General features: G+C 46.8%; 5 protein-coding genes across 7 annotated transcripts in view; 2 read left to right on the top strand and 3 right to left on the bottom strand.

Annotated features, from left to right (window-relative positions):
- The window catches only part of LOC146196651 (calpain-B-like), a 44756-nt gene extending 26526 nt beyond the window's left edge, over window positions 1-18230 (bottom strand). The window contains exons 1-8 of the mRNA XM_084597051.1: window positions 18026-18230; window positions 13942-14121; window positions 11820-11889; window positions 6720-6981; window positions 4557-4725; window positions 4408-4473; window positions 3436-3524; window positions 2227-2304 (exon numbers count right to left, since the gene is read on the bottom strand). Coding sequence (XP_084453177.1) covers window positions 2227-2304; window positions 3436-3524; window positions 4408-4473; window positions 4557-4725; window positions 6720-6981; window positions 11820-11889; window positions 13942-14121; window positions 18026-18058 — 947 coding nt within the window. The 5' untranslated portion in view covers window positions 18059-18230. The remainder of the gene's footprint in view (window positions 1-2226; window positions 2305-3435; window positions 3525-4407; window positions 4474-4556; window positions 4726-6719; window positions 6982-11819; window positions 11890-13941; window positions 14122-18025) is intronic.
- A 9215-nt stretch (window positions 18231-27445) lies between these two features.
- LOC146196650 (lactosylceramide 4-alpha-galactosyltransferase-like) lies at window positions 27446-35922 on the bottom strand. The gene is made up of 4 exons (XM_084596383.1): window positions 35823-35922; window positions 34535-34794; window positions 33466-33770; window positions 27446-27888 (listed from the first exon to the last, which is right to left on the bottom strand). Exons 1-4 carry the CDS (start codon window positions 35920-35922, stop codon window positions 27567-27569), a joined length of 987 nt encoding a protein of 328 aa, XP_084452509.1. The 3' UTR covers window positions 27446-27566.
- Window positions 35923-47870: 11948 nt separating this feature from the next.
- On the top strand, window positions 47871-84492 carry LOC146196649 (ankyrin repeat domain-containing protein 27-like). Its single transcript, XM_084598411.1, has 17 exons — window positions 47871-48341; window positions 48647-48752; window positions 49071-49107; window positions 52460-52533; window positions 53446-53501; window positions 57919-57987; window positions 58067-58143; window positions 59989-60145; window positions 62602-62678; window positions 63422-63587; window positions 66760-66831; window positions 69855-69921; window positions 72931-73069; window positions 80081-80174; window positions 81730-81937; window positions 82503-82554; window positions 82641-84492. Exons 1-17 carry the CDS (start codon window positions 48294-48296, stop codon window positions 82693-82695), a joined length of 1554 nt encoding a protein of 517 aa, XP_084454537.1. The 5' UTR covers window positions 47871-48293; the 3' UTR covers window positions 82696-84492.
- Window positions 84493-85151: 659 nt separating this feature from the next.
- Window positions 85152-92338, bottom strand: LOC146196648 (uncharacterized). 3 transcript variants are annotated; one of them, XM_084598413.1, is made up of 6 exons: window positions 92291-92338; window positions 91732-91813; window positions 91387-91452; window positions 90749-90871; window positions 87023-87230; window positions 85152-86448 (listed from the first exon to the last, which is right to left on the bottom strand). In XM_084598413.1, the coding sequence occupies exons 1-6, from the start codon at window positions 92305-92307 to the stop codon at window positions 85700-85702; spliced, it is 1245 nt and encodes a 414-aa protein (XP_084454539.1). In that variant the 5' UTR covers window positions 92308-92338; the 3' UTR covers window positions 85152-85699. The 3 variants fall into 3 exon arrangements, with proteins under 3 accessions (XP_084454539.1, XP_084454540.1, XP_084454538.1); XM_084598414.1 differs by lacking the exon at window positions 92291-92338 and adding an exon at window positions 92155-92286; XM_084598412.1 differs by lacking the exon at window positions 92291-92338 and adding an exon at window positions 91959-92093.
- A 184-nt stretch (window positions 92339-92522) lies between these two features.
- Window positions 92523-191712, top strand: Smg6 (Smg6 nonsense mediated mRNA decay factor). Its single transcript, XM_084598410.1, has 19 exons — window positions 92523-92646; window positions 97080-99048; window positions 100772-100891; window positions 103934-104123; window positions 106170-106438; window positions 108007-108085; window positions 109620-109730; window positions 117703-117897; window positions 118315-118376; window positions 124149-124294; window positions 127305-127584; window positions 132115-132212; window positions 132578-132681; window positions 137545-137715; window positions 138316-138471; window positions 168277-168430; window positions 184948-185162; window positions 186770-186851; window positions 188068-191712. The coding sequence occupies exons 1-19, from the start codon at window positions 92541-92543 to the stop codon at window positions 188196-188198; spliced, it is 4638 nt and encodes a 1545-aa protein (XP_084454536.1). The 5' UTR covers window positions 92523-92540; the 3' UTR covers window positions 188199-191712.
- The last annotated feature ends 96646 nt before the right edge of the window (window positions 191713-288358 follow it).

Here is a 288358-nt window from a genome sequence, read left to right as displayed (position 1 = left end):
TAAGAGAAAAAATCACGATTATTGCGCTGCCTGACATAGCCGCACACTGACTGGACGTATACGGTGACATGACGTTGCGTTTGGCAAGAGCTGCCAACTCGGGCCGCTCCTTTTACAGGGGAGGGTGATATCAGAATAAGCCTGCCAGGACCGTTGCATTCACGTTACTCCTGGCTATGCCAGGCAGGCATGTTTATACAGCCTGGTTAAAGCAAGGCTTTATGTGCGCGTTAATAGCCTACGCTATCGCGTCATAATCTTATAAGCGGAGTTTAAATGTCCCCCATAATTATTTTTATTTGTTACAGATATGACTGCTAGATACATGTGCCGGAACTACAGGCCCGGGTTGTGCGGGCAGTCGGGAGTCATCAACATGTCCGTCATTTCATGCAGCCTTTTGTCCGAAAACCGGCGGAGAAGAAGGGCCGAGGAACACGCGCTGAAATGTGGAGGTATATTGTAAGTAACGTACAAAGCTTTCCCGGTCCTTTCTTGTTATCGCTCCCCTCTGTGTTTCTCCTCGCTATCCTGTCCTTGTCCCCTTTTTTTTTGCTGGCCACAGCTCCAATGCTTAAGATGTCAGATAGCAACTGCCGATGCCGGCAACGTTCTGTTCCATCTTTTTTATCATTATTTTTTTTTTTTTAATAAGCCACTACCACCACCACGTGCTGACGACGGCTGCACCGACGCTGTTGCGAGGATGGCTAGGTTTCAGAGAACGGGAAGACACGATTGCAGACTATAAGGAGAGTGGAGCGAGAGACGCGCTAAAGGGTGACGACCACATCTCGTCTCCCGAGGGTCGACTGCCCGCAAACGCGAAGATGGCCGACGCATTCAGCTCGCCGTGTAAGCCGTCATCATCTGCGCTGCCTGCAGCTATAGTCATCTCACACTTCAGGCCCTGGATCACATGCCGCGACGTCCACGCAGGGATGCGTGTCCAGACCGTCAGGTGATCGGAGGCATCCAGTTCATGATTGGCACTACTTCATGTGTGATTCCTTCTCTCCATCAAGAAAACAGCCCAAACTGGGGACATAATTCAGAGACCGAACTCTCAAATGAAAAACGTGCGCACAGCATTCTAAATGACACAACTTCTCGATAATGCTCAGTCAATTTCCGACTCATTATACCGGATGTACACTGCCGCAATTGTCATAAGTACATATGAACTATTCCAGCAGTATTCTGTCATTCTTTCTTGAATGACGCTACGGAGAAATTAATTCCTTTTATCACGCACGAAGAAAAAGCGCAATGACATTTTCTTTATAAACAAGTTAGTGACAGAGCCTTCTTGCGCGAACTTTGCGAAACAAATTTGTGCGGTTAGTTCGCTCCCAACATGAATTCCAGATCAGGACAGCAAACAAGATGCATCGTTTGAGCGCAAAACCCAGAACAGTTGCACTTGCCTTCATTGATTGTTGGGAGGCCATCTTTCCTTGGGATAGTTTACAGCGCACTCTATAGAAAACAACAAAATATGAGATTTGGTGGATCTTGGTTGAAAGTGAGGAGAGTATACCCTATGATATGTTTATGTTCCTCGGCCTTCACAGTTTGCGGAAGACGAGAATGGCTGTACGTCATGCAGATGACAATGTTCGGTCGTCGCGTGGTCACTTCATTGAAGGTGTTTCGTGTATTAGATAAGTGTATCAAGCACATAGCGGACACCCTCATTGTTTGGAATTCTTGATGACCTGGCACGCCTGAAAAAGGTTTAGTATATCCATGTATTCGTTGTTTTTTTTTTTTTTTTTTTTTTTTTTTTTGTGGCGCTGGTGCATTGTACATATTGATTTGGATTTGTGAGGTGCTGTCTAAGCAGGCAATGAAGAGAGAGAGAGAGAGAGAGAAAAGAGGCGATAGCACAGTGCTTTCCTGTGTGGCTAGGGGAGCTGATATGTTCGTTCTCATGCGGGTTTGACACACTGTTGCGGCAGTTTTTTTACTTGTTAGTTGGTGCAGACATTATCTGCCAACGCGTTCTGTCCACAATTTCTGTACACGCTGCTCATGATACAAGGAATGCTTTAGCATCGATAATGTATATCTTATCATGGCTTACTTGACACAGACCACGACATTCGCATGAACGCCGGGTACGTTCCCTATCGTGGCTCCGCTTCCAGTTCACATCGAAGCGCATTCTTCTCTCGACACGTGTCAGAACGTAATTTTTGGCAACCGTTTAGGACGGTGACTTACCAAAACTCTCCGTCATCGTTTACCGTGAGCCCCAAATCCTGGCGCGTTTCCTCGCTGATCTTGTCCCACTTGTCAGACCTGCCCGGGAAAGACGAAACGCAAAAGTATCGTCAGAAACTATAAGGCTACGTCTTGCTATTAAAGTGAAATGACGTACGATTTTAGGCGTAAATTCGGCAAGCCTTGCCTTGTGCGAGCTTTCCAGGTCACCACGCCAATTTACCAGCATAATGTGCCTCCAGATGTTAAACGTCGTGTTACGCTAAGAAACATCGAGTTACGCTAAGAAACGTATTCCGTTTACAACTAGTGACATATCCGCATGCGTGCACGTTTAAACGTCCTATTTGTTAAGCAAGTTGGTCTTAATTAGCCATAACGTTCGGACAGGCACAGAGTTCTCGGTATGCGATTACGACCGAATAAAGGCTGGAGCGAAATCATTAGCTGTGCTGTAATTGAAAAAACGGAACTTGTTACCTTTCTTCTTATTGTGAAACTGCTCAGCCATTTTATTCACGAGGCAAGCACGAAACGTGTATTTATTTATTTATTTCAAAATACTGCAGGCCAATATTTTGGCCCAGGCAGGAGTGGATATACAAGGCATTAAAACAACAAATAAAAATAAAAATCAAAACACGGGATTAGAGTAAATGAACAAGTCAACAAAATACAACACTGTATCATTCAAAAAAATGTAACTCTAGAGCTTTCCCTCGTTCCAGTTTGAACCACGCGCCCTAAAAATGCATACTGCGACGATCAAAAGAGCAAAAGTAATTGTTTGTTCGATCCTATCAATCTCTGAGAGAGAAGATCTGGATTGCTAGGTAAGCGGCTATTTTGCTGAAGTGAGGAAAGGAGAGAGATGATGAGTGAGTAACAGAGGATTGTTAACACTTGTCAAAAGCTACTATTTGTTCGATGATGAAAAAATAGAGGTCATAAAAACTGTGGTGCAGAATGAAGTAAAAGGCAAATGGACACTGAAGAGGCAATAACATATTCCTAGCAAAACGAACCTTCTTCAGAGCGAGCGGAAATAATTCGAACTTTGACGCAAAAGGCTGGTGCAGGCTATCGAGTTTAGGCGACAAGTAGCGATTCGACTTGACAAGACTCGACAATGCTGAGACAAATTTGCGCCAACCGAACTACTCGCTGAAACGACAGCGGGGCACGGCGCCGCATCCGACGGAATCTTACTTGTCTGACCAAGGTCCGCTCCATTCACCGCTTCCCCAGGGGTTTCTCAGGCGAATAAGGTTCACCTCGCCACTTTCTTCCACCAGGACCTGTAGTGGCATGAGCGAAAACAGGATATATCGAGAACAAATATTCACCACCTGTTGTGGGTTGACAGGCATTCAAGCCAATGATAATCCGGCATCTGACAGCATCGGGTCTCTGGCGTAACATTCCGTCCTCATATGAGTGTTTTATCACCGCTCATTCCTCGTAATCATTAGAGGGGCAAACCTTTTATCATTCTTTTAACACATTATTTGTTTATTCCACCATAACATGCCCTCTTATGCCTTTACCCATTAACATCCCCTTTATACCCATCAAATATCGTTTAAGAAGAGTCTCCTTTTAAGAAGTACACTCCGATTGCCTCTTGGACTAGGCGGGGGCTAGCGGCAGGGGCTAGCCTGCCACCTAATTTTTATCTGTTGTAGGCCGTCATTGCACCCGCCACCGCTTCGGTAGTGGACGACGGCTGTTGTTGCGGCGCGCGTCTTTCTCTCCCTCTTCCTTTTCTTTCTTCTCTATTTTCTCTTCTGTCTGCCCAAGGAAGCGGAGGTGGCACAGAAACAGAGCCAGTAGCAGGCCCGTGCATTTTCTTTTCCTTCTTCCTACAGCCACAACAACAACAGATGTACAGACTACCGCTACCTGAAGTTCACGGAGAGCGTAGTCTTAAAAAAAAAAAAAAGAAAAAAAAAACGAAGCTTATTGCAGCCTGGTGCCGTCTATTGTTACCAGCGCATAGAGCACGTACACGTTCCCTCCCCGTGTACGTTTTCGCGTACGTTCCCTCATCGTTTAACGCATTTTAGGCGAGTGGATTATGCGACGACGCCGAAATAATCACCGACGCTCCACATTAATTTGTGACGTACCTGGGAAACAACCTGATAGCCACTGAGCGTGCTGGCCTGAATGTTTGCTCACCGTCGTAGCACCGGTGATGCTGTACTCGTGCAGAGCGCTGAGGCCCTTGGTTCCCTTGTCCTCGTCCTGGTCAGTTTGCAATGCAAGTACAAGTTCACGAGCGCGCAGAACAAGACACTGGTTCTAACAACTGTCCAAATTCAACTCACTGTGATGGAACAAGTCACGAGAGAATTCTTGTCCAGAGTTCTTTGGAGGATGCTGAAGAAATCCTTAGAGGCCTTCGTCAGAGAAAGCTGTTCAGTCAGTCCCCCAGTGAACGTAGTCAGAGCCTCCACCCCACTGCCTCCTTCCAGTGCAGCATAGCCTCCATGAAGCCTGTGAAAACGTCGTAATACTCTAATTTATTTATTGACCGAAACTGATTCTGTCATCGATTATTGGAACGGCTGGTTTGTACATGCGTATTGTACTGACGTGTGTATGGTCGTGGTGATGCTTTTAAATGAATTTAGGGTTCCCAAGGTACGAGGGTTCTGAATATACCCGTATTACAAGCCACTTTCGGCCTAATTTCACCGGAACTAATGCCTTAATAAAAATGGTCGTGAAACCTAAGTAACCTTTCCCTATACATGGGCCGATTCCTGCTATAAAAGTGCGTATTATATCGTTCATTGGCAACGAAAAGCGGAGTCGTCCAGGAAAAGGGTCCAGTAGCCCTGTGACGTCACAGCTACATGACCTCGAGCGGAAATTTCATACACACGACAACGGTACATATTAAACGAGGCGTCATGCGTGGAATAAAAACGAATAACGTGACATGCATGACGAATTAAAGGCCGCCGCATATCGGATATGCTTTAATTTCGTAGAGCATTCGATTTCGCTGCGAGAAAAATTTGATTACAGCTGAAACTCGAACCCACAACCTCCGTTGGATTGCGAGCGAGACACGCTACCGACTGAGTCATCGAAGACACGCATGTACAGCTTGGGAATAAGCGAAGATTTGCATATATGACGTGTGGTATTGCAGGAATTTCGAAAGGAAGAAGATGGTTTACATGGTATGAGGGTTTACATGGTTAGCAGTCGTAAGTGCAATCCGTATATTTTAATACACCGTGATACTGGAAAAACATCTCAGTTGTGTCTAACACATGGGGCTATACAACAATGAGTAGAGCAAAGCGACGCCTGCAGAACTAGAAATATAATTTGCGAGAACGTTTTTGCAGGCTAGTTGGTGCATTACTGAAATTAGTTTACAGCGCACACAGACGAACACGTAGCACGATAGAGCGCCTATCCTGTCACACTCTGTCCTGTCACTTCGTTCCTTCCTGTGATTGTCTGTGTGCGCTATAAACCAATTTCAGCATGCAACAATTTTGGAGCGAAAGCTTGACTACGCCATGTATCAGCTAAGGTCTATCTATCCGGCCTTTTGACCTTCAAAAAAGTTGGTGTGACCTTGACCTGATTACTTATAGGTGTCCACCATTCTCTCCGTGGTGTCCATCGAAAAGTATATTGCGCCTTCCTTTCCCCAAAACCTAATTGCAAAGGCGGCGTTACAGGTGCTGTCGCGGCTACTCTCAAGAAAAGTCTTACGCACGTCCCCCCCCCCCCCCCCCTTCCAATTCAAACCGTCAAACCACGCACAACCATGCTTGTTGTTGTTGTTGTGGCTGTAGGAAGAAAGAAACGAAAATGCACAGGCCTGCTACTGGCTCTGCAGCTGAGCCACCTCCGCTGCCTCGTGCAGATAGAAGAGAATATAGAGAAGAAAGAAAAGGAACAGGAAAGGAAAGACGCGCGCCGCAACAACAGCCGTCGTCCACCACCAGCGGTGGCGTGTGCAATGACGGCCTACAACAGATAAAAAAGTTCGGTACCAGGCCAGCCCCCGCCGCAAGCGGCGGTGACCGACCTGTACCGGTGGCTGGTAGGTGCCATGCTTGACACAGCTTTCCATCGTATCACTAATTTCAAGACAGGCCTATATATACTTCAGTTGGCCGTTTTCACATACGTGGGTCACAATAAAAAAAAATGTACAGCGTAAAACCGTTTCGATGTTTTCCCTCTATTCAGGTACAGCAGTTATAAATGCGACCATACTGAAACAGATACGTTTTATTTACCATTCTTTCGCTTCCCTCAAACCCCAGCAACATGCCTTAACTGCTTCTGCTTTCTGTGATAGACGCCGGTTAAGCGAGAACCGAATCTTTATCCGAAAGGCGCAAGCGTTCTCAGTACTTTGGCAAGACATGCTGCGTTTCAGCACCGTATTCGCACCATGTAACCCCGGAGCAAGTGTCCATCTTTCACACTGACAAGTGGCAGCAGGTTCGGCTCACTTGGCGTAGGCCTTCTCTAGTAGCGCGCTCCAGAACTCTCCGTCGCTGCTGGAGGTCATGAAGGCCAGGCTGCCGTCCTCCTCGTTCACCGGTAGGCGGTCGTCGACGGGCACGTCGATCCACCTGTTGAACTTCCAAAGGCGGAAGTGGAAGATGCCTGCGTACTTTCCTTTCGCGAAGCTCTGTCTCGCAGGCACCACGTTCTTCAGCAGCTTCGGATGCAGCGTGAGAGTGGCGATGGAAGCCGCCACCCAGCAGTTTCCTGGAGTTACGAGCAGCCAGGTTCAAGGATATCGCTGATTACTATGGGACCTTTCACTCGCACGCAGGTTAGCCTTGTACCTTACGGCCCAACGGAAACGCAGATTACCCTTTAAGGGCAAATCTGTTCAAAGCTCACGCATCATGGCACAGGAATCCTGGCTTTGGCAAAACCATGAAACAATGATAACCAATCCAGACATAAGCACTGTCCACGGTGAACAACTTTGCAGTGCTGTCGCTCAAAATGTGTCGATTGATTGATTTATAGGAAGGGAAAGGCGCGGTAACTGTCTCACTTGTTTTCTGTGGACACCTCAACCGCGCCATAAGGGAAGGGAGGAAGATGGTAGGAAAGTGGAAAGAGAGAAAGAGGAGCCGTAGTGGAGGGCTACGGAGTAATTTCGACCACCTGGGGATCTTTAACGTGCGCTGACATCGCACAGCACACGACGCCTCTTCGTTTCGCCTCCATCGAAACGCAGCCGCCGAGGTCGGGTTCGAACCCGGGTACTCCGGCACAGTAGTCGGGCGTCTTACCACTGCAAGGGAAGGGAGGAAGGTGGGAGTGAAAGTGGATAGAGAGAAAGAGGAGCCGTAGTGGAGGGCTACGGAGTAATTTCGACCACCTGGGGATCTTTAACGTGCGCTGACATCGCACAGCACACGGACGCCTCTCCGTTTCGCCTCCATCGAAGCGCAGCCGCCGAGGTCGGGTTCGAACCCGGGTACTCCGGGACAGTAGTCGGCGTCTTACCACTGCACCACCCGGCGGGGCTCAACATGCGTCGAGAAGCACCTCCCTCGTTTGCCTGTTTTACGCGACTCCGTGTGCAACTGTCGAGCTAAAATGGAGTGGACACTTAAGCTCCGGCGTCAAATGTCGATGGAAAAGCGTTAGGTGCTCCCATTGCGTTTCCTCCTTCGCGTACAAGCACTTTTCTTTATAATAGGGCCAACACATAAGCTCCGCTGTAATATTTTTCTCTTGACGAATATTAGGCTCCCATGCAATAAAGCGCACCCCGTGTTTGACGCTACGCGAAGAAGAAGGAAGACGAATGTCGTGAAAGCAAGGTTATTGCGAGAGCGGATGAATTCACAACAACCGGGCGAGAATGAAACGCTCAGGAGGTTTTTGATCCAGCTGGCCCCGGTGGCGCGCGGGGCGCGTATTGCCAAACCATATCCCGTAGGAGCACTCGAGTAGACGACGATCTCAGCGAGTAAAAAGGCGATTGTTGCTGAAAGGTGTCTCTGAACGCAACCTAAAGATAACGTATACTCACTGATGGCAGGAAATGATAATAGTGAAGTTAATTTCATAGTGTTAACCGTTGTCAAGCCGTCACCTTGTTGCTCTGTTCACGGCTGGTGCTTAGGCTATTAAGAACCAAAAGAATCACATAATGCAGCATAAGCGAAAAAAAAAAACAGAAAAGAAGTTGTTAGTAATATTTTTGTGTTGTGAATTGTAAAACAAAATTTCAGAAAAAAAAAATGCACTCATGAGATTCGACCAGATATTTTCTGTGCAGAGATAAGTAGTATTAATTATTAATACAATGTGCCACAGAAGTTTTTTTTTTCTTTCTGACATAGTATTTATTACACGTGGTTATGTACAGAAAGGACTATGTACACAGGCTATTCTTCATAAATGTCCTTCAGTTGCAGCATCATTCTGCTAAAATGGAGTCTAGGTGGAACAACAGGTTCACTGTTGCGATCCAACATGCGTGTCTTCCACAATTAGCTATGAAGTCCAATAAGGAAAAAACATGCCATATGGTTCGTAATCACATTGTGTAACAGCAAGATACGGCACACTGTACGAATTGTTAACAAAGTCTCTCTTTGGAGTTCTTTTCCGCACGTCCCAAAAGAGAATTGCGTCTTTGCAATTAATAAAACAGTGCTCAATTGTTTCAGGCACATCACACAGACAGCAGTTTACAGAAGACACAAAAATATTTTTCCTATAGAGCCATGTGTTAACAGGTAGAGCTTCGGTGCGTAATTTAAAGAAAAATGTTTTCGCGCAAGGAGAAATCTGCATTTTAGAAGGTGCGCAAAATGCGCCACAGAAGCGACACGAGCGGCTGCCTTTAAATGTGCCCTGATTTCTTTTGACAATATTTACGCTATTCTTGCGCCACCTGGCAGCAAATCACGCGATCACGCGACAAAATCACGCGCCAGAGCGTCGTCTGCTCGAGTGCTCCTACGGGATATGGTTTGGCAATACGCGTACGGGGCAGCGGCGGAAGAGGAAAGCGTAAATCGGAAAGGGGAGGAGGAAGAGCGCTTGGAATGCGCAATACACTTGATGAACTCAAGGAAGTGCATTTAATATTGCAGTACTTCATACTGGCGCGCACCAAAGCCGGGAGGCTTGTCTTGCTAAGGCTATATGCATTAATGCCGAACCCATGGCGTACGATCACAGGCAAATAGTCACAGCAATTAGGAAGGAGCTTGATATCAAGCCCCTCCCTAAGAATATGCACCCCATTCACCACGAAGGCAGGCGACTATCAGGCGCACGCGCACTACACACCAAATACAAAGGAAACCAGTCGGTTTCTTACGTGGATGCGGCCCAATATGAAGAGACGGACTGAGCATTTTAGGAAACGTAGCACAAAGAAGACAAGGATAAAATGAGGGATACACACACGAGCGCTTACTCACAACTGATTTTTTATTGGAAATGCTAACAGAATATATAGGGTACAAAACAATGATCAAAGACATGAAATAAAGGAGGTGAATTGACAAAATTGTGGAAAAAGCAAGTCTGGAAAGATACACAAAACATGTGAAAAAAACTACTTGGCAACTGATTCTTTGCGCTACGTTTCCTAAAATGCAAATGCACCAACTCGCCCAATTCAGCATTGTTGTGCAGACGGACTGAGGTTTCGCGATTTGTGCAGTGACTGAGACTCCTGAGTCCACGCCTTCCAAAATCTTAGCTTCAGCTGCTGTACGCACCAAAACCACCGAGGCTGCAGAGGAAGCATGCAGCCATCGTGCTGGCCATCGCTTATAACGAACGATTCCAAAGCAGCAATACGGAATTTCTGGAGGGACCGTCTATCAGCTGCCGACAGGAATATCCTTATCCCTGGTAGGGCGATATAACTGGTATGGGTTCCGGCTCACTCTGACAATCCCGGGAACGAGAAGGCCCGCGAATATGCCCGGGGTTTCGTCGGCCGAACGGTGAGTCCCTCGTCTCCCGCGGGCGCGAGGTAGGGCTTGCTCTCGTTCCACGATATAACTCGCCATTTTAGCCTGGGAATGCGCATCGTTCCTCCCCCACATAATTCATTAAGCAAGGCCCAGGAGATACTCTGGTGCCAGTACAAAACCCGCTCCTTCCCCTGCCCAAAAGTATATTCATATATATTCAAAGAGCAGGTTGACCCTAAATGCAATGAGTGTGGCATTGACGACACTTTAGACCACATTACACGGGGGTGCGCGGCTTATCCGCCGCCCGGCGATTTGCTGCCAGCTCATCCATCTCTGGAGGAGTGGGAGGCCGTGCTGCGCTGCTCGTACCTGGACATCCAGGCTCGGGTCACTGAATGGGCCGAAGAGATCGCCGACAGGACGCAAATGGCAGCCATCTGGCGTGGCCAACAATCCAACTGAACCCTCACCTCTAACAACCGGTGAAAATAAAAGTTTTTCCATCAATTCATGGCGATGGTAGGGGCGAACTCAGTTTATATGTCGGTTAATGATTATTAATAATGCAGCAGCGATAATGTTCAAAGGAAAACTCGGTGTTGTTGCTGTAGTCAAAGCTGTGATCACCTATCCCGAGCATGGCTCTTGTAGGCGGTGTTTGGTTGTTGACGCAAGCTGCTTACTACCTGAGCTGGCAGCTGCCAACTCGGGTGCTTTTTCTTTTTCTTTTTTTTTTTTTTTTCGTATGGGCATCGAACCAGAGAACAGTCAGACTCGCTACTCCTAAGCTTCGCGGGTACTTTCGGACGGCATGGTTAAAGCGTGGTTCTGCACAGAGTATCAGTAAGTCTTTCAGTACACGTTATGTGTTAACTTGCTAGTGTATGCTAATGAATATGTCTGTTATAGTAGAAGTACAAATTGAGGAATTAGTGTTAAGAGTGCATGGGCGCGAACGAGAATTCTCGAAGGGAGCTGCGGGAATTAACGGTGTCGCGTCATGCTCTGAAAAGCGGAATGTAGATGCTCTCAACACATTGCCGCGGCTAAATCTGTTTGCGCGAGAGAGGAAGCTGATGCGCGGCGGTGATATCCGGAGGTGTCATAGCGGCGCCTCTTTCATAGCAATCACGAACTTGGAAAAAATTGAGAGGTAGTTGAAGAACTATTACGCGTGGGAAAAGATAGAGTAGCCTCTGACTGCACATATGCATATACGTAAACACATGCCTTTCTCTCAAGTTATTTACCTCAACATATCGCAAACCCAAAATACGCAAGAGCTACACTCAAATTGGCATTACCGAGTATCATCCGCATCGACCAACTATTTTTCCAGGTTATATAAGCTATTTAATCTGTGAGAGTGGTTTCTTTGTTGGGAACTTGATAATACGTCGATGGTAACCAACTTCCGTATGCACCGAGCATAAAGAGATGTAGAGTTTGACGGCTGGCGTTACTGCTCCACGACTCAACTGTAGAGCGGGTCGCGTAGCCTATATTTTCACCAAGAATGTACAAAGCATTCAATGTGCTGCGTGATTTACATTCTGAATTATCAGTGGTCTGTACTCGTGCTTACCGATAAACAAGAGAGCAGAATGCATCGAACGACACTTTGAGTGTGGCACTCACCCAAGGATCCCTGCTTGATGTCGAAACGACTGAAGCCATCCGTCATGAATTTTGGGACCTCGGCAATATCCTGCAAGTGCGTGAACACGGCTGCGTAAACCTGCGAACTTTATGCAGTGAGGCAAAGGCATTTAAAGTGTCGGCGCAACGATCTTTTTAAAATTTCTCAGGACAGTGAGTTTCTTCCTATAGGCCGTGACGCCGGAAATTTATTTTCAGCGGGAAATAAGAGAGGGGAGGGGGGGGGGGGGAATTCCGTTTGGGTTTTATATATACTTGAATATTACTCGCACTCTATGCCGTTTCTGGCTTTCGTGCAGAAAACGATATTAACGAGCAACTTGCGCTCAGTTTTGTAGCCGCACCATCGTCTTATTTATTGTTACAAATGCTGTTTTATAAAACCCACATTAACAACTAGCGTCTCAAGTGTATTCTGTGACTATCAACAATGTAAAATTATCTCTTGCGATGTCGTGGTATCAGCCTGTTTTATGAAAACGCGAAGGTCCGAAGTTAGGCTATATAGCAAAGAAAAAAAGAACAAGGCTACGCAAGAAGTTAGAGAAGCGTGGAGGGGCACTGAGACCTCACATGAGAACACTGCAAGTCGGGTGTAATTTACCCTTCCTCCCCCTCCCCCTCTTTCTTTTTTTAATTTTTCGCCTCCAGATCCGTCATTCCTGCCGTGTATATGAGAGCTCTGATCGACCCAGGGACAAATAAAAGCTCTTTTTTATGAGGAAAGAGAAAGTTTTGCTCCCCTATCGAAGATTTTAGTTGGGGAGGTGGGATCACTGCAAGGCCGAGAAGAAGATGCGGTGTCGTGGAAAATTTCAAGTAGACTGGCAGCTTGCACATCTCCACTTAACCTCTCTGAACAATGACTTGAATGATGCACAGTTTTGAACCCACTGAAATTATAATATAATAGTTCACTTACTAATATTACGCCAAATGAACTATACTTCATCTCACAAGATGTTTGCAGCACTGCGAAAAGCAGAGGCAACCCGGTCCAATCAGGATCACGTGAACTACAATAGGCAAATGTGCTCCTTCGCGCCTCTCGCCCCTCAAATTGGCGGGGGTGACAGTAGGAGCACAATTCTCTATTATAGTGCGCAGGGGCGAGAGGCACCTAGGAGCACAATTGCAAGAGCTCCTCTGCTTTTCGCAGTGCTGCAGATATCTTATGAAACGAAGCATAGGCACTCTCGTAGTGCACTTATAACATGGTAATATTTAACGACTCAAAACAGTTGAGTACTTGCTTGGCATTGAAATTGCTCGATGAATGTTTTGGACCACCACGACAGCAAGGAATGTATAAGCTTAAGAAAAAGAATGCACCCTAAGACTAGAGAGACATGAAGAACAGTCGACAAAAACATTGGGGACAGTTTCGATTGCAGATATTTCTTCATTGCTACCATATAGCAAAATTGCACGCCCAGTAGGACACCCTGCCCTTCGAAATCACCTGTTGCCCGCTGGGCCACGCAACAGTGTTTTCGTTATAACTTCCGCACATGCTTTTTTTTTATTTTTTCGTTTCCTCTTTCACAGCACTGCGGCTATGTCTATGGCTGCGGCTAGAAGGCCTGGCACCACTCATCCATTCAGTCAAGGGTTGTTTCGATGATTGGAAGGCAATCTTTCGAGCGCACAACTGTTATTCAGAGCATGTTTTTTTTTTTTTTTTTTTTTTTTTTTTTTTTTTTTTTTTTTTTTTCTCAGGCCAGTACACTAAATTGCTGTCAGCTAGCCACTTCTCTGTGAGGTGCTTAATATTTCGTGGTATACAATCTTTCAACGCAAAACGCAGAAACATGGCTTTTTTGTGGTATGCTCACTGTTTCCGAAACGGGAGCACATTTTTAAAGCAGCCTGGTTGGTTCATGCTTTACTTGCGCTTTCACTTTAGCCCATGAATCTTGAAAACAAGTTAAGACATTTACCTTCGTTTCTTCTTGTTTGCAACATCGCTCTCACACAGTCAAAACATTGTTGATTTTGTAACATCAGGTGCTGATTGTGCGAGCTCACTGTAGCCAAGATAACGCACTTACTTGTACCCCATTTTTCCAGAAAACAAAATAATTAAGCCGCGCGTTCTTACAAAGGGCCTCTTCCAGATGACCTTGAAAGGAGGATCCCCGGAGCCCCAGGCGGTGGCTGCGGTGCACGGAAACTCGGGGTCCTCGAAGAGCTTCCCTTTCTTCAGGCATCGCGCCAGCAAAGCGCTGTAGTCTTGTGGCTTGCCGTTTCTCGTCTCAGTGCCCGAGAAGCGTTCGCCGAACTAGGCAACAGATCATGTACAACAACAGTTACGCCTGGCAGGCTGCTGAAATTCAGTTCATTGTGATACTGTACCTCGAACATCACAAAATATAATAATTTGTTTGTAAAATATGAATACTCACCAGTCTGAGACCACCGGACTATGGTGAAGTACGTGAACATTTCCTAATTAATTTCAAGAAACTTGCAAATGGGCAAGGTGGCTTACATTTCCAGGAAGTATTATAGCGTACAGAAAGGACAAACACAGAAAAGATGGACGCCGAATCGCCGGTGAATTTCTGTCTGACTTTATTTGCTGTCTAGGTCAGCTATACATTGACGCAACAACACATTCGCAATGTGAAATCTCGTAAATAGCGCCGCTGTACACAAATCGCTAAATTCACAGACGTGAATCAAAATTAAGAGATGTGGATTTGCGGAAACAATTTAACATCTGTGTTGTCTCGCTGGTCAGTCTGCTAGCCATTTTTCATGGGATGGAACGCAGTTGACTCCTTTTCCTGCCAGTTTCTTTTTTTTTTTTTTTTTTTTTTTTTAATGTGAAAGCATTACTTCGCTATGTTCACGTATTTCTCTCCGCAGACAGCATCCGCAGAATGTGTCCGCAAAATCGTGTCCAGAGTAGTTGTGGGTAATTGAGATGTGGTAGAGGTTAATGAGTGGTGTCAATCGATAGAAGGTGACGTAATGTTATGTCTGAAAAAATAATTAGGCCGATAAGTTCATTAGGTAAATAATTACAGGCAAAAAATGTAAAAGTAAAGGGGGAAATGGTCTCATTAGACAATGGCTTGGCGCCACATTTCAATCTATCAAATACTAAATAATTAATTAAGTCAGTCAATTAGGGTGACGTCAAATGTATCAAATGTATCAAATGCTAAATAGTTAATAAATCCGTCAATTAAAGGGACGTGAAGGATGTGACGTCACTCAACCTGAAGTCGAGCCAAAAAAGGGCATAGGAAGGGATTGACGCGAAATTTGAAGGTACCAAAAACTAAAATAGTTGTCAGTCAATTAGGGTGATGTCAAGGATGTGACGACAGGCAACCGGAAGTAGAGCCAAAAAATGGCATGGGAAGGGATTGACTCGCACTTTGAAAGTACCAAAGATTAAAATGGGCAAACAAAAAGTGAATTAAGCAACTAGAAGCGACCATAAGCAACCGACAGCAGAATCCGTGCTTTCGCATTACTCCAATGCAGATTCTGCAGCGATTTTTAATTTTTGTATGAGGCCTTCCTCTGTTTGATAGCATAGAAATATCTTCTTTTCCGTGATCCCACATCCCGCAAACTCTTATTCGTGACTGTACATTAGAAAGAGGCGTGTCGCTGACGCAATCGCGCTTCCCCTCTTTCCTATGTAGAAATCTTCGGACACTTCTCGCGTCTTCATATCACTGCTTAAACCTTTATCTCGTGAAGCCGTATGTCTCGCATCTTTTGCACTGATAAGCCTCGAGAACGTATAGATTTAATTGCTTACATTTTCTTTTACAGAGAACGCTCCCTAGCAAAACACGAAGCGGGGCAAGAGGATCAAACGCAGGAATACTGTCATCGATTGTTACAGTTCCACATAAAGTAGTGACGTTACGACCATGCAGAGCCTTTCCATAGGATGCAGTTGGCGCAGCAAACGTGTTGCATCGTATCGCACTAGTTTCCTCAGCGAATACATTCTGCTTTTCACGGCAGTTCAGTGGAACTGCAAATTTGTAACACTGCACAGGAAAGCAAGCGTATGGAAACTGGAAGTATCGCGTAAAGTTCAGTCATGCTTGACGATTGATACCGCCTCCCCCTTTGTTTACAGTTCTAGCTTATTAAAAACAAAAACGTCCTAGAGCTTTTTCTATCGCGATTTGCAACACATCGCTAACTGTCCCGCCTAGCAAAGAGCGGCTGCGCGTCCCGAATGTGCAATTTTTTGACATGCTGTGCGTTTTCACGCACATGCAAAGCACACGTACCGCTGACGTACCATACTGTCATGGCACGCACAGCAGTCTCTGACGCATCACAGAAGGGTGTAACGAGTCAGCTTTAGTTGTGGTTTCGTGTTTCACACGGAACAGAGCTCTGTATTGAGCCAGGATAGACGTCTACACGAAGGACAGAGGGAGAGAGAGCAGAGGAGAGGAGGCGAGAGCAAATGAGGGGCCGCTTCCTCAGACTAAGCAATAAAAAAGGAAGAAAGCGAAATGCTTTGTTTGCGGCCTAAGGCAAGTATACAGCTCACTTGCACGTCTGTGGACCTTAACGAATCTTGCGTTTATGCATGCAAAACCGTCACGGTAACAAACCTACGCTAGCTGCTCGAAAGTCCACACAGAGTTGATCGACATGGGCTGGCCTGCGTCCAAGTGCCTCACCGCGCAGTTCTGCCCGACGCCTTTGCATTTTAGACATCTGCCACGCGCAGCCCGTCAGAATACACCATTTTTTTATTTTTGTTACTAGACGGAAGCAACAGGCGTGCTTTTTTCCGGATTTCTTTTTTTTTTCTTTGGATCCGGCTCTTGCCTGCCGCTACAGTTTCCGGAGAACGCCGCGAGCGCAGCATGAACTTGAGAAACGATCCATCGTTTTCTCTTTTACACGGTACTGAAAGTAAAGCAACGACATGTCGAGTCCCGGCAGAGGGGACTGGTTGAGGCGGCGTAGAAAGAAGTAGGTGAGGGTTGAAAGAGAGTTACCCGGATAGTTTAACGAGCAGCTATCTTTAACAGCTGCAACCATTCACTTCGATATGATTAGAGGTGCTGCAGTGATAACCTTAATATATTTCAAAATGTAAAAACCTTCTTGCTGGCTTATATCGTTTCGCAGATGCCTATTTGTAGGAAAAGGTAATAGCTAAAATTTAGCTTGCGGCACATAGAAACCGAGAAGAGATGAATTCTCGTATTGAGTGTCGCGTAATGTCATTAGTCTATAGACTAATGAAATTACGCACTCTCTCACGCGCTGTGTGTGTGTGTGTGTGTGTGTGTGTGTGTGTGTGTGTGTGTGTGTGTGTGTGTGTGTGTGTGTGTGTGTGTGTGTGTGTGTGTGTGTGTGTGTGTGTGCGTGCGTGCGTGCGTGCGTGCGTGCGTGCGTGCGTGCGTGCGTGCGTGCGTGCGTGCGCTGATTATACTGACCTCATTCAAGGCCACGCGTTTCATCTCAAAGTGTTAAACAATGAGCTCAATTTTCGAATGCAACTCTTAAGAATGTCCAGAATAATTTAGCAATCTCCATTACCGAGTCTACAATTTGTTGATAGCGAGTCTTCTTCACTCCCTTCGGAAACTGGCTTTTGTATCAGCTTTACGAAGCTCAGAATCTGTGGAGACCTTTCCGGGCACAGTTTTACTTTTGAGCGCTCAAGAAGATAGCTCCATACTTTGTGCAGTAGTTGCATTGAAAAACAGTCAAATCTCGACAATTATCCTTGAACAAAACACCATACAGCTTCAGCTATTCTGAGTCTCATGTCACCAATGTCAAAGCTCACTGTAACTGGGTTCAAGCACCTTTGATGGGACGAGCATGGATCGCGATAGCAGTTGCGCTGTTATTTTTTTTTTTTTTTTTGCATGGGAACAGGGCGCATGGGAACAGGGTGCATGGGAACAGGGTTCATGGGAAATAGTTTTTGAACGCGCAGTTATGCAAACCGAATTACAGAGGTGATTAGAAAACCGGAAGTACATTATGCTATGATAGCCTGCCTCGCCATTTGTGTAGTTTCTTCGACTAGGCTATAAAAAGATAAAAGAAGATGGAAAAAGGGATCAATGATCTTTTTAAATCCTGTAGAAACAAAAAGAATAGCGTTTGGCCATGTTACGAGCAAACGAATTAATTAGACTATAGACATTACAGAAGCCAGAAGCGCAGCTTACCCTATAGATTTTTTCCTTCTTGAAATGTTCCATTTTTCTTCGTCTCAACTTCCTGTAGCCTTCAAACCCGTCAACTTGCCGCAGGAAAGATATGCAGCCCAGAGCCACCGGCAGGAAACTACTAACGGCTGTGCAACCGCTGATAGGTGTGCCGATACATAACGCTCGTCACTTCCTCGCTCGCTCACTCACGGGCTCGGAAGTACTTTGAGAGTCTCAGTTTCTCTCTCTCTCTTTTTTTTTTGTATTCTTTATCTCTCGCTCTTTCTCGCGTCTCCCTGCTCGTTTGACGCGAGGCCGACGTGTCTATACGCTTGAGTCAGCGGTGACGAGGAACGCAGCTAGGAGACCGTTTGACAATACTGTTAACTTGCCAAAGCCCGGAAGAGCAAAGAAAAAAGTGGTTAGTGAATCACAACGGATGAGCGAGTAGTTAATGAGATTTTGCATGCCAAATCATGATCATGGCCTATAAAGCAGGGCGTTTCGCTACTGCTAATTTCTAGCTACTGGAATGTCGAACCCCGATGAAATTTCTGATGCGCGATGGAGGTGCTCAGGCGATCTGAATTTATCCGAAGCGCTAGTGCATAGCTTGCGCATAAATGCACATCGCCTCATAATCCTCAAAGCCCGCTATCGGCCAATCAATCACTTAGATAAGTCTTAACTTATATCAGTGGGCGTGTCTGAGCTTGCTATACCGTGAGAGTATATCGTGCTCTTAGATGGGACAGGTCAAGGGCCTTTAGTATGAATGTAGTACAGTCGAGCGCGATTTGAAGGTTATCGCGCGAGCGTCGACCAGCCTAGTACTCCAGGCACCTGGCAGCCAGGTTCGGAACAGGAAAAATCATGATTTCGCACTCTTCTCTCCCTCGTTCGCTGTTCCAAACAACAATATTCACCCCCGCGACAAACTAACCGCCCTTTCTCTCTATTCTAAGCTTTTCATTTATTGCGATAAGGTGTCCAATTTCAGATAATACCAAAGGACACGTTGTGCGCACTACAATCACTGCCGGTTCACAGAAAAAAAAAAGAAAGAAAGAAAGAAAGAAAGAAAGAAAGAAAGAAAGAAAGAAAGAAAGAAAGAAAGAAAGAAAGAAAGAAAGAAAGAAAGAAAGAAAGAAAGAAAGAAAGAAAGAAAGAAAGAAAGAAAGAAAGAAAGAAAGAAAGAAAGAAAGAAACTGATAGCCCAACATGGCTGCTGAAGGAACAGCAAAAAGAGTGAGTGAAGCTGGCCTGACACCTCCCTCGCCTCGGCAGAGAATTCTGGGCCATGGCGCTGTTCATGTTCCCCGTCGACGCTCGCGCGATAACCTTCAAATTGCGCTCGACTGTACATGAACGGTGCTCCGATACAAAGAAAGTAGCCGAACTGTTCCAGTGTGCAAGATGTACTGAGGACAAATTGAAGTAAGCCTGTGCCGATAAACTACCGCAATGTAACGACATATATACTTCCCACGAAAATGGCGCTTTTATCAGCTGTAAAGAAAGCAAAAAACTTTGGTGGCCGTTTAGCTTGGCTAAGCACAGATGTGAAGCCGCGAGCAAAAGTAGTTTACAACACACAGCCGGGGGCAGAATTCGGGAAAACTACATTGCAACGGCGTCTAGCTAGAGCTGCCTGGGATCGAGAAACTTGTACGCCTGGAAAATACCGTTCGAGAAGTGTTTATACATAGACAATACTGTCTTGCTGTCTGATTTAGTGAAACCCTGCGATACGACACGGAGTTTCGGAATGCTGAGTGACATGGGAGACTTTGGCATCCGAGGCAGAATGGTGAAATGCTTGAGTGAATTTTTGTCCTATCGTAGATTTTAAGTATGTTTCGGTGCCACCGCTAAAGAAATCTCACTCAGGAGACTGGTGGGCCTCAGGGGTGCATTTTAAGTGCCACACTATTTATAGTAAAAATTGATTTTTTAATTATTTTAGCTATGATGCTCATCATATGTACTCGGTCTGTGTCGATGACCTGCAAAAAAACATGCACACCGTCTGTGTATCCACTTGAGGGAGACAAGCTCAGCTGACTGCAAATAAACTAGCGACATGGACAAATAGAAAAGGCTTCAAGTTCTCCACAAAAAAAGTCAGTAGCTGTTTTGTTCTCATTTACGCAAGGTTTGCGCACCGATCTCATCCGTCTATCTAAATGAAATCTTGCTGCCCGTAAAACATCAGCAAAAATTTTAGGCATTAACTTTTGATAGCAAACTCACATTTGTGCTTCACATAAACACACTGAAAACGAAATCATATCTTGACCTGCTGCATACACTCAAAGTGCTCTCACGGAAGCCCGAATTATGTGTGTATAGCATACGGGCCTGCAAGACCGTGGCATCCGAAGTCGCTGGATCCACTGCATAACCTGGGCTTACATCTCGCGGCTTGTGCATACAGGATCTCCCCATAAATATACGTAGAAACAACCCCTCGATGACAGGAGAATCATGCTATGTGTTTATACATACTCAAGATACGGTTCTTACTAAACATCTGTTACCCCACATTTTACGGAGTGAACATCGAAAACACTATTCACTAAAAAACCTCAGTCGATCAAACTTTCGTTACTTAGCTTCGAAGTAAATGTGATGATAGTAAATATTCTTCCAGATATTGCCCCAAGACACAATCCGCTGCCCCGGCAGTATCGCTGCGCCATAGTGTGTGATTTCTCACTAACCCACTTTCAGGAACAACCAAAAACCCCATGAGCACATACTGCAGGCATTTCTGGCTCTTAAACAAAAATATGCTAATTCGCACACTTTTGCACAGACTGCTCAAAAACACAAATGCATGTGAGAAGTGCAATAATCTATGAGAAAGACCAGTAATCCTGCCTCAGTGTTAATCTATTTTCACTGCTAGGTGCACACGTGTAGCTGTAGAAAAAGTAATAAAAGAGAACATCAACAAGAGCATCATCTACACTGATTCCCTCAGCGCACTCAAAGTTCTTCAGCATAGAAATGCAGTTATATCATTAATCAGTCATCATACGTGGTATAAGACAAGCCATGGAGAGTAGCATGGACTGAGCATAAAATTCTGTTGGGTCCCGAGCCACAACCAGTTTAAAGATTATATGAGGTTAGCTTGCACAAGAACTAAAGATGAATGGCAAAATCAATAAAATACTGGAGTAAATAATAAACTGCGTATGGTAAAGCCTGTCATATATGGGAATAGAAATCAGGCTCCCATCGAAAAGTTCCATTGAAATCATTTTTGTCGTCTCCGCCTTGGACACGCACGCACGCACACACGCACGCACGTACACACACACACACACACACACACGCGCGCGCGCACACGCACACACACACACACACACACACACACACACACACACACACACACACACACACACACACACACACACACACACACACACACACACACACACACACACACACACACACACACACACACACACACACACACACACACACACACACACACACACACACACACACACACACACACACACACACACACACACACACACACACACACACACACACACACACACACACACACACACACACACACACACACACACACACACACACACACACACACACACACACACACACACACACACACACACACACACACACACACACACACACACACACACACACACACACACACACACACACACACACACACACACACACACACACACACACACACACACACACACACACACACACACACACACACACACACACACACACACACACACACACACACACACACACACACACACACACACACACACACACACACACACACACACACACACACACACACACACACACACACACACACAGAAAGAGAGAGAGATAGAGAGAGAGAGTTATATAACTGCAAAACAAGACAGGCCAACATGCGAGTTGTGTGGAGAGGAGGTGACCGTAAATCCCACTTTATGTTCATGCGAAAATCTGGAGAAATAAAAGAAAATACTGTCTTTCTCGTAACCAGAAGTAGCTGTAAGCATGCAATGGTTTCGGGCGTAGCACATTGGTTGTAGATGGTACTATACTCAATCTTGAAATAGGTCTAGCAGAGCACACCACACCACACCCCACCGCAGCTTTTTTTTCCAAAGGGCAGCGCTCTCAGCATCTCTCGCATGTTTTTCTTGTCGCGCGGAAGCGATCGCCTGTAACTGTGCGGCCTTAAGTAGACAGTTGATGTCCATGACGGCTTTGTCACCGTCTTGAGCGGCCGCATAATGGCGTTGTCGGCAGGGCTTACAACTAGTGTAACTCCCAAAGCGATCGCTTTCCGCAAAACGCTTTCTACCTCTCATTTCGTCGGGCTTCAACGCTTGGTTTAGCAGTTGTGACAGAGGCGGCACTGAAAGGCAGAACGAGGCCAGCCGATTTCCTTCATGTTTTACTCACCTATTCCACATGCCCACATCCTTCCTCCTCAGAGGTGGCACTTGCTTACTGGGAACAACTCATGTCAGCTCATTGCTACCAGATCAGCGACTCACGATCACCAGTGGCCCTCCAGGGGGTGGCACATCATTTATAAGAGAGGGGCTCTGCCCCCCACCTGCATTTGAATGGCCAATAAAGTTTACACCACCACCGTCAGTGTACTGTGCGATGTCAGTGCACGTTAAAGATCCCCGGGTGGACCAAATTACTCCGGAGCCTTCAACTACGGCACTCACTTCTCTCTTTCCACTTTCAATCCCACCTTCCTCTCTTCCTTTACGGAGCTCAAGAACCTAAAGAAACTCCTCTGATGTGGCTGGGACAGGTCGGTCACCACCGCTTGCGGCGGAGACTAGCCTGCTACTGAATTTTGATCTGTTGTAGGCCGTTATTGCACCCGCCACCGCTTTGGTGGTGGACAACGGCCGTTGTTGCGGCGCGCGTCTTTCTCCCCCTCTTCCTTTTCTTCCTTCTCTATTTTCTCTTCTGTCAGCACGAGGCTGCGGAGGTGGCTCAGCTACAGAGCCAGTAGCAGGTCCGTGCATTTTCTTTTCCTTTTTCCTACAGCCACAACAAGTTCCCTTGCGGAGCGGTTCAGGTGCCCACAGAACAAGTGTGACAGATACAGCGCCTTTCCTTTCATGTGAACCAATTATTTATGCACATGTGTTCGCGGTCACGAAGAGACGCTGGCCTGACAAAAACGTAGGGGCAGTAGCGCGTTCGAATGCTCCCTGCGCGTGTATACAACCATCTGCTAAAGAGCGCAACGTTATGAGCTGACGAGGCAGCATGGTGACAGACTCGGTTCTAAATTCCCGAATACGCGCCAAGCTTCTGCTCCTATACCACCCGTGTCGGGCGGCGTTCTACTCGAGAGTGTGTGGCACTGTGACATGCTTAGGGAGGGTGCTGAAGCCTGGGAGATAAATTATGTCGTCAAAATCTCGTTCGGTGCCAAGACAAGGGGAAACTGGTACCCAGACGAAAGCAGATCGGTGCCCGGATGACTAGAAATTGGTGGCCGGATGTTGACTCTTGGTTTATTTTGATGTCCCATCAATGTCGCCACAACGGGAGCTAAAAGCATTTCATGCCTAAAACACTTCCCATGATTTTGTGATCGACGCATCTCGTTCCAGCCTAACTTGCAACCCCGTCGGAAAAACTTACAGAATTTTTTTTGTTACAACAAAATTTCTGTGTGGTTTTGGACAGAGAACTTGCTCTGGCGACAGACATTTCTGTAGTAACATCAAACTTTTGTTTTGTTGCAACAGAAAAATGACAGACCTGCAGACTACAGAAAAATCTACATAACTGCAGACTACAGAAAAACCTACATAACTGCAGAAATGCACTACATAAAGTAAAAAAAGTCTGACGTAACGACCGAAATACACAATATCGTATTTTTTACAAGTGTATGTCTTTTTTTTTTCTCCTAAGTACTCATAGGCCAAAATACACTTGTTGATCTTCCTGGTGTTCTTTCGTTTTTAAAAGATGCGAACCTTTTAAACATGGTCGTAGTGTATAACGTAGTAGTGTTAACTTCGTCCCATCATACAGACATGGTAAACTTTGCGTTTGGCGCATGTTGGCCTTAGCTGTATATGTGCCGTAAAACCAAACACAACACTCACTTTCGTGGTCGGGAACTGCGGCTACCTCCGGTCCTGAGTGGACGTATCAGCCTATACTATTCCTAGTTCATCGGTACTCAGCCTTATTATAAACATCCGAGAAAAAGAAGGCATCATGGCGCCCAAAACCAAAGAAGAAGAATGCTGCCTCGATGGAGGTATCACCCTCTGGCTCTTTGTCTTACTTCATGGATGCTTGTTTTTTAAAGATCTCCACTTCGTGTCATGACTGCGATCAGCAAACGGATTACATAACGCTGAACGTGTTTCGGTTAAGTATTCGACAGAAGATTGACAGACGATTCAGATGCGCTAGGCTCGAAATATTGCGCACTGTCACCACTTGCCCTAGTTTAGCATTGTTTGATCTTCCAAGCCCCGACATTACAACCCTTTGCCTGCCACTTCCACCGTGATCTTACCCGCTGCTGACAGCTATGACCTGCGCCAAATTATCTATACGCGCCCGTTTAGCCGTCATGATAACCTTGAAACAAAAAGGCGCAACCTGTTCTGACAGACACGTCATGGCCGCGCTGTGGCATTTCTCCACGAAAACCAGGCGTTCGCAGGGCAAACTCGCGCATTGCTGCTGTCGTTGTTGTTGTTGTTGTTGTTGTTGACCAAATAAAATATGGCACATACCCACACAGAGGGATCGGTCAAGAAGTGGGCAGCAAAGAAAGCTTTTGAAGTATGCTTATACATGTAAAAAAAAATGATTAGAGGGGTAGAGGAAAAGAAAAGAAGAGGTGAAATAAATGGAATAAAAATGGAAAGTCATAATGCACACGGGAGACTGACACTGGGATTTGTAGAGCAAGTGATATGTTTGAAAAAATTAGCAAGGCAAACGATTAATTCCAGTAAAAAAATTTGCATGGCGATAAGAACAGATCAATGACTGTGTCCAAGGATAGTGGCGCAGAAAGAGAACAATATCGGGCTACTTAAACTGAGGCGAAACTGTTACAATGACTTTTCAGTCAACTGCCTTCTTAACGTATTGAAACTGTCGGAACCTATTGGCCTCGAGGGGCCAGCGTCGTCTTTTTCATGCTCCGCCTGAAAGCCAGGTATCAAAATGTAGCCACACATTCAAAATAAAAACCATCCAACTTTTGTTTGGAGCTTTTCCTTGGAGTCCGTGAGACAGGATGATCTATGAAGACCTGTCAGCGCAGGTGGTCTAGTTTAGTCTATCGTTAGATGCGGCAAATTGTCGCTTTATTTTTTCTAGACGCTTCTCACCGGGTCGTTCTCGCGTATTTGGAGACAAATTCGTTGAATACCTTGATTTAGATAAAAATATCTAAATTTATTGATCTGCTCCTCTTCATCCGACATTTACTGCCTGTGCAGATTAGGAGAGAGAGAGAGAGAGAGAGAGAGAGAGAGAAACATTTATTATGATCAGGCGTGAAAGGAGACAAATTTATTTCATTTTACTTTAGTCTTACCTCACACATTGCAACTTGGTGCGGGGTACATGCACCAATTCTGAAAAAGATGTTATACATTCCCTTTAAAAACGTGCATTAAAAGTGTTGTCTATGGAATGTGCAAAGAATAGATAGTTTGAAAGTCTCACAATCGGACCTTTTCAAGAATGCTATAAGGAAAAATTGCAGTTTTATTTTACAAGTATGTTAAAAGGGATTTTCTCTCATCCTCTCGAACATATACCGAGAAACCATTGTCTTATGACTAGCGTCTTGTTCCTTCGATTGCCCCTCTAATACGCACAAACTATGGGCCGCAGGCTATCTGCCACCAATTAGAGGAAATATGTAACAACTACCCGACCTTCATTTTGTGCGCTCTAGAATGCCACACCATTTCTCAATTTAAACAGATAATGCAGTCCATTGTTTAAGCCCCAAAAACTCTCTTTATCAGCATCTTGCTAGCCACAAATTAAGGCAGTGTTTCTGATTATGTTTGTACTAGCTTTTATATGTCTTGCATTATTTTGTTTCACGATAAAACATGGTCAAAAAACGTACGTTGTTTTTTTATTCGTGAAATTGAGTGAAATTTTGCTCTTACTATTAAGTGTAATTTATCTTCTTTTTTTTTTTCTGTGCATCTATTCATCTCATTGCTTCTGTTTGCTCTGCTGGCTGCTCCTGAATTGTAAACGAGGTGTGGGCTTAGTCAAGAAGCATTAAGGCCTCCTTTTCTCGCACCTCGTGGGCATATTGCTCCAAGTATTATATGTCCAATAAAATTCAAACTTCAAACTATCTTCTGACCTTGTTCCTCGCCCTTGCTTATGGGGATTTATGCAAGATGTGTGTTTTTGTTGTAAGATTTTGAACAGCCCATCTTTCAGATGTCTTTTTTTTTTTTTTTACTTTTCAGTGTCACGAGAACATTTGCATATAATTACTTGATTTCAATTTTTTTTCCTCCACTAATCAACCATGCTATGTATTCTTGGTCGCCTAGCCATTGTGCACGTGTACGAGATCGTAAAATGTTAGCGACACCATGCACCAAGACTTCCTTTACAGGACACACTGAGATCTTGCCTGTAGAAATATGGCTTCGGTAAAGGTTTTCTGTCGTCGGTTGACTGCTGTCTGTGTGAGGTACCGGAAGCAACTGATAATAGCTTCATTTATCGGAAGGATGCAAAGCTGTTTTGAAATCTGGTACAGCAGACATTGAAGCAATTTTATGACTTCTCATAGAGTACGTACGGTAACCTACTGTGCTTCCATCGTTGAAAAACACGCAGAAATATTCACTTTTTATTAGACTGCATAGCTTATGGAAGAATCGCATGACTACTTGACATCGTGCGTTCATTGCTTTTGCAAAATTGCATTTCAGCCGCACGATTCTTCATCGTGCACTGTGTAATAAACGGACTTCTGACTAGTGTCACTCCCTTTTGGGGACACGCTCAGTCTTGCCAACAATCAGTGATTAATTGCCGTGGAGCGCTTGGTGTAATTTGGTTCCAAGACAAGCTGTCTCAGTCGCTTCCCTGCCCTTTCCGTATAGGTGTACAATATTGGACAGTCTATATTGAAACATTATCAAAATAACGAACTGTAACGCTGAATAAATATTAAAATATTTCGTTAATTTGCTTTAAGTGCAACCAACTGCGGATGGATAATTGCCTTTTTTTAAACGTTCCGAACAGCAAAATGGGCGCACAGCAAACTCCGTGCTCTACTGCGTTGAAAAGTTTACGCCTGTGTGGGGTTCTTTCAAATATTTACAAAACGCCGCTACGTCCTCTACAAGGCAATAGTGAATGAATCCGGATGTCCATCCTTTAGTATATGCATGCGTAAGTAGGTGGAGCAAAATGTTCTTTAGCACCACCGAAATATATCTTATCTTTCTTCATAAACAATTCATCTGCCGCACGTCCCTTTGTTATCGTGCACACTGAATCAGAAGCGGCCGTACAGTCGCTGGGAAAGGGCGAACGTGCGGGGACAGTTCTCGATGGCCGCCCGCTCAACAAAAGATCCCCGCCGAATCGGTATGTCGTGGGTGCGCCCGTGAAATGTGTGCACCAGATAGCTTTGAGTGAAAGCCTCGCTGACGTTGCCGATGGCGGCTCCGTCGAATAGCAGCTCCGCTACAGTGTGGTTCAGGGGCAAAAGACGGCTGCGGTCAAGCACGGTCACTCCGCGGCACCTCTGCTCGTTCCCCACAGCTTGCTCCACACGTGTCGTGTTGCACCACCGCAGCAGGATTCTGCGCACAACTCTGTGAGGGATAATTATAGAGCACAAGAGTCGTAAGAAAATACCGCAGTTGCTGAAAAAAAAAAAAAGAAAAAGATGAATGCATCTACTCTGAATATTCATTCCCATCGCTGAGTTCTGTCGAGGCTATTTTCCTCTTTCTTCCAAACTCAACAGGATAACAAAGATATAACAAAATATACCACATTCTTTTTGTTGAAATCATCATCACTGCAGCCTAATCCGGTGTACTGCAGCGGATACCTCTTGCATATTTCTCTGCAATCCCGTCGGGGTGGCCCCTTAGTTAGGGCGCTTGACTACTGTGTCCAAGGATGCGGGGTCGAATCCCGGCCACGGCGACCGCTTTTCTGTGGAGACGAAAAACTAAGCACGCGTGTGCTGTAGGATGTCAATGCACGTTAAAGAACCCCAAGTAATTGAAATTTCCGGTTCCCTTACTGTGTCTCTCATAGCCTGGGTCGTTTTGAGATGTCAAACCCCATAAACCAACCAACCGTATTTCTCTACAATTAACCCGGACCTCTCCCGCCGGGGCCACCCGATTCCCTTAACCTTCCTAAATCTCGATCGACCAACTAAATTTCTGTCACCCCCTTCCGTCTGCCGAAATCATTTCCGTTGCAGTAAGGGAACAGTGGTTATCTCCTGTATCCACCTCTCAGATCGCACAGCCACCATAGGAATTGGAGAGATCCGATCACCAAAAGTACCCATGCCGAACAAAGGTACACCGCAGGGTTCAATAATCTCTCCAATGCTATTTAACATAGCAATGATAAATTTAGCAAAAAAACTGTTGACCCGCAATGATATTGGCTTCACTTTATACGCGGACGACATCACCATCTGGGCTACTCAGGGATCCTTGGCGCAAAAAGAAGAAGCTCTGCAAGCCGCTATAGACCTAGTCGAGGAATTTGCCGGGGAGAGCGGTCTTCAATGCTCCCCAGAAAAATCCGAACTTATCAGGCTACACAGAAGAAATTACAAGTCCCCAGGAGAAATTCAGCTCTCTCTAGGAGACCAGACAATTCAAGAGAAGGACAAGATCAGAGTTTTGGGGCTGTGGTTGCAAAACAATTTGAGAGTGGATTATACAATCAAAACACTCAAAACCACAGTCAACCAAATTTCCAGAATGGTTAGAAGGGTGACCTGGCACTGGAAAGGGATGAGGGAGGAGGACACCCTCCGCCTTGTACGAGCCCTAGTCGTTAGCAGGATTACCTACGGGCTCCCATATCACGAAATTAGAATCACTGATAAAAGGGCCATTGACACTATCATAAGAGGAGCCTATAAAACGGCCCTAAACCTCCCGCCAACAACATCAACGGAACGTCTTTGGGCACTCGGAGTGCACAACAACTTCGAGGAGCTCAAGGAGGCGGTTCTAGAGAGTCAGAAACAACGCCTAACAACAACGCAGGCGGGTAGGGAAATCCTGTCAAAACTAGGGCTATGGCAGGCACTAAGAACTTCTGAGATCGAATCACAAATTCCGACATTCACAAGAAACAACATCAATGTGAACCCGATACCCAAGCACATGCACCATGAGTTACAGAAGGGTCGAAGGAAAGCCAGAGTCAAATCATTGAAAAAACAATTGTCTAAAGACGCGGAAGTTGTCTACGCGAACATAGGGGCTTACGGCGAGCCTGGCAAGTTCACAATAGCTGCAGTTGACCACCAGAAGAGGTCAATTATTCAGGCTTCGATCTATGCCAAGGATCCTGCGGAAGCGGAATCACTGGCAATAGCCGTCACCATAAAAACACAAGACCACCAAAAGAAGTCATCACACGTAGTGACGGACTCCCAACCAGCCTGCAGGGACTACCTGGCCGGAAAACCTAAAAGAAGAGCGTGTGCAATATTACATTCCATCTCCCAGACGCACACAATTACATGGACACCTGGACACGAAGGCCTAGAAGGAAATGAGGTAGCGAATGATCCAGCCCGAGCTCTCACAAACCGGGCGGATCCCCATCCCTACCCCACCCCTCTCCTAGGACCATACGGCGACAGGCTGGAACACCTACGGTTAGAAAGAAGAATTTTCTCACCACCACACAAACAACTTCCTTCCTCGGACGCTATAGACTGGAGAAAAATACAAACAAACACATTCCCTAATCTTCACATTTTAAATAAGATAAGCCCAACAAAATACACGAGTTACTGTCCTTGGTGCGGTGCAAGCCCCACACTCTATCACATCTCTTGGGAATGCCAGGACAAACCTGACCCAACGTTACTAGTGCCATGCCCGACACACGAGCAGTGGGAGGCGGCCCTGACCAGCGACAACCTGGACCAGCAAGCCTGGATTATCCAGCTAGTCCGCAAGTCAGCTGCTGCCAGCGGAGCCCTGGACTAGGGGCACCGACCACCCAGCTCCTGCGAATTCTTACTGATTATTATGCTCATTAAAAGTTTTCTCTCTCTCTCCCTTCTATTCGTGTTATATGCCTTCCTGGCGCCGAGTTCATCCTTAATCTTCTTCACTCACCGATTAAGCTATCTTCCTGTCTCTTAACCTATACACTCATCTTTTTCTTTCTGCGGCTCGCGCTGTGCTGTTTTCAGCCTAATTCTAAGCTTTTTGCTTATTTTGCATACACGCCACGTATAAGCGCACGTTATGCGTATGCCAACGTCCACAATGTGCGTTTGTGAAGGCAACGCTGGTGTTTGTTCTTATTTCAGATGCGTTTTGCAGTCGAACTTAAAAGTTCTAAGGCAGTTTGTGGACATGACCTTACGCAAATGCTGCTGCCCATTGCGTTGACTGCGTGCTTTTCCTCCATGTTGGAGGATCCCGGAAACTGAAGTATATGGTAGTACGAGATTAGAAACGTGTAAATTTTACATTTATCACCGTATAAGGTGTCCAATACTGCTCTGTAACTTCAGGCATATAGAAAGTAAAAAAAAAAAAAAATCCAGGGAAACAAGGTGCGGGAGCTTGCTTCGTTCACTGTAGTCTGCTTATTTTATTTTATTTTATTTTATTTTATTTTCGCCGGGAGCACGATGTGAGGCCGGCAGGAAGCCGCTTGCGACTGTTGAGTGTTTTTCGAGAGGTAATAATTAGACTAAGAAAAAGCCCAAAATAAAAAAAAATAGTTTGCTTATCTTGAATTTGCTGACGAGGACTCCTGCCTGCTAGCAGCTACGGCGTAATTCGTCGGTCAGAGCAGTTTCGCACGTGGGATTTGCCTTGCGTCTGCCGCTGGGCTCCCTGTTCCCTTAAATTTAGGGTTGCTTTTGTGCAAGTCTTCTGCATTATTTCATTTGCGAAGGGTCACGAGCGAACGAATCCGCAATTGACCTTCATGCAGCCCCGGTGTCAGTAAGTAGCGTACGTGTGGCAGACCGCGTAACTCGGTCATTTACCATTCGTGATCGGCATTTCCATCTTCGCGTATTTCGTGAACATCGACTTTTTCAAGCAGAATTGTCCAAGCGATGGGGTGCACACACAAAGCAGCATCGGCAGTCGTGGTATAGTGCCGTCACTCCGTCGAAGTGTGCGACGCCGAAATGCAAGGAACAGCGCAATTGTCGGTTTTTTTTTTTTTTTTTTTTTTTTTTTTTTTTTTTTTTTTAACGCGCCGAAGCTACCCCAGGGCTCAGAACCGCGCAGTAGGGGAGGGTTACGGATAAAGTTTGACCACATGAGGATCTTTAACGTAAGCCGAAATCTCGACCCTCAAACGTTTTAGTTCTTCCCCTCCCTCGGAATAACGGCCGCCGCGACTGGGACCGACCTCATGTCCTTTGGCTAAGCAGCACAAGTGCTTTGGACTACCTTAAACACTTTAGAAATCAGTAAGTTTCATCAAGATGTACTCGCGATGAAGTGTGTGAATGTGGTATGGCGTCGTCCACGCAATGCGGGTGCGGACACTTTACTTTAACCTGAATGATATGATTGTAGAGACAAAAAAAAAAAGTAAAAACGAACGAACGAACAAAGCCCGCAAGTGAAGAACAGCTGAGAGTGACATTTTAAAATGAATGGAAATGATATGCCCCGGCGCAGTTCCTGATCTTTACACTGTTGTGAATTTCTTCGCTGCTGGTGCCTTTCCGAATGCATTTTAAACACACAATAGCTTTGCTCTGGTTCGGTCTATGGAGTTTAACGTCTCAAAGGGACTCGGACTATGAGAGGCACCCGAGTGGAGGGCTCCGGAACTTTCGACCACCTGGGGTTCTTTAACGTGCACTGACATCGCAAACACACGGCACCTTGCTTTTCTCCTCCATCGAAAAGCGGCTGCCGGTATGTTCAAGTCGCTCAGAAATGTAGGCAACACAGCAAGGTCCACGTAAGGATGACTCGGTGCACATTATTTATGTCTGAAACCTTAAAATAAAAGAATCACCAAACCGAGGAAGCCACTCATGAGTTCCACACCAGGCAATCCCGTGACCGGATTCCTCCAACATGGCTTCGCTTATCGTTGATATACGGAGTTTCACTCACAGATATAAGGAGGGAGGGAGAGAGAGAGAAAGTGAGAACAGTAAACTTTGAATTTCAAGCTTAGCCAGCATACAGTGACAGAGAGTATGCCTTCAAAGTTCAAGCAGAAACCTGTCTGTACTACTTCACACGAAGAGTTTTAGGGGCAAGTGGGGAGTCCGTACGGGATTTCAACAGCAACGGCAAACAACGAAGAAAGCGCGGATCAGCAAACAGCTCAAGGATCACCGGGTGCATACATGTCCTTGGATGCGAGAAAAGAATAGAAACGTGTACGCAATATTATTGGCCCCTTTGCCTGCGAGTTTGTTACATGTGAGCCTCTTACAAACGCATCCAATAATGTCATAGTTAAGCGTTATGTGCACTGATTTCATATGGCACTGTCACGTATAGTGATCGTTACGGTAAATGTAGAATGCTGTGTTATTCACTCCGAACAAATCCGAAACCGGGCTACAGATACCGGTTCAGGGTGCTGAAAAGACGCTAATAGCCATGAACATATGATATATTAACTATTAGAAAGAACTATTGCTGCTTATGAGAAGTATTAATAAACAGAAATTTATTTAATATAAGTTTCAGACAAAATCAGTCTCCTTGTATATTTGTTGAAATTCGAACAGTATACGTACAAGCAATGAAGGGGAAATTATTATTATTATTATTACTATTATTATTATTATTATTATTATTATTATTATTATTATTTTTTTTTTTTTTTTTTTTTTTTTTTCACAGATAGAGTTGCCCTTACGCTTAAACATAGAAATTTCAGCTTGTGGACATTTGTGCTCACGCTATTCCGTTAGTAAGAAACAAAAATGCAGATGCATACACTTAAACACTGCTTAAACACTGCATTAAATGGCTGCTGAAAGCTGCGTATTCTATGCAGGGTGTGTGTTCTTTTCACTCATAAATTACTTCTTCCAGTTCACCTTTCCATTCTTCCAGCCTCTTCTCGATATCGTAGACTATACGTCTATACCTACGACGAATGCAGTGAATGTTCTGAAATATTGGCCACTCTTATGCAAGGAAATGCTCAGCGGCGCCGACGCTACCTGCCTTGGTCCATTGTAACCCCAATCTTTGGGATAGTAGCCCGAGACAAAGTCGCTGAGGCACTCTCGGATGAACGAATGGTGGGCAGGGAAGGAGAAGAAGTTGTTGGTGACCGTGTCGTCGGCCGAGTGGGCGATCACGGCGTCACCCACACCGTCCAGGTTGCGCAGAAAGATGACGTCGGTGTCCACGTACACACCGCCGTGCTTGAAGAGCAGGCCCAGTCGGAGGCCATCGGACAGGTGTACGACCTCGTAGGGACCGCCCTTGTAGGCCCCCTCGCGAAGCCACAGGTCGAGATCAGTGTCCTGACAAGAACATAGGAAGAGGAAGCATCTATGCCAGTCGAATTTTCCTTTCACATATCCTTGCCGCATGCGGAATGGTAGTGCCATTAAGAGCGAACGTTTGGCCATCATGCTCAGGTGTTTAGTGAGCGGTTGGAAGCCTCTTGTTTCTTGTTGAAAGCTCTGTTTTACGTTTTACTAAGACTCGGACAAAGATGTCTTTCAAAATTTGGTTTCAAAAACTTATTAGCTAACAGTGGATCAACGACTAGTTATCAATGAGCCAGCACTCGATATTCGCCGCCGCATCGGCATCGCATCCTTTTTTGCCTCATGCGCAAGCAATCAGTAACGAATATCCGTGCGATTATTTCATTCGGAGTGGAATCGGCATTTACCCAGACTACTCGTGCTCGGTTCGACATTAAAGCAACAATTTTCGAACAACATTCGGTTTTGAAAAAAAGTATAATTTGCACGCTCTTAAAAAATTAATGTCAATTCACTGAGCTCAACACCACCCATGAGCGTAATGCGCGCGCGCGCGTGTGTGTGTGCGCGTGCGTGCGCGTGTGCGTGCGCGTGTGCGTGCGCGTGTGCGTGCGCGTGTGCGTGCGCGTGCGTGCGTCCGTGTGTGTGCGCGCGTGTGTGTGCGTGCGTGTGCGTGTGTCTGTGCGTGTGAAATAATTGACATGATTTTTATTTTGGTCGCCCGCTTATAGAAAGGGCCGATTGGTGTGAATAACATCTAAAGTTGAGAAAAAGCTGTAAAATGTCTTGAGTACCTTGAAATGTTTCATGTAGTCCAAATAGAAGAAGTGCACGTTCGGAAAGGTGCGAAGAAGCCTGAAGAAGTGGCAAAAGGGCGACAGAAGTCTAGCGGTGGCGTGCAGGTAGTGGATCGACCACCGAGGATGGAGCCGGGACGCTGACTCTAAGGCACACGCCACTCGCGCCCCAATAGCCCGAGTCTTCGAAGTTTCTAGAAAAAATATCCGCCTTCGTGTATGATTGTCTCCTTCCGGGAAGGCTGTTTCTTCCAAGACTGCAGCATAGAAAGCGGTGGTTATTTGTATATTCTTATTATCTATGAAAGACAGGGGACAACGTAACATTGTAATGCCACTCTCACTGATCAAAATGGTAATAACGTGGTTGTTATAAAAAGGACATGAACCTAAGTTACTTCTCTATAGACTATACCTCCGCTAACTGGATTGATTTTAGGGTTGGCTGTTCTAAAGTTCTCTGCGAAGTGTCTCCCGATGAAATCCAGATGTTATCACTATATTCCATTGCGGCTTCCATCATGACAGGAAAGCCTTTCGTCAGTGCATGACGACGAACCCCCCCCCCCCCCCCCTCTCAATTTGCATTGAGTCAATTAACAACGTTATCATAGACCTTCAGTTGAAGGGCATGAATTAGCATTTGGAGATATCTTTGCGTACTTCAAAATCACAGAACCGACAGCAAATGGTAAGTCTTATTTTGTCAAAAGACATTCTTCTGCGCGTAGTTATGTTACTGTGTATCGGGCTTAGCGAGCAACGTCTTAAATGTAGACGTCGCTTGAAAAAAATATACTTTTTGTTGTTATCCTTATCGTAACAATTATGACCACCATTCGAGAGCTTGGGGCCTTGTGGACAAAGTTAAGGTGGCACCATAAAATTTGCGAACTTGCGGACGCCGACACCTCCACGTGCAAGGCCAGATCAGGCGCCTGCTAAGTGGATATTTCAATAGTGCCTGGAGGAAGGCAATGGAGGTGGAGGGGGAGGGGGGGGGGGTGAACAGAAAAGCGCTAAGTCTTCTGAACCTCTTCCGGGGAAAGAGTGATAGTAGTAAGTGTATTGTATCCACCGCTGTTCTCATACGTGCGCCCCTCCGTCGCCATCGTTTTTATGCCGGCGTTTCAGAGCGAGAAAAAGGAAGTGGGCGCCCTTGTAAAGGTATGACAAAGAGGGCACAGCGGTTTCAAAACGACTGAACAATGTAATCAATACTTCTCATAAAACGTTCCACGGTACGTAACAGAAGGCGTAGCAACAAGTCGCATACAGGGCTTACGCATGTCGTCCCAGCTCGTACTGAAGAGTAGGACGGAAAACGTGCACATCAAACAAAGTGTTAGCAGAAGCCGCCAAGGCAGTCGAGCTCCTGCTGTCATGTTCTTCTGCTTCTTTCATCATGCGCCAGCTATCTTCTTCGTCCTATAAAAAACGAAATCCCCCCGAAACGTGGCGCCGATGTATTGCTCAGTCCACCGACAGGCCAATTGGAAGAGGAACAAGTATTTTTATTTTATTTCGCAAATTTTTCTTACCAGGAAGCCATGTTATATGAAATCATGTAAACCATTTTCTTGCAGGAACCGGAGAAGGCTGCTGCTCTTATTGTTGTCGGTCACCCACTTGGGGAATTCTCGTCCCTTATGGCCGTTAGTCCTACTTCCTGCAGAATCTGTGTCCTTGACGCTCTTGGACCTGTAGATGTCCACAGCAGGTGGCGAACGTCCACCTTTGCAGCCGAGGTAACACTTCGGGCATGTGGCGGGTCATATTTCTTTTTGAAAACCCTATCGGCAGGTGACCAACGGGGTAAGATTCGCGCCAGGGAATACCATTTCCAATCGGGAAAAAGGAAATGTGCGTAGGAACGCGAGCACGGGTAAGTTTCCTTAAAGATGATGCTAGGATGGGGAGAGCGGAGCAGGTTGGGGGGTGCATTGGTGCTTGGAACAATTGGTGTGTAAGGTTGTCAACTTTTCTCTGCTAGGCATTTTCAGCGGCATCTTGTGCCCAGTGTATATAATGTACTGTATAAAGTTAGGGCGCAAAAAAACAACCACACACAGACAGACAACGACACAGCCATATTTTTCATATTGTTAAGGATCTTGGCTTCTAACACATTGGCGTATGCCTTCGACACGTCAGCAGTCACCAAGGTGCGTACGACGTTGTTATGAGGCGATACGTCTATGCCCTCTTAGCCAACCCATTTTCTGTACGAAGGGTTTTGCGGAACCCAATTTGACACAAATTGTAAACAAAAAGCACAAGCATGTATTGAGGGATAAAGAGCCCGGTTGAAGCAGCTGTGGCCGGCGCTGTGGAGAGGATGATCGAGCGCCTCCTGCAGCTTCCAGGGCCACGCTTGCCAGCCGTTGATGTCGTTAGGTGCCATGTCAAAGCAAACCGAATAGGTCACAGACGTCCATACAGCTCAATGCAACCGCCCAGAATTTATATACCCTCGTTTCTGTTTTGAATCCGACAACTGGCCTAAACACTGTTGCCAATCAGAATGCAGATTGACAGGTCATTCTGTGCTCTCTTCGCACGCAAGGTCAAATTGTTTGAGTGCTTTCGTCTTGTCATGTTAATCATTTTGGTAAAATATTTGTTCAGCTAAGTGCTACTGCTCTCTTCCGTGCAAAGCCATTATTTCTGATAAACGGAATAAAACAACACCAAATTTCATACTAGCTTAAATATCTCGCTTCCCTTCGTACTTGAGGTTCACTTCCGGGAACAGACTTGATAGACACAAGAATACGTAGAGGGTCTAATTCTTTCCAAAACGTTTTGTATCCGACCCCTATCCTGAAAATAATCCCAAAATTTGGCTTTATATCGGACTGGCTCACCACTCAATATTTACAGTACTAAAGATATCATCCTCTAAAAACTTTTCGCTCGAGAAAAACCTTGTCCGTGCTCAAATATTTTGAATGTCTTTGCGATGACTAATATTCGTAGCTTGCACTTAAATAAAAAAAAAAGGAGAAGGATTTTACATTTTTGCGAGTGTGTAATGTTCCTGCTACGCGGCCAAATTTAGTTGCATTTTCAAAAATTATCACACTAATTTACCGCTATTATTCAAAACCACATAGATGACAAGTTCCCATGTGCTTGCTCGGTTGCTGTGAATACTGGACTAATATATACATGCTTTTCGAGTCATGGCACAGCGTCATAATATCAAGTTCACTGAGATTAGAAGCTAAAAGTACTCATCTAGTAGAGTTCGGCGAACTCCCTCCATTCGATGGGCTACACGTCAATAGTCAGCTTTGATGTGTGGGGAGAATTCCTGCATTGAGTATCTACGTGTTATTTCCAGGAGATGACTAGCAGCAGTGCCAGCGTTGTCTCACTAGAGTTTATATGCAGTCAGATGCAGTTTGTGGCAAATCAGCTTGAAAGTACGCTGTCTGACCTACATTTAATCAGCTTAGTCCTCCAATTAATGGCAATATAGCAAGCTGGGCCATGTGTTCTTTTTTAAGCGTACATGATCAGAACAAAAAATTTTGCATCTGTGTGGGCTCAAAAGATGCTATAGCATCGCAACCTGTATGTCATCTCGCATATTTCATCGTAGCCTGCAGTCCCTTACAAAAACTGGTGTTGAACTTCTGTGGAATTTTGTGAAGTTGCCTCAATAAGCATTGTTTAAAAGCTGTGATAATTCGGTGGCATTTTGTCGATGAATATTGAGCATGTGTTGAAAAGTGGGTATGGTTTCCTTTTTGATCCGTTCACTGGAATGCATCGTAACTGAAATAGCCGCAAAAGCTCGATAAAGTTTCAAAATCTCATTGACGATGCAATGAGATAAATCTTAAATGCGCAGTTTTTAGATCGATTCGATCAGCGTCGTAAAGAAATAGACGCGTGCCGGCCACATTCAAGTTTCGGTGTCAAATATAACCTCGTGATCTGTAACGTCTGACTTCAACCAAGTTTCTGTTAATATTAAGATATCACTACCGTTGCTTTCTAAGTAGGAACAAAGTTCAATGCGCTTGGTGAGAAGGCTACGTATATTAGTAAAGGATACGTTAAGCCGCTTTGGTCGATTGTTGGCATTTGAAGCATGCAATATATATCTCTGTTGGCGTGTTACCGAGGCACGGTTAAGCTATCTGGAAGACTTCAGCACGGCGTTTGAATTAGTGTCATATTTATAACCTGTTAATCAATCCCCAACTTATTCACTTGAAGCTTGAATGGCATTTGTGTACATTTTGCATATTCAAGAAGGGTCTTCCTGGTAATACGTATTTCCGCGGAAAAATCCTCATGCACAGCGAAGTTGCGCTCCTTGAATATATAAGTTTTTTCGAAAACGCGTTTCCTGTCTTTGCAGCTGGGATAAGAAAACTGGAAATTTAGCTGGGATAAGAAAACTGACAGGGCAGGCAAAGGGGGGGGGGGGGGGGGGGGGCGAAGGATGGCGAGGAAAAAAAAAAACGTCAGGCTGTGGGACGGACAAAGGAAACCGCCTAGGACAAGAAGGAAAGTAGCGGCATAAGCGTGGAAGGAAAGGGTGTGGGAGGAAAAAAGGAAAGAGCCCAGAGGGAGGAAAAAATAATGAAAGAAAGCAAAAAAAAAAAAAAAAAAGTTGCCAATACAAATTCGCGAAACTAAGTGAAAGGCATAGTAAATGCGCAAATAAAAAGCTCCATTCCCGTTGATTACTCTGTGGGGGCGCCCACATGACGGGCGACAGGGCCTGCAAGAAACGCTATCAACGCCGCTATAGTCGTCCCTCCCGTCCACAACAGGCGCAGCCGCAGCAGGAGTTCAACCTCACGAAGGAGTCCTTCCCAAGAATCGAAGACGGACACCATCGCAACAGGAGCAAAAGTCCTGGACGAACTGGATTCCAAAGCCGGGACACTGGGACCCATTACCAAAAGGTGAGCTGGGCAGAGCAAGCCTCCCGCTCCACTAAAATCCGATCTGAATCAAAAGAAAACTCTAAAACTCAGGAAACTATCGAACGTCTAACTAGAGAGAATCAGGAATTAAAGCAACAGTTGGCTCTGGTACTGGAACGCTTAAATACACTCACAGCACCTACTCCTAAACCTTCTCCGTCCATTACTATCGCCCTCTCCACCTCGGAGTCAGATATAGCAGACCAATCAGAGAGCGATCCCATAGAATCCTCCCCCAGCCCGCGAAAAAGAAGAGGACACAACAGCCCGATCCAGCTGGCGAGGACCCCAAATGCGCATTTCAACTAATCCGTAAAGAGCACAGGGGGCTCAGACAAAAGGTTGATTTAGGCTTTACCCAAATCGCCGAACGCTTTACCAAGATAGAGAATATTCTCGACATGCTAGTTGCTCGGCTCTCCCCCTTCGACGCCCTGCCACAATCCTCCCCGTCTCAAGCGCCTTCCCAGCAATAACCCCCCCTTGCGCCCTTGCCTCCTCCTCCCCCTCTTCACTCTGCATATGGCAATGGAACTGCCGCGGGTTGCAAAGGAAGAGAGACAATCTCTCTCTATACATACAGCACTCTACACCTTCCCCAGATGTCATCTGCATACAAGAGCCTTTAAAGGCATGCAAGCTTCTAGGCTATCAGGCTATACACTCCCATTCTACTTCCCCGTGGGCTACCACATATATCCAGAGAAATATCGTGTATGTAGGTCACGATCTGTCCGACCTCTATTCCGACTGCACTCTTCTCGAACTCCTCCCCCATCGTAAAAGACAACTCTCATATTTCATTTTAAATATCTATTCTCATCCCAGATAACCTTACTGCTGTATTTGAAGCAGTTGACAGGGCCATCCAAATAGCAGGCTCCGCTCCTATAGTGGTAACGGGTGATTTTAATGCGCCACACGTAGACTGGGGATATAATAGGAACACTCGCAAGGGCACCAGCCTATCTCAGTACATTCAGCAAAATAGGTGCACCCTAGTCACTGACAGTACACTAGCCACACGCATTGGCAACAGTGTGAGCAGAAATACCAGCCCAGACCTTACTTTTACTAAGAACGTCCGTCAGGCTAACTGGACTCACACGGGAATCAACCTCGGCAGCGATCATTACATCCTAACAGTTACGCTGCCGTCTGCTAGTTTACGGCCTCAGTTTCACCTTAAACCTATTGTAGACTGGGACAGGTTCCGCAAAATTAGAGACCAAAACCCGGCACAAGAAATTCATGACTATATGGACTGGGCTTCCAAGCTCCTACGAGATGTATCCCTTAGCAAAAAATTGGCCCCGGCAGAACATATTGGCGATCCAGTTGACAGCAGACTACTCCACCTCTGGGAGGCCTATCAGAATTTAGAGAAACGATGGCTCAGGCAAAAACATAATCGCAAATTAAAACGGAAAATGGCGCAAACGCTCCAGCTCATCACCGAACACGCGGCCGAGCTCTCGTCACAGCAATGGAATCAGATATGTAATCGATTAGACGGCACTCTACACATGAAGAACTCGTAGTCCCTCCTCCGCCATATGCTAAACCCATGTTCCTCACGGTCAGAAAATAATAAACAAATCACCAAACTACTGCACGAGGCGGAGAAACAGGGGCAAGACGTTGAAGCAGCTCTTAAAGCCACATACTTCCCCGACCTAAAGCAGGAACCATTACCGGCTTACAAAGGAACCCCCAATTCAGACTTGGACGCTCCCATCACAGAGGCGGAGGTATGGGCTGCCATGGGTAGGCTCCGCACCACGTCCGCACCAGGTCTTGATGGAGTAACTAACAAAGCGCTACGAAATTTAGACGCCAAATCATTAGCCTCTCTCACTAGGTACATGAATCAACACTGGGACCAGGGCACGCTGCCCCCGGAATGGAAATCAGCCAAGGTAACTTTCATACCAAAACCTAACAAACCTTTAGACCTTAAGAATCTGAGACCAATCTCTCTCACCTCCTGCACAGGTAAAGTCATGGAGCACGTAATCCTAAATCGACTTAATCGATACATGGAGCAAAACCAGCTCTTCCCCACCACCATGCTTGGCTTCCGCGCGGGCCTGTCAACTCAAGACGTCATGTTACAACTTAAGGAGGATGTGCTCAATCCCGTTTTCCCTCACATCACCAGAGCTATCCTTGCATTGGACCTGACGAAGGCTTTTGATAATGTTGCCCACTCCTCCATTTTACAATCACTGAGCGACCTAAACGTGGGCTCTCGCACGCATGACTATATTGCTGCCTTTCTCAGCAACCGATCCGTCTGCCTACAATTAGGCACCGTAAAAACTTGCCCTTTCACGCTAGGCAGTAAGGGAACGCCCCAGGGAGCAGTTTTGTCCCCATTTCTATTTCATCATCATCATCATCATCATCAGCCTGATTATACCCACTGCAGGGCGAAGGCCTCTCCCATATTTCTCCACTTAACCCGGTTCTGTGCTAGCTGCATCCACTTGACCCCTGCGAACTTCTTAATCTCATCCGCCCACCTAACTTTCTGCCTCCCCCTGCTACGCTTTCCTTCCCTTGGAATCCAGTTTGTTACCCATTTCTATTTAACATTACTCTTATCCCGTTAGCGAGGGATCTTGACAAAATTCCTTCCATCTACCACTCCTTGTATGCGGATGACATCACCATCTGGGCCAATACCGGCAACCATGGCGAAATAGAATCCAAACTTCAGCTGGCCGCTGACACTGTTGCTACGCATGCAAGCAGCATTGGTCTAAGCTGCTCGGCAGCTAAATCTGAGCTCATAGTCATGGACCTAAAAGAACGGAACCCCCCTAATATTCAAGTCACATTAAACGACACCCCCATCCGCAGGGTCAATAGAATCAAAATTTTAGGTCTCAGTATTTCTGACAACGGCTCCAACGCCGAGACCATAAAATTAATTCGTGCTGCCATTTTGAATACAGCCTCACTAATTAAGCGTATCGCCAATCGCCATCGCGGCATGAGGGAAGCAGACACACGTCGCCTCATTCAGGCATTTTGCCTATGCAGGATCACCTACTCCATCCCTTACCTCTACCTCACACCCACGGAGACCGAGCAACTCAACAGACTTATCCGCACAGCTTACAAAAGCGCTCTCCTCCTCCCTAAATCAACGCCTACTGAAAAACTACTTCAACTATGGGTTCACAACACCTTGGGAGAGCTGGTAGAAGCTCACCTCATTAGTCAGTACCACAGACTCTCACATACCGAAACCGGCCAAATTCTTCTGCGCCGAATTGGGATAAACCTACCCGGTCATACCTCGGCCACACGCAATCCTCCCACCGCTGTTAGCAACAATCTTTACATTCCGCCTCTTCCCAAAAATACCCACCCGGAGCATAATCGTGAGAGACGAAAAGCTAGAGCCAAGACTTTGCACAAGCACTACCCTCCTGGCGCTCCGGCAGTTTACGTAGACGCGCCCGAATATTCAAACCGACCAGCTTTCGCATTAGCCGTCGTGGATGGATTCCACAACACGATAGTCAGTGCGTCCATTCCAAATTTGCAGGATTCCCTGCAAGCTGAAGAAGCAGCAATTGCCCTAGCAATCACACACTCCTCTGCGGAGTATATCTTCTCAGACTCCAAAACAGCAATTAGTAATTGTGCCCATCGCAAAATCCACAGTGCGTCCATTCCAAATTTGCAGGATTCCCTGCAAGCGGAAGAAGCAGCAATTGCCCTAGCAATCACACACTCCTCTGCGGAGTATATCTTCTCAGACTCCAAAACAGCAATTAGTAATTATGCCCATCGCAAAATCCACTCCCCGGCCGCAAACATTCTAGCATCATCCCCTCCACCGAATCACCTCATCACCCTCCTCTGGGTCCCTGCGCACAGCGAACACCCAGGCAACACGGCCGCTCACTCCCAAGCCCGAGCACTCGTCAACCGGGCTGAGAGCGACCTGGTGCCTTCGTCTCGCAGTGCCAGAGATCGGCTTCTTAATTACCACGACCTCATCGTATTTTATAGAAATTCCCGCCTGCTGTACCCTCCTCCGCATAAATCTTCCCAAAAGCGACCAGGCTTTCTGGCGCAGACTTCAGACGGCCACAGTCATGACCCCTTTCCTTCTCTCTGTTATAAACCGTGGCGAAACCTCTCCTCACTGCCACTTGTGTCCTAGCACCAGAGCCGACTTTACTCACGTCTTCCTGAACTGCCCGAACAAACCCAAGCCCCCGTGGCAAGGGCCAAGACACCAGGAGCGATGGGAGGCTGCTCTGCGCAGCTCGCTGCCGGAGGTACAGCTTCTGACAGTGAGCTGGGCCCGAGGGGTCGCCGAAGCACAAAAGTGCCCGGCCATCTAGAGCGGCCTGAGGGCCCATCGTCGTCCTGCTCCCTCGCTTCCCTTTACCCCCCCCCCCCCCCCTCACCTGGTTCTTTTTTGAATCATTAAAGTTGCAACCTACCTACCTCTCTGCATTGTTCTGGCACTCATGCAAGCTATCAGACAAGGAAATATAGACCACAGGACAGCTTCAATAAAAATGCAATGATCAACTGCATCCACGAGCGCGGCCACTGGGCGCGCACGGCGGTCCCAGTAGACGGTGCATCTATGAGTTGCGCAATTTATTTCAATAATTTTTTACGAGTTGAGAAAGGCTGCCAACGCAGATGAAGGTAGTGTGTCCTCTTTTGGGAAAAATGATTCACTGAAAATCTCGACTCAGCAAATCTGGACATGATTGCCAGATCACTGCTCGTTGTATGGCAGCGATACAAACTTAGCGTCGCTTCGCTTCGTAAAGCTTATTCGAAGACGTGAAAAATATTTTATCAGGCCAGTGAAAATGTGTGCAACCCAGCAACTACAACCTAGCAATTCATTTGTGACCATGGAATGCCGCGAATGGAAAGAACGAACGGCGAATGCGACCCACGCACAACAGATCCGCAGCGTCTCCGCTGCGCGGCCGGGCGCACGGGCCACTACAAAACTTTCCTTCCCGCCGCGAGGGGCGGGCGCATCGCGCCGCGCGAGTTAGTCCTGCACGGGGCTCGATGCAAGGCTGCGCACCATAGCAGATGTGAATCAGCAGCTCCTGGTCCCTCTACGCATAAGCCACTTTGCCTTGATGCGTGTCTGTGCACCGTAGCGGAGAGGCAGATGACGTGAAGCAGCAGCTCCTGGGCCCTTATGTATTGCCACTTTCCATAGAGTTAATACACATAGTCCCACTTTCCCTCAATGCGCGGCTGCGCATTGTAGTACAGAGGCAGACGGCATGAATTCAGCACATCGTGGTCCCTACATAAGTCACTTTGCTTCAATGCGCAGCAGCTGTGTAGTGCGAAGAGGCAGACGACATGAAGCAGCAGCTACTGGTCTCTCTACACATAAGCTATTTTGCTACGATGCGCGGCTGCACATGGCGAAGAGGTGCAGTTGTTCCCTTCCTCCATGGGTGCAGGCCATGCATCTACTGTCACGGAAGTAACGAAAAAAAATAAAATAACAATGACTCAGCGAAGAGCGAATGAAAGTTCATTGGTTTTTCTGCAAATTTGAGCGAATAAACTAATGAGAAATGAAATGCTGAAAGCCTGTAAGAAAATACGAATAGAGGGTAACGTAATGCTAACAAATTCACCGCTCCTGCTTTTTATCCTTTCTTTGCCAACAAGCTTCCCACCTCAAGCAAGCGAAATAAACTTTTACCCAGTAAAGAAACCTGCTTTTTGCTCGCGACCACGTCATACCACGTCTCACGCCGTTTTATCTTGCGTTGTATGAAGGATCGGGCATTAAAGGCTTCCGCCTTAAAAATTATGGGGGTTCAAGCATGTCTTGAACCTAGCGATAGAGCGAACGCCGAATGTTGCAGCGATAGCCGTTTTTTAATCCGCGGTTCTTTCAAGGAAGGGGCCTTATGCTTTTGAGCGGACTCCACGGAATTGTGGACACCTACATCTAACCAGGTCATGGTTGATATTTTTTTCAGTATATTGTACATTGGCTATCGAACACCCGCTTGAAAAATTCTCCCGCCTCAACCGGAGGCTTATTTGCGCTGAAACTGCGCACAAAGCTTGCTAGTTGTTCTCCCCTTCTTTACGAGGTAAGTTTGACCATGATGCTTACTTGGTTTGGCCACGCATGATGACAAACCAGATGATGATTATAAGCTCTTTATTTTTCTCCCAAAAATAGGGGAACCAGCCGAAAGACTGGTTGCACTGCTTAGAGGAGGTCAGCAGGGATCCCTGGACTCAGCGCAAAATGACCTGGCGCTGTTGGGCGAACTCTGTGGTACGCAGGAGGGACTCCCACGCATCCATTGTAGCTGAATTGTCTTTGTTGTGTTGTGTACATGTGCACATCATGTGAATGATTGTGGCCAGTTGTGAGCAATGTTTGCACGTAGGTTCAGCAAGATTTGGAAAAAGTATGCCATGGGCTTGGAAAAGTTCGTGTTTGTATTTTGTGCCAATGGACGGCCTCGCGCTGGGATAGGATGTTCGTTTACGTAACAAGGCGAGAATGCGTGCCTTTTGGGAGTACGTGTCAGAGGAAGCAGCAGGCTGAGGAGGGCGTTCCGCCCGGTAGTTGAGTTCTCGGGCTTGAGCATGCGCCTGTGCGTTCCTGCTGAGCGCCTCGGGCTTGGGCTCATATGAGAAGACGAGGTTTAGACGGTAAGGGGAGAGATCGCAGGATAGTGTGTGCCTGTCGGGATACACGACCTGCATCGAAGTTACGAATTGCTTGTTGAGAATCGCTATCGAGTACACTTTGGTAAAGGGGTCGATCACAGCTAACGCGATGGCAACCTCTTCTGCGGTGGTAATAGTTGCGGCGTTTAGGATGCTGCAGGCATTGTGCCAGTTTCGGTGCGGTGCCAATACAACCGCAACCATAGCGGGGTGAAGGGGGTGGTGGGAAGCATCTGTGTATATAACGTCGGGGCGACCGGCAAAACGTTTCTGGAGTTGGTGGGCTCGATCGGCTCTGCGCTCTGTATACTAGCTGGATGCATACGTTTGGGAAGGAGAGTTATATGAAGACTGAGTCTCTGCTCAGGCGTGAGGTCCATAGAAGTCGCCCTCAGAGCGATTATTCCTACCTGGCGCAGCACTGCGCGGCCCGCATGTGCCAGCGAGAGGCGCTCATATTGGGAAGTTAGCATCTCTTCAATCATCTCGCCGACTGTGTCTGAGATCGCGAGGGTCATCAGTTTGGTGGTGGAAGTGGATATGTGTAGACCCAATGCTGTCTTGTACGCCTTGCGTAGTGATGCATCCAGTCGCTCCCGATCTGTTTGCGTGAGGCGAAGGTATAAGGGGTAACGTAGGTAATTCGCGTACAAACGAAGGCTTGCACGAGGCGCAAAAGATTGGATTCGTGCATGCCCTTATGCTTGTTGGCGACTCTCGGCTAATCAGGCGGTTGATTTGAACTACAGATTGATCTATTCGCTGAAGAATAGTGGCATTTCCTCCATTATCTTGTAGATGAAGGCCCAGGATGAGAATTCGGTCGGTACGGGTATGGTGATGCCCTATACTTGCAGATTGAAGGATGCCGAAGGTGATCTGGGGCGTCTACTCGGGGTCGGGACAATAATGTATTCAGACATGGTGGGCGAGCAGGACAGGCCGACTGTGGCCAGGTAGGTATACCGTCTGCGACGAGACTGAGGAGCAAAAAACGTCAGCGCAGAGTTTCTAGCAAAAGGTAGCTGTGGCGTCATCTGGCGTCGCTGGAGGAAAGCGGTGTGGTTTAAAAGCGCCGAGCAAGCATGGTACGTTCCTGTAATGGTGCTAGATAGCGCCACTGCTGCCCTTTGGCGGAAAATTTACGTTTGCGTGTTTTGCTGCTCGTCGCAGAGGGTTCTGGTTTCTCATAAAGAAGGGGACAACAACGCGCAAGCTTTCTGCGCAGTTTCAGCGCAAATGAGCCTACGGTTGAGGCGGGAGAATTTTTTCAAACAGGGGTTCGATCAACTTGCAGAGTTAATACAGTAGGTCTGATTTAGTTGTTCAAGGTGACATCGCAAAACCTAGGCCTGCCTCTCCATTTTATTTTTTAATTGGTTCATAGGAAAGGAAGGACGCAATATCTGTCACAAATTTTGTCTGGATACCTGAACCGCGTCGTAAGGTAAGGGAGGAAGGTTTGAGTGAAAGTGAAAAGAGCGGTGCGATCACGATCGCTGCATCGCGGCCAGTGAATATTCCGCCACTTTCGCGCTTTCGCTTCAAAATTGAATCCCGACTCCGACAACGGCGGTGCCAAGGCGGTGCTGCTGGTGCTGCCGTGCTGCATCGAGGTGCCCTAACGCAGACTCCGACAGGTAACCAGCGCCACCTGAGACTACATATGAACGATGGGACGATTAGGATTTGACGTCAACTGCTCCACATGTTTTGCAGTTGCTGCAATCTGTAACAGATGTTTGAGCTTACGGAATGTCGGCAGTTTCTTTAGTTCCTACGGCGCATTCGCTTCCTTGTCTGTACATATATTTCCTGCTGCCTACCAGGACTCGGCGAACGCGGTCGACACTGAAGTCAATCCCCCGAAAAGCATTATCATCGGCGCTCATCACTCCCGTCAAATGCGTAACGTTATCAACGAATGTCGTTTACTGCATTGACTCATGACGCTCGGGTTTCCTACGTCAGATTATGAGCCTAGCATCAAACCGTTACGTGATTTGCTTGTGCGCTGCTGAGCGGTGACCGCGTCTGCAAGTGGGAGAAAAAGTAAGGGCAATTTTGAAGTTTTTGGAACGCCTTAGTGGAGGATGTCCGCTGACGACTTGGAGTCAAACCCCTTTTACAAGCTTTTGCAGGTATTGTGCTCCGTCTTGTTTTCGGCATGACAAATTGCTCTCGTAAACTCTGTGGCCCTCAGATCGCAACTGGGTAGAGTGCACCACTTTTCTCTGTTGGGATTGTCATTGCGGTCATTCGTCCCGGAGAAGACGGCCAGAGTTGTTTTGCGTTTTAGTTACCTTTTCTCAACAGTTCATGGAAACCGTTTCTCTTTAATTTTTTCCTACCTCTCATTCTTTCGTGTTTCCGCGTTTATATCGTTGCTGCTGTTCTCTGCGTGGAGATCACGTATTTTCTTTTGTGTCTGTAATTTCCTCCTTAGACAACTTACCGATCAAAATATGAAGAAGCCCAAACAAATTGCTGGCTGATATGTGTGCCACACGCATCGTCGCTGAAAGGGGTGAAAATCAACCCGAGATTTGTCGGTAAGTGGTTGAAAAACATCTTTCAGTCATAGCCATCAATCTTTACATTGAGAACTCGTCAAAAGGGGCGCGCTTCTTTGTAAATTTCTGTTATCGGCAGAGCTATAGCTAGTTCATCGCTACCATCCTGATTATTGATTGCACACCCATGCCATTTCCTTAGCAATGAGATCTAAAACTTTATCTGTGCATATTTATCATGAATATTCAAGTTTTTTTAGCAGATGGATGGAAAGCCATTTTGTGCCAAACAGTGATTTATGAGCATAAGTAGCCATAAACCACTTAGCATTTTTACTCCTTTCTTGTTCTGTCCAGATGCTCATATATTGAGACCATCGCCACTTTTCAAAGGGTAAGGAAACGACTAGATAGCTACTATTTTTCATTTTATTTTTTAAAGAGAGACTATCAGATACACCCCCTTCATGGATCACTGCCTTGTCGTGGCGGAGGGGCTTGCGAAACTCGATGAAGTCGTGAGCTCTGCTGTGTAGGGCCACCCAAGATAGACAGGTCACGGCAGAGAGTTCTGACAAAATGTGATTCACTGGAGAAGGTAATGGCAACCCACTCCAGTATTTCCTGCCAAGAAAACCCTATGGCCAGTCACAATACCAGTAAAGATATGGCGCCGGAAGATGAGCCCCCCAGGTTGGAAGGCGTCCCACATGTTACTGGGGATGAACAAAGGGCGATTCCTAGTAGCTCCAGGACGAATGAAGCGGCTGGGCTAAAGCCAAAAGGACGCTCAGTTGTGGATGTGTCGGGAAGCGACCGGAAAGTCCGATGTTGCAAGGAGATATGTCACATAGCAACATGGAATGTAAGATCTATGACGCAAGGTAAACTGGATATCGTCAAGCGAGAAATGGACAGATTGAACATTGATATCTTGGGTATCAGCGAGCTCAAGTGGACCGGAATGGGAGAATTTAACTCCGGCGACCATTATGTCTTTTATTGTGGGCACGAATCCAAGAGAAGAAATGGGGTCGCTCTCATAGTAAACAGAAGAATGGGCAAAGCAGTGCTAGGGTACAACCCCAAAAACGACCGAATGATTTCACTTCGGATCCAAGGTCACCCTTTCAACATAACAGTTATCCAAGTCTATGCACCGACCACTGCTGCTGAAGAAGCTGACGTTGAGAGATTTTATGCGGACCTACAATGCCTTTTAGACCGCACCCCATCATCAGACGTCGTTTTTCTCATAGGAGACTGGAATGCTAAGGTCGGGAGTGAAGAAATATCCGGAATTACAGGCAAGTTCGGTCTTGGTGAGCCAAATGAAGCTGGGCAGAGGCTAGTAGAGTTCTGTCAAGAAAACAACCTGACCATAGCGAATACTCATTTTCAACAGCACAAGAGGCGCCTGTACACATGGATTTCACCGGACGGTCTGTACAGGAATCAGATCGATTATATTATTTGCCGGCAGAGATGGAGAAGCGCTATACAAGCAGTAAAAACAAGGCCTGGGGCCGATTGTGGCACCGATCATCAGCTTCTTGTTGCCAAAATTAAGCTTCGATTGAGGAAAACGCAGAAAACTAGAAGGCCTTTCAGGTATGATCTGGATCAGATTCCATTAGAATATGCTGTGGAAGTGAGGAATCGATTTCAAGAATTAGATCTAGAAGACAAAGAGCCCGAAGAGATGTGGACTGATGTTCGTGATATAATACAAGAAGTTGCTACTAAGGTAGTTCCAAAGCAAAAGAAATGCAAAAAAGCAAACTGGTTATCTGAAGAGGCTTTGCAAATAGCTGAGGAAAGGAGGATGGCAAAAGGTATGGGGGAAAGAGAAAGATACAAGGTTCTCAATGCGGATTTTCAGAAAATAGCAAGGAGAGATAAGAATGCCTTCCTGAACATACAGTGTCAAGCAGTTGAGGACAACAGCCAATTAAGAAACACAAGAGCTCTGTATAAGACAATCAAAGATATCAAAGGAAGCTTCTGTGCTAAGCTGGGCGTGATAAAGGACAAACGAGGCAAGGACCTCACTGAAGCCTCAGAGATAAAGAAGAGGTGGCAGGAATACACAGAAGAACTGTACAAGAAGGACCCGGATGTGCAATCCCAACATAGGACGGTTGTGATTACTGATCTCGAGCCGGGCATCCTGAAGAGTGAAGTTGAATGGGCCTTAGCCAGCCTTGCTAAGAACAAAGCAAGCGGAATTGATGGTATTCCAGCTGAGTTGCTTCAAAACCTCAACCACGACGCTGTTAACACACTGCATACATTATGTCAAAAGATTTGGACAACCCTGCAGTGGCCACAGGATTGGAGGAGGTCAGTTTACATCCCCATTCCAAAGAAAGGCAGTGCCAAAGATTGTTCCAACTACCGCACGATCGCGCTTATTTCGCATGCTAGCAAGGTGATGTTAAAAATCCTGCAAGGTAGGCTGCAGCAGTATGTGGATCGAGAGCTTCCGGACGTGCAAGCTGGGTTTCGCAAGGGCAGAGGAACTAGAGACCAAATTGCCAACCTTCGCTGGATCATGGAAAAAGCAAGAGAGTTCCAGAAACCCATTTACTTCTGCTTTATTGATTATGCGAAAGCGTTTGACTGCGTAGATCACAGCAGATTGTGGCAAGCTCTCCGAGAGATGGGAGTTCCAATTCACCTCATCTGTCTCCTCAGGAACCTGTATGAAGGGCAAGAGGCCACAGTCAGAACTGGGCATGGTCTTACTGATTGGTTTCCGATTGAGAAAGGGGTGAGGCAAGGCTGCATACTATCGCCCTGCCTATTTAACCTATATGCAGAGTGCATCATGAGGAAGGCCGGTCTGGACGAGTCTTCAGCTGGAGTGAAGATTGCTGGAAAACGTATCAACAACCTTAGATATGCGGATGATACCACTTTAATGGCAGAAAGTGAAGTGGAACTCAAGAGACTTCTGATGCGCGTACAAGAAGAGAGTGAGAAGTTTGGGCTTAAACTGAACATTAAAAAGACGAAGATCATGGCGTCTTGCCCTATCAAGTCCTGGAGCATCAATGGACAAGAAGTGGAAGCTGTGACAGATTTTCTGTTCTTGGGCGCCAAGATTACCTCGGAAGGAGATTGCAGCCATGAAATTAGGAGACGCCTGCTTCTGGGAAAGAGAGCAATGGTTAGCCTTGACCGCCTAGTAAAGAGCAGAGACATTAGTCTGCCAACCAAGATCCGTATAACCCGTGCTATGGTCTTTCCAGTTGTGATGTATGGATGCGAGAGTTGGACTGTGAAAAAGGCTGACCGCCGAAGAATTGACGCGTTTGAATTGTGGTGCTGGCGAAGACTCTTAAGAGTTCCTTGGACTGCCAGAAGATCAAATCAGTCGATATTGTCGACCATAAACCCTGACTGCTCATTGGAGGGTCAAATTCTAAAGTTAAAGCTCAGCTACCTTGGTCATCTGATGAGAAGAGAGGAGTCGCTGGAGAAAGATTTGATGTTGGGAAAGGTTGAGGGTCGCCGGAGAAGGGGTAGGCAGCGAACGCGATGGTTAGATGGCATTCTCGAGGCATTGCAGATGAAGCTATGTGATGTTAAGAAGATAGTGAGAGACCGGAAAGCGTGGCGTGACATGGTCCATAGGGTCACGAAGAGTCGGACACGACTGAACGCCTGAACTGAACTGAATCAGATACACGCAGCTTCATGCCAAATAAGCGTTCAACCTGCGTCTGGTGTTCCTATTGCAGGCAGTACACATGCTGTGGAAACAATCTGCAGAAGAGTGTTGAAGTTGATGGCACACACATCAAAGCAGTTACAGGTATTTATTTCATCACATATGCTCTGTCCCTTGTGTGGCAGTCATGTAAATGATATTGTGAAGTGTACACGTGCATGCTTGCATTAAACTTATTGCTTTTGCAAGTAAAATAAATATTTGCTTGCCGTAGTGGCTTAGTGGCTTTGGTGTTTAGCTGAAATTTTGGGATCAGATCTGGGTCATGGTTACTGCGTTTCGATGAAGCCCGTGCACATATTGTGTAGTGTCAGTACATATTAAAGAATCCTAATGATCGAAATTGGTTCGATGACGTCTCCATATGGCCAAAGGGTAGTTTTGTAACATTGAATCCTACATACTGCACCATACTTTAACTAAATGTGCAAGAACTACCCAAAGCATTGCTCTGGTGAGAATAAGCTCTGTGTGTGTATCGGCGTGTGATGCAGTTGAAATAATATCAGAGATCGGCTACGATACATATTGCCAGAATGCTGTAAACTTAGATGCATTCCATGTTGTAATCATTTTGAATACATGGCTGCAGTTTTTAAAAATTACTGAAATTTCATTACAAAATTTGTTAGGGCCTAAGCAGATATAGACATTTGTTTTTAGCAGCGACTAAGGTGGTTCTGGGATTTTTTTTTTTATCACTTATTTAATCCTTTAAAAGCTCAAGGAAAATCTCAAGTGGTATGCCTTGATAAATTTATTCTGCACACATTAAGTTTGAGGCCACCGTCTCATGCACTGTAGTGCTGCCGTAATTTTGTTGTTGAGCTATTTAATGATATGTTGCTGAAATTAGGCATGTGATGGAATGTTCATTGTGCTAAGAATGAGTTAGCACTCATAATTACAGTTCACTGAAACATGGAAACATGGTCATGCTTGTTGTTTGCATATGCGTTCAGCATTCACCACATATTGCATCTTTCTTCTTTTCAGGCTTTGCTAAGGATTTCACAATCAATATTCTCGGTGAAGAGCTTTGTTACAACAGGGTATGTTACTTATTCATTGGAGTGTTTTTAAGTTGACCAAGTTTTGACGGAGCATTTTTTTTTGCGGAACAAAATTGAAATTTAAAGGCTTATCTTTGTTTTGCTCTAGCCTAGCTATTGACACGCTTTGCTTTTGGAGCATGTGCCCAGCCTTGAAACATCTCATAGCTGAACAGGAAAGCTACATATTCATCAAGAGAACTGCCCTTTTTGAGCAGGGGTATCGAATGAACATGATTATATCTGGATGTGGGGACATTCTTTGGCTGATGGCTTCATTTGGAGTCATATTATGACTTCTTTTATGACTGAACAAGCACAGACATGCATTCACTAATGAGGTTGGTGTTGTGCATATCCCTGCCATAATGTTGAAAGCTAGTTTTTTCGTCGTGAGATGCAACTGCTCCTTCCTGGAGTACAATGCTCTTTTTGATTGATAGTGTATTTGTGTGTCAGTGCAGTAGATAACTACAAGTGCAGAGACAATGCTACAAATGCTTCTCTACTGAGTCAGCCAAGAAAGCATGTCTTGCACTTGTCACAAGGAAAGCATGCAGATGGTGTAGACCCTAAGAGCTGTGCTTTCCAGATATTTGAGACATGAGTCACTAACATGTTGTCTTGTCATCTGGTCTTTTTAAATTGCATTTGCTGCTTCGTGTTGGAACGCTGCAGATTGCTAGGCCTTGTGCAGTTGAAAGCAGTACTGGACGGTCACGTGAAGAATATTTGCTGTGTGTCAAACTTAGTATTTTATTATTGGAGTCTGACATATTACTGAAAGCCACTGTTGTGGAATTCTCAGAAAAAGCTGTAATCATGTTGACAAAAGTGTGCAGTATTGACTGCAAGTGAGGTGTATTAAAATCAGCTATAGTGATTACCTTCTATTTGCTCATTTTGTATAGAAAGGGAAAAAGTGGACATAGGCCCAAGACCAACATTAGAAGATATTTTTGTGTTTCAGTAAAAGCAGCTTGGCCGCTCATTGAAAAATGTATATCTGACTTTTTTTTTTTTTCAGTCATTTTTTTTTTTTTTTATTATTATTCAAAGATGCCCCCTTTTTGCCCGGTCATTCAAGTAGGTTGGAGGGGAGGGGGTTACAGCACAGAAGAAAGCAGGCTTTGTTATTGCAGCACACTTGGATAAAAGACAAACGATTTCATTCTATTACAGTTGTCACGAAAAAACGAATTAGCATCAAGGCTCACACCAATATTCTTGTACATTAAAGTCCTGATCAGTCCTTTTAGGTATATAGTGTGGTTGGTTAAAATAAACGTCTTCATTAATTCCTGTCTTCTTGTTGTATATCTTAAACAACAATATTAAGCACAGTTTTAGCATGAGGAGAGTGCTTTTCATTCCAGCTCACTTTTCATTTCAGTGCATTGGTTATAACAAACCTTGGCTCTCTATTTTCTATACTTTCGTGAAGGACAGGTTGACACTTTTTTTTTTTTTTGGTATTTAGTTGTATTTCTACTTCTCACACCATGTGACAATGCCTTTAAAGTTATGCTGTAAATCAAGAGAACCCCTTCATATTTTGTGGTACAAGCCACATTGTCAGCAAACAAATGTAAACGTGAATATATCATGACAGGAATATCATTAATAAACTAAATAAAAACTAAAATAATAGTTGCCCTAAAACTGACCCCTGAGGGACACCCGTTGTCACCTGGACCCAAGGGGATGTAGCACCGTTCAGTATGACACATTAACGACACTGCGACAAGTAACTGCTGATCCATTTGTACACCTCCTGATTAACACTTACCTTATAAAGTTTGTGAAGCAGCAATGGGTGAAAAACCGTGTCGAAGATCTTCCTAAAATAACAAAAAAAAAATGTTTTGGTCCGTTTGTTCGTTTTTGTCTATCTCGGATACTAAGTCTTGATAGAACTCAATCATTTTTGTTGTACAGGACAGTCCCATCTGCAAACCGTGCTGGTGGTAGATTAATATTTTTTGTTGTAATAAGTGTTTCATTATTTCCTTGTATAGAATATGCTCTTAATATTCGCATGAGGTGGATGTTAAAGAAATAGGCCTATAATTGTTTACATGTTTTTTTTTTACCACCCTTACGAATCAGTTACGCATGTCCAATTTTCCAGTTAAACCCGTAGCACACTTTCTTGTGTATCAGATAAAAGTACTAAAGTGCGACAGGCCAGCACAGCATTTCACTATGCAGGAAGAAATGTCATCTAGACCGAGTGCCTGAAAGCGCCGAATGAAAAAATTAATTGAAACAAGTTTTTTTAGCTGCATCATCGAGCAAGACTTCGTTGTTGGGAACAATTTCATTTATTCTTGTTCACATATTTCTAAAAAGAAAAAGCTTTGGATTCTTTTTCTTATTCTAATTGAGTCACCTGAAGTGCAGATCTTTCGCACTGTGTACTTTTGTTTTGTATTCATTAGTTGTCTCAACTTACTTGTTGAACTGATTGATGACTGCTACACATTCTTTTAAATGAGGAGTATATTCGTTTTATTTTCCTTATAAGTTTTAGGATATTAAGCATTACCCATGGCTTCTTGCACTTCTTCAGTTTACCTGAATCAGTACCCGACATTCTTTTAAACAGAGACCACAGATATACATTGTCAGAATTTTCGTAAGGACAGTGGAAAACGGACAAAAAATGGTACTTGAGAAATGGCACAATAATCGCCCTTATACCAAAAAAATATATCTTCCTCAATTCGTGTCTCAGCTTGTTTTATTGCATACATAATGCTAGCCGTGACATTGAAATGGTCACTTATACCTGGGTGTCTTGGGGTGTCATGAAATAGTTATGACTGGACATTTGCAATTTGCTGATAAGACACTTCTCAGTGGGCTGTCATCAAGCTTAGCTTGGGTTAGTATTGCACAGAGCTGTCTTATGCCTAGGGTGCTTCATTCTCAGGTGGTATATTTTCTGAAGTTTGGAAGGAAATTTGTCAATATCTTTAAATCTGCAATTTACATACAAATGAGGTTATTCAGTGAAAAGTTATGCAATTTATCTCATGTTTTTATCCAATTATTTTGCAGCAGAAAATGAATTACAATACGACTTAATTTTTATCTGAAAAAGGTCTTTATTTTTGCCTGTTATATCAAAAATGATATGAAAAATGGCAAATTGCTTTCAAGATTTTTTTCTGGTGCGTAGCACTACTAGCCGCAATTGCGATTTCGCTGATGTCTGTCCGAAGCCGCTCACTCTCTTTTCTTGAACTTGAAGTAAAGAAAGAGGGCAACGCACGCTTCGTGCGGCTCAGCATTGAGGAGGCGGAGTGGCTGCAGAGCTGCAGCACAAACCGCTCTCTCTCTCTCTCTGTCCATCTGTCTTTAAAGAGGAGGAAGGGGAAGTGGCGACGCCCGCAACACGCGGCTTAACACTGAGGGGGCGGAGTGGCCGCATAGATGCACCCAGTGAGAGAGTAAGACAGTGAGAGATGGACGTGTCAGTTGCGGACGTGGCGGCTGTCACTGGGCAGCATTGCACAAGCGTGTGTTACTCCTGAGTGAGCAGTTGTGTGTCACTCATGCGTCCTCAACTTCGGCATCTCTCCTCTCACATCAGTCACTCCTCAGCCTTCACGGACAGCAGACGTGCATGCGCGGTGCTCCCTGGACTTCGGCTCCGAGCCACTCGCTGCATCGTGAAGCAGCTTGTGCTTACCTCCGCGCCTAAGCAGTGCTACGCACCTACTTCGCATTTGATTAACTATGCAAATCGGCCATAATTTTTTCCTCATATACTGCAGTTATTTTATTGACCATATTACCAACCTCATGTGCGGTACTTTTGTGCAAAGCCTGCCTGCCCTTGAACACTGGGAAGGCAACCATTTTAACGACACTAGAGCCATTTAGGAGAATTGCCATTAGCGGGGATAACACATAATGAAGTGATGTGAATATCTGTATTTTGGCCTCTTGCTTCTAAAGGTTTCTTTTTAAGCTTATGCTGAAATTGAGCTGTGTGAAGATTAACATGCATTAAAGGAGGTTTAAGATGACTGAAAATTCCCCTCTGAAGTAAGGGCGGCATATACGCGAGCTTTAATGCGGGGCCTTCATTTTCGTGTGCTAGGAAAGTATGCTCTTTGGGTAGAAATCAGGCTTAACCGAACACTTACAGGCTCTACTTATATCATAAACAGGCTGTGGTATAGGTAGCAAAGTTTTTTTAGAAAGAAAAGGACAGTTGTTTAAAAAAGTAGTATTTTTGGAGTATATATACTTGCAAAATGGGAAAAACTGCTTGGTTGTTTTGTAAGAAGTCAGTGTGTGGTGCAGAAAACCATCAGCTCTGCTAGCTTTCCAGATTTCTGCTCGCATTGTTCTTGCAAGGCACGAAATTGAGTTTGTGTTTGTCCTACAATCTGTTTTTTTGCAGAAGTTCAAACAGTACAGGGTTCTGACAATAAGCAAGCCTTTTGAGGGAGCTTCATCGGATTTAGATGTGGTGAGCATTCTTTGTCTTTAATTTTTGACCAAGAGGTCAGGTTGTTTCATGGTGTGGTCATTTCCTTTTTATTTTCCAGCTTGCGCACAACTCTTTTCAGGATGCAAATGATACTCTCAGCCCTGCAGATTTGGAGAAATGTCTGTCCTACAAAGAGTGAGTGTTTTTGTTCGTCATTATTCTCGTCATTTTTCTGATCTTTCAGGCATTATCCTTAGCTTTCTGTACATTTTGCTTTCCTATGACCTTATGCTGATCCTGAAAGTGCAGGCTCATCTAGGAGCTTGCTCAGAACAGTTTGCTTAAAATGGAGGAAGAGAAGGCACATTTTATTCCTTCATGTTTACTTCCTTTCTTCTGTTGATTTTACCCAACTCTAAGGAAGCTATTACTTGCTGAGAAGTTCTTTCATAATGCGACTGCTTTACTAAGTAGTATTTAGACTTTCAATTTGATCAGAGGTATGGCCATTGCATAAACATATAGACATCAAGGCAGAAATCCTTTATTGTTGTGCTCAGCTGCATTAGCAGGTTTGCACACATTTGACTTGTCTGTAGTGCACTTTTTCTGTTTCCACATTGTCCTTCTTGCCCTCCGCCTTTGGGCTGATGGGTCAGTGATTCATACCTTCCATGAACCAACTTCAATCTATGTCATACGGTAAAGCCCATTTGTGGTCCCCCTTTATCTTTAAAGGCAAAGGTTTGCTCTGAAACCCTTTTCCCAAGCATTTCTCCCCAGAAGAGCCAAGCGGCTTTGTTAGAATGAATCTGACATCTTTTATTCCTTTTTTGCACTCTTCGAAAGCAAGAATAAATTATTAACCACTGTTTATTGACAAAGTGCCCCTGCTTATTCCACCGCAAGGCATAGTTCAGTTACTCTTGAGTTTACCCTCACTGTGTTCCTGCTCCTTAGCTCTTAAAGGAACAGAACACTGTGTGTTAAGTGTCCCATTTTTTGCAGCACTGCGGAAAGCTTATCTTCTCACGTGGCCGATTCTATAGCGGTTCTGTCAGCAATGCTGTAGAAAATTTTTACCAAAACTTTTTAGAGCACGTGCTCATTTTTATATATTGTGATGCTGGAAACCATGAATAGCGACCGCAATGGTTGTTGCGCGTTGACAGAAGGGATGTACTGAAAACTAATATGTCTCACCCGCTGACAGTAATTCGACATTTTTAGTACAGAGTAGCGTCCATTTTAGTTTCTGCACTCAAGGCCAAGTACGCCTCATTGACGAAAGTTTTAGTGGGCCATAGTCACTGCTTTATCAAGGAACTGAAAATACCGTGGTGCCATCTAGTAACAAAAACTAAAAGCACCTCATAGGCGATGCGAAAGGAGGGTGATTTTTGCTGATGGGCGCACTGGAGAGAGTGCAAAATATAATAAAGCAGGATGAGCACTCTTCAATGAATAGAGAACACTGGACACTTATGAAACCCAGTGACATTTTCCTCGAGGTGTGGTCCCTTGGGTTAATACAGTGACAATTACAGTGTTTTGTCCCATCATGAAGTATGATAAAAGCACTGGTTAAGTCTTCTGGTAATACATTGCATTTCTAAGGAACACAGTGCAGGGTTGCCAAACTACATTTTGCAGTTTGGAGACTATCTCTCACACATTTTGATAGTCACTAACAGTAGTGTATAGCTAGAACAATCTTTAATTATTTCTACAAAGCTAAGTGAACAGGAGTAAATCTTTTGCTGCAACCGTGCAAGAGCAACAAAATTTGTTAGCAGAATAGCCAGGATTGGCAGTTAACTTACATGCAAAGCCTTCTGTAGCTGGCTAGTGTCTCTAGCTGCTTTTTTGCAAGCCCAGAACCTGAGCGACAGAGGCTTGGTGTCTCTCAGAGTGTAACATGATGCCATCGCACAATGTATCATGGCTAATTATCACCAGATGCAGTTATCATTCTAACCTCGCCATACATTTTGTGTCATGCTGCTTATGCTTCCTCCTCTGTGTCTTGTTCTCTGGAAGGTCTCTGGTATATCTTCGAGGCCTACCCCAGCATTCATCGCTTCTCAAGGAACTGGATAAGAAGCTGGAGAGCTTTTGTGGCACATACATGATCTTACCTGCCTACCTGCACGACACGGCACAGAAGCTTAAGGATATTGTCCTCTGGGCCATAGATGTAAGTGGAATTAAGTTTTAAGGAGTTCGGCCTTTCAATTTGTTTTTTTTTTTTTTCAGTTCCAACTTGTGCGGCCCTTGTTTGAACTTTTCCTTCTTTAAAGTCTTGTTGTAATGTTCATTTGCAACACACTTGTGATAAGGTCACTAATTGTGAATTAAGTTTTACAAGCTAAAGCAACACTGTGGGCCATGAGGATGAGAGTGGATACATCAGTTTTTGTAATGGCACAGTTTTTTTGTTTTGTTTTGGTGTTGTAATATAACATTCTTCGCCTTTAAACACATGCATGCTCTAGAGTGATATATCGATTTTTGTGTTGTCGGTTGTCTGGCTGCGTGTTGTGCCTCGCTTCTCATCCCTTGTTCTTCATGAGCGCTAGAAAAAAAATGCATTTTGTCACCGGTGACCAGTTAGGCACGTTGCATGTGTTAATGGCCTTAGAAGGACACTGCAGACAAAGTGAAGTTTGTCTCCATCTTGCCTCTGTCGGCTGGCTACAGCACAGTAACGACAAAATGACCACTGATGCTGCAAATTTAGTTTTTATAAGCTAGAAAATACCGAAAAACAAAGTACAGATGTCGCCATTATTAGCATGATTTCATGAGCCAACTGCATGTACACGCAGAGCACACACACTGTGCTAGAACTGTACTCAATTCATTATGGCAGCAGCCGGTCTTTCCTGGCCCAGGCATTATGAGTTTGAATTAAATGGCAGGAGAAGCTTTAAATTCAAATTTGTTTGCTTTGTTTGCTTTCGTTACTGCAAGAAAAATTTTGAAGTAACGAGAAAGAGCCAGAGAATCAATCAACACCTCTACTATGTCACTGCCTTCTGGTTTCACCAGGCAAGCTTCAGACTGCTGGTTTAAGCTCTAGAAGTCATTTTGCCTTTTTCATATATGATTTACATTCTACCAACTGGGAAAATTTCAAACTTTCTTTTTCTGCATTTAGAACCCCTTGTCAATGAAAACAGTGGGAATGGCTTGAGCCCTGTAGGAATTTGGATAATCCACACCTTATGCTTGTAGAATATCAGCATTATTGTTCTGTCTAGCACGTCAATGCACAATTAATTATTTTTCTTATAATCCAAATCTGTTTTTGCCATGAAAGCTCAGCTACAGTGTCCTCTGCAAAAGCATTCCACCTCCTTAGAGATCAAGTGACAGCATTAGACAGCTCTTTCCAGGCCCACCTTAAGACTTGACATCCATATTTTTTCTTTTTTTTTTTAAAGTAATTCAGCCAAAGATTTGGAATGAAGTCAGTGTCACTGACTTCTTGAAGACTGTGCCGGATGGTCAAAAAAAAAAAAAAAGTGTGTGTGTGCAATCATAGGTGCCGTACTGAAAATCTGATATACTAGAATAAATTCGATTGGCGTGACTTACGGGAAAAGAAAAAAAAAGAGATAGCTACTTACCTTGCATTCATGACTGCATTCATAGTTATTTTCTGATACCTTGAGGCTACAGTTTAAAAAAGTTGTTCTAGAGATTCAAGAGCGATGTTTCCTGAACCTTCTGCCACCCCTGTGGCTCCAGCAAAAGCTGAAACTAGGCAGACATTAAATCTTTTGTACTTTGGAGCTGTTTTTATTCTTTCTTTCCAATTCTCTTATCTCCCTTATCTCTGTGTGTCTTCTCAGTCATTGCTATTTTATGGGTAGTCGTCAGCATGTCAACACACTCACTGACGGAGATAACTGGGCGCATAAGGATGTTGGGTTTGTTTTGATGTGCGGGTACTCTAGTAGGGTTTTGTGGCAGCTTGTTTCTCTAATTATCACACTTTCATCATCATTTATTCATCATTTATTAACCCTTAAAGGTCCCGTTCGGGACATTACATAATGGGGGGGGGGGGGGGGGGGTAGTACAGGGTTGTTCAGCAGTCATACATGATCATAAATAGTAAAGTAATATAGAAGTATAGAAAAATATATATATATATAAAACAAATAACAAGATAACATAAAGACACAAAATAGAAACAGCAGGTAAAAAAAGGTGAAAAAAGACAAGAGTAAAATTCAGATAAGTCATGGCAAAGTGGCAAAAATATAAAACAAATTCAAATAACAGCTATGGAAGTAAAACCAGCTGGTCAGTTTGCAGGGCTTGGTAGCTGACATAAGGTACAGGAAGATTATTTTTTTTCATTAAGATAGGCGATTAGGAGCTGTCTGAATCTAGAAGGATTAGCCTCAATGACAATGTGTTCGGGGAGGTTATTCCAGTTTTCTATCGCACTGGGAAGGAAGGATTTATTTTTGTCTTGTCTTCTCGAGATATGCTAAACGTCGGCGCACTTGCATCTCTTTCCATTACATAGATTATTGAAATACATCTGCAGAGTAGTGATGGTGATTATAAAGAAAAAAATAGATTTGATATGATAATGCATTCTTTTCTAATGGTTACTTTGCTGTGCATTTTTTTTAGGCATTCCAAAAGTCACTTGAACCACCTGCAAGCAGCTCTGGTGCTACGTTGCAAAGGATATCTCTAGCCACTGAAAGGTACACTCACCTTGCCGAAGGCCTCATTGTGTCGTCGTTTTAACACATGCATAAACACGCATTCTGTGTTCAAAAGAGAGTGCCAGCTGGTCTCTGATTTTCCTGCAAGCATCAGTTAACCTTGTCTGTTCATGTTTCCTGTTACCACAGTCAGTTCGAAATAAATTTCGAGGCATGTGCCAAGTAAGTTGTAGTGAAATACCGCTGAACCTAAGTATTTGAACTTGACAGGGCGAGGAGCACAGTATAATTGCTAGGCATTTAGTTAGCCATGACAGGTAGATTACCATCACAATAGATTTTTAGTGTTTATCTTTCGTCATTTTGGTTTGCTGGCCTTCCTGTTGTTTGTACTGTAATGTCGTTATGGCTTTATGGCTTGTTATTATTTGATAAGTGATGAGGTCACACCTTGACCTCATGGCATCACTGTAGTTAATGCAATCAAATATATGCAGGGACATTTGAAAAGAGAACAGAAACAAAAACAATGGAAAGAGCATGTCTGGCTGCAGCTTTCTGTATAAGTTCTTAAACGGTAAATGTTAGTGAAAAGCTCCAGCTCTACTGTACCGACAGACACCATTAAAAAATGCAGAGATGTTCTTGTTTCATAGAGGAGAGGCACACCTTTGCCATGTGAAGTGTTGATAAAGGCTTGCAGTTGAAAAGCGTTTTTCATCTTTCAGCTTGCAACTAAATAGGGATGGGTTGTGTCACATGCTTTCTCCTCTTGCTCACAGCTATGTGATGGGAGTGGTCCACAAGAAAGTGTTTGCTGCTGTGAAGCAGTTCTGTCGACAAGAGGACGCAGTGCTTGTGGAGAAGCTGCGGCAGCTGCATTTAGCTGGCTTGAGTCCTGACCAGCTTGGCGTTCGAGAGTCCTTCTGTTGCCCTCTGCCACGATCAGTAAGCTCATCAGCCCCCATGAAATACTGAGGTGCAAAGGAGGATGCAGTCGCCATATTGCCTGACTTTGTGTAGATGTTTTGAAAGTGCTAGCGGGTTTCAGAGAGCCATGAGGATCATCATAGAGACGTTCGCTGGTTGTGATCACCTTAGACTGATGCTGTGGCTTAGCTGTTGCAAAAGTTCTGTGAGTGCACTTTCTGAGAGTGCTGGCAGAACTGACGTCTGCTGAGGTAGCAACAAATGTCATACCGAGAAAACAAGGGTTGGAGCACGATACCTCTGGGTGCAGAAAACCGCCTGCAGGCTGGTGTTGCTCGCGCATACGGAGAGTGCCTGCCATGCCAGGTGACAGAGCATTGATTCAGAGTGTAGCGAAAGCTGAAAAGTAAAGGCTGCTGCATTTGTAGAGAAGTCACAGTTTACTTTCAAAGTGCAGCTTGGAAACTCCCTGTGCCATTTTTTAAGTGGCCTGCTTCTCTTTAATAGAGGGTGCGTGCAGCATAAATAAGAAAAATTAAAGAATAAAAAGGTTAGTTGCACACTAGAGAATTAAGCTGGGGAAAGATTCAGGCCGGAATGTGCAGACTGGTGGGTATAATGTAATTTGTAATGTGTGGCAGGCATAGAAGAGACAAAAGTATGCAAATGCGCATCAGTCATCCTCGCTTCATGGAGAAGGCTGCCTGTTCATATATGCTGCAGAGAGTGGTTGCTAATGCAGGCCAAAGTACTTAACTGTGGATTTTATGCTTTGTGCAATGTGCAGGTTTTTTTCCACAATGCTATTGACACTTTCGCGTGTGAAAACTTGTACAGAAGCATTTTCAAGCACTGGCTTTAGTGTGACGTCATGCATTTCAGTAATTGTTTGAAAGTTATAGTAAAATTTAAATGGGGACTAATAGCGTGCAGATAAAGACAGGATGAGCGAGAGTACACAGACAAGCGCTAAAATTCACCTCAAGATTTATTGCATAGCCAGGAGTGTATTAGTACTACAAATTCAAAAAATTCAAAAGAAAAGAACTATGACATCATTACAAAGCATTCAGTCCATGCCAGCACCAGATTTTCATGCCAAAAATTCAAGCTCCCTCTGTGAAAAAGTTATTGGCAGTGCACTGATACATCCAGTTTAATTTGTCCTACCGTGGTGGTGCAATGGTTAGGGCGCTCGACTAGTGTGCCCAAGGATGCGGGATCGAATCTCGGCCTCAGCAGCCGCTTTTCGACAAAGACGAAAAGCGAGACGTTCGTGGGCTCTGCGTTGTCACCGCACATTAAAAAACCCCAGGTGGTCAAAATTATCGAAGCCCTCCAGTATGGTGTCTCTCTTAGCCTGATTTGCTTTGGGACCTAAACCACGTAAACAGAACCAAACATCTACTCCAGTTCAATTTGTGCGCTGTCATTTCCCATTTAAGTATGAACAACCGGCATGCTCATACTTATTCTCTTCTAAGTGATAGTAAAAGTATTTTGGAAAGGTTCCAAATTTTAGCCTATTTCTTTGAACTTCTTGGTCCTTTCCTGCATAGCTTTTGTAGACTCACCAATGAGTTGATAATGTGGCATGCACTTCAGTAATTATATAGCTGTTCGAAAATGATAGCAAAAGTTAGCGGTGTGCGAGTTTTGAAATTTTCTTATACAAATTGAACACGGATATGGGGAAAAATGTGTTCGAATATCGAGTATATGAACAATGAAAAGGAAAAAAAATTAAGGAAGAACAAATATTGTTCATCTTGTTATTTCAGAATGTGCATGGTATTTGCGAGTGAAATTAAACTAGAATTACACAGAAGTTTGTACTGTACTGAAAAATGCAGTATAAATTTTATACGGGATTCCATACACCTGTTCATTGTACAGGATGGACCTGCATGAAACTGGGTGGAGCTGTCGTATCACTGCTGAATACAGTGAACTCTCATTATTTCGACCTTCAAGAGACCAGAGAAAATGTTTGAATTTACTGAAAGTTTGCATTATCGATTGGGCCTGAAAAAACTGCTGAAAACTGTTTGCGTCACAGTAACCGTATCTGATGAACACTTGTAGAGTGGTTGTTTGCAGTTGAGATTAAGGGGGGACATGGGTCTTAAAATTGGTATTGTTATTTATTACCCAAATTTTATGAAACCTCACAGAATTGTTCAGTTTTTTCTACTGATTTCAAATATGCAACCATTTCTCTTTTAGGGCAATTAGTTCCAAAGGTATTAGAGAATTATTGTATTGTCTGCTTAAACAACAGGAAAAAAAAAATGCTCATCAGAAATTAATTTTTAATATACAGATAGATACTATAAAGTGTAAGGAGTGCAATGTTGGAAGCAGTTTTAAAATTGAGCTAATAATAGAGATTTAGCAGCCCACTGAACTTCGCACTCACAGGCATGGCAACTGTGTAAGGATTTCAAGTTAAGATATAAAAGTTTTACAAGTGAAAATAAAAAATGTGCTTCCAACATTGCATTCCTTATACTTTATAGTATCTACCTGTATATTAAAAATTAATTTCTAATGAGCATTTTGTCCTCTATTGTTTGAGCAGACAATAGCAAAATAATAGCAATAATTCTCTAATACCTTGGAACTAATTGCCCCAGAAGAAAACTTTTTCCATATTTGAAATCAGCAGAAAAACCTGAACATTTCCGTGAGGTTTCATCACATTTGGGCAGTAAATAATAAAGTTATTTTTAAGTCCCATGTCCCCCCTTAAATCCAGGTGATAATGACATTTTCTCCTGGTTTTGCCAAATTCTTCGCTTTGCACACACTGTCGGGAATGAGTCCACTGTCTCGTTTTGCAGTGTGATGCAGTACCAGTGGTCTCACTTAAAATAGCCCTGTAGCCTTTTGAGGGTGCTTCACTGCACAGTATGTGCTGTGAAGCTCGCAGCGCAGTAAAATTGCTGTCAATGTCGATTAAAAATTGTCTGTGCATTCGGTAATTTTTTAATCGAATACGAATTGAATAACAAACATACTTGATTTGTATTTGAAGTTATGAATATTCGCACATCCCTAGTAAAAAATGTTTTGGAAACGTTCAAGAAAGTTTCAGTCTACTTTCTTCAGCCTCTTGGCTCTTATCTTCATAGTGGTTTTTGAGCGAGCAGTGAGTCGAGCCTTTATTTTTTTTTCTTCCCCCACTTAGGTTGTGGAGCTTGCATCACTGGATTCAAAGATCACTCCTCTAGAGAAGCTTTGGTGCCTCAAAACCACGCTGGTAAGTTCCAGTGTTAACTTTACGAGTAATGGCTGCATGGCTGCCTGCCTTGGTTGCAGTGTGTAACATGCTTAGAGATGACTTTAATGCATAAGAACATCTAGGCATGTCACTGATGGCTTGGTACATGGCATTTAACATCTCGTAGAAACACGAGCCTTTACGGGCGAATATAATGAAGAGTTCTGGATTAATTAAGACCTATCTCAGATTCTTTATCATTCACCAGCATCACACAGTACCTGGGCGCTTTGCATATTGCCTCCATCATCGAAGGGGATCGCGAAATAGTTCGATATATTGATAATTCAATATACAGAAATCGGCTTGAGACGCCGCTTATGATCGTCAAAATTGATACCATATTTGTTGCATAATGAACCCACTCCACTCTCCACTTTTGCCGCTGAGAATTTGAAAAAAAAAAAAAAGCGGTAATCGGTGGCGTGTCCCTCCATTTCGGCCGTTGCATCCACAGCTCATTGGCAGCACGTCGAGTGTTTATCTTTTAACTATACTTATGATGCTAGCTCCTGTGGTGGCGGTTACTGAACTTGACAGGGTGCCCCTGATGGCTTAATTGCACAAGCCTGGTTTGATTTATCACGCTGCGTTTGGGGCAGGTAGCGTGCACTGCCACAGACTCATTGGAAAGCATGTTAACTGCAAATGCCATTTGAAGCAAACAATGCTAAAAGCTGGTGTCATAATCGCAGCTGACCGTGTGCTTTCGTTGATTCATAGATGCAAGGTTGGATAAAAAAAAATCTGCCATTTTGTAACGTCCGCAGCCGCCATAGCTTGTGCTACACAGCATGCTCAGCATGACGACGAGAATGAAAAACTCTCGTGAAAAAAAAAAGAAAAAAAAAAAAAGAAAAAAAAAATTGCCGCTTCTTAACGTCCATAGCTGCCATAGCTTATGCTACGCCACACATTAAGCACAAGGATGAACGACTCTCGCAGAAAAAACAATTGCCGCTTCTTGACGTCAGCACCCTCCACACTACGCCGCACATTCAGCATGACGACACAATACACTCATTGCACATCACGCGCCGCATATAAAGGGTTGACAACACACATTGAAGAAAGCGTCCGAATTTCTGTCTGCCACGAGCTGAGCTGGCTTGTCAGCGTATGCGTAGTGCTTGCTGCTGCGAATGAAGGCCGGGAAAGAGAGAGGAAGGGGAGAGAGAAAGAATGGGCATACACTTGCGCTTCGCTCTATCGCGTTGTTTCCCTTTTCTCAAACATCACAGCTGCATTCGCTGTGTCTGCGTTGCTATACCGGTTCCCTCTCGTTCTTTCATGCGCATGGCTTGCAAACGTCCCGTTCTGGCACGCAGCAAACGATCACCACAGACGCGCGTGCCTTTGGGGAAAAGGCACGGCGCCGAACGGTTCTCTCATTCCTTCCACGTGTGGCTTGAAAACGTCACGCGGCAAATGACCGAGAAAGGCACACCTACCAGTGCGTGGTGCGGAGTTCGATATATCGAGCGACCGGTGAAATTGGAATTCGATATACAACGCAGCTTTCCTATAGAGTTTATTCACGTGACGTCAAACAGCTTTACTGGCAACCATGGCATGCACAACGCAACATCAGAGAAGGAGAAAAAAAAAGAGTGAGGGCCTACGGCGAAGCATGACACAGCGTCGCTGAAATCCGAGCTCTGGTTGGACGGCGTTGCAAAGCGTCTCATGTGTCCGACAGCGACGCGGAGCAGGGAGGAGGCCCGTAGACCGTCGCCGACCCATCGGAAACAATTTTTGTGTGCTTTTAGTTTCAAACTGCGCAACATTATAGCAGCTCCGCAATACAGGGTTGCCACAATTGATGCCTGCTAAAGCTGATAGTGGATAGGGTCTATACTTTTACATGGGATTTTCAAGGGGCGATTCCGTGAGTTCGATATAACTAAAATTTGCATTATCTGGATTCGATATATCCTGGTTTGACTTTATAACCTTGCAATATTATGTCAGAAGAAAATCCTGACTGCATCAGTTTCATAGTGCAATGATTGCTTTTTTACTTTATTTTTTGTTTTTTGAACAAGGCCATGGTCAAATTGAAGTGCTATCTGCAGCTTAGGTGAAGGTCCATGTATCATGTAGCAATCTTGGAAAATTTTGGGGATGTGTGTTGTACTGCATGTGTACTGACGTTTCAAGAATTAATGAAAGAAGAAAAGTGTACAGCCAGGACACACTACAGGTTCTCACTTATGGGGATGAAAATAACGCTTCTCAAACCACTGCAAAAAAGATGTGGTGAGTGTAAACATTAGCAGAAAGGAAGAAGGATTATCGGGGTTGAGCAGAAGGGCTTCACTGAGGGTGTGGAGACTATTATAAGGTCAAGAACATGGCATAGGTTCAGGACTTGAAATTGAGGTTATGGGGTGTGAGATGTACTGGATAAAATGTATGCATTATAGAAACAGTTGGAAGAAACCCAGAGGTCCTCCATCTGATTGCTCACAAATATCTTGTGCTGATGAAGAGTGTGATGGTTCATTTTATCAAGGTTGCATTTGCATAATTGAGGGGGAGGGAGGGGGACTTTGTTTTAATAATAATTGGTTCACAGGAAAAGAAAAGTGCGGTATCTGTCACGCTTGCTCCGTGGACACAACCGCGCTGTAAAGTCATAAAGGTGAAGGTAGTGAAGGTGGAAAGAGAAAGAGAAGCTGTAGCGGAGTGCTTCAGAGTAATTTCAACCACCTGGGGTCTTTAACGTGCACTGACATCGCATAGCATACGGACGCCTCTCTGTTTCACCTCCATCGAAGCGCAGCCAGCGGCGGTCGGGATCGAACCCGGGTACTCCGGCACAGTAGTCGGGCATCTTAACCACTGCACCACTGCGACGGGTTTCTAAAATTAAATAAGCAAGTTGCTTATACTCTTTCGTGAATAAGTTTATTTTTTTCTGGAAGGTAGGGAAAGCTGACCACGACGATGCCTTTTGCTGATTTGGAGATGTAAAGCACAGTCTCTTGCTTTCATTGCAGAAAATTCTTTCGGATGAGATTTACGACTCCACTGTTTACAGCTGTGCTCGTCTGAAGAATCCACGTGGTAGGTCCCTCTTCCTCTATCTTGCCACGCTAGAATGCTTAAAATACTGCAAGTGCAGTTACACATACAGTTGCAGAGAGCAAGGCAGTGGGAGTATTGTCTGGATCTAAAAGGATCTAAAGTACTCTTAAAAGCATGACTCATTTGTCTCTTTCACTTATTACTTGTAATGCTAGCTTTGCTTGCAGATTTCTGGAAATGGTACATTATGACTCTTATGACTTGATGAGATGATAGATTACCGTAACAGGTAGACTCGTTTGTGTAGAGCTTCATTACAACATGGAATGGGTGTCTGTTAGCTCTGTTATACGAAGTACATAGCAGATGGATACAATCTACTTCAGTGCTGTGTGGATCTTTGAGGTTCAGTAGAAATAAATGGAATCTGAAGAAACTGGGGTTGTTGTTATCAAAGGATTACTTTATGCCGCCTACATCAGAAATTCACAAGCTGGATTGATATATTCAGTATGACGTACTAGTACTCCTTGTCTTGGACAGGTCATCACTTGCACTTACCACCACAGCAAACGGCAGACGTGCTCACTTTGCTGCTACAGAACAAAGGAGATGCCTGTCATGCTCCGTTTGTGTTGCTGTCTCATCTTCAAAATTTATTAAGGGGGGATACGGGGCTAAAATCACAATTTTCATAAATGTTTTTAATTTTTGTTGCTTTGGATTGTGTGTGTATTAGTCTCGCCAAGTTTGGTTGTCATCTGAGCAGTAGAAAAATTGTAATTAATTTCTTTGTGAAAAGGAGTGCGCTCACCATGCTGATTTTAAAACGCAGCCGTATAGAGTGCAAGAAACAGTATGCGGAGTGTACCTACAAGTTAGAATGCTTATATGTTGCTCTCTCTAGCCAAGAAGAACGTGCTGTCGAGAGTACAGCAGACGACTAAAAATAAAAAACAAACAAGAAATTCAGCCACTTGCCACAGCGCAATTGGCCGGTGAACCGAAATAATAGCTTGGATTGTGGAAAACATAGCACGTAACCTTTGAAATCTTTAAACTCATTTTTCTCAGTTCGCTTTTTTTGCAAGAAACTGTTAGGAATACTACCGTTTCCCAACTCTTTTACCAAAAGCGCAACAGGCGATTGCGACGTCGGCGACGTGTGGGCCGCTTGCCTTCGCGGATTAATAGGGGAGAAAACCTGGGCCAGGGGCCGCTGCGCCGCTCTGTGCATTTGCGCCCTTCATGGTAACCCCAGCAACACCGCTGCGCAGTGTGGCCGTGTCGTCTGCATCATCTGCTCCCCGCGTCATTGGAAAGCATGTCATGTGCTCTGCGCTGCATTCCAGCGCGTATTTAGGCGCGCGTGCGCGGTTGTTTCTCTCCTCCTCTGGCCCAGTTCTGGCCGGCGTTGCGCTCCAACAAAGGGGGCAAAAAAAAAAGAAAGAGAAGAAAGATCTAGAATGAAAAAATGACGGCGCGCTTTTTCGCAAAACTTGTATGGACACGGTAGCGGGATGGTTGTCTGCCTTTTTTTTTGACATCTTGTACCGCTCGTATCTCGCACCTCTGTTTGTAGCCGGCGGTGCTGCAGCAGCCATCGTGGAACCGAGTCGGCCTCAAAAAACAGATATATGTCAATCGTTCTATCCTCATACACAATCCTGCTTCGGGAGCTGAAAACTGCGCACTCGGCAGAGGAGATAACTGAACTAAGAATTGCACAGAGTAGCTGTGGAATTAAGAAGATGAAGGTTTCCGTGGAGAGATGTCTCCATCTGTAAGGAAAGTCGTCGGGCATTTCCTCGCTGTTCGTCTCGTGGAGAGAGGAAACTGCCGCAAAAATGGCATGCCTTGGCTTCTCGTCAGTGACCCAGGTCGTTAGAAACCCCTCATTGTTAAAAGTAGATAGGTTATTGTTTCAGATGGCAGCGCCGCAGCAGCAAATTTCCCCTGGCCGCTGTCGGCATGAACCAAAGGGTAAGGTGTTGTTCTTGTGCCATTGTAAGGAAAATGTCAAAAATGCACTGAAGACGGGCAACGCGGTGCCGGTAGTCTGTCGGTAGCTGTAGTCGTCATCTTGCTGAAGTGAATGGGTCATTGTAGATGGCAACGTTTAGTTTCGTTGATTTTGTCGGAGGGGTTTACTAATACATCGGTCGTCAAAGAGGGTTGAGGGGGCCTTGTCCAAGTAAATGGCCACACTCATCGCTGTGTACACACGTGTCAATGAGTCCCATCGGAAGAATGCACTGTTCCGTTCACTGAACAGCGGGGACAGAGATCTTGATGCTTTCGCATTGACAAAAAGAAAAAGTTTAGAACTAATGTTTTAGCGTGGCTAGCGATCGCAGAGGCAACGATGTGCAGGCGGTGTGTAGTGCTCAAAGTTGTGGTCGCAGTTCGCACGTTCATATCATCCGTAGTGACGCGGGAGAGTGTTCGGAACATCCAAAATTTTGCGCATTGTACACAATGCACTCCGGCTGAGGAATTGAGGAATTCGTATCATCTCGAAATTCGTATCAACCGGATTCGTATCACCGAGATTTTACTGTAAGTGCCCGGTATACTAAAAGAAACGAGGGTAAATTTTTAGGCAGGAGCCTTCTAATTGATGATAAAATTTAGTTTGCTATGAGAAGACAGCGTTTACCTTAGCAGTGAGTAGTGGCGAATTCTAGCGATGAGTAAATGTAGCGTAAAAAATTTGGTACATACAACATAGCTTCCAGATGAAGCAAATCTGCGTCGGGAGTTTCTCATTATTTTGCACCCATTCCCAGTTTTGTCGTCAATATAGGCCATTTATAGCAAAGTGCTTGAAGCGGGAATGGCGAGTCATGGAGGGAAAAAAAAGGAAAGAGCACATTTGCTCCTGCGCATTTTCTTCTCCTTGTAGCCCTCTTTCCTCGCACTGTCTTGTTCTGTAATTTTGCATCCGCGGGCTCACGATTGCTGCGTCAGGAAGCATAAATTGTGCCAATCAAAACAATAACAAATTTTTGCAGTGCCATTTACAACACGGATTTTGGTTCAATACAGAACAGCTGCACCTAACATCCGATGATCTGATACCCATCCTGGCTTGTTTGATCGTCAAGTGCAAGCTACCCTATCTGGAGAGCAACCTCTACTACATCCAGAACTTCAGCTGGAATCTTCCGGAAAAAGACATGCTGGGGTAATTATCACTCATCCTGTGAGCTGGTGGTGATGCATTGTTAAGTGTATACTGCTCTGTGTGAACGCACTGTTTAAGTGAGTTTGTGTACATGGAAGAAGCCTTTCCTCGCAGTTTATCTTCAAAGTTTTATCAGGTATTCTTTGCTCTCTTGCTACGAAATCACAGTCAAACTGACAATTTAGGCTTTCCACAAGTAGTGATCAGTACTACTATAGCCAAACTTGTTTTCAGCAAACTTTGGTGTTTCGCTTTGTTTTTAAATACTAAAGAGCAAAACTACCTTCATGAATTTTCTGAACCAGAAGGATAACAAGGTGTTACACTCTTTTACTTTAAAATTACTCCATGGTCAAGCTTGAGCTATATGCTTTCCTTGGCCTGCCATTGAGCTGAATGTCTGGGAATGGCATTCGGTGATTGCCACGTGAACTCCAGTCAGTCATGGCATAGTCGTACAGTATTTACACACTTATAAGTCGACCCTGCCTTCTCCCCCATGTTGCATGTCCGGAAAAGAAGAGCATATTGGTAGACACTTTCTGCAATGAAAATTGACTGCTGGCTGGACAACTTGTCGCCACTTCCGATCATGTATTTCGGTGATGTACGCTGCAAGCTTGTCCTCCAGCTCTGGAAAGCATCCCGAATGCGGTCCATGGAAGCCCCTTCACTTGGCATCAGAGACGAAAATTTTGCCTCGCTCCTGCATAACCCGTTTAGGAGCTTCGAACTTGGGGCCTATTGCGCAGCTGTATGTTTCTTCGGCATAAATGATAGCCGCCCTCTTGACCACTGCAGCAAATGAGTGCTATATGCTTTTTGGATGTGGAGAGCTTGTTACGAAGCATGTGGCCTGCCAACAGGTCAGACATGCCTACTCCAAACGTATAACCATCGACACTCCCTGGAAATGTTGCCGTGTCACATCACCCAACGTGTCTGACGCGCGAAAAACCTCTTCGAGATTGGAATAGCGGCCGTTCCAGCAACTGTCAACACCCCAAGGGTGCGGTGTTGTGCAGTAAAGGAAAAAAAAAAAAAAAGAATTAAAAATATTTCCTCAGAAGCGCATACAAATAGGTCATTTTTCTAACTTACACCAGCTACACCAGTGCAGCAAATCTCCAATACCTCCAATGGTTTTGTTGCACCAGTGTAGCTGGTGTAGTTTAAAAAAATGGCACTGATTGAATGTCCTTTATTGAATGGGAAGGCTCATGGCCATGGATGGGGATAAAGGGGAGTAGACATAATCTTCATTGTTTATTTAGGTCGTCACTCGAATCACATTGCTCTAACCAGGCCACTAAGCGAGCCATACTTGGCAAATATCATCTGTGTGTTTGCATCAGTTTCTAGAAGGGAACGGTAGTTCAGGCGGTAGGGTTCGATCTCGGGGCGTCCAGTAGAAAAAGCAGGGCATTCCCAAAGTAAATGAGATATGCCGCCGCAGGTTAGAGTCGTACAGTGGGGGCACGTAATCATTTTCTCTTTATACTGACGCCAGCGGGCCATAATACGTGGCGTGTAAGCCGCATGGGCGATGAGCTTATTCAAAAAGACTTCTTGACTTCGGGTGAGGTGGGTTCTTCTCGTAAAAGGTGGGTCTGGTGTGGCCACCTGCATGCGATGCTGACTGAGGCTACGAAGACTGGTCCGAGTATAGTGCATAAGGGCAAGAGAAGGGGTGAGTTGCCCGCCCAAGGTCGAATAAGGATGAAGCAAGGGGGGTGAGGAAGTAAATGTGGACATCCCACCTGCCAAGGCAGCCGCGGCGTGTGCCGCCGCATTGCCCCCTGATTCGTCCGAGTGACCTGGGGTCCAGTGAATAGCGACAGTTCTGGTCGCGAGTTGGTGGCGTTTAAGGAGGCGCTGTATAGCCGTAGCTGTTGCATCTTGTGAACCCGGAGTAGCGATTTCCTTGTAAGCTTCAAAGGAATCAGTAAGAATACGTAGTGACCCAGTTCCGGTGCAAGGCACTCCTGACAAGGCTCCCCAAATCGCGAGGAGTTCAGCGTGAAGAGGGGTACCCTGAGGTAGATGGCAGGCATAAGCGCCTGAAAGGGAAGGGTTGTCATCGCATACCCAGGCCATAGATGCGAATTCGCTTGTAATGGATGCGTCGGTGTATATGTCAGTCGTATCGGGGATTCGCTCTTGTCGGTGATGGGCAGCTAGGAGCTCCCGGGGAATGACAAAATCGCGGTTTATAGGTCGGCGATGGACGCGTGTGACTACTGGCATCTCCCAAGGGGGAAGTGATGCATATAGGGCTGGTGTTTTGTCGTTACGCTGTTCATCCCAGGCCAGCAGGCGACGCCCCTGGACAGTGTTCTCTAGACGTATTCGATGACGCGTCTGTGACTCGGTAACGATGGTAGTGAGCGGTGGAAGAGCGGCCAAACGCTCAAGTTCGGCTATAGGAGTGTGCTTAGGTAGACCGGTAACAGTGCGCAGTGTAGCGCGATGAAGGCGTTCGACCTTAGCGAAGTCAGTCTTCGACAGTTGGAGGACCGGTGTACCATAGAGGATTTTTCCGACCGCCGCTGCTCTGGCCATCGCACGGCAGGCATGCTGCCGCGCACCGCCGTGCCGGTTGGACAGGCGACGAATAGTATGTAGCAGTGCTGGCCAAAGGCGTTGTAACTGACGAACCCATTTCTGGGGGCTGTTGCAGCTTGATATGGGCAGGCCAAGAATGCGGATTTGCCCATTTGAGGAGGTGATGGTGTTGCCTCCGATGTGAAGATGGATCTGCATACTGGGGTTGGTTTTATGTTTTCCGTCGATACTAATCAATTCTGTTTTATGTGGTGCGAGTTCGAGGCCAATTTTGGTTAGTGTATCTTCAAGACAAAGAAGGGCCGCCTGAAGTTCAGTCTCCATAGAATATTTGTCTACGTAATCCGCTGCCTCAGTCCAGACGGTAATATCATCGGCATATATAGCGAATCTTGCGCTTGTGCTGATTTCCAGATTCTCGGCGACGCGTGTCATGGCCAAGTTGAACAATATGGGTCCGAGAATGGAGCCCTGAGGTACACCCCTATCCAAGTAATAGGTTTTGGGCACCCATCCCGGAGCTTTGCCATGTAGCTGAATGGGTCTAGATGTCAAAAAATTGCGGATCCAGATTTGGGCACGATTACTAGGAAAGCGTTTGGCGAGTTCCTCCAGGATAACCTCATGGCGAACATTGTCAAAAGCTTTGTGTATATCGACAGCCAGGAGATAGTCAGGTAGCGTTTTACGATGAGCTCTATTCAGAACTCTTCGCAAAAGCCAAAGGCAGTCATGCGTTCCAAGGTTAGGGCGGAAGCCGGCTTGAGCTGGATGAAATCCAGGACTGACGTATTCAATGTAGTGACTAATCCGGGTATGCAGCAGGCGCTCGATGAGTTTACAGAGATGTGAAGTCAGTGCAATTGGACGCAAATTACTAGGAAGTCGAGGGTTTTTGCCAGGTTTAGGGATAGGAAGAATAAGAGAAAGCTTGAGGTTATCCGGTACCGTTCCGGTCTCCCAGTAAGAATTAATGATGTCGAGAAGGGCATCCTGGGCTGCCGAGTCGAGATTGCTAAGCTCCTGCCAACTAACTCGGTCGTGCCCGGGTGTGGCGCGAGCTCGGCCTCTTCCGAGGGCTGCTTGCAGTTCTCCCTTTGAGAATGGGCGATCCAGGTCTGGATCAGGGTTTCCGACTGGGAAAATGGAAACTGCTGGTGGAGGCATTAGGCTGGCGTGTGGGAAAAAGGTGCGTATAACTTCATCTTCAACATCAGCCGGGTTGCCATTGAGAAGGAGATGAGCGAGAGGTGGTGCCCCGCGTGCCTTGCCATTTAGGCCACGAAAGATGCGCCAAAGTTGTGATAGGCCCGGTACTTGTCCAAGACGGTCGCATGTAGAGTGCCAAGCCTCACTTTGCAGGTGAAGCTGGTATGCCCGGATAAGCTTGAATTGTCGTCGAAGAAGCACGAGATCTTTGTGACGTTTTCCGCGTGTCCGAAAACGTTGCGTGAGGTGATCTGCGCGACGCCAAAGGTTAGCCAGGTGAGCATCCATGCCAACTGTGGAATCGTCACAGGGGATATATTCGAGAGCTTGAGTGCGGGCATCTCGGAGTACAGACAGAAAGGAGTCAATATCCGAGAAGGGGGTCGTAGTATTAGCACGAAACTTGTCCCAGTTGAAAAACGAACGTGTTGTCCGAACGCGAAGACATTTACGATTGAGAGTGAGCAAGATGGGCAAGTGATCACTACCCCAAGAATTAGAAAGGACTTCCCAGCGCCGAATAAGACGCGGTGATGAGAATGTAAGGTCCAGTGTAGTGTCTGCTTGAGAGGGATGGAGACCGATACGGGTCGGCACGTTAGGTTCGTTGCACAGGGTAAGAAGAGTTTGATCAAGGGCGTCATATAGGTGTTTACCACGTTGGTTAGGCTGAGATGAGCTCCAGGCTGCGTGATGTGCGTTGAAATCTCCGCCAATAAGAATAGGATAAGGGTGTGCTGCGTTTTCAAGGTCAGGGAGCCAGGAACAGGGTTCTGCCATGACGTTACCTGGCCGGAAATAGGCCGATGCTACGACGAAAGGTTTTTGGCCAGGGGGGAAGATTTTTACTGCAACAATCTCACGAGTGGAAGAGCAAAGGGATTGAAGCGAGAGCTGAGTGGAAGGACAATCGTTTCGGATTAAGACGGCCGCCTGTCCCTCTGAACGGCCGTTTTTATGTTGGATAGTAGGTGTCTGGTAAGTGCAGTAACCAGGAATTTTACAAGGACCGCGCGTTTCTTGAAGAAGTATGAAAAGAGGACGGCGCTGAGGCACAAATGTACGAAGGGTAGGACCGTTCTGATTGAAGCTTCTGCAGTTCCATTGAATCCCATGAGCCATAGTGCTCATGAAAGGGGCACAGATTTACGGCGCTTACTATCGTCTGTGAGTGTGGTACGTTGGAACTCCTCAAACATAGTCTGCAGATGGCTCTGCATGGAAGTGAGGGCAGCAGTAAGAGTTGCATTAACTTCCTTTCGCAGAGTTTCTTCCAGCTTCTGTGTCTCTTGGGCGCGTTCCTGTCGGATTAGCCCGAGCATGTGGGTATAGGCGGAATCAGACGCTGTGACCGGTTGCGGCCGGCGGGTAGGCGAACGGCTTTTGCGGCCCTTCTGTGAGCGGCTGCGTTGCGGAGTCTGGGAACGAGTTCGGGTGTCCATTGTTATCTTGTCCTTAGTTATCATCTCCCGGAGACGCTGATTTTCCTGGCGTAGTTCAGATATTTCTGCTCTGAGGCTCTCAATGACCTCGGCTAAACCTGGAGAAGAGGTCTTTTCAGCATATGATACATGTTTGGAGACAGTATGTGAGGATGTCACCTGATGCGTATTCGGTTCGTCCGACTCCTTAGGTGCCGATTTGTCGACAGGCTTTGCATAAGCTCGAGCCGGGCACTGGGCACTCAGGGCGATATGCGTGGAAGCGCTGCAGGCTACGCAATGAGGAAACTGCTTGCAGCCGGGGTCCTCAGGGTGCGGGTTCTTACCGCAATCCCGACAAACGGCGGGAAACGAGCAGTATTTGGCTACATGGCCGATGCGGTGACAGTTATAACATGCGACTGGGCGCGGGCGGTATTCACGGATTCGTGTAATCTCGTAGTCGAATACTAGCCGAGAAGGTAATGCGTCTGATGCGAAGGTCAGAAGTAGCAAATTTGTCTTGCCGAGCATGCGTATGTCTGTGATTTCAGCTGTCTCGCAGCGCAGATGTGCCATGATATAGTCCATCGTGAGGCCTTCTCTAATTCTGATCACACCTCGCGTGCTGCCAACCGCAGGCTGCTTCAGTGGGGACGTGTCCACATCGAACGCTTGGACAGAATCCCGCGTTCGCGCGATTAAACGGGTCAATGTACACAGCTTCTTGAAATGCTCAGCGTCCCTGACAGTTATGCGGATGCAGTTAGCAGCAGAATCAAAGCGGAGAATGGCCATATCCGAAAAATACTGAGACGGAGCGCTTTGCTCTATTGCGTTGGTAATAGCCTGTTTCGGGATGTTTGTGACATGCACTTTGTTAAGTGGCCTGATCAGAACAGTGTATTAGAGCCATAGAGCAAACAAATCTGCCGTAGCATTCCTGATACATCATTTATCATGCTCTTATTTGTGCTGTCATTTGTTTCACCTGCGAGTCGACATCCCCCCACTTCGAATTTTCAAATTAGAAAAAAAAAAGTCGACTTACATGTAAATATGATACACACAGAAGAAAGATTCTTTGCATAGTGTGGTCTTTAAATGACCCCGTAGTTTAAACTGTGTTGCTGTAGAAATGCGCTGCAGTTGCTAGCTGCATACTTTGTGCCAGTCGCAGGTTTTGTATATGATAATCATTAAGCTTCAGTCTGTGACAACCACAGGAAGTACCTAATCTTGCGAGCTGGGTTTATGGAGTTGGACGTCCCAAAGTGACTCAAGCTATGAGAGATGCTGTAGTGGAGGGCTCTACGTAATTTCGACCACCTGGGCGTTTTTTCACATGCACTATATCACACACTACATGGGTGCCTTGATTTTCTCTCTCACGGAAACACAGCCGTCGTAGTACAGTCTGAACCCAGGTCTTCCGGCTGATTAGTGGACTTCTCTACCCACTGAGCCCCCACGGCAGGGAGATGAAAAGGATTTAATCATACCTTGCGTTAGAAGAAGAAATAGGCATGGGCAAGACGTAGTGCAAAGAGGATAACCGATGGTCGAAAAGGGTAACAAATTGGATACCGAGGGGAGGAAAGCATGGCAGGGAGTGGCAGAAAGTCAGGTGGGCGGGTGAGGTTAAGAAGTTCGCAAATGTCAAGTGGGTGCAGCTAGCACAGGACCGGGTTAATTGGAGGAATATAGGAGAGGTCTTCACCTTGCAGTGAGTATACTCTGGCTGTTGATGATGATGATACGTTACCATTTAAAATCGTGCCTAAAGCAACATTTTCATGTTCTTTTTTTTGTTCAGGTACACCCTGGTCTCTTTCCAAGCTGCTAAGGAGTTTCTGAGGTTGCAGGATACTTCACACCTAAAGCCATCGGACACGGGCCTGAAGCGGGAGGTGTGGAATTTGTGCATGTTTGTCAACTGTCCCAACTTTGAACTAGAGTCTGAGCAGCATGTAAAAATAAATGTGCCTCTTTTTTATTGCAACATTTTATGCGATGTTTTTGAAATGCACATTTATGTTGAGAAGAGAGAAGAGAGGAACTTTTTTTTAATCTTTTGGTCTTGACATTGATGCGCATTGCTTTTGTAACTGCACTCTCTTCACAGTATGCATGTGCTGGAAACAAAAACTTCTGCCGCTGATGTTTCAACTTGTTTGGAGCCAGGGATACGCTGGTGACATCTAGCAGCTAAGAACGTGACCACTTTCATGCGTGTATCGATCATCTTATGCAGTGCTTTTATTATTTTATTTAAAGGTCTTAAGACCATGTACTCATTTCAGAGCCTGACCAGTCACTTTGTTTGTAGTTCATTCCATACGATACTGCTTAAAGCCAGTGTTAATTAAAGAGGCCATTCATGTCTGCGCATTGACTTTGCGTTTAATGCACTATATCAGCATCTGGTCTTATGCACTCTTTGGCCTCAGTAACATGACTTCTCTCATTTATATCCATGTCCCTGGCTCTCTTAAGAGTGTGCTCACTGCAAGCATTTAGTTATACATGTGCAGTTATATGATGCAACTTTAGCGATTGTGATGCACACCGATATTATTTTATTGAAACCCACCAGACTGTGGCAGCTACCATATAAATGCGCGATGATATGGACCCACATATAATTCAAGGTGTAGTTTTGCAGTAGCAGAAATGGGAACACATGAAATCTGGAAAATAAAACCTCGTATTACATGAGAGTTTCTGTGGTAATTAACCCTTTCACTGTCGGCTGTTTCTGACCGGGACGCACCCCCAGTGTCGGCTTGGTTTCAGAGAATGAGCATATCAGGGAGAGCAACGGTGCGTAGTGAAGTCGAAAGAGAAAAAGATGGAAAGAGGCTAAAACACTCGTGTGCTGCTGCTGCTAACGGCAAGCTGTCCTCAAGCGAGGGCGCGTGGAGAGAGCGAATGCAGCAATCGAGTCATATGTCAGTCGGAGAGAGGCAACCGCGTGCAGCCCTGAAATTGCCACGCCGTAGCGGAAGCGCGACAAAGAATAAAAATAAAAACCTCCAAACCTGCCGCAGATGGCAGAACAAACTTTGAACCCATAACCGCACGCGCGCGCCGAAGGATCGCTCGCTCGAGAGAGTAGTGTCACGGAGCGACCACGCCCCCTCCCACGAGCAAAGAACGGGCGGGCATGGTCGCACCATACTCTTCCATATATGTGTCATATCGGCGCGGAGCGAGCATATCAGCTTGTAGAAAGATTCAACAGATGGTGGAGCAAGTCCAAGCGCGGTAGCTTTACGGTGAGGCGCGAAGATTTGAACGCAAGATAGAATACGCATGGGTACGTTATTGACACTGCGGGGAGGAAACGTGAATACGTACCGGTACGTTCGTGACAGTGAAAGGGTTAATCGCGTTGCTCTAGTGCCGTGCATGGCTCTTGCTGCGAGACCTAAGGTGTGATGTTGAACATTTCTCTGCCCTCAGATAACTCCAACAGAGTTGATGCAAGTGACTGCCCGGCTGCAGATATCCGAAAAGAAGAAGAGTGACGAAAGTAGCAGTGGAGATGAGGTCACAAAGGGCCCCGCTGTGCCGGCTCCAAAAAGTCGTCGTTCTATTGACCGGCAGTTGGAGCAGGCAGCCAAACTTATTGAAGCCTCCACGACAGAATTTCACCAGAGGGAGACCGAAGGTGGGAGGGTGGTCATTGCCTGGGGAAACTTTAGGCATGAGATGCTCAGAGGAGGCACTTTAATGAAACCAAAATGAGTCAGAGCCAGAAGCTGCTTTATCCCTGTTTTAGCTGGGGTGTTTACACATCTGGAGAAGTGGTGTGGTCATGTTATGCGACCATCTGGGACCATAAACATGATTCATATAATTTATGAAATACCCCACTTGTTTGTTACGCTGGTTCATGCGGGTATTGCGCTGCTGTTGCGTGGCAGTGGAACTTTTAATACTAGGGTGTCAAGGTCCTGTTAAAAATGAAAAAAAAAAAAGTTTTGGCCACAATTTTAGGTTTAGCCATGTTACAGATTGATATATTTCGTTTTGCCTACATTTGATAAATATCGCACTTAGGTAGATTTGAATTTGCACTTATTGAAGAGCAATATATTTAAAATTCTGACATTTCTGAAACAGAGGCAAGTTTCAGTTAGTGCATATAAAAGTTACTGTTGCGTGCAATCATGGTTGCTAGGCATAACAAATGGAAACATCTTTATTTTTATTTCTTGTTAAAACCTGTGCAGAACTACAAGGACTGATCAAGAATGGTGATGACAGCGGGAGCGCCAGCATTGGGTTAGTCTTCTGTTCTCTTGGCGCTGCAGTAACTGTTCTTGATTGTACTGTTTTACTGACGTAAAGTTCGTGTGGTGATTGCGCAGGGACTTCTTGATGGGACTTCAGGACTCGCTGGGAGTCACCTACGGGAAGCTCTGAAATGTGCTTCAAACGCCCCCCTCCATGTTTCATCATATTTTGCAAATCCTCCATCCAGATTTGTAACGCTTGCTTCCTTTCTTTTTTTAATTTTACTCAGTCTGTTAGAGACACATTTTGAATTGCATCATTTACCTGCATCATGTGAATGTTTTTGGTTGGGCTTATGAAGTGATTTTTTTTAGTTCCCTTTTTTTTGTACACTGAACAAGCACTTATACAGCTTATGCGCGTCTGTATATTTTATCGAATGCAAAGTTTTAACAGCTGTTGAAGCGTGTTCAAGTAAGCTGCAGCGAAGTTAATTTTTTGCAACAAATGGATTGTAATTAGCAAAAAACTCGTTGCAGTAATGAGCATTGGCAGTGACATGTGGTTTATGTTTTAAGCCACTATGAGAGCGCGTGTGTAGAGTGCGAGGTTGACTGCGTTGTCAGAGCAGCAGAGAGCAGTGTGAAATCGTTTAGCCAACCTGCCATCCGTGTTGCACGTTGTGTGGTGTGTGCCAGTGCTATGTACCATCCTTGACCGATGTTGGTTAGTCAACCTGCCGTCCTTCTGCACGTTGCATGAAGCAGAAAGCATGCAGTCCGCCATAATTTACAAATGGCATTAGAAACCAAACAATTTCTTGCAGCCGAGCGGTTGCTAGATTGTTGCATGTTTGCAGATTGTTGTTGAATGTTTAGGCGTTTTGGAATGATTCACTGAATGACATGAGACAAAAGAGACCAGTCTCGTTCATATTGATTGTGGCAAGCCCTCTTACATGCTTGTCATATCACTTTGTGCTGCCCATAGGTGCAAATGCACAATAAGCTCGTATCGCATCATGAAAGCAGTCTCAAACCTGTCAGTCAGTCCCCATTCCTGTTGGTCGATAGGTCCGCGAGACAGAATCGACCAGTAGGAGTGTAGCGTCCGACGGTTTCCGACTGGTTTGTGACAACTTTTGTGATTACACAAGCTGCGCTCTGCAGATTATAATGAGGGAATGCTGGTGCGCTCGAGTAATGTTTGCCCGAGTCTCTGCTGGAGACTGCCAAGCTGTAGAGTGTGGGGGGGTAACAAATGTATGCTGCTTCCAGGACATGAATTCACTTGCATGGTCTTGTGCTTTCTGGTGTAGTTATACCAATCATTGAAGCTGCGACTACATGCATTTGTGAGCAACCGCCGGTTTAGCATAGTGTGTGTGATTGCTTTTATCGCCACAGAATCGGATACTACGCCCCATTAACAGAAACGGCTCAGTCTGCATGCCTCTCATGCAGACTTCCAAAAACTGTTCTTGAGACCTCTTTCATTCGAGTGACTAAAATCCTAACATTAACATCTTAATTTTGATGTTGATTTGGACTGTGTTCTGCATTCTAACTTGTTTATGTTTGGTTACACCTCTTCTTCGGAGGAGTGTTGCAAGTGATTGAAGTGGTGTTTTGTGAAACAAACTGAACAGACCGTTGCTTTATTAAGATTTGGCATGGCATCTTAACTGTGTTTTAGTGCAGCTTCTCGCTTTTTAAAATGAGCTTCAGTCTTTGCATGCATTCTCTGTTTTCAGGCTTTACTGTGGCAGTTCTGCGTTCTTTCAAGGCATTCAAAACTAATAATTGAACACCCATTTTCCTCACAATGTTAATGTTACCGTGGTTTTTTTGCAGAATTTAAGAAACTAAGTTCTGGTTAATTACCAACATATCCCTGTGTAAACAAGCAGTTGTACTCGTGGCACACTTATCTGACCGAATGTACCATTTTTACATACTGAATGAAATAAACAGCGTTGAGCCAGTATTGTGTGTCATTTTTCTTGAGAACTGTGATGTAATAATCAAGGAAGGTTTTGATGAGAAATGAAAAAGTGCCATTCTACGTGCACACAACTCTGCTCTGATCATGGAGCGAAAAAAACGGGAAAAAAACTCAGAAATACTGATAATGTCACATCAGAGAGGCACTATCAGCCTGCGTCAAATGCATTGTGACACTGCTGAGTCAACACTCCTGCCTAATTTGCTGTGTGGCTAAAATAGGTACATCAATATGCAGGTAACTAACTTCACAGCCCTTCACAGCCTTCGCAAATGATTTGCTGTTTTGTTAGCCGAACGAAAACACGATTTTGATACTTCACTGAATTTTTTAAATATGTTTGCATGCAGTGTACAAAAATTCTAGACTTCCTGTTCTTGCTGGACTGGCAATTACTTTCTTCATTCTATGTACAAGCATTACAGGTATACGAGGACTGTGGAAGTTTCTTTTTTCATTTTGTCCTCAGACTCCCCTAAATATTACCATGCAGTGCAAGCACTTCAAAGTTTTGAATTTTACTGAAGTGAGTTAAACATGCTAATAAGTGGTTCACAGGAAGGGAAAGGCACAGTATCCAAGGTTCTGAAAATGCTAGTGAACATTTGTGCAGTTGTGTGGCATGTCAGCATTGGGGCACATTTTGTTAAGATGGTGATCTGCTCTAGGGGTTTTATTCGGCGAGTCACCGACACACTTCCTATAATACATCATTGCAGTATTGTTGCTATCGCCACATGTGCTACATCAGGTAGCAGCTGTACAGGATTTTTGTATTTGCCTGCTTTCATTGCCCACAAAGCACTTGAGAGTACAAATGCTCTAAAAAATTTACGCATCAGACAATAACCTGTGTAAACATGCTCACAAATGCTACCAAGCAGAGTTTTCTAGTGGCCTTGGACAGACCTACAAATGAGAGGACACTTATACATAACCCATATAGGCATAATGGGCACCCTCCGCATTACAACAGGACTAAACTCTCCACTGCTTATATGCCTTGAAAACTTCTATGGCAAACTGTATATTTATTTACAATGGCAATATTACCAATGCACATATGCTCATGTGGCTGTGCACCAGTGCTGCTGCTTATCAAAAGTGAATGCAGTCAATGCCACTGTAGGAAAGCATTTGTACAACACATGCTAGCTGAACACGAGACCAAAACAGGAAGACATTTTTCCTACTGGACAGTGCCGTGTGCTAACCTATAGGCATCCATTTGTGCTTTGCGCTCAAAGTAGCGAGCTGTTGCTCCTTCAAGCTTTTCCCCAACTGTCCTCTTCTGGAAAAGGATTTTCCAGTCTTTCTGGATGACCCTTGCAGTAGATTGCTCTGCCGGTTGCTTTTCATCTGTGCCACTTGTTTCCATCTTTTCTTCTTCTATCTCTTTGCTGCTGTCCCCCTTTTTAATCATTTTGGACACTTTTCTCTTCCCTTCTTCCTTGGTCTGATGACTTTCGTCTTCACTGGAAGAGTCTTCAGAATCCACTTCGAAGTCACTGTCGGCATCGAGGTTCCTATCTACGTTCTCATCTGCTGTTGAAGACTCTGCAACTGGTGCTGCTTCAGCTTCCTCGCCTTCGGAAGGCTCACTAACCTTTCTCGTTCTGTAAACCTTTCTGTCTCGTCTCGACGCATTTTCGCGACTGGACTTCTTTGCTGAACTTTGCGGCACAGTGTGATCGTTGCCTGTGCTGTCCCTGTCATGTTCGTCAGATGAGGATGATGATCTTGCATGACTTTCCTCTGAAGGATGATGAGATTTAGAGGACTCCTTGATGCTGCTGGAGCAAGGTTGGGGCCCTTCGTTCTCTGGGAGGTGCATAGGCTTGTCGGTGTTCAGTGGAACCCTCTCTTCGCCAACCTCTTGCTTCAGCAAATGGCGATAGAACCCGCTCAGGTCCTTCTGTCGTGTGACATCCATCATTTCTGTGCAAGTAGCAAAAGAAAAGAAATTAATCTCACTGAGCTGTCAGTTCCTAAGGAGGTGAATGCTTTGCCAGTACAAACTTGTAAAGGTACAATATGTAATGATTACACTGTAGCTGCAAAATGGTTCACAGTCCAGACTTATTTTTTTTTAATGCTGTTTGGTGGTAGTTTTTTCCCTTTGAGCTCCTTTTCTTCAGCTCAATGCTGAGACAAATTAAAAACCTGAGCACTTTGGCATGCCACATGCATGCCACATATACGTACCAATGCAGCGCGGGGCGAAAATACGCACTTGTAAAAAGATTTGACAGATGGCGCAGAGCCAGTCCAAGCGTGTGAGCTTTGCGCTCAGGCATGAAGTTTTGACCGCACGATAGAGAACATACCGGTACGTTCGTGATAGCAAAAGGATTAAATGAAGCAAGTAACTCTTCTTCAATGAGTAAAAGCGAGTTCAGCAGCAAAACACAGTCTTTCAGTTCCCTGTACTTAACACCTCAAAGCACCGTCAAGAGCCACTCCTACGCATTTGACGTTCAAAATGATTGAGCAGCAAGCAAAAAAGACTCACGGTCTACTCGGTCCCGCTGCATTTCACGCTCTTCTTCCTCTTGCATCTCTAGCATCTTGCGCTTGTAGGCTGACGTTACATATGCTTCCTTGTCTTCAAATGCCTCACCCTCAGTCTCGCGCTCCTTCTGGATCTTGCGTTGCATCCGGCGGTCATTTTCGCGCTTGCGGTTCTCGGCAGATTTAAGCAGCTGTTCGATGTACCGAGGCTGTAATGCAGAAAAACCAGAGTAAGAAAAAAGGCCTACCTCCTCACTACCGACCACTATACTACCTCCTCAATAAGTGCTGCAGCGCTAGAGATATTTTCCATCAAAAATGAACAAAACAGATGGAAACGCCCAGAAAGAAAACGAGAAATGCTATTTCGAACAATTCTGTGCCTCCTTTGATGTGGCAGAATCCATTATGGTGGCTCAGAGGCTACGACATTTAGTTCCTTTGCCCAAGGTTGTGGGATGAAATTCTAGCCACCGTGATATCACTGAGGCAAGATGGAAAATGCCCGTTTCGTGCAATGTCAGTACACATTATAGAAACCCTATTGGTTGAAGTTAATCAGAGGTCTACATGCACTACAGTGGCTTTTTCTCTCCCTTCCTTTCATCCCCTTCCATCATCTCCTTTTTCATGGTCCGGTTTAGGTGCTTACCATTTTTCCTTATTACCCCTCCCCCTCTCAACGTCCTCCATAGGTCATGCATTGCAGAATGGATTATATTTTCTGCCACTACACACCAGCATGTGTGATGACTAAGGACACTAAGAAAAGAAGTAAGCAAAACAACTGAAACTGAAAGTCCATATTCCAATTCTGTTCTTATGTTTCATTTACGATCTCAAGCATAATGCCGATGCTTCTGTCCGTATGCTTGAAGATGACTGCATCATTTATAAGGTAATCAATAGCTCCAAGGATCAACAGGCTCTGAACAATGCAAAGTCTTTGTCAAAAATATATGCCTAACGGGTTCGCTTGTAAGTCCTGTAATAGGGCTCGTAGAAGGAATACCAGAATATATAGGTAAGCTAGAGAAGAGTGAGGAGGGGGTTTGTCATCTATGAGATCTCGAAAGCTGGAGATGTGCAACGAGCCCTGTTACGGGGCTTAGAAGTAAAACCCTTGTGCCGTATATTTTTAACAAAGACTGTACTTAAGCAGATATCAGCTTGGTGTGAGATATGACAGATGGTCATTAACTCCAGTAAAATAGCCCACGTGTCTGCAAACAGAAAAAAAAAAAAAAAAAACACTTTCTCTTTCTACTACGACCTTCATAACTAAAATGTAAGGATTACAGAATTTAAATATCTTGATATACTTATCACTGAGGACCTGAAGTGGAAGAAACATGTCTCGTATGCTACTAGCAAAGCACTGTCTTCCCTCTATTTCTTGAAACAGGTGCCAAACTCCATTTCACCTGACACAAAAATTATTACGCATAGCTCACTAGTCTGACTGGTGCTCGAGTATAGGGGGTATTCACGTGACGTCACAGCTGACGTCAATAGGCAGCCGACACCATCTTTTCGTCCTGTTCTGACTAGTACTAGTACGGGGCGGCGATTAGCTTAGCTGTTCGTGCGCGTCCGCTTGCTCTGTCACTCCGCCTCAAGCCAGTACCGTTGTTATGAAAACTCAATCGGCATCATGAGTGACAGTTCCATTTATCGGCAAAGTGTGCGCGATGCGGACAGAGACCTGTACGAAACAAAACTAATTGGTACCGACCCCTGTGCAGTCGATATGCGCAACTGCTCGGTAAGCGTCGGCCTATGCCCACGCATAAACATGTGCGGCATTCATGAATTCCTTGTCCTACGGACGAGCTTTGTCACAAAAAACAAATCGCAAGCCTACTGACCACTCGAAGAACGCAACTATGTTACAAGCGGCTGGGTTAAGAGCCGCAGTTGAAGCAGACGAACTCGCTCTTTGTGCAATTACGTGCGTGCCATCCAACGTTTTTAGCTGATATTCTGCATAGAAATGGCGTTTGGTAGTCAGTGACATTTATACAAAACTTGCTTGGTGTACTTGCCTCAATCGATCAGAAGAAGTCGGATGTTTGTATCGTCTGTGGCGGTAAGGAAGCAAAAGAAACCGCTGCCACAGGCCACAGCGATGACACCGGTGGCGCCACCTCGCCTTACGGGCTCGCAATAACTTTTTGCAACAAAACTCTAGAACTCTTGAAATACAGTGCAGTTTTGGCCAAGCTAAACTTCATTTGTTATTAGAGATAAATAAGTTTATAAAGTTCTTCAAACCTTCTGCAAAACAACTCTGCCCGCCTACGTTCCTTCGCCGAATCTGCATGCGGCCTGCATTGATTAGCAGCCGATGCGAACATCCGACATCTTCTGATCGAATGAGGCAAGTAGAGCAAACACAAAGTTAGGCGACAGCCCTCTTTGAAGGATTTTATTGTAGCAAAACACGACGAGGAGATGTTGGCGGCGCGCTGCATGCATGCGCATGACTGGCAGCGATACATTCCGCACTGCTCTTTTACCGAGAATGTGTCTTCTGAGTGCGTGAAGAACAGTCGCGCACGGATAGTGACAAGAGCTGGCTGCTAGGGCACATCCGGAAGATTCCAGTCCAGCCCATTTTGACATACATTTCTCATATTACATGATACTTGTACGGTTGAGCAGTGCCAGCCATACGTGACGTCGCATCTCGGTGAGGTGTCTCGTTCGAGTGGAGTTGTTCGTGTGTACTTCCGGAACCTTAAAATGCCGGGGTCATTCGCGCAGATCTTCAACTTCCGTTGCTTACACTGTGCACGCATCCATTACAGTCTACGATAGCTCAATAAACAACATATAGCTACGGATGCCGCTGCTTGTAGAACCGCACGACAGCACTTGATACGTACGTTCGCTCTGTTCGTTCCGTGGACACAAAAATGGCCGACTGCCCCTCAATTACCCACAATGCACCATGCACAGCGCGCCAGTGAATACCCCCTATAGCGTAGCACATTGGTTACCATATGGGCGAGTATAACAAGGTGGAAAGCATTCAGCGTAAAGCTGTCAGATTTATTTACAAAATACAATCAGTACACTTCACATTCAGAACTCCTAGCAATGGCTGGATTACTCGCAATTAGTGAGCAGACAAGTTCCCATGTTTGAAACTTATCACCTACGTAATTCACTCAAAACTGACAGTGGCAAGTACCTGTCTCAAGCACGAGAGCTGCCAGGCAAAAACACTACAAACACCAACAAACACAGATTCCACATACACACATTTCGTTATTCATTTTTCCCACATGCAATTCTGCAATGAAACTCTTTGCCCCGAGACCTGGTGAATTCCCCATCTATGACCGCAATTTTCAATTATCTTTCCATTGTTTGTATTTCCAAGGGAACCATGAAGTATTGTAAGAATTGCTTATGATTACTGTTTGCAGTTCAATGCATGTTTTTTTTTTTTTGGTACAGTGCTTGGTTTGTTTTTTCTTACACGAACATGTATTTCTCCAGTGTAACCCTTTATGCCACCCGTTTATGTTGTGTTAGAGTGCACCGTTGTTTATTTATTGTTGAACATGCATTATATTTTCACTGTTATTGCTTTTTACTGTTTACTGTTAACCACTGTTACTCAATCCTGATAGAGCCCTCAAAAGGGTTAGCAGTATCAGTAATAAATAAATATCCTGCAAAATAGTTTACTCTGGAAAATGGCCTCTAATATACGTACCTTCCTGTCCTTTGCAAGCTCTTTTTTAGTTTCTTCCTTGGTTTTCTTCAAATCATCATACACTTCATCATATTCAAACACTGATGGGTCCTCCGCCATTGCTTTCTGGAGTACAAGCTGTGTCTGTATATAGAAAAGACATAGTTTATGTAGCACAAATGATGTATGGTACTGGCATCACAACTGTGTACCATTTTTTTTAAAGTGGGACAAAATAAGCAATGCAACCATGGCTTAGCATAATTATGCTTTGCCAGGACAATTTTGACAGTTGAAGAGTTCCGAGAAAAAGTCGCCACATCAACAAAGCAGAGGCCCCAAATATGGCAGCATACTTATGTTTTCTGCAGCAGACACTGCTCACGCAGTCAAGGCCAACAATATCGATATTCAGGCTCATGACATTTACCATTAGCACCTGATCCCATATTCACTAAGCATTTCTCATAGCCTGAGTCGTTTTGGGATATTAAACCCTATAAACCAAACCATATTCACTAAAGCAGGCATATCGGTAAGGCACATACACTTACTGCTGCCCAAATCTACAATTCAATGCAAACAGGCACCTGCCATAACCATAGATGCTTATAGATTCAAATTTGAAGTCGAGGCGACACACAAAATTAGTTGAATACCTGAATTTTCTTGAGGTTGCGCATTGATTCCTTCCGCATTGTTCTCTCGATGGTTGCTTTGTCATGCTGCAAACGGAATAATGCAGATGAGGTAGACGTCCCATATTAGTCGCAAGCACTGAACTCTTCTCTCTCAATCTTTTGCCACCACAAGTAGTCAAAGAAATACACACTGGAAGATCACACACTAGAAACACCCCTACTGCACAATTAACAGAAATATTACAAGGCGCCTTTTTCAGGCGCATGACTAGGAAATATAGTAAAATAGTCGTAGCTAGCTACCCTTCAACTCGGTTCCTAGAATCATTAACTATATGCCTAGAATAGATTAGCTTTACTAACCTCATCGTCACTGTCTTCCCCGAAGACACTGGTTGAGGAAAGCGTGGGCTTGTTACTTTTCTTCGGCAAGATAAGCCCATACCTGGAAAGAGATGGGCAAACAATTTTCAGTTTTTTCATGCACACAGAGTAAGCAATTTGCCGGGTACAACAAAAAATGCATTTCCAAGCACGGCTCAATACGGACTAGTTTACATAAGTAGAAAAATCTTGTTCTTCGGTTATACTCGATATGCGGCGTAAACATAAGACGCAGTCAAAGCGCAGTAACAGCAGATAGCCTGAAACTTGACGCGCATAGCGTTGATCGACACATCGGAAGTGCACAGACGTGAAACCGTGAAACGCGAATTGAATATTCGTCAAGCTTTGCGTTGGCTTCGCGTCTCTTGAAAAGAACATTTATTTCAGGTACATACGTACTCATAAGCGCGATATGCTAAGATAAAGTGAGCGAAGAGTTTGAATTCTAGGCATGAATATTTATGAAAGGTGCAATCAGGTCAGTGCCGAGCGCTTCGAGTTCGCGCTACTTAAGGCCAAAGAAAAAGCAACGTACTTTTTGGGAGCAGCCATGTTTTTATTTTTTTCTTTCGTCACACGCCTGACACATACAAAAAAAAGAGCAACAATAAAAAGAAATCTAACAGTAGAAGCTCACAAAACGGTACAAACATTAACGATATAATAAAACAGAACTGATTGCGTATAGGTATTTTATTTATTTATAGTTTGTTAATCTTTCTGCATTTTATGTGCCAAACCGGAGAACCAACACCAGGCGTCGGAAATCTCCTTTGAGTAGAGAAATGGCGGATAAAACGTCGAGAGCACCTCGCAGCTCAATACAAAAGGTTTCGCACATGGAACGAGGCTCTGCATCCAAACGACAAGTTGCGGAGCAAAATCACGGAGGTATGAAGAATTCCGAGAAAGCAATAATTTGTGCTTCTCTGAGCGCAATGTTAACGCACTGCCTTTATCTGTGTTTTGTTAGTAAACACTGCGCGTCTTGGATACGCAGTAAACAAATCGTCCTGTATCTTGCCGTCTATTGCACCCGAGACAAAATCAACGCTTTGTTTAAAACGCATCTTTTCATGTGCAGTGATGCAGGAAACTGCTTTCGTGCAGTACGCGCTCTAGGTTAAACGAATTTCGCTTTGATCTCTGCGCACTATTACGTGCGTTGAACTTGCCGCGGCGTTCAGCTACCTTTCAAGTTGCGTCGTGCATTCGAGCGTTAACAGTTCGTATGTTACGCCTGTCCTTTCGCGGCCGTCATATTCTGAAAGCATTTGCAGAGTATTGAATTATACGTATGTGTTTGTGTGCGGTCGCGAGGTAGTTTTCCTTTTATCGACAGTGATCTCTGACTAACTGGCGTTCGGCAGTGACGCTTGTTCATCTTTTGTTATTTTGCGATTGCATTTGCAGGGCCTTACTACTGGATTTTCCCGTATATTGCGATCAGTATCTTGAGCGCAATTGAGCATGCGAATTTCGTCTTATAAAACCTTTGCTGGCAGTTTAACAGCTTTATTTAATTATTTTTTTCTGCGTGAGGCGGCAGGTGCAACATATTTGACTAGAAAACCTGGCGCTTCCTCTCGTTCCTGTAGACTGAATTTTCGCCTTGGAGGGGAGTAACAGCTCTCAGTATGAAGCGCATTATGATTTCACCCAGAGTTTAAATAACGAGAAGTTGTGCCCTAGTTTTTGTTTTCAGTTGAGAGCAACATTTACAAGTTGAGCCTCAGCATGATTATTGCGCGGAAGTCTTCTCATTGTTGTATTCGAGATCGTTTGCAGAAAACTCTATTCCGTCAGAGACTACTATGAAAGCGATCTCTAAATCAGGGGTGTAGTGGCAATTCTAAAAGTTAAAACTTCAAAAAGGCACTGCACCAAACATGTCCGGGAGCGTTTGCTATTGAAGTTCTTTCATGTCACCACCACAAAGGCCCACCTTACACAGCACTTCATTCTCATGAAATAAGGACAGCCCGTTTGTGCACGATGTGGCAAGGGCTTTGCAAGAAACCATGTAAGGACTGCACTAGTATACGATAGTCTTGGGAATGCTTAATAACAAAGGTGTGTGGGTGATTAGCACCATTTTAATGGCTGCCTCATTGGAGACAAGCACATTGAAAATCTGCATGCTTGCCTGATCATATTATGTTTCATGATTGCACATACCGACAGTTAAGCTTGCTGCTAATGACAATTTTAGTATGGTCGGCTGCCTGTGTTTAGGTTTTTGGCCATGCTTACTGCACACACTGAAGGACAAAACAAATCTTTGACCTAATATTGCCATTGTAGAGGATTTGAAACATTGGTGCTATCCATTCTGAATGCCTCCTCAGCACTTCTGCGCTTTCATAAAGGCATCAGGAGTATTTCACACCAAAAATAGTTTGCTAGCACTAGAATGCCTAGAAAATGGTGTTTTTTTAATGTAACTGATTCCATTTCTTTATCTGCTTATTTGTAGTTGTTTTTTCGGAGTGGGGGAGGTGGGTAAAGCCGGGAAGTACACTGTCTACTTGTATATTACATTCCTCGAGCTACTTGCATGTTCAAAGCAGATGTGCATACTTGAAGAACATAAGCATGGTCAAATTTTCTTATGGTATGTGAATGCCTTTTGCATGATTTGAACAGCTAGGTTTTCAAGAGCACATTGATGCTAGTGTAAATTTCGCTGGATTCACTACAGAGTAAGTACCACATCACTGTACTTGCGTGCCGTAATAAGGTCTGCCATTATAAAAGCAGTCGTGCGCCAATATCGTTGTGCAGTGGCGCTCGTTAACGTGTAGCATGTCATATTTACATGTGCCCTCCTATACTGGGCAAATAATGCTCACAGATGTCGGCTCAGTGTCCAATAACAACTGCCATGTCACTCTCCTCAAATGTTCCACTACAGCATGGAGCCCATCTATCCCCATGTTTTTTGTGTATTGTTGTGGCACCAGGAAACTTGTGCAGTGGACACTTAGCTGCTCTTCTAACTGGCAGTCTTGCAAATACTCATGTTAGAGGGCTTCTAAGATATATTTTGCAGCAAAACTATGGCAAAAAGTCTGAATACACTGGGGAAACACTTGCACAATAAGCACCGTGCACCCGTCAGGAGCCTCCACCGGCGGCATTGCGTTCAGTGCCACCAGTGGCGAGTTTGGCGTACCAAGTGAGCGCCGTAGCAGACGATTTTCGCCACCATGGCAACGGGAGCCTGCACGCCGCTGGTGATAGCTGCCGGATTGCAGCCTGTTTTTGGGCTAACAAGTTTTTCGAGGTGCGAACATAGCCGAAGGTATCAAAATTAGAATCCGGACATGTTCACGATGTAAAAGAATTTTCGACAGAAAACGGCACCGAAGTGTTGGGCTGGTGCATCGCACAAACGTGCATCTCGGCGCCCTTGAAATCCATCGAACTGATAGTAATATTCGTTAGTTCGCTGTTGGCAAGTTTTACATGTTCCTTTTTCCTACTCGGCTGCCGCTGACCAGGCACCTTGTAGAAGCCTCTTCATTTGCATTCGCTTTTCCAAAAAAATGTTTGTTGCATATTCATGAGTGGATTGAAGGCTGTCACTGTCCCGTCATCACTGAAGCGAAAGAATAAAACACGAATAAACGGCGCCGCTTGCCACAGGCTGCTGACAAACAAGCCCTGGGAAAAAGAAACGAGGATATTACGGCATATTGTTTGCAGTTAGAAACCTCTGCAACATATAAGAAGCTAGCAGCCTTTTATAGTTATTATAAGAGCAACAAACATATGCTGTGAAAGTAATTGCGGAAAAATAAAGCTTGCTTCTGACGGCGAACTAGTTGAATCCAACGTAGGCGTCGTTCCTGCTCCCAATATCGAGTTGGGAAGCTGTAAAACTTGGTCCTTGGTGAAAACCAACGACACAGCAATATCTCAAACTCTTCACAGGGTTCATTGCTGTCCGAAACGACCTTGCCGGCATACTGCAGCAGAGTAGTTATCTTACTGCCGCTATGGCGAGTTTGCGGTGTCTTCTCACTTTGGACGCGCGCGCCTCACTCCGGAGTTACATGTGCGCGATACCTATAGAGAGAACAATGAGGTTCTACACATGCTGATCCTTCATGTACAAGGTAATGCTATTGCCACAGCGTGGTGCAGGATTTGTGAAAATCACAAGTATGTCAAAGATTATGTAGCACCTGTGTACCATGAGGTTGTAGATGTGGAAGAAAATTGAGCACTTCCTTTGCAATATCTTCAGCAGTGTAGTTGCCTTCCTCATGCAAAAAAAATTTCGGGTGGTTAGTTTGATTGACATGGAGGAAGTGTGAAAACATTTGTCTTTTCGTCTCCACTTATGGAATAATGAGGGGCAAATTGAAAGCACGTATAGCAACTCTCTTAGACTCTCCACTGTTGCTACCCCCAGCATCGGGTACACATTGCGCCACCATTGGCAGTATTTTAATCTAATATGCCAAGTCATTCTTACTCATCTTTAATTTTGCTTAGTTGTTCTAAGCCATTTTTAATTGGGTTTAATCTTGCTTAGTTATTGCCTAAGGTAAACACCATTACATCCGAATTTTTTCTTAAGTTCAGGCTTCCGTTTGGTGTCCAAGGCTTTGGTTGTATACAAACACGTACACACACAACCCACGGACAGCTGCAATCCACAGGCTTCAGATGCACAGAGGACAGTGTTCACCTTCATGGCACTCTCGAATTAACCCTTTGACTGTCGAATATACTGAAAAAAAATTCACCCCAACGTCAAATTGTTTTACACATTCTGTGCTCAGCCCAGTACCTAAAAGGCAAAAACTGTTAAAGGGTTAAATACTGGGTTTAAAAAGAAGGCAGCAAAGCGAGAGTGCAAAAAGTTAGGTGGGGGTGGAGTGAAGAGCTCCCCACGGGTAAAGTGGGGCTGCAGCTGGCATAGGACCGGGTTAATGGGAGAGCTGTGCTGGGGATGAGAAAGTTGAAATTTACGGGAGGAGTAGGAAAAGCAGACAGTTTGACCGGGAGAACAAACTGGTTTGCTACCATGCACAGGGGTATCTGGGTGAGGGAATATAAAATTTAATGAGAAATAGGAGTAAGTATAAAATGTACAGAAAACTCATAGCCGATCATGCAAGCTTGACAAGCCCGGAAAACGCTCCGTCTGGCAGACCTTAGCCAATGGTTATTGTGGACACCATCCGAGGATCTTCATCTAATTATTGAAAGAGTAACCCATCACTCCAGTCTTTACTTTCCTTTACCGTCAATTCAAGCCAAAATGTTTGAGTTGGTGCATTCCTCATCATACTTGCACTTATTTCACGCAGATGCTGCCCCTGAGAGGGACGGGAATGGCAAGCGTGAAGGCCGAAGGTCAAAGCCAGAGATGGCTATCTACCGACCAGGCATGGGACTTCCCCAGAAGAATGGAAGCTGCAAGGGTGATGCTTCTCCAGTGGTTGCCGACGTTAAGGGGCAACAGGATCCAGTGTCAGCCCTCAAGGACCTCTCCTTGAAGGATGGTGTGAATGGGAAGTGGACAGGCAGTCGTGCCAAGCGTCCTGACCAGCCTGTTTACACGCCACGACATGTCAAGCCATCATTGGAGCGGCCACCTCCTCCATTTGAAGGGAGACGTGAAACAGTTGTGGTGGATTCTAGAGGCCCCCCATCGTCGGCCAAGCCCTTTCCCACCGAAAACGAGAAGTCCACGGCCATCGAACTGGTGGAGAGGAGTGTTGAGAGAAATGGAAAGAAAATGCAGCCTAGTTCTGAATCGGGTTGGCAGGAGAAGCATCCTAAGCAAGTGGAAACGAAACCTTTGGAAAGCTGTGCAGAGCACACCAAGGAGAGAGCGAAATCTCCCGAAATGAACAGGCCTGCTCTTAAGCAGCAAGTCGTCATCAATGAACCTTGTGGTCCTGGAGGGGACGGCAGCATGTCAAATGCACTGAAGGACAGTGAGATGAAGTCGGACAGATCTTTTTCCAGGGGTGGGAGACGGGGTAGGGGCAGTGGAAGAAGGGGCGGCTCCTTTTCAGAGACTCGGGGCCAAGAAAACTGGAATGCTAGTGAGCGTCACACAAATCTTGAAAGGCCGCATCAGGGAACCCCTGCCAGGACAACAGGCCGATCAAGGCGAACGTCATCACCTTATCTGAGGAACAGCTTCTCAGAAATTGCTACAAGGCAGAGTGGCTCTGATGATGCAGATGAGCTCGAACAGGACGTTCGTCGCAGAGGGATGAAAAAGAAAATTAGAAAGAAGAAAAGTAGGCCAAAAGAAGAGCACAAACCAACAAGTTCAGGTATGAATGGGGTTTCAACAGGTGTGCATCACTCGGATGGCAATGCAACCCCAGAGGAGGACTGGAGTGGGGAGCTTATCGTGGAATCTTCTGTACGTTCAGGGACATGTGACCAGGGGGACATGAGCAAAAACAGCAGTGCACCAAAACGAGAGAGGAATGACAGCTACCAGAGTTCTTCCCCGGAACCCTGTCGCTTCACGCGCCGGTTTGTCAACAGGCAACGTCGTGGCTCTCTCTCTGAGGAAGAAAGGGATATTGGCCCTCAGAATGGCTTGCTACCTACCCCGCTTGTCAAGGACTGGAGTGTGGCTGTTGTGGAGGAAGAAGAAGAGCAGCAACGGCAGCAGCAGCTTGGGCTTGGTCAAAAGGCAGACAACTCAAGAAGCAGTGCCAGTGGCGATTCGTCCAGCTGGAACTCGACACTAACGGAGGTGCGTCGGAAGAACCGCAAGAACGAAGCTGCTTTTGCCCAGAAAACCTCACCGCCAAAGACACACGAGTGCCAGCTCCCGCCCCGTTTCCAGAAGCGAAATCGGCCTGCATCCTCCGAGAGTGTGGCAGCAGCATCGTCAACGGCCAAAGGAGGACTCATCCGTATCCCATGCGATGTGAGCCTTGGCAGCACCGCCAGTGCTTCCTCGGAGCATTGTGAAGAGAGGAGTGTGGTCACTGCCACCCCTGGCAGCATGGGCCAAGATAAGCCTCTGATTGCAGTGAAGCCACAGCCGCACGTTCCAGTGGACACCGGTTACAGTAGTAGGCCAGCAGTGCCGGTGACACCACAGCCCAGTTTCACATGCCAGTTTGAGGCATCGCCGCCCGTGGTGTCACCACCCATGGTGTCATCTCCACTTGTGTCACCGCCATATTCAGCTGGTATACCCGCAGGGCCATTTTCGGGACACCTGCCCAGTCCCGGGATGTCGCCGGTATATCACGGAGACCAGCTGATTTCACCATCATCGGATGTATTATTTGGTCGAAGGTAAGCAGTTTTCCTTGATGCTGTAGCAACTTGGCATGGTCAGCAGCTTCGAATGCTTTTTGTTGTAGTGTAACAAGCTAGTGCGAACATTTATACCAGCTAACTTGTTGAAGGGACACATGTGTTAAGGCAGTAATTCTCTCGTATTCATTAAGTAACAAACAAAGGGTCAGAAAAACTTCCCATAGTCTTGGTATCTAAAAAAAAAGGAATTCTGCCGTTGTAAAGGTAATGTTCCTTGTTTAGCTTTGACATGAGATTTCGCACACAAGCAGCCTGCCGTGCATTTGCTGCGGCCCATTCTATATTACAATTTCAAGTGTTCATTGATAAAGCACTAATGGCGTATACATAATTGTTTGCTGTCCTCTAGAGTGATGCTGTCTCGAGTTGACGAATGTGTCATTACTGCATCACAGCATTCCCAGTTGCGTAGTTGACTGAACCGCATAGTTAACATGGTAACAGTGGCAACTAAAGTGGAGAGCTTTATTATCAGTCATTGGCTAAGACGCACTAGTGGCGATGAAAGACAGAAGATGGATGTATGATAGCAAAAGGCAGTAATTTGCAGACGTGATAGCTCTGCACCTAGATTGCTGCTCATGTATGTGCTCTAGATGGGAGCTGTTACCACTAGTAAACGGATGTGTAGAATTCAGGCGATGCCAAACGAAAAGGGCATGTGTCAATGTTGCATTTCGTTTTGCTCAAATATAGGACACATAAATGCATGGCTTACAGGGCATGCCTCACATCGACTGCACCACGTTTGAGTCTTGAACGTTACATGGCACATGCAAATGATATTCTCAATTGACATCAGTTGTTGATGTGGGATTTGTTCGTTTATTTGTATAAGAGCATGTTTGATTTATCACGAAGCCCACAAGCGTGAGGAAGGAAGGCCATCAGAAATCGGATTGTGTTGGTTTAAAAGATTGGACTCCATGCTTTTCGTGTCCTGAAGCTACTAATGCTGTAAGGAATGACACGATGGAGGGCTCCTGATTAATTTAGGTCACATAGGGGTTTTTAAACACGTACCAACATTGCGCAAAACACTTTTCGTCTCGATTCAAATGCAGCTGCCTCGGTTGAAAACAAACCCGCGACCTTAGAATTAGTAGCCAAAGCCACTGAGCCACTATGGCGATTAATTACCAACCATGTCTTAAAAATGGCTTATTCCACTGGATATATATACACACATATATATACATACAGAGCTTCAACTTGCACTGTAATTATTGTTTATTTTTGCCTGTTTTGTTCAACTACTTAGTTTGTATTCCCACCCTGCTAAAATCCCAACACTGGGATTGCAGTATCAATAAATAAATAAATAAATAAATAAATAAACACATACATAATTTTCTTTTTTTTTTTTTTTTTTCAGAAAAGTTTCAATTTCAACACCATGTTTTGTGTGTGTATTTAGTGAGCCTCCACCAAATAGGTATTTTGATTTGTACCCACAAAACTGTACTCTGGACCACTGTTCTGTCGTTTCTGTCTCTGTTTGCAACTTTCTGTATAACTGTTTGTATAGATGAAACCTGTAGATGCTATTGAAGGCTGTGCTAGCTGGCAGTGTTTCATTATGGCGGAGAAATCCTTGTTCTGTGCTTCCTTTCTTTCTTTTATTTGAAAGAGAGAAGGCACAGTATGTTGTATCCCAGCTGCAATACTTAGTAATTTTGTTTCCAAACCTGCTGCGCAGCCGAGCAAAGCCCCTTGTGGAGAAGAACCTGCATGATGCAACTCTTTTGGAGCGAGAACTCTCCACCTATCTTTCCAAGGGGATCCAGAACATTGACACAAAAGCTATGGGACACTGCAGGTAAGCCTTCTGCAGGGGTAAATGCTACTCATTCCTTTGAGATTCTTAAGAACCGAGAGAAAGGCTCTTAGAAATTTGAAGAACCTATCTGAAGAACCTGTCACAGTGAACAGCTACTTACAAGCGTATAACCTAGTGTCTAGGTAGTGCGGAGGAGCTTTTTTTTTAACTTTTTTTTTAGTGCAGGGGAAAAAACATGTCCGGAAAAACATAAGATTTAAGCTGCCAGGTTTTGAAAAATGCAACTGTTGGGTGAGATTCAAGGGCGTTGATTGAAACTTTCACTAGAATTTAGATTAGCATTTGCTGTCGTAAGATCATACAAACAGCTCCATTTTTTGTTCTCACAGAATCGAGTGTGCGTTTCCGTTGCCCTTAGTGAGGAAGAGATTTAGGAACACGTCACTTGTGTTGACGGCAGTGGTAAGCCAGGATCTTCGTTTCCGAAAGCTGCACGCCCTTTCACCAGCGGGCTTTCGAGAAGCCATTGTGGTTGCCGTATTTTCCAGACCCGTTCACCAGACCTGGCCCACTCATATGTAAGCAGATAGTTGTAGTTCTCAAACGTTATGCCACCTTGTCACCAAGGCACTGCAAAGAAGCCACTGTGTTTTCTCCTCATAGCATCTCTGTAGGAAGGGCCCTTTTATGTTTGATGGCTTTATTATTATTCAAGACCTTACGCAAAATTGCTGCCATCAGACCTTCAGTGAACCACGCAATGCTATGCTGAAGTGTTGAGTGAGTCTGCTGCGCTGCTGTGGCTGCTGCCATCGAGCTAGCTGCGTCTCTTGTTCTGTGGTTTTCATGCTATTTGCTCGCATTCGGAGAAAAAAAGAATGACGGAACAATGGAAGATAAACTTATCCGCGCGGCCTACATTCCTATTTTACTTCGTGAAGCGTTACTGCGCTGCCAAAAGTTCTTGCTAACGGCAACATCAGTGCAGCTAGAAACAGCAAAACCCTCGTTGTCACTTCTTAGTTTGCCTCGTTGCTCCGGTGCATTCCTTAATACACTGCTCAAATATGTGTACACGAAAGAGTTTCACATTGCTTTCGGAAGTAATACACAACCGTGATGGGATTACACTGTGTCGGCCGTCGCAGGATTCTTTCAAGTCCAACGCAGGCCAGGCTCAACATGTGTGCAGTAGACACTTTGCTGTGATAGATCTTAAAGCATTCACAACAAAGCACGTGCACTAGTGTTCCCATGCTCCCCAAGCTCTCTCCGGAGGTTAAGCGGCTGATGTATCTCGTTAGTGTGTAAACAGCCATGTAGCAGATTCTGTATTGTGTATGTTAATGACGAAAACTCCTAAAAGTTGAATTTGCCGGCGATACAGAACAGCTGTGTTCTGCGTGTGTTGATCCTTCTCGGATGTGTAGCTCCTATCGCTGTCACATCGTGGTTTCATTTCGGGAAAGCTGATACATTAGCAGACACTGCGGTCTGCATAGTCACATCACGGTGGTCTTTCTTACACCCAGAATCAGTGACGAGAACCTTAATGGACGCATGCTCGAGCAGTGTATTGTGGAATACGCTGTTTTTGTAACACAGCCATTGTCCTCTTCAATGCTGCATTTTTTCTTCCTTCCCATAATTCTCGATGGAGTTGAAGTATTTCAATCTCTTTCGTTGTCCATGCCATAGATGGGCTCACTCGTGAGACGGGCATCATTCATTCTAGCCTGCTGAAAGTTTGTTCCACTTTCTAGCATTGGAGAAAAGTTGGCTGCCCCCTGCTAACCAGAGCTGCCCGAAAACTGACATTTTTTGCATATATTTAAAAACAATAAACATTATTTGCCTGCAGCAATTTAGTGTACCCAGCAGCATGGGCATACAGAAAATGTTATGCTTGCATTTATAGGGCCTTACATCTACTGCTAGGCACGGTAAACTTTGTCATAAGTGATATTGCTCTGTGGATAGTAGCAAATGGTTCACAATTTAAATCGCTACCTTGCGACAGTTTTGGTTGTGCACCATGAAAGTTGAATGAAAAAAAAAAAAACTATTATTTAGCGGTATCAATGGGAAAAAAACAAAATGAGCATGATCCATATTAATCCGATGCATCTCATAAGGTCTGTTATTTTTTGCCCCTTTTCGTTGATGCACTGAAAAAAAGTCACCACAGGAGAGGGATGAGGGGGGGAGGGGGCTGAACGTACAAGTTTCAGCCCACTTGTACGTTAGCACATTTGCGATTGATCACCATAGCTTGTAGAACTCTTCAACATGATGGCCAGGAAATAGGGTTGTCTCGGGGCGCATCTACCGGGAGAAAAATAGTGCAAATCTGTAGGATATTTAAACCTGCCACACTTTTGGATGTATGATCCGGGAACATATCAGCAAGGTTCTACAGCAGGGGCCCCAGTCATCTCCGCATCGTTTAACTTGTGCAGTGCATGCATATGCTTACCCCGCATATGCTTACCCCCTTCAAACATGCTTTATGCTGTACTGTTGAGAATAATGTGAAAGCTCATAATGTCGTGCTGCATGCCTGTGTGTTTGGGTGTGTCATGCTTCAGAGTCCACTGTTGCGTTGTAAAAGTACAAATTGGCTGTTCCAAAGGTAGCTTCCCCTGCTAGAGAAATTTCTCCTTTGCCCGAAAAATGTGGGGATGGTTGTGTTACGTCTGTCTTTTGTAACACCTTGCGGAAATGAATTCTGTAAAAGTCTCTTTAAAATCACTGCGTCTGCATAGCTCTGCTCCTAGGCACTTGAAACGCATAGAGTTCCTGTAAATATTTTTTTGTTTGTTTGTTTTTTAGGAATGTTGCTACTTGCCACCTTTTTTTTTTTTGGAATACAGTTTTGGTTGCCTGGTCAGAGATAGAGTTTTGCTCCAAAGTTTTTTACCGTTTTAAAAAGTTCTGTTTCCTCTGACATTGCAGAAGGCCACCTGAGGATATTTCATACTTGAAAAATGCATGCAGGCAGTTGTGTGTCCATTGCTTCTAGCAGCGGGAGAGAGAACACAGAAGCTGAAAACTGCTTTGTGTAACACATTGCTGCCACAGGTGGAAACTGCAGCTGCGGTACGAGAATGTGATCCTGGCCGATCCGAGGTACTGTGCTGCGAACAACACAGAACACAACCTGTGGAAGTCAGCCTTCTACCAGGGCATCGAGGCCTACCGTCGTGTCATGGATGAGTGTCCCGACTTTCGGGAAGAGGCCAAAATGCATCTTCTCAACCTGGTTGACGAGGTGGGAAAGAGCTTTTCTGTGACACGTTTTGCAAAATCTTATATAAGGCAGCCTTCGTAATGCTCTTAGCACATACCTTTTTTTTTCTATATTTCTGTTAGTCGCTATTCCTGGTGGGTTCTACTGCATTGGGATGGCTGGTGCTGTTCCATTACTGGAAAGCAGATGTCTTTGTTTGCTTTTTTTTTATTCCCATAAATCTACCTCCCTCTTTCCTTTCAATAAAAGGTTTTCATCATCATTGTACAGGTAAACCTTTGTGTAACAAGCTTTTTTGTAGGAGATTTCTTGATGTAACAAAAATTCCACAGTGCCGCTCTCATTGAAGTGTGTGTATTTGGAAACTCCGTGTAACGAAATTGTTGTGGCAGTTGACCTTGATATAACGAACTCGTGTTGCCAACTGTCTCTTAGCAAGTGCTAAATTACTGGAAATTCAGCAGAATCCCATGAGTTTCATTGTAGTAAAACACGAAATCACGAAATGACATGAGAGGAACGTCTGTGACCTCGACAAGTGACCGCAGTTTGGCACACTGCGCCATATTTCGTCGGCAACGGTAGTCTGCGTGGCAAACACAGGTGCCTCCTTACCCGATGGTGGTGCACCCGCTTATGCTCTCTCCTCTAGCCTAATCATGGTGCCTCCGGTGATTCCTCTGCTACCCCTCTCCCATCTCGTTGACGCACACATCATGCAAGCCACATCGGAGGTGGAGGCTGTCGCTCTGCATTCTCAGTGCGGCCAAGAAATGTTTCGCTGCATCTAACTTCGAGTAATGGGGATTTATTCCCTTCCTTTGCATTGAATTCTTTATTTGGTTTTCATTCTGCTCTGTCATATCGAGTCTTCACATGTAAACTGCGTATAACAAATACCTGGGTGTAATGAAAAACTATGGCCATCCTACAATTTTGCTATAACCAGGATTAACTGTACAAAGATATAGGCGAGCATGTATATTACGGTGTCATCAAAAATCACAGGACTGCGCTTAAGCCTGCTCAAGAGCGGAAATGGCAAAAGCCACTTTCCAGGACTGTTTTCTCTGATTGCATTGTCACCATCATCGTCATCGCTGTTGCTACTATTATCATTATCAACTAAATACACCATCATTTTCATCGCTACTACCATCATCATCACTGACTGCAGTGTCATTATCATTGCTACTGCCATTGTTATGTTGCAAAATCATTTTCATCACTACTATCATCCTCACGCTAGACAAGGGGAATTATGGTTGGTTTCTCACGAGCCTAGCATGGAGTAGCAGTTTGCACACTCAGCTGGGGAAAGGAGGGATAGTGGTTTGATTCTTGGTGGAGACGGCCATTTTTTTTTCTCTAAGTATCAATTCGTGCAGACATTTCCTGCAAACTTTTCTCCAGCCCATGAGCCTAGAAAGGCTTTCACATTAAAAGGTAATCAGTGTGGCCCCGCTACCATCCATCCAGCACACCACCAGTGCTGAAAGGAAAAGGAACATCTCAGGTGGATAGATGATGGCCTCTGCCACCTGTTATGAAACATGAAGGGAAGGTGGGCTACAGTCAGTCCCGGATATATTGTTGCAAGAAATGCGCCGCTACACCGTATTCATGCTTCTAACCGCACTTCTACACTACGCATGAATACGGTGTATGCTACAGTGCGTACACTGTATTCAATCCTCTGGGTCACAGTGGAGCTTATCTGATAACATTTGTCATATAACGAATTATTGATATATTGAACTGTTTCTCCATCCCCTTCGAATTAGATGTGGCTGGGATCGACTGTGTAACCAGGGCCTTGGTAATCTTAGTATGGTTCCGGCTAGTGCTCAAATCCTTACTCAGTAACCAGTAACGACAATTCTTAGCTGCAGTCCTGACCTGTTGGTGACAACTGCTGGATTGAGGTGTTGTTGACCGCGACATCGTGAAACTGGCACTTTCTGCCATGTTGTTTGCTGAAGCTCAGAATTTAGTAGTGTTTGGGGGGTCCTGGGCCTTGAAGGGTGACCAGAAATATCAGGATGGTTGCTTCTTCTCCTTCTCCAGGGCACCATCTTCTACGAGAACCTCCTGGACAAATTCCAGGAGACGTATGGCTTCAGCCTGAGCCAGTTTGTGGAGCCCGAACTATGTGGCTCTCTGGGGATGGGGTCCTCCCCCCCGTCGGGTGCGACAGGGGCTGCTGGCGGCCGGTCTATCCCAGACTCGGTCAGGCTGGTTCTCATCTCGGTGCAGAAGATCTACATCTGCCTCGGGGATCTGGCCAGGTACCGGGAGCAGGCTATGGGTACCACCAACTATGGCAAGGCACGCAGGCAGGTGTCCCTCTTTCGGAGCCAGTTCAGTTTACAGGCTCTCTTTATTCAGTGGGAGAAGGATGAGCCATCAGTGCATGGTTGAGGGAGGCAGAAGTGTGCATGTGCTTTTATGCAAGCTGGTCATCATATGTGTTGCTGTTCATGTGCACCGAAAGGCACTTCGTGAAATTGGGGGAAACGCAGGCACGAAAAAGACTAAAGAAATGAACTGAAAGAACGTATGGAGTCTTATCACATTTGTCTAGAGCGCTCGGATGGCGTGAAATGGACGAGGCACAGGGAAATTCCAAGGCAGGAACTGCAATCTGCTGGTAATACTTGCGCTCTAGCGCAGCCGCAAACTCGTGCAAACCACAGCGACGCAACCATGTTACCCCCAACAGAATAGCTGCGTTGAGATTTCACTTCCTTTCCTCCGCATCACACTGGTCGAGCGCTTTAGACAAGTTCGATCGACTCTATGCATTTTGCAGTAACTGGCACTCGGACGTTTCATGAAACTTGCAGATAGTACTTATGTTAGCGTGGCCTGGGGTGATCTCTAAATTTTCACAAATGACAAATACACTTGTGACTAGCAGCAGCGTCGCGGCGTGACTTCGTATCGTTCAATGGAGGCTGCGTTGGCCGCCGTGTCGAGTGTGGTGCGGGGGTCTGCGTAGTGCAGTGATGGCGGTAAAAGTGAAAAAAAGAGCAGCACTGACGTTAAGGACCAAGCTCGAGGTAAAAGCAGGGCCTTCAAGGCAATTTACAAGAGGAGACTGATTGACACTCTTCTCGTGAAGCTTCGTATGAAGCAGGACTTGAAGATTGATTTGCTGGGAGCATTAAAGCGGCATGGGACAGCGTGAAAGGCAAAACGATTGCCAACTGCTTTCGGCACGCCGGTTTTGTTCCAGCAGAGGCCCGTGCATCAAGTGACGATGGGGACGATCTCGACGAACGAGCTCGATGAGGCCTGGAACAATTTTTCGCGTTTTGTTGGTGACATGCCCGCAACAATGACTGTAGAAGACTTCGTAGGCGGCGACGACATCGCAGCGACCACGGCTGCACTGACGGACGCTGAAATCACTGCGGAAGTTTGTGAACATCCCGCAGACAAAGCACAGGCTGACCCTGCAGACGAGAACATTCCAATTTCACAAGGAGCACTTGCTGCATTGGATTTACTGCGCCGCCATTGCAGTGCTATTGAGGGCAGTGGGTTTGCCCTGGTTGAGTGTTTGCAAACTATGGAACAGGGCGTGATATGGAACGTGATCAACACAAAAAATAAGGCTACGATAACGCAATTCTTTGTGCGTAAATAAATGGATGTGACTCAAGTAAGCACCCTTTGAGTTGCTGTGCCTTCTCTGATTGAATTTTGCTGCTCTTGCATGTATTTTCTATGAAATTTTATATTACGAATTATGGATGCCGCAAACTATTTTTCAATTTTTTAACTGTTCGTTATAACTAGGTTTCACTGTATTGAGGTGTTCATATCTGCTTGTTTGTGAACTACTGCAGCTGCGGCATTTTTCTGTTGCTCTTACAGTCGTCTTTTTTTCCTTCTCCAGTTGGTATCTGAAGGCTCAGCACATGGCTCCAAAGAATGGCCGTCCATACAATCAGCTTGCTATTCTTGCGCTTCATGCGGTAAGTGCATTGCAGTGTCTCAAGGCATTTTTGGCTCCTGTAGAAATGGCGTCCACTTTTCTTTTTGAAAGGGCACATCGGTCCATTAGCGTTTGTTAGTTCTTCTGTGATTAGATTTATTAAAACGTAGCTTCTAAGATCTTTTCTTTTTTTGCTAATCTCGAATGCAACTACTCTTTATTGGGAAGATGGTCAGTTAAAGATTATGTTAAACTTTTCACTGCTACAAATTATTGGGGCTACGACCATGGCTTAATTTTAGAAATTAATTTTTCTTCAAAATCTCCGGGCAGCTGCTGGCACACTGACGTTAGTCGCCGCAGGCAAACCAAACCGCTTCATAACCCTTTGAAACCAGCCTCTGCTTGCCTTAAACATAGTGCGTGGGATGCCGCGTGCTTTCGCGACCTCCCTTGCCTTCGCCTGAATAACTTTGTAGTAACAGGAAGTGCTCCGGCCCTCTTCGTTTTAACAAACTTGGCGACTACTTCTTCCACCACATGGTGACGGGCTCTGCGGGGTCCGTGAAATGTCATTCGGGTTGCAGCGCAGTTGAACAACTGGTCCCGTTGTTTTCGCCAGTGGCGGATATTTGTTTCATCCATGTCATACTCTCGCTGTGCTTGAAGGTTGGACAAGCTTTCCGCCGCAAGCACAACTTTCCGCCTGAAAGCAGCAGTATAATGACACCGCTTATTTGTTGGTGCCATCGCGTTGGGAAACAAAGTTTACGAATCGAAAGAACCACACGGAGAGTCCACGGACATGCTAGCAATTGCTGTAGGCCTACCCACAGGCTAACGCTAGTCACATGCGCAATACCGCGATGGCGATAACGATTGTGCAGCCACATCCTCGAATCTAAGCCGACACCTCAGTATCGTATTCGGAATTTTAGTAAAAACTATCGGCTTAGATTGGAATAAATACGGTAGTGCCTGGCTCTGAGCAGGCCCTCGTGCGATCTCAAGAGAGCGACGCTCGGGGACATTGCGAGACGGACTCGCGTCACGTGGAAGTCCCGCCCGCTAGCAGTGGTCATGCGTGCATTAAAAGAATATGCATGTCCAACCCCTTAGATGGTACTGAAGGTGACCTTTTGTGGTTGGTGAACAGCGAGAAAGAGCTATCTTCCGACACTGACGGCAAGTAGCCTATGACTTCTGCGTCCCATGGTTGTGCTTTTGTTTTGCCGGTTTTTCTCCATGTTTTCAGCAATTTTCAGGCGCTTGTTCGCTGCATTATTCCTTGTGCACGGTGGAATTGATGCCACATTATTTTCGTGGTTTCCAGGTGTTAAATATTACTGCGTGTTATGATCGGGGGCGCATTAGAATCGGAAAAATATGGTAATTTCGCCGCAGTTGAAGGCTTTCCCTGTGAATGGTCTGTGAAATGCATGTCAGGTGACAAATTTCTACCTTTGTATAAATTGGCTAGTATAGTTGACTAGCGGAACTAGTGGTGCACTTGGAGAAATTCTATGGGAAATAACTTCTTTCATTTGTACTCTTTTGTTGTTTGTTTCACTTAGAGACGGAAGCTTGACGCTGTTTATTACTACATGCGGAGCCTTGCAGCGAGCAATCCTTTCCTGACGGCAAGGGAGAGCCTGCTGGCCCTCTTCGACGATGCCAGGAAAAAGGTGCGGTCTTCAAGCCATGAACCTGGTGTTTGCCGGTGTCACATTTGAATTGCCCGATGGCAGTCTGCAGTTCGGTTAGTTGTGATAAGAGAACAGGATGAAAACTTGTTTCCATTACTGCTAGTGCCAATTGTAAAAGCCATCATAATCATGTAGACTGATTAAAGGTATATAGTTAATTTGTTTCCTTGAATGTGTCAACCTTTGTTTTGAAAGGGTGATAATGATGGGATCTCAATGATGCATTCACTGCCTTTATGTGAATTTTGGGATGCGAGTACAGTCGCCGACCGATTTTTCAGATTTGGCAGGACCCAAAAAATTCATCCAAATAATTGAACAGTCCAAAAAGATAAGTTAAAAAATTGAATGGCTTTTCTGCAAAAAATTTGCCTCAGAAGTTATGAACTTCGCTGCTGCTCGTGTTCCGTTTGAAGGAACAGCATCTGATTGTATTTGAGCCAAATAATGCTTTCATCATGCCCACACTACCCCACATATCGGACCATGACGTGGCTGCGGGTCGTACCCCGGACGAGCCACAATGCTTGCTTGAGCCAGGCAAGGGGAAGAGGGGCAACGACTGTTCTGCTGATGAGAGTAGAAGAAGCATGTGCGGAGCAAGTGCCTCCTACCTCCACTTCGCCCTCACTATATGCCTCCGTGCCTTAGGCACCAGTGTCGAACCTGTGGTAGACGTTTTCAACGTGATCGTGTGCCCTATCCTGCATGCTCTTCATTGTGAGTATGGTGTTCTAAGCAAGGGTGGATGTAGGAGAGGGGTGTGACCTTTCTTTTCCAAGCAAAAAATTTTATGTGCGAGAATCGTGCTGAAGCACCCCCCCCCCCCCCCCCCTTTTTTTTTCTATCAAAAAAGCTGTCCAATGAGTACATCGTTCAAATGGGGCACCCCGAACCATCCCGAAAAGTGACTCATAAATATGCCCTACGTTTATGTATGGTGTGCGAATTCTTGTGTTGCGATTCTAAGGCATCTCCAATGACTACAGTAAACCTTGTTACAAGAGACACTCAATTGACCCAAAAAGGATGTCTTTTGTAACCACAAATTCTTACCGACTCGTATGTGCAGCAGTCTAGATTCCCTCAGCTAAATTTTGTTCCATATCAGTGTTCTTTTTTGTTGCAATATGTCAGGAATCGAGAAAGGGTGCGTCCTCTTGACTGGGAAGCGAAAATGTCCCTGTTGTTTCAGCCACTGTCATCGCATTCCTGTGCGACTGAAACAACAGGGACATTTTGACTTTCCAGTCAAGAGGAGGCACTCCTTCTCGGTTCCTGACATATTGCAACCAAAAAAAGGACGCTGATGTAGAACAGAATTTAGATAAGGAAATCTAAACTGCTGCACATACAAGTTGGTATGTGTCAGCTGCGTTGTTTGAGCTTACTTGAGTAAATTGTGTCTCTTCTAAATACAGTCGAACCCGGATATATCGAACTCGAAGGGGATCGCGAAATAATTCGATATATCGATAATTCGATATACAGAAATCGGCTTGCGACGGCACTTACGATGCGAAAAAACGATACCGTATTTGTCGCGTAATCAACCCACTCGCATAATGAACCCACCCTCCACTTTTGCACCCGAGAATTTAAAAAAAAGATGCGTTAAGGCTAGCTCGCTCACATGCAAGCGACGAGTGGCAGCGACAGAGCGAAAATTTTCAAACTTGTTGGAACTGCATCCCTCTCGCCGCTCGAGCCACCGCGGCAGCTCAAAACCAAAACAAGGTTTCTGTGTCGTCGCGAGGGCAGAAATCGCGAGCATTTTCGCTTGCATGTCGATGGCGCGCGTCAGTTCGTTTCGGTCGTCTCATCCACAGCTCATTGGCAGCGCGCCAAGATGCTGCGCAGCGATAACGTCAGGGCGCGTTTATCTTTTTATAGCTCCTCCGGTGGCGGGGAGCGAACTTGGCAGAGTGCCCGTGATGGCTTGATTGCACAAGCCTGGTTCGATTTATCATGCCACGCTTGGGGCGGGCGTCATGATCGCAGCAGCTGACTGTGTGCTTTCCCTGATTATCATGCAAGGATAAACGGTAAAAAAATATAAAATAAACATCCTCGCAAAAAAAAAAAAAAAAAATCCCTGCCGCTTTTTAACATCCGCAGCCGCCATATCTTACGCTATGCCGCGCGTACAGCCCAACGATAGGAAAGAATAACTCTCGCAAAAAAAAAAAAATGAAAAAAGAAAAAAAAAACAGAGCTGGCGCTTCTTAACATCCGCAGGCGCCATAGCCACGTCCGCCGCCGCGCTGCCGCACGTAGAGGGTTCGCAACACACGCCGGAGAAAGCGTCCGATGTCTGTCTGAAAACGGGCTGAGCTGGCTTAGCGCATGCGTTGCGCGTGCTGAAGGAATAGCTCAGCAAAAGAATGGGCACACCCACGCACATGGCTTGCAAACTTCATGTGTTGGCGCGCGGGAAACGACAACTTTAGATGCGCGCGCCTTTGGGGAATGGGCGCGGCGCTGCCCAGACCAGCCGTCGCCGAACTGTCCCCTCTCATTCCTTCCGCGCGTGGCTTGAAAACGTCACGCGGCGAACGGCCAAGGGTGATGCGATCGTCTTTGGGGAAGGCACACCTTCCAGTGCGTGGTGCGGAGTTCGATATATCGAACGACCGGTGAAATTGAGTTCGATATATGACGCGGCTTTCCTATACTTTTACATGGGATTTTCAAGGGGATATTTCGTGAGTTCGATATAACCAAAATTCGATATATCCGGGTTCGATATAACCGGGTTCGACTGTAGTGAAGAAGTTACTTTCAGTTCAGTTTAGTTGTTCAGTCGTGTCCGACTCTTCGTGACCCTATGGACCATGTCACGCCACGCTTTCCGGTCTCTCACTATCTTCCTAACATCACATAACTTCATCTGCAGTGCCTCGAGGATGCCATCTAACCAACGCGTTCGCTGCCTACCCCTTCTCCGGCGACCCTCAACCTTTCCCAACATCAAATCTTTCTCCAGCGACTCCTCTCTTCTCATCAGATGACCAAAGTAGCTGAGCTTTAACTTTAAAATTTGACCCTCCAATGAGCAGTCAGGGTTTATAGCTGACAATATCGACTGATTTGATCTTCTGGCAGTCCAAGGAACTCTCAAGAGTCTTCGCCAGCACCACAATTCAAACGCGTCAATTCTTCGGCGGTCAGCCTTTTTCATAGTCCAACTCTCGCATCCATACATCACAACTGGAAAGACCATAGCACGAGTTATACGGATCTTGGTTTGCAGACTAATGTCTCTGCTCTTTACTAGGCGGTCAAGGCTAACCATTGCTCTCTTTCCAAGAAGCAGGCGTCTCCTAATTTCATGGCTGCAGTCTCCTTCCGAGGTAATCTTGGAGCCCAAGAACAGAAAATCTGTCACAGCTTCCACTTCTTGTCCATTGATGCTCCAGGACTTGATAGGGCAAGACGCCATGATCTTTGTCTTTTTAATGTTCAGTTTAAGCCCAAACTTCTCACTCTCTTCTTGTACGCGGATCAGAAGTCTCTTGAGTTCCACTTCACTTTCTGCCATTAAAGTGGTATCATCCGCATATCTAAGGTTGTTGATACGTTTTCCAGCAATCTTCACTCCAGCTGAAGACTCGTCCAGACCGGCCTTCCTCATGATGCACTCTGCATATAGGCTAAATAGGCAGGGTGACAGTATGCAGCCTTGCCTCACTCCTTTCTCGATCGGAAACCAATCAGTAAGACCATGCCCAGTTCTGACTGTGGCCTCTTGCCCTTCATACAGGTTCCTGAGGAGACAGATGAGGTGAATTGGAACTCCCATCTCTTGGAGAGCTTGCCACAATCTGCTGTGATCTACGCAGTCAAACGCTTTCGCATAATCAATAAAGCAGAAGTAGATGGGTTTCTGGAACTCTCTTGCTTTTTCCATGATCCAGCGAAGGTTAGCAATTTTGTCTCTAGTTCCTCTGCCCTTGCGAAACCCAGCTTGCACGTCCGGAAGCTCCCGATCCACATACTGCTGCAGCCTACCTTGGAGGATTTTCAACATCACCTTGCTAGCATGCGAAATAAGCGCGATCGTGCGGTAGTTGGAACAATCTTTGGCACTGCCTTTCTTTGGAATGGGGATGTAAACTGACCTTCTCCAATCCTGTGGCCACTGCAGGGTTGTCCAAATCTTCTGACATAATGTATGCAGAGTGTTAACAGCATCGTGGTTGAGATTTTGAAGCAACTCAGCTGGAATACCATCAATTCCGCTAGCTTTGTTCTTAGCAAGGCTGGCTAAGGCCCATTCAACTTCACTCTTCAGGATGCCCGGCTCGAGATCAGTAATCACAACCGTCTTATGTTGGGTTTGCACATCCGGGTCCTTCTTGTACAGTTCTTCTGTGTATTCCTGCCACCTCTTCTTTATCTCTGAGGCTTCAGTGAGGTCCTTGCCTTGTTTGTCCTTTATCACGCCCAACTTAGCACAGAAGCTTCCTTTGATATCTTTGATTGGCTTATACAGAGCTCCAGTGTTCCTTAATTGGCTGTTGTCCTCAACTGCTTGGCACTGTATGTTCAGGAAGGCATTCTTATCTCTCCTTGCTATTTTCTGAAAATCCGCATTGAGAACCTTGTATCTTTCTCTTTCCCCCATAACTTTTGCCATCCTCCTTTCCTCAGCTATTTGCAAAGCCTCTTCAGATAACCAGTTTGCTTTCTTGCATTTCTTTTGCTTTGGAACTACCTTAGTAGCAACTTCTTGTATTATATCACGAACATCAGTCCACATCTCTTCGGGCTCTCTGTCTTCCAGATCTAATTCTTGAAATCGATTCCTCACTTCCACAGCATATTCTAATGGTATTTGATCCAGATCATACCTGAAAGTCCTTCTAGTTTTCTGCGTTTTCCTCAATCGAAGCTTAATTTTGGCAACAAGAAGCTGATGATCGGTGCCACAATCGGCCCCAGGCCTTGTTTTTACTGCTTGTATAGCGCTTCTCCATCTCTGCCGGCAAAGAATATAATCGATCTGATTCCTGCACAGACCGTCCGGTGAAGTCCATGTGTACAGGCGCCTCTTGGGCTGTTGAAAATGAGTATTCGCTATGGTCAGGTTGTTTTCTTGACAAAACTCTACTAGCCTCTGCCCAGCTTCATTTGGCTCGCCAAGACCGAACTTGCCTATAATTCCGGATATTTCTTCACTCCCGACCTTAGCATTCCAGGCTCCTATTAGAAAAACGATGTCTGATGATGGGGTGCGGTCTAAAAGGCATTGTAGGTCCGCATAGAATCTCTCAACGTCAGCTTCTTCAGCAGCAGTGGTCGGTGCATAGACTTGGATAACTGTTACGTTGAAAGGCTGACCTTGGATCCGAAGTGAAATCATTCGGTCGTTTTTGGGGTTGTACCCTAGCACTGCTTTGCCCATTCTTCTGTTTACTATGAGAGCGACCCCATTCCTTCTCTTGGATTCGTGCCCACAAAAAAAGACATAATGGTCGCCGGAGTTAAATTCTCCCATTCCGGTCCAGTTGAGCTCGCTGATACCCAAGATATCAATGTTCAATCTGTCCATTTCTCGCTTGACGACATCCAGTTTACCTTGCGTCATAGATCTTACATTCCATGTTGCTATGTGATATATCTCCTTGCAACATCGGACTTTCCGGTCGCTTCCCGACACATCCACAACTGAGCGTCCTTTTGGCTTTAGCCCAGCCGCTTCATTCGTCCTGGAGCTACTAGGAATCGCCCTTTGTTCATCCCCAGTAACATGTGGGACGCCTTCCAACCTAGGGGGCTCATCTTCCGGCGCCATATCATTAATGGTATTGTGACTGGCCATAGGGTTTTCTTGGCAGGAAATACAGGAGTGGGTTGCCATTACCTTCTCCAGTGAATCACATTTTGTCAGAACTCTCTGCCGTGACCTGTCTATCTTGGGTGGCCCTACACAGCAGAGCTCACGACTTCATCGAGTTTCGCAAGCCCCTCCGCCACGACAAGGCAGTGATCCATGAAGGGGATCGCCTTCGTTCCCGTGACGTTCCAGCGAACCTACAAGCCTCGACGCAGCGCAGGGGGCCTAACGTGAGCTGCTCTGACAAGGGCCGATGGAGCGAAGCCCGTTCCGCAACGTGCTGCGATGCAGCCGCAGGCATGAGCTGTGCCTGCAATGCCTGCGAACCGTTCAGAGGAGCGTCGGAAAGCAGGCCAGGCCATTCAATGCCTCCCGAGCCCAGATGATGGCGTTCGTTCGAGAGGTATTCGGAGAGGACGTGCACATAGCCTGCACACAACAGCTCCAAGACGGTGAAGGTGACGGCGAAGAAATGTGGTTCCACTTTCGGGTGCGGCTTCTGGACTCCGAGGGACTATTTGACCCTAGCTACCGGCGGTACGCTTATTGTCGGCTTTGGGCAGACGAAGGGGGCGGCAAAGCAACGGAGGCACCCAAACGCAAGTGGTTCCCAGACTCCACGGTGGAGATTTCCGTAGAAGTTCCGGATCCATCGACGAGTAGTGTCGTCATCGAACTGCTGGCCAGAGATCCACACAACGTTTGGGACGCCCTGAGAAAGCTCGTTCGGCCCACGTCCTTGAGGACTTTCCTTTACTTTAGAAGTTACTTTAGAGACTTGCAAAAGCTGCCCGTAGTAGCAGAGTGTCTTTTGTAACCACCATGTCTTCTGTATGTAAAGTTGTTAACATGGCAAAGATAGGAAAACTAGTTCCAAACTATTTTTAAGTGTCGTTTATAACCGAGTGTCTCTCGTACCCTAGTCTTTTGTAACGAGATTTTACTGTATTAAGAGTGTGTCATCAACTTGAGTGGCAACAGTGGGGAACAAGTAGCCAAACCTAATGAAGCCAGTCCGTCGAGAGTCTCCGAGAGACGGGCGCCCAAACCACAAATAATTCATGATGGCACCTTTCGCAGCAGCTAAGCCCACTCCATCCAGGTTTGGTTAAAAAAACGAAGCAAAAAAAAAAAAGACCCCCCCCCCCCCCCCCCCCTTCTTCTCTTTTTATGCTGTCATCTACTAAAAACGAAACTTTTGGACTCCAGCATCGGCGAGCATGTGCTGCCAAGCGCGCTCACGCCGCCATTTTGGATTGGCTCGGATTGGCTTGGCTTTTGGCAGGGTGGGCGGCTTGCGTGCTCTGAGACTGGCATCAGTGCGGTTTTAATTTTCAGTAAACTTTTGACGTTCTTAATGGCCATTAACACTGATAACAGCCTTTCACTATTGTAAATTGCAGAATATGAATAATAATAGCTTTTTGTTGTGAATTATTCGTCTATGCTCATTATCATCAGCTACATTTTTGAGCCTCTTCATTTGTCAGGGAATTTGAAATGAAATAATCAGGGAAAATCTGGAAAAGTTAGGGATTTTTGCTAGACACCCTGACTTCGAATGATATGAACGGGTGAGCTGTGACCACACCCTCAAGCACCCCACCATGCCTGCGAGTCGTGCGGAATGCATTGCAGACAGAGTGCAGCCGCATATGGCTGTAAATAAATCCATTTCCTAAAAAGATCTGTGCAAGTGCAGTTTCTGTGCTTCTGCATTCTTTTCTGTTTGCTTGCTTTTGGTGGCACAAGTTTTCAATGGTACGTTACGAATATGTTCTTGGGACCCCGCGGGACTTATATAATCAGGATTTTCTTAATAAAATCTGCTGTGATCAGTGCTAGGTGGTGCACTACTTTTTCTTCTTTTTATTTTTCTTCTTTGCACCATTCTCGATAATCGGGAGTTGCAGAGGACAGAAAAGTTCTTCAATTTTGTGGTTTTAATTCATTTTTGATGATACCAGAGCATCAGTTTCAGATTAAGTGAGCTCAGATGGTTCTGTTTAGAGACGGAGCTTGAAAACGCCTCAGGCGATTAAACACCTATTAACCATGAAAATGTTGCATTACTGCCCTGCATAGTCGCCCTTTGTGTGTTAATCTGTTCAGTACGAGCACCTGGAGCGTAAGCGGTTGGAAGAAGAAGGCACCAATCAGCAGCCAGCCTTGGAGCGCCCGTGGGACGAGGAGCGGCTGGAGATCTGGATTCGGCCCGACGGATCCAGTTCCCATCGGAGCAGTTGCCGCCATGCGGACCAAGCATCACGGGAGCTGGAGCAGCTTGTGCAGCTCTCCACTATCGATGTGAGTGCAGGGGGAGAGAAGCTCTTAAATGTGAGGGGAGAGGAAGCTGGGTCCCATTGCAGCTTTTGCAAGGACCAGTAGCGACTGATGAACTTCATCCCTTTCATTTCCCCTTCACTCCCCTCTTTCCTGTCCACAATGCAGGCTAGACCACTGGAACCTTTCCTGATTGAACTTTTTGGCTTTACTTTTAATCTCCCTTTTTTGGCCATGATCTGACAAAGTACCAACAGTTGTGAAAGGCCACCTCTAGGATCAGTAGCTTGCATTGCGTTTAAAATGCAATTCAGCACAGCTGCTCTGTGGTAGTTGTCAGACTCTTTAAAAGTTTTCTGTATGAAGCCCTTCTTTGCTGGGCAAGTGTTACTACTGGCACTTTTTTTCTTTTTTAATTTTTGGTATTCTTTACCTTTGCAGCTCAACAAACGGTACATCTTGAGTTTCCTGCACGTTCACGGGAAGCTGTTCACCAAGGTTGGGTGAGTACCAGCCTCATCCATTTGGATGCAGTCCCTCTATCTTAGGGTACATGTTAATTTAAAGAAGTGCCACCTTAGATTAGATAAAGGCGAGAGTGTGACAAGGAGAGTTGTTTACATAAAAAGGAAGAATGGACAGTGCTGAAAAGAGTGGTTATCTCGCCAAGTACCAGGTTTTCTTGCGAAAAAAGAGATATGGCTGGCATGGCATTTCGATTTTATGTCAGGTGCTTGTCCTTACTACTCTCTCGTCTTTTTCTGCATTGGTGCTCTCATTGCACAAGTCTAGTCTGCTTATAACATACCTAGTCAGTGGGAATCTGAAATTGATTAGCTTTCTCATCTATTTCATTGTATCTTTCGTTGCGGAGTCTCTTTTGACTTTGGGACCAGCAAGGCTGAGAGTGCAGCCAGCGTTTTCTGCGTGCCTGTGCTCTCGCTTCGAAGGAAAGAGTGTGCACGTAATCCGCCTTTTGCGGGAGGATGTGGCGCCATCATGCGGGAGCGGCGAGAAACACATTGGGCAACAGTTTAGCAGACATGAAAGCGCACCATGCGAAATGTCCACGCCAACGCAGGTAGAAAGTGAAAGCTCCCCGCTTGGTTGTCTTCGGGGCGGAAAGTAGTGACAGTGATTGCAGTATCATGTTCACGCAGTGTGGAGGAATGTTTCAGCATTTTCACAGTCCACTCATAACGCATGCATGTACTCTCTTCGTATTGTAAGAGCGTGTAGCACGGGCCATGGCGCGGGCTGTGTTCGACGTGACAGATCGAGACGCTCACAGCGTGCAGATTGACGGTAGACTTAAATTTACTGTAAAAAAAAAAAAAAAAAAAAAATATTCGAAAGGAGAGCGCGGAGGCAGAGAGAGAGAGAGATATCAAAGGGCAAAGCAGCCAGGGGTTTGTTGATGCTACAGAGCTAGGTGGAATCGTCTCCTGTGACTTACGAACGCCGCATATGCGCGGGGCATCTTGAGTTACCGAGCACAATGCGGTCACCGCGACGCCGGCATGTTGCAATGTGCGTCGCTTCCTCTTCACGTCATCTACAAGCGCGCAGCTATAGGCTCCCAAAGCATCGCTGGGCGGCGCTGCGGCTCCTGATGGGCAACGCCATCTGTGGCAGAAAAACACACACTGGGACGCCGCCGGCTGGGCTCGCTGCCTTCGCGACGTGCGGCGCGCGCTTTCTCTCGAACGAGCACGCGCCCTGACGCGCATCGCAACATGCCGCCTGCATTCCGTCTTGATTATTGGACAACCTGCCGCGTATTTCCATGGAAGAAACGTAATTATAAGCGATAAGATTTTTATTCACGTCAGCGCTGTAGAGCAGACGACAGACGGCGATGAGTAAATATTGATTGTGAATGCATTTCCCACGTCAGCGAAAACGTAGGAAGTTTATCTCGAGGTAAGTCGGCTATGCAACTATATTGTCGTATATAATATGTTTAAAAACTGCGGAAGTATTATCAGTACTCTGAGGTAAAGTTGCTCGCTTGTTGATTATTGTTTTGGCCTGTAGCATGAGATCTATATATGGTTTTGTTTTTATTATTACGATGTTACTAAAGCAAATCTTGCAGTAGAAGAATAAGCTATAGTCCGAAGGAGATGTTTCTTCAAAGGCACGAACGTTAGCAGTCTCAAAAGCACATGCGTGCTCCGCGCGCTGCACGCGACATAACCGGCTCGCTGGCTCGGAAGGAAGGTGAAATCCAAGCTTGTACTACAATCGTGCTTTATTTCGGTTCTTACTAAATGGTAGTGCTTCATTTATATTTGGTTTACATTTACGAAACCTGTGACGCGAATAGGGTGCTCCATGCGAGTATATGTCAATCGAGCCATAACTAGGATCGCTTTCGTATTGCACTTCCAACATATTTTGGTTATGAATAATAATAATGTTGGTTCATGTATTGGCCAATTTGCGGAAATCTGTAAAAGCGGCTCAGCCAAGCATATTTTCCACCCCCCCCCCCCCCCCCCAAAAAAAAAAAAAAAGCCTCGTTCCTAGATATTTTCTTGGTCATAGGGCACATTCACACATCATTATCGATCGCAGACGTCGCACGCTGGACATCTGTTGATTTGGTTGCTTTCAGAGCGCTCGCAAAGCAGGGAGAGAGCACAGAAAATCGGCAAAGCAAGACACGCGCGGAGCGAAGAGCAGGATAATCCTCTACCCCCTTCACTTCGTATAGATGGTGTTAAACCATTGTACTCTTTTGATGCCTCTCTAAGACGTCTTTGTCAACTGTCGAACATTTCTGAGTTTATGGAGAAGGGGAAAATTGGCCCTTTTCGTTTCCACAAAGAACGCGAGACTTCTCGGAATGCTGTCATGCGGTTTGAAAACAGATCTTATGGAAACGCTTCCAATGAAATCTGCAAAGTTCCACACGTGAGTCTCGTCGTTTGGCGCTTCGCTTACTATTGTGGCTACCCATGACACAATGCTACTTAGTACCTCCATTTCGCATCAGCGGAAGCGTTTTTGTATCGCCAAATAACCGCCAGGCGCTACTCGATCGCCGCACGTGCACAGGAAGCTAGCGGAGCGTCTGCTCCGGCGACGTCCCATCGTTTCACATTTCGCCACCATGCCAGGAATGCGGCGCTGCCATCGCGCGGCGAAACTTGAGCTTGGGTTCCCTATAGAATTTCATCTGCGAAGCTTGGTACACCTCCTGAACAGGGCATTGTCCGGGCCGGAACGCACAACAGAAGCCTGCAGGAAACACGTGGCATTTTTCTGGCAATGGATGATTCAGCGCTGTATCCGGTTTCTGCCCCCAGAAGGGATGTGGTCGCAGTTATGAAAAGGTTCTCGATGTACAGAGAATGGTCAATGTGTTGTGAAAGGATCCATCACCTTTCTGCCTCAGCAGCGATTTCTGCGGAATCAACGACCTGGTGACACATGCGCACCTCCTACATATCGGATGCACGTATCGGTCAGGAACAAACGCAGTTCTACGTCCAGAGCGCTCCACTTCGCAAGTGAACGAGCATGAACCCTCCAGGAAACTCATTTGTGCCGGGTGGTTTTCTTGCTGTTGCAGACGGTTGGACGAAGAAGACAACTTTCAAGCGTTCTAACGAAGTGCAGCTGATTGCCTACACCGAAGCAACGAAATCCGAATGCTTTAGTGAGAACGAAGGCGAGCCTGTAAGGTAAAAAAAAAAAAAAAAAAAAAAAAAAAACCACCGTGCATCGTGCAAGAGTGCTCTGAGTGGCAAAAACACAGATACTACAGGTATATATGCATCTAAAGAAAATATGCATGATGAAAAGTGCCTACTGGAGTTCGCACCCAGTCTGTAACGCACCAGTGATAACTTTAATGAGGATTTCTTCGGTGGGTGTTTGCTTTATGTGCGAAAGGGCCAGGTAGCGCAGATATCACAGGCGGCTGTGTGCACTAGACTTTAATATTTAGCATGTTTTATCGCGACTGCAACCTGATTAACAAGAAGAAAAAAAATGCGCCGTTTGTTGTGATGCACCGCCGTTCGTGAGCCTCATGACTAGCTCAACCACTCTGCTCGCTACCGGCGGTGCATCACAACAAACGCCGTATTTTTTCTTCTTGTTAGTCAGGCAGCAGTCGTGATAAAACATGCTAAATATTACGGTCTAGCACACAAAGCCACCTGTGATATCTGCGCTATCCGGCCTCGTCGCACATAAACCAATCATGCACCAAGCAAATCCTCATTGCAGCTATCACTGGTGCGTTACAGGCTTTCATCATGCACATTTCCTTTAGGTGCATACCTGTAACGAAGTGTTTTTCGCACAGTCGAGAGTACGCAGTCGGCTGCTAAGGTTGCCCATTCACATCTTGACACTTGGTAGTTGTGATTCAAGCTTCACATTATTGTTGGTTGCGGCTCGCCGAAGGGAACCTGAAAAACCGCGTCTTTCATCCTGGCACACCTCGATCGGTAACCGTACACGGCAGATGTGGTTGGCATCGCTTTGCCAAGCCTGTGACGGTCACCATGCCGCCAGCCACCGTGCACTAGCGGCGACGAGAAACGGCATCGACGCCGTCCAATGTGTTTCCATCTGTCGCCGCTAGGACTTTGCGCATGCACAGAAAACTCGCGCAAAAGGTGGATTAGGAGCGCAAGTTTTTATTACACAGAAAGCTGCATTATCTAACATCGCACTAATCCCCGGACCTCGCCATAAACTCATAGCCCTTTGGTGGTGTCAAAGGTAATCGCACAATCCGGACTAATGAAAAGAATTACAAAAAAGTGGGGAAACTCATTTACTGCCATCCAAAGAACTGGTCCAGCATACCCTGAATACATTTCGCTATATTGCGGCCTCAGTGGAGTCGAACTGGACTGACTGAATTTCTGGCCGAGCTCCAAGCTCCTGAGGAATCTCCATATAGTGTCGACCGCTGCAATGGCTGCTGCGGCATTCACTGCCTTTAGGGCGCAACCAATGTCTCTGCAATCACCGTGAGAGGTGTTGTCTGTCATGGTCACTTCCATGATGTTCTCGGCAGCTTCGTCTGTCATCAAGTGCCCCATGGCAACAAGGTTGGCGATGGTGAAAACAGTCTGTGTGGCCCGGAAACACAAGCTAAAACAGGTTAATGGGCTTCCACAGCTGTTCCAAGCAGGTTTGTTTCAGCGGCATAATCAGCTATTGCAGCAGTGACAAGCACAGCAGCTTTGTCGCCAGCAGGCACCACAGTCATGGCCAGATGGCTTGGGCACCCATCTTGGCTGCAACAGGTGGTTGGTTCGAAACCCACTGTGCGACACCCACCAGTAAAAACGAGCACAAGCGTCCCCTGGCCCGGCACCCGGCTCTCACAGGGGTGTGCGCTTGGGAGAGGCTCTGGAATCACTGCAGTCCTGGGCAGGTCCTGATTTCTGGCTGTCAGATTTTGCGAGAAAAAAAAAAGAAAGGGCCATGTATGGACTTCTTCCACACGAGGCGGCCTTATGGCCGAATGCCAGACCGGGACCCTGGTGCTCGGCTCTTCTGGGGTGAAATGCTTGGGAAAGGGGTCATAGTGGACCAAAAAAAGTTGCACCAATGGGTCAGTGATTCATTCCGTTATATCAGACAACCATAAGTCTGCCTCGTGCGGCCGAATTCTATACAAATTTTATAAAAAACATTAGGATATGGCTGTTCCCAGAAGCTGATTGGAGGGCGTTTTTTAAGGATGATTGCATGGGTATGAGGGCTGGAAATTAAGAAAAAGATCTGCACAAATTCACCCCTAAACGTTGCACCTCAACGTATGTCTAGCATGTCTAAAATTTGTTGCAATTTACTCCTCCACTGCAGTCAGTAAAGTAGAATCTTGCTGATATAAACTTCACATCCTCGTGAAAAATAATTGTCACTGATAATTATCAGAAAACAAGTAAAATTTGCATTCTGAAGCGTAAGAAATACACAGCAGGTGAAGTTTTTCTATGTCTTCGCCAGTGTTCATTGTCTGTGTTGTGTACTGTGCAGCCGTCAACTGCAGTGTCGCCGTTGTATGTTCCGCATGCCAACATTTACTGCTCGCCAGTGAGAATTGTACTCTCCATTGAAGACTTGCAGTGGTACGACAGTTAGTTCAGCGTAGTTAAATCTTTGTGTGTGATGCACAGTGCACTCAAACTGAGCAAGTTCATGAATTCAGCATAGATTTGTTCTTTTGCAGTGTCTAGTCAGTTAGCCATTGTGTTCTGAAGCTCGTGTACAGCTTGGTATCCTCCTTTGGCACGCAGCATGGAGACCTTCCCGGAGACTGCCCGGCGTATGCTGATGGAGTTCCGGTGCCTGCTCCAGAGGACGCCTGCAGCCATCACCCACTCACGTCATCTGCAGCTGCTCGCCATCAACATGTTCACCGTGGCCAATACCTCACTGAAAGGTAATGCGCCAGCAGCTGCTGCTGCCTGATGTCCAGGTCATTTTACACAAGTAGCTCGTCGACTTTTTAAAAAGTTGGTCCAAAGGAAACGCGAGGTGCGATGTTGCTTGACAGCTGCACTGCGCATTGCGTATCGTGTCAATGCACGCTTGAGCGCTGCTGAGGCTTTGTTCCTGCCCCCAGTAACTGCTGCCAAAGCTGCAACCCTTGGACCAAGGGATTATTGCTAACTTCTAGGTCCACTACCGGTATCTAGCTGTAGAGCGCCTTCTGAATGTCGGACAAAAAAGTGTTTTCATGTGCACATATTTTTTCTTACATTTTACTGTTTATTGGAAGCCAATAGACAATAATAACTGCCTGCGACAATTGCTGTGACCTTGAATGCACTGCCCCGTGCACCGTATTTTGCCTGGTGCCGAATTGCAGGACTCGCTCTAAAGTTTTAGAGCCTGAGGTCAAAATGACGACACTGTGACGCCTCAGCGAGACGTCAGCGCATGACGAGAATCGGAATTAACCAATTATTGCCAGGGTGCTGCCCCGGGCCGCTTGTTTTCACGGCAAGAGTTTTATTCACACGTCAAGGAGCCGTTTGCTAACTTTTTTGTAGATATGGTGTGTGAACAACTAAAGCTTTATTTTTTCAAGAAGCCGCATTTCAAGTTCAGCATCATCAAAAAAATCAAGAAGCAGCTACAGTTTGGGAATTAAACGGTCTCGTGGGTAACTTCTGTTGCCGTGAGGGCACGCTGACAGAGGTCAACAAATCGTACAAATGGCGCCCTTCAGTAAAACAGCTGCTTCCACAGCTAGTGCCGGCTTTTGCGCATCGTCTGAAGTCGAGGTACTGTACAATGGTCCTAAATGCACGGAGAAATCATATCGAAAGCAGTGTTATCGGGGCTTTGTTTATTTTTCTTTAAAAAACAAACAAAAGACAGATCAACTGCGGAGCATGCTCGTTGTGCAAAATTGACTTTCATGTCCGCACGACAGTCTCACACACAAATGCTTCAGTTAGAACAAGCACAGGGAAAAGCAACGCGGTTGAGCATACACTACCAACTTCGCTCATTTTCATTCGTTTTGTACTGTATGTCGCTTTTACCTCTGCGTTTTGCTTTGAGTGCACTGCGGAGCCCAACTAGCCCTCAGCGCGAACTTTGCAGCAGTTGAGTTCAGCCATTTGACGCACGCACTTGCTCACCAGCGGTTATGGGAGGTCGACTACCTGCGGAAACTTGAAATCCTCCGGAGGCAAAAAAGAAAAAAAGATTGGAGCACGCATGACACAGCCGCACCGACACAGCGGTTTTCGCATTTTCAAGTCGAAATAGGCGTCAGAACAACTCGCCGAACAAGTAGAACGCTTTCTCACGCACCACCCTTTGTTGTTGCTGCTTCAGCGCCGCAGCCACCACTCACACCACTCCACTGCGGACACCACCGCTGCCATTTTTGCTCTAAAAGATTTTAAACCGCCTCATCACGCTCTACAAAATTGGTCTAAAACTACGGGCATGATTAGGTGTGCGACGTCATCTGCTTTTTCGCCTCCGCGATGCAATCGCGGCATCCCGTGATGCAACTTTTCAAGATGGTGGTGGCGACCAATAAGAGCGGGCGTTTTAGAGTGCTCTCAATTGTAGAGTGGTCCATAATTCCGCCCCTGGAACCACAAACACATGGAGCTCCAGTGATGCTAAGTCATCTTGTGCGCTTTGTGTTCGCAGGACAAGGTTACACTGTGCAAAAGCAAAAAAAAATAAAAATAAATAAATAAAAGGGGGCTGCACCCACATTAATGGTGCATTTCCTTGCGACAAAGTGGCGAACATCTGCTCGGGCGCCTGATGTCACTAAGCCTAATTTGCTAGCTGCTACAAAGGTGCTTTGATTCTAGTCACAGTCAGTCATAAAATGTTCAATGTTATCGGCTCACTGTGGTACATTAACCTCATATTAAAATGAGCTACATTAGCTTCTCGATGATGCAAGTCTCGTGGGGCCATGAAATTATTCAAATCAGCCAAAATTTCACAACATTGAAGCGAACAAGTTCTGCATCCTGAAGCATGGGAAATACATTCACAGATCATGAATGGCAGTCACGACATGCACAGCAGGTTAGGAAAATGCGTCTGTTGTGACATCTGTTATGACACATGTTGTGATAACTGCCAAGTCTGTTAAATAGTGCGCACTGTTGCAGGGAGGTGATGGCCTTTTAGCCATTCAGACTGCCAGCTTGTTTACCTACATTTTAATGGGAGCAGGGGCCCTCCCAGCAAACTTAGAAGCATGCCGTGCTGCTTCATAGGTGCCGGCGAAAAGATGTAAAGGGAGACATTGCACTCAAGGGGGGGCATGCTGGGTTATTCCTTGGCACATATTGATTGAGGTTCGGGAACCCATGGTCTTAAGCGTTCGTGATCTGTCAGAAAATAGCAGGTACGCATGGGAAACTGTGCATGGCATTGCAAGCAAGTGCGGGGGCCTTTTTGTGAGTACGCATGAAACCTTTTGGCTTTGATGCTTGATATGTCTACCTCGCTGGTGCGTACCCGTGCAGTGTTTCGCCTGTTTTTACATTCTGTTTACATTGATTAAACCTCCGTGAACTGGGAATGTAGACGTGCTTCTTTTGTCATAGACGCTTAGTTGACAGTGGTATTGCGTGCATTGTTTTTACTCTCATCCTAGGTACTTTCAAGGCTCGCAGCAACCAAAGTCTTTTTTTTTTTTTTCGCCTCGTTGGGGTGGTGCAGTGGTTACGGCGCTCAACTACTGTTCCCAAGGGTGCGGGATTGAATCCTAGCCTCGGCGGCCGCTTTTCATTGGAGGCGAAAAGCAAGGCGCCTGTGTGCTGTGCGATGTCAGTGCACGTTAAAGAACCCCAAGTGATCGAAATTTCCCGAGTCCTCCACTACGCCGTCTCTCATAGCCTGAGTCACTTTGGGACATTAAACCCCACAGAAGAAACTTTTTTTTTTTTTCATGCATGCAGTGTGCAACCTGGACCCTGACTGCCGGTCGCTGCTCCAGGAGCAGAGCCTGCAGGTGGTGCTTGCCCACGTGGCCATTATGCTGGAGAGGGCCACGCAGCTGCTGCAGCAGAGCTCCTCCTCTTCCTCCCCGTCTTCCACACCGGACTCCTCGTGCCCCCAAGTAACCCTGTCGGACGACTTGGCCGACCTGCTGCCTGCCCTTAAGGTGTGGACTGACTGGATGTCTTGCCAAAAGCGGCTCTGGATGCCCCCACCCTCACCCTGCGAGTACAACACAAGGTACTTGTGCTGCAGCGGGCACTCTTGTTCTTTCCTGGGCTCTCTCTTCAGGGGCTCTCAGAAAGTTACTTCAGCCTTGGGGCCAAACCTATTTTTTCTTTTTTTTTTTGTTGAATTTCCTTTATGTATGATGACAGTTTAATGTCAAAAGAGCCATAATTTAGTGTAAAGAACGGGCGTGAATTTGATATGCTTTCTGCCTTTTCACAAACAAGTGGAGGTTTTAGCATATTGGTTTAACAGAGGCATTTTCGAAGCATCATCGCTAAAATGTTCAATAACAAGTTATCTGTGAATATGTGCAGCTTTCTGTAATTGTTACTGCAGGTAAAACACAAAAAACTGAAATGTCCATAAAAAAAAAAAAATTAACACTTTCCTGTCTGCGGGAAAAAAAAGTGGTTTATGGGTGGTGTCATTAATATTTTTTTTTTCTTTAACAAAACTTGCTTGGTACAGGAGTGTCTAGTATCAAATTTTAGAAAAGGAAAAAAAAAGCTATCAGCAAAAAATTGTAGGTAAAAAACAAACACACAAAAGCATCAAAGTTTCTTGACAAAAAATTTTCAAAATGTATGTTTTTTACTACAGGGACCAATGCAACATTGCTGCAAATTCTAGCTTTCTGTGTACAGTATTCGCTCAGTTTGGGAAAGAAAACAGTAGTCGAGGTTGATTACATCGAGGTCGACCCCTGGCTGTCCTCTAGTGGAAAACAGGACTCCCTGCGCTGCTAGTGGCAAGTAATACTACCCAAAAGATGTCACCCTGCAGATAACAGTTGTGACTTTCAAAACATTTATCTCTTCCGATCAGCGTTCAGCAAAGGCAGAACTTTTCGGGGGCGAAAGCATAACTGTCAACATTCCGGGTCAGTTTGACATAGTTTTGCTGTCAGTGCTAAAGTCTGAAGAACTGAATTCATCTTCCCAGTCAGCACTGCTGCTGTTCGCATCCAAAAATGAGCTGTTCGATGGATCTTCTGTGGAAACGCGTGGTTTCCGCGCAGCAGAAGCGTGCGACGTCGACGCCACAATGTAAACAAGGAGCACCGATCACCTGATTCCGGTGACCATCTGGACGGGTGCAGCATGGCGGAAAAAAATAAAACCAAAAGCAAAACTGAAAAAAAGGATTCTTCTATTTCCCACTTGACACCACTTGTCAAGAAGCGCTTAAAAAGCGGGAAAATTCAAATCGTGAAGCCATCGATAGCGGGCTATCGATGGGAGTAACCGCAAACAAGAAAGTGTTAAATAAATTAAAACATGCTTTTTTCCACGCCCTCTTCACAAGGTGATATAACAGGCATAGCTTCGTCATCGTGTCGACTATAAGAACATTGACCGAGTGGGGAATCTTTAGGTGGTGAAAAGGGCTGAGAGACCAGCTTCGAGGGGTCACTTCCTTTCCGGGGTATTTCACGCACTGCGCAATGTGCTTAGAAAGGCGAGTGACTTTGGGAAGAGTGTAGCTGTTGCTGCAGTACATGCAGATTTTGGATCTTGGTTTCCCACCAGCGGTCTCCCCAACTGTAAATGCACCCACAAGTCGCAAAACTAAATATAGTTTCAGAATCATCTTCCCCACACAGCTTTAAATGAGGACTTTCGAAACAGTTATGTACAGGTGTACAATGTAAAGTCACAATACAAAAATAGCAAGCACCGAAACGCCAGAAACTGCACTCGGGCAACCCATACAATGATGCTTCACTGAGGGTGGTGCGAGCATACGGCTCTCGCCATTCCGCACTTCGGTTTTGTGCTGATAACAGCCCTTTCATGTGTTCTGCGTGCCGCAGCCAGCATAAGTCACGTGTTTAGTGTGTGTACCATGTATCCTAAGCGAAGCAGATTAAACGGGTAGTCTTCCTCCTGCGCTCGCCGAGAGCATGTTAGCATGGCCGCTCCGCTAAGCACCAAATGCACGGTGTTGAGTGATGTCACTACGAATACAACAGTGTTCGCATTCTATGCCGCGTGTTGCCTAAAATTTATTTCTGTGCATTTTTTCCTGTGAAAATTTGGTAATTTTTTTTTACTGTGCCAAAGAAATAAAAAAAGTCATTTTCTTAATTTTTTGTTCCTTTTTTCGCACTTTGCATCGCTACTTCTGCCATTTAGGGGACCCTATTTCTTCATTGTTTTGTCACTGGTGTCATTCTCAATGCCACTAAAAACCCGTTCTCCATGCCGAGGATTGTTACTGGCAATAAAACTTAGGTTTAAGGGTACGGCCCTGAAATAAAGCAACAGTCTTATGTCTACGACTGAAAAAGAGGAGGTATGTCCACAGCTCAGCCCAGCGCGTGCTGATTTGTTTAGACCATCAGGAGCGGTTTTTACTGGCACGTTTCAAGGCATCTGAGAGGACATTAGTAAGGAGTGGCTGATTCTGTGGCATGTGCTAGATGCTTCACAATAGTGACAGCACCACACCATGCCACGAAATTTTCCTCCTCTCGTGCGAGTTCATCGTCTAAGCCGGGTCGGGCCGGGTCGTCAATGCAGCTTCACCTCCGGGAGCTGCATTGATCAGTTTTCCGGGAGTGGGCTAGAGAAGTGAGGGGACGAGGAACGGTGAGGTAGGGGCGAGCGGGAACGGCGGGTCTGGGGAGACGGCGATCGGCTGGACATGCGCGGGGATGGCGGGTTAAAGTCATGAGAGGGCATATCACGGAGAGAGGTTGGGTGTGGTCCGTAGGCGGTGCTGCGATCATGATAGTAGCGAGGTCGAGGTGGCGGAACCCAACGGCTGCGGCAATGGCGAGAAATGTGGCCAGCACGTGAGCAGTTGAAGCAGATGGGTCGGTTGTCGAAGGTCCGCCATTCTTCTGGGTTGCGGTAGCGTCGGGTAGATTCGGGGTTTCGCGTCGGGAAGCGCGCAGTCGGAGCCGCAGCAGTTACCACCGGAACGGTGGGCTGGACAGATGGCTGTGCGGACGGCTGACCAGAGCTGTGGCTTACGCTCGCATTAAGGCCCACGTTCGCGAATTCTTGCCGAACGACAGCTTGGATCAGTGCTATAGTAGCATCCGCCGGCTGAGGTGTGAATGCGACGGGGGCCATTGCCTCCAGCTCTCTGCGAACGATCCTGGTCAAGTTTGGCTCATGGGACGGCTGCTGCAGTGTTGGCAGATCTTCGCACGAAGACGTAGCAACTGTGTTTGGCAGGCGGTCGAAGCGGGGAGCAATACGACGATGTTTAGCTTGCTCAAACCGCCGGCATACCTCGAGGACGGAGTCGACCGTCGTACAATCTTTGCAAAATAGAAGGTTAAAAGCGTCGTCAGCAATGCCCTTTAAGATGTGGCCCACCTTGTCGCACTCGGGCATGGCGCTGTTCACTTTGCGGCATAGAGCTAGTACGTCTTGTATGTACGACAGATATGATTCGGTCGACGACTGTGCTCGCGATGCCAGGTCTTTTTTAGCGCCGAGCTTGCGTCCGATGGGCTTGCCAAAGAGATCCCGAAGCTTCTCTTTGCACATGTCCCAGGATGTTAGATCTTCTTCGTGCGTCTCGAACCAGACACGCGCCGTACCAGCCAGGTAGAAAATGACATTTGCAAGCATCAACGTTGCGTCCCATCGGTTGTGCTTACTGACTCGTTCGTACATAGCGAGCCAGTCTTCGACGTCGATGTCACCAGTGCCGCAAAAGGTTCCCGGATCACGAGGCTGCGCAACGACGACAGTGGGCGCTGGTTGTGCCGCTGTAGAGGTAGCTGCGTCGGACTGCATAGTGCTAGCACCAAGTTGGCGGCCACTACGGAGATCCAGCTTGTGGTATTGGTGCTACCCAGCACCTCCACCAAGATGTTACGAGGCACGTCAAGATATTAGGAGGCGATGGTACGTCGTAGCCGCAACAGTTCACCGTCAGGGACACACTCACAGGAGAACCAGACGTAGCTGCAGCGTCATCTTTCTCTACTAGCCCAGCACTTCGTCATCGTCTCTTTCACTGCGTACCGTAACAATATCATCGTCCCACTTCCTCACCCACTCTACTTGGCAGATTTAGTTCCTGCAAACTTCGTTCTCTTCCCAAAAATGGGAAGGTCGAGCTCCCAAAGATGGGAGGTCGTTGTGACATGACTACGGAAATCCAGCTCAAATTGCCGACGGTGCTTGACATGATTCACAGAGGGGAATTCGGGGACACGGTCCAGCAGTGGCAGAAAGGCTGGGTGTTCTGTATTTCTGTGCAAAGGGGTTATTTCCAAGGTGATGGTGTGTGAACATAGATAAGGTGCTTTATTGTAAATAGAGCTAGTCTTTGAACTTTCGATGCCACTCCGGGTTGTCATTTGCTTCATTGACAATGTGGTGCCTTGAGTTGATTGTGTGCGCTGTACTAATTCGGATCCTGGTGTAATGTTGGCCACTACAAAGGCACTGGTTGCATTAACATCCACAGATTTGGAAGGGAGCATGCTATGTTGCTTTCAAATGCTCTTGTATGAACTTGTGTGCTCTTGCATGCAGTTAACCAGATGCTTTATTTTCTGTTTCTTTGTTTTAGTGTAAAAGGAAATGTCTGGACAATGCTGGCCGACCTTCTGACAGTTCTGCGAAAGCTGAACTTTAACGATGTGACCTTCTACAAGGAGCCTGGAGAGGGTAGGCGCCTTCTGCTTGCATTCTACAATTTGAGGTAGTAAAGCAAGATGACATGATAGATTTCTTTTCACTTGATAGCACGAACTTCGAACATTGTTAGTTTCACGGCTAGAATTCAGATGGTACGCTTTGAGGAGCACCTCATGCCAGTTATTACTGGAGTGGTGAAGCGTCGTCAGTGGGATGACACTTCCTGAAGCATACCGTCAGCGGTTACAGTTACTGAGAAGCCTTTGAAAGGTTGAAAATGCACATTGGTTTCCAGCAATTGAAACACGAGGGAAGGAGAAACCAGCATTAATCTGTGGTGGCTTGTTGATGCCTGCAGCAACGAAACGTCTTCTGCCCTTGTGCCTGCATTGCAGATCGCGAGCTTGTGACACTACCTGAAGATGCCTCTCTAGCCAGTTTCGTGCCCCTGCTCGGTGCCCCTCAGGAAGTATTCTACGTCCAGGTGCCTTGCGATAAGGTGAGTCCCCAGATGGTGTCAAAGCGTGCTCTGGTAGCTGGTTGAAACATTGGTTCTCGCTGCCACGTGTTAATGAACTGCGTTTCTAGGCTTGCACGCCAGGTTGTTGTGGGCTCACAAACGGTGGTGGTCAGTGTCCAGGCTCACTTGGGCGACAGCAAACCTCTCATTTAAGAGAACAAGTTTAAGAGGACAGGTTTTATATTGTCCAGAGTAAGCTTAGAAGAAGACAAAAACTAACAACACTCTTGAACATGTGGATTCAACTCTGTTAAAGCACTGCGGTACTGGAAAAGGTGTGCAGATCTGACCCATTTTGTAGCAAGTGATGTCTCAGAATACAGTGTCGCGCTGCAGGAGGTTCATGCAAGATGGTTGGCCTATCCTCTTCCTCTCCAAGACCAGCTGTGTCGTTTCACAAAGTTTAAAGAAGTAACAATAAAAGGACCGTTTCCCCGCCATGCCCTAGCACTTTACTGGACCATTAAATCATTTGGTGCGATTTTGGCCATGCCATTGGCTGTCAGTGTGTTGTGCGTCTGTAGCTCGTCTGTTCTTTCTGCGACATGCAGATCTCGTGGGTTTTTGTGTTCGGTAAGCTTTAATGCACCTTTCTGCACTTCGTTTCAATGGATGCCAAGAAGAAATTTAGTTTTCTGTAAGGAGTCCGCTGCAAAGTCTAGCATTGGCAATGCAGCTGTCCGCGGCAGGTGGCTAACCTTTTGACGGTTTGGAGCGGGCCATGTGCTCAAAATGCCCAAATGTGCGGGGGGGAATCAAGGATCTTCAAGAATAATCACAGGACGCCGATAAGTTGATGAGCAGTTAGTTCTACCAGCGGGATCGGCGCTGTCAACATGGTGGTCAGCAGCGCGGCATGTCTGGCACGTGGGTAATTACCGTAAAAACCCGCGTATAATACGAACCCGAATATAATACGAGGTGAAATTCTGGAGACGCGAAATGGAAAAAAAAAGTTTTTACCGCATATAATACGAGAGAGAAAAAACAAGACATTTATTGAAATCGGACCTCACACTTCAATCACTTTCATCTTCAGCAGCGCCTTCCTCGGAAATTTCTTTGTCGGACAAATCATCCCACAGGTACTCATCTTCTGTGCCATCGAGGGCGTTTGAGATGCCGCACTTCTTAAACGAACGGCGCACAAGCTCCTCTGGGATGCTTGCCCACGCGTCCACAATCCATTTGCACAGCGTGGCTGGCGATGCTCGCTTCAGCCGCCCGGCCGGCGTCACTGCAGGCTCACCTGACCGCATCCATTCCGCGTAGCATCGCTTGACTGCGTCCTTGAAGGGTTTGTTGACACAAACGTCGAGAGGCTGAAGTTGTGAGGTCATCCCACCCGGAATCACAACAAGTTCTGTGCGGCAGTCGCTTAGCAGCCTTTTCACCGAGTCGGCCAAATGGCAACGAAACGCGTCCAGCACGAGGATGGATGGAAAGGACAACAGTGCACCGGGCCGTTTGCACCACACTGACTTCACCCAGTCGAGGACAAGATCCTCGTTCATCCAACCTTTTTCGTGGCATCTCACGATGACATTCTTCGGCAGCTCCTCACCTTTCGGCATTGTCTTGCGCTTGAAGATGACATAGGGCGGGAGCTTGCGGCCGTCTGCCGTGCACGATAGCATGACTGTAACCCGCGTCTTCTCGTTTCCAGTAGACCGGATACAAACTTGTTTAGAGCCTTTCTCACGGACGGTGAGGGGCGATGGCATGTCCAGGTAAACCGGCGTCTGGTCAGCATTGCCTATTTGCCCCAGCTGAAAGTTTTTGGTCTTTCGCAAAGAAATCACGTGGCGCTGAAAAGCCACCAGCAGCTCTTCGAAGGATTCGGGCAGCTTTTGTGAAATCGAGGTTCGCCGGCGTAGCGAGAATCCAGCACGGCACATATAGCGATGTATCCAGTGCTTGCTTGCTTTGAAGGCGGAGCTCGGAATTCCCTTTTCCCTTGCAAGCTCCCTAGCTTTTGCTTGCATAAGCTCTACGCTCACAGCTAGATGCGATGCTCGCTGTTCTCGTACGAACTCCGTCAGAGCGAGTTCAATTTCCGGGAATGCGCCATTCTTTGGCCCGCGAAAGCTTCTTCGCATTCCCTTGCACGCGAAAAGGGCTTCTTTCTGTCGTCGCCATCCGCGAATGCTTCCCTCGGTGACGCCAAACTGCCTCCCGGCCGCACTGTTGCCGATGTTTTCAGCAACTAAAATCACCTTTCTCTTAAAAGCAGCCGAGTACTGTTTCCGAGACCCTGGCATCCTGCTCGTTCACTTAAAGAAAAAAGCGTGCACTTTTTCGCGAACCGTGGTTTGCACGAGAGCACATGCGCTGATGCTGTGCGCACTCGACGACTCAACAACAAAGAGACGACACCTCGACGTCGTGGCCACTGCGGGGTGCGGCCACGTTAGGGCAACGAAGCCAAGCCGTAGCCGCACATCGATAACAAAGCCAAGCCGTAGCCACGCGGCAACAACGAAACCAAAACTTCTCGCAAAACTTTGACATTTTGGTTGGGATCCGCAAATAATACGAGGCGGAAATTTGGAACGCTGAAAGTTGGAAAAAAAACTCGTATTATACGCGGGTTTTTACGGTATCTACGAGTCGGCTGAGAAGTGGAAAAGACTCGTGCGCCATTTATGGAGTTGCGTTTCAACAATGCAGCGGGTTCCACGTCCATTGTGTTGTCGAAGTATTTGTCCTCTCTGTGACGAGCAGTCACGGTGGATGGCACTGAGACTCAAAGAGCATGGCGACAGGTTCAACCTAAGAGTGGCTGGTGCTTTTCCTACAGAAAGGGGTGGGAGTTCAAGCATCCTGCTGCTTTGCCAGAGGGCCATTCACAAGAAAGAAATACCTATTCCGACAGCTCTCTTTATACATAATGTGGTCAGCAGCACGGCAGGATATGCATGACAGGCAAAATCACTTACTGTAGGCGTGGACGAAGTGGTACATCACATGACATGCCTGACTGCAAGGCACAGTGGTTCGAATGCACTTCCTGGGCGGTAAGAACGGAGTGTGGTGCATGCAGACTAGGACACTCTCGAAACTACTTAAACTAACGCAAAAAAAAAAGTAATTGAAATCATTAAAGGAGTGCACTCGGGCTCAAAAAAAAAGTAATTGAAATCATTAAAGGAGTGCACTCGGAAATTGGGGGCATACGCTCGAAAGTTGTACTTCCAGAAACACTGCAGTCTGCCTCCAGAAACTGAGCACAGAAATGCGCGCGCCGGGTTTTCTCGTACGAAGCCTCCACCGTCAGTGGAAAACTTTGAAAGAGCGCAAACACACACGACCACTAAAGACAAGAGACGAGACACAAGCGCCGTCTCTTGTCTTTAGTGGTCGTGTGTGTTTGCGCTCTTTCAAAGTTTTCCAAAAATGTACCAACTCGCCCAAAAAGAAGTGTTAATGAACCACCGTCAGTGGATTAGGCAGAGCTAGTGGTGTCAAGTGACTCGGTACTACAGTGAAAGCTCGATAATTCAAATTTTCGGATAATTCAAACTACGCAACTTGGTCTGGCCAAGCTTCATCTGTGTACAAAAAAGCCCGTTAATTCAAACACGAGTCAGTTCCGCAATGGATAATCCGAACTATGTGCCGCCGCATTTGAGCAGCATGGCGCACAGCACGTGGCAAAAAAGAAAAAAAGAAAAAAAAAGAAAAAAAACGCATCCTCAGCGAAGGAGTAGCATAGTTAGAGGCTGCGCATGTCCATTACGAGGACAGATGAAACCAGGTAAAACCAGCAAATACTCGTTAATTCGAGCTCTGTTAATTTGGAAATATGGATAAGCGTGCTCGACGCAGTCCCAGCCAATGCTTATGAAAGGCTGTGACTTAAGACGGGGCGGTACGGGTTACGCGGTAATTTTTTTTTTTTTTTTTCAAGAGTTGCCTATTGTTTCCCTCCATTGGGCCTCAATGAGAGAGCGTGGTCAGCGGCGATCATGATGCTGGCTTTTAGCATGGTTCGCGCTTCAAAGGCGTTTGCTTCTATCGCACGTCCCAATATTTGAGTGACACTAGACAGCGCCCGCCCCAATTGCCCATGACATGATAAAGCGAGCACACTGAAAAACACATTGTGATGTTATTGGTGCGCAGCATCTTGGCGCACTGCCAAGAAATTCGTTGCGGACCATAACAGGGTGCAAAACGAGGGGCGCGCTAACTCAGGCCTTTTTTATTTTTTTCAAATTCGTGGGTAAAATTTGGGGGTGAGGAGGTTCATTATATGGGTTATATGGGTTCGTTACCTGAGTAAATATTGTAAATTTACCGTAATGCAAATGGTTCTTGCCAGTTTTTTCGAGGCCATTCGATCATTCGAACATTGGATAATTCAAACTTTTTCCCGGTCCCGTGACGTTCGAATTAACAAGCTTTTACGGAATGCCCACTGCCTGGCTCGGGTGATGCAGTGCATCGTAGGTATGAATCTTTTGCAGTAGCGTCGGTGCAATATACCACCAGAAGGTAGTTCTTGGGCACTGCACTCCAAAGTCATTCTCTGTCATGGTGATGGGTCTCGACGCAGCAGCTTAAAACAGCCGGACACACCTTTTTTTAATGTAAGTGTTTAGGAATGCACTGAAGGCAATAGCTGTCCACCAGCATCCCGTCTTGTAGGAGAGAGAGGCCATACTTGCATTTTAATTCCTATGCCTGTTATTACATCTATTTCTGCTGCATTCATTTCATTTGTTGCTAGCTTTGCAATTTCGTTTTTGCAAACTTGTGTCTTCCTTTCCGTTTGATGACAATTTTGAGGATAACCGAGTGGACGCAGTTGCCTGACTTGGACATGCTGTCTTCTTCCAGGAGCGGGCCCGCAACTACTTGCGCATAAGCCGCATCCAGTTCTTTGGGGACTACCTGTGCGGCATCGCGACACCCTACCTCGAGTTCAACGTTGAGCGCAAGCGCTTCATCTCACTGATCGCAGTCTCTGACAACGAGTCAGACTCGGAGAAGGAGGTCACCTACGATTCGGTGAGTGCCTCACCCTTGTGCAGTGCACTGATGAGAATCCTGTCTCGTCTGTTGAACACTGTCTCTGGTGTGGCCGTCAGCAATGTTATGTTACGTGGGAGATGATGAGAATAGGCACATTTAGTTGGCTATCTGTAGTAAGTGTACGTACGTATCGTTCACAGCATTCACAGCGTTGTGTGCATGCTGCAAACAGCGCGAACACAGTGACTCCATCTAGTAACTAGAAATCAGAGCGCTGGTTTGATAAAACTTTTATCTGTAGTGGCTGGTAAGAAGAATAGTCGCATTGCCAGCCTTATTATGAGAAGAAAGCCGACATCAACTAAAAGCTTGAGAACGCATTTCGTTGCTATGACGACCACATACGCAACTCGCAGCTGGGCCTACCAGCTTGAAAATTGTCCAGATACGGCCAGCAAATGTATTGCACTGATGGAAGTAAAACGCATCTCTGGCTGGTTGGTTTCCTCTTGCTTGCCATGTGCAAGAAACGGTTTGAAGCCAGGCGGCACTCACTGTTCGCCATCGTCCTAGGGTGATTTTGGGGGAGTGGCAAACGGCCAGAGCAGCAGCAGCAGCGCATGCCTCACTGTGCAGTCGGATGAGGAGCTGGAGCTGGGCGACTCCCTGGACGACCAGGAGGCCCCGTTCAAGTCTAGCGAGGAGGAGAACGAGATCCAAAAGCTGTGGACCAAGAAGGAGCAGCTGCGTCGGGCCAAGGAGCAGCACGAGCGCCAGCACGCCTGCGTCCAAGTGAGTCAGTCACCCCGCTTTCACTCAAATTTTCCTTTCACCCCCCCCCTTTTTTTTTTTTTCTTGAGTCTAGAATGCAAGGTCACCCTTAGCAGGGCTCAGGTTGTGCACAAACAGGGCCTGTGGTATGTACTGTGTTAAAAAAGTGAATAGAAAAGCTGTCCTATCACATACTTTGAACCTGGAAATGCTTTAGAGAGGGTGCCTGTTATCATAGAAGTTAATTCACTTTTATTCTCTTGAAAACTCATGGCTGTATAAAGGATCATTGCCTGAATTGGACATTGTGGACATTGGACATTCTGATATCTCCCTCCTACAAGAAAGGAGAGGCTTGAGGTGGCAGCTCCGGCCAAATCGCCATGGCATGTGGTCACGTGCCCCTGTCACACGGGCAGTTTCAATGTTCATTGAGGCGATGGAAATTGAACTCAATGAGGATCGGCCACTACCACACGTCGGTTTTCAGTGACAATTGAACTCGATTGGCATTGGCTCAACGAGGTTCGCGAATGGCCGTTCTAATGCCAAGGATCATTGAGAGCAGCCCTGCATTCACCCTAAGGTGAAACACAAAACATAAACCTAAAAGAAACAAACCACCTTCTGGATTAAGTTATTCGGTCTACATTAAACAGCTCGTCAACTAGATTTTCGAAAGTCAAAATGATCGCTCTAGAGAATGTGCGGTTTTCAGGTGTAAACAAACTGATGCTGTTCTAGTTGTTCTGTGGCAGTGTGGCATGCTGCAGTGTTTTGCCCATGTTTGCCTTTTACCACGCTTTGCGACAACTGAGACCAAGAAGAACCCCACATGTGCTTCTGACGATAGCAACTATACAAACGTAGCGAAGACTACCGCCGAGCTGTGGCAGCATCGTTGGCGCAAAATGAATGCGGCGATTGCACATCGTTCGTCATCGTTCCGCTATTGCTTGCCTTTGGTGCCTGTGCGTTATGCTGAGCTGCGAGATATTTGAATACCTTTCTCTGAGCGAACTTTCATTTAAATATAGTACTTAGAGCAGTATCCGTCTCGTATTAATCCTGTTTCGCTTCACATATCTTTACTGGATGTTATTACCCGTGGCGCCATTTGTCTGACCACACGCTCACTACTTAATGGTCATTGAAATTTGCCGTGTGGCAGTGGTGGACCTCGATGACCCTCGAAAATTTCAATGGCCATTCACTCAGTGGGCATTCAAATTGCCCATGTGACAGAAGTATTAGGCAGCCCTGGGACCTGACAGGGGCCTCCGCAGCCTTCTTCACGGTGCGGGGCAGTGGTAGCATGGTAAGTGGCGGCATCCACCATGTGAGGAGCTGCACAAACAGCTGTTTGGTATGCAGAGTGAACCAGGCGCGTGGAAGCGAGAGGAACGTACCAATGCCAGACACTCCACATAGAGGACGCTCTGCAACCAGAGGCCGATAGCGAGTACTGCCACGGGCTGCTATAGCAAAGCACAGAAAATGAAACCATGTGGTGGTGAAGGTGTCCACCTCAATACGATTGGAGTAGGCACCTTCACCACCACATAGTCACGCCTTGCCATTGCGCTCACGACAGAGCCGAGGCAGACTGCAGCGTATGGAGTTCCTGTGTGAGGAGGGATATTTCTGGTGGCATGTCGAAGTGGGAGTTCACAGCTGACACGACGCTGCTAGCCTGACCTATCATGTTATATCCCACCTCGGCCACTGTTATTTCGCACGCCGAGAGTTCGAGCGAGGCAGAGTGCGAATTAAGTTATACCGCTGTACCAGCTGAGGCGCTTTAAAATGTATTGAAAATATAGCTGGCCAGCCATAGCTTTGGAATTTGTTTCAATTAACCGGAAAGACGAATTAGCTGAACTCGGAACTATCTAGAGGCTAATGCAACTTCAGGTGTTAGAGATCATCACCTCCAGCTTTGTGCAGAGCACTGTATACCTTTGCAACGAGGGCCTCTTAGGCGTCGCCATATTGCTCACTGGGCTGTTGTATGCGCCTGACGTCAGTACGGTGGAAGCGGCAGCCGAACCGGTTTGCAACAGTCCAGAGAGGAGGCGCGTTTGACATACTCCTCGCCCAATGCAAAGGTCTATAGCTCTCAGGAAGGGGGGGGGGGGGGGGGGGGGGGGGGGGGGGGGGGGGGGGGGGGGAGGGGAGGCTCGATAAGGCGCCTGCGTGAATGAGTGAGAAGCCCGAGAGAGAGTATGCGAATTGGAAAAAAAAAAAAAAATGACCCCGCGAAGACAAAGAACATGCCATGAAACTGATTGCGACCATCAGTTGGGTTTACACCGCACATACGAGAGCGGTATCGTCTGTGTACGGCTGTCACGGTGTAATGGGGCTAGGCTACCATTTGCCACGGTGTTACTGCCAGTATTCGATAGTTGCCTCTTCCGGCAGGAGTAGCATTGAATCAACTTTCGGCATAGCGCGTGACCGCTTTGGTACGCGCACATAGCCACCAGAGGGCACACATGCCGCGTCTTGGCTAAAACCCCTCAATGCACTAAATGTAGCGCCATCTCCTCACTCCTCCTTCGGCGTCGACGCTCCTCCTCTCGCATTTCGACCGTGGCTCCACCTACGCGGTGTGCCGGATCTGACCAGAGCATTTCGGCTTGCATTTTCTCGCAGTGTGTTCACGTTAAATATTGCCACGTGGTGGTGACAAGGCCGATGACAACCAACGAAGAGCCTGGGATGGGAGTTCACTGAAGAAACACTTTATTGAGCTGACTTGCCCCGCAAAAAAAAAAAAAAAAAAAAAAAAAAAAAAAAAAAAAAAAAAAAAAAAAAAAAATCTAAGTTAATCGGCGGCGGCGATAACAACAAACGTTCTCGTCGGGCATCGAACTAAGAATATGCTCGTCGTACGCGCCAAAGCTCAAGGCGGCAAGGGAACATCGAGATAAAGCCGCAACCCGTGACTGGCGTAATCTGGAACGTTGCGGAAACACACGAGTCGCAGGAATCTTCTAGATTCCTCTCGACGCATCCTGCGTGACAACGAGCATGAACTATAAAAATAAAGGACATAATCGATCCTCACACTAGAATCACAATGTTAAGGCCACGTGCCGGCGTCAAAGAACAAAAAAAGACTTGAATCATTCGCGGCAATATTGCTGCTGAAACATCAATACAGAATGTCGAAGGGATTTCCTGCCAAAATTGTTTCAGCTGTCAGTGTCTTACACCACACGTACGCGATTTAGGCGTTGGTTCAACTCTCCTTCAACACCGTGCGTTCGTCGTTCGTCACCTGTTGGCCAATCTGTGCGGCATGCTTTAAAAAAATTGTAACTGGGTGGTAGAGGAGAACAATTCAGCAACAGTCTGTGTGTAGTTTCTTTGCAGTTTGATTAACTTGTGGGCTGCCGGTAAACTTGAGAAGCGTGGCAGCAGTTGTCTTCCATGGTTTTCGACTCCAGCTGCAGATCTATCAGCGCTTGCATGCGTGGCGTTCAAAATCGAGGACTAGCACACCAAACGAAAGCATAGCACGAGTGGCTTTATACGGCCGCCTAAGAGCCGTCACTGCTTCGTTAAATGTGGCGACACACTCAAGACATGCAGCTAGCTTACATTCACAACAAAGACGACGCCAGAAAGCATGGCTGAGTCGCTAAAAAGCAAGGACTTCATTATATACCTAGATTTCTAACGCGAAAAGTGTAAAATATATATATATATATATATATATATATATATATATATATATATATATATATATATTGACGCATATTGAAGAAGATGCAAAAGATGACATCTGAGACGACAAGCGCGAGCCTGGAAGTGAAAAGAAGCTTGAACGCAAGACTTGTTCTGGTCGACCATACAAACCATCTATCGCTAGGTTCTCCTTAGTGTTCTACCGAGACGTGACACTGGTGGAGGTGCTGGGTATGCATAGGACTCCTTCCGGCAGTCCACAGCGGATCCCAAACGTCGACACGCCTGTCCATCGTGCTAGCCGCCGCCTTCTAGGCCTAGCGCTGGAGTACAGTCATCTACCGAACGACTCCTCAAACGCCCAAGTTCCTCAGACCTCCCAAGCCATGGCACATACCAACCCTACGCCGGTGACTCTACAGAACACCAAGGTGCCAGAGCGCTTTCGCGGGGAAGCGTTTGAAGATGTGGAGGACTGGCTCGACCAGTTTGAGTGAGTGGCCAAGATAAACCAGTGGAGCGCAGACCAGAAGCTTTGTAATGTTTATTTTGCCCTTCAGGATAATGCTAGAACGTGGTTTGAAAACCACGAGGCCAGCTTATCCACATGGGATGACTTCCGCTGCCAGCTGGTCAACACTTTCGCGAGAACTGACCGACGGGACAATGCGCTGCGCTTGCTTGAAGTGCGCATCCAGAAGCCAAATGAGAGCGTGGCTATGTTTGCGGAAGACATGGCTCGCCTTTTTCGCCGTGCCGACCCTGATATGAGTGAGCCAAGGAAGCTACGGCATCTCATGCATGGTGTCAAAGAACAGGTGTTTGCCGGCTTGGTACGCAACCCACCTAAAACGGTGAGAGAGTTCGTTAAGGACGCTACTGCTATAGAGCGAGCCCTACAAGACCGGTGCCGCCAGTACAACCGACCCGATAACTGTGCTTCGACGACTGCGGCGGCGCTGAATGCAACCGATAGGACCGCTCTTCGAGACCTCATTAGAGAAATTGTCCTTGAGGAGCTCCAGCGAATTATGGCTACGAAGGCTCAGTCATCACAGGCCCTCGTGGAAACCGTCAGGAATGAAATTCGGTATGCCTTATCACCGTCTGCACCATGTAACCAGTCTCACCCCGTCGACAACGCGGCAGCTATTTCGGAGCCATACCACGCTCCACAACCGGTCAGCTTCACGGCCGACGTTCCTGCACCTTACCAGAAGCAGCAACATGAGAGCTATGCCGCAGTCCTTCGTCGCCCGCCTCCAGACCACGCCCCACCGAGCTCATCGAGCCGTCAGGAGACGCGACTCTTCCATGGACCTCAGTGGGCGCCTTCCAGGCGCTTTCAATCATGCCGAACTGACAGGTGGCACAGTTATGATAGCCGGCCACTCTGTTTCTACTGCGGACAACCTGGCCACGTGTATCGGTACTGCCGCTACCGCGAAGAGGGGCAAGCCTTTCCGCCTGCTTCTGCTCGCCAACACTTCAATGCCGACACTGCCCAAATCGAGGACGACCCTCCGGTCAGCAGGGAAAACAAGTCCCAGGGCTTCCGTCGCCGCTCCTCCCCATCACCACAGCGTTATCCTTCGCCAATGCGCCGTAGCATTGCTGACGTTAGCGGACAGCGGTCCCCGAGCCCTCACCGGGGAAACAGCCGCAACCTCGCGAGGGGAGGTTACAACCAGTCGAAAAATGCCAAACCCCTCACCACCGCCGCAACTGCCGACAGCCTGTGCTTCTGACGCCGCTATTAACATTAACATTGACATCGCCGCACTACCGCCGAAAATGCCGCCTAAATTACCGCCGAAAATACCGCACCAGATGAGCAGCCCCGACGACGAAGCTGACAGCGCCGAACTTGCTGTACTTCCGGCGCAAATGCCGAAAAAGGCGAGCAACCTGGATGAAATTGTTAGTGCTGACCTCGCCGTTTCTATTGACGGGCTGGATGTACATGCTCTAGTGGATACCGGATCGGATTTTTCAATTATTAGCCAGAAACTGGCTGATACGCTGCGTAAAGTAAGAACCGAATGGACTGGGCCAGTAATTAGAAGTGCTGGGGGTCAGCTACTGGCACCGACAGGGAAGTGCACTGCCCGGATAGCAATAGGAAACGCGGTGTTTGTCGGCAGTTTCGGTATTCTCCCTGACTGTTGCAAAGACCTCATCTTGGGCATGGACTTTCTGCGCCTTCATGGGGCTGTAATCAGCATTCGAGATAGCGTCGTTGCCTTCACCAAGAATCATGGAGACCTTGGTTATGCGGAAGTACCACTGATGCCCTTACGCGTCGCCAAGGAGACGGTGACATTACCTCCGCGATCATGCTCTCTTGTTCAAGTGAAGTGCGACGTGGCGCATACCGGCGATGGAATCGCCAGAGGGCAGTCACCCTGGTACTAAGCCGAGGTATTTCTATAGCTCGGGGGCTAGTCAACTTGACCGATGGACAGACCGAAGTGCTGCTGACAAACTTCAGCGACGAGCGTCAGCAAATTCCGAAAGGCACAACTGTGGCCTTTTTCGACAGCATCCTAAATGCGCAGCACTGCTTCTTACTGCAACAGGAAGAGCCAATGTGCAAGACGCCCGTAACCATCGTCGATGTGAGTCCAAATTTGTCTTCTTCAGAACGGGACCGCCTTTTGGATCTCATAGATCAATTTCGAGACTGCTTTGCTTCCGAATCACGGGTCGGCCAAACGCCCTTGACAAAACATCGAATCATTACGGATGACTCGATTCGCCCGATTCGACAAAATCCTTACCGTGTGGCTCCGAAAGAACGCGAAGCCATTCAGCGCCAGGTGGCCGAAATGCTTAGAGACGACGTTATCCAACCGTCACAGAGCCCCTGGGCTTCCCCCGTGGTGCTTGTTAAAAAGAAGGACGGCAGCTTACGATTTTGCATAGACTACCGCAAGCTCAACCAAGTGACTAAAAAAGACGTGTACCCTCTTTCTCGCATCGACGATTCCCTTGATCGCCTACGAAATGCACGTTACTTCTCATCAATGGACTTGAAAAGTGGATATTGGCAGATAGAAGTAGATGAGAGGGATCGGGAGAAGACAGCATTCGTCACTCCCGACGGATTGTATGAGTTCAAGGTGCTTCCGTTCGGTTTGTGCTCGGCACCAGCAACATTTCAGATGCTGATGGGCACTGTGCTCTTGGGACTTAAGTGGCAAACATGCCTGGTGTATCTTGACGACGTGATTGTGTTTTCGGCCACATTTGAAGAGCATCTACGCCGTTTGCTAGCTGTGTTTCAGGCCATACGATCTGCAGGCCTCACTCTAAAACCCGAGAAGTGCCACTTCGGTTACGAGGAGCTGCAGTTCTTAGGCCACGTCATTGGCCAAGAAGGTGTGCGGCCTGATCCTGAAAAGCTATCCGCAGTCGCCAAGTTCCCAACACCTACGGACAAAAAGACATTGCGGCGCTTCCTGGGTCTTTGCGCCTATTACCGTCGGTTTATTGCTGGCTTCTCACGAATTGCCTGGCCATTAACTTCGTTGACGCGTGACAAAGCTGTCTTTAGCTGGGGTGAATAACAGCAACAAGCTTTTAATGAGCTGCGGAGGCGTTTACAGACACCACCTGTTCTGGCACACTTTTATGACGACGCCCCTACACTGCTTCATACGGATGCCAGCAACGTGGGCTTAGGTGCTGTGTTGGTGCAGCGCCAGGATGGTGTGGACAAAGTAATTGCTTACGCCAGCAGGACCCTATCTAAAGCGGAAGCGAACTACTCGACAACCGAAAAAGAATGCCTTGCAGTGGTATGGGCGGTTATGAAGTTCCGCCCTTATTTGTACGCTCGCCCCTTTGAAGTCGTTAGCGACCGTCACTCTCTCTGTTGGCTGACGAACCCAAAGGACCCTTCAGGGAGACTCGCGCGTTGGAGCCTTCGATTACAAGAATTTGACATGGCCATTATTTACAAATCTGGAAGGAAGCACACGGATGCTGATTGCCTTTCCCGAGCGCCGGTCGAACCTTCCACTATGACCGATGAAGGCACTGCGTTTTTAGGTGTCATAGATGACGCAACGCTTTCCCAACAGCAGCGAGAGGACCAGCAATTGCTCCCTCTTATTGATTTCTTGGAAAAGCGAACTACAGTTGTGCCTAAGATTTTCGCCCGAGTAATGCCTTCGTTCTTTATTCGCAACAACGTACTTTACAAGAACTTCCGCCCAGGGGGAAACAGTCATTTACTCGTCGTCCCATCAGCTCTCCGCAGTGAAGTTTTGCAAGCGTGTCACGACGAGCCAACCGCCGGTCACCTAGGCTACACCCGCACTTTGGCTAGAGTACAGCATGGATACTACTGGCCAAAACTGCCGGCGACAGTGAAACACTATGTACGTACGTGCATAGACTGCCAGCGCCGTAAATCACCTCCTGTAAAACCAGCTGGCCTACTCCACCCTCTTCAAGTGCCAACGACACCGTTTAAACAAATCGGCATGGACCTCCTGGGACCATTTCCGACGTCCACAGCCGGAAATAAATGGATAATTGACGCCACCGATTATCTAACCCGCTACGCGGAGACCAAGGCTCTGCCAAGGGGTACCGCCGCTGAAGCAGCTCGGTTCTTCGTTGAGAACATTGTCCTGAGGCATGGCGCTCCGGCACTCATTATAACAGACCGAGGAACTGCATTTACGGCCAAACTTTTGGAGACCGTTCTCCGCCTCAGTGGCACCAGTCATCGTAAAACTACAGCCTATCACCCCCAAAGCAATGGGTTGACGGAACGTCTCAATAAGACCATCGCAGACATGCTTTGCATGTACGTCGATGTGAACCACAAGAATTGGGACGAAATTCTTCCCTACGTCACGTTCGCCTACAATACGGCACGCCAAGACACCACTCGTATGACACCATTCAGCCTCCTTCACGGGCGACCAGTAACAACTATGCTGGATGCAATGTTGCTCCCGAATGTTGACACCGATGATCTCGATCAGGACGCCGAGGAATTCGCTCAACGTGCAGAGGAAGCTCGACAACTAGCGCGTGTGCGGATCAAAAATCAGCAAGAGCATGATGCACGACGCTACAGTCAGAGACACCGACATGTAATGTACGAACCTGGCGACAAAGTGTGGGTCTGGACTCCAATTCGCCGCCGTGGACTCTCCGAAAAACTATTGCGGCGATACTTCGGGCCCTATGTTGTTCAGCGACGTTTAACCGACGTCACTTATGAGGTGGTGCCAGACAAGGTGTCGACATCAAAGCGACGCCAGCAACAAGCAGACGTCGTCCACGTTGTGCGTATGAAGCCGTACAACTCGGACTGACCTCATCGAGACGATGCTTCCTGAGGAGGGGGGCAAATGACGCATATTGAAGACGACGCAAAAGATGACATCTGAGACGACAAGCGTGAGCCTGGAAGTGAAAAGAAGCTTGAACGCAAGACTTGTTCTGGTCGACCATTCAAACCATCTATCGCTAGGTTCTCCTTGGTGTTCTACCGAGACGTGATAATATATATATATATATATATGATGCGCGGGCATGTGGCACTTAGCAGGGCGAAAAAATGAACGAATCCGTACACAATGTGTGGCGGCATTTTAGGTTAGAGATGAGCAATTAATTGCTCTCTTAACTCACAGAGCCGCGACCATGGTGTTGAGCTGAAGTCCGCCCGGCCGATTCGGTGCCGTGAAACTTCCTCAGATCCACATTTCGATTCGCGGACGGTATTCTAACCGTTTGCCATGTGCTGCACCCTAAAGCGCAGCAACATGGCATTTCTAGAAAAGCGAATAAAAAAAAAAAAAGGCGCGAGCTGTATAGTGAAACACGCGGCGCGCGTTGTTTGGCACCGCGGGAAATGAGGTAGCAAACACAAGCTAGAAAAAAGCGCGCGTAAGCACGTGATGACGCTGGGCCAATGGGAGGGTCGAACGCCGAAGAAAAGCGCCGGAGAGTAGGCGAGCGGCCAATTTCGCGTGTTGGTGCTACTGTTAGTTCATTGAGAGGTTTTATTCTTGGTCAGAGCCTATACATAGTTATCGGCGCGTGCGCAGAGCTGTGCTTGGCGGCGGTACAAGCTATGCTAAAGGTCTCTCTCTGCACATATAGTGCCGACGACGAGCAGGTTCCTCGATACACAGCCTGCTGTGGCATAGAGTTACTACAGGCTTTGCCAGATTTACCGCGTTTCTTTTCTTTCGCCTCCTAGCAACCATGTACCACCGTGAAGCCAACCCGACGGGCACTCCGGCTGCATTGCATCATTCCTCCCGTGCCGCTCTATGTGCGAGCTGTAGCGACTGTGAATTATTTCGATTAGCACAGCCAAAGTAATCACCTCTCTACTGATTTCCGGTCCCGCTGCTCGGCTCCTGCAAAGACGGCGTATGGCTTCATTGCACAACTTGGTTGCTCTTGCGGCACCTTCGCTTAATTCTGGCAAAGCCTATATTAGTGACTCTATACTGTGGCATGTCGAACGGTGCCATATGTAGCGGCCTCAGGGCGGTCTACGCCGTATGCGGAACCAGGTTAAGAGTGTGCGCACTTGACGGCGCGGTAAGTGCTATCTCTAACAATTGAATCACCGGATAAGCTCTGGCATGACCGCTAGGGAAGAGTCCGAGCCCGCGCATTCGTCAAAACGCGGCCCCTTTCTGTGTTCTTTGCTACTGACCACTGTCTCCGTGTATCACCATTCTGGCTGGCGCATTGCTCGGCAATCTTCGATATCATTAAAAGAGTGATACCAACCGGACTGCCCGCCCTTTGACGTGCTCGCGGGCGGGCAGTGTGTCCACGTGAGTGAGGGGACTGCGGGGTCAGTTCTTTCCCAAACGAGGCAGGTCGCAGCGCAAACTGGAGCGCGTGCCAAGCTCCGCGTGGAACCTCCCGGCCGCACGTGAGACGCAACGGCCGCCGCCGCCGTAATCGTACGCCCGTCCGTCCTTGCCCTTCGATCGGCCCTCCCCGCCTCTTCTCCAGTTTACGTGTGCGCCTCGCCCGGTTCGTCTTCCGATTTCCGCTCTAGGAAATGAAACGCGCTCATCTTAAAGGGGGAAGGGGGCGCATGGGAATGGAACAGCAAGGTCACCGGCGCACGCTCTCTACTGATGTCCCTTCCGCGCAGTGTGTGTGTGTGTGTCCGAGCGACCGTAAGTGTGTTTGCACACGCGCACTTACATCGTGCTCGCGTATCGCGTTTACTGCCCGTTCGACCGCGACAGAGAGCAGCGATCGGGCAAGTCCCGCCCGATGTTCTCGTGCCTCGCGCTGCCGCTTGGCTGCATGGTCTTCCTGATGTAGTGCTACTACGCTTTCCCAGATATGTTCTGCGTGTGCATCGAAGCAGCGAGGGAGGGGAATACGCCCCCTCTGCATAAACTCCGCGCTTTACGATAGCGAGCAGTAAGACATCGGTGTATGATAATCGTTCGGCTTGAACCTGAAAGCAACGCTGCGGCGTCGTTTCCCCGAAGGTCGTCGTCACCAGCGGAGTAAGGGCAGCTCCTGGGAGTATGCAGTCGCGGCTGAACCGAAGGCTCAGTATGCGCTCTCGTGTGTGTGGACGTCTCCCTCGTTTGCCACGGCCCTGTTCGAACAAACCGCTCCCATGCACGCGCACCGTCATCTAGCCTTTTTTCTCCCACCTTTTTTTTTTCTCTTACCCCGCGCGTAGACGTCCATATCGCGTCTTAATCTTCGCTCGCGACGCACATTTTCTCTTTTATTAGACCATCTTCATCTTCCCCTCCGTGGCACTCCTCTTTTTCTTTTTTTTTTTTTTTTTCCAGCGCCGGGAATGGCCCGGCACTGTGCGGTAATGCGCGGTCTGCTGGCTCACATCATCGCGTGCATTCTCAGCGTTCTCTCCGTTGACCCCTGCTGACTGCATGAATATGCCAAGGAGTGCCGTGACGTCGGCACGCTGTGGTATGATCGGGCGGCGTGTCTGGGTCGCTCTGGGGCTCCGTGTCAAGGCCCGGAGATATATCGATCACACGCATCGCCCTGACCGTCTCCCACTTATCATCCTTCCGTGCTCGTCCCTTGTTTGCTCCTAAAGGTTAGCGCGCCCTTAGCGACCAACCCACTGTGGACGCAGAGGGAGGGGGTGGGTAGGAGGGTTCTTGCCAATGGTGATCCTTGCGCGAGGCCGTTTCCGGCGTCCTCCGCCCCGCGTGCACCTCGAGGCCTCCGAGACGACGCTGACTGACGGACAGCGCGCTCTTGTTTCCGCCATCCAGGCGGTGGAGGGCGCCGACGATTACGGTAGCGATCGCGAGCTCTCTCCGCTTCTGACACCCCGCCGCCGCGGCAACAACAATGACGAATGGTTCTGGCAGCCCGTGACGTCTCTGTCTGCGCGCGAGGCATAATAACTGCGACCGGCACTTTGCACGTCCTCTGCGGCGCCAAGCTGAAGGGGACCGGACAAGACAAGGCGTTTAAGGTGCGGCAGTGTGCGGCTCTCTCCCTTGAAGTCATGGTGGTGCCCCACTCTCCAGGGGTCATATTTTTCTGTTATTCTTCAGTGGTTTTTTTTTCTTTTTCTTTCCTCGCAATACCAGCGAACCTTTATTACCGCTGTGGTGGTGGTGGTGGTGGTTCCTGGCACTGCCTTTTCTGCAGTTGTCGCTTATTGGGTCTCCCAGCGGGCATGCATATGTCTGGGGCCGAAGCAGAGTCATCTTCCGGATGGAGCGTCGCTCCCTGTTGGTGCTCTAGTTGCACGCGAGCCCAGCGCCGCCCAGTGCGGGTGGTAATCACGCGCTTAGTTCTTGTTCAATTTTATTTTTTTTTCGATGCCGGTGTAGCGCCGTTAAGGCAATGCGGCCCCAAACTGACCCACCCCGAGGAGAATAGCTTGTGGCGTCTGGTAGAGTCGGTGGGGCCGCGCGCACTCATCGAAATTTGGACGCCCGAAACCTCGCGCGTGATGTGTGGGACGTCTTTGGGACGTCGTTTAGAGGAGGGGGGGGGGGGAATTGGTAAATCTCCGGGGAAAACGTAGGCGGGAAGCTGGCTTCGTTTATACTGCTTCGGGATTGCTGCTGCACTATCTGCGTGAGCGATGCCACGGCGTCCGAATCATTTTTCATCCCGAGATCGGAGGCCCGCTGCCTAGTCTGTCTCGTGTCTCCCCTCCCGATTCCCTAGGCTTCGCGGATATCGCGAGTGCGTCAAGAAGTGAAGAATTACGTTGTCTCGCGACGTCCGCTTGGGCACCCTACGCACGCTGTCTGGCTTAATGGCTTAACTCTGGACGTCCTCCGAAACTGTTCTAAATCTAGCCTGTCTCGTGCCATGTCTACTTGCGGGAGCGCTAGTTAGCGGGATAATTGGGCCCCTCATCTACTATACAAGTCACGGCGGAGGAGAAAGTGTCGAGCAGAAACACGTTCGCTTTCGTTAACTTATACGCGCCGTTTCTTTTCGTAATTCGGGCGCGCGCAACTGGGAGCGTTTACGGCTTTTGCGCGGGCGCCCCCTCCCCATTAAACCGTCTGCTCTATTTTTGACAAGGAAGAAGGCTCCGTTTTGTTTTTACAAAGAGAGATTACGTATAGCTATCTCTAAACGGCACCTTCGTCTGTGGAGCCGCACGGAGCGGTGTGGAAAGGTCGTTCTTGAAACAACCCCCCACCCTTCCCCGCTTTTTTTTTTTTTTTTCCTTCGTTATGTTTCAGGGACCACTGGGCGTCGTGTTGCCCGAGTTCTGCACCGGGCGTAAATTGCGGCAATTTTTACTCGACGTGATCGATTACGTTGTTCGCAATTAGGGTGGCCCCGTGAAGCCTCTTCGCGTTTGTTGGCAGCCGCTGATGGAGCGTCGCCACCTCTGTAGTTGACTTCCGTGGGTGGTGGCGCCCCGAGCTGCTGTGTGGGGAGACTCCCGATGTTGACGGAATAAATGCTGGGACCGTTAGGTTAGTAAACGCTCACTGTCTGGGCTCGCTGGCTGGCTGGCTGGCTTCCTTCCTTCATATAGAGGGGTGTCTTCACCGTGTACACCCCGACCGGACTAACCGTGGTTGGTTTAGCTGTCACGCTCTACTGGTGTCACGGGGTCCAGGTATTGACCTTTCCGTGTATTCGATGCACATCAGCAGACGGATAGGCGGTCTCACATACTTTCCATCGGTGAGCAGAAGTAGTCGGGTTAGTTGGCATACCCCTGTCGAAGAAACTCAACAGCGCGAATTAGGCGAGCATCAGACGATGAACCCGCGGCCAGTGGCCACTCCATTTTGCAGAAGTGCAGCCATCGCTCTGTGCTGTGCATTAGCTGGGTGACGTAGTACGCTATACCACGGACATTTTTTGTTGCACTAAGAAATTAGCTTTACGCCTCTCAACTGCTTTCTTTGTTCGGAGATACCCTGCCTTGCCCAAAGGCGTGTAAGCAGGCGGGGGCTACAACTGCAAATATAAAAAAAAGTTATTTATTACGGCAGCACAGCCTATTCCACTTCTTTGCTGTTTTCGCAAAAAAAAATAAAGGAAGAAATTAGCATAAAGGTTCGTTCTAGTCCCGTATTCTCGTATTTTAAAGTCACTGCCAGCTCTGTGAGATATACCGTATTTGCTCGCTTATAACCCGCAACAAAATTTTCGAAAACGCGTTTAAAAAGTGGGGGTGCGAGTTATCTGCGATTTGTTTTCTTTATTGGGGGGGAGTTGCGAAGGTCGGCTTCACGGCAATGCGCGGCCTCCCCCATGCAGTCCGCCATCCCCATCGTCATCGAGCTTTTCAAGCTGATGAGGGGCATGCTAGCACGCCGGTCGATGCTCGTGCTCGATTACTTCCAAGACCGGCATCAACCTTGTCGTCATACCTGGCGGCATGACGTCCATTCTACAGCCACTCGACGTGTGCCTGAACAAGCCGTTCAAGACACACAGAGGATGGCCGACGGCCTATACGCCCTCACACCGACGGGACGCGTGCGAAGGCCCGATATTCCACTGCTGTGCCAGTGAATCGTGGAAGCGTGGAACGCGATACCGGCCGACTTGGTGCGCAAAAGCTTTATAAGAAATGTGCCATCAGCAACAGTTTGGATGGTTTCGAGGAGGACTACGTCTTTGAGAGTGGCGATGAGGCCTCGGAAGGCAGCAGCGGGAGCTGCGACGATTGAGAATTTGCTGCCCAGTGACATTGTGGTGGTGGTTTGAATAAATGTTTTAAAAACGAAATGATCACTCAGTATGCAGTTGTATCTTTCTAATGCTCCTTTCTAGTCAAGCATGCGGGTTATACGCGAGGATTTTTTTTTTTTTTTAGTTTGAATTAAGGGGTGCGGATTATATGCAGGGGCGGGCTATATGCAAGTAAATACGGTATAGTGCGGTCGTTTAAAACTAGTTGTCTTTGTTCATTCCGCTCTTGTTGTTATATACATGTTAAACGACAATTTCAAGCGCAGTTTTCCTGGGCGATAGAGAGCGCTAATTATTCCAGCTTCCCTTTCCCTTTGGCGCAGCACTGTCCCTCACCTGCGCCGCACTAGAACGAACCTTGCTGCTCTATTCTGTATACTTTCGATTTTGGTCAATTATACATATTCTGCATCCAGCTTAGCACTTAGTGACGCTCGTCTTGAGGTTTTCGTCGTTTTCGCTCTCTTCCTTCTCGTCGCCTGGTGTGATGCTGCTGCCCGTGGCACTGCTCTGTGCTGGGCAGCTACGTTCGCGATCTGGTGACACGTGATCGCCCTGCTCGCGTTGTTCCCTCTTCGAGCCCGCAGCGTTCTAGATGTCGGTTTAATATCTGTCCACAAGGCGGCTGCGCGAACGCATGTCGCCATGCTCCTGCGAAGTATATATGCACCTTGTTTCTGACCGCCTATACGCGAAAACAGCCTGATCGGTACCGTTAGCGCGGCGTCTACGTTGTCGTTATATTAGAGAGGTCTACAGGGTCTTGAATATTTGGGAGCTGGGATTTAAAAAATTCCTGTGCAAAATCTACTACCCCATTCGAGCTGAAATAACGTTCACAAAGTAGCAAAATATCGTCTACGTCATCTGATAAGTGATTCAACATCGATACTTGCCTATATTTTCGGAAATCGAGAAAAAACTGCTCTCGGAGGCGTGCACAATTTTCGCAGAAGAGTTGGAAGAGTGTCGAAAAGCTATTTTGACATGGTGCGTCATCTGTCAGGCAGCGAGGCAAGCGCGCCAACGGCCGAGATGGAGCTTGTCTCACTGCTCGACAGATGACGCACCATGTCAAAATATCTTTTCGACTCTCTTCTGCGAAAATTGTGCACGCCACTGAGAGCAGTTATTTCTCGATTTCGGGAAATCTAGGCAAGTGCCGATGTTGAATCACTTATCAGATAACGTAGACTATATTTTGCTACTTTGTGAACGTTATTTAAGCTCGGATGGGGTAGTGGATTTTGCATAGGAATTTTTTAAATCCCAGCCCCCAGCTATTGAAGACGTAGAATATGAGGCCCCAAATGATCTTGGGGCGTTGAAATTCGCATGCGCCGAACGTAAGGCATGCTTGGGGTCTTGGGTTAACGCTTGTGGTGAACCAAGCCGCCTTGGGTCGCTTGGGTTACGGCAACAGGACCGGCGCTGGGTTGACACCGGGGCCTCGGGGAGAAAATAGAAATGGTCGCATTCCTGCCGATGGACATGTGCGAGCATGACCGCGGTCACGTCGTGACCAGACCGCGCGCACCTGCATTACAACCTGTGTCAACAGCCGTAAATCAAAATCGCTCCCTCGCGCTCTCTCCACCGGCTTCCATGGTATCGCGCCGCAATGGGGGGCTGGCTGGCCGGGGGTTGCCGCCCTGGCAGCCGCTGACCGGAGGCTGCCTTGCGAGCGTTGCGGTTGTCACGGCGCCAACTCCTCGTTCGTACTTCCCAATCTCTCTTTGCGGTAGCTTAACTCAGCTTTCTGAGAAAGTGGAGCGAGTGAAGCCCCCCCTTCCTCCTCCATCTATGTTGAAGGCTCGCGCATATGCCCCACTGGGCTGGTGAAAAATGCCTCGGCAGCGCAGCCACGCGGTGTGTCAAAACACACCGGGGGTGCCTCTTTCACGCACACGGGCCCGCATCGATTTTTGCACTCTCTCTTCGTAGGGCAAGACTGCAGGGATTGCGTCCTTGGAAGTTGACACTTTCTGGTCGTTACGCCACCGGGAGCTAGAATTCGAGAGAAAGAACAGAAACATACGGAGATATGTCTTAAGCTAACTTTACCAGTCATAGTCTGCGCCGATTGGAAATCGGGTTGTCGAGGGTGACGCCTGGTTCGGTGGCTGGTGGTATACAGAGGTCTCACGCAGCTGCGCCTCCCTGCCCGGTCCATTAATCATATCGCTTCGGGCGAAAAGTAAGCGTGTGTGCTTTGAGATTATGCGACCAACGTGTCGGCAGCGATGCCAGTGGTCTTTCGGCGCCGCCACGTCGCCGCCGAGAGGAACGCCGACGGGCGGGGTGGGGAAGGTCGTCTTCTCGCGTGGGGCCAACGGACTTGCTTTCGCGGACTTTTCTCGCCCGAGTTGGCTCCGCCGCCGCCGCCGCGTTTGATCTCGTTCCGCGCAACACGTGATGGTATGACGGTCAGCCGTGCCTTAATGGCCGCGAAACTTTTTTTTTTTTTTTTCCCTTAGAGTTGCTAATATGAGCAGTCTGTTACATGTTTCATGGGGACCTGTGTAGGTGCATGGTAATCTGTTTACTTCGCTGCGTACTCTGTTTCTGCGATAGCGAGTAGATGCTCAAGTCCCCAAAAGCGTATTGCTAACCTTGGTAACGTCATTGTACGCTGATTACGTTCTCTCCTACACTCTTCCATAGTGGCAAAACGATCGGTGCATAGATGGCGCGCAGTCCTGGTGGCAAGCTGCGTTGCGCAGTTATCGACCGGGAGGTCCGTCAAGCGTTCACATGTTCACATTGTTGGGGAGCGCCAAGTTGAGATACCAGACGTGATGAGACGACAGGTGGCGATGAGTTGCTGACAGCCTGGCTCGACCTCTTCTGTCCGTCACGCATGCCCGCGCCACTTACGCATAATTCGCCGCACCTTTTCTCCCTTGCAGTTATCAGAGTACACTTTCGCGTCTTGTTAATCGACCTTCAGTTGAAATCCGGAATACCTAGCGGGATCGTGACGATAGGCAGCCGCAAACTCTACCCCGTTCGACCGCCCCGCGTCTTGAATTGATAAATGTCCGTTTTGATCTCCGCGAAGACCAAAACTCGAACTGTAATGGGGGTGTTTCTAAGAAATGGGTACCGTGCGCGTGCAGACTTGGGAATCTGCTTCCTTTTGGTCGGGGCTGTTTGGATATTAAGGCGAAAGCCTTTAATGGCTCATGCTGTCGTGGACAAAATGGATCCCGCTTTTACGGCGATTCTGATTAGCCGATGCGGGATGACGTCATAGAGGTCTCGACCAATTACAGAACACCACCACAGTATGGTCAATCGTCAATTAATGATCAACTACTAAATGGTTTGAAAGCAAGGTGCCCGTGGGCTGTGCGATGTCAGTGCACGTTAAAGAATCCCAGGGGGTCGAAATTTCCGGAGTCCTCCACTATATGGCGTCTCTCGTGGCCTGAGTCGTTTTGGGACGCTAAACCCCACAAACCAAACCAATTACTAAATAATGAAGTAATTAATTAATAATTGAGTACTGTTTGAGTAATTGATATTTAACTAATTAATGAATAATTAATTACACCGAATTATTAATTGATTACTTTTAGTTAATCAATTACTAAATTGTGCCAGTTGCATACCAAAATGCAGCACTCAGGCTTTCGCCTTTCACTGCTTTAGTCGCTAAAGTCCCTCATAATTTTTGGTTCCTCCAGGCAACATTTCCTTTCTCGTTGTCGTTATTGTTATTTTGCTTGTACAGGCATCGTCTGTGTTGTTTTGTTTTTCGTTATCGCTCTCCCAAGCATGAGCCGGTTAATTGCGCCTCTGCCGGCAGGCGGCGCATGGTGTGTGGTTAGCGAGACCACGGACGCGTGACGAACGCCGGCGAAAGTAAGCTGTCTCTACCAGCGGAACGTTCACTCACCAGTCGCGGGCTGCTGTCGTTACAATGCCAGTGCCGCCGCTCGGTTGTTAGTTAAGCCCCCCCCCCCCCCCCCCCCCCCCCCCCTACGAGGCTCATTTCGAGGCGCGCACCGCTGACGCGTTCCTGGAACCGCAGCCAAGGACATGGAGCCGGACATGGACATTCCCACTTATTTTTTTTTTCTTCTTCTTTTAGCGCGGAAATGCGTTCTAGTGCTTTCAAAGACAAGACTTTGGCAGCGCTACTTTTGCGTCCGCCTTGTAACGCTCGCTTGGAGCTAACAATAGAGACCTCACCCGTGTCTTGAGTTAAGAAACTGTACTGCATACACTGGCCTCCTCGGTTCAAGGTCAGGTTACCTAAGCTATCATAGGGGAGCTTTCAAGAACAGATTGCAGTAGTCGCTGAAGGTGGGGTATGATCAGTGTCAGTACATTTCTTCAATGTTTATTATTAATATTTTTTTAATATTGCGTTGGCACTAGAAGCATGCAATCGCGAAAAAGAGTGACGAACGATTTAGAGGCGTTAAGCGCACAATATCTTGGGCTGTAGCGCCACTTGCTCTGGTTTAGGCATTGGTCTGCTTAATAATAATAATGATGATATTCTAAAGAAGAATATGACACAGCGCCTACACAAACGACGATGGAGGCTGCTGGGTTCCTGGCCGATCAGCTGTCGCGCGCACCGGCAGCTCGGGCTGTCTTGATCGGACGAGATTGTGCTTCGCAATGCGATCGTCTTGCGTCGCCGGTCGCCGTCTCCAGTCCTCCGAACAACCCCAATAAACCCCTCTCCAATATTATTATTACGATCGGTTGACTTCCAATCGCCGTCGTCTTCTTACCTGCCGCTGTTATGGTCGAACACGTACGGCGGTGCTCTTCGACAGACACGCCAGAAGGGGCCCGAATTGCCGAATTTTCTGATATATAAGGCGCATTCTCTTATTTTTTCTTTTTACAAAACTTTCCTACTGCGTCATATACAACGTTGCGTCTTACACGCATTTTTTTTTTTTCTGCTTTTCGCGCAACGTTCCCGGGTGAACTATACTGCGAAACGGCAGCGATATAAATAAATAATAATAATATAGCATCTTCCGCGACAGCGAAAGCCTAAGGTCATCTCTCAGGTGCCCTAAACATTAGTAGTATGAAATAGCAAAAGAATGGCGACATCCGCGACCTCGCCTGCGTCCACGCTGCCGAGACAGGCCAACTCACTTTTCCAGTTGCAATTTGTAGCATGGGTGGCTACTGCGTATGTGTTTCCCATTTCGCTGCGTTTAAGGCACCGCGTCCGAACACGACGACGTCTGAGAACGCGCCCGCGGAATGGCGACGGTCAGAGCAGCGATTATGAGCGTTTCAGCAGAGCGTTGGCAAGCGCATTCCGAAGGTGGAGCCTCTGCAAGCTTTAAGCAAAAATAAAGCGTTCTTCCTCTGTGTGAAAGCATATTTGGGCTGGAGTGTCGCCTCTTTTTTTATTTTCTTATTTCGCGTAACGAGTTTTCCCACAGGTACGGGGCATAATGATATAATGAAGTAGTTGCATCAGTCAGATTGATCGCCTCCAAATGCAAAGTGGTTTAGGGCACAACATATGCGAATAAAGATACACTCGGATATAATGAATGACTCGGATATAACGAAAAACTTGAAGCAATCAAATTGGCCGCCCTGAAATGCGAGCAGATTTCGGGCGCGTGTGCGAATAAAGGCATATATAGTAATCGCAGCTGTGTACCTACAGTCTCAGCCGTCGGACACAGTGCGCACTGTCATAAACACATTGCGGCGCATACTTTTCCTTTTTTTTTTTCTTTTTTTTTTTTCGAAAAGTTGCCACAAGGGATAACTGCGGCGCATACTTCGTTGCGCGAATCGCAGCCATCGCCTGTGATTATTTCTGTGTTTTTTTTTTTTTTTTTTTCCTTTTTAAACGGTGTCAGCTTCGCCCTTGGGAAGCGATAGTGTCTAAATTTGAGCGCTAGGTGTAACTCGAAGCGTGGCGGTCGTCCGCCAATTTAATTTAGATCGTCCGGCAGATTCGCTTGCGCCACACGCGCTTCTGTCGCTACAGTCTTGCGCGCGCCACCGACGTAGACCGCTGCAGTGAGCGTTCCTCCCGCTAGTACAGAGCTCTCCTTTATCTAGGCCACCGATCCGTCTTGATCGGAATAAGGAGGTGCAATCAATCAATCAATCAATCAATCAATAAACCGTACTTTCGTCGAAGGTTATTAAGGCGAAAGCTCGTGAGACGAAACCTTGTCCTCGGAACCTGTCACGGAAGTTGACCGCGTGATGTGGTACCAGAAGTAATGTGACGTGTAAGCGTCAGGTGATTTTAGAGAGAGAATGTAGAATGGGGGGGTTGGAGTCCCATGGTATTGCCAAGTGTTCTGTTCCTAAAGTAAGGTACGGAGTTTGAACCCCGCGGGCAACGTCTGGGGTTCGAGTCACAATTGTCATATTGTGACGCCTGCCGGGGTCGAGCCGCTGAAACGGCGAATGGGATGACGGCGCTGTTCCGCCCTGGTCACGCCTGGCGCGCCATTTGCTCGTAAGGCATCGCTAACGGATATCCGTGCGGTGTGCGGTTTGAGATATGGAATCTGTTGTTGAGATATGGAATCTGTTCTTTTTAAATCTGTTCAGTGTTTTGGCGCAATAAAGTTGATTCTTTACTAAAATCCATAATTCGGGCGGTGATGTATGGTGTGCACATTACTAACAATTCCGGTCTTTTTTCATGCTCGCACATGCCCTCGTTCAGGCTGTTATTCAAAGAAACGGTAATCTTTTCGTATATATGGAACAATGAGTTCTGCCTCCCGTATGTCCCCGCCAGAACATTACGTCCACGCGACCGCTTCACCTTACCAAGAGTACGGACAAGATATGGCAAACGTGTCCGTGCCTTCTATGTACCTGATGTGTTGAACGACCTGCCAGATAATGTTTTATCTCCCAGCACATGGAAAGAAGTTAAATCTTATATCTTTGATTTGTATGTGTAATTTTGTTTCTTCTCTTTCTTTCTTTTTTATTTTTCCCCCCAGTCATTTCTTACTGCCTTTCTTTAGTTTTATATTGAGTCTTGTGCAATATTGACTTACTGTGCCGCTCCCTGGCTTGCTCCATTCTGCCGAGCGCTGCCCCACAAGCCCATTGTTGGCTTGGGCAGGCTCGTATTTGTATGTCATTTTTGAAATAAATAAATAATTTATTATTATTATTTCTCTCTCGTGCGAAAATTGTGACGCAACCGCGTTCTTTGTGCAAACTTCCGAGTGGTGTCATAACCCTTTCGCTGCCTAATTGGTAACATGCATGTGCTAGTTCTGTTAAGTGGTAGGGATCCAATACATAGTATGCGCGCGCGTTTCGTTTCAATTCATTTTAGAAAAAAGAAGGTGCACGGAGCTCTCGTTTGATCTAAACAGAACCGGAGGCAAGGAGTTTTTCGTCGTAACAGTTAAAACGGCGCAGCATTGCAGCCGTTCGGGGTAATCGCCTCGCTTCCTGTTGAATGGTGTATTACCCGAAAGGTTCCTATCTTGGCTAATACGAGTCTTGGTTTACAGTTTCAGTTGTGTACGGAGAGTAAACACTTAAATACACGGCGCAGCAGCTTTATGACCGCGGTAGTGTATACGGGAGAAGTGGGCGCTTCAGCTGGCAGCCAAGCGATGTGGAGTGCCTATATTGAATTGTCTGTTCCGGACGCGACGTTCAGCTTCGGCGTGCGCAAAGCGCATACTTTCACGGAAAATTGAATGGATATTTATAATACAAAATCTCCAGATGCGGACTTTTTCTTTGATTTTTTTTTTTTTTCATTGCCCATGCGTGGTCTGCTCACGTGACCTGAAGGTTGAACGAAGTTTCAGTGAACGAGCCGTGTCGCCTAAATCTGTTCAGTCTTGCGTCACTTGGAAAGCATGAATAGCTGTGCGACGGAAACGAGTTTGCAACTATACTCGTGGCACTGGGGTGGTCGTTGTACACTGAACGCGAGCAACCTCCATCGAAGAAGAACACGTGGATCGCCTCTGCACAGGACGTTAAACTCGGCCGCTCCCTCGTTTGCGTACCTACTATGTGCACCGTTCATCGTACCGCATCGCCTCTGATTTTCACACGGTACACGCGCGCGCTTAGCGCGTCTGTTTGTTTCTTGCGGGCTCTGTATATATAGGTAGCACCGGCTGTTGCCTCTGCGGGCGCTACCGCTGCTTCCCGGTATTCAATTATCGGAGGACCGCTTCGGATCTCCGAAAACGCACGCGGACGGTGGGGTGGTGGGTTCGTAATGATTTATAAGCGTTTGCTTTTCGTGCTGTCATTTCCATCCGATCCCCCCCCCCCCCCCCCCCATCGGAGCCCCGTCTCTCCGCATCCCACCTCCGGGGCCCCCATTCCTGCGCCTGGCCCCCGCATGATTTCCCTGGCGCTCAAATCAATCGGCCAAATTGCGCATTAGTCCAAATGCGTAGCTTTCTTCTATCCTCCCCTTGTGCGTGTTTGGCGATGCCCCCTTCTGCCGATTCTCGGCTCTGATGAGTTCTTCACGGAACGGCGGGCGGGCGTGTGCTGCGCGCGGGTCACTCGCCCGCGGCGGCGTGTTTGTGTGTGTTTGCCCGCTCTTTTTTTTTCTCTCTCTCTGGTTCCCGTTTGGCGACTCCTGTCGGCGCTCACGAACAGCCGGCGGCCATCGGCGGCGGGGTCGGTTCGTCCTCAATCGCCGCTCTTCTCTTTCGTTTGCGTCTTCACCGTCGCGCAACTTGTGTTCGTGCGTGTTATAGTCGCGAACAGACCTGCTCTTTCGTTGTGAGTTTTCTCTGTCTCTTCTCGTGCCGTTGCGTTTGCAGTGCGCGCACGCCGCGCGTACATTCGAAATCGAAGGCATCTGCTCGGGAGAATAAGTTAATTGGTCGGCTCGTGGTGATTTATACGAAACGGGCAGCGCTTAAGCGGCTTTAACGTGCATTAGCAGTCGACCCTTTCCTGTCTTCCCCCCCCCCCCCTCCCCCCTCTTTCCGGGGGTTTCGGAATCGATTAGGTTGTGTTTTGCAGGAAGAGGCACACTGCTTATATCAACTTTCAAGACGCGGCGGCGGCAAAGCAAGGGTTGTTAATGGATCGTCTGGGATTGAGCCTGGCTGGCGACTGAGCGGAACTTCCTGTCGGCATACCGCTGTACACTGCGTGTGTCACACAGCTAGCTGCCGCTGTCGTTGCACGCGTCGGATAAAAATGTGCTTAAGCTGGCCGTCTTTGTTTCTTTTGCTTGTTTCGTCGCAATATCTTCTCGGCTATGCTTCGCCGCGGGCGGGTGGGATGTCTTCGTGCGCGCCGGGCATGGTCCGTCGGCATTGCTCGCGAGCGTTGACCCGTCACCGCACGGCGGCTCTGCGAGAATGAAACAGTGCAGCCGCATTGCTTGGCGTGTACGTACACGCAGTGAGCGATTAGGCGTCAGGCGATGTTAAACGTGTTGTTTGTCGTGGTCCGGCGGGATATAACGTTACATAAAGGGAATGTCATAAGGGGAAGGGGAATGTTATGTAAGAGGAAAGTATACAACAGTTGCATCTTGCCTGTACTCACCTGTGGGGCTGAAACGTGGAGGCTAACCAAGAGAGTTCGACTTAAGTTGAGGACTACCCAGAGGGCTATGGAACGAAAAATGGTAGGGGTAACATTAAGAGATAGAAAGCGTGCAGAGTGGGTCAGAGAAATAACTCAAGATACCGACATTCTAGTGGAAATTAAGAAGAAGAAATGGACATGGGCAGGACATGTAGTGCGAAGAGAGGATAACCGATGGTCGCTGAGGGTAACAAATTGGATTCCAAGGGAAGGAAAACGTAGCAGGGGGCGGCAGAAAGTTAGGTGGGCGGATGAGATTAAGAAGTTCGCAGGGGTCAAGTGGATGCAGCTAGCACAGGACCGGGTAAGTGGAGAAATATGGGAGAGGCCTTCGCCCTGCAGTGGGTATAGTTAGGCTGATGATGATGATGATGAAGGGGAATGTCGGCGTTTTCTCTACAACCCGCGATGTGTAATGCGGAGAAGTGTAGTTAAGCGGCGTTCGTTCGTCTCGCTTTCACTTCTTGATCATTCGGTGCTTGCGCTTATTGCCTGCTTAGCCAGCGTCTCGTGTCGAACAACGCGAGCAAGTTCCTGATACTGACGTCGAAAACTAGTAAATTGTGGCGACGACAGCGAGAAATCAGCTGCATACAGCTAGTCTGTTTCAAGATGCTTCCGCGCCTAAGTTAGGATAGGATAGGAAATACGTTAATTTCTCTAGGAAGGTCTTGTGCTAGTAGCAGAAGAGGTCCATCTTCCGTCTTCTCACAGGGTCGGTGCCCCTATTCCAGGGCTCCGCTGAGCTTCGCTGCTCGCTGGGCGTGCTGGGTCAGACCTAGTTGGCAATCCAGATCGCCGCTGGGGAGCCGGATCTCCCACTGTTCCGCACTCGGGTCTTTACGAAAGCTATGGTTATTTCTACATTGCCACGTGATGTGGTGTAACGAAGGTTTGCTATCACACCATGGGCAGGTGTCCCGATATTGTGACGGGTAAGTTTTGCTTAGGATACGTAGGTTAGGGAATGTTCCTGTCTGCAGTCTTCGCCAGTACACTGCCTCTTGTTGTTTTAGATCCCGAAGAGGCGGCGGATAGCGCCTAAGTTGTTACACAGTGCCTGGATGCGTGGGTGTGAAAGTGCGAGCCGTCGTTGATGTCTTCGTAGATCGCGGTCTGCCCTGCATGTGTTCCGAAGCCATTCCACGATTCCTAAAAAGCGCGGATCGTGCACGGAGCTGTGACTCCGGTTGTCTATGCGTTAGGTGCAAAATAGCTGCTTGTTTTGTGTTTTATAAGTCAGCCCCACGGAACGCACAACATTGTTTCGGCACGTCGCTTCCTTTCTGTCGTTTTCTTCAAATGTTTTTACGAGTGGAGGTCCCTCTTTTTATATCTGGGAGAGGCGAGGGGGGGGGGGGTAGTTGCCGCTTTGAATTAGGTGTCAGCCTACCCGCTACGTTGTCCAGGCACCCCTAACTGTGTAATGCCGCAGGTTGTGTAGGCTCTTCCCTATTGCACATACCCGTGTGATATCTGCTCGCGCACGCCTCGGGAGCGCTCGCACGCCCCCTATACGCTGCGGTGTCGGGCTTATGTCCAAGCCGGTGCACCTGTCAAGCGGAGTTTGCTCCGGCCGCGTCGAACATGCCGCCGCCTTTGGGCGGGCGGAGGTGTATCGAATAAAACCGATATCGAGGTTTCGGGGCCGGTACTGGGTTGGGGTGCACGCGCGTGGGGAAGAATGAATGGATGGATCAGGAGGATACCGGAGGGAGAATCGGGGAAGGCTGCGTTCCAATCGGCGTTCGTCACTTCCCTGCGAATTAACTCAACCGGTCGGCGGCGCGAACGTTGCGCGTGCTGTTTTGCACGGAGTGCCCTTGTCCGGGGTCCTCCCCTCTCCCCCCCCCCCCCCCTTTTTTTTGTCTGCGGAGTCCCGCAGGGCGGACCCTAGCGCAGCGGGGGCGTCCTGCGTGGGCGCCCAAATAAGTGCTGAGTCACGATCAGGTGACTGAGTCACTGCTGCCGCCCCGCCGGCGCCCGAGGGGAGCAGCGGTCTCGGAGTGGTCAGCGGCAGTGCACTGGCTGTCCGGCGCGTTGACAGAATCTCCGGCGGTGCCCAATGACGCGTCGGCCGGTCCAGATGCGCGTTCCTGCCGCGTTGTCCGGCTGCTTCCAAATAAATGTGACTCAGTGCCGGGTCCTCTCTTCCCCTTTTTGTGAGCGACAAGGTTGGGAGCTTGGGGAGATTGGGGATCCTTGGGCGCGCTGCTGCTGCGCTCCTCTCATCCCTCTTGTGTGGGCTGTATTTCGTGGCTGCTGCCTCTGGGAGATATACGGGGTCACCCGGGAGACGGATGCATCTCGTCTCCCTACTCCTCGTTCTGGATGCAGGGTAAAGGGGTCCAGCTTCCGGCTGGCCTCTCCCTGTTGTCCGCAGCTCGCTACTCCTGCTGCTACAGGGTCCCTGCGAGGCCTGTTGCAGCAGTGTGTTCCGAAGGGAGTCTCTCGCCCTTTGTTTGCCTCGGTTCCTCGCGCGCCGTTGTTGACGTCCTGGGCGTGACGTCCGGTGTTGCGCGACCTCAGTGCTGGCCCACGCTTTCGCTTGTCTTCTCGCTCCGGCTATGTGCGGAGTTAATGGTCCTCGATCTTATATGTGTGCGAACAGTGCAGTAACCGTTCCCCGCCACGTGTCCGGAGGGACCCGATGACGTTTGTCTTAGTTAAGGGTTGCACCGCCTCTATCGTTACTGGGATCGAAGTTGGACGAGAGCAGTCAACTGTACGCCGGGGACGGAGAGTGTAACTTAGGCGTTAGAGAGGCGATCCTAATGTCGATCGTTGCTATGCCGGGCACTGCCGTCTTTGCTGTCCGGAAGGTCGAGCGTTGGCTGGCGTGCAGGAGTCTTCGGCGGCCGTACGCAGCTACGCTGCACTTGGAAGGACAGACCTGCGAAATTCTGTATTCTTCCCTGTCAGGAACTTGCAATGATCGATCAGCGGCCGAGGAATGTTAGAAGCAGTGGGCTTATTGGTTTGATTGATTGATTGATTGATTGATTGATTGATTGATTGATTGATTGATTGATTGATTGATTGACGTGTGCTCGTGGAGGGTTGCTAAGTGCAGCGTTACCGGTTCCGTTGGCCGTTTTGTAAGGAGGGTGAGAATTTTGTCTACGAAGTCTTCTCTGTCCGTATGCAGACTGTTTCCATTTGTGCCTTTTATTGTAGTATTTGCAGCATCACTCGGCGAGAATCGTTGTTCATCGTCTTGCCGGGCTTAGGAAAGCACCAGTCGGTGTCGACCCCGTTATCCTCGAATTTTGTACTGAGCCGACTGTGCGTTTTTGGGCTTTGAAGCGCACTGCGTACGTTAACGGGAATCACGACACGTTTTCCTCCGATTAACCTGGTGCCTCGCTGCTATCACTTATCAGTTGGGATCGTCTTCGAAAATGGGTGAGTGGGGCGTGAGATCTTAGAAGAGGTGCCAAATAACCGAGACTACATGCGCAACGCAACTCCGCTGCCCTTGAAATGGCTGCAGAAATTGCTTAAAGTGGAAACTAAACTGAACTGTCGATCTTTCGGACAGTGTACGAGGTATGATACAAAAGAAACGAGACTAAGTGTGCAGCTTTAAAAAAGAATAGAATTGCAATTATTGAGTGGGTTCCCAGTGGTCAGACTGTTAATCAACACTACTACATTGAAGTACTGAAAAGACTTCATGAAAAAAAAAATAGGAAAAGAAGGTCACCGTTGTGGAGTGATGGATGACTTTTGCACCAGGACAATGCACCCGCTCACACGGCCCTATCTGTCAAGCAGTTTATAACCAGCAAAAACATTACTGTGATGGAGCATCCACCTTATTCACCTGATTTGGCTCCATGCGATATTTTTTTCATTTCCTAAAGTTAAATCTTGCTTAAAGGGAACCCATTTTACCTCAGCTGAAGAGGTTCAGGCAAAAACGGAGAATCTCCTGAAGGGCCTTCCAAAAACCACGTTCCAGAACTGTTACCAGCAGTGGCAGCACCGAATGCAGAAGTGTGTCAATGCTGAAGGCGACCACTTTGAAGGTGATAATGTCACAGAGAACCGATTCTGTAAGTACAATAATCTATTGGACCAGTCTCGTTTTTTTCGTGTCACACCTCGTATGTAGCGTGAGGAACGCTAATCGCCTTTTCTCTCGTGCTGACCATTATTCGGCATCATGGCTGATACGCGCAGCAAAGCAGCTTACTGGCTGTCCGGAAGTAACGTTTTCTTCATTAGGGAGTTTTAGAATAGGGGAGCCCAATGATTGGGGCCCCCAAGAAAATACCGTGCCGTGGCGTAACGTTTGAGCCGACCTGCGAGTTTTAGAAGAGGGGTTTTCCCGACGCAGCGGAGCGGGGCTTGCGTCCGTCGACTGCAGCGCCCTGACGGTAAACCATAAAAGCATTTAAATATATAAAAGCCAAAACAACGCTATCTTATTAAACAGAAACTGCTGTCATGGTACATAAATATCCTAAAAATACCAGTTGTATAATCTGTTTTCTTCAGACAATACGAAATCGACCAATCTTAATCAATCCAGGCTGAGCCGGGAAACCTCATTTGAACCTTCCGCGCTTTCCGACGCCTGGTCCCCATGGCAACCACACGATGCGAACTCGCTACGCCTATCAGCTCGGTAAATCCGGAAGCAATCAGACAATATGGGGCGTTTTATCGCTTAAATTTGGTGGTGCGGGCATCATGAGACATAGCACAAGCTTCGTTGGCCTTTCGTTTGCCGTGAACGCGTGACACCATGCAGCGGTAACGACGAATGTGTGCCGAGGCGAGCGGCCGCTGCTTGGCCGGACGCCGCCTTGTTCTCCGACCCTATCCGGCGATAGGGTCCACGCTATTTCGCCGTCGTCCGCTGACCCAAAAACCCAAGGCCCGCTTGGGTTCTGCGCATGCGCACTCGCGCCCCGCTATTACCCTATCCCCCTAACCGATAGGGTCCCCCTATTCTAAAACTCCCTATTAACGGAGGGAATGTCCTTCCGCAATGGCTTTACCACTCTGTCGGCTGGCGAGAAAGCAGCATGCCGCTGCTGGAGGAGCCCGAAGACTCGCACGGATATCTCACGGCAGATCAAAGATGTACTTATTGTGAACGTTGTTCGAGCGTTCATAATGGAGCGCGATTGTTTCAGTCCAATACCGGTGGGGTTGTTCGGTGGTCTATCGCAAATACCCAATGCCGAAGTGGCGGCTGTGAGCCAAGACCGACCCGTTCTTCGCTGTCATGTGCTTCGGTATATTTAGGCTCCGATATCGCGGGAAGCCGCTGCCACGCGTATTTATGCGGTGACGACGTTTTCATTGCCGAGCGCGTTCACACGTGATATGTCCTTTGTTGACGGATAGCGTCTCTGTGTTGCGTTGCAGGCTGTGCTCCAGGAGCACCGAAGCAAGCAGGCGGCCATGTTGGAGATCCGGCCACGGTACCTCATCCCGGACACCAACTGCTTCATCGACCACCTGCCGCTGGTGCAGAAGCTGGTCGCCGACGGACATTTCTACGTCTACGTGCCCATCGTCGGTGAGCTAACAAGGCTTCATTCTCGGTTACACCTGCTCTAAGCGGCACTGCCGTCGCTTATGCGGTCAGGCAATTCTCCCTAGGGCGATGCGTGAGGGACACCATTAGGTGCTAAAATTTTATCCGGCTAACAATGTCGCAAGCTTGGCTTCTGACGATAGCAGTGACAACAGCATGTCTGGCGGCGATTGTTGTCTTCTATCACCTTCGTAAAGTATCAGGCAGAAAGTGGGCGCCGGTGTCAGCGCCGCTGGTATCCGCGCCTTCGTCGCGTTTCGGCGCGGTCGCCGTCGAAAGCGAAACCTCTTCGTCGAGCTGTCCGTAATTATTTTTCGGACGGCCCGCGGCGAGCTCCGTGAATTATGTTCGCAGAGCGAGCAAGTGTTTGTTGAAGGGGCTATCACGAAATATGGCTCCTTGTGAATCGAAGTACCCCCCCTCCTACCCGTCAGTAGCGGGCCAGCGATGCCGTTCTTCAGGAAGAAAAATCGTGCCCCGCTCCTTCGCTCCTCTTTTGGCTTTGCGGGAATAAACGAAAGTGCTGAACGTAGTCGGAAGAAAGCGCGCTCGTGGTGCGCGCAACTGGCCAATCCTTTGCTGGAAGATCCGGTCGGGCCACGCCGCCGATGTGTCTTCGCCCTCGCATCCCACACCACGTGTGTGAACCTATATATACACACGCACACGTGCGAGCGAGCGCTCGGGTGTATGCGGCGGCTTTCGTGGCCGCCAGGGCTTACGCTGGGACGGGCCCGTGTGTTATTTCGGCGGCGAGAGCCGGCTGGTCATCGGGGCCGGCGGTGATGAATAGCTTCCGGGGCTAATTCACGTTTTCGACGAAAATGAGATCGTTGTCACTTTCTCTGCTACGCCGCGCATACTACAGCTTTCACTCTTGCACCCCCCCCCCCCCCTTTGCCCACCTCACATTTTCCTCTTTCGCACCCATCGCAATCAGCCCGGCTTAACGAGTAGCCCCGAGCACGGCCGCATGGGCAGCATCGCCGCGCGTGCTGCTGTGGAAGGAAGGGTTCGATCTCCGCCTGCCATTGAACCGCCATCGCGCTCTAGTACGCACTACGGGGCACTGACTGCCAGCGTGCCCGCATCGGTTGCTCTGAGGAGAAAGGGGGAGGGGGGGGGGGGGGGCAATATTCGGTGGGTTTCGGATCAGTGGGGTGCGGTTCGACTGTCCGCGCTAGACTCGCGCCGTGTGTCCCCAAACTAGTCGAGGGCAATCCTTTGTCGTCGTATGCGCAGCCAGTGCAATGCTGTTTTGGAACTCGTTGTTCGGAGAGCGTCGCTGCATTTGATTATTCGAGGTATTCGTTTACCGGTCGCACAATATTCTGCATCGACAACACGTTAAAGGGGGAAGTTAGCGGTCTCTAAAATATCGGCATAGCCATCTCAGCGGGGCAGGTGCAGACACGCCGTTATTAAGGCGAAATCCTTTCTAGGCTCGTGGAACGAAATCCTGTGCGCGGGATCTGTGCGCTAATGTGTCATTTCCTGATAACGGATGTGTGAGGAGGGAAATTAGGAATGAAAACGACTGATGGTGATTGGTAGTGATTAAAGTTTATACGATAGATATTGGTACAGTTAATGAGCAATGATAATTATTAATAAGTTGATCACAAAATTACTAAAAATGACTACGGAACGACCGGTATGCCAAGTGGCGACTTGTAATGGCCGCAACAGACTGGAAATGAGCGCTTTGCTATGAGTGCTGCCAGCCGTCTTGCGCACCACAGGCAGGTTTTTTTTTTCTTTTTTTTTTTTTTGAAATAATTAGTTAATTTTTCTAATATATTTAATATTGACTGTAGACCATAAATGTGATTTGAAAAGTTGGAGAGCATCTTGAGAAATCCCCATTTCATTTATTTGCGGTAGAAAACGACACCCATATATCTTTTTTTCCGAGCTCCAAAGAAAGCTGCGAATTACAAAACAATCACGTGATTAGCGCATTCGCGCGCCGCCATTGCTCTGCTCTGAACAGAGGATTGAGTAAACCAAAATCACCTTCGGTTGTGTCTGACTGGCCTAGTTCCAGCGTGTTATTCTGATACGTTGGCAATGGCTGCAGCCCGCGCACCGCGCTATCTGCAAGTGGCACCGTCGCATGCGCCGACTGGCTCACGCGGGCGAAGAAACCACCGCAGAGATATCGGCCTGCCGCTGCGAGCCACGGCCGCTGATGATTTTCTTCTCTCAAGCCACCGTTGAGAGCAGGGCAATCGTGGCGCGCGAATGCGCTAGTCGCGTGATTGTTTTTGTAATTCGCGGGCTTTCTTTGTAGCTGGAAAAAAAAAAAAAAAATACACGTGAGGCTCTATTTATGGCAAATAAATTGAATGGGTGTTTTTGAAGGTGCTCTCCAACTTTGCAAATCACATTTATCGTCTAAAGTCAATAGTAAGTAAATTATAAAAATTAACTAATTAACAGTGAATTAGTTCCGAAAGAAAAAAATTACCGGTGGTGCGCAAGACGGCTGGTAGCTCTACACAACTGATTTCCCTGGGCTATCTGAAATACAAAATTTTATAATCCTTGGTCCAAGTTAGCTGTCACCTCTCCGCTCACGGCAAGAAAGTTATTTTTTCTAGTTTCAGCAATATTTTATAATTGTTGGGGACAAATTATTTCGATCACCTTTTAATTACACCGGCCGCGGTATCTCTTAGTGGCCGTAGCTTTCGGCCTCTGAGCATGAGGGTGCAGGTTCTTATCCCAGCCGCGTTTGGGTGCTTATATATATATATATATATATATATATATATATATATATATATATATATATATATATATATATATATATATATATATATATATATATATATATATCAGTGAACCCCAATTGGTCGAAATTCTCCCGGAACCCTTTTCCACCTCACTCTCATACCCCTCACTGAGCTTTGGGGCGCCGCACGCGAGCACTTTTTTTTTTTTTTTCTTTTTTATAGCCCATACGCGGCAAGACTGAGGTTGTACCACCCGCACGATGTGGACAGCGTTGCAACTGCTGCCGACGGGCTCCGAAACACAGTGCCTCAACTTGGTTGTTTTCGTGGGGCGCCGGCAAAACCATAAAACGCTACACTAAAGCTGTTCGCCAAGGTTGGCGAGCCTCGTGTGAAGATTTATTTCACCCGTCGTGTAGTAACTACGGCCCTAGAACGCGTTGCCTCGAAAAAAAAAAAAAAAAAAAACTTGGTTTGCCTCCCAAAGTCGAGCTTCGAGAGCGCCTATCCCGCGCGTGATAATTCTTCCCTGCCAGATTTCGAGCTGCTCTGCTAAGCTGCAGCAGAGCTCCGAGCGTGTGTGGGGGCGGTGTCAGAGCGACCACAAATTAACCCGCTGTGTTGCCCAGCCACGAACAACTAACTGCCCACCGCTTGCTGGCTGCGAGTGACACCCCGAGCTCCTTGGAGATTAGTGGTTTGGTGTATAAGTATTGCAGCGGCTCCTCCGAGGATACTCCGTATTCTCGGCTCCTTGTGAGGGGATTTCCGGAAATCGCCGCCCCTTTTAATTAACTCCTTGTAGCGTACGCATCTTTTGTGTCTCTCTCCCTCTGTCTGCGTATTGCGCGGCCGTGTCGATAAATTTTACTTCGTCTGGAATGCGGTGTCGTCGTTCTCGTAATGAACTTGCTGCCGCTGCTGTTTTGTTGATCGTCATGCGCCAAATGAAGGTGTGTCATCTGATGCAAAAGCTTGGCATAAATTAATAGCATCGCCATCGTGGTACGTGCTGCAAGAATGCGTGATGTCAACGCAGCTCCTTTTTCACCCCCCCCCCCCCCCCCTCTCCTCCCCTTTTTATTCTTCTTTCGGCTCTTCGGCTATGCCGACGCGCGCGCGCGCTGTCTCTCGCGGTCCATCGCCCGGCTTTTCTTACCCTTGTCGATGCGACAGACATCCCACGTAATCGCTTCCCAATTTGGTCGAGTCTGGAGCCGATCTGCGGCCTGCCGTCTTTCGGGATGCCGCCGTACTTAAGTCCGTCGAATTTCGACTTTTTTTTTTTTTTTTTTTTTTTTTTTACTTCCTCTATTTCGGCTTTCCGGAGAAACGACTGACGTACAACGGCGAGACAAAAGCCGCGTCATTTACCATTCTTATTCCGTGCGTTTTCTTTTCCTCTTCCTCCTCCCTTGATTTGAAACGAAAAGGTGCGCTCCCAGTATCGCAAGGCATCGCGTCTAACGACTTCTTTCTAATGGCTGTGTACTACGAACAGCGTCGGCCGCCACCGGCCACTGCTGGTGGACGAAGAGCGTGAATAACTGCCGGCCAGCATGGCGCGTTAGGCAAAGTACGCAGACAGAACGGGAATTTCGTTTCACGTAGTGCCTCTCGCGCAAGTCCTGTGTCCGGGATCAAAATTCACATTCTAGCAAACTTTATTATCATTCTGCAGCCTGTGCTGAGCCTTTTTTTTTGTATTTCTTCTTTGTTTTTCCCTCGCTTCTTCTCCGTAGTGTCTGTCGCATTTCCCACTGCGTCTCGAAAGAAAGTGGGCGCCCGCGCGGAGAGAAAGCTTTGAAGGGGTGAGGTTTATCACGTTCGCGCGGACCACGCGGCAAGCGCGTATATATACGCCCCACGAGAAACGTGCATCCCAGAGTCGCGCGCGGGCGGGTTTTATGGTTCGCCCAGGAAGGGCGGACGGGGGTTCAGGTGAATGTCACCCGCTCCTCCCCGGAGGTGGTATTAAGCTACCGGGACCATTAAAACAAAGCGTGCCCCGTTTGGCGGCGCACCTCTAGTTTCCCCGCCGGTTTCTGGCCTTTGTGATTTAAAGAGACCGATAATGACCCCGCGCGCGAATCCCGTCTCCCTGTTGTTCTTGGTTTTGACGTTTCTCGGGTGGCACGAAGTCGCCCTCCGACCAGCGCCTCGATAGGGATAGGGACAGGACGGCACCAGCCGTGGCTCTTCGCGTTGCTCGGTAGCACTGCAAGGCTTGTTATACGAGGCCGGAGGCGTTAAAAAGGTGGAAGGATCGTCGACCGCTTATCGGCTCGCGATGAATGCCGGTTATGTTAAGCGCGGGCCCAATGAGCGGGTTCGGTTGCGTGTGGTTAAAACTGCGGATGGTGGTGGTCCATAGCAGCAGCGTAGCGGTCTTTTCGACGTCCGGCTTCCCACTTTTAAGTTAGTCGCTCTGCCCGTTGGAACCTGACGCACGCGCACCAGCTTGTCTCTCGGATCTGTGCTGAAGTGACTGCATACCTGTATCGCTTTCAGCGTTAGAAGCGTGCCACGCAGTCAGCGTTTAGAAGTAATTTGGTGAATAGTGACACTTTTCAGTTTTATTGTTTGAGAGCTCCGAATGAAGCCGGAATATTTCACAGCCTCCACACACACACACACACACACACACACACACACACACACACACACACACACACACACACACACACACACACACACACACACACACACACACACACACACACACACACACACACACACACACACACACACACACACACACACACACACACACACACACACACACACACACACACACACACACACACACACACACACACACACACACACACACACACACACACACACACACACACACACACACACACACACACACACACACACACACACACACACACACACACACACACACACACACACACACACACACACACACACACACACACACACACACACACACACACACACACACACACACACACACACACACACACACACACACACACACACACACACACACACACACACACACACACACACACACACACACACACACACACACACACACACACACACACACACACACACACACACACACACACACACACACACACACACACACACGCACGCACGCACGCACGCACGCACGCACGCACGCACGCACGCACGCACGCACGCACGCACGCACGCACGCACGCACGCACGCACGCACGCACGCACGCACGCACGCACGCACGCACGCACGCACGCACGCACGCACGCACGCACGCACGCACACACACACACACACACACACACACACACACACACACACACACACACACACACACACACACACACACACACACACACACACACACACACACACACACGAGAGAGAGAGAGAGAGAGAGAGAGAGAGAGAGAGAGAGAGAGAGAGAGAGAGGGGGACATTTCTTCTGAGCATCGCTCTCGCGCGAGCTGAGGACGACTTCCGCTGCGCCATCGCGCGGCTTTTGCATCCGCAAAACGCGCGCCCATTTGTTTAGACCGAGCTTACGAAATAATCTGATGGCTCAAGAAATTGCTACTCGAAGCTTTAGCTTACTGCCGTACAGTAAGTTACAGTAAGTACTGCGGCACGTGCGAGAGGGAGTGGCAGACCTGCTTTCCACGCCGGCAGGGTCCCGCAACTTCTTTCTCGTCACTGGTTTTCTGTCAGTGAGTTAAATGGCAGTTTCGGCTCGGAAGTATATCTCTGAACGCAGCCTAAATGTATAAACGCTCACGGAAGGCGGGGCAAGGTTACGGTGAACGTTGTTGCATTGTACGAGCATTGTCATACCCCAGCAACCGGCTCCGTTCACGGTTGGTTTTACTGCTATTTTGTACTAAAACTTGAACCGTATATTTCTTGTACTTCGTTGAAAACGGGGTTCAGGGTTGTTTCATTCTTAAAGAAAGGTTTTTCACTGTTGGGGACCGCCTTTTCTCCCATACGTAGGCCTCTAGTTGAACGCCTACTAACCGTTACGCTGTTGCGAGGTACAGATATACTGCGTCCCGCTCTAGGCGACCGCTAATGGCGTTGCGCTCTCTCAGTTACCCTCGTACGTGGTCCAGTTCCCCTTACTTCAAGACATGCTAACGTGGCACTCCGATTGCGCTCTCTACTGACTGGTGCAAGGGGGCTGCAGAGACTATCACGTTACCCTGACTAGGGAGTGACGTTTGCCGGGCCAGTTACGTGACTTGGCTGGGCAGTGAGACGCGTTTTGTTTCTTCGCAATTTGGGCGTGTGGCGGGTGCTTTCGAAAATGTGCATATCGTGTTCTCAAGTGACCGATGAGATCGGGCTCTGTCATCCACCCTAAGCAATAGCCTTTTTACGTTATACGTTGTAGTAAACGCGCTCTCGGCATTCCATTGGTTTCGTCGCACCTGTTTCGTGGCGCCGGGAGGTGCGGGAGTGGATCTTTACGTGCGCAACTCGGGATGCCTCAAAAGGGCAGATTGATTTTACTCTGGCAGATTGCCGTTTGCTCGATACCATCGGCGTGGCGTAAACATACCCCGGTAAACATTTTTTTATTTTTTCCCCTTAAGGAAGTAGACAGAGAAATGCAGAGCGACCACCGAAATTTCGGATCACCATGAAGAGCAAGAGAAAAAATGGGCGGTAGAGCAGTGAAGCGTGGATGAAGGCCGGGGAAGGAGAGAAAACGGAGGTAGTACTTTCACCTTGGCAGTGAAATCGAGGCCGTTACCCACGGAGGCCCCGATACACGCGCTCTCTTTCCCTGCGCACAAGTGGGCGCATCCCGGCGGCGCGCCAAGTGAACGGCCGTGCATCGGCCATCATTATCGCCCGGCCCCTAGGAATAGCCGCTCCTGCGCGGTGGCTTCTTCAGCCGCCGCCGCCTCTTCTCTGTTCGGCGGCGGGGCCATTCACACCGGAAGCGTTAAACGGGAGGGGGTTGGGATGAAGGTGCTGCTGGCCAGGCCGCTTTTGTTCGCCGCAAAGCACGGCGGCAGCGCTCGAGAAGAAAGTCGGTCTAGCGTTCTCTCGGCCCGCTGCGGTGTGCTGCTAGTTTTGTGCAGTGCTCCGCGCTTCCCTGTCGCTGCGGAACTTCACAACCGGACTACCGGCGATGTAGCTGTGCCGTGCTACTGCTATCAGCCCTAGGGTCTTACCGTAAAACAAGAGGGAGATAGGCGGAGAAACCGCCGTCATGCTGGCGGCACCCGGGAAATTGATAATATAATCTGGACTATACATTTTCCGATACTAAGGGTGTTGCACGTTCACCCCCCCCCCCCCCCCCTTTTTCCTTTTTCAATTCCTACAGGATTTGACTGCAAGCGCCTCCCATGGTGTTCTCCTTATCAGGACTGGTATTAATTGCACTTAACGGAAAACTGAAAAGCTGAGGTTGGTCGACAAGAGTCCAAGAGTGCACTGCGTTCTTCTATACATGGAGTGTACAGCGCAGGTGGGTGAGGGTGTTATTGCGAGAAGTCGCCCGTATTTTCGGTGTCCGTTGGAATAGTCGAAAGTTAGCGCAATCAACGGCAGTGCTTACTCCGAATGAAACTGCGTGCGTTTCTTTTCCTTTTCCTTTCGGTGGTGTTGTCTAGATTCGAATTTCTCGCCGTTGCGCGACGCCGCGAGTCGAGCACGTCAGTGGCGGTTCCGCTGGAGAGATGCGCCAAAAGTACGACGGGAAAGTCTTATATAACGCTTTAACTGTAATATCATCCACAGGGTAGGTATTTCCAAACGAACGGGGAACACTCGCCGGGCGAGATATTGCTGCTTGGGTAAACTGCATATGTGTTGAATTATTGCCATGCTGATACCGCCGCGCGCTAAATCGCTGGTGAAGGAAGCTGGTCGACTGTCGTGCGGTTCCGCGGGAAGAATAGGCCGTGCTCTCCGAGATGCAAATCACGGAAACTATGTCAGTTCGCGGAGCATATGGCATAGGGCTTGCGACAGTAGACCTGCTTTTTCCCGAATATTTGAGGGCATAACTGTGTGTAACCAAGCGTATAACGGTGACGGTATTATATGGCCCAGCGTGCAAGGCGGCTGCGACCAGGGCGGAGCTGATTCATCTTAGAAGCAGCCGAAGGAAGTCGACTGGTTTTACGATGAATCAATACCAACTTGCCCGGTCGTCGAACTTGTTGATCAGGGCTGTTCATCAGCGGGCCGACATCGGTTTGTTTTCCGTTTCATCTTTTTTTTTTTTTTTTCTTGCTTGTAACGTGAAGCCAAGAGCAGAGCAGCCACCAATTTCTGCCTTCAGTTGTTGCCCCGGCCATGCGCTGTCGACATGGCGCTGAAGTAAGTTGGACTTTGAAATAAGTGATTATAGTAACAACGTTTGGATAGAAAACGGAAGTGAACGGAAGCTCGTTCCACATCCGGTTCCTCTGCTTGGCCGTTCTTCGTGCGAAGCAGCCCCACTAAGCAAGCTTTATGGCCGAGTTTTGACAGCGCTCATTTCGTGTTCTGTCTGCTGCATGCTTATTCGATCGACCGGGGAAACTTGTAGCGTTCGTAGTACGGCGCTTGTCCATGGTTGCGTTCGTGTGCGGTGCCTCGAGGGCGTTTTGTTTAACTGAACTATTGCGCCGATGCCGAGGGTCCTCTACACTTGGTTGTCTGCATAGGTGAAGATTTCAGCTGGCTACCGGATAGGTTGTTTGTCGCGAGCGTGCGCTCTGAATTTAGAGTTTTCGCGCGGTCCGTTTGCGACGGATGGAAGGAAAAGTGCCGTTTCGAAAGAGCCGATTATGGGCAGGGGTTGCTTCGTGCGCACAAATCAGGACAGCCCAGCAGACGACGCCAGGAGCAGGAATTGTGGTCATGCCCTTGCCCTCACCATGCTCTCTCACCTCTTTCTTCTTCCAGTGCAGCAACGCTGGGCAGTCGATGGTCGCGCGGTAATGTTAAATAATTAGCCGGCTGTACATAGGTACACTCGAGTGGCTCCCTATTCGCATATTCGAAAATGACAGTCGTTCGCACACCGTTTGCGAGTCGAAAGTGTGAATGGGCATTTAAGAGAGAGAGAGAGGGATGAACCACGGGTTTGGGAGCTGTCGTTCAGTTGCGGTTGGCACTGTGCGGAGAGATGGCATGCTGTGCGCGGAAGTATGGCTAGTGTCCACGGGCCGAAGCTAGAACTATCATGCTAGGTGGGCGTGCCAGCGAGGTCTGCTTCATCAACCACTTTACGTCTCCTCCTGGATAGGAGAAGGCCACACTCGGGGAGGCGCGAGGCGTCATTTGTCAACGCGAATCGCGCGTGCAACACGCAGTTCTCCGACAGACACGGAAGGAGACGACGGACCCGATGACGTGTTGCCGCCTCAGTCCGCGCGCTTACACGTTTTAAAGACCGCCCGGTCGCCTTCTTATATAAATACCTCCCACAGCGCTGGACGCGAGCGCCCGCTCAGCTTTCAATCCTCCTCCCCATCTTCTTTGTTGGCTCTAACGCTTTGGCCGGTCGACGCGCGTTTAAAGGGAGAGCTGAAGAGAAGCGACCGCTCGGACGGTGGGAGGAGACGCCCTCCTGGGTGGTGGTGGTCGCTCTTCTTCTTCCTGGCGCGTGCTGGATCACGCGATGCCGCCGTCTGTCTCTAGCGCCCGCTTTGGTGGCATCCATTCTCGCTTTGTCCGTGGACCCTCGTGTGTGTGCGTGTGTTTGCCAGGTGGCACCGTGGTTCTTTCCTTTTTTTTTTCTTTTTTTTGCTTTCTCATTCCTAACGCGCTCGCGGGAGTCCGGGGCACTTCCTATTTTCCGAACAAGGCGTCGCATGCGGCCTCGGCCGCCGCCGCTGTTCCAGGAGCAGCAGCGAGGCAACAACCTTGGTGCCTGCCTTCCAGACCGCCGAAACGAACCGCCCCGCCCCGTAACGTGGCACGTTCTCTTCAATTCACCCCCCCCCCCCTATTTTGTTTGTTTTTTTTTTTTACTTTTTATTTCCTCGAAATGCAGAGGAGCAGAATAATAAATAAATGGGTATATAAGCGGCCGAGGCACGCGGGAGGCCCACAGAGAGAAGTGCGAAGAGCTTTCGCGCCGTCGATCCAGGCAGCGTGTGCGTGTATTTGATGGTGATGGACGAGGAGAGAAGGGAGCGCATGCAGGCGCACGCGATCGCGCGCTGCCTCTTCTCTGCCCGCTTTTCGGGATTGGAACCGATTGAAATTTTCTCCCGCTCTTCCTTCCTCCCGTGCTGCTTCTATTTCGCGGCTTATTCCTCGCGCTTAACGGAAGGAAAAAGCCGCTGCATCTCTCCGGAGTCGTTTTGGGTGCTGGAGGCCTCCTCCTCGCCTGCTGTGATGGGCAATGCTGGCGAAGCCGTGTGCCGATAACGTGCGTTCTTCTTCGGACTTGGGCTGCTGCGCGGCGTTGCAGTGTAGTTGGATACTTTCCTCGCAATGTACTCGAACGGTTTCCGCTGTTGGACATCTTCCCACCCCTACCTTCCCCCGATACTCTCTCTGTTTCTGTCTCTGGGTATGCTTGCACGCGACGTTGTATAACGGGTGCGCTGCGCGATGTCGCGCGGCGCCACCGAAGACGCGCTGCACGTCTCTCTTCCAGTGCCGCTCCTCGATCTGCCGCCCTCCCAGCTCGCGTGCTTAATGGGAGGAGAGGGGAGAGATCAGACCTGCCCAGTCCAACCTTGGACGAATACGACGACGGTGTCAGCGCGGCCCACTTCCGCGTGCCTGCGTTGCGCGATCACATCTGTCTCCTTTGTCTCTATCTTCCGCGTGCCTGCGTTGCGCGATCACATCTGTCTCCTTTGTCTCTATCTGCATTTTGCCGGTCTGCTTAGGCTCGAGCGGCGGTCACTTGTGACTGAGGGTCGTTGTTCGTGCACGCAGTCACGTGGGTGTGAGAGCGAAGGTGCGCGGTCCGAATCAAAGCGACCTTTACTCACCCCGCGTGCGGTCGAGTTAACTGACCGCGCGAAACTCTCCTTCGGAGCGTCATCTCGCTTGATACCCGGCCGGCCGCAAGAAATCTGCGTGCTCGCCTTGAGGAAGACCCCTACTTGTTTTTTTTTTTTTTTTTTTTTTTTTTTTCTCTCTCTCTCCTTCTCGCGCTCATGACAGAGAATGGGTGGATTGGCAAAAGGGTTTTCCCTGCCTTGTCGCCCTGACCAGTAAGGTCTAAACGATGGCTGTCACCTGGCAGTACTTTTGTCATAGTAAACGGTGCGAACTGCTTGGTTGAAAAGAGGAGATATATCAACGCAAGTGTTGTTTGCAGCTTTTTTTTTCTTTTTTGCCCAATTTCAGATCCTGGTGCTGAGTTTAGGCTGTCAATTTGCTGTTTTTTTTTTGTTTTTTTTTTCATAGGTCGCTGTATTTATGATGTTTTCGGAAGTTCGCCGTCGTGTGTCATAACAGTTAACGACGCCCCCCCGTTCACCCATTCCGCTTCGTGGTGTGCGATCACAATGAAGTACCATCCGCGGTCTTGCGACATGGCTGAATTGAGGTTAGGCGCTCGCATAGTGTTTGGTTAAAGCTTATCGACATTTGAAGCGAGGTTACATTTAAACGGTGTCGTATGACGTGCGACGTGTTGTCGTTTACGGCCATGTAATGCGTCGCGAAGTAAACAGTGCTACGAAGGTTTTGAGCCGCGTATCATCTCTTGAACGCTTTGTTTCGTCGCCAAAATAGGGGCGTAGCAAGATTTTCCTATGTCACGTTTGTCGTCGCGGGATCGAATCCTGGCCGCGGTTGGCTGTCCCATTTCGGGGGAAGTGAAATTCAAAACGCGCCCGTGTGCTGTCTCCACACGTTAAGAGCCCCAGATTGTACAAGTTAGTCCGGAGCCCTCCGCTGCAGCTCCCCTCGTGACCCATGCGTCGGTCTGGAAATAAATTTTGCGCATGCTGCCTGGCGTAATATTCTGATGCGAACTAAGTTTCTTTCTCTTTTCCATATGACGCGCGCACTTTGCGCTCGTTTTGCGCGTTGCTTGTTTGTTTTGTTTTTTATCGTGCCCCATCGTACAGTCAAACGCTCCGTGTTACTGCCCCGTGTGGTGCAGTTCTCGCCGCCAACCTGTTCTCGAGGGACTGACCAGTGTGGGCGTCGGTGCCGCGTCGTGAATACATACGGTCGCCGTGAGACCGCCGGCGCGAGCTTTCTCCGCGGTCCCGCCCTGCACCGCACGAAGTGAGATCGCCGTACATCTTGATTGTCGCGAGACCGGTAGCATCATTTCTGCCGTTTGTTTCTCGGCTTCGTCTTTGAAACGAAGGCGGGAATGCTGGCCATTGTCGTCGCCGCGGCTGCTTCATCAATTCCGCGGGGGAGGCCTCCTCCCTCCCGTTTCAGGCCGTTAGAAACGCGTTCGTTTGTTCTCACGCGTGAAAGACGCGAAGCCCGACCTCGCGTCCCCCCTTCTTGACGTCCGGACAGAGATTCGCACACCTTTTGGGGCCTTGCCGGCTGTCCGCATTAAGCGGCGCCCAAGGGCAATGGCATCCGCAGCGATCCGCTCCTGCTGCGTTTTTAGCGAGGCGGTTTTATTCATTGGTTGGGCAGGCCCCCGGTGTTGTCGGTCCGTGCGTGCCCCGAGCGCACGGTGCGAGCGCTCTTTTACGACGGCTGCCTTTTGAAGGCGACTAACGAAGCCCGCCGCCGCATCCTTGTCACGTGCACACTCTCTCCCTCGTTTTCCTATGATGCGCGCCGTTTGTTCTGGCTCCTAACGGACACTTGCCGCCCACCCAGACGCCCGCGTCGCAGCCGGCAAGGCTCCACGTACAATCAAGTTTGCCGACTTCACGGCTCCCCAGCGCGCAACCCTCCTTAGAATGCGCATCGGCTGTGTTTGGACAGCGGAGCGACTCCACCGCCTTCGCCGCACCGGACTTCCGTCATGCAGTGACTGTGGTGCTGTGGAGTCTCTCGATCACCTACTTGTGTATTGTCCGGCCTACGATGGGCAAAGACTTGAACTCTGTGCCGGCTATCGCAAGTTGGGGTTCCCGTCAGCTACCTGCGCCGACCTGCTGTTCCCACGCGGCCCCCGTCATAAAGTCCAGCGTGCGTTCTTTGCACTTCTGGACTACCTGGAGTCCACCAACCTTATCACGCGCCTATGACATTTTGGCGCTTCGCCTCACCTGTGCCACAGTGCATATGTGTTCTGTGTTCAATCTGTGGCTACCTCGCCTTGTGCTGTGCGCGTAACTTTCCGTTCCTCTCCGTGCGCTCATGTTGTGATCTCACTGACTGTGCCTTCGCACATTATCCCCTTGCTGACTCGTTACTGTGTTCAGTGGCTGTGTTGTGTCTGTGCTCACTTGAGACAATGTGCCTCCGTGTGTTGTGCCGTCCCTCACCATCCTTTTCTTCCCTGTGTCCAAGTGTGACTTACTGACTGTGCCTTCGCACATTATCCCCTTGCTGACTCGTTACTGTGTTCAGTGGCTGTGTTGTGTCTGTGCTCACACAAACATCTGTGCCTCCAAGTGTTGTGCCCAAACTGTGACCGCAATCTCACTTAGTGACTCCTCTGCGGGACCTTGTGCCATCATCGGTACGAACCCCTCCGCCAGCACCGCTCTTCCGGGCGCTGCTCTCGTATCGTCCGCCCATGCAACAATGGGCCGACTTTCAACGATCCCCGTCTTCAAGCCTCGCGCTATGCCGACACTCATGGATCACTATTCTCTTGCCCTTTCCCTTCCTTCCTTACCACCCTTCCAGTCATCCTCCCTCCCCTTTACCCTCCTCCCCCTTAAATCGGCGCAACGGCGGTGATCCCTCCTACCTGAGGAGACAGTTGAACGCGCCGATCCCCCTTTCCATCTTCTCCATAAGAACCACTTCTTCTTCTTCTGGCTCCTCCTGAGGCGGCTTCTCTTCGTTGCTCGGGGCTGGCGCAAATTAAATGAAGCCGCGCGGTGTGCACGCGCTTGTTGTTCACCACCGGGTCTATCTGTGTGTGTGTGTGGGGGGGGGGGGGGGGGGGGGGGGGGCGCCTGGAGAGAAAGGGGAAGAGTGTGTGCACGGGTTCACGGAACGCGGCTCGTCTTGTTTGCCCGCTCATGATGACCCTTGTGCTGCCCCTCTTCCAACCCTCACCATTCATTTCCTTTCACAACGCTTCTTGCGCCTGTTGCTGCCCCAGAGGGCGCCTTGTGCTGCCCCTCTTCCAACCCTTTTCCTTTCACAACGCTTCTTGCGCCTGTTGCTGGCACTAGTGTTCGACCGACGCTTTTCATCGCTGCCCAACCCCCCCTCCCCCCCCCCACTCCCCCCCCCCCCCCCCCCCCCCCCCCTCGCTTTTTCCTCTCCCGCTGATGCGGGCGGGAGGTGGGCTTTCCCGCCGTTGCTCTAGTACTGCGGGTAAGCCTGCTTGGCTGGCGACTTGGTCATTCGAGGCGAGACATTGCCCTGCTTTGCGGTGGAGAAAAGTAGCAAAATAAAAAGTTGCCGAAGAGTAGGTTGGCTGCTGCGCGTAATTTTGCGGCCATAATAAATATGGAGCGTGTTTGGCGGTCGAACTCGTCTTGCGTCTTACGAAACACTTGCTGCACTTGCTAGCCAATAATGCTGCAGCACTCAATATAGCCTCAAAAAACGGTCGTATCAGGTCTACAGAATGTGTAAGAAAAGTGCAAATGCTGATGCATTCTCTGTTTTGCTTTGTCCACATCTGGATGTCAGAGCTGAAATGTGATTCACTTATTACATTTACGCCATGCTGCAGACCTTCGTTTAGATCCAGGCAGGGAGGGCAGAAAAATTGGACCATCACGGAGTACAAGGGCAGACATCATCATTAAAACAAAGAGAATTGTTTAAATCTCGTAATATAGTGCATACGTAATCTACAGTCACAAAGTATCCTGCCAAAATTAACACTTGACGTCACTCTAGAGGCAGGTCATTCCATTCGTCAATCATTCTTGAGAAAAAGAATTAAAAGCATTAGTATCCGTTAAGTATGGTGCTGAGATGTGATTCCAATGACAGCAAGTTGTACGCATTTCTAAAAACTGTGCATAGTGGGTTGGAGAAATGCCTACTTTTTCATGAATTGGTTGGTGAAGGGAAGGGTCAGCGGGCGATCCTGTGTTTGACTTGGAAAGGGTTAATATTGTTTGCTGCCCACTAATAAAAGTGGGCGATCAGTTCTACTGTAACTTTAAAAAATAAAACATATTACGCATTTTTCTAGTTCTGTTATGTCCTTTCTTGTATGGTGTCTCAGGCGATGACGGCATATTCGAGTCTTGATCTTGCAAGCATATTATTGGCTAATAATTTGCATTTGCATTTGCATACGTAGACTGGCCGGATATGGATTTGTTAACAATGAAACATGCAGCAAAAGGGGGTATTCTGTATAAAATAAAGGAGGAAGTGAATGTGATGCATTCAACCCTGAGAAGAATCCTGATATTCCTTTTAGTACACAAGCATTAATCTGGAAGTGCTTTCACACTTAAAAAAAAATCGATGAAGTAGAGCATATTCGAATTTTTTGTTGATAACAACTGTGGAATGTCAAGCTGTCATCACTGCTGATTGCCCCGCGTACAGACTGCAGCACGCTGTCCTGTGATTTGTATGTTGGCATCTCCATCAACTTCCATCTGTGTGCAGAAGTCTTTGCATGTCTTACTAAGTTTAACTATGCTAAAACTGTACCGTTTTATTTCTTCACCTTTGCAGGCATTTTAAATTAAAAATGTGTTCTCTGTGTAATTCTCCCCCTGCAGTGCTCAACGAGCTACACGGCCTAGCACGAGGTGGTTCCCGCCCGGGCTCAGGTTGTGCAGAACACTATGAGAAGGTGGGCTCAAACGCCAGGGCTGCTCTCACCTACCTGGAGGAGCGGTTCGGACAACGGGAGCCCAAGCTGAGGACCATCACCATCCGGGGATCTGTTTTGGACACCATCAACTTCCGCAGTGAGGACCTTGGTGACTACAAGGTACTCACATTGACTGCATTGCATGAAGGCACTGTTGATTCTGTACAGGTTACTGATTAAAGCCAGGTGTGCTTCAGCTGTCAGCGCTATCAGCAGCTAGTTGCGTCATTTTAATTGAAGGAATGGACTAGTGCATGTTAGGAGGCAAGTGGCCATAGAAGCAATTAGCCTCAGATTTCCACAAAGTGGCACCCTGAGCTGGGCTTTGTGTGTGTAACACCTTACCTGCAGCTAGACTTTTTTTTTTCCACAAATTCCTGCCCCAGATGGCTTTTTTCTGGGATTGCAGGGTGAATGAGGCTTTGTGCAAAAGTTGAGGTAAAATGAAGATGTGGTCTAAGAAGAAGCAAAATAATTAGGGATGCTACTGCAATGCCACAGCATGTAATATTACAGCATAGATTTTCATTGACCTGTACAGTTTCTGAGTTCACAAGCTGAAAGCAGGCTGAGCAAAGAGGTTGTGATATTTCGCTCAATGCTGGTGTCTTGCCTATAGTACAATGCTTGATAAGAAGCCAGACCACCTTCCATGTGCAAAAAGGTTTTCAGAACTAGTGTGTATTGAATAGTTTAGTTTTGGCAATACTAGGATAGCTGTCTGTGGTCAAGGCACACATTTTTTTTTTCTCGGTGCATTCCATTGTTGCCTTTTTATAAGTGGCAGAAAATGAAATAGTAATGGACTTTTTTGAGGGCCCTTCAACAGATAGTCTATTGCCATAGATAGCTGCCGCACAGGCGGTTTCAGTGGCCACCATCAAGTCAACAGTTTAAGCCAACGGAACAGTGCGAAATTCTGAAGAGATTTCGAAGGCCTTCAAGCAGTACCTTTTTGCACTCTAACATGAAGCCCTTGTAGCAACAGACTGGGGAATATCGGAGAAGTGTAATTGCACTGACAGATTATATAACTTCAAGATATGCAACCTAATTTGCAAGAAAAAAAAAAGAATACTGTCCAGGCTTGAAGACAGTGCAGTTAGGTGCAGGGTGCAGTAGTACCATTGTTGCCAGCAGAAGAAAAACGACCAGCATCAGTTTCTTGAGAGGTGCGTGAATGCTGGACGGTTCCCCCCCCCCCCCCTCCCCCCAAAAAAATAATTTCACGAATGGTTAGTATTACTTTAACAGACAAACATTTTGTTTTCAACTTTTTCAGGTTAGACTTATAGGCTGAGTGCTTGTATGCCTGTAAAATTATTAGCACCGGTGGTGATGCCGCAACAACTTGATGTGAGATGAATCTCCTGACAAGGATCGAGTTTGCCGTGTAGCTGCTTCGCAACTCCTTCCAGTTCGATGGCAATGAAAATCTTGACGGCTGTTGGCTCAGTAGCCTTCGAAAGTGTTCATGTGACACCCTCATGCCAGTTCGGCATGTTCGAATTCACTACCGAGAGGATGTTAGCACACCCAGGAATAAAGACTAAAATGTTCTGCAATTCATTCCCGCACGACTGCCTGGTGTGCCCTTGTTTGCTAGCAGCTGGAAACGCTTTCTGTTTTGGCTAGATTGTGACCTCTTTTCTCCTTCTGTTGCCTTGACCACGGTTTTTACCTAGCGGGTGCCTTCTTTGTAGTTAGGACTGACTTTTGCTTTCCAGGGGACCAATGACGACCAAATTTTGACCTGCTGCCTGCTGCTGTGCAGAGATCGTGCTGAGCACGCCCTGCCCAGGGAGCCTGGTGAGTTTGTGGCAATTTGTCAAGAATCTCGGTAGAGCAACTGTAATCTCCTCCATTTATGTTCCCGTGCCTTTGCACTCAGTTAACCATCTTTTTTTTTTTTTTTTTTACTGCATTGAGCTCTTTGTTCGACTCAGTAATGCTGAAGAAACTTTATTTCTGCTTCAAGTGGATATATTAGATGACTGAGTCGCAGGGAAGCACCATATAAAGAGTAGAATGGTTGCGCAAGAAAAAATGCTCAAGCATTTTACTGGCCTACATTTGTCCAGGGCAGTCCGTTCTAGTTCTCATATTGGTCAAAAGGACACTGCAGTGCACAAAAGAATGGGGATGTGAGACAGAGGACACAGTGCTAACTGGCAACTAGATTAGCATGCAGTTAACACTGTGTCCTGTACTTCGTGTGCTCTTTTTCTTGTGTGCTTCAAGTTTTTGCCTGTATGGGTGACTAGCTAGCCCAAGAAGTAGCTTTGATGGTCCAAAAGGTTTGTTGTTATGAGCAAGATCAGTTGTTGTGGTTTGTTATGGAAGCTGTCGCAATCTTTATGTTGGCTTTCTCTCAGGATAGCTTTACAAAAGGGCCAAACTCAGATTATTTTTTTTCCCCCCGAAGTGAGCGAGGAGCACAGGAACCTTCACAGAATGGGGAAATCGGTCATACACAGAAAGGAACAGTTTATGTGACTGATGGAGAAAAAATTCACATTGCAACCTTCAGTTTTCTCCGAAAAAGAAAAAATATGAAAAATTAACTATAATGATCAATATGAAAATTCTGAAAAGTGAAACTCACCACTCTTGCAAGAAGCTCTGCAGAAAGAATTATTGCCTAAATTCAGTTAATGCGCTGGTTTTATCGCAGGTGAATGAAATTGTCATTTCAAATTTCTCTTCATGTTGTGTCATTATTCTAGAGGGTGTGTGTGGCTCTGAATCTCTTGAAAACAACAAAACTTGCATGTTAAAACGTTCTGTTGGGGTTTATTCGCCTCAGTCTGTGTAATCCCTAGCATCCCTAAAAGATAAATAAGAAATAAGTGGTGCTAGTAGCGGTTCTACAGTTAAACTTCACATGTCAGCACAAATAAAGCAGCGTTGATTGAGGGGGGCTTAGGGGAAGCTTCTTATTTAGAGTAGCAAACAGCCTGTACATTTGTCAACATATTCACCCTCACTCCCTCCTTACCTCAAACTTTTTTTTTTTCTTTTGTAGATGCACCTGTGAAGCTGTATCGTGAAACGGTTCTCATCACTGAGGACAGGAACCTGTGCGTAAAAGCACTCACGCACAACGTCCCCGTGCGAGACCTACCAGCCTTCCTACGTTGGGCCAACATCTCGTGAGCACCAGGGTCAGAAGCTTTGCGTGCTAATGACAATGACACAGGCCAGAGCGGAAATGCAGCAGCAGCTGTGCAGAAAGATGTCTTTTGCCCTGGATAAGGGCTCTTTTTGCCGACACTCAGCAGCAGGCCATAGCCGTGGTCTCAAGCTGGCCAACGAAACCCCAAAGCACACCGCGCCACCACAACTGCAACACTCCTGGAAGGGGGGAGAGCACTGCTATTGCTTTTGCAAAGGTGTCTTCTTCAAAACAGAACAAGAAGCAACAGCGCCCATACCCTTTAGGGAGGCACTACTAGCCCAGGGGATTAAGGGGGGGGGGGGGGGGGAGGTGTTCCGTGAAGCACAAACAGTGGCATGCATATGCCTTTACTGGCTGCCGCCAGTAAGCAGCTGAGCGATTCATTTCAATTTTTTTTTTTTTTTTTTTGTCGCCTTCCCCTTTTTTACCATGTTTTTCGTTCTCCTGTGCCATTGTGTGTGTGTATTTTTTTTTTTCTTCACACTTCAATAAAAGAACTTTAGGGGAAACAATTGTGTTCATTTTCTCACTTTTAAAAAGCTACTTTTCTGGTGCTGAGGTGCAGGGAGGATGGGTACTTTAATTTCACCTCACTCTCTAGACTATGTCTTGTTGCAACAAGTTTAGGAAGGCAGTTAGTGCATGATTAGTGCTTGAGAGTTATTATTTTTCTTTTCCTTGGCTGTCTGATGAGAGACTTGTTGCTGGAGTAGCACAATCATTGCACTTGAAAGGTATACGAAACATGGTGTCTGTTTGGAAAAGCAGTACTAGGTAAACATGCTTCTAGACTGAGCTCTATTTTTGCCACTGGAAAAGATCTGAGTGTGTTGTGCAGTGAGCGTAGCATGCATGCATACATTTTTGCTCTTTCTGGAACGTGTGCAGAGAACGATAATGGCAGGATGTTTGTAACATCGAAGCGCAGTCGATTGTAAAAGCAGTTCACTTCAGGGCAAATGAGCTGCGTTTAATGAAGGTGCACTGTTTTGCTCCTCTCTCGGTTCACTAGCAAGTTTCGCAGTTCTCGCACTGAACAACATTTACACTCACGCAGGTTTCCTAGGATGTGCACATGGCGCCATACATTTGCATGTGACAGCAGAGTTGTAGCATATCTCAAAATAAGGCAGCATAGTCGTAGATACTTCAATTGGCCTTGTGGCTTGATGATTAACTCCTTTTTCAGCTGTTAAATTTCGTGCATTTCAATTACCTTTGTTTTTGAGTCACCTTTACTGTGGCGAAGTTTCCTGTTACCAAGTTAAAGGCTTTTTTATTTTAAGCTGATAAATTTGGCTGTATACGAGGGGGTACTAATGTATTAGCCCTGTGATTCTGTGGTTTCTGCTGCCATGTTGTGAAATAAAGCAAATTGTTCTTAGCCACAGCACTTTTTCATTCGGCAGCTTTTGTGATGTGTGTGTGTGTGTGTACGTGTGTGTATGTTGATCCATGCACATATTGAAAGAGGGATAAGGAAATGGTATATCTGCAAAGATTTCACAGCACATAGATACCCATGTATACATGCTTCATTGCTTCGTGCCCTATGGTGCCATATTGTCACAGATTTGATTTGAATGGTTGCATTTTGTTTTTGTGGTGCAGTCATAGTGAGGTTGTGATACAGGTCGTGTTTGTAGTGCACCATTTCAGGAAAAAAAGCTTTGCTTGTGCTTTTGTCATGTCTTCCTTTGCTGTTTCCAGTTTTGACCACTGTTGACTTTTCCCCTTACCTTTGAAGATGGGCCACCCATTTCCTTGGATCCTTTCTAATGGCTGTGGGATGTACTCTACATTTATAACATATTTTGGAGCTCAGTTTTGCGCTCCTGTTGTTCTCTTGAAACTTACTACGACCTATGTTTTTTCATTTCATCCACAGTTGTAGTGTTTTGCCAGCATGTTGTAAACATAGCTGTAGCACACCACCGTGGTTTCGCGCAGCATGTGGCTAGTTGAATTTAGCAATTGTACTGGGTTCTGCAGGAATTGTAGCCATAAGGCTTATACACAAGTATTAATATACTAAAGCAGGCTGGTATGATTGCCATAACTGCACCTCTTGCATCATTTTCTGTTTGTGTTAGTCAGATGCATGTTTATTATTAAATTCAGTAGGCATTTCGTGGTTGCTGACATTTTTATTTGTTTTGGGTAAGGCCATAGTTCTGATAGTGCAACCGAGTATTCCCATAAAGGAGGGGAAATGCAAAACATTTTTAATGAATTTTACAGTATTGCTCTCCACATCAAATATTTGGCTATAAAGGCTGATTCGCGGCACATATCTGTCTCATAGTTTTCTCACATTATCACTTCGGTAGCTGATTTTGCGTCCATGATCTTCTAGCACCTTTTCTTAATCAGTTTATCCTTTTGTCTTTCAGTACCAAGGTTTTTACGGGACCTTTGCCTTTGATACTCACGTCAGGGATGGTAAAATTATTTGCAGCAAGTGTTGTGAAAACAGTGATGAATATTGGAGTTGTTTTCCTCACTGCAGATGGTGTCCGGGTAGTTATCTGCATGGAAAACTTGGAGCTAGTAGTTAGGTGTTTCTTGTATAGAATTTGAATGTTTCACTGTCCTCACTTTGGCATTTTGAGCGGTGCTGCAACCAACTGCCTTTACCACATCACAGTAAGAGAAACAAAGCCTACTGATAGCTTTTGGCATGAGATTTAGCAAATTCTTTGTGCCCAGCACTATGTACTCATTTAATGCAACACTAGTCTTGCAATAAAGGCAAAAAACTGGCACTTCACTTTGTCCTGTAGCCGAAAAGAACGGGGAAGTTTGCAGTAGTGCCTCATAGCCTCCAAGGAATGTTTTTCAGGCCATCAGATGGACCGCGTAAAATTTCGTATCACTTCAAAACGTTGCTGGTGAAATATGACCTTTTTTTTTTTGTTGAAAAGGAAAAAACATTAGAACTCCCTAATGTGTTGTGTTGATGTAATATCAAGACAAAAGTTGAGCTCCTAGCTTTCTAGCCCATTTGCTCTTTGGAGGTTTTCGTGCATTGTTTTAAGGAACTGCTTGAAAAACAAGATAGGCGTACTTAGCAGCCTTTGAGCTTTGCTGCTGTGGATATGCACTATGCTCGCTGCAGAAATGGTGTAGTTTCTCATTGCAATACAACTGGCATGGTCTGTGTCGCTACAGAAAACTACCTGGTGTGCTGTTTTATTTGACAGTTTTTTTCTTTCACCTGAAATGGTATCCATTTGTCATACAGTTAGCTTTGGGTGTTAATCGTCATGTTCATTGAAGAGTACAAGGTGTATTTTTAGCTGTTATACAATGCTCTGTTTTCTTTCTGTAGCCTGCCAGGTTAACTACATACCCGCTATCTGTTTATTCCTGGTGTTCATGTCAAAGCTGCCATTTCTTCTCTTTGTGTGTATGCATGTGTGGGTCCTGTCAACAGTGAAATCCAAATACATTCAGGTCGTTTGTGATGGTCATTAAAGTTTGACAATTTCTATTACAAGCTCTGTCTGCTCTGCCCTTACTTTTGTTCTCTCGTACTCTACTTTTAAGAACCCCAGGTGGCTGAAATTATCAACAGCTCTTTAAGACTGGCATCCCTCGTATCTTGAGTCTGGAAGTTGAACCCTATGAACCATACTAGTTGGCCACTTTATTTGCCAGCTTGTTGCAAGAAATTGGGTGGTGCACAGTCATGATGCCTGCAGGAATGCTTCTGGCAGGGTAAATTTTAGCTTTGACAAACAAAGGATGTGCATATCGCCAGTTTCAGTATGCATTATCACGTTTCTGTAGCCTTTTTCAGTGCCTTTGTACAGTGGCGAGTAAAAAGATAACGAGAGTGTCGGGCCGTTCCCATTCTTGAGTACTGGGGGCCCAGCAGAATCTGTTTTTATGTGTCACCCTCTCTCCTTACTTTTACTACGACTAATAAAATAAAAGGCCACATGCATAGTCACACAAGGCCATCACCTTGTCGTTCGGAGGGTAACCTGCTTGATAAATGTTACTTCCTTCTCTTCCCCACCCCCCCCTCCCGTGCTGCAAAAATCGGAACGGCCCGACAGGCATAGATGTTAAGAGAGTCTGAAGCGGGGTGGGGAGGATCACAATGCTCAAACGAACCTTTTTAATTGAAAATCGTTGGCTCAGCCTTCTCTTATGTTCGATATCTAACTCAACATGTCTACGAACTGCAGTGCCGCGGGGTGAGATATCAGAGTTCTGGTCGCCAGTCACTTGTGCTAATAGAAATATTTCAGCGTTGCCGTCACCGCGCGTTCCACTGCGCATGCCCAGATTCTCTTAACGCCGATAGGTGGCGCCACTTGCTGGAAGTTTGATGGGCTGCTTCAAGGGAACATCGAGAGGCAAAGAAAGCGCAAGTATCTAAGGAGGAAATCGACCAAAAATGGGAATCATATCGACAAAAGAAACGATGTACAGGCCCTCGTCCAAAGTAAAATAAAGCAGTCCACCGATCACTGGATGGCTGACATACGCGATGCCTCTAGAGGCGGACCAAAAAAATTCTGGAACCATATAAAGCTGGCAAGGTAAAAAGAAAGAAAGCAGGACCGGATTCAAGATAACGAGGGAAATTGTTTAAAGGGAGACAACGCAGTGAACTACATTACATATGTTATAGCCGAGTCATTTAAGAGCTACGATAGGGTAATCTCCGCAAATCGGGACGCGACAGAAGATAGCAGAATACAAAGCAGCTTAGAACTGACCAATATAAACTGGAAAAAGGCAGAAAAATATATTTTCAAAAACACATCTACAGGAATAGATGGAATTCCGATCAAGCTGATTAATGAACTTGGTCCAAGAAGTAAGCAAACATTGTTAAAAGCTTTGGAAACAGTCATAACGAATAAGCAAATTCCGGACAGCTGGCGGCAGAGTAAAATGAATTTGGCTTATAAAAGGAAAGGAGAAAGGATGCACATAAAATCCTACAGGCCGATTACCATAGCATTTGTTATATGCAGGTTGGCCATGCAGGCCGTGAAATTAAAGATGCAAGCATGGTTAGAAAGTAACAAGATACTCGGAGAACTTCAGAACGGCTTTAGAAATGGTAGACACTTAGATGATAGCCTGTTCGTACTTACCAAATTGCAATGCATTGAAATATCTAAAGTGGAAAATAGACCTTTGTATTTGGCCTTCCTGGACATAAACGGGGCATACGACAACGTAAACAGGGAATTCCTGTGGAACATATTAAAAGAAGAAGGTATCGGTTATGAGACAGCAGAGTTCTTACAGGAAATATTCAGGGATAACCAAGTAGAAATTACATGGGAAGGGATAAGAAGTACGGAAGCTGTCAAGGTATGCAAAGGATTAAGACAAGGTTGTCCTCTGTCACCGCTGCTGTTCATGCTTTATGTGATAAACCTGGAACGGAGGATACAAGAAAGTAACCTAGGTTTTAACCTGTCATATAGATTAGGTGCAAAGGCGGTAGAGCAGCGCCTCCCCGGTTTGATGTATCCAGACGATATTGTGCTGCTAGCTGAGAGTCTGGAAGAATTGCAAACTCTAGCTAAGTATTGCGGAGACGAAGGGGACGTTCTAGGCTTCAGTTTTAGCGCAGTAAATCCGGGTCTGATGATTTTCAACAGCTCAACTGATCAGGGTCTTAAAAGACAGGGCCATGAAATACCCAGAGTAGCAGAATACAAATATCTCGGAATATGGGTAAACGAAGGATTGGCATACATTGGAATGCATGAGAAATCACTTAAGGCCAATGGGCAAAGAAATGCCGGGATAATGAAGCATGTGGCATTGTGTGGATACAACAGGTATGAGGTTTTGAGGGGTATTTGAAAAGTAATTATGGTGCCCGGACTTACTTTCGGAAATGCGGCTTTGTGCCTAAAATCAGAGGTACAGTCGGTATTAGAAATATATCAGAGAGCCGTCGGATGATTAGCACTAGGTGCCCACGGCAAAACCACAAATGAGGCGGTATAGGGAGATATGAGCTGGGCATCTTTCGAAGTACGAGAAGCTCAGAGTAAAATATTATATGAGGAACGCCTGAGAAAATTAGTAACAGATGGGCAGCTAAAGTATTTAAATACCTCTACCTGAAAAGCGCTGACTCACAATGGAGGAAAAGAACTAGGAAACTAACCTGTAAGTATGCTGGTCACAAGGACGAGGAAATAAAGAGCGTTAAGCAACAGGTGAAAAACACAGAAGGTAAAAATTGGACAAATTCGATGGGAAAGAAACAGATTAAAGTGTTAAATTGGGCGTGTTGGTACATCTTGAACAAATATATAACAGCGCAAAGAGACAAGGACGATTCCAGACGACCGTGTCGTCTCGCCTCGTCCTTGTCTCTTTGCGCTGTTATATATTTGTTAAAGAAACAGAGTGTGGAAAAGACAGATCAGGAAGGAAGCTTTCTTTGATAATTCAAGAGGCAGTGCTCTACTTTTTGAAGCTAGAGCTACAAAAAGAAATTTAACAATGAAGATGACGCATGTGCTGTATGTGGTAACTCCAGTGAAACAATTGACCATATTATACTCGAGTATAATGATATTCATCCGGAAGTCGATGCAGGCGCAGTCACTCTTCCTGAAGCTCTGGGGTTTAGAGATACCAGTGACCGGGTAAATAAACCGGCGGTGGAAGCTAGCAAAAAACGACTGGAAGATTGGTGGCTTAAAAGCAGAAAAGTGACTTAATGTTATTAATGTAGAAACAAAAATTTAATAAATAGAATGATGGTATAGTTAATCAATCTAAAACAATAGTTAAGATATAGGGAGAAAAATGAGCATGTTAGCTACTGCTACCACTCTGTTTCAAAGGGGACGCTCCTATATTTCATCCATCCATTGCTCAGACTCGTGAAAATCGACATCCACCCGTTGCAAAGGGCATGACAGCGACATCATCATCATTATTGTGGCAGGCCTTGAGTGGTGCAAAAAGGGGCGATTCATGGGGACTTAGGCAGGGATGTCCTTTATCACCACTTCTATTCATGGTCTACATCAGAGGGATTGAACGAAAGTTAGAATCGAACGGATTGGGTTTTACGATGTCATGGAAGGAGGGTAAATTGGAAACAGCTAGCTAGGTGTGGGGATTGATATGTGCAGATGATTTCGTTACGTGGTGACAAGCAAGAAGACTGCACAACGTGGTGACAGGATGAACGATGATTTAATGGCTGGCCTAGCGCGAGAGCTCCTCTAGTGCCACTGCCGATCTTCTTCGCAACACTTCCCGGGGCCACCGAGCGATCGTCCCGATCGGTTGATTGAAGTTGGTGGTGACGTGAAGGTGAGGATGTTCAAGAAAAGATAGAAGAGAATGATGTGCTTGCCACCACGATGACGATGACCACGATGATGCTTGGGAGATCCGTCATCCCTAGAGCTCTTCAGCCATCCGCCACCAAAGCACCCATGGGACCGAGGGCTCGAGATCGCGTTGGGCGGCTGGGTGTGGCGGAGGTAGCGTGTTCATGTCTTTCGGTTCTTCGGGTCCGTCGGGTCTTTGATATGGTCTCTGGTCAGCTCATGTGTGCGCCTTGTCTTCAGATCCGGGCTAGTGGCTGGGCGGTGGTAGTTGCGGCTGGTCGGGTCTGGGCAGGTAGGGCTGGGGCGAAGTGCGCGGCGATATTCCAGGGTTCTCGGTCGATGGTTCCGGCTTACAGATGGTGTCGATGCTCCAAGGCGAGGGTGGGGATGATGCACGCCGCACCTCCAGTCAAAATGTTACGTGGTGACAAGCAAGAAGACGGCATAACATGGTGACAAGATGAACGATGATTTAATAGTTGGCCTAGCGCGAGGGCTCCTCTCGTGCCACTGCCGATCTTCGCAACAATATTGTCCTTCTGGCAGATAGCCAGAAAGGCCTCCAAGACTTGGCAGACACTTGTGGAAGAGAAGCAGATATAATGATGAGCCCGGCACAATCGCGTTACAAAACTTGAAGTTAACGAGAGTTTAAGCGTAATACCTTGGTATTTGGATAGACGATGGCACAGACTACTTACGGGATCACAGAGATGAAATTCTAAAGAAATCAAAAAGAAACGCTGCTGCCATGGAAAATCGCGGGAAACATGAAGTTATTCGAGGAATCTGAAAAGGCGCAATGGTACCAGGCTTAGCGTTTGCAAACGCTGTGTAGTGCTTGGGATCTGCCACAACTTCGACGCTTGAAATAAAGCAGAGGATAGTCGGCAGACTTACTCTGGGGGCACATGGAGCCACTAATAATGAGGCAGTTTAAGGTGATATGGCATGGTCGACGCTCGAAGCGCGGGAGGCGAAAAGTAAGGTGCACTGTGAAGAACAGTTGAGGCAAATGAATGAGAAGAGCTGGTCAGATAACGAGCTAGGCGGCAAAAATTTTCAGGTACCTGTACCGGCGCAGTATTGATACGACATGGAGGAGAAGATGGCTTGCAAATAAATACAAATGTCGTGGGGAACAAAACGATAGAAAAGTCACCTTGAAACAAAAACTAAAATCCTCAGAAAATCCCCATTGGCAAAAGAGAATGCTGGACAAACCGACGATGGAGCTTTATAGAGTGGCTATAAGACCAAGATTCAAAAGGAAACTTTTTTTGACAATTCCTAGGCTAGGGCTTGAGGACGAAGTGCTACCGGCAAAAATTTAACAGCACAGATGACATTTGCTGCTGCTGCATACGAAGCAGGGAAACAATTGAACATATTATTATAGAATATAATACACTGCAACCACCAGAGCACGACGCTGAGATTTGAGAAGCACTGGGGTTCGGGACATCCCATGGCAGGATAAATTATGAAACAATGGAAGCAAGTAAGTGGACACTTGAGAATTGGTGGAAAAGGTGAAGGGAATAGTGTTGCACTGTGTATAGGCAGTAATCAATTAAGCTTTAAAAAAAAAGTTATTCAGCACTCAACGTATTACGAGCTAGGTGACACTTCTCATCATCATGTTAAAAAGGGGATGCTAATAATTATCTATCTAGTGTGGTTTGGTGTGGTAGAAACTAACAAGGGTCTGCGAATAGGCGGACGCAAAAATTGCTTCCAAAGGGATGGAATTCATTTATTTATTTACTTATTTATTTCTTCATTGATTTGAAGATACTGTCAGTCCCAATTACTGGAACCGTTACAAGAGCGGGTTGATTATATATATATATATATATATATATATATATATATATATATATATATATATATATATATATATATATGTGTGTAGGATTTGAATACAGTCAGACATACAATCGAAGCAAATGAAAAGGAAGAAAGATTCTTGGCACAAGTGTAACCTCCGAGAGTACGAATGTACTCTTCTGGAGCTATATTAGTAACACATCGATTATTTCTATAGGTTCTGAAGTAGAAGAAGAAAAGCGTGCTGACTTCTTCAGCCATTTTCAGTCCGTGATGAGTCGACGCACTTGCCAGGCGCTCCGACCATAACTGCCAGGTATTCTTTCCTGTTGTTGAACTTAGATGTGAAAAAGAGCTGCGGTCCTGACGGCATTCCGAGCTGTTTTTTGAGGCACTATACGGAACCAGTCAGTGAGTATACCTTTATTTTATATATTATAAATATATTGAAGACAGTTACCTCCCTAGCTGAATGGAAAATAGCTTAAGTTATTCCTATTTCTATTTCTATTCTATGTCCTATTTCTACCATCTAATTACAGGCCAATTGGTTTGACATGCACAATTGCTCCAAAATTTTAGAACAAACAATATAAGATACCTCCAAGAGTGTGCATAGGACAATGACATTATCCATCCCAATCAGCACGGCTTTAGAGCAGGTTTGTCCACTGTCACTCAACTAGTAGAACTCTTTCACGACCTAGCTCAGTGATTAATAACCAAAGCCAGACTGTTATCATTTTCTTGACTATTCTCGACGGCCTTCGACCGCGCGTCACACGTTAAATTGCTTTTTAAGCTCAGCCATATACTGGTGATGGACCCATTGTTAAATGGATAGCAAACGTTTTGTCAGAGCGCCAACATTTAGTGCAGTATAAAGACCACGCTTCAAATACGGTAACGGTTACCTTTAGAATACCGCAGGAAACAATACTGGCACCCTTTTCTATTTCTTTTGTTTATTATAACGATTTTGCAAACCACGCGGGTCTAAATACCGTGCAGTGGTGTAATAGATGGTAAATCGTCATTAACTAGAAAAAATAGTCGCGATGTCGGTGACAAAAAAGAAATCAACACTTAACTTCCCTTATATGATATCGGCAATGTCATTCTGGAAACCGTAACTGAAAACAAATACATTGGCAATGCTATCTCTGAAGACGTGGCATCTAAGACACACCTGCAAAACATAACTAAAAAAGCAATGCATTTTTCTATACTTCCCAAACCAAGCTGCTGACGTACTGGGCTCTTGTTCGACCAATCTTAGAATACGCAAACATTGTCTGGTTCCCGTACGCACAAACTATGGCACGGGGGAAACAATAAGATGGCGCCTTGCGGGTAGAGCTGTATCTTTTTTAAGGGGGCCCGAAACGCTGAGAAAGAGGGCGTAACGGGAGACGGGCAGCTTCTGGAACCTAAGGGCTGCACTGAAGGCCATTTCTCTGAGCACAAAAGGTGCCCCGAAGAAACATACAACCATAATGAGATAGACGAGTTGTAAGAAAAGACAGAGGAAGAAGAAGAATTACGTCAACAATATCGCTTACATAATATGCGGGGAGGAATATCAGCAGTAAAGTGGCTTGAAATCAAGCAGAAGATAGAGAGAAAGAGAAAGAGAGAGAGAGAGCAAACTTTATATAGATAATAAAATAATAATGTAGAGCTCCCGTGGTTGGGTCCTCATTCCAGTACTCCCGCGGCCTTTGCTGCCCGGCTGGCCCGTTCAATCAGCCAAAGCTGGTCTTTCGATTCCGAACTGGAGAGCGCAGCCTTCCACTGTTCCGGCGTGGCGTTGTGAATTAGCCACTGCATTCATTTTCTGGCAGGCCCATGTAATCTGATGTAATCTAATGTGTGTAATGTGATGTGTTAGTTTCTGTCCACACCAGGAACATGTGCCCCTGCATACGGTCGGATGTATCTTGATGTATAAAGACAGTCACGGATAAGAATTTGTTTGTATAGCTGCCGCCAAGACACCGACTGCTCCCTGTTTAACACCTTGTGGGGCGGAGAACACCGTATTCTGGTCCCCCGGTAGTGCTCCAAAATGTATGCGTAGGTACGGGCCACTGCCTCGGTCACTTCGGCCTCTGACCTCCCTCGGTTTGCATAACCTCGATATATGAGGTCGGCCTAGATGTTCCCGGCAATGCCGTCCTGCCCGGAGCCCGAAGTACGAGTTGTTTTTCGTCGCTAATCCCGCCGGCCTTCAAGATGGTGGCCGCTTTTTTGCCCATCCTGCCGTTGGGGAATCATCCGCAAGCATCTTGTGAATGCGTCATAACTACCAGCGAACGCTACCAGCGAAAAACAATAAGAAGGCACCTAGAAAGTTCTGGAACCATCTTAAGGCACTTGGCGAGAAATCAGGAGAGACGTGCCGTGCCGCCATATGAAGGATGAGGACGATAATGTACTGGAAAAGGAAGAGGTCATGCAATTCATTTGCGTAGAGCTAGAAGAGGCTTCTAAAGGTGTGACGAGGGTAGTGGTATTAACCTTGACGCGAGTCATTACAAAGAGGAAGTTCTTAACATCGATATTGTCAAATTGGATTGGGAAAGAGCAGAGATGCCTTTGCATACAGCAACTGGTTTGGACTAAATGCCAACGAGACTTATTGCAGTGCTTGGTAAATAAACAAAAATGACCTTGCATGCTGCTATAAGTGACGCACCGAAGAATAGATATCCCAGCGAGCTGGCGGGAGAGTAGAATATACAAAGGCAAAGGTGAAAAATATCGCATCAAATCTTATAGGCCGTTAACAGTGACATCGGTATTGTATAGAATAGCAACGCAGGCAATCAAAGATAATTACAACGGTGGACTGAGGAGTGGGAGGTACTATACTTCGTATCACAAGATGTTTGCAGCACTGCCAAGGGCAGGGGGATCCTGGTCCAATCAGGGTCACGCGTACTATAATAGGTGGATACATAAACATCATCGCCAGTGTTCCCAAGGTGGAGATGCAAAACTCGAAACTAAATATAGCCCACAAGCGGCCCCCTCGCGGCGAGTAGGAAAGGCGATTGACGCTGGAGAAGAGCTCGGAACCTCTCACGTGGGGATGACGCGGGAAAATGCTGTGCATTCCAGACGCTTATCGCACTATACGGCCGTATTCGCGCTTTCGAAAATGTTCGTGATCAGGGTGTCCGGCTCGGCCCGCCCGAGACAAATATACTTTGGCCCGAGCCATGTCCGCGGGCCGGCCTGAGCCCGTGCACAGCTCCATCTTCGATCTCACGCCATCACCGGTCAGAACTAAGGTTGGACTTTTCTGTGTCAATTTTATTGCGAAAGTAATACTACGCCAGGTTTCGGCCAGTCGCGTAGTCCGTGACCGCTTTCAAGAATGGCCTTGCACAGCCACGAAAAAAAGAAGAACGCTCGGTCACCCGCATCTATTGCTTTCGCTCCATATTCGGTTCAGCAGCGTTGAACCCTTCTCATTTTTTGTTTGTTTTTGCAATTAAGACTTTCTCAATGTTTCTAAAAAATCATTTTTTTTTTTTTACAAGCGTAATGCATGGTCAAATTTTGAGTTTTTTTTTTTTTTTTTTTTTTTGTGCGTGACGTACATGACTTCCCTGTGCTATGATACCTGTGCGGTCAAAAGTTGCCCGGCGCTAAGCTTGGCTTGCTTATTTCTTTAGAACAAGTTATTCCAGAGCTCTTCGAGACAAAAACGTCGGTGACGTTCTAAAAAACATGGTTGCCGAGTTCTCGCACTGAACTGAATCAGAGTACCTCACTTCGTACTGCTTGTGTGGCACAGTCGGGACGTTGAGGCATGGTAAATATTCAATGTTGACAGCTCTTGGTTGCGCTTCTGCAAGTTGTCGGTGTACTCGACAAATGCACTCGGAAACCAGGCGACGGCAGTCTCCAAACGCATGTCCGAATGCACGAAGCGGTGCCTCACCACTGGCAACGTACTGTTCGCAATATTTGCCTCACTGAAATCCTGGTTCTGCCGCTTTATTTCAACTTGCGGCCCACTGTAACTTGGCACTGAATGTCACTGGTTCAGACATGCATGCCAGAACCACTACCGTTTGCTTTTTTTGTTAAACCAAATTTCAGAAAGTGAATTCTGCACTTTTATCGCTCTCTTTTCAGTGTAAACCGAAATTCGAACCTCTACTCATTATGCCAGCTTCGACTAAAACTGGTACACGATGGCACGGGCTATAGTATTGCGCTGATGACAGGTTCGTCGTTTATTCCCCCTGTATCAACACTGAGCTTTCAGATAAAAGATACAATTGCTAACTATGGGACGCCTGTGTTACTCCTCTGAACTATATAGCTCAACAGTTGTAGTAATCAGGCTTTTTTTTTTTTTACACCGATGTATGTTTGTTTTTTGAAGCCGGAAGGATGGGAGTTCTCGAGCTTACAAATCGGCCTTTATTTATAACCACTTTTAACAGCGGCTTACCGTATGAATTCTGTTACTGCAGACGACTTGTATGAAACGAGTGGAGGTTCGGCGTCCACTTTGAACAGAGGTGCGTTATGGAGAGCATTTATGAGGGGATGCGCGTATGCGTATAAACCAACTGTGCAAAAAAAAATAATAATAAATGGTTATTCTGACCGGTCGAAATGAGGAACAAAGCACTCAAGTGGACGGCAGACGTACTACCTCCTGTGGGTTCCCACGCATCGACAAAGAAACGACCAGGTTTGCTTTTGAGCACATATTTATTGGCCCGTGACTAGTCGCTGAAGCATCGGCGATGGATCACCGTTCACAGAACGTTATGTACAAGCTTTCTACAGGCGCGCCGCCGGCAGCACCCGTGGATGAGTCCCCAGTCAGCCAAGCACATTGGCGATAGACAGGAACGTTGAGAGGAATGACGAGCAATCGGGGTAGGCGTTACCGCACACTGGCAACCATCCAGTCTTGCCGATGGTTGCCGCTCGCCACAAACCACGGGCAGGACTCCCGTTCGGTGCATGAGACAGGCCCTTGAAGATATTTCCCACTGTTGTACCGATGAAACTGTGCACTCCACGACGGGCCACGAGCTCGCAGACGAACCTGGACACGCATGTGTTCGCGTCCAGCTGCCCGACGATCCGAGAGAGCATGTTGTCGAACTGGCGGGCCGGCCCGATGTCACCACCAGCGGAGTGATCCCGGTGCTGCCCCCCGGAGTGATGGTGATGATGGGAATGGTGATGATGCCTCCTAGCACGACGCTGCGGGACGCGTACATACGTCACTGTTAGCGTGCACTGTTGCCACGTGAAGCTTAGAGACAAATGACGCTCGTTCCCATTCACACATTGCGATGAAACAATGCACACATATAGCTTCCAATTTGGGCGTGCTTAAATAGACGGTGCTGTTTAGGGGCTCCAACATGGCGGCTGTTATGTCCTGGGTCCACAAATTTGAGTTTGCGTAGTTACCTCCGTGATCTCGAGTCATCTGATTTGTAGAAACACCAGAACCGAATGTCAATACTGTTGTCGGTGTTGCCACCAAGCAAATGGTTCGAGGTCATGGAGATGATACGCATTTCTGAAAACGACGCAGACTCTGAATACGGACCCTGTGCAGGCCATATTTAGCCGTGACGTCGGACGTGATCTGGAGCTGGAAGCACGTGGAATGGCAAAGTCATCATTGGCGTTACTTAATTCGTCTCGCTGCTCCGGTACATTCTATAATACGTTGCTCGAATACAAAGGAAACAGTGTCTAGTTCCTTCAGGGACGCGCACTTTGAGCCAAGCGACGCACACCGTCATTTGCACTTCAAGCACCACAAGCGGCTTATACCCAAGCAGCGCTGAACGTTCCATTGAAAGTTATGCGTCAAGATTGCAGTAGTGCTATTTACATTACAACTCTCCGTGCGATTCGAATTGTCGAGACAAAGCGCACACCCACGTCATGTGACTACGTTAAAACGACTCCGCCTTCCTAATTGGTTCACGCAGGAAAACATATTACCAGGCCTTAAAAAAGCGTCGTTCTTTTTGTCTTGCTGTCAGCAGACAACGCCTGTCAAATGACAAAAATAACGAAAGGGAAGGTCGGAACACGAGGTGTGTCGGTTGACTTACCAGGGTAGGGTGGCGATACGCATCGGGCCGGCCGCCCCTGCTGGCGTCGGAAGTGGTGCCGACGGGCTGGGCGCCGGTCTCTCGAGGTGAGAGGAGTCCGCCGTCTCGTCCGGCATACTGGCGCTGCTCCGTGGCATTCCTGGCAAATACGCGGTTGTCAGCGGCCGTTCCAGAAGAAGAGTTAAACACAGGACTGCTGTTGGCGTTCTCGGCTGGCGCGGCGGCACCGTGGCTGGCGAAGATCAGCAGAAGAAACGCGGCGGTGGAGCAGCAGCAGAACGTCGGCGTTCTGAGCAGTGCAGCGGTCATCTCTCGCTGGCGAAGAAGACGAACGACCCCGAACTTGGCCACCGATACGCATAGAGGTGACCGGCCTGGAAGGAAGCAGAGGCGAACCCGGTGCGCTACTTTGCGAAGGTGCGACCTGGGCAGATCGTCGACGAGAGTGGTCTGCTGGCCTGGCCGCTTTTGCGCCCTATTTGACGTGTGCCCCGTCCACGCTAGCAGCGATGGACGCACCTCCGCATTCTTCGTAGTGGGGGAGGAGTCAACGGGGATTGACGAATAAAGAGTGGACACAGCATAAGCGGGGACACTGTAGTCGGACACACCCAAGAAGCTATTTGTCAAATGCCCCTGAAAGGAGGTCATGCAGCCAATGGCGCTGATCGACCCTCGTGACGTCGTGGATAATTATGTTGGACATGCCATCCTGGCGACACAGGATGTGGCCACTTTATATTGGGGCAGGGGGTGTTATCACTATCACTCGAAATTCTTGTAGCACGACAAAGAAACACAAAGGACAAGAGCTCTGTCTGGAAGCGCTTGTCCAGTTTTGTTTGTCCTTTTCTTTGTCGTCTAGAAGCATTTCCAGTGAACAGTATTAACCAACTCGCCCAACAAAAATTCTTATTGTGTTATCACCCTACCATGTGGCCCCCAGCCTCAAACTGGTTTGTGGTATGCAGTTCTTGGTATGAATGCTGTCTTAAACCATTCTTTCAGTTTGAGGTTCACTGCTTCACGGCCTTCTCTATTTTTTTCTTTGTCGCCAAAATTCCACTCTTGACCCACATAGCATCTGCAATTTCGCTGCTATACAAGGATTGTACATAGCATCATGGCCCCACAATTCGTTTGGTCGTGTTTTCGCACTCGGAGCCGTTGGAAGGCCACTCACTCTCCCCGAATGAATCACTGGCTTCCCTTCACGCTAATCGTCCATAGTGTCGACAAGTTGAGCACTTTTTCTTTTTTCATAGAGGGGAGAGCAGGTCCTTTCGGAAAGGAAGCACAAGCCTTTGTTGTCGGGTTCAAGACTACGTGTCAAGTACAACAAGTTTGATCGCATATCTTAATTTCGCTCCCTGTTAATGACCTCATCCGACCCTGCGGTGAGGTTAACGATGAAGGCTTCGCATGCCTATGATACTTTTATTGGTGTGTACATGTAAATCGGAGTGTACGCCGGTGGAAGGCTTTCCTCTGAACATAAAAGCAATGACTCCTGTCACCCACAAAACCAACAGCACCACCTCAGCTCCAAAAATATATCTGTCTGTATATCTTTAACCCTTTCAACGTGAACATCTGCTCCGTTAAAGCAACAATGAACCCCAACCCTCGATTCGTCATGCCCCATCTCATGGCCTGGCACCAAAGACACCGGGGAGAGAGAGGGAAAGGCAGAGGCAGTCTGCACGGCTTGTGCTGTGTATTCGGAATCAAATAGAAAGGTGTTCGTTTTCGGCTTGACCTTGAAGTCTTAAAAAATACGTGGTCGCCACGTGTCTTTTCAGATTATATTCCCCAGATCATCTGCACTTTTAAGCTTTCCATTCCATAAGTGTAATTATATCTATTTGCCTGTTTGCGACTAATGCTCGTGAATGTACTTTCCAAACAATAAGTATTACTTAAGACACTGTTAAAGAGGTCGAGACAAAATTTTTGATAGTGTAATTTTGCTTTGAAGCTGTGCCTATGCCGGTACCAATTAGACATTGATCACCACATGGAATTCACTAGCGCTCAAAACATAATTTGTACTGGACTTTTATTTATTCTGCACGTTCAGACTCAATTTTCTGAAAAAAAAAAAAAAGTTCCAACGTCGCAAGTGAGAATGAGATCACGTGACACATACACACGTAAACACTTACACTAAGCTACTCCGAGAGCCGGAATAACAGCGTTTCACTTTGCCGCCTCACACTCTCAGCAATGATTGATAAAAAAAAAAAAAAAAAAAAAACGTTTTCACCGCCACAAACGAGCTCTTTCACTCTACCTTTTTACAGATTTCAATCGTGTGTTTCTCAAGTTCTTATTTGGGAGAAAACGTGGATTTTGTGCACAGGTTTCACGTGCGTAAGTTAATCAGATCAACATCAAATTTCACCAAGATAATCTTCAACACCTGTAAAATGCATCTATATAACCTTTATTGAAATCAATGATATATAAATACTCAAGATTTTAAACATATTCAGGCACCAGTCACGAAACGATGTAGCGGATATAAGAAAATATGTCTCAAAATGTTGCATGCGAAATCAAATGACATCTATTTGTTGGTTGTACGCAGTGGTATATTAGAGACGAAAAAACAAAACATTTTCCTCCTATTTGTAATATGCCTAGTAGCCGCAGAAACATTCACTCTTTTTAACTTATACACGACATTTAGAACACACTGAGCCTTTTGAAGCACTAAGCCGACTTAAAGCTATAAACATAGTGAAAAGGAGGTCAAGCCCTATAAGTGGGGCAGTTTTTATTCACCTAGCTTTAATTTTTGAGGCGCATGGCAACATAATGGGACACTAACGAGAGCTAAAATTTTTATGCTAGGAAAATCAAATAGCACGACATTTCATGACTTTAAGAGCGGACGCTTGCCCGGTGGTAGAAGGCGCATTTATTGCTGAGATATTCCTATTCGACGTCTAATAGGCATTTTTTTTTTCTTTTTCGCTGCTGTAATTCAAGCTCAGTTTTACCGCAACGATAAACAGAGTATGCAGTCCTAACGCTATAAAGCAACGACTCTCGATAAGGCGGTGCAATTCTTAATAGCAACCTAATGGTTAAAAACTTCAACTAATTTCCTAAAGACTTGTCGGTGATGTCTAAGTAGGTAAATTGCAATAAATGGGCTATTTTTCGGGAGCTACCTCTTATCTCTAAGAAGGTGTGTAACTCTTGTTAACTAATTAAGAAATTGGCAGCGATAGTGATTCTTTCTTTCACTTCCTATCCGCGTGCTCAAAATCAAAAGTACAGCGAGCAACATGGCGACAATCAAGAAACTTTCCTCGTGAAGGCCGAGAAACCTGCACTATTTCATCAACAATCCGAACACAGGTGTTCTTTCGCTTCAGTAAAAATAAACGAAAGAAACGTTGGGTAAAACATAAAAAAAAATTATTTCACTCAGTATACTGAAGCTGTTACGGGGGTGGCTTGTGTTTTGTCAGTATCAAGGTCGGAGAAATTCGCAAGGTCCACGTACGGTGTCGCCGCCATGCGGTTACCTCTGGAAAAGCCCGAAGGGTGGTAGCGGTGGAGGACGCCCTGCTTAGTAGAGGCGCCTCCCGCACAACATTTATGCTTCTTGTATATATATTTGCACGGCTACATGCACGATATAAGTTGCACGGGAAATTCAGTTGCCGAAATTCAATTTTCTTTCGCACAGCACTCGAACTGTGCGACCAAAGACGATATGAACATATAGGCATACATGAACATGCATAATGATGAACGTTTAAAGCAGTGTGAGAAGAACGGGCTCGAAGAATAAAAACGCTAGCGACATGACTTAGAGCCGCTAGCTGATTTTGTATTCCTTTAATCGTCACTGTTAGTCTGCGCTATGCCAGATTTCATGCGTAATCAGCATCGAAAAACATCGGATCAATGCTATGACAGTTTTTGGAAAGCATTTCGGCTGATTATTTTATATAGTGCATCACCATGGAGCAGTGTTCTTGACTGTACGTAAAATGTGAACTACGTTTGAGTGGACTACCCTTGAGCGCAACATTTCTTGTAAAAAATAACGGCATGTCTTCCACGCGATTCCAAGTGTGCAATCTTTATTTAAACAAAATAATATCATGCCACTAACTAACCTAAGAGACTATCGCTTAGCAATTTTTGTAAACCGTGTGGTTTGCAACCCTATCATCTTTCCTTTCGTTTCATTCAAGTCCCCTCCGTCTAGTTCTTGTTCAGCCGCACATGGAAAGTACTTACTTCCAACATCTAACAATCATTATGGCCATAGATGTCTCCGTTTCTGTGGTGTTAAAATTTGGAATGCTATCCAATGCTCAATCATATCCTCACCTAATACATTTAGAGCACTTAAGAAATTTTTCCTTTATACAGAAGTGTCTCAATAAAGTGGCTATTTGCATGCTCTACCTGTGGCATAGTATTCTGAATATGAAATCACCTTTTTTTTCTCGTTTCTTTATTTTTGTGATGTAATAGATTTTTAGTTTGTATCATGTTGTTTTGTATTATAGTTGTTTCATTTCGCACCGGCAAATATGTATTTTGTTTTCTTCCTGAGTCGTCAGTAGACATACTTGTATCCATTTTGGGATCCACGACTAGCCTCTGGCTAAGGATCCTTCAGTGTCTGATGTAATCCCTTGTCTAGTTTGAAATAAAGAAATAAGAAGAATGCTTGCAGTCAGAAAATGACACATGCGCACTAAATTGCATTATGCACGACGACGTGGGGCAATAGTAGCCTTTGTAGTACCCAGGAAGTTGTAGCCATTCTCGCTTGAAAGCCGAAATTACGCTGATTATCTAGCGACCACTGCTTAAAAATACTTCCGTTCACAATCGATATCTACCAGCGGTGCTCCAAAAGAAATGAGCCATGTAGACCATCATTGCCTTTTTCCAGCGCCATCATTATATGCGTTTTGCTTGTCTAGGCAGCAAGGTGAAATCGGGTGAAAAGCGGGGCCACTGAATACAGTGTCCGCGTACACCTACAATGGCGTTAGCCTGCGCTTCGTGTTGAAATGAGTACCATGAATAGGATAAGAGCTATAGAATTTCTAGGTACCCCTCTTCTCTCGGCGCACGTTTGTCTGCCATCTCCCTTGTCGCAATTAAGCCTGCGCCGCTCCACGCCCTCCGTAGTCGAATGCTTTGCATACCACACCAGCCACTCCTGCGTCGGGTGGTTTCTACTGCACTTGAAATGTATGAAAGGCTTCGCACAGGCTTCCCACCATAGCACATGCGCAGTGGCGTTTCATGAAAAAGGTCCATTATATGGGTCTGCCATGTGTTTCGCGCGTTCGCAGCCATTGACTTCGACCTACCACCTTGAAACCCTGAAATTCTAGAAAGTGGGAAACTGGATCCTTGTAGGAGGAAGGATCGGTACACAGATCAATGAGAGCAGAAAGGACTACTTTAAGGAACGAAGAAAAGCTTCTGAGATATATATGAATGGGACAATTCAAACAAGGAAGTAAAAAAAGATAAGGAAAACTGCCTTCTGGGACTTTCTATAGGTGGCAAAAGGGAACCCAGCTACATGTATGCCTGGCACACATCTTATCAGCTTACAATGATGATGATCTGGAACTCCTTATTAGTTCCATTTCATCTTCTCTTCTGGAAATTCGGACATGGCGTTTCTTTTTCCTTTGTAACATCGATAGCACAGCAATCGCCAGTTGACCGCAGAAGAAAAGTTCCGAGAGAACTTCAGAATCTACAGTGTTCTCGAGAAATCGTTGCTGCTGCGCACGGTACATCGCGCGCCCTTTGTCGAACACAATCAGCGTTCCGTTAAAGGGCATCGAAGTTCACCGGCGTTCTATAATTGGTTTACAGGAAAGGCGCAGTATCTGTCACTAACGGACAAATCTCGCGGACGCGAAATTTTCACCATGAGCCTAGAGAGGCTCGCATTAAGAAGTGGTTGACAGGAAAGGATAGGATAGAATAGGAAAGACGTTAATTGCTCTAGAAAGGTCTTGTGCTAGTAGCAGACGAGAAAGAAGAGGTCCATCTTCCTTTTTCTACAGGAAAGGAAGGGTGCGGCATCTGTCACGCTTATCATTCCTGCGTACAACTGAAGTCGTTTTGGTGTATCATCGTGTTAGCACGCCGGCGACCTGATTTTCGTGTAATGTGCTTAGTAAAGCTATCGCTTAAAAAAAATACACACACGTAAAGGTGCACGAATTCCCATTTTCTTGGACACTGCGTTTACTGGTGAAGCAATTATTTTATGCTGCAGTCATAAGCATCTGATAAAATTACGTTTAGACTTTTTCCCAGATTAGTCCAAAATTTTAGGCATATTTCACAGTACACAGCCAACCACAGTTCGTCAGCTCGCTCTTGCAGATTCGGGACGCTAAGCCCCATGTAAGAAGCATACTATCGCGCCCCAGGTGTGTCGTGTCCTGGTCCCGACATATAATTAGAAGCGCATGTGTAAACACGCGAGCACGTGGCTGCTCTCTTCGGAGTGCCGGTACGTCCGACCCGACTCCGCAACGAAGCAAAATGACAGCGCATGGAAAACACCATTTCCAGGCCCATCTGTAGACTGTATGTACACTTCTTTGTTGCAAGGTGCGGCGGTGTCGCACGCAAAGGCGCTTCAAAGTGAACGACCTCCTCACCTGTCATTTTTATATCGGAGAGGTTGTAATTGACGCGTAGACAGTGTCCCATCCATCTGACAGCTCACAAAACAGAAAAGATCTTGTAAACTTCACTAATCAGCTCTGGAAGGCTACAAACGTCTTGTGCTAGGCCAAAACGTCTTACAGACGTCGGCGAAAAGAAGCACTTAGAAACCGTGACTGCGCGTCCGACTCCGGCTCGACTCTCGACACTTCGACCACGCACACCATCGTGCCGGCGGCGGCGGCCCGAGTACTGTCAAGAACGGGGCCGACCCCGACCGCCGCCGCCACGCGCAGCCCAGCCGTCGGAGCGCGGCCCTCACAAGTCGGCCAAGGTGGCTCATTACAGCCCCGGGGGTGAAGGTCTGGCGGCGGCCCGCTGAAAGTCTCGCTTCCAGGGAAGGAGGCCTCCAAGCATGCATGGACGGACGCCGATAATAAGCACAAAAGACGGAGACGCTGTACAGCTAATCGCTTACTCGCTGCCGAGGCGGCTCGGGGCTCCCATAAAGCACCGGCTGTTTATAGAACCCTCCCGGTGAGCGGCTAGCGGACGGTAGATCCTCTGCCTAGCGCGTGTACAGCGATTGATCAAACGGCCGAACGAGCCGGGCCCAGTGGGCGCCGGAACGAATGTGTATATACATATGCGAAACGACGGCCAGGCTTCGGTAACACGAGCCGCCCGAGCTCAAGTTGTTCCTGGTGACTGCGTGTCCAGAGTACTTGCGCGTGTGCTTGTGTGTACCCACCGCAATATACGGCTTCGACGCCCTTCGCCTCGTTTCCATCATGACTGAGCTTTCGCTTCTTTGTGCATTTCATTTTTTTTTTCGCTTGAGGAAAAAGGGGAAAAAAGAATGCGCATATATGACGCAGTTTGGCGAGAAAAAGACCGATGAGACGAGACTAGGTGGAATTCTTCCCCCGCTGTGGCCATGGCACGGTTTGGTGGCGTTTCGACCATCGGTGCAATGCGGCTTTGTCATCCCTGTCACAAAAGGAGGAGGAAGAGAAATAATGTACACAGAGGGCAGAAGATGCTCCTTACAAAACGTTGCGTGGATGTAATTACACATCTCGAAAACAAATATCTCTGCACCCCAATTCTTGGTCGATCCCCCTGTGTGTGTATGCGTCATCAATTGAGAGCAAAGCAACAGCAGCGTTGCGTATATTGCTTAGCCGGGGCGCTCATTGCTCTAGTGGCTGCCAATGGACCTAACACAGAAAACGCGGTAACTGTTTACATGTTTTTGGAACATCCGACGAGACTTCTCTTTCTGTGACAAGCGAATAATTCGTCTGCCTCTGTTACCGCGGGTCGGTAAAATAGTTTCCTGCTAGATCCAACCGACTGTTGCAAGCCGGGTACCACTCCCTCATGGTAACGCTAGCATGGCGGGCTAATATTATAGGGCTCCAGATGGGCCTGTTGCTTGGTAGCTAGGTGGTGCTTATGGGAATAAAAACGCCCTGGTTTGTGTAATATAGCTGCAGGTTCATCAAAAACCTTGGTGAAATCGTCATTTACGAGCTCATTGACTTTGAGCTGTCGGACGACAGCCAGAATTTTCACGCCTCCGCGGTTCACCTTACTCAAACCTCTTAGCCGAAGGTTCAGTAGCGGGTCAGTAGGGGCAAAGTTTTCTTTAATGAATGATGGGAAAACTGAAGTGGAAATATAGGTGAGCGAAAGAAGCATCGTCCATAAACCGGCAAGGCAGTCTAACCTTCACTCTTAGATTTTGCTCAGGCGAATTAAGTATCTTTTTTTTTTTTTTTCTCGTAAGAGGTTTTCCATTCCTGCTACAGGAGAGATTAATTGTTGCGATTGGTAACCAGTGTTTGTGGCTGTGTGGTAGAGTGATGCATTTCTTTCTTTCTCTTCTTTCTGAATCTCGCCCGTGACGTACAGGTTGCCGTCTAGCAGAAAAAAAAGTAAAAAGAAGGATTATATACGGACTAACTGACAATGTTCGAATCAAACAGTGCCCTAATAAACCTATACCTCCAGGTTTAAAGCAACACACCATAGCTTCAACTTACATGCATGCCACAACTTATACGGGAAAAGGTTATTACTGTTCAGCGGCGCTGTCATATAAAACTGATTGCCTAAATATGCCAATCAATCTGCTATATTTATTGCTGTTCTGAAGAGGTTTGTGCCCAATAACTAATGAAGGCTCTTTGTCTCTACTGATATCTGCTTGGTTATATAAGGTTTCGTGGTGGTCTCGTATGCATGTGCCACACACACACACACACACACACACACACACACACACACACACACACACACACACACACACACACACACACACACACACACACACACACACACACACACACACACACACACACACACACACACACACACACACACACACACACACACACACACACACACACACACACACACACACACACACACACACACACACACACACACACACACACACACACACACACACACACACACACACACACACACACACACACACACACACACACACACACACACACACACACACACACACACACACACACACACACACACACACACACACACACACACACACACACACACACACACACACACACACACACACACACACACACACACACACACACACACACACACACACACACACACACACACACACACACACACACACACACACACACACACACACACACACACACACACACACACACACACACACACACACACACACACACACACACACACACACACACACACACACACACACACACACACACACACACACACACACACACACACACACACACACACACACACACACACACACACACACACACACACACACACACACACACACACACACACACACACACACACACACACACACACACACACACACACACACACACATTTCTGTATTGATGCTTGCTGCATTTTTCCTTCAAGAAAAAAACCTCTAACGCATTTTTTCTGTACTGTACTGTTAAACTGTTTAATTTGTCGAGTATTTTATGTAATTCAGTTGCGTATGCCGCATATTGGGCTTACTTTTCTTTCTTTTGGTCCCACCACTAGGATTCGGCCGTGGGTCTAAGCTTTTTTGGTAATTCATGTAATTCATCAATAAATTCCAATTACTCTCAACGGCACTCGTACGTAACATCTATGACAGCTCAAAAATGGCCTCACATATTAAGCCCAACGGCTGGAGTTGGTGGCCTTGATACCTTGCCAATAAACAAATTTCAACCTCTAAACGCTTTTAATTCCCTCCTACCAGGAAAAACATATTTATGCAGCTCCGCTTTAAACGGACAGGTGGCAACGTGAATGCCTATGCACGCTCTCATCCCTGCCTCTCTCTTCTTACATTCATAAATCGTGCCACGCACCACGGACAGGCGACACCTCGTTATTACTGTTACGTGTCATCCTTTGTGGTCTGTTCCACCCTCTCTGTTCTTGCTGCGCCGTGACAGGCGACTCAGCAACTCGCACTGCGCACGCGCGACGAATAAAAATGAGCAAGCGGAGGATATGCAAGGGAAGGTACGGGGAGTTAAGTCGCCGGCGAACTCATTCTAGTACTGAAGCCATGGGAGGCGCGCGCAACGAACAAACATCTTGTTTGGAGGCTGTCGCGTGTATTGTGCGGGTGCCGGGAGTGGCGGCGGTCTCGTGAACAGCGAACACTAACATAGTGATCCTCTCTCGTGCACATCGTCCAAGGTGCACGCCCGTAGGGACACCAGCGGTGCCACCGCCTTGGCGGCGTGTTTTGTAGTCGAATCGTCACGTGGGCAAGCGCAGACCGCCGGAACGTCCGTCTCGGCCGCTTCCTCCCTCATTCAAGGCTCGATCGGCGGGAGCCAGCCGTCCTTTCTGTCCATTCTAACGAGCACTGTTCACTTCTCCTCTGTCTTTCTGTAACGGACCACAGCGACGCCATGTCCAGGCGACGGTGGCAGCCGGCCGCTCAAGGCTCGCGACTTGGGACTCGGTGGTCGAAGACGTTGCACAGTGTTTGGTAGAAGCGTGATGAAAGCACTCTCCTCCGCGTGGGATCTCCGGCCGGTATGCTTCTACGACCAGGAGGGACGAACGCGTCTGCTTGGCCTGTGTCGGCCAGCGGAACGGTCCCTGGCGCATGCTGGCGGTGCGGCATCATCTGCATGGAGTGGCTGTATGTGCCGAGGCACTGACATCGAGGAGGCCTGTGTAGCGTTGAAAATGAAGCTAGCGTTGGAGCCTATTGGCATTAGACTATAAGTTATTCTTTTGCACGTCCCTGCTTCCTTTTTTTTCTTTTTTTGCGCTGTCGCTCTGAAGGCCTGAAGAAAAAATGCCAGCTGTTTCGCAGGCAGGATACAGGAAAATAAACTGCGTAAGAGACGCTCAAACACAATGCATGTACTATTCTTCCAACTCTTATTTTTCAAGAAAACGAGGTCCAGTTTTGAGCAGTGCACAAAGAGAGGAGAAAAGAAGGGTTGGGTGTAGAAAGGCGCTAACCAAGCGTGTGACACATCCTGCGTTTTCAGTTTCGGCCCGTTGCAAAGGGCATGGCTTCCTCGTCTTCTTGCAATATTTACGTTGCGTAGCCTGACAAGACCAGTTTTTTTCGGTCATCACTTTTAATCGCGAGGCAGCCGTGGAATACTGTACGATACTGCTATGTGGGGATGAAAAAACCTTCCCATGCCGGCGTAGCAAAATCTTGCATCACTCATTCAGTGCTCGCATTGAGCAGTTGCAGGCTCATTGAAAAGGAGCGTAATAGTAAGAAAATGTTCACCCTGGAAACGCACCCACTGAAAAATGCATCATCACGGGTAGCGATGCGCAATGGGAAAACTTGCAAGGACATCAAAGCTCCTCAGAGGAAAATGAATGATAGGAAAAGAAAATGGCTGCTGATTCAACTTCGCGAAGCAGAGTTGATGGGTTGGCATTGCGGCCTTGGAGTTGTTTCGGAATTATTTTCTTCTTCCGCATGCTTGCATGGTATGGCCCTGTGGTATACTCACAGATTAAAAAAAAAAAAAAGAAAAAATATATATTTTTTAATGAGCTTTACTTGCCGTTATTATTTCTTTTCAGTGGTTACACCGTGAAAATTAAGTCTGGGAATCCTAGCCACTTTCGAGACCTTGGCTAGAGTTTCACTTGCGTTCTTAAGAAAAGCTTTTTCCGAGAAAGCTCGCTCAAGGACACAAGTGTTCGGTTACCTTCAGTTTCCACCCTCTGAAGTTGAGGCGCATTCGACTTACGCATTCTCCAACAATGTGTTGAGAATTAACAGTAACACATGCAATAATTCTCCACATGTATTTGTTGTATTACGTGTTGTATTACTGCAAGCATGGCTTACAAAGTCTCACTGTTGAGTGATGATTTTAGACCACAAAGGAACATAACCCTTTCTGCAGCACGCAATGTAATATTTTAAGATATAAAATGCATACTTTAAAGTTTCGCTGAGAATGATTATAGAGATTGAACATGACTTCCAAGCTATTTTGACTTTGGTTTCCTAGAAAATGGGGTGAACGTTTGTGCAGATGTTTTCGTAGCGATCCTCACACATGGTTTGTATTCGCATATCGCTTCTCTTTCGACGAACAAAATTTGGATTTCGCATTATAACTGAAAGTTTCTCCAAGGACTCTACATTGATGGAATGACCGAAAAGTTGGATTTCTTGTTTGTTGTTTTTTTGTACTGTTTTTATTTTTTTATTATTATTATTATTTTTTTTTCTTTTTGCAAGTAACAGCGCGCCGCGCTGTAACTGTACATATATACTCTCGCAAAACATGCAGACCACCAAGGACGCCGACCAGCGAAAAATAAAAACGCGCTTTATAGCTCGTTCTGTACTTCGGGTGTATAGCAGCACGCAAAAGTACGACGGGCAAGTGGCACACACATGCGCTGCTGTCCTGCAAAGGTTTAAGACAGTTTTTTGTGAATGCCGCTTCGTGGTTACTTCCGACGTGGCATGACTAGCGGGTTGCAAAAGCGTGGTACAGGACAAAGAGAAGCACTATACACGGTCTGCTTTGAACACAGGACTGTCTTGTTCCCGCAGGTCACGACTGTGGTTCCGGCCGATACCTTGCGAAATTTCGTCAAGCAAGTACTGCCCCTCCTCTGGGCGCTGCGCTCCCCGAACGAGCTGCACTGGAGGTCCCGCAGGAAACGCGCTTATTCCATGTTTATTCATGACCCATGAGTAACCCACAGCGCGCCACTATGGCCCCTCTCTCTCTCTCTACTTTTTGTGTACACGGGGATAAGAAGGGGCACGTACTTTTTGCTTTTTTCGATCGGCCACCGCCATATTCTTTTCTGTTGTCCCTACTTGTGATTTGCTCTTCGGAGAGCGTGCAGCGTCTGTCCTCTGGTTTTGTGTGAACACGAAGGTCGTCTTGTTCGGGACAAGGTTTTCTCGCGTTTACGCCGCTGCTGGGAAGACGACTAATAACACTGCGTCTCGACGAACGCCGGTGACGACGCGGTGCGAGTACGCATGCCTCCAGGGAAGCGCTCGGAGTCAGCCGTAGTACGCGGCATTGTGCCCACTCGCGTGCGTCGCTCGCTCGCGGGCATCCACGCAATGCACGTGCGTCTGTATGCGCCTGTGCGTTTACTTTAGACTAACGCATGTAAAATAAAGGAACAAAAATACCACGTAGAAATGGTGGATGAATGGGCATATAGTAACGGTTCCTCTTCGGCCACTACGTATGCAAAGCAGGAACAGTGCGTCTAGCCGACGCTGGGAAATTAGTTAACAGGAGATGATAGAGGCGCTGTATGTGAACTCGATTTGGTCGAACCTGGTCAGAAGCAAAGTTAGAAAACAATAATTTATTTTTTTCGGTGGATAAAGAAAATGGGAGTGCTGTACCATTCGTTTGAAGTGAAGAAATTGTGAAGCTTTACGCTTCCACGCATATTACACGACCGAAATGTCGTGTCCTTTAGGGGTGAGTGTTGTCTCTCTAATTAGTTTTTGTAGCCTTGCTTACTGAATGTTTTGTGTTGCATGCATGCTTAGCTCAAATGGTACTTGTTCAGGCGGCCGGTTTTTGTTGGGCTGCAGTCGATCGGTTTTTTGCCTTGCTAATATAAAGAAATACAACGAGCAAACTGCATGCCTCGCGCGTAGTAAACCTACGGCATTTGTCAATAGTTTTAAGCCTAAGGAGGTAGCTTCTTAGCCAAATCTTATTTATTTTATTTATTTATTTACTCACTTACTTATTTACTTATTTATTTCCATATACTGCGTTCTTGTATACAAGATTATAGTAGGTCGGAACAATGGGTCGAAAATAAAAAGATACAGACACAAAAAAGCAAGTGTATCCCAGTCGAAAAAAACTACAGAACCATGTCAAAAACACGACAGAATATTCTGTAGTTTTGTTGTAAACGTCAGATTTTCCTGTAGTTCTGTAGATTTTCTGTAGTAGGTTTCTGTTGTCTGTAGGTCTGTGGTCAGCTATGATGTTACTACAGAAAGTTATATTATCACAACAGGTTTTCTGTCAAAAGCCGCACAGAAATTCTGTCGTAACAACAGAAGAATATCGCGTCCAGATCACTGACATTATTTAATTAAGGTGTTCTCCAGACAAATTCAGCGATTTCTGCTTCAAAACATCGTCGTTTAGGTTATTGCAATCAGTGATGGCTCTTGCGAAAAAAGAATGTTTAATGATGTCGTGGAAAGAGAACGCCGATTTCTAGTTTGATACCTCGAGGAATAAATAAGGATATTGGAGACTGAAGTGGTTATTAATTAAATGAAACAACTTTCAGCGACACATGCGACTTCTGTCAGGAATAGATGGTAGGCCACTTCTTTTTTGGGAGGTTGGTGACTGACGCCCGCCCGTATGTATTGTATATAAACCTGACTGCTTCCCTTTGAATTATTTCCAGTTTGTTAGTGTTTGTCTTTGCATAAGGGCTCCAGATAATTACTGCGTATTCTAATATGGGTCTAATAATAGCATTATAGACGAGGAGGCGAGTAACAGGTGTTTCTACCTTAAGCGAGCGACGAAAGAAAAGAAAAAACTTTCGGAGAGCGATACACAGTCAATATATTCGGTCCAGGAAAGATAATCAGGAATCCATAAGCCTATAAGTTCATGAAGGAAATTCTTTTTTAATTACAGAAGAGGATTCCTTTTTAAATGTTCTTCTAAAGTAGAAGGTTTTTTTCAAAATTAATTGACATTTGCCCCCTCTCTCACCAAGAAATTATTTTTCGAAAATTATTTCAGCCTAACTTGGTCTTTTGTTGAACTTATTTTCTCTTACAAGGCGCAGACGTCAGCGTATAACTTAATGCGTACGGACAGGTATTTAACGATAACATCATTATATATAAAAAATAATGGGGGGGGGGGGGGGGGGGGGCGAGCCCGGATCCTTAGAAAACTCCAAAGTCGACAGGTACATGATTGGAACAGACATGTAGTTCGACAAATTGGCAGCGATTAGTTGCGCACGATCGGTTTCAAGGTAATTTGTTTTATTGTTTATAACATTACTGAGTTTATGAAGTTATTTGCTATGCGAAACCTTGTCGAAAGTTTTTCGGAAGCCGATAAAGATAACATCTGTTTGATTTTTTTAATTGCTGTTGCGAAATCATGAGTTGTTTCGACTAACTGAGTGCATATTGAGTATCCACGTCTAAACCCATGTTGAATGTGTGTTAGAAGATTATGGTCATCGAGGAAATTAGTTAGGTGCTTATGAATGATATGGCCAGTAATTTGCACGTTGTTGACTTTAGTAACATGGGTCGATAATTTTCAATACACGTGTTGTCTCCACATTTAGTTAACCATTCTGCGTACTGCTTGGAGAAAGTCATTTGAAATATCATCTGGCTCAGCAAATTTTTAGCATCTAGTTTTAAAAATAAGATCTAAATATCCTGCTCAGAAATTATAACAACAGGAACAGAAGGAAGGGGCTGGCTAAAGGGAGGAAGATGCGCGTCGTCCGTTTTTTGTGAGAACTTTCTTAAACTGCTTATTAAATGCTGATTATCAGTGGGCATTATCACTTATGCTGTCCATCAATTATAAAAGCACCAATAGAACGAGAAAATGGAGCAACGAGAAAACTGCGTGGCTCGTAACGCATTCACAGCGTTCAAAATTGTTTGAATGTAACAAGATTTTTGGTCCTGCCCTCTCGAGTAGGCAGGACTTCCACGAACGATAAAAGAGCCTTGGTTTAGAAGCCAAACTCTTGGGCTTTAAACTTATGACAAATACTGTACGTGGTCTCTGATGGTAACAAACGCATGGCGTCCGTGATGTTGGCCGGAGCAGAAGACTATTAGCTGATTGTAGAAATGCATTGGTCCTGTTATGTATGGTTCATCAACATGGCGGCTGCTGCGACGTCGGCGCTAGAATTTGCACGAAAAGTCGGCGTCACTGCTCACAGTCAAGACTCGGCATGAAATGGTGCTGGCTTCTCAGCGCGCAAGAAATGAATATACAAAGTACCCGCTAACTGATGACGTTCTGAGCGGTTTGGCTAAGGAAGCCAGATGGAGGTTAAATTATAGTATTAAATCATACCTCACCCACACAACTTTATAGCACTGAAATAGCGGGTCTACTTTATGTCTCGCAAATGAACATGCGAACGATGTTATATTGTCATGCACCATATTGCGGGCAGGCGATGGTTGCAACTTTTTTTAGAGAAGAAGCCCGTTCCAGTCAGATACTGCTCGGGAAAAATACGAGCCTGAGGAGGTAGTGATGTGGGAGCGTGGGCGGAAAACTTGAAGTGGATTACCAGTGTCTTGATATATGCGCGTGAGGCGTGCGATGTAAGTTGCTTGGTGCAATGAGCTATTGAAAAACTTGTGTAAAAGCGATGGCCGGGGTGATGGAATAGAAGTGACAAGCACAGTCATATTGTAGGATTAGGCGGAGTGATTGAACCTTGCAGCTCGATTTTGAAGCCATTCGAGGTTATAGTCTTTAGGTTTTCTTGATATTGATCAAGTGTGTTATGGGGATGGTCTACGAGAGACCGGCAAACGACAGACAAACGCGGAAGACTAATATCCATATAGTACGCAGGATTTCATATGTGGCTACATTAAAGAAATCTGCTCATGTTCTGCTTTTAAAATGAACTGCTGAGTGCAAACATTCACAAGCAAGACACAGTGGTAAGGTTGCCAATTAGTTTTGTTTTAGCACATAATCCAGTTTCTCCTGCGCTTTGCAACCCGCCTTGTGTGTTGTGAAGAATGGTATTTCACATGTGACAGCCCGTGTCGCAGCGTTGTGAAGAAACATTTTCCTGAATCGGGCTGAGAGGAGCAACTGCATATGCCTTCGGCTCAAAGATATTCATTAAATATCGACTCATGAAAGCAAACTCCCTCTTCTCAAATTTACTCCGACGGAATTCTAATGCGAGGTTAAAAGGTCACCGAGCCGGGAGATAACGATAGAGGACCCTCCAACAAAGTTTTTGCTGTCCCTTAATCGGTGATTGAGGACACAGGTACAGCACTCTCTAGGAAGAGACGCCCTGACCCATTGAACGGGAGGCTTAAGCGCAGTCAAGTAAGGTTTAAGCTGTGTGCACTCGGCCGAGCAGCCGTGGAACGGAAACAATAGCGACAACGGAAAAGCTTATGCAGAGAGCGCACGCTACGGTGCCGTGTGTAACAATGAAATACCTCGACGCGACAACATCGCGGCTTACTACATTCGCAGACAACGCTGAACGTCGGGATCGCAACGCCCTCGCCTCAAAAAGTGCGAGGGGGGGGAGGGGGGGCTGGGTACGGTGTCTCTCTTCTGTGTACGAGGTCGCGGGTGCGATCCCGCTACAACTATACGATTTTATGGAACTATAAAAAAATAAAAATACAACAACAAAACGCGCTTGTACTAAGATTTGGTGCACTGTACAAAACTGAGTGTAGCCAGAAAGTTGATCCGGAGTGTGCCACTACAAGGTATACCTTAGGGTCCGTGTGTCACAGTTTCACGCATGAAAATGGACATCCGTAGCACATTCGGCGGCCCGGAAGCCGGGCGTCTCGTCCTTTTGCCAGACAGTATAGACACAAGAAGAAAAGGAACGATTAATGCAACTGACAAAAAAAAAAAAGGCAAAACCAAGGCACCGCGGCATATTGTGTTGCATTCTTAACCCAAATATTACAACTCATAGCGTTTTTATTTTTTATTTTCTGCTGCCAGACGTTGTTTCGCGAAGCCGGAAGCAGACAATGCGGAAAAACCAGCGCAGCGTGAAAAAAGTGAACCCGCAGCCAAACAAGCGCACACTCCACAGTGGCAGTCTGTGTCGCCAGGGGGCGCACGGACAGCTCGTGCACTCTGCTTATGCCGACACGACTGTCGCAAGTAATGGCTGGAATTACCGGCCTCCGTGGAAAAAGAAAATGTGGGTTTCGAAGCTGGCGGGGGGAGGAGGAGTGGAGCTCACAGATACACTAGGGAAGGTTGATTAAATTGAAAAAAAAAAAATAATAACGAAGTTAGAGCAAAAAAGGCAGGCGCGGTGGGTAGGTACGGTGGGACTGCCGGGACGCTTGAGACGGCTGAAGATGGTAGCGAATTCTCACGACACTAGGACACGCCGGCGCGAACACGTAAGTACTGCACACGGCGACACAACCCAGTGCGTCTTCGATGGTTGTCTTTTATTCCTTTACTGTTTGGGATTCGTTTTTTATTCCTTCCTTTCTTGCCGTTCCTTGCTTTTGTCTCCTAACTGAATACCTCAACGCGCCGCTGGGCGATTACTACCACGAGGGCGTCCCGAGAGCTGCGCAGTTGTGTGGCCAAGACAAGAGAGAAATTGGGAAGAACAAAGGTTTCCTTTGAATCGGACCTTGTGCGCCCCCGAATAAGGTAAGGCACGCAGGCTGAGATGTCCGTTTCGCACCAGACGAGACGTTGACGTGACTCGGCGGGATGATTCGGTCACTGCGGCGGCGGCGTCCCTTTTCTCGCGGGTCTCCCCCACTGTGCGGGAGACTGCGCCACGACCTCTTGTCTGCTGCGTCTGGGCTTTCATCGTAAAAGGGCACTCGTACAGCCGGCGAGTGCAGGGAATGCGGTGGTATCCAGGTCTGGTATTACGCGAATGCGCGCACACAAAAAAAATTGTTCCGGAACCTTGACCTTCGGGGGCGCCCGCTCCCAAGCAGCCACCTCACTCCCCGCTTCTTTCTCGTGACAGGCCTGCAGTCGGAAAAACACCGGCGAAGGCCAAGGGCGAGGCGGGGACTTCCGCGTTCGAGTCCGCTCCACTTCCGTGGCCGTCGCAGCGTGCTTCGACCGCTCTTGTTCGCTCGCCGCAGCCGACGCTGCTGCTGGTTTCATTCTGCACCCTGTCATACAGCTCTCTAATATTGGTTTGGTGACACGCGTGCATTCATGCGCTACAGGGGAACGTGTCGCGAGTGGGTCAGTTTCATTCAACGCCTGCCTCACGGATTCTGGTGTCACGTGCGCGGCCGTGTGTCACAGGGAAACGTGTCGCAACATGGTCAGTCTCGTTCGGTGGGTGGGTGCACTCTGTCGAACGTCTCCTCATTGTTTATGATGGCATATGTGCTGAGGTTGGAACCACATGGAAAGGTGTCACAAAGCAGTCGGTTTCATTAGCTCTGTACGTCCTGTTGCATATCTTGCGATTGCTTTTTATCGCACATGCATGATTTTACATCACAAATACGGGTGGCATAAGTAGGTTACACTCATTGCCCATCATATAGGTCAATAATAGTGACATGACCACGTGACCACGCTACAGGGAAACGTGCGGAGACATTCTGAGTTTCATTCACAGTCTGCGCCTTTTACATAGCTTCTCATAGTTACGACGAGTGACGTGCGCGGTGTTGAGTCACAGGAAGACGAACTGGGAGCGGAGAAACAGACACCACGAATCGCGCGGATAGTGTTTATGTGGCAAAAGGATTGCTGCGAGGGTTGTTTAAAACTGGCTGTAGTGGGAAAGAGCTCCCTAACTTGCAAGAATTACGGTCGCAAATAGCCCCTTTTTTGTTTCACCCGATTATATTTGTACTTTGCTGCTTATCACTCTTTCGCCGACTCGACACTCGGTTGCAGGTTGCAATAGCAGTGCTCGGAAGAGATCGACTTTTTTTTTCTTTATTTATTTTTTTTTTTTTTTTTGCGCGCAATGGTCTGTTGCTAAGTTTTAAATGTGCTTCAGGTGAGTGTGTAACTCTTGTGCATTTAGGGGCGGGCTATAGAGCTTATTCACGTGACGTCATTGCTGCTTTACTGGCAACCATGGAACGCATAACGCAATATGAGAGAGGGAGAAAGAGAGAGGGCCTACGGTGTAATCCGAGCTCTGGTTGGACGGCGTTCCAAACGGCGTCTCAAGTATCCGACAAATAAGCGACGCGCATCAGGGATGACGCTGGTAGACGCTTTTTAGTTTCGAACCGCCGAACGTTATGGCGTCTCCGCAATACAGGGTTGCCACAACCGCCGCCTGCTAAACCTGATAGTGAATAGGGTCTTGGTCCTTCCTGGGGGACAATTTTGGGGTTTCAAAGATAGCAAGGATTTCGGCAACCGCAATGGGTCAGGAAGACAGCATCGAAAATCCTGCAAGGATGCATCTCTGAGTCGAAAAGGTTTCATCCCAACGGCTGGCGCTCGCTCTGACAAACGAACTAAAGTTGAATGGTGGCCGGTTAATAAGACGGTTAAAACACCCTTCTTCAGCAATGATGATAAAAAATAAATCAATTGGAGGACGCTTAAGCTTCGCACCTAGGAGTTGAGCGGGGAGCCCGCATCGTCTTCTCATGCTCTTAAGCCTCACAACGACATACTGTCTCATATCATGTCTCCGTTGTTTTGTTTTCTTGTATTTAGTGCAGGGTCAAATTTCACTACTGGCTTGATTTTAACCACCAATCGGAAAACCTCCGTTTGATTATTTCTTCTTGCTTAAAGCCTGTAATCAGTTTTTTTCTCCGCTGTCCTTAAACCCCAATGCTTTGAAGACGATGAATGGATGTATAAGGCTTTGAATCTGGTGGCGGTTCGTGCCATCTGATGCGGCAGCGTCGTATACGATGGAAGGAATTTTCCAGTGAGTACCGCATCGCAGGTGAGCAAAGCGGAAATGATTTTTGCTACTCGCTTAAGTATTGCATCGGTAATTAGTTTCTTTCTAATGATGCACCTAAGAATTAGCTCACGGTCATATAATGCAATGCAATCATTAGGTCCACCTTTATTCGGAGAGGAGCCATGTGGTTCTGTGGCGGAGTGCGTGGTTGCGTGCTCGCCTCGCATTGCGAGATAACCGTGTTCGACTCAGTGGGTTTCCGCAAAACTTGTATTGTTTCTTTACTTCCTTCTGATTTTCGCGTTACAACCACAACGCCGACACCGGTTTTTCTGCGCCACGGGTCCTTAACGGAGGCTACCTAAATAATACACACGCACACACAGTAGCTGCAAACTATGGGCAGTGGTACGTGAGGTGTGATTACTGCGCTGAGCAGTAGGCTGAATCAGTTTATAGTATTACACCATACTTAACAGGCCGGATGCATCGAAATTCTACGCTTTTAATTTGCTCTGACGATTTTCTATTTGGGTAACCAGAAAAGCCCTGACAACGGACTTTCTGTCGCGGAAGATTGCTTGTATTAGTTACTGCACCTTTATGTTGTATCCGACTAGGGTACACGATACATGCACTGGAATCCTCGGTATTGCAAAAATAAGTGCCTTTTTGCACCATGTGAAGGCATCAAAATTACGTTTCAGTTAAGCTAATGTTCAATTTGGTAAACAGTTGCTGAAAATCCTCTGATGTTCGCTGAAGTGTCATTTCGCCGCAACAGAATTCGAGTTGAACGCTAAAACACGTCGAAAAAATAGCATGGTACACCAAGACCACACGCATGACTACATTGCACTATAGAAGCATTAACGCTGTCCATCCGTACAATTGACGACGCCTACGTTTTCAAAATTTTCCTTTAATTTATTCCATGGCCCAATGTTTGTTTTGATTCAGAAATAGTGCCAAGCCTTGCGTCTATTAAAATTTAAAAAGTAAAAAAAAAGTAATTTTGATGTTGTGATTGTCACCAGATAAGACAGCGCAAAAAGTCGTTTTAGTATATGCTTCATTGAAATAATTGTTTTGCTCGCTGCAACCGATGAAGCAAATCAATGAAAACACCGGCCCCGCTCCAGACGCCGTATCCCAAACATCCGTGCATGCAGTCTCACCGATACCATGCGCTCACTCCGTGTTGTTGACTGCTTTTTGTTTTGCTACTCCGCCTCCCCCCCCCCCCCCCCCCCCCCCCTTCTCCCTGCGCTTTTCAGATCCTCGTTTCAGCACTTCCGTGAGTGATATAACGGTGCTGCACTCTCGCACTCGGTCGACCCCACAGCAGTTCCCGCCATTACGCAATCAGTGCACTGCCGCTGGTCAAGACACGCTCTCGCGCAACGGAGAAAGGGACCCGCTGTGGTCGTTGGCGTTGCTGGATCCGGGATGCGACGGAGCCGTGCGTACAGCATTTCGCACGCTCTCCGTGACGGGAAAGGAAGACCTGGCGAAAGAAAGAGAGAGAGGGGGTATAAAGAATAAACAAAGAGGGAGGGAAGGAAAGAAAAGAGAAAACACCGTCTGTGCAGAAAGAGCATCATATAAGATCAGTGGAGTCTCAGAGACGCTGCTACCCCAGTCCCGAAGCCGTATAGCGGTCCGCCGGTCGTGCAAACGAGCGTATTGCATCGTGTTGTCGGTAAAACTGCCGTGGTTTGTAACAATGCAGCGCCACTGATAACCCGTCGAGCGGCCGTCACGTATAAACGTAACCCATAACCCCCCAGAAATGTTCCAAAGAAACACGCGCGCTGCACTGCACTTGACCGTGGCTAACGAGCCGTGATCGTAGATGCGTCCCGGAAGATGTCGTGCGGTGAGCTTCTGGGGTTGCTCTCAGAGCGATTGTTATCTGTATGCCAAGCGCTGCATGCTGCTTGCAGTGGCACGGAGTTTAGGAATTTTTTAAAGATATTTTTACGGTGCCCTTGGTGTATCCCAGATTGGCGCGAAAGGCTGATGGTAAGATAATAGTGCGAGCTCGATCTGAACGGATGACCGCGTGTCGTAAATTACTGATAAGAAACCACTGGTTGGATTTCATGTACTGTGGATTGGTTTCCGCTTTATTTTCTCGTTTTTGTGGCAGAATGCATTAAATCTGGCGCTTTATTGCAATGTTTATGGTAATTTTCATTATTGCAATTTTCTACCGTGTAGCTAAAAAATTCTGAATCTTAAACTACCGGTATTTCACTGGCAATAGCCTCTTCGTCGTTTTCACTTTGCCGCTGCTTGCAGGCAATTTTGTATCTGAAACGACCCTACCCAGGATCTAAGGAATGTAGCAGTAGTGACTGTCTTGGAGGCATCAAGAATGTGAATTGCATTTTGATAAATTAAATTCTGTTTTTATTTTCATACGTTTTAAATTTTCAATGTCCATGCAGCTTGGTGAGATGCCGGTAAATCCGACTCCACCATTGTACGTCGTTGAGGTGTAGGCTGATGTCGTTGCTAGCAACTTGCGGGACTATATATCCTTGCAAGTGCAGACTATTGATGGTTTTAGCTCGTAGAGTAGTGTTGATAATACGAGCGTGAAGAGATAAGGGGAACGAACGCAGACCGGCACCTGCCGCATATATCGCTTTAGTGAGAAAGACTACCTCCGTTGCTCCCTCGATGCATGTCCCCGCCTTGTGTCGAAGTTATGCTAAGTCGAACATGCGGCTTCCGTTCGCCTCTGTACTGTCGATGTGCGGCAGCATCCTAACAACGGAGCGCACCCTTTTGCCTCGTTACGCCATGTATCACTCAAGGTCAACCTGGGTGTCCGCTTGACCTTCAACGAGCCAGAGGTCACAGTGTGGCTATTATCACTTGACCTTTGAAGGAGGTACTGCATCACGTGTTCCCATTTGTAGTTGACGGCGTCCTCGTCCCCACAGATGCATGTCTGTGCAAGTCTAAACCTAAGCTATAATTAACAAAACCAAGCAAAACGACGCTTGTGCTTCGCCTAACTAGGTTTAGCTGGGTTAAACTTCAGCCAAAGCTTTAATAGGCAAGAATAGGGCAGACTTTTTTTGTGCAAAAAGTAAAATTCAAAACATTTTCTTGTTTACTTCTTATTTGCACCATTTCTGGGCGCTTTGTTGTTGAACAGTAACTGACGAATGGCACAGATATTTATCACAACGCATTATTTGAATATTAACGTAGGTGTTTGTTTATCTTGCTTTTAAAAATGACCGGTGCGAAATTCTTTCAACGTACTCTACAAAATCCTGAAAATGGGCTTTCGGGAAGATGTGCAAAGGCTTTTGGAGGGTGGAGGACACCCTTTGTTTTTACCCCACGACCGCCACTGGTTACGAGAAATATGCTTCGCTGTTCGATCACCCATCATTTGGAAACATATATTTGGGCCAAAACAAAGCCATAGGCAATTAAGAGACACCGTATAGTAGACGTCTGTGGCCTAATGTCATTCGCCCGGAGTTATGTTAAGGTGCGCTCTTACTGCGGTGCGTAAGAGCTTTTACATTTCTCCTATAACGAAATGCCGCTGCCGGGATTGAGAGCGCGAAGTGCGATGTTCTATACGCTGCGCTGCAATATAGGTTCTATGGGAAATTTCGCAAGGTGGCTTCCTCACATGGCGCAGAAGCCTGAGATCGCGCACTAGGTTTTGTGAATGCTATATATACGCAGCGGGCCACTGGGAGTGATGCCCGAGACGACACGTTCTCACCCTGTACTAGATTCAAGTTCGCCCATTTCGGGTGGCCATGATGACGCGTGGGAAAGCCAGCTTGCGCAATTTTGCTTACTGTTCATTCTCCTGGCCATGATTTTTTGGCGTAAAGAACCTAAAAGACATTTATTTAGTAGTGCATTCATAAGATATATGTGTGTCGCATCTTGTTAAGACATACCGCTCCTGGCGATCATTGCGGTTATTTATCAACTGATATGGGGGCAGGAGTAGGTTACTCCAGTACTCAGGTTACTCCAAACAGAGTCGGAAGGCGATTCGAGCAGCCTCACAGGCAATTACTGTATTAAGGCGAAAGCCTTTATTGGCTCATGCTGTCGTGGACAAAATGTGTCCCGCATTTGCTGCGTTCTGATTGGCCGAGGCGGGATGACGTCATAGAGGTCTCGACCAATCACAGAGCACCACCACAGTTTGCACGAATGCGTGTCTTATGACCTTGTCATTCAATGGTCAATTATTAATCAATTATTTGTCAATTAATGACTATTTCTGTAATTCATTATTGATTATACCTAATTAATCGTCGAATTAATTGAAAAGTTAATTAGTTAATAGATTGATTAAATAATTACTATGAGTGCCAGTTGCGTAGCAGAATGCGACACTTAGGCTTTCACCTTCCACTACTTTAGTCGCTAAAGTCCCTCGTAATTTTACTGTTTTTTGAGCGCTGTAATATTTACTAGAACAGACACTTTACTCGCATGTAGTAAACGAGGGTCTAGTGTATAGCATTTTGCAAGCTGGCTGCTCCAAAAAGACACGCTCCGCTGCAATGAGTTGCATTTGCGCCTCTCGAAGCGCAACTCATAAATGGTTGTAAATGCTAATGTGAAGCCGTATCCACGGTACTAAGAACAGATATTAACGTGCCATATTTTCTAATTTGGAACAGAAACTTTGCTACAGGCGAGGTGTGACTGTAAACTGAGAAACGATCCGCGTCTTTCTAATTTGTTTCTTATTTTATTTTATTTTAAAACAACGCTAGGACACGGACAGACAGCAAGAGACAAACAAACAATTTAAAATAATGTTCAACCAACTCGCCCAATAAGCCACTGTGCTTAATTTGTTTCGTCAGTGTTTTTGTTTTTGTGATTGCCACACCACACACCTCAAGACCAAAGCTCTCTGCTTCCTGAAACACATCGGACGCTCTTGTAGAGGAGGCGGTCAACCCGTGCACGCTTACTTTGGAAGGTGTGCTTTGTATCAGGTCTGGCAGTTGTCAACAGTTAACCGCTCACAGTAGTGATGCAAAACTATCGTAGTACTATCGGCACTGTCAATAGTCTAGTCACTTACGAGCTATCGATGGTATTAAAGCTATTGATAGTACCACCGATAGCGCGCTATTCATAGTACTGTGGATAGCACATTTGATATGACTATCGATAGTTTTATCGATTCTATAGAACCAATTGCGCGCACTCTTTATTCTACTACCGCGTCCCTAATAGCCTCAGCTGCTTTGAGACGTTAAGCCTCACAAAACAATGAAACGAATGAGATATCGGAAATATTTTGGCAATATTGCTTCCCTACAACTGCATAATTATCAATAATCTTACTATCAATAGTCTGCGGATAGTAGTACTATAGTAGTAGTATGAGTATCGATAGTTTTTCTTTTTTTTTTACACTATCGATAGTTCCCAAAAACAATCGGACACTATCGATAGTCAATTTACCGCTAGTTTTGTATCCAATCAGAATGAAGTTCACAGGCTAACGTTAGCGAAAGTCTAGCGCTGCATACAGTCCGAAAAATTGACAATGTCGGCAGTCATTTTGGATACACACGGTATTTCACGGGATCTCCGAAACTGCGATTTGCTGCTTGTACAAAAGGCGCTCTCTCGATTTTTTCGTATCAGCAGTGCTTATTACGTGCTCGTCGCTACTCCCGAGAGTCATATAGGGAGCTTGCATGAAGCGATGCATGCTGGGTAATCCGCCATGATGTTGTCGCTGACAGCAGACGGCGGGAAGCGCAGCCAGGCTGAATGGAGCGAGTGCCCTGTCATTTTCGACGGTCCACCGAGCAAACAAGCGGCTTTTCGTGCGCTGTCCTTACGTGCGCGCAAGATCTTGCAAGATATCAGTGAGGAACGTACGCGTCGACACTGTGCCCGAAAAATCGGGCGCGCTGTGAAGAAAGGCAAAGCAGTGCGGCGCGGACCTGTTCACGCTATAGGCGCAGACGACTGGCTGTACTATATGCGTCTGAACCTGTGGCCGCCCGTCGACATCGCCGAATCGCCGACATTCAGGACTTCTAGTTCCGGCGAGTAGTTTGACACTTTCCCGGATTGGCGTCAATCTCCGTGCGTTGGCCCGTGCGAGCCATTCGCGTCGGCAACGCTAGAGGGATCCTTTGCCTTCTCGCACTCGTGCATGCGTACTTTTGGAATTGTGAAGAACGCGCAGTCGGCCTGTCTGATCGCTCCAGCATCGTCTGCGCGAACTCCGCGACCATGCAAACGAGGCTAGTGTGAGTGACGTGCTGCGTCGTCTGCTGCCAACGACAACATCATGGCGGATTACCCAGCATACATCGCTTCATGCAAGCTCCCTATACTGTCCAGCCCCGGCCACCATGTGACTACCTGAGCGGCATGAAAGCCTCCGTTCACTGAACGGAGAGAAATAAAATAAAGAGAAGGAAATGTCCATTGTATAGCGGTAAAAAGAAGATAAAGAAATGGGAGAAAAAGGGGGGGGGGGGGGGACTCGAAGTTCTCATGAGGAAAGTCTGTTTTTACTGCTTCGTTCTTGGGGTCACTGCATCGCGGCATCCTTTCTCGTAGAGAGACGGATTGGCCGCGGGAACCGAATAACCCGCTATGATACGTCCCGTTATAACACGGCGAGCTTGCGCTCTCTAAACGAGTCAGCAGCGCTACACAGTTGGCGTTCTCACGCGTATTCTCGCTGCTGGACGTGGCCAGTGAGAGAGCGTGGTCTTCGAGTGTAGATAAGAAAGCGAAAATGGTCTGCGCCAGCCGCTGGACTGGCCGGTCCTGATGCGTGCGTGCGAGATATCGCATGAGCAGAGCGAGAAAGGGGAGGAGAGTGGCTCGTCGTCGTCTTCGTCATGCGAGGTCTATATCAATTTCCAGCCGTATAGCGGCACGTCTGGGCGCGGAGACTATCGTATTATCACTGGCACGTTGTTTTAGTTCCGTTAACTTCTTTTTTGCCTCTCTTCTTTTGTCGTTTGCGCTCCTAAAGATTGCGGAAGTGTTTTACGAGCCGAAGAAAGAGCGGGCCACATCTTCTCAGCCGAGCGTATGAGGTGCAGCCGATCGCTGAGATAATTAATGCCTTCTCTGGTTATGGCTTAATGTATAAAAAGGCAGTGGATTGCGTGACTGCAGGCGGTCCGTCGCGTTAACGGCATTCAGAGCGATGGCATATAGCTTCGACTTTAACGGCCTCTCGGGCGGGCCGTCGTTGACCCTGGCCTGTGTTGGAAGTAACGAGTTTGGAGTAATTACTTTGTGGGTGATACATTGCTTATTTGCCTAGGAACAGTCATCCGGGCCACATTTTAAACTTAGTAGTAAGAGATGTTCATAAACAAAGAAAGGTAGACAGGTTTGCCCGACCACCAATCTCTGACGTGGCACTCCGCCCTGGGGTAGAAGCAGACGAGAAGGTTATGATGGGCGATGGTACGGACAGAAAAGAGCTGGGGGTGCACGCGAACACATGAGCGAAACGCCCGATCATATCCGCCAATCAAGGCCAGCGCCGAGCAGGAAAAAAAAAAAAAAGAAGAAAACGAAGAACGCAGCTCATGACTAAGGAGCAATGTAACTCAGTTTCGTTCATTATCATCGCAACATGTTACTTTCTTCCTAGGCGCAAAACGTTACAAAGCTTCTTGCGATGCATTTATCTTCGCTTTCATAAGTATACTAGTTGTCACAAGTGCATGCTGCTCGCTAACGCGGATTGTGGGTCCAAGCGAGGGCGCCACGCCTCGCTCCAGAGTCCTGCTGCGAAGAGAAATGAGGTACAGTCGCAGCAACTCGGGATCCTGTTGTGGAACTTTTCAACGGCCTGCTGGCCGACGCAGGAACAACGTGCGTCGTGTTTGAAAACATGTAACCCCTTGTTCTGCGCTACCTGTGGCACAAAGAAGCGGCTGAGATAAAAAAAAAGTCATGTGGCGAACCAAGTCCCGAGGAAACTGCGGGATATCGTAAGAGGCTGACATGGAGATACTCCTGCGCACAGCAAAATCACCTTTTTAAAGTTTAATGTACTAAATACTTCCATAGAAAGCCAGTGAGGATTGTCTTTGATGACAGCAACAACATAACAGAAAAAAAAAGGGGGAACTGTGAGCCCTCCGAAGAGAGATCTGCGGATATGTTCGTTGTTATATATAGTGGCATTCTACGCTATGGGAAACAGTTGCATTTATAAGCAGCTTACTGCTGGAAAAAAAAAAAACAAAAAAAAAAACGTGCTTGTGAAGAATTTCAGGCTGATGCTTTTGCTGGCTACCGGCAAGTATAGAGCCTTGAATGTTCCAGTGACAGTGATGGCTCCCCCCAGCGAATTTTTGTATGTTGGAGGAGAGTATCATCGTTGGCTGCAGAGTTCTGAGTTTCAAAGGAGTTCTTGCAGGAAAGGCTATGGCTAATGAGAAGATGATTCATATTTGTTGGCCATATACCAAAATAAAAACAGTAAAAGAAAAGAAAATGATGGGCGTAGAAGACATTGAGACATCTGATGCTGCAATACCGTGAAAGCGGTTGGGGTTATCACACTTGATTACCTTCATACTTTTATTCCAAACCGAGTTTCATGCTCGCGACAGAATTTTTTTTTTTTGGATGCCGGTGGAGGGAAGCGGATGGGTAGGACGTGGTAGGAGCTTCTAAAAGGCGGACGTGAATTGGGGAAGTGTTTCTGGAGTGGAGAGGCTGACTTTTCCATCGCATCCTTGCATTCAATTTCGTCGTCGTTTTTTTCCTCCGCTGCTGTGTGGGCTTCTATAGTGCATGGGGTTCTTGCGGAATGTAGGGTTAGGTGTCTGCTCGAGGGAGAATGGTGCCTGTGGAGAGCGGAGGTAAAGTGGAGAGGCTGATCGAGGGTGGGCTGCTCAGTAGGCAGGACGTGGCGTTGGGGAGATGGTTGGTTCATGTTGCTGCTGCCGAGAATTGTCTTCGGCAAACCAGACTGGCGTCTTCATAGAGTGACAGTAGCACTGCTTCCACAGAAATAGAAACACACAGGTAAGAAAGAGGTTCGCACGATCGGCTCCTTAGATATGATATGAAATCCATGATAGATTTCGCGAACAAAAAATATATTTGACAACATTTGAGCTCATCATTTTACAAACCACATGTGAGCCCGAAAGAGGCGATAAATAAATGCATTGCGATATGGCAGATAAAAGGTACTCCTTATGTTCCCCACTTAAAGCTGGGTAAACAACTGTTTTTTTTTTCTATCATAACTAAGGTTACTGCTGGCAGATATGCTAGAAAAAGCCGAGACCTGTTTACCGTACTCTATTTTAATAGCTGGGCAAAGTAAGTTTTATTGTCAAGATCGCATGTTGTTTCTATTTGTGATGGTGTGTTCAGCAACGTAAATTGCACAAAACAAAAGGCAGGAGGCACAAAATATATAGGTCATCTCAAGAGGTAGGATGTTGAGACCAGGAAAAAAAGTGGAGAGGAAGGTGCGGTGAAATGCAGAAAGGTACGAATACGAATGCACTTCCTAGTGAAAAAAAGTTCTATGAGGCAGTAACCTCACATTTACTCCCACAATCTCACACAAATCGCATAAAAACCAAATACAAATCACACAAAATCTCGCAGAATCTCACACGTCATCTTAAATTATGGAAAATATTTTATGATAATGATGACGCCGTATGAGATTCTGTGAGCTTTATTACCTCGTAGAACTTGTGGTTTTTCAGTATGGCTGTCTTTGAATTCGAACCAGTGGCCAAAGCTGTGATGTATATCAGCTAACCCAGAATGATGTGAAGTATAAAAAGAAAAAAAAACTTAGACGTCACTGTAAAACTTGCGCTGTGAGAATGCGAAAGCATTAGCGCTGCCGCGACGTTGCTGACTGCGACGTTGAAAACAAGTAACCCCTTGTTCTGCGCTACCTGTGGCAGTCGCTGTCTCTGACATTCAGGGTAGTTTGAAACAGCCTTCTGGTTGGCTGGCTGTGTGACGTCATCAAACCACTGAGGCCACGGGCAGTGGCGTCACATGACTCATGGCAATGAAACCACTAACGTCATTGGAAGTGACGTCACATACCTTAAGACGTCATCGACTTATGACGCCGCATGAGTGCTGACTTATGAATATAGACAAAGTTAATATCATGTCTTACATTACTCATGACGTCATATGACGGATGACGTCATCAGGTGATGACATCATCAGATACCAACTTCCGGTGACACATTTGGAGGACACGATTTCGCGGACATGTGTACTAATGCTTTCGTATCAATAAGTATGAAATAATAGCGCAATGAGACACAAGTATAGCAGACAGCGTAAAGGCGAGCCAGCAGCAGCGCTTTAATGCCACATGCGATCTTTTTACAAATTTATGAAATTTGATAGGTTAATTCAAGACAAATAAGAATGTAATGCGATCGGCGGATGCAGACGCACGTGATGTCCTGTGAAGGGAAACTGTACCAGGAACACGCTCGACGAATGATCTAAATTCTATAAAATGAGCTTTCGTCTGGTTAATAGAAAGCCCGCTTGCTTAATTCGCAACAGTTGTCAGGAGAACTAGGGGCTACTTCAAATTTATGAATCAACGAGGATTACTTGAAGTAAGCAGTGTGGTATCATATGCATATAGATACTATCGTAGGGTTGCACCGGCATATGGAGATTGTTTGTATATGTTAAACGTAAGAGGGAGCTAAAATCGATCCCTGATGAACACCTATATGAATTATTTTGAGTTGTGACATTTATTTTCAATTGGTACATTACCATGTGCAGGACGAGAAAGAACAACTTTAGAAAGCGTGGGCCGTAATAGAGGCTGTTATTCAGTGACTCGCGGTTTAACTAGTGGGGGTTCAAGTCGGACTCGCGTGCTCTAACATGCTGCGCTGAAATGAGGTTGTCGCTGACAGCATCTATGAGCTAAGACCACATTTAGCGCATGCCAGAGATCCGATTATAATATAGGTCATCTGCGCGCAGTTGGATGAGGAAGACCTAAAGTACGTTGTTCTTTTCTGTTCACTCACTCACTCACTCACTCACTCACTCACTCACTCACTCACTCACTCACTCACTCACTCACTCACTCACTCACTCACTCACTCACTCACTCACTCACTCACTCACTCACTCACTCACTCGCTCGTTCAGTGCATCAGCGTCAGGTGTTGAATTAATTCGCCTGCGCGTCCAGGCCCTCGCTAAAAAAAGGCACAGGTGAGACGACGTTCCCACTTAGCATATTCACTGCAAGCAGTGGTTCGAAATGGTTCAGGAAACAGCGACCCGGTAAGGTTCGTATTTCAACTAAAATAAAATAAAAAGAGGCGCCAGGAATATCCAGTGCGCTTAAAAGTGAAAGGCAGGTCCTTCACCTTCGAATGAGGAAGAGGGGGAAAGAGAGGAGAGCGAGCCATTACCGCATTACGCCTATTCACGCAAGGAGAGGGCGAGTGGTACCACTTACGTATCTTTCGCACGTGCGCTATTCGCAAGCCATCCGAGAGGTGGCGTACATAGCGGTCGGACAATCGAAGAAGAGCGCGGAAGTGAAAGGAAAAACCTCTTGAGCTATTCGACGTTTTCTACTCCCGCTTTTTTTATTTTCTTTCCTAGAGGTCACGTTTTCTTCGTTTTCGCTCTATTCGCCCGAGGCTATCCTTCTACGGACTCACGTTCCGTTCGCTCTAGCGCGAGTAATAAGTCCGCCGCCGGCAGCTCCTCCCGATCACCTGCGGAGACAGCGGAGGCAATCTGGTTACGAGAGAGACGTTCTTCTTCGGCTCGCACTTTCGAACGGGGCAGAACGTAGAGAGCAACGTTATAAGAGATAGAAAGAGAGAGAGAGAGAGAGAGTAAAGAAAAGAGTGGGTGGAAAGAAAACCGTGCACTGTCAATCGTAGCGTGACCGTGAACTGAGCGATTTTCGATCGCCCGTCCATCCGCGCCATCGGACGTCGTTTCGGCTTTGTGCGCGAGCGCCAAATCGCTTCCACTTCCTGGTGCAATCGCGCTCGGAAGCGAGCGCTTGGGTGCTGCGTCTCTCACCCTGTGCGCACGCCACGGCCAGGTGGTCGACGCAGATTCGAGCGACGCGCCGAAGTGCGAGATGAAAACGACAGGTTTCTGCTTGCTCCGCCGAGAGAAAGTTGCCGCAGCGCGTGTCCGTTAGTTGCGGCAGTGGCTGTACTCACATGGTTGTTTTTTCATTCCGCTGTCGATGCCGCTGCTCCGGCTGCTACCCAGCCGATCGTGCTCCGCTACGGGTGCTCGTCTTTCGAAAAGAAAATGCTCAGCGAAATGGAAAGGTGAGGTCTTCTGTGACCTCGCCTGGAGAAGTTGTCAGGCAGAGATCGTGACGGTCGAAATTGCCCGCTAACGGAAAAGAAGAACGTCGTCTTCTTTGCGCTTGGAGAAGTCGTGTGGGTGCCGTGGGAAGAGGGCGCGAACGTCGCACTCGAACAGTTACTCGGGAAAGGTTAAGGTCCTCCAAAATGCTCATTCTTCTGAGCCCTCAAGCGTGTCCCCGTATCCGCTGCAGGAGAGCTTAAGGTGGCCTTCACGGCAATGCAATAAAATCTGAAGGATGAAAAAGAAAGTGGTAACAGGCTGAAGCCTACGATACCTTCAGTAACGGCACTACGTTGCTAAGGGTGGTCGGTCTCTTATGAATGCATGCCCCTGGGTTCAATCAACTATCACTGATGCAAGTCAAGAAAAACCTAATGTCGATTTTCTTTGTCGGCATTCACTGTAATTCAACGCAATGTTCCTGGTGCAGCAGGTGGCTTCAGCTCTCTAGGGGCAGAGTATGACGGCATGCGAGCCGATGCCGGCGACGCTTGGTGTTTTTTTTTCAAACTTTCACTCGTAGGCGGGTTAATTAGTTCCGCAATATCCAATATTATTATTTTTTCTTTTGAATTGACTATTATCCGAGGACGAAAGGAACATCCTCAGTGGGAGGCTAAGTGGTCGAAAGCCAGATACACTCGATCTTGGAATCTGGCTAGTTGAATACAGATATATCTTCTCACTGTGTATCACTATGTGGCAATGGCTTTGCGAAAAGCCCATCTCACAAGATGGAGGCATTTCTCCAAGTTTCCTCTTGCCTTAATTATTAATGTTTTTTACTTCTTTACCTCCTTTCAGCAAGTATAAAAATCAAAAATAAGTAATTTCATATCGAGTTCACAAAACTGTTTGCGCTCGTATATACATGGTTAGATCCAAATATAAATAAAATTGCGACATCGTGAAACTTGGATGGTTCCCACAGCACGGGCAAACTGTTTTATGCAATCTTCATCATACACATTACATGTTTATTTATATCTGTCTGGTAAATCCAATGCTGAAATTAAATTGCCTCTGTCATATTTCCGTACGTGATGTTCGTAATATGCTTTAATATCCATGTGTTGTTTACTGTCATTCAACTGTTTTTGTTTGTGTATTTTTTACAGTAGTTAATTCTGTAACTGCTGTATAATCGATGAATTCGCATGTTTTTGTAATACTTGTGTTTTTGTAATCTCTAGAATTATACGACGTAGCTGTCAGACGCCAACTTGTACGGAGCCTGGACCCACGCCAAGCCGTTTTCACGGCTTCGACTCCAGCCTCCTCCTCTCAAAGGAAATAAAAATAATTCAATTGAATTGAATCTCTGCAATTTGGTTTCGATTTATGATTTAAAAGCGCGACAACACACCCCGACACATAGAGCCCGACTCTTCAGAGCTTGGCGTTTTTTTTTTTGCTTTACTAGTCTCATCGTCGATCCAAGGTCATCGGCGGATTATTTGTTGTTCTTGTTTACCAAAGAACATATGGCACATACCAACACAGTGGGATCGGCCAAGAATTGGGCAGCAGAGAAAGTTTTTGATGTATACTTACAGGTCTAAAAACAAAATTATTGAAGGGGTAGAAGAAAAGAAACCAAAAGGTGAAATTAACGAAATAAAAATGAAAAGTCATAATACACACGGGAGATTGACACTAGGATTTGTAGAACAAGTGATGTTTGAAAAATTTAGCAAGTAGAGGAAAAGAAACGAAAAGGTGAAATTAACGAAATAAAAATGAGAAGTCATAATACACACGGGAGATTGACACTAGGATTTGTAGAACAAGTGATGTTTGAAAAATTTAGCAAGGTAAGCGATTTGATTTCAGTATTTGCACGGTAGTAAAATTAAACCTTTGACTCTAAAGGATTTAAAGGATCTAGCAAATTTTGTACCAGAATTACCTGGAGGGTGTGAAATTTAGGCCAATGGACACTGAAAAAGGAGGCCGGCTGGCCAAAAAAAAAAAAAAAAACAGAGACATAGATCGGTAAAAATCAGATTCATATATCCTTAGGTGCGTCTGCACAGTTAGAAATTGTAATCTACATAGCAAAGGTAGAATTTGGGCTTCAAGGTAAAGTACATTGTTGTTGGCCACAATTTTGTGGAGCCCATGACACAAACAAAGCGCATCCCGCTCCAAGAGAACAAGCGGGCAAATTTTATTAGCCATTTTATTACCAGAAAACAACACTGACCCGAACTCTGAAATTGGACGGACGTACTTTGTATAAACCATTACAAGCGTCTCTCTTCGTATTCCAGACCGGAAACGACTTATTCGGCGCAACGTGCCCACGGCACGAGTCCCTTTCGTGGCGATATAGTTAATGCGCGGATGTCATGTAAGATTATCATCATAAATGACACCAAGATATTTTAAAGACCTAACCCGATGAACTATTTGTTGCTGATATATTAAATGCAGACTCACAGGATTTTTTATATCGAAAACAAGGACGGCTCTCTTGTTCACGTTTAACTTCAGTCGCAAGCCACACAACCAAGTCTCAATTAGTTGAGGTTCGTTTGCAAGCGGACATAATGGGATTAGATGTCTGATGCAGCCGTAAAAAACGCGATATCATCTGCATATACGTAAGTTCGGACTTCGGGATTAATTGTAATTGATCTGAGTAGAATATTGAAAAGCACAGGTGAGAGGACTGCTCCTTGCGGAACTCCCCTGACTTGCTTGTATCTGCCAGAATGAACGCCATTTAATGCACAGAAAAACTCTCGGTTTTGAAGGAATGCAGATATCCACGCTATTAAATAATGCGGAAACTGATGAGTATTTATATTTTCAATAAAATGCTGCGTTCTACACTATCATAAGCTTTGGCAATATCTAATGTTACTAAGGCAGCCTGCATTTTTTGGCACCGGTCAAGGAGAGCTCGACTCCCCAGGTCGACATGCGCATTCAAGATGGAGCACTTTGGAATGAAACCAATTTGGCAAGGGCTGATGATATTTGCTTGGTTCACGAAGTCCGAAATACGCATAAGTATGACTCTTTCAATTAATTTTACAACATTTGATGTTAACGAAATTGATCTGATATTATCCATCAAATATAGGCACCTCCATTGCTCTTAAGCAAAGGAATCACTTTGGCAAGTTTCCAATACGTATCCAAGGGTGTTTGAGGGAATAATTTACTAGTTCTAATAATGAGTCAGGAGACTCCTCAAAGAGGATCTTTATCATTTTCGAAGTTACGCTGTCTGAGCCAGGAGCTGGCAATCTCATCACTATAGGAGAAAGCTCAGAAAGGGTAATTTGAGGGTCATACTTAACTGAATCTATTGGCACTATTGGTAGGGTTTGGGGGTGAATAGCTGAATACTTAAGATAGGAATAGCTCTATCTTTTAGTCTGCTGTGCTCGTCGTTTGTCTGAAAAGCGAAATGAATGTACTTTATGCACATCTTGTAAAAAAAAAAAAAAAAAATTAGAGCACTGCAGAATCTGCATTGGAGTAATGCGAAAGCACGAATGCTGCTCTTGGTTGCTTCTGGTTGCTTCTAGTAGCTTAATTCACTTCTTGTTTGCCCATTTAAATGGGCCTTATACGCTTTATACGCATCATCCGACATACCGTAAGGCTGCGCCCCGACTATTGCGAGGAGCCGAGGCACAGCCCCATTTATCCTCCTAGCGTGACGTCAGAAACAGCGAGCGCCCTCTCTCGGCTGCGACACAGCGCCGTGTATGGACTCGCCGCCACCATCCGATGGCGCGAGCTGGGGCCCCGTCTCTAGGTCTTGCGTGACGTCACACGGTCACGTGAAAATGGCGTGACGTCACCGCTGCGGCTCCTGTAAGGACTCACTGCCACCATCCGATGGCGGGAGCTGGGGCCCCGTCTCTCGGTCTGGCGTGATGTCACATGGTCACGTGAAAGGTCATGTATGGAGGCGCCACGACACGCCAAAGGCTCGAAGTGCTAGCAGTATTGCTTTCGCAATAAAAAAGCTGGTTCTCTCTCTGTCGTCGTCACCGCTGTTATGGTCACTGAAAACGGCAATCAGTTTCGCGTTGCCCTTCCTTGTAGACCACTCTCAACTGTTACACGAAGCTCTGGGAACCAGACGGCGCCTCGCACGGTGCACCGGTAGATTCATTTGCGTCGTCACGCTCGCTTGCGTTTTCCAATGGTCGCTTAAGAACCGTAATGGAATTTATAATAGCGTGTGATAAAAGTTACACGAAGGAGACTGGGGCCAACGGGCTTTGAAAGCACCGGCTACCGGCTCTGTACACACACAGTGTCTATTTTCTCCATTCCGCTTGTTTACGTTTCTTTTTTCTTGTTTTCCCTTCTCAAATTTATCGTCCCTTACTTCGCCCGTGCGCGGGATCACCGTTTGTCATTACCCTATGTTGCCGCCGCTGCAGTGAAGCCGGAAGACCGAGCGGCCTGCTCGGCAACTTGAGAAAGGACAGGCCTGCAATTCATTGCGCTGTCTCTGCCCGGTGCCGTGAGAACGGCGCTTTCAGTAAAAATGAAATGACTCCCGGACAAGCACGAAGTAGCAAGGTGTTTGTCTTCAGGCGCCTAATGGACGCATGCTTGCTTTTGTTGTTCATTACAAGACTTACATGAATCTCGCGATACAAAAGAAGCAGCTGCCGCGTTGTGCTGAGGGACCACCTTATAGCGCGGCGAAATATCACAGTGGGCTTGTAAGCGAATTACGCGTAAGCTTACATGCGACTTTGTAATGCACAACAAAAACAACAACAAAAAGAGCTGAATACTCCAACGCTTATGTAGATGTTCCAAACTATTCTAAGAGAAATTTAGGAGCATTTCTGGACTTCTCCCAGTTTAGAGATGACAGTGACTGCAGGAGTTTTATTCGAACAACAGCAGTGCTTTTACCATGTGGAGGCAGTTCCTTCTTGTGCAGTTGTATCCTGCTATCATTACAAAAACCCAAACGGATCCATAAACAAAAACAGAGCGCACGCACACACGCAAAATTACAAGAATTCTTCGCCCCATTGCAGCATTGCGACGTATGGGCAGGCAGTTACAGGTTTCCGTTTTACGTGACGTTCGTCCCAGAGCATCTACCGCAATGACGTCACGTGTTAGCTGCTACCTCGATGCAGCTTGTATGCCTGATGTGCGTATAAGTAACCTGACGCGCGTTTCTCTTTTCGCAGAATGCCCGGTGTCACGAGTCGAGTTTGAAGACAGCGGTCGAAGCCGCCTCTTAAAGACGCGTTTAACGTAACCGGAAAAATGATCCCGTCGAGCAATCAAACGTTGCCGTTTGTCTTGGAAGTGTATGACATACCAGTTGTTCGTAGAGAGAGAGAGAGAGAGAAAGGCCTGCAACTAGAAGCTTCAGCTCACAACGAAACTGAAATCGATGAAGCACTCTTCGGGGCCGCCCGCATCGACGATACGGACCGGCACTACAGAACCTCGAAGAAGTCGACGTCGCAGTAGATGCTAACCACCTGAACGTGTCGCCATCGTTCCGAGAATGCGGGCCCTCATTGCGCGGACGTTACTCTCTCGAACGACGGTGTCGACCGTTCGGACAGCGCTCGCGTCTTGACTCAGCGCTGCCCACGCCTCGCACATAGCTGCAGCTATCTGTTGCAATTAGGGCGAACGGGTTTGCCGCGCGCAATTAGCGGCGCATGGAGTTCGAGAGCGCTTCGACACCGTCAGCTGCTGCCCGCTCTGCATGGGTATGTGCCTGGTGTCTGCAGGCGCCAGGCGTGAAAAGGCTGTAGGGGCGCCCACATTCCATTTTCTTTTATTCCGTTTTTAGCTTCACGCGGAGCTCTCCTCGCCGTTTTCGCACGCACAATCTGGCACACCTTTGTACGCGAAAGACCGTATCGGCCCTTCTGATCGCTAGTCGGCAGGTTTCATCGAAGGTGAGAAGAGCTTCGGTGAAATGAAAGAATCAAATGAAGAAAGCGGCAGCAATGTCGACAGTAAGATAAACAAGGTCGTGGCCATCCTCCGTCGCCCCCAGCAAGGATGACCCTGCGTACGCGTGAGCCTGAGAAAGTGACCGAGGCGGCAGCAAAGCGCGCCTGAACGGCGAATGTCCGCTGGTGTACGAAGAAAAAAGGTGAGGACACCACGCTAGCGCAGCGGTCCTTAACCTTGACAGGTGCGCGCGGCTGTACACTGCCCAGGGATTCACGACGGTGATAGATTTGCCTCTGTTCTTTTCACGAAGGTCTGTCGGCGCTTTGTTCTACGTGTGCCAGGGTATAATAACCTCGCCGTTGTGAGACTTACTGTTCTCGCGGAAAGGATTTAAGCCTGCCGACTCCTGTTGCTACTCAGATAAGAGACGTCGTTTACGCAGGTGGTGAAAAAAATATGCTGGTTTAATAATCATGATTTCAACCTAGCGTAGTAAAACCCCTACACATGGACATTTTAGGTATAAATAAATAAATAAATAAATAAATAAATAAATAAATAAATAAATAAATAAATAAATAAATAAATAAATAAATAACGCGAAAGTTGAATGTTGCAGCGATAGCCTGTTTAACCCGCTTTTCAATCCGCGGATTTTGTTTCGGAAGCAACACTACGCTAGGTCTGAGCGATTTCGCGGAGCCCGGAGAGCCCCAACTGCGCATGCGCGAGGAGCGAGTGACGTCACATGGCGCACATCTGAAGAGCACCTCAGAGCCGCCGCCGACTCCTCTGCTGCGCGGTGACTCCCCGAGGTGCCGTCGCCGCTGCGCCAGTCGTGCATTTGAGGGTTTCAACGCTGCTGAACCGAATGTTGTTGTTGTAGTGATTATTTATTGTATGTACAAAAGGAAAGAAAAGATGTTTTCCAGCCCCGGTATCTGCTATCTTATATCTGAAGCACCTGAACTGGGGCGGCGGAAATAAAGGGATAGCGAGGAGAAGGTAGAGGAAATCAAAGAGGTGAGTGATAAGGAGAAAGAAAAGGGTAGGTAAAAATAAAAGAAATATATACACTATGGAGTATACAGTAGTTTGCTTGAGGCCCACCCGCAAATGTCTTAAGTCACTGAGCACTCGGCACATCAGGCGGGTCTCCGCAATACTGTGCGTCCAGGCAACTGTTACAACGCACGCACTGGCCAACTGTACAAAACACTGACGGCTGTCGTGTGCGATCGGCCGTTATTGTGGAAAATAGCACACGTGGAGCGTTCAGTCCCAGCGCGCACTAATGTGGAGCGAAAGCTTTGGCCGCAGGTAACCGAGCGTTGCATCGAATTCAACCAGCGAACCGCTGAACGCATCAAAGTTCACCGGCGTTCTAGGCAGAGTACCCAGGCTGGAACCCGACCGCCGGCGGCTGCGTTTCGATGGAGGCGAAATAGAGAGGCGTCCGTGTACTGTGCGATGTCAATGCACGGTAAATATCCCCAGTGGGTCGAAATTACTCCGTAGCCTTCCAATATGGCAACTTTTTTTCTCTTTCCGTTTCTTCCGCTTTCCCCTTCCCCTTTCCGTTACGGCATGGTTCAAGTGTCCACAGGACAAGTGTGACAGGTACTGCGCCTTTCCTTTCCTGTGAGCCAATTATTATTAATACTATTATTATTATCTATTAATCATTAAGAAGAATTATGAAAAAGTGCACTAATTGTAAAATAGGTTTTGCTCTATCACTATATTCAAGCCATGCTTACCCCCCCCCCCCCCCCAACTTTTGTAAATCGTCGATTGTAAGTCATGAGTCTGCCGCGAGAAAAATCCCTGTCATTCGATTACCACCGGAGACCACTCTCATTCATTCTGGAGCAATCGTAGGAGCAGAGCTCCATTCTGGGACGGTGAAAAAAATGGCTGTGGCTTAGCTCAGCTAGGCCAGGATATAACGAAACTGTGCGAGTTGGTGAACGTTCAACATTATGTACAGAGCGAAAAATGAAGACAGGGGAAGAAACACGCTAACAAACAAGCGCTTGTTTGTTTGCATGTTTCTTCCCCTGTCTTCGTTTTTCGCGCTGTATACGTAATCCAGGATATACGAAGAGAAAGCAGGTGTGCCTGACGCTAAGTTGCCTACTCTTCTCCAATCCAATCTAACTCCATCCAATCCAGTGTAAACCAATCCAATCCCGTCTAATAAAATCTAATCCAATCAAGTACAGTTCATTTAGTGAAATACAATCCAACCATTCCGGTCCAATTCCAATTCAAACCAGTCCAATCGAGTCCAATCCAATCCTGCCCAAGGATGCAAGTACACGCAAAGCAGCAATGGGGGCTAGTTGGTTTACCATTTCAAGAATTTTCGCGCTACGATATACACAGGTACGTGGTTCCTGCCTTTTGTGTATCTGTGTATATCGTAGAGGGAAAATTCTTGAAATGAGTACACTAACTACTACTAATGGTTTACAGGAAAGGAAAGGCGCAGTATCTGTCACACTTGCTCCGTGGACACCTGAACCGCGCCGTAAGGGAAGGGAGGAAGGCGGGAGTGAAAGTGGAAAGAGAGAAAGGGGAGCCGTAGGGGAGGGCTACGGAGTTATTTCGACCATCTGGGGATCTTTAACGTGCGCTGACATCGCACAGTACACGGACGCCACTTCGCTTCGCCTCCATCGAAACGCAGCCGCCGTGGTCGGGTTCGAACCCGGGTACTTCGGCACAGCAGTCAAATGAGTACACGCTCGGCCGAAATGCGTCGCTAGCTAGCCTACCATCTCTCACTTAACTGATTTAACTGATTTATTCATAGGAAGGGAAAGGCGCGGTAATTGTCTCACTTGTTTTCTGTGGACACCGCAACCGCGCCGTAAGGGAAGGGAGGAAGATGGGAGTGAAAGTGGAAAGAGAGAAAGAGGAGCCGTAGTGGAGGGCTACGGTGTAATTTCGACCACCTGGGGATCTTCCCCGTGCACGGCGGCATATAGGAAACCGAACAGCAATCGAAATTGAGACCGGAATATTTGAGCGAGCCAACGCGCGCTGACATCGCACAGCACACGGACGCCTCTTCGTTTCGCCTCCATGGAAACGCAGCCGCCGAGGTCGGGTTCGAACCCGGGTACTCCGGCACAGTAGTCGGGCGTCCTACCACTGCACCACCCCGGCGGGGCACCATCTCTCACTTTTTTTTTCTGGTTTGTTTATAGGAAGGGAAAGGCGCGGTAACTGTCTCACTTGATTTCTGTGGACACCGCAACCGCGCGGTAAGGGAAGGGAGGAAGATGGGAGTGAAAGTGGAAAGAGAGAAAGAGGAGCCGTAGTGGAGGGCTACGGAGTAATTTCGACCACCTGGGGATCTAAATTACTCCGTAGCCCTCATCATCCTCACGCTAGAGAGAGAGAGAGAGAGAGAGAGAGAGAGAGAGAGAGAGAGAGAAATAATATTTATTGGCACCCGTCAAAAGGGTGGCGAGGATCCGAGGCGCAGCTCTGTCCCAGCCATGTCCTCCCCCTCAGCCACTGACCTGGATCTCTTGTATCTGAGCAGCGGCTAGCGCGAGACGGATAACTTCACGTAGCCCTTTTTCGTCCTGTTTGAGAAGTAGTGCCTCCCAGGACTCATCTGTACTGTCAGGTTCTCCAAATCTAGGGCACTTCCATATCATGTAGATCATGTGCGCTAGCTATGCCATCGCAATGTTTGCACCTGGGGATAAAAATTTCCGGGTGCCACTTGCTGTAAAGCTGGGGGTTCGGGAATACTCTTGTAGCTTATACGCCACATGACCTCCTCACTTTTGGTGAGTTGCTTACACGCTTTTGGAAATATTGATCTACCTAATTGAGAAAGGAGTGAGACAAGGCTGTATACTGTCGCCCTGCCTATTTAACCTATATGCAGAGTGCATCATGAGGAAGGCCGGTCTAGACAACTCTTCAGCTGGAGTGAAGATTGCTGGAAAACGTATCAACAACCTTAGATATGCGGATGATACCACTTTAATGGCAGAAAGTGAAGTGGAACTCAAGAGACTTCTGATGCACGTACAAGAAGAGAGTGAGAAGTTTGGGCTTAAACTGACATTAAAAAGACAAAGATCATGGCATCTTGCCCCATCAAGTCCTGGAGCATCAAGGGACAAGAAGGGTAAGCTGTGACAGATTTTCTCTTCTTGGACTCCAAGATTACCCCGGAAGGAGACTGCAGCCATGAAATTAGGAGACGCCTGCTTCTGGGAAAGAGAGCCATGGTTAGCCTTGACCGCCTAGTAAAGAGCAGAGACATTAGTCTGCCAACCAATATCCGTATAACTCGTGCTATGGTCTTTGCAGTTGTGATGTATGGATGCGAGAGTCGGACTGTGAAGAAGGCTGACCGCCGAAGAATTGGCGCGTTTGAATTGTGGTGCTGGCGGAGACTCTTGAGAGTTCCTTGGACTGTCAGAAGATCAAATCAGTCGATATTGTCGACCATAATCCCTGACTGCTCATTGGAGGGTCGAATTCTAAAGTTAAAGCTCAGCTACTTTGGTCATCTGATGAGAAGAGAGGAGTCGCTGGAGAAAGATTTGATGTTGGGAAAGGTTGAGGGTCGCCGGAGAAGGGGTAGGCAGCGAACGCGATGGTTAGATGGCATCTTCGAGGCGCTGCAGATGAAGTTGTGACATGATGAAAAACACAGGGCTACAGACGGGGACGGAAGTGAAGAGCAAACAGGACGGGCGCTGACTCGCAACTGAAGTTTATTGAAAAAGCACAGTACAAATAACCCAGCCAAGCAGCACCAAACCACACATTAAACAAAAAACCAAATCATGATGACCCCACGCACACACCACGTTCAAGAAACCCAACCTCATTATCTGTTAAAGCGATTGACGGTTCACTAACACATTTTTCACCCAATCGCATGAAATACCTGGCCTCAATGATTTCCCGGTTAATCTGTGCCGGATGGGCATCCAAAATAACTGTCTGTGTTAGAGAAGAATGGCAGCCGTCACACCCCTTACAGTGTACAACCAGATTAGATCCTCTACCAATCTCTAATGATCTCTCGTGCTCTCGTAACCGGACATTGATACACTTGCCTGTTTGACCCACATACACTCTATTATAAGATAACGGAATCTTATATATCACTCCTTCTTTACATGGAACATAGGAAAACTCATGCTTCACCCGACACGTGTTTCTTTCCCGGACTTTTTTCGCTGCTTTGTTCTTAACTATGCTACATATTTTTGACAGTTTATGTGGTGCCGAGAAAACCACATTAACATTAAACCTTCTGGCTACATTTTTCAAATTGTGTGATAGAGCATGCACATATGGCAGGGCCACAAATCGTTTTGTATCCCTCTGTCCAGCCCCTCCTGCTCCCGTGAACCTGCGCACGACTGTTTTACGTTTGTGATTAGTTTATCACAAACTCTTAATATGACGCGAACAGGAAATCCTGCATTCGCTAGCCTAGACAGTTGTTCATGAAAGCTAATTCGCATATTATTAAAGCATGATTTTGACAAGACTGCCCCCAGGCTGGACAGAGCGATGCCATCTTTTACAAACTTAGAATGTTGCGATCCATAATCTAGCAGAGGCTTTGCACTCCTAGGCGAATACCGCCAACAAACATGATGGGCACAAAACTTCAAAGTGAGGTCTAGAAAACGCAGTTCGTTCTCTTGTGACATTCGTTCAAATGCGATCATGCGATTGGGTGAAAAATGTGTTAGTGAACCGTCAATCGCTTTAACAGATAATGAGGTTGGGTTTCTTGAACGTGGTGTGTGCGTGGGGTCATCATGATTTGGTTTTTTGTTTAATGAGCGGTTTGGTGCTGCTTGGCTGGGTTATTTATACTGTGTTTTTTCAATAAACTTCAGTTGCGAGTCAGCGCCCGTCCTGTTTGTTCTTCACTTCCGTCCCCGTCTGTAGCGCTGTGTTTTTCATCATGCCCCCTTACCAATTCGCCTAGATGTCTCTTCTATTAAAGTTATGTGATGTTAGGAAGATAGTGAGAGACCGGAAAGCGTGGCGTGACATGGTCCATAGGGTCACGAAGAGTCGGACACGACTGAACGACTGAACTGAATTAGTAATGATTTAGATATATCTTGGTAGGTATTAAGGTCATCATCGAACTATAGGGGCTCCTCATGGCGCGAGGGGTACGGGGTTGCGTATAAGACATAACTGGGATCCCGGAAGGTAGCTAATCCTCGGGCCAGTACTTGCGCTTTCTCGCTCCCCCAAAATTCCTGATGCGCCGGTGTCCAAATGAGAGCGACCTGTTCTCTCGGTGGTGGACCACTGGTCAACACCCTTGCTGTTATGGCCGAAATGTGGCCCGCGTCAAAGTTTCTAATTGTTGAGTTTGAGTCTGTAACTATAATTTTGACCCGTTGTTGGGTTAAAGCTAGCGCAATGGCCACCTCTTCCGCCTCCGTTGCGGTCGAGTGTCGTGGGCTGCAACAAACCACCGAGCCCCCGTTTTCTCTAATTGCTACTGAAACGCGTCCCATACCGTCCGCGCATTGTGTGGCATCTGTAATAAGACGTCCTGTCTGCCCTCAAAATGAGCTTGCAGCGCTGCTGCTCTATCACTCCTCCGGCTCTCATGGTAGACGGGGTGCACGCTTTTGGGGAGCGGAGGTGTTTTTAATTTGTCCCTAATCTGTCTAGGAACTTTGTCTGTACGTCTGGAGCATTTTTGCGGCTAGAGAAGGAGAATTAAGATGCGCTGTTCACTATTTCTGTACGATCTGGGTGACCAGGAGATCCTTAGGAGAAAAACAAGACTCTACAGTGAGCAGCAGGCACTGTCAACGCATACGCTCAACATTGCGGACTTGAATGTTCCCCGGAGAAATCTGAAGTGCTTTGAGTCCACAGAAGAGGATACGATCTGCACATCTCCATAGGCGTCCACAGAGGGGGGGGGGGGGGGGGGGGAGAAGATCCCGGAAGTGTCGCAAATCAAAATCCTAGGCATGCGGATACAAAGCAACTGCCGTATAGATCAAACAACCAGCCAGCTAGCAAATACCATAGCGCAGATCATGCGAATGATCGCAAGAATCTTCAACAGAAGACGAGGCATGTCCGAGGAGGACACATGTAGGCTGGTAGAGGCCTGGGTTGTAAGTCGAATTGTATATGGTGTCCCCTACTAAATTGCGTTCGAACAGGAAAAGAAACAACTGGAGGCAATCCTGAGGAAAGACTACAAATGCGCTCTTGGACTACCGGCCAGCACCTCGACGGAAAAATTCTCTAAAGTGGGCATAAGCAACACAGTGCAAGAGCACATCGAGGCCCACCTTCTTGCTCAGAAAATAAGACTCATGCAGACGCGAACAAGAAGGAACACGCTGAATATACTGGGCATGAGAGATGCTTGCACAGAAATAAACAGTATGGAGAGAATACCGAAGGAAATGACAGATCCTTAAGGTCAACCCGATTCCGAAAAACATGCCTCCGAAAATACACAAGGCCAGAAGAGAGGCAAGATCGGAGGCACCCGAAATAAGGTTCGCAGAAAAAAAAAAAAAAAAAAAAAACATATTGTACGTCGACGCGACCACATACAAGGAACAATACGGAGCGGTAGCCAGCGTGGTTATCACCAGCTTAGGGAAATCAACTGCACTTCGATCAAGAGCAACAACATTCTCGAGGCTGAGGAAGCGGCAATCGCTCTCGCTATCACCCACCAGGGCGAGGAGGCTACTACACTAATAATTACGAACTCGGAAGAAGCATGCAGAAGGTATAGCAGCGGACGTATGTCCACTGTGGCCATCCGCATACTCAAGGCAAGAAAAATCAGCTTTTCGAGATGCTTCATAACGTGGACACCAGGCCATGGGACTGTCAAAGGTAACCAACGTGCCGACGCCAATGCCTGAGCATTCGCAAACCGGGAGGCGCACAACGACGGAAAACTGGACATAGTCACTAGACGCTATGGAGTCATCCTTGAACATCAAAGAGCCTTAAGGATGATCTACCCACCTCCCCACGAAGACCTTAATAGATAGCAGTCGGTTGTCTGGAGACAGCTATAGACTAACACATACCCCAAACTGAGTCTACTCAATAAACATCGCCAGACTGGAGTGATGTCCTCACTGAGGACATCACTCCAGTCTGGCGATGCATCTAAAATCCATCCCACAACATATGACGATAAATGCTCACTATGCGGGGAACCCCCTACACTCTACCATGTTACATTGTCGTGTCAAAAAAAAAAAAAAAACACAGGTAGCGCCAATAAACACCACACCAACACTGGAGAAGTGGGAGGCTGCGCTGTCCTGCTCGACGCCTGATGACCAGCTGAAACTGATCGACAGAGCGCGTAAGACGGCAAAGGCCACTGGGACCCTAAACTGAGGGCCCCACCCATGCCGGGAGAATTCCCTTTGTATAAAGTTTTTCATTCATTCATTATGTCTAGCTATGTCGTTGCAATAAAGACGAGGCATCTTCTGATCGATTCTTGATTGCCAGATGGCGCGGCGAGCGCGCGGCATCCGCCAGTTGCTAGGTCTTCGCCTCCCACCACGCGAAACTCCTCCTTCGTGGCTAATGTAGCTCACACTACAAAAGTGCAGGGATGCTTCCAACGAAAATCGGGGAGGTGGTGAAGGGTGGTTAATCCTGGCCCTGAAGGGGGCTGAGACAGGTAGGCCACCGCCGCATGCGGCGGGGGCTAGCCTGCCACCGTATTTTATCTGTTGTAGGCCATCATTGCACCCGCCACCGCTTCGTTGGTGGACGACGGCTGTTGCGGCGCGCGTCGTTCTCTTACTCTTCTTTCTCTTCTGTCCGCACGAGGCAGCGAAGGTGGCTAAGCTACAGAGCCAGTAGCAGGCCCGTGCATTTTCTTTTCTTCCTACAGCCACAACAACAACAGCGCTGACACCCTGCCTAGATCAGGCGGTAGGAGAGAACATTCACCAGCAAACTGCTCGGGGGGCCCCACCGACGCCGAGAGAATTCCCTTTGGCTCAATTAAGTTTTTCATTCATTCATTCATTCATTCATTCATTCATTCATTCATTCATTCATTCATTCATTCATTCATTCATTCATTCATTCGGCATACCAAGATGAAGCACAATACTATATGCGAGCGAATGGGCCTGTATCAGCACTTTATAGTCGGGAAAGAAAAAAGTGCTTTTCCAACTTCAAATAAAATCTACAAAAAGTAAGTGGTATATTTAAACTATTCGTAACTGTAAGTTCAAGCCGTAAGGAAAAGGGTTACTTTCTGTTATGTTCACAATATTAATTACATTCTTTTCAAATCTGCCGTGGTCGCTCAGTGGTTAGGGTACTCGACTGCTGAATCCAAGTACGCGAGATCGTATCCCGGGCGCAGAGGGCGCTTTACGATGAAGGCGAAAAGCAAGAAGCCCATGAACTGTGGGGTGTCATTGCATATTAGAGAACCTCAGGGGGCCGAAATAATAATCAATCAATCAATCAATCAATCTTTATTTAATGTGCGCAGGAACAACCATGTGGTCTTTGTGCTGCAGCACAAATAAAAAAAAAAGAAAAATGAAAAAGCATAAACATGTTTACACACACAGAGAGAACACAAAAAAAGAAATAAATAATACATGAAATGAAACAGACGGAAAGTATCACGGAAAGTAAGCAATCAATGAGTAGCATCACTTATATACACAGTGAGAGAATTTTTGAGCACACCAGATAGAAGAGAGAAAAAAACAACAATAACTGACATTGAATATAGTAATATAGAAATATACATAAAATAAACAACCATTCCAGGCGCAACAAGTGCATGGCACTTAAAACACAGGCTAGAAATACAGAATAATACAATAAAGAAGTAAAATTGAACAAGGGACAGTAAGATTCGAATATAAAGTTTAAAGTTTAAATATTAGTAAGAAACGGATAAAAAATAGTTCAAGATACAGACAGTATTGAACAGGAGAAAAAGCAAAAAGTGAAGTAAATACAATATTAAGGCTAGAAAGGGGGAGTTATATGTGATAATGTACTATTTAGAATACAACGCTACGAACATCCAATGTAAATGAACAGAGCGAGGTTTGGAAGATGTCAAGGTGAGGACAAAAAGAGTTAAATAACCACTGCATCCTGTCCAGAGGGGAGTGGGAATGAAGAGGAGAAACCTGAAATGGTCTGAATTCCCTCATGCTCTTTCGCGGAACGCGCAGGAGGATGTACTCTAAGAGCTGAGGGCACATAATGTGGCCATGAAGGAGTTTGTGCAGAAATATGATATCAAGTCTGATACGACGGCAGTGAAGAGAAGGAAGATTCAGTTGGGCGCTCCTGGTGGAGCCAGAGGGGGAAGTTGCGCAAGGAAAGCGATAAGGAAATATCCGTAAAAATTTTTTTTGTACTCTGTCAACCTTGTCCAAGTTCGACTTGCAAGTGCCATTCCAAACAACCGACGCATACTCCAAGACCGGCAAGCATATGTAAGGGTACAGTTTTAGGAACGGAAGTGGAGTATGGAACTCTCTCGAAAGTCTAACGACGAATCCGAGTGTGCGCATAGCCCGCTGAGCAATGCGTTTAGTGTGAGAGGAGAAGCTGAGGGTGCGGTCAAAAAGTACACCAAGGTCATTATTTTCATCAACCCTATCGAACAGCACATAATTCACAGAATAATGGTAGAGAAAGCTATGTGTTTTACGAGTAAAGGACACAACCCTAGTTTTGGAAGAATTGAGGGTAAGTCGATTCTTCGCACACCAATCAGAAAAAGCAGATATGTCCGATTGCAACAACAAGCAATCTTGAAAAGAATGTATTACCTTGAATATTTTTATATCATCAGCATAAAGAAGAAACGACGAGTTCTTTATCGCCGAGGAAACATCATTAATAAAAACGGAGAAGAGAAGCGGGCCTAGTACTGAACCTTGAGGAACTCCACTCGTTGCAGGGTAAACGAAAGAAGTCTGTCCATTGACACTGACAAAGCAGAAGCGATCAAGGAGATAGTTGCGTAGGAGGGCTACGAGTGAGACTTTAACGCCAGAGAGTAGAAGTTTTTCAAGAAGTAGTGAGTAACAACGTCGAAAGCTTTGCTCATATCACAGTACACAGTGTCAACCTGGCCCCTCTGAAGGACTGCTGCAGAGGCATACGTCATAAACGTGACTAGGTTGGTAGAAGTAGAGCGACCCGACATGAAGCCATGTTGATTCGGTACTATGATATGTTCGAGATGGAAGGAAAGTACGCTGTGCAAAGCTAATTCGAAAAGCTTAGAGGTTGCACATAGAAGAGAAATCGGACGATAATTGGAAACACCAGATTTGTTTCCAGACTTGAAGACAGGAAACACGCGTGCCATTTTCCACGCGCGAGGAAAGGCAGCATTTTTTAAACAGTTATTAAATATGGCAGTCAGTACTGGTACAAAGATATAACTGAAGGCTTTTATTATGGCAGCTGGAATGCCATCAGGTCCAGGAGACAAAGATGGTCTCAGACGCTTAAGACTCTCAGTTATCAACTCCTCGTCAAAGAGAATGGAATTAGATAGTGCACCAGATGGGAGGCAAACGGAATCACAATGTGGATGTTTGTAAACGGAGGAAAAATGTTGGGCAAAACTGTCGGGAACATCCCGAATTTCCGAACCCTGAGAGTCAACTAAGCTGATACTTAAATCTGATTTAATGGAGCGCTTGCGAACGTAACGCCAGAACTGACTAGGACGATTTGAGGCACTCCTCTCTAAAGACTCAAGATAGGAGTCGTAGTCCCGCTTGTATAAGCGTTTGCAAAGAGAACGCACACGGCGAAACTCAACTGCCCAATTGTGAAACCCAGGGCGTTTCGCTTTACGATGGGCCCGTTCCTTGAGTTTTAACGCCGTTATTAGTTCCCTTGAAAACCAGGAAGGGAACTTCCTACGCGTAGGAGTATGCAAAGGTATGTACCGACGCATACCATCAAGAACTATTTCTGTAAAGCGGCTGACTTGTCCATCTGAATCATTAATGTCATTTAAAAGGGACCAGTCGACGGAAGAGAAGAAATTGAAAAGACCGACATAATCACCACGTGCATACGCGAAACGGGGCGAATTCCTCACCCGATCTGAATTAGTAGAAGGTGAGGCAGAGACAGCAGTAGTAACTAGAAGCGGAGGGTGAAATTTGTCACAGCGAGTAAGCGGTATGTCTGAACTCGAGACTCGAACACTTTCAAAATTCGATAGACAGATGTCAAGAATATTACCACAGCAGTTTTCAGTGAAATTGTGTTGCTGCAAAGAGTTAAATGCTATAAAATCAACTAGAGCGTTACACTTACTTAATATGTAATGATTGTTGTGAGAAGAAATAAATGAGTTCCAGTTGATACCAGGAGTATTAAAATCGCCTAAAATAAGAAGTTTGTGTTTGCTATGACGGGTTATAACATGTTCGATTGAGAGCAGAACATCATCATAGGCTGGAGGAGGAAGATTCGGAGGAATGTAGAAAGCTGCAAGTAAAAGTTTTTCATGTCGATTTAAAGTGAGCTCGAGCCACACACATTCTTCAACAGTTTCCAGATCGGAACGTCGAACACACTTCACAAAACTAATGAGCACTCCACCTCCTCTTGATTTGGGACCTGTTTCAGGGCGGTCGCTACGAAAAACGGTCGCTACGAAATTTAATAATAATAATAATAATAATAATAATAATAATAATAATAATAATAATAATAATAATAATAATAATAATAATAATAATAATAATAATAATAATAATAATAATAATAATAATAATAAGTGGTTCACAGGAAAGGAAAAGGCACAACAGTATCTGTCACTTGTTCTGTGTGCACCTGAACCGCACCATGAGGAAAGGAAGGAAGGTGGGAGTAAAATCAGCGGAAAGCAAGAAAGGGGGGCCGTAGTGGAGGGCTGCGGAAAGCGGTCGAAATTTTCGGAGCCCTCCTCTGCGGTGTCCATTATAAAGCTTGAGTCACCTTATAAATCAAACCAAGCGTTGTTGACAGGCAGAATATCGGAATAAAATGTGTAAAAATTGACTTGTTTTATGCAAACCTTGAATTAAGCGGTTTTTTTAGCAGGTTTTAGAACTTGCTGTTGCGGGTTCCCTATTTTTGAGATAGCAACACTGTGCGGCACTTCTTTCCGCTTTCACTCCCACCTTCCTTCCTTCTAATGCGGAGGTGTCCATGAATTTATAAGTTGGTTTACAGGAACGGAAGAGCGCGATACCTGTCACACTTTTTATTTATTTATACAAAATACCCCTAAAGGCTCTCATGGCTGATAATATTACATGAAGAGGGGGGCGGTTACAAACAAATCATCAAAAATAAATAAAACTACGAAGAGAAAAAAATATAGGCAGCATATGACACCGGAAAGAAAATATTAATTAATTATAGTAAAATAGCGGATAAGGGAAGAAGAAAACAAAAAAAGCAACATGTGAACAGAGAAGTAGACGGGGAAAATAATGCCAACTATACGACTTCATGGAAATAAGAGTCAAAACAATACAACATGAATCCATCAGAATGCAAAGCAAGAAGACCCAATAGAATTGACAACAATGAACGCATTGAAGTGAATAAGTGGTAGTAGCAGACATCAGGGGGCCTATTCTCGACGATTCGCCATTTTGTTCAAATTGTGACGTACGCGTGACGTGTGCAGTAAAATGGTGCCAAGTTACGTAAGCACACAATCGGGTTACGCATTGTGAAGAAAAAGAGAAATAAAGAGACAAAAAAAAAAAAAGCGCGCTGTCGTCTGCTACTATATTTTGGCGCTAAGTATGAAAAACGACGGTGCTCCTGTTCTAGTGAGGCGAGTAGAAGTATAGTTGTGGCGTTGCGGTATTAGTGTGTCATGACATACTTGTGCCGTTTTGTGCGAGCGACGATAGGGCGATTTTTTTAGAGCGCAGCTCTGGCGCCCGTTCCTGGGTTTCGCGGCGGCGTCGGCGTTGTCCCTCGTAACCAGCTCCACTTTCACTCCCACCTTCCTTCCTTCCCTTACGGCGCGGTTGCTGTGTCCACAGAAAACGAGTGAGACAGATACTGCGCCTTTCCATTCATGTGAACCAATTATGAAAGGCACGCTTCACAGCTCAAGTGGACTTTCACTCTCACCTTCCTTCCTCCCCTTACGGCGTGATTCAGGTGTCCACAAAAACAAGTGTGACAGATACTGCGCCTTTCCATTCATGTGAACCAACTTTGAAAGGCACGCTTCAGAGCTCAAGTGGACTTTCACTCTCACCTTCCTTCCTCCCCTTCCGGCGCGATTCAGGTGTCCACAGAAACAAGTGACCAACACTTCGCCTTTACATTCGTGTGAAACAATTATGAAAGGCACGCTTCACAGCTCAAGTGGAAGACGTGACCACAAATGGTGCACACTGCAAAGATAATTCATGAATAATGCGAGCGCCCACACCGAACTGCAGGGTAACATGTGCAGTAACCGAGAATCCACACACTCACAGAGAAAAGCATAATATTTTGATGTAGCTTGCTTATATACACCTAGAATATGTCTCGAATGGCATCGTTCCAGCATTAAGCTCTTTGGCGCTTGTTCCTGGGTTTCGCGTCGTCGTCGCCATTGTCCCTCGTAACCAGTTGTCTGTAATTGTACATACATGTCTAGCTCGAATTAGTTGCCTAAATCTATAGAAAAGCTGAAACAGCTGACGAGCTGCGCTCAAATTTCGCATTAGAAAGTACCGTAATCGTCGTCATTTTTTTTATCTACACCAGCTACACTAGAGCAGCAAAACTCCATTGTAGGTATAGGAGATTTTCTACACAAATGTAGCTGGTGTAGGTTAAACAAATGGCCCTTGTTGCAAACAGAAACTCATTTCCATATGACGATCTCTTGCAAGCTGAGAAGCCAGTAGCGTGACTAATGAACACAATTTATTCGTGGATTGTTGCTGCATGAGAGGCAGCAACCTCTCAATGCCAAGGTCTGATCGACTCAGTCTCTATTAACATTGCGGAAATTATCAATATTCGAAGAAATAAAGAGCATAACAGGAAACAAAAAAAAAAAGTGTAAACTCCATCCCGTGAGAATCCGAATGAGGAGCATTTCGCAACTTTTCGTTAAAGCTATGCATGCTTGTGACCCAGTGGTGCGCGAGTCACCAAGAATGAGACCTTAAAGACTGAGCTTTCAGCCAAGATCATTACTGATTGATTGATTGATTGATAGGAAGGGAAAGGCGCGGTAACTGTCTCACTTGTTTTCTGTGGACACCTCAACCGCGCCGTAAGGGAAGGGAGGAAGGTGGTAGTGAAAGTGGAAAGAGAGAAAGAGGAGCCGTAGTGGAGGGCTACGGTGTACTTCTAGCTTCACGATTCACAACTGGCACGTGTCGCAGCTGCATGCCAAACATAGCCCCCCCCCCCCCCCCCCCCCCCTTCCTTGTGCCAGCTTATGTGCCGTTCCTCCTTACAGTGGGGAAATACTTTAACTGCATTATCCGCTCGCATATCTCGGCCGCAATAGTGCAATTTGTATGCGCTACGAGTGTAACTACTAGAGACTTGGATTAACCTTAGACGCTAAAGTTGATATTTATCAATGCTTACGCAGACGCTTTTTATGTGTGTTCTCGCGAACATGGGGCGAGATCATGATAACGAGCCAGGAAAAGTTATTTATTTTAGGGTAGATCAACTTGGCACAACTACATGGTGACTTAGAAAGGTTAAACGTCTTAGCGCATAACGTTTAACAGCGGAAAAAGTATCTGTGTTATATCATGTTTGCGCGTATATAGACACGCGGCTACCTCACGGACAATGTATCTTTTGCACGCACGCAACGTCTCCGCGTAAAGAGCATAGAAGCAGACATTTTAAATGCGTCAAGCCAGTTTCACGGCGACGTTACGCACTTGATGGCGGCCTAATGCTCGTGTCCTTTCAGAGTAAAGTTTTTCAGGGTAAGTGAAATGTTGCTTTGTACTCTAGTCACAAAGAGTTAACTGAAAAGTTATAAGCCTCTCTTTATTCCTCATCGCTGAATCTTCACTGAAATCGGCAGATGTCATAGGTTGACTCATCTGCGTTGGTATGCCGTCTCGGCCTTCAATGACTGGCCATGGAGAGAGAAAACACTTTCCACGTTTTCTTACGCCTGACGTGGAAGATCACCGAGAGAAGATAACAGGGGCGCGTGGTTCAGTTTTGTTTTTAATTGAAATTTGTGGCAGAAAAAAGAGCAAACGCTAATCGTACGAGCCAGGCGTGTGCGATGGAATTTCTCAGAGGAGCAGAATCGACGATGATGTCAAGTCAATGCCTGGCCACACGTTGCCATGGTATTGGGAGCATTGTGGAAATTGATGGGGCGGAAGTGAAACGCCTTCCAAAAAGGCTGGACTTGGCGAGGCGATTTCAGTGTGTTTGCATAAAAGACGAACGACAAGGAAACAGGTTTTCCACGCGAAGCGAAGTAAAAAAAAAATCATTGGCTGCAGAGGCCTCAATGAAGAGAGAGAGAGAGAGAGAGGGGAAAAGGGCCGCAGAGTCGCCTTATTCTCAGCTAATAATTCAGTCGAGACATTTCAGTCATCAGAGACAGTGGTGGTCTTGAGGGAAGAAGTCATGAAAATGAGACACAAATGAAACAGAATTCTCATGCTAATATAGCTCTACTCGTATTTATTTTTGCTGTTCTAAAAGCGTCGCCGTAAAACAGTAGACTTTTAGTAATGTTCAAATTTAGCTCCTTGATTGGTAATACAGGAGCTGCTTTTTTTTTTTAAATAGCTGAATAGGGGTCATTATCGATCTGCAGCAGCTGGCGAAGGAAATTGTTGCGTACCGGTCTTTTTTTTTTTTCATTAATCGTAGGCAGTGACACCCTGCAACTGTGAGTAATTGTTTTTGTTTGTTTATCGAGACTGAATAATGTAAGGCGGTGCTCATATACAATCTGTCGTTTTCCCACTTTCATTTGTAGACGTTAACTAGCCCTCGATCTTACAAACGGATGCTTCGGACCTGCGCGAAGGAAACGAACCTTCCGACACTAATACACGAAACGGGCTACAGTGGTACCACATATGTAAAATGAACTAAATGAATCGCGGGCTCACTTCAAGGAACATTAATTTTGAAAGCGAGTGGAGCGCGTAAAGATTCTCAGACCCCCTACCGCGCTTGCACACCTTCTCGAGAACCGTCGTGTTCCTTATCACTCGCAGGTAGGTTTGTTGTCTTCAAGTGAGGCAAGCCCAGAGGAAGCGCATGGTTGCGCGAGTATTCTGCCAATGTTTGCAGAAGTGCAATAGTACACCCAATCGAGAAAAAAAACAACAACAAGAACAATCTCAAAAATATGACAAAATATTCTGTAGTTCTGTCACGTCAGAATTTTTTAAAGTTTTGTAGTACTTTCTTATAGAGCTGCAGTTGCACAGAAATGTCGGACGTTACTGCATAAATTTCTGTTGTCTCAACAGATCCACTGTCAAAAACAGCACAGGAATTGGGTTGTAATCACAGGAAATCCTCGGTAGTATTCTGTTTTTTTCCGACTGGGCACGTTTCAACACCTTTCTGCAAACGATGGGAGGGGCATCACCGTATACTATATACACGAGCGAGAGCTATATAGGGGACGGTTTCCCGACCTTGCAAACGCGTAAGAGAAGCGCAATTGTGGAAACACTAGTAGATTCCACTCCATGCATCGCAATTAGCCTCGTTTTGCGGAATTAACTTTTCCCCGAGTATGCATTACAATCACCGATGACTTAGGTGTCCGTTTTATAAGTCAAGTCTGCGCAGTCATGCGCAAAGCCGCGAGGATTACGCTGTTTGGTTTTACTTCGTGTATATGCCACTTAATGAAGAACTAATAAGCTGTCCCTAACTCCACCTCGAGCACACTGAGTGCGTGTCGCTGCAAGCTAGGGCACACCGAGCTCTTCCGAAGCGAACCAAGCGTGCTATGCTGTCACCGTCGCTCAAAGTGTTTTTAAACGTTCAAAGCCCTTGCGTCACTGCAGACTTAAATGGACTATAAACTAAACTCCTGAAAGTTTCAATAAATTTCCGTCGCTACAGAATCCCTTACCTTCATGAGGTCAGTGTGATCGTCGTCCCGGAAACCTGTTATTCTTTTAAGCTCAAGGAATCCCAATAGTATATGCACGTATTCATATCTTAGTCATAATTTAAATAATAATAATAATAATAATAATAATAATAATAATAATAATAATAATAATAATAATAATAATAATAATAATAATAATAATAATAATAATAATAAACTGTTTCACAGGAAGGGAAAGGCGCAGTATCTGTCGCTTTTTCTGTGGACACCTGAAGCGCGCCTTAAGGGATGGGAGGAAGGTGGGAGTTAAAGTGGAAACAGAGAAAGAGGAGCCGTAGTGGATGTCTGTGGAGTAATTTCGACCACCTGGGGATATTTAATGTGCACTGACATCGCACAGCACACGAACGCCTTTTCGTTTCGCTTCCATCGAAATCACATTTTAAGCCCAATATTGAAATTTGTGGCGCCGAACGTGGGGTCATAAATTCCCGCAGCTTGAGTGCGTTGACCATGATTGACATTACTGCGCTGTTTTTTATCGTTTTCCCAGTTTTTCTTGCATTGTGATCATAAAAAAAATAACACAGCGTTTTAGCCCTCAGAACGCCTTGCTTTATTGAGTCGTTACTTTAAATAAATGCATGGCACGATCAGTAAATTTGTGGCAGAACGTTCACTTGCAATATGGTGAATTTCCTTGGAACATGACTTTTGAGCTGTTTTTTCTCTAAGCATGGCTTTGCTGAAATTCTGATATCTGACGTCCCAGAAGGCTTTTCTATCAACCTTGCCTCTCTCCATGTAGCGAATTTTAGTCATTCCGAGTGCAGCGAACCTAAGTCCCGTATTAAGTGGCTTGTAGCTGGGCGCCTATTATACCACTTAGTCGAATGCGTCGTACTCGTTGCTAAAATTACCCAGGCGCTCAACCTCAGCAGGTGATGTGTAATCGAACAGCCATCTTTGCACCACTTTGCCCATTGGTCCGTTCATCCATAGAGAACGGCCCTGAGACCCCTAAAGTGCATATAAAACACGCTCCACAACTGGGTCTTACTCAACGCTGTGTACTAGCGTCTGTCATTTCGGCTGGTGGGCAGATTGACGTTGGTAACTTGTACAAACAAGCCAAGTTTCATTGTGGCGAAGAGCCATTCTCGTTTGCTGCACAAGAAGTTTACATTTAGGTACAGGGTAGTAAGTAGAGCGGCTTCTCATTGATCCACGCAACTCCTACGGTGTTCTGGAGAAGGAAGTACTCGAATTTCAAGTGGAGCTGCGGTGCAGTGCGAGACATAGACGGACGCCACCAACTACATCCTCGAGGGTTCTCACTGCGCAGGCGTAACGTACAAGCTCCGAAGAACTGCTCCTTTACGTCACGCGCACTTCACAGCACGCACAGTCGTAAACGACAACTCCGGCATGCGTACGCGCTAGATCGCTTGGTCGCCCTGACGCGTTCGTCATTGGGCGCGTTCACGTTCGCGGGAATCTCAGACCTACAAGCTGGGTCGGAGTGTATTCGCAACGGCTCCCCGCACCCGGTGAGTATCGCGTTACTCCGACGCCGCCAAGAATTCAGTTGGGCGGTCCCCTTAATAACGACCGTTGTAAATTTATTTGCGTGCCATAGTTCGTGTACATGGTGTTTTCTTTTGTTTCTTTTTATTCTTCGGTTACGCCCGTTGAAACTTTCATTACGCCGATAGTAACTTCCTAATAATAATAATAATAATAATAATAATAATAATAATAATAATAATAATAATAATAATAATAATAATAATAATAATAATAATAATAATAATAATAATAATAATAATAATAATTGGTTCACAGGAAGGGAAAGGCGCAGTATCTGTCACACTTGCTCTGTGGACACCTGAACCGCGCCGTAAGGAAAGGGATGAAGGTGGGAGTGAAAATGGAAAGAGAGAAAGGGGAGCCGTAGTGAAGGGTAATTTCGACCACCTGGGGATGTTTAACGTGCGCTGACATCGCACAGCGCACGGACGCCACTTCGTTTCGCCTCCATCGAAACGCAGCCGCCGTGGTCGGGTCGGTAAGTCGGCCGTCTTACCACTGCACCACCTCGAAAGCTAGCTTTTGTCGGAATCGCAAGTGAAACGACCCGCCTCAGCGGCTATGACAGTTCGACGGTTGAGTCCGAGGTCGCCGGATCGAATCCTGGCTGCGGCGTCTGCATTTTCTTGAAGGCCAAATGGAGAAACGTTCGGATAATGTCCAATGTTATCGCGCGTTAAAGAATATCCGGTGATCGAAACTAAGCCGCAGTTCTTCACTACGGCATCCTTCAAATACCACGTACAGCTAGCTTGCCGTACATACCTAGCCTATACCTCATAGCGTGGCTAATGCAAAGCATGCAGGACGCAAGCGCGGCCATCTCATCCGTTGACCCGCAGCCGTGACGACGGCGGGTTCGCGTGGGAACCGTACGGTGATCCATCAGGTTATCCATCAAAACAGCAACGAGCATGCGTGCACGATCCCTGCTCCGTCTAGCGAAAGAAACGAGTCCGCGGCCAACGCTCAGGATGCAGGATGCTTTCCACTAAACGCCGGGCATTGATCACTTTGCCCACGCGTCCATCGCAGCGGCCTTGTAATCATTAATGAGGCGCGGCACGTTTTCGTGCACACTAACGACTCCGACACGCGAACAGGACTTGTTAACCGTGCGTATCATCACCACTTTTCCTTTTATATTTTCTTTTTCTAGCATGATCCTTCGATGACGCCTTCTTAGGTAGTTCCATGCAGTATAGCGTGATATGTTTATTTGGTCTCTCCCTCCCTGGGCTGCATCAGCGGGTCATTTCGTTGCTTGTGGGTTTTGTGGCGTGACTAAGTTAATGAGTCAGAATCAACGCGAAAAAAAAATATATAAATACAGAAATTTTTCTATACACGGTGTTTCATATGCGCTAGTGAATAAAGCCTTCAAGCAGCTCAAGCGTAAACCAGATTGAGAGGTATGACGCATTTTTCAATTTATGCGTTAACCAGCCTTACGTTGCCACGGAGCCCTGTAATTAAAATTTTGGGAGTAAGTTCTCGGAGCCAACCAGCTTTTTACTCATTCATAGTAACAGCTATCGTTGTACGCCATCTCCGGGAACTCATGTTGAGCAGTGATGAAGAAGAAAACCGCAAAGCATTGCTATATGTAGTCCAAAACTAGAGATGAAGACTGTACAGGTAGGATGACGACAAAAGGAAAAGAAACAACACTGGGGGCGCAGTTTTGTTTTCTTTTAGTCTCTTGCTTTCGCCCTATACGCGCAACTTTAACCTTGCTATAGAACCAAGCAACTGACAAGCAAGAACGCTTTACTTAAGTAGACATTTTAGGCGAAGTGTCGAAGGTTAAGAAAGTTTTGGCTGCGTTTAGCCGGTAACTCAAATGAGGATAGGAGTCTTAGCAAGACTTTATCTACGAATGAACTTTTACACACATACTTGCGTCAACAGTGGAGTTATGTTTACTAGAAGCAGCGTGACACTGAGCTCACTCTAGAGGTCCGTGCTTGTGAGGATGCGTGGAAATACTGCGTACCCTTCAACTCCTTGAGTGGGGAAAACGGACATGACGTCAGTGTTGGAGAATGTAAGGCACTGTCTTCGTCTCTAAGAACTTGCCAAGAGCACTCAGGCTGTGTTGTATACCTTCAGAATTTGTTCAAATATAGCGTGACGGCGTCTCTCATAGCCTGAGTTGCTTTGGGACGTTAAATCCCACAAACCAAACAAAACCAAATATAGCGTGACGATGTGTGTAGAGGCATTTCCTGTGCTACACACCGCGGTTATGTTTAAGCTCGTCTAGATTTTAACAGCGCCGCATCAAACTACGATTCAAGCGCGTCAGGATCAAAGAAGCGGGTTTATTTCCCTCTGGCCGCGCCCGTTGTGATCGAAGAAGCCGATAAGGAGACGGCGCGACGGGCGCGTTTCATCCCGGGCTTTCGCGAGAATCCGCTAGCGTGCGCCACCGGCAAACATGATCGACTCCCTTTTAGCCGGAACTCCTTTCACCTTGCCTGCGCTTCGCTGTCGCCGGACGCTTTCCGTTCGCTTGAGTGACTCACAGCGGCCGTCAGTCCAGCACGCTGGCGAGAAAGAAAGAAAGAAAGAAAGAAAGAAAGAAAGAAAGAAAGAAAGAAAGAAAGAAAGAAAGAAAGAAAGAAAGAAAGAAAGAAAGAAAACGCGACACTTTTCTTAGTAGGCTGAACTTTCTCACCCATTTCGACGACGTCACAGCAAAACAACTGAGATGCCGGCGCAACGTAAAGCGCCTTTTCTGAGCAGATGGAGTTACAAAGCAAAGAGGCCGCCGTATGATCCGACGTCACGCTTTGGGCACGACGTTTCGCTGGAGGCGGCCAGATGCGTTCCGGGGAGAGCTAAAGCATTGACTGTTCCGTGACGTCACGGAAGGCGCCTGACGTAGCTGCTGCTTGCAGTGTCCGTATGAGATCAAGCCGCCCTACTCCAACCACGCCCCCCCCCCCCCCCCCCCCCAACCTCCCCGTGTTTACTGCACGTGGTACGTAAGTCGGAGCACAGATGTACTGCGCGGTGGCAACTCTCCAAAGCAACGCAGAAGGGAGGCGAACGACATCGTTACTGCCAATTATGCGTACTGCAAACGATGCCCGCAGAGAGAACAGGAAGAACCCCGTTGACCGTTCAGCGCCCTCTGCAGCGGGTCACTTAAGCACATATGGCGGTTGTCCACGGAAGGACGGAAGTTGCTGGGTCCTCATGTAACACCCCGTTTCCCGAACCTGAAGATGAGCCGAACTCACAGCTCACTTTATCGGGCACGGGGTTTTCCGACGGAGCCCTAACACTGCTACATGCAGTCACCGTTTTTCGTTCTTGTCCTCTCTGACTCTCCCTCTCACCCTTGGCAGGGGGCTCTTGAACCTCGCCCCATCCCCGTGTCTCCTCCGCTGGCATCCCCATCGCCCCGGGCATCGGCGGCGCGCATTTCTCATCGACAGCAACGCTTCGGTAGCACCAGCAAGAACAACGACCGGCGATCACTCGGGATCGGCCGGTCGGAGGGCCACTGTCCGTGAACCTGACCTCGCCGCGCGATGCTGCTCCTGTTTGCGAGACAGAGAAAGGGCGAAGACGGCGGACCAGGTTGTGATTATTTCGTCTGGTGCCTTGTTTGGCTGTGCGCATATGAGGCGAGGAAGGGGGTGGCGCCTGGCCGGCGCTCGATGCCCCGTGGAGGGGATAAAATAAAGAAAGGGATCATATATGCCTTGAAAGTATACCCCTGCAGCGCCAGAAGAATGCCGCACGCACATCTTTAGGCTGAAAGAGGGAATTACACGGATGGTATAGACGGTGGGACGGAACTTTGGCAGTAATCCTTCTCTACGGCATAAAGGCGTGTCCAAGCGATGATGAACTTTCGGGTTGCATGTTGGCGCTACTGTCACTAGCCGTGCTACCTCTGGCTATGTCTCTCTGTCAGAACGGAGGCCGCCAATTACCTTGGTTCGCGTTTCGTGTCAGCTTTTCGTCTTACCTGGCCAAAAGACGATGGACGTAGTGACCGTTTTGCTATGTTCGAAAATAGATTTTTTTGTAAAAGGTGGGGAACGCTACCTTTTTGCGTTATATATGGAAATGCGTCTTAAGAAGAGGTGTGTCACTCTATCAGGCCAACACCTCTATTGCAAAACATTAATAGTCAACTTTTCTACAGAGCATAGGGCCCCTTGCAGCGGTGGCGCAGATCACCTTAAGGGAAAAGGTTTAGTTAAGCGTTACATAATTCCATCGCAAACCTTATGCCCCTCATTCACCTGCGCCAGATTCCTGTTAAAAGGCCGCGTGCATGGATAATTATCCAGCGCATATGTAATTGTTCAGGCAGGGAATATCGGTTTACGACAGATGGGGAATTGCCGCATTATATCACAACTCTTTTTTAGACGGCGGCAACACAATGGCGCTGCAACTGCCCCTCCACAATTCTGCGGCATGAAGTCTATGTTGAAGGAGTATTTCAAATTGCTTACCAGTCCTTCACATATGATGTCCAATGAGTAAGAGATTGCTGGGAGCTGCGCGAAACAACTATCTGCGGATCTGCCTTCGCCTCCCAAAAAGCTCCTCTGCTCCCGAAACAGACCGGATCAGGATGCATCACGATAAATGTCGCCCCCCCCCCCCCCTCCCCCCAGGAAACTTTGAAAAGCAGCTCCGACATGTACTTCGAGAAAAAAGCAATTTCCTATGTCGGTCGGCTTCAGGCTTGTATCAGGCGTGAATTCGTGAAGAGTCGCAAGACACAAGCGTCGTTCCTGCAAGCTGATCTGACCTTCTAAGCCGAACAATATTTTCAGGGCACCCATATCTTCACCAACGGCTCGATTGTACAACAGACATTTATGGTCCCTCAACAAGTCAATTCTTTCCTGTCTCCTGCAGCGGAAAGCATCCTCCACGACAGCAGAGCCCTGCAGTTCGCGAATCTGCAAACAGAACGAAAATAAGGAACACGCCGCTATCGCATCGCGCCCTCTTAAGATGAGTCAAGCAGCCCCAAAAATTTATAGCACGCTACAGATATTTGTCTGAATTCCGACCTCGAAACCCTAGCTGCAAACCAAAAGCGATATGAACACACTTCGTATCTGGCCAACTTAGCTAAATCGGATGCAGTTTTTGCTTTTTACTCGTTCCCTCGTCAGAATGTGGCAGTGCCCGCACATTCCTTCGACAGATCCATTGCGTTGTTAAAGTTTTAGTGCTCCGAGGTGAAGGATTGTTAGAATGGTTACCAGAGGTGAAGCGTCCAAACACCGCATGATATCTCCATCGCTATATTGAAGCCAATATTTATTTATGAAATTCCTTGTCATAGCGTAAGGCACAGAGTGATAGCACCAACAGCTGAGAAACAAACCTCAAAGCTCTCCACTGTTCGTAACTACATCCCGTCTCTATCCACCGACTCTCACGACTACAACCGGAAGCGAGACGGGAAATAGAGGCGTCCTACTTACAAGGTCCTTTGCAAAACGCGGCAAGCATGCTCGTCCGTGTGCGCGAAAGACTGCTCGGAGAGGCGTTGAATGGCCATGACCTTGCGGAGCTTCCAAGCTGGATCGAAGCTTCCTCGTCTACAACAGGCACGCTGACTCACCTGCGCCATTGCGCAAGCTACCGTGCGAGCATGCGGACACTCTCCCGACTCCCGCGGCGCGGATAGCACGTGTCTTTTGCAACGATGGTTATGCACGAACCTGTCAGCGCTATGTCAAGACATTCCAGGCGCCCATCGAAATTGACAGCTCGCTTGCTTCTGTCCGGGAGGCGTTCGGTAGCGGCCGCTCAATGACGGAGAATGTCCGAATGATTTACGAATTCTACGGCTCGTTGCCGGTCGGAGACGAAACACGATACGAGAAGGGTTGGCTGCGACTGTTTAGCCGGAGCTGGGTTTCTCCTTGAACGAATGAAGCTGAAAGGCACAGATGAGGAGGAAAGTTTGTACATTATCAAATTTATTAAAAGGCGACACTGAGCATTTTGATCACATTAGGTTCATGGTCGGACGTAAATCTCCCCCATAGAACACTGCGTAATTTCAAAGCAGCAAACGCAGGTAAGCAAAACCGAGCTGCGATGTCGAAGGCGATGCTCCGCATGACGTACGCGTGACGTCACGAACGCTCGTGCGCTTTGCGAATATCTGAATTAACAATTGTGATTGATGACGGCATTTATGCAATGTCTGAAATTAATTATTACTAGCCCAACATTCCCTCCCCAGCAAGCATGAAGAGGTGGGCAATGTTTATGACGTCACGGGTGCACGGTTGATTTCATCGACGCGATGGGGTCGGTGGGACCTCTGCCTCTAACGTAGAGGCCCATAGCTCACGTGACTTGCAATGCGAGCACAGGCTGCTTGTGAGGAGGAGCGAGAGAGAAGAAAAACTCTACGACGAGGTGACAGAAAGGTGGATCGCATGACGAAAAAGCATGAGGGACTGAACAAAACTGCGTGGTTTGTGTTTTCGGCAGAACACGCCCAGAAAAGAATACCAACCTGTTCAGCGGCAAGTTCTCAAGGCGACAATGTTTATCTGAATCTCACCAACGCACAGAAAGGCATAAGAACAAGAGTATAAATGCTGTCTAATACGCAAATGATATAATGTATACGTTCGAGAGGCAAGGCAAATAAGTCGAACATGGTATAAGACAAGCTCGATACATCCCTTCTAAAAGCCACCGATCGGTGTGAGAAACGAGCAATCTTATTCTAGTTACACTCGGCAAGTACTCGCCCATTGCGACTAGCAGATTAGCCGGTATCGCTCAAGAGGAAAGTATACAACAGTTGCATCTTATCAGTACTCACATATATGGGGCTGAAACGTGGAGGCTAACGAAAAGGGTTCTACTTAAGTTGAGGACAACGCAGAGGGCTATATATGGAACAGGAAATGGTAGATGTAACGTTAAGGGATAGGAAGCATGCAGAATGGGTTAGAAAAATAACTCGAGTTAATGACATTATAGGGGAAATCAAGAAGAAGAAATGGGCATGGACAAGGCATGCATTGCGAAGAGTGTAACTGATGGTCGCTGAGGGTATCGAGTTGGATTCCAAGGGGAGGAAAACGTAGCAGGGGGCGGCAGAAAGTTAGGTGGGCGGATGAGGTTAAGAAGCTCGCAGGGGTCAAGTGGATGCAGATAGCACAGGACCAAATTATTTGGAGGAGTATAAGAGAGACCTTCGCCATGGCATAGTCCGGCTGATGATGATGATTCCAGTTACATCGTGTCGCACGCGCATGCATAATGAAACCGAACAGCATCACACTTTGCACTGCTGCCTTGCTTCTTTCTATACCCTCCCAACGTTGACACCCGCCAAATTTGTTTGCTTGAACCGAACCCTCGCTTTCATTTACTAAAACCGCGTTTCGCAATGGCAGTGGGCATGCGAGAAGTGACAGGCGCATCAAACGTCGTTTATGCGAGGCTCTGACGTACGACTGCTATGCGAACTTTGACGTCACCGTCAGGAGGCAAACAGCGCACTGAGCAACAGTGAGCACTTGCCCGAGCGCATGCAGCAGTACTGGAAGGTGAACTACAGAGGGCCAGGCTGGGCGCGGATCGATGGTTGCCCGTTAGTTAGGCTGTGTCTGAAAGATGCCCGCTCGTGCAAGGTTTTCGGTGGTATTTCCGTGCGGTACCCAGTGCCTTATTGCAATTCATGCAGCTATTCGTCGAGCTGCTCCCCTCACTCAGGTCATAGCTGCTGAATTCGCTCTACCAGAAAGCTGAGAAAAACACACACACACAAACAAAAGATTCAGGCTGCGAAAGATTAACGGTAAATACCGCCTTACGCACTCTATCGGCGAAGATTAACAGAGAGAGACTAGATGAAATCCGGGGGTGCGACATTTTCTAGCTACGCTGTTCTGATACCGATACTAGCACTGTTCGAAGCGCACGGTATGTTTCTATCAGTCGACGCAGCACAGTCGAACGGTCGTGGTATGGTCGAGGTCATACTGTACCTCTCAGAGAGGCCAGGCCGCCTGCACCCAGCAGTCTTCGCGCGCGGCTATTAGGCGACGCTGGGCTCTTTGATCGAGTCGTGCCGAGAGGCCGCGGCATAATACGCGGGCGCACAGAGAGAGACGCGGCGGGGATTATGGGCGTAGGAAAGACAACTCTTTCTGTCTTCCACCCTCCGGCGCATGCAGTCACTCGAAGGGCGTGATGCCGCAGAGCCGTCGACGTACTTACGGCCCATGCGGTTGTAACAATCGGGCCTACCCCGGACGCAGCGTGGAGCCATGGAAAGCCAGAGAGAGAGAGACAGGCCTCCGGTAGTGGAGGGACACGGGATTCACGGGCCACGAGACACGAGCTGATGCGTGGTGCGTCGAGCATCGCGTAATCTGCGTGACAGCCTATCCTGTCTGAGGAGAAACCACGTCGCCGCCCTCCATTTGGCTGCCGCAGAAGGAAGAAGGAGGTTCACGTCAAAACTTTCGCCGGTTTCGTTTTTGCCGGTCACTCTGTCGGTCGACTGCGTCCCCCCCCCCCCCCCCCCCCTTCAAACACCATCGCTCCCACGACAGCACAACGTCCGCGAATGGTACACATGCGCCATCTTGGTGTGTCTTTGTTAGAATTAAGAAACACAAACAGCTATTTCGTATTTATCTTCTTGGTAACATGACTGGCTCAGTTATTAGCGGCTAAATGGTTACTTAATTGTACACCATACGCTGCTTCGTTACATCTCTCCCCGTTCTTCCATCCTCTTATCAAACCACTTAAAACGCGGTTGATGTGTTCATCCTCTAATCATGTACCCACTCCTGTAATGTCTCGGTGGTTACTTAATTTCACACCATACGCTGCTTCGTCATATCTCTCCCCGTTCTTCCACCCTCTTATCAAACCACTTACGACGCGGTTGATGTGTCCAACCTCGAATCATGTACCCACTCCTGTAATGTCTCGCTCTGCGAGACAACGGGATATTTAAATAAATAAATAAACCACTTACGACGCAGTTGATGTGTTCAATCAGAGAGAGGTGGTTCGCTCGTCCTGTATTGTTTTTCAAATATAGTAAATATATACAATGCAGGGCTAACCTACCGAATGATGCTTTAGACGTCCGCTAGAACGAGTAATGGAAAATTCGTCAAAATAAAAAGAGAAAAAGAAAATAACCCATAGAAATAAATATAGAATCGAATGATAACCAAAAACTGCCACAAATGCGCAATCCGCAAGCCAGGGTGGAGACGAAATGCTCATTTTGTTGGAAGCCGTTCCACCGCCTTCTGCCCGGACTTACAAATCAGTTTTTCACAGCAAAACATGTGTGAATGCTAGGCTTGTCGTGTAGCTCGTCGTTCGTAACTGCTACTATTATGTGGCGTTGAAAATGTAAACAGACCAGCAAGCCAAGTGTCGAAACACAGCGCGAAAGTCGGGACTGATAGACAGGGATCCGGGCTTAGCTTCACCGACTGCCAGCAGAGCGCTACTCCACTACACACGAGTGCAAAGTGGGTTAAAATGCTGGGGAGCCCGTAGTGTACACTTGTTGCATGTACGTGTGGTGCGCTGCGGTCGCGAGTACGCTTTAGACTTTTCATGGCCTGCTATGCATTTCACAAATTTCTACCACTCTACACCCCCCCCCCCCCCCCTGCCCCTCGTCCTGTCTTCATCTAAATGTAAGGAAAGGAGGGGGGGGGGGGGGGGTGCAGGGGTGGCCAGACAGGCAGTGCAAATTGGCATAGTGAATAAAAGAAAACCTGTTTAGTCAACTGCACTAAAAAGGATACGTGGCAATTTTTGTTTTGCTCGTACCAACAGAGCTGGTGGTCACACTGAGTGCCATTCATGCAACGCGTGCTCACTGTGTGTCTGCATCGCGCAGTCCCATTCGTGAAACAAGCAGCTTATGTTTGACTCTAAAGGCAAGGTTCCAGTCCGGAATAAACCAGTTAAGCGTGACACGATGACAGGGAGTCATGAGCAGCACTTCGACAGCGAAGAGGCGCATGCTACTACTCTTGCTCTCTATTGAAGCTTGCTACTGGGATTCCATGCGCATATCGAAGCGAGTTACCCGAGTCCGATCCAAGATTCATCACGAAATCATGCCTTATTTCGGCGTTAATTTAGTTGATGCGATTAAAAACCAATATAAACCAATAAAAACCAATATGGGAGAGGCCTTCGCCCTGCAGTGGGTATAGTCATGCTAATAATGATGATTATGATTATGATGATGATGATGGTGGTGGTGGTGATGATGATGATGATAAAAAATCAACACTGCTCCCTACCCCCACCCTTCCCTTCTTACCCACAGTAAGTTATTTATATTCTCTTTCCCAGATTTAAGCGTATAGCTATACAAAAATAAGTACCAGAGCAAGCATTCGCGAACTGAAAATCGTTCATCGGTCAACGCGAGCCATTATGTAACTAACTGGTCTACTTTGTTTGCGCCTGAACAAAATCGGCGAAGACTATGAGGTGTTTACGTAGACGAGGATCCCCTTGACAGGCGTCTACTCGTCACGCCCATTAACAGCGCGTTCCTAAGTCAGAATTCAGGTCGGCTCTCTCCTCAGCCAAAAGGCAAATAACCCTCCTGAATGACCGATCACTGGCTGGGGTTTACCCATGGGAACGAGTGCACGTGAGAATAAAGCGAACGCTCAAATGGGAAAGCAGCTGGAAAGGGAGAAAACAGACAGAATAGCTAGTAGAAATAACCATGGGAAGGTTATTCAACGCCAGCAAAGCTTTTCTACGGGTCTGTTCAAGCAGGACAGGTGCTTTTCGTTCTCACCTTCACTTAGACATTTAATGACATAGTAAAGGGTTCGAAAATTTTCATTCACCTATTGAAAAGTATATATATTTTTTTCCTTTTGCAGAAGGTTCCTGCACTCAGTGACAATACCGCGGCATTAAAACATTTAGGAATAAGGTGTGCATGGACACTGGATTCGAATACGAAATGTAAGGTGCGCATTACTTCTCAGTAATGTGTACCTTATCGGAATTAACTGGTACATGTACCCTTATATAAAAAAGTATATTTATAAATGAGAAAAAACATGGGCGCTGACAGTGATATTTCGAAGAGTAAAGAAAATAGAAGTGAAACTAAAAGCGAAAAGCAACACAGTTAGTTGAATCTCTGACTATTAAAAACATCGCTGCCGCAAATTGCCTACTGGACATTTTTGCCATGACCAGCCGATCAGACTTCCTTCATGGCTAGGTGTACTTAAAAAAAAATGATGTACAGCAAATGTGCGCTGCTGTGACGTAGAATATAAATCGTAAGAACAAATAGTTTAGTACGGAATGTGTTCCTGAAGTGCATAACGATTGGCCTTATCGTTTGATGTGAGGGTGCCTCCGCAAAGTAAAGGACACACAAAGACAAGCTCAAGCCGTTCTGTCTAAAGCAATCACGAAATTCCGCGAAACTGGCCGGCCACAGAGATGTCTGGGTACGGTGGCCTACGAAAGAAGAAATATAAATACAAAAACGACGCTCGAGAAACGAAACGAGAGAGAACATCGAACGATCTCTTCATCTAATAGTAGGCTTTCCATTCGTCAAGACGGGAGTAACGCCCGAGACACATCCTTTCAATTGTCCACAATGCTTCAGCGACCAGACACGTCTCCGCCTTTCTTCGCTTCATTATTCTTACTCTTTCAAGTCTACACCCTTCTTTCTCGTGTTTTCGCACCATCCTTCTTACGAGAAGCCTATGGGCAAACGGAGAAACCAGGGAGGGCATCATTTCCAGAAAACCTAACTCGAAGGCTTCAGAAAGGTAAAAAAAAATAAAAAGGTAAAAAAAAAAAAAATAAAACAAAAATAAAACAAAAGTAAAAAGGAACCGAGAGTGAAGAAACGCAAGATAAAAAAAAAAGTTTCCAACGTCTTTGTTCTGCGAGAGCCTGAGTGTTGGCAGGAGTTGAGGAGGCAGCGGCGGAATCAAAAGCGAAGGAAAGAGAATACCGGCATGTGCCAGAGAAAAAGGAGGAGAGACCAGGAGCCGCGGACAGAGGAGGCCGCAAGATTATGATGGAAAAGCGGCGCGACTGATCATGACGTCATGGTATGCGCCCTCGTGGATGCAAATTATAGTGTTAGTGAACGCACAGGAGGAACACTATCCGGCAGGCCGCGCACCAAAGAACCGACTGTGGCTGCCGCAGCGGCTTCGTCCTTGAGAGCTTTTTCCAGGAGATTTCCCAATGGAGCTAAGGATCGGTTTCGGCTGTCCACGCCACCGCTACCTGGCTGCAGGGTGTATGCGCACCCGCGCCGCCGCCGAGAACTCACCTTCTGAGCATAAGCCGGCACAGTCGAACTCGTCAGCATCGAGATTTCACAGAAAATGGAAAGAGAAAGCGGACTAAGAGGTCGATTAAGTTGGCCGAGTCCGTAATAAAGGAATCGGGATTTAAGCAACGCAACTGCTCGAGCGTTGTTCCGTGTAAGGGAAAATTTGAAATATCCGTGCTATCGTGCAATATCGTGCGCTCTTCGATAGACATGACTACACGCCATAGGGGTCAGAAAGGTCACCCCGTCCTTCAGCACTTGCAGATCATTAATTTGATTAAACGCAAGTGACAGGCGCGGTCGAGAAATTTGAGACAGATGAGTAAATTGTGAAATGGTGAAGTGAAAGCGGAGATTTGTAACCTCTCGCAAACTGTGATACTTTGAAAATGGAAGGAACAACAGTACACACCGAGTAAAGGTTCTGACTGACTATAGGTATGCACTCGCTGATAACCTTGTGGGATCAGAGTGATTGGTTATTGTTCCGGGAGAAGAACTGCGAACAGCGCAAGTGGGTGGTGCAAAGAATCAAAGTGCTGGCAGCTAATAAGCAATAGATAAGAAGCTGATAAGCAGCCGATACTTAACAAGCGAGGAGTGGCTTGGAAAAACAATGCTTTCGTATGAGTCAGCGGGTGAATCGTCGGTTACCAAGGTGACACTGTTTGGTAGAGGAGTTCACTTGAAGGCAAAAATAATGTTTTACTTCAAACTTCTTTGGATTCAAGGGCAAGGTTTTGCTAAAGTTTCTCACTCAAGAAATACGCTCGCGCGTTTATTCGGGACTCCGGACACAAGCACGCATGGAAGGGCCCATTACTGCGCGCGTGTAACACCACGGAATGCTGTAATTATTCTTCTGGGCACCCGCATATTTATGTGCTGCTCAACAGGGCTTGTACAGTATTTCTGGAAAGATCTGGGACCATGGCAGTATAATTCACTGTTTTTGCAGTCATGCATATTCCGATGCAAAGCATGTGCGTGCATATTCATCATCATCATCATCATCATCATCATCATCATCATCATCATCATCATCATCATCATCATCACCACCACCACCACCACCACCACCACCACCATCATCACCATCAGCCTGATTATACCAACTGCTGGACGAAGGCTGCTCCCATATTACTCCAACTAACCCTGTCCTCTGCTAGCTGCATTCATGCATGCTGATTATTAAAAAAAAATTAAGACATGATTGTTGATTCGCAGTTGAGTAGCGTTTTTGGGCAAGTATCAGTTATAGTTAGCGCAAAGGCATCGAAAACCTGAATCTGAGCTCCGGACTTCCAAAAAGCCAGGTGTATATCTTAACTGGGCGGTGGCAAGGATTAAGCCAGTACATTTCAATTCAGCAGAGTGGTGGCAAGTTTTTTTTTTTTTTTTTTCGGATTCTAACGCTTTGACGACACCAGGAGAAGGCATTCAATTTCATTTAATCAATAGTAGATTCGTGGTTTTATAGCAGCCTGGACTTGTTGCCAGCACGAGGAAACTTTAAAACCAAATTTCTGCCATGCATTAGAGCATAGGCCATTTTCATCAACATGTATACGTAATAGTATCTCATAATATCCAACAGCTGCCTCGCAAGCAGTTGCCCCAATACTGGACTTGCAAACGCCGTTTTGGATTCCCCAAGCATCAAGACTCTACGAAGGTAGCAGAGGCTTCACTGCGTAATATAAAAGGTAACCCTCCATTGATCGTGAGCAATATTTTTTAAATCTCTTAAGCTTCTAAGAGAGGTTCCTGGCAATGGAATTACTAAGTGTAATTCGCCTACTTTGTACTACAGTTTACTTGCACGTTTCTTTTTTTTTTTTCTTTTGGAGGAAACTAATACAGCATGAACACTTAGTATTAATCTGCTGAAACTAAAGCGTGAATAGAAAGGTACTGCTCTCGCTAGAGGTTTAGGCTATGTACGACAGAAGCGAGGTTCACGCACAGCTGCCGTTGTGCAAGAATACGTGTGGCGAAGTGGGAACGAAGTGAATGATCTATTTGAATCACGATCGTCTTTTCAGCAAACCAACATTCTTCAGCGAGGGCTCCGTGTGGCGCTTTCTCCTATTGGACGACGTAGTCAATTGGAACATTGGAAACACAGCTATGAACAATGTTGGCCACTTTGGGCAAAGCTGTCATACGGTTCTGTGTACCGTATTTATGACAAGAGAACGTCGTTAGCCCAAAATGACGTCATAACAACGTGACCATCGTGGTCAACACCAGAGCCCGTCAAGCGGCATCGGTCACATGAGCGACTCCAGTTGTCCACTGAAACGCTCGTATATGAAGATGAGTCATCTTAAACATCATGAGCACCATCACAGCTGAAGGTGAGCAAGCGCGCCTCATGAATTTTAGAGCTCGAGCTATACTACTTTAGATAATAATAATAATAATAATAATAATAATAATAATAATAATAATAATAATAATAATAATAATAATAATAATAATAATAATAATAATAATAATAATAATAATAATAATAATAATAATAATAATAATAATAATAATAATAATAATAATAATAGGATCGCAGGAAAGGAAAGGCGCAGAATCTGTTACGCTTGCTCTGTGGACACCTGTAACTTCACATTCCGCCTCACCGGGTCCGAATGGTCATGAGTGAAGACGCGTATGCAGTGTTTTCCTTCGCCCAAGACGAAATTAAATAAAAATATATATAAAAAATCGCGGAATGACAAGGCGGCATTACCTCGACCTCCTTGTTGTGGCTGTAGGAAGGAGGAACGCACGGGCCTGCTACTGGCTCTGTAGCTGAGCCACCTCCGCTGCCTCGTGCAGACAGAAGAGAAAATAGAGAATAAAGAAAAGGAAGAGGGAAAGAAAGACGCGCGCCGCTACAACAGCCGTCGTCCACCACCGAAGCGGTGGTGGGTGCAATGACGGCCTACAACAGATAAAAATTCGGTGGCAGGCCAGCCTCCGCCGCAAGCGGCGGTGACCTACCTTACCTCGACCTGATTAAGTTCAAGTATCCACCGAAAAGAGAGAGCGAGTCAGTTACTGCCCCTTCATTTCTCCAAAAATCAACTCAATCAAAAAATTTAAACCATGTAAAAATTTTTAAGTCGTCTCTGTCCGTCAGGCACCCCACTATAAGAGAGTCTAAGAGCGAAAATTCTAGGCTGGAGGATTCATCGGTCACGGTTGCGACTGCTTATGTCCGATCGCCGGCGGCTCCGTATTGATGGAGGCGAAGCGGAGGAGTCCGTGTGCTGTGGGATGTCAGTCGGCAGTAGTAAATGGAGAAAGTGCACCTAACAGTGCGGCCTCAACACGCACCCGTGACATTAGCACAGCTGAAGAGGTCGCAATAGCGCTCGCATGCACTGGCACACAGGCAAAAACTATAATCAGCGACAGCAAAACGGCTGTCTGGAATTTTGCAAAAGAACGGATCTCAGAGGAGGCCAAAAAGATTCTTCTCACAAATCCCATTACTACAACCATATCCATCATATGGATACCAGCACACGCGTCTGTCCCTGGAAACGAAGCTGTGCACCGCCCCGCCGGGGTGGTGCAGTGGTAAGACGCCCGACTACTGTGCCGGACTACCTGGGTTCGAACCCGACCTCGGCGGCTGCGTTTCGATGGAGGCGAAACGGAGTAGCGTCCGTGTGCTGTGCGATGTCAGTGCACGTTAAAGAACCCCAGATGGTCGAAATTTCCGGAGTTCTCCACTACGGCGTCTCTCGTAGCCTTAGTCGCTTTGGGACGTTAAATCCCACAAACCAAACCAAACCAAGCTGCGCAACTGCTGGCCCGAGATCTATACCACCATCACATGCAATGAGATAACTGAATCTTACAAACTGGATTGAAAAGTCTACCCTACCCCAGATCGGTATCTCACTAACAATGAAGCACGCTTCTGGAGGCGATTACAAGCCGGTAACTACATCTGGCCGGTCTGGGTTTTCTTAACAGAGACCGGGAAGGGTGAAGATCCTAAATGTTAAAATTGCGGCCAAAAAGGCACGCTAGATGATATAATATGGGAATGCGCCGACTCCCCAGGCGCCGGCATTAACATTGCCAGTAAAGAAGCCTGGGAGGTTTGGCTGCGGAGCGGAGATCCCACCGTTCAGCGGCACGCGACCCGCCTGGCGGCTGAGGCCGGGTTCTTGTAACCTCACCTGACTTCAGCCAGCGGTGCCCTCCTGACTCGCTCCCCGGACTGCGTGCCAGGGGCGGGAGATGAAGGACTCCTTTCCGGTGGAAATAAAGTTTTCATTCTTTCATTCCCCAGGTGGTTGAAATTACATCGTAGCCCTCCACTACGATACCTCTTTGCACTTTCACTACCACCTTCTTCCCCTCCTTTACGGTGGGGCTCAGGTGTACACAGAAACAGTAACAGATACCGTGTCTCCCTGTAAAACAAATTATTAATATTATTATTATTATTATCCTACTGCGCGTTCCGCGAAAGAGCATGAGGGAATTCAGACCATTTCAGGTTTCTCCTCTTCATTCCCACTCCCCTCTGGACAGGATGCAGTGGTTATTTAACTCTTTTTGTCCTCACCTTGACATCTTCCAAAACTCGCTCTGTTCATTTACATTGGATGTTCGTAGCGTTGTATTCTAAATAGTACTTTATCACTTAAAACTCCCACTTTCTAGCCTTAAATTGTATTTACTTCACTTTTTGCTTTTTCTCCTGTTCAATGCTGTCTGTATCGTGAACTACTTTTTATCCGTTTCTTACTTATATTTCAACTTTAAACTTTATATTCGAATCTTACTGCCCCTTGTTCAATTTTACTTCTTTATTGTATTATTCTGTATTTCTAGCCTGTGTTTTAAGTACCATGCACTTGTTGCGCCTGGAAGGGTTGTTTATTTTATGTATATTTCTATATTACTATAATCAATGTCAGTTATTTTTTTTTCTTCTATCTACCGTTCTTTTTTTTTTTCTTTATTTCCTGGTGTGCTAAAAAATTCTCTCACTGTGTATATAAGTGATGCTACTCATTGTTTGCTTACTTTCCGTGATACTTTTCGTCTGTCATTTCATGTATTATTTATTTCTTTTTTTGTGTTCTCTCTGTGTGTGTAAACATGTTTGTGCTTTTTCATTTTTGTTTCTTTTTTTTTATTTGTGCTGCAGCACAAAGACCACATGGTTGTTCCTGCGCACATTAAATAAAGATTGATTGATTGATTGATTATTATTATTATTATTACTATTATTATTATTATTATTATTATTATTATTATTATTATTATTATTATTATTATTATTATTATTATTATTATTATTATTATTATTATTATTATTATTATTATTATTATTATTATTATTTTTATTATTATTATTATTCAGACCATTTCAGGTTTCTCCTCTTCATACCCACTCCCCTCTGGACAGGATGCAGTGGTTATTTAACTCTTTTTGTCCTCACCTTGACATCTTCCAAAACTCGCTCTATTCATTTACATTGGATGTTCGTAGCGTTGTATTCTAAATAGTACTTTATCACATATAACTCCCACTTTCTAGCCTTAAATTGTATTTACTTCACTTTTTGCTTTTTCTCCTGTTCAATGCTGTCTGTATCGTGAACTACTCTTTATCCGTTTCTTACTTATATTTCAACTTTAAACTTTATATTCCAATCTTACTGTCCCTTGTTCAATTTTACTTCTTTATTGTATTATTCTGTATTTCTAGCCTGTGTTTTAAGTACCATGCACTTGTTGCGCCTGGAATGGTTGTTTATGTATATTTCTATATTACTATAATCAATGTCAGTTATTTGTTGTTTTTTTTCCTCTTCTATCTACCGTTCTTTTTTTTTTCTTTCCTTATGTCTCAAAAATTCTCACTGTGTATATACGTGATGCTACTCATTGTTTGCTTACTTTCCGTGATACTTTTCGTCTCAGTTTCATTTCATGTATTATTTATTTCTTTTTTTGTGTTCTCTGTGTGTGTGCAAACATGTTCGTGCTTTTTCATTTTTGTTTTTTTTTTGTGCTGCAGCACAAAGACCACATGGTTGTTCCTGCACACATTAAATAAATAAAGATTGATTATTATTATTATTATTATTATTATTATTATTATTATTATTATTATTATTATTATTATTATTATTATTATTATTATTATTATTATTATTATTATTATTATTATTATTATTATTATTATTATTATTATTATTATTATATAATAGTAGAATATTATAACTTTGCTAAATTATGCCTAATAAAGCTTATACCTAGGTTCAAGCCTGCTCAATCCCCCCCCCCTCCCCTCCCCTCCCCGACACACACACACACACACACACACACACACACACACACACACACACACACACACACACACACACACACACACACACACACACACACACACACACACACACACACACACACACACACACACACACACACACACACACACACACACACACACACACACACACACACACACACACACACACACACACACACACACACACACACACACACACCTGGCACAAACTAGTAGTTGCACGGCACTACCTTCGCTTCACAGAGAGATGTCTGTTCTTTTTTGGTATTTTTGTTATTCCTTTTATAACTTCACCATCTCAAGCGGACAACGCTTTTTACTGCGTTCTTCCTGCTCCGTTTTGCTTTACGTAACATGCTAATCAGCACTGATTGATCAGCACACATTCTCTTCCACTGCTGCATAACACCCTAGCCTCTGGACAGCCGCAGCCCAGGGCAGCTCCACGACTTACAGCCGGCACCTGACAAGGCACGTGTTGTATGCGAGAGCGAGACACAACAACCGGGCATTGTATATAAGTGCTCCAACACAGCAGCATGCAGATACTATCCGCTCGGTGGAGCTAGAGCGAGTGCTTTCGCCCAGCACCTCTTCTCTACGCCGACGTGAAGATGACAGGCCGCGCGCTGCTCCCCTCTCCGCGTCCGCAGCGGCGGAATCAGGGAAGCGTGAGACAAAGCCCTCCATTCTTTCGGACGCGAGCAGCGCGCGCGGTGGCGATGGCGGTAGCCGAAGCAGTAGCTGCAGTCCACTCTGCATTCTTCTTTCTCTCTCTCTCTCACTCACTCACCACAGTGCATCCCGTGCGACAGTCTACACGTGACGCGAGCCACTCGTATGGCTGAGAGACGCGCGACGAACCAAGTTTCCACAAAAGGCCGCACACGAGCCGTTGGCCGCGATGCATAATTCATCTGTCGCGGCGAAGCCAGCCCCAGGAAGGAAGAAGGAAAATAAGCAGATAAACAGAACGAGAAGAAGAAGCCCGAGCGTGATTACGTGAAAGAGGTTGTTCCCCGGCAGCTATTACCTGCCGACCTCTTAACTCACAATACAGATGATAAAATAATAAGAAAGGAACAAGCCAGGGGCAGGCCATCAGAAAAGGGAGGCTATAGGTGGGGTTTAGTACTCAAGGTGGTTATGCGCCATGCATCATCCCTCTAGGAGTTTAATAAGGTTGGTTGGTTGGTTCATAGGAAGGGAAAGGCGCAGTATCTGTCACACTTGCTCTGTGGACACCTGAACCGCGCCGTAAGGGAAGGGATGAAGGTGGGAGTGAAAGTGGATAGAGAGAAAGGGGAGCCGTAGTGGAGGGCTACGGAGTAATTTCGACCACCTGGGGATCTTTAACGTGCGCTGACATCGCACAGCACACGGACGCCACTTCGTTTCGCCTCCACCGAAACGCAGCCGCCGAGGCCGGGATTCGATCCCGGGAACTCCGGCACAGTAGTCGGGCGTCTTACCACTGCACCACCCCGGCGGGGCGAGTTTAATAAGGGCGGTTCACAAATTTTGAGCATGTGCGCGCTCACCAGGCCACGCACCGAAAAGAATGACCGCCCTATCGGTAGCTTGCCGCTGCTGAAGGTGCTTTTTTTGGCCACCAGTTCTGAACCTGGAAGAAAAGGCTGAAGATTACGTGACATTCCTTGAGTTTGTTGTGTTCGTCTGGACTAGAGCCATCTGTGTATTGTACGCGTCATTTCTATTCACGGCAGTAAATCTGCCTCTCCCGAAAGCGGTGTGGTCTGGCGCAATTTTCCTAGCAACACCTTGTCTCTTTGGATTTGAGAGCGCCGGAAAAGTGTACTAAAGAGTGTACTGACCCTGGCGAATTAGGCACCGTAATAACTCCCTTATTACCATGAAAAACATTATTCAACCCCCCTCCCCCCTCCCAGCTTCGCAGGTCACATTTCTTGAATATCGAAGTGCTACAAGTGATACAAAAAGTCACTGCACGCTGGACCAAAGACAGCGCCTGTTTTTTTTTTTTTTTTTTTTTTTTTTCAGCTCTCCTGGGATATTTAAAAGCGCTGCCGCCGATAATTTAAAAGGGTAGAATGTAAAAAAATGTAGCTGCTTTGGCTAAATTGGCCTAATCCAGTGCATGCGCGCTAGCACGTCGCATCACATTTCGCTTTCGGTTCGAGGATAGGGTTTCAAGGTTAGGCTCCAGGCGAGCATCTGCGAGATCGTTTATCAATGCGTAAGCATTGTATGGCTATGTCGACAATTTCATGTCACCAGAATTTGTCCTCATGATTATGCTCAAACGAAAGGAGTTTTAAGAAAACGAAGTGTTGCATTAGATAGAGGATGGAAAAAAAGAGAGAGACAAACATTTATTCGGAGCAGGTGTGAAATATTCAGCCCTAGGTGGGCAGCCTCCTCAGTCCAGGAAGCCGTGGACCCGAGCCATCTCCCTAGTCCGGTCGACCAGACTACGCTGATCATCCAGGCTGGGGCTTGACAGCTGAGTCTCCTACTGCTCTTCGGTTATGGCCATGGTGGTTATAGTAGCATTTGGTCCCTTTCATCCCCACACCATATGTTGTAGGGTGTTTGGTACGTTGCAAATTGCGCATTCATATCTGTAGGTAGTGGGCGAGATTCTGTGTAGTAAGGTGCCGTGGACGTGGCTATTGGTTTGGATTTTTCGGAGGGTGACTGCTTCTTCTCTCGTTAGTTTCTTGTGGGGTGGGGAATATTTTCTTCTGTCAAGTCTGTAATGCAGGAGAATGTCAGTATATTTCTTGGGTACATCCTGTTTTCTCCGAAATCCCTCTGGAAGTGGTGCCCGGTTAGCATATCCTCGGGCTGAGGCGTTGGCGGACTCGTTTCCTTCCAAGTGAGTGTGTCCCGGAGTCCATATGATGTAGGTGTCTGGGAGGTGGTGAGTTGTGGTGCGACGGAGGATTTAAAGTTCTATGCTGGAAATCCTTCCCTTTTGGTAGTTTCTGCATGAAGACTGTGAATCAGTGAGAATGATGACACGTTCTTTGCTCGTCGAGATTGCTAAGGCAATTGCGGCCTCTTCGGCTGCGTCATGTGTCATTTGTAGGAATAGTTGCACAGGTCTTTTCTGCAAATGTGGGATCCGTGACGCTAATAGAGTGGGCTTGTCTTCCCGGGTATTTTCCCGGGTATTTCGCTGGATAAGGGCTATGGTGATGTATGAGCAGATTTTGTCCGGGATGCGCTGGTTGGTCTTTTTTGGCTCTAAGCCTTCTCTGTATACCAGTTTCTTGATGGTTGCACGTCTAGTTTCTGTAAGTTTTAAGCGTACCAATCGGTTTACTTTCTGGACCTCGGCAAGCTCCTCTCACGTGTTGTGAAGGCTGATGTGGAGGAGGCGTTGCGTAGAGGCACGTTCGGATATACGGCGATGGCGATTTCGATGACTTTACGGATGAGAGTGTTGAGTTTTTCCCACTTCTGCTTTCTTTAGATCTAAATACGGTGTTTCGTATGTTATGCGGATTATGATGAGAGTCTGGATGATGCGGACGGTATCTTGTTCTTTCATACCGTGCCTTCTGCTGGATGAAAAGAATAAAAAAAAAATTCCGAGAGGTCTGTGGAATCTACACTGCAGAAATGTGAAAGCTTAAGCGTTGCTGGTGCACACGGTGCACCAAGTTTGCTCTCATTATCATTATTATCTAAATGCACCGTAATTATCATTGCTAAGTCATCACTGTCATTATCACTAATTGCAGCTTCATTGTCATCGCTACTACGTACCATCCTCAAGGAAGACAAAGAGAATTATGACGTGCGTTTCACTATCCCAGGCGTGGCGCAGTTGGTTTGGCTGATAGTTTTAACCCATGCCAACGCTATGTGCATTGTTCTTCGGTGTCGTTTTTTTTTTTTTTTTTGTGTTGTGTTGTGATGAATGAGTCTGAGCAGGCAATAAAAAAAAAAAAGAAAAAACGTGGTGCAGTTGGTTAAAGCGCTCGGCTGGATATCCAAGGGATGGAGGTTTGATTCCCTGTATAGACAGGATTTATTTATTTTTAACTATCTTCCTCAAGGTAGACAAGGAGAGTTATGATGTGCGTTTCGGTTGAGGACGTCATTTGATTGATAGCTATAGTGGGACAGGACGCCGTACGCCGTGAGTATTAGCCATTAAAGGCTTTCGCCTTACTACTACCGGAGCCGTGTCCACAAGCGCGCGCGTGTGTGAATGTGCGCGAATGTGATGTTATGTGATGACTATACAACACAATACCACACCATACCCTACCACACACCGCACTATACCATTCCACACCACCCTACTTATCCCTTACCATACAACACCATACACCACACTGCACTATGCCATGCCATACCATACCATACCATACCATACCATACCATACCATACCATACCATACCATACCATACCATACCATACCATACCATACCATACCATACCACACACCCCATCATACCATACCATACCACACACCACACCACACTATACCATACCATAACCACCACCCACCACCCACCACACTTTACCACACCACACCATGCCATACGAAACCCTACCACACTATACCATACCATACTACAAAGGGTCAAGTTGTCCACAACGTCCCTTTAAATCCGTCTCACCGTTCACTTTCTGCCATTCTGCTTTGAACATCGTTACATAGCCGATTTCGGACAGGAAAAAGAATTTGTCACATGATCTTGCGGCATGGCCAGCATATAAAAGGCTAAATCAATCACAGACAGCGAGAGGAAAATAGAGGGGAATAACTAAAAGAAAGCATCAGTGAACGCATTGAGATCTGCGTATAATGACAACCTTCGTTCCTTCTCCCGAACCTCAGCGCACACAGAAAGGAACAACCGCAACAAGGGCGGCACGCCCTCGACAATAGGAGAAATCGCGAAACCAGAAATGTGAGCGGCCGTGCGCGCACTCTTCAGTGCTGACAGGCAGAAACCGTGAGAGTTGCAACAGTTGTAAGGGTCAGGCAGCCTCGCTCTGTCAGCTCTTCGACTCCTCAAGTCCTCTGACAGTAACTTTAGCGTCTTGTCGACGTACTGTGCTCGAATAACCGTACATTTCCGTCCCGTCTGTACGCCGCGTCTGCGCGTACTTCAAGCCACATATACATATAGCCGCAGTGCACGCAAACTTTGTGCGTAGGGTAGTGCGGCGTGCGGACGCAACGGCTTTGAGCTACGGTGCGGCCATTGCCGAATACAGCGAGCCGCACTTCCACACGGAAAGACTCGAACACCAGCAGACCCGGCCACCACCCGGAACAACAGAAAACTGAATTGCGCAGTGGAAAAGAAGGCGGTGTCGACAGGGGCCGAAGGTTGGGGGGCTGCCTCCGTCGTCCCAACGACCAATTCCGATGGCATTCCGAAACCTCAGCGTCGTCGACTGCGTAGCCGCTCGCGAATTGGCCCCGGCGCAGTGGCCGAGGAAGAAAGCGGCGTTGCTGGCAGAGCGGGCGAGCAATGTTTGTCCAGAGAGGAGAAGATTCGACGGCCCGAGGGAGGCACTTTTATGTCTTCCCGTTAGGATGGACGGCCTCTGCTCGTGACGATGCGCGCGTGTTCCGTCCGGTGTGAGGTCGATGGCCGCCGCAGCGTTTGCTTCGATTGAACTGGCCAAGAAAAGGCGGAATGATGTGTTTTCGATTCACCCGATGGTGGCACCGTGAGCCTTTGCCTACTATCAACAAAGTACAGAGATGGCGTTCGCAAGAAGAGGTGTCTTAAGTTCTTCAACGAAAACTAAAAACTTGTTGAGTGCCCGCGCAGCTTTCACCAAGCGGATGAACCTCGTCGAGCTTTTGGCATTAGAGGGAACGCATAATCGATAATAATTAAACCTCTCTATTTGAAATCGTTGCATATGTAGGTACCAGCTCTCTGCCATCCTGCAGAAAGAAGGCAAGACCGTGCCCACGGCATGTATTATTATATAGGCTGTAATAAGGTGGCTTATACGCCGTGTTGTGCTGTTCGCAACTCTGGGAAAAGCTACGTGTCTGGCAACACTGCGCAATATAAATGAAAATGGCTGTCCTATTTGGGTCCGTGGTGGGACTTTCGCTTCGTGTTTCGCTTCAATTTCCAGTTCGTAGCCTGGAATCCACGATGCTCTGTCGAGAGCGAGCGGATTACAGTAGCAATCAACTTCTGCTAATCAGATTGAGAAGTGACACTGACGGCCATGTCGAAGTCGTCTCTCTGCAATCAACTTCTGCTAATCAGATTGAGAAGTGACACTGACGGCCATGTCGAAGTCGTCTCTCTGTGCACCTCTGTGCGTAGAGATGACGTCCGGATTGCAGCACCAAGGCGACACCAGATCGCTGTCAAGGCGAAGTGTCTCGTCGGAGAGCCTAATGTGTCGAGAGGCTAGTTCGCATACGCTACCAGCTCTTCTGGAAAAGTTGAAATACCTTTATGGAGAATTTATTCACCACTAAAGGCAAGTTACCTTGAGGCTTTCGATAAACTAGCTACGCACTGGTAAACGTTCACTTCATTATTTTCTCAACCACTTGACTGGTGAAGCGCTGCATTCCTCTGCAGCCAGCAATGGTTGCCGCATTAGAATAACATGAAATGATGATATGAGAACGGTGAACTGCCTGCGCTCGATGTAAATTCCGCAGTTACGTAAGCCATGTTTTTACCGCTGAAATTCTGAAACCACGTTATGACGCCTTTGGTGGGAGCCGAGTAGCGTCGGCGTTGAGCCATATAGTATAACGTGAAACAAGCTGCCTATACTGTAGTTTTTTGTTTCAGAATGACCTATGTCATTCGTTATGGAGAAAACTAAGGCTAATAACTGCTTATCGAAGGGAACATATGCAGATTTCGCTAAAGCTCTTGAACTGATTTACAAGGAGCAATCTTCCTACGCTGGTCGATTCGCCACCTGTTTGCGACGACAGATTGATATCCCGTCCCGTGAGCCCGGTAAACTCGAGATGGCAAGAATATCGAAAAAATGATGGGTAAATTGCAACTGCCTTTTGCAGGTACCAAACAAGAGTGCATTTAAAAGTGAGCAAGCGATGAAGGGAGAGGGGGGGGGGGGGGGGGCAATGGTTGAGCTAAAAAGTAAATGATAACTCAGAAATATATCACTATAGCTGGTTATGGTTGAGCTAAAAAGTAAATCATAACTCAGAAATATATCACTATAGCTGGAACTTTATTCAGGTCACTTCTTTTTTTCACATTTCTTCATCTGCTGTTTTTCTTTTCTTTTTTTTTTTTTATCCACAGTATTCTCCG

This window comes from Amblyomma maculatum, chromosome 3 (assembly GCF_055883805.1).
Source record: "Amblyomma maculatum isolate TAMU_Amacu chromosome 3, ASM5588380v1, whole genome shotgun sequence".
NCBI lineage: Eukaryota > Metazoa > Arthropoda > Arachnida > Ixodida > Ixodidae > Amblyomma > Amblyomma maculatum.
Note: the sequence above shows the minus strand (reverse complement) of the source record. Positions and strands in the feature narration are given on the sequence as shown.

Excerpts from the sequence above, each read along its gene's own strand:
- Smg6 (XM_084598410.1), top strand. The coding sequence starts at position 92,541 with ATGGCGGATAAAACGTCGAGAGCACCTCGCAGCTCAATACAAAAGGTT. Across the intron at positions 118,377-124,148 it reads AAGCTGTTCACCAAGGTTGG|CATGGAGACCTTCCCGGAGA; the intron begins GTGAGTACCAGC and ends TTTGGCACGCAG. Across the intron at positions 127,585-132,114 it reads CCCTGCGAGTACAACACAAG|TGTAAAAGGAAATGTCTGGA; the intron begins GTACTTGTGCTG and ends TCTTTGTTTTAG.
- LOC146196650 (XM_084596383.1), bottom strand. The coding sequence starts at position 35,922 with ATGACAGCAGGAGCTCGACTGCCTTGGCGGCTTCTGCTAACACTTTGT. Across the intron at positions 33,771-34,534 it reads ACTACATGAAACATTTCAAG|GACACTGATCTCGACCTGTG; the intron begins GTACTCAAGACA and ends TGTTCTTGTCAG. Across the intron at positions 27,889-33,465 it reads TGGGGTTACAATGGACCAAG|AGTTGTGCGCAGAATCCTGC; the intron begins GCAGGTAGCGTC and ends TATCCCTCACAG.
- LOC146196649 (XM_084598411.1), top strand. The coding sequence starts at position 48,294 with ATGTCCGCTGACGACTTGGAGTCAAACCCCTTTTACAAGCTTTTGCAG. Across the intron at positions 62,679-63,421 it reads ATATCTCTAGCCACTGAAAG|CTATGTGATGGGAGTGGTCC; the intron begins GTACACTCACCT and ends TCTTGCTCACAG. Across the intron at positions 73,070-80,080 it reads CCGGAAAAAGACATGCTGGG|GTACACCCTGGTCTCTTTCC; the intron begins GTAATTATCACT and ends TTTTTTGTTCAG.
- LOC146196648 (XM_084598412.1), bottom strand. The coding sequence starts at position 91,978 with ATGTTTACGCCGCATATCGA. Across the intron at positions 90,872-91,386 it reads GCAACCTCAAGAAAATTCAG|ACACAGCTTGTACTCCAGAA; the intron begins GTATTCAACTAA and ends TTCTATATACAG. Across the intron at positions 87,231-90,748 it reads AGCTTGCAAAGGACAGGAAG|CCTCGGTACATCGAACAGCT; the intron begins GTACGTATATTA and ends TCTGCATTACAG.